General features: G+C 37.2%; 6 protein-coding genes and 2 non-coding genes across 24 annotated transcripts; 3 read left to right on the top strand and 5 right to left on the bottom strand.

Annotated features, from left to right (window-relative positions):
- Positions 1 to 20566: 20566 nt before the first annotated feature.
- Jheh-lp2 (juvenile hormone epoxide hydrolase-like protein 2) lies at positions 20567 to 45539 on the bottom strand. Of its 3 annotated transcripts, none has more exons than XM_012695702.4 (8): positions 45307 to 45539; positions 30051 to 30236; positions 28366 to 28593; positions 27972 to 28136; positions 26011 to 26157; positions 24757 to 24961; positions 24113 to 24347; positions 20567 to 22692 (listed from the first exon to the last, which is right to left on the bottom strand). In XM_012695702.4, exons 2-8 carry the CDS (start codon positions 30222 to 30224, stop codon positions 22440 to 22442), a joined length of 1407 nt encoding a protein of 468 aa, XP_012551156.1. In that variant the 5' UTR covers positions 30225 to 30236; positions 45307 to 45539; the 3' UTR covers positions 20567 to 22439.
- LOC101737331 (uncharacterized) lies at positions 45539 to 201101 on the top strand. The gene is made up of 5 exons (XM_062672118.1): positions 45539 to 46736; positions 197076 to 197180; positions 198121 to 198294; positions 199792 to 200033; positions 200954 to 201101. The coding sequence occupies exons 2-5, from the start codon at positions 197082 to 197084 to the stop codon at positions 200985 to 200987; spliced, it is 549 nt and encodes a 182-aa protein (XP_062528102.1). The 5' UTR covers positions 45539 to 46736; positions 197076 to 197081; the 3' UTR covers positions 200988 to 201101.
- LOC101744163 (U8-agatoxin-Ao1a) lies at positions 52149 to 126473 on the bottom strand. Of its 14 annotated transcripts, none has more exons than XM_062672130.1 (5): positions 126339 to 126437; positions 126230 to 126261; positions 56421 to 56529; positions 53841 to 53919; positions 52149 to 53251 (listed from the first exon to the last, which is right to left on the bottom strand). In XM_062672130.1, exons 3-5 carry the CDS (start codon positions 56500 to 56502, stop codon positions 53116 to 53118), a joined length of 297 nt encoding a protein of 98 aa, XP_062528114.1. In that variant the 5' UTR covers positions 56503 to 56529; positions 126230 to 126261; positions 126339 to 126437; the 3' UTR covers positions 52149 to 53115. The 14 variants fall into 14 exon arrangements, with proteins under 14 accessions (XP_062528114.1, XP_037871407.1, XP_062528105.1 ...); XM_038015479.2 differs by having other exon boundaries at positions 52149 to 53278; positions 126339 to 126421; XM_062672121.1 differs by lacking the exons at positions 126230 to 126261; positions 126339 to 126437 and adding exons at positions 74744 to 75332; positions 78102 to 78264.
- TRNAL-CAA (transfer RNA leucine (anticodon CAA)) lies at positions 93382 to 93499 on the top strand. Its single transcript has 2 exons — positions 93382 to 93419; positions 93455 to 93499. It is a non-coding gene; the product is annotated as a tRNA-Leu (tRNA).
- On the bottom strand, positions 95216 to 102943 carry LOC119629450 (uncharacterized). Its single transcript, XM_062672240.1, has 2 exons — positions 100874 to 102943; positions 95216 to 95323 (listed from the first exon to the last, which is right to left on the bottom strand). The coding sequence occupies exons 1-2, from the start codon at positions 102941 to 102943 to the stop codon at positions 95216 to 95218; spliced, it is 2178 nt and encodes a 725-aa protein (XP_062528224.1).
- On the top strand, positions 103014 to 176045 carry LOC110386328 (uncharacterized). Its single transcript, XM_062672241.1, has 2 exons — positions 103014 to 103248; positions 175433 to 176045. Exons 1-2 carry the CDS (start codon positions 103014 to 103016, stop codon positions 175897 to 175899), a joined length of 702 nt encoding a protein of 233 aa, XP_062528225.1. The 3' UTR covers positions 175900 to 176045.
- Positions 201102 to 203898: 2797 nt separating the features above from the next.
- On the bottom strand, positions 203899 to 204041 carry Mir3243 (microRNA mir-3243). Its single transcript, NR_107528.1, has one exon. It is a non-coding gene; the product is annotated as a microRNA mir-3243 (primary transcript).
- A 4175-nt stretch (positions 204042 to 208216) lies between these two features.
- Positions 208217 to 229947, bottom strand: LOC105841951 (uncharacterized). 2 transcript variants are annotated; one of them, XM_038015408.2, is made up of 4 exons: positions 228396 to 229947; positions 226608 to 226728; positions 212497 to 212622; positions 208217 to 210275 (listed from the first exon to the last, which is right to left on the bottom strand). In XM_038015408.2, exons 1-4 carry the CDS (start codon positions 229496 to 229498, stop codon positions 210084 to 210086), a joined length of 1542 nt encoding a protein of 513 aa, XP_037871336.1. In that variant the 5' UTR covers positions 229499 to 229947; the 3' UTR covers positions 208217 to 210083. The 2 variants fall into 2 exon arrangements, with proteins under 2 accessions (XP_037871336.1, XP_037871335.1); XM_038015407.2 differs by lacking the exon at positions 208217 to 210275 and adding an exon at positions 211714 to 211995.
- Positions 229948 to 256149: the final 26202 nt, after the last annotated feature.

A 256149-nucleotide genomic window follows, 5' to 3' on the forward strand; every position in this document is an offset into this window, starting at 1 on the left:
CCAATTAAGTTCCTTTACCCTGTCCAGGATCTCGTGGGATTCGGTCGTGATTACGGGAATTTCGGTTCTTGATTAAATGTTTGTGTTGAGGCAACGACGGATCAATGCTGGCTGTACTACCTATTTATTTGTTGATGTCTTCTATTATTTATATAGGTCACACAACTCTGTTTAAAACTCATTTTTTTTACTAATTAAACATCACCTCGGTCCTGATAGTTAATTTACTAAAACTATTTTTTGAAACGACCTGCGTAGGTAGCGTTGTCTTTAATAGTTATGCCTCAAATTTGCATCAAATCAAAAGCTTTGCTAACAAAAATTGCTTAAAAGTCAACTGTAATTGCGTACCGATAAGTGAGCCAAAAAATTTAAAACTGATTTTTTTATAGACTTAGTAAATAACAGATATGTGAAGTCTTAATAGATAGACGACATCACGGTGTAGGTACGTGTTGAAATATTAATGTCTTCTTTGGAATAACCTCTGTCCTATCCTCATACTGAAATGGCGGCGGCAAAACGTCGATAGAAATTGGAAACAGTGGTGATAATCCATTAGTGCATTAATGCATCCATTAGTAATCAATCCATAGATAATTAGTGCATCTATTATTACCACGGAACTAGTTTTTTTTTTTTTGCGTAAATCGTCAAACGAATCAACAATTTGTTGGAACCAACTTAGTTCTATCGAATTGCAGATATTGTCCTTCGCTGAGACATAAAAATCACGAAGCAACCACCATTATAACCTTCGAACCGAAATGTTACGGGTAGCAAATAAACAGAACCTTAAAATGGATCGGGGTTCGTTTAACAATTGTTTTCCTCAGAAACAAGAAACTTTTATCGTCCGGCATAACGTCAATTATTGCCTCGTAAATCTCGCATCCTCACTGACTTCAATCGTGCAATTCTATTAAATAAACTCGCGCTGTCGCACCGAGGAATCAGCGCGGTACAGGTTTCAACAAGCAATTTCACACTGACAAGATTAAAAACACTTTTACGGTTTAATATTGGGTTTTATTTGCCAAAAAAATATTTGATATTGCAAAACAGGTTTCATGGTCTCTTTTATTTATTACTAGCTGACCCGGCAGACTTCGTTGTGCCTTAATCGATAAATAAAAGATCTAAAGTTTTTTTTATAAAATAAACTTAAAAAAAAGAAAAGGAATCCGACCGACGGGGGACACATCAAAGGAAAAATAAAATTGTTATTTTTATTTAATTCCGAGCGTTTTCATATTTATCTACCTTTTAAACCTTCTCTGGACTTCTACAAATATTTCAAGACCAAAATTAGCCAAATCGGTCCAGTCGTTCTCGAGTTTTAGCGAGACTAACGAAAAGCAATTCATAAATTTTTACTACGTTTACTTATTACGATAACTATATTTGTTTCGATCAGTGTCATTAGTTGATAAACGTAATTATATTTATTTCTCGAATTCATTTTGTTTCTTATTGAGCCAATATTGAATTATAATCGTAAATTGTTAAAATCTATGGAACGCGCGTACGGAATTCACAGAATTGTACGGCCTTTCTCGTTTCACTTAAGAGGGAATGAGTTTCCGAACACCTGAGTATTAAATCTCTGTTTATTTGAGCATCGTCCCGGTTTTCATTTGTAGTAAATCTATTGTAATGCGTTGTATGAAGATCGGGTTGGGTTCATTTGTAAATTTAACGTTTTGTTTTGTTTCTTTTGATTGTTTTGTTGTATCGAAACTCTTTTTATTTACGCGTGGGCAAGCTATTTGCAGAGAAGATGCTATAGGCAATGAATGAAATATGTATATGATACAAAACGAACATGAAAACGTAACTTCTTTTTGTAAGAGTAACTTCAGACTTAAGGTTAAAGCAATGTGAAATACTATTATATACTTATACAAGTAGTCGAAAATTATATCCAGCAGATTGGCATCATTGATGGCCGCCATCCTGTAACTAATATTTATGTTTTTTTCTTTTTCTTTTTTATTGCTTAGATGTGTGGACGAGCTCACAGCCCACCTGGTGTTAAGTGATTACTGGAGCCCATAGACATCTACAACGTAAACGCGCCACCCACCTTGAGATATACGTTCTAAGGTCTCAGTATAGTTACAGCGGCTACCCCATCCTTCGAATCGAAACGCATTACTGCTTCACGGCGGAAATAGACAGGGTGGTGGTACCTGAAGTCGTCGTGGCCTAAGGGATAAGACGTCCGGTGCATTCGTGTTGAGCGATGCGCCGGTGTTCGAATCTCAGACGGGTACCAATTTTTCTTATGAAATATGTACTCGGCAAATGTTCACGATTGACTTCCACGGTGAAGGAATAACATCGTGTAATAAAAATCAAACCCGCAAAATTATAATTTGCGTAATTACTGGTGGTAGGACCTCTTGTGAGTCCGCACGGGTAGGTACCACCGCCCTGCCTATTTCTGCCGTGAAGCAGTAATGCGTTTCGGTTTGAAGGGTGGGGCAGCCGTTGTAACTATACTGAGACCTTACAACTTATATCTCAAGGTGGGTGCGCATTTACGTTGTAGATGTCTATGGGCTCCAGTAACCACTTAACAACAGGTGGGCTGTGAGCTCGTCCACCCATCTAAGCAATTTCGTGCGGACTCACAAGAGGTCCTACCACCAGTAAGTACTGTAATGTGAATATCATCACCCACGTTGAGACACTCGAGACAAAACACCAATTATCTTATTTCGAACCAAAACCGAGGACTGCTGCGGACTCACAAGAGGTCCTACCACCGAGTTCATGTTGTTAATGAAAAATACTTTATTTACAGATATAAATCATACATTTTCAATTAAATAGCACAGCATAATTATTAGCATACATACGTTGAAGCTACGATACACATATATGGCATTAAGGTCTCAAAATAAATCGTGTAAGTGCAGATATATATGGCATTAAGGTTTCAAAATAAATCGTGTAAGTGCAAAGATTTTGCTTGTTCTTTTTTATGGCTGTAATATTCTACTTTCATACAACAGAATAATGGAGATTGATGGAAGTAGATCTTCCGAAAATTTTGCCATGAATATGAATTGATGATGTTCTGTTATTATAGCAATGAAATATCGAGCCTAAATAATTGGATAATTTAAGGTCAGTTGTCAAGGGATCTTCATTGGAAACATATGAGAATTCTTTAGAGTTAGTAATAGCCACAGTCGTAGCCAAGGTCAAATTTGTTCAGGCTTTATTGTACTTCTACTAATGTATGAATAGAAAAACAAAAATTGACTTCCTACCACCAGTAACTAGTTTGCTACTAGCTAGTTAGCTACTATTATGGTTTAATCTCGCGTTTATTATTGTCATTACATTGATTCTCACGTTTCGAATGCTTTACAGTTTCCATGGTAACGACCATCATCATCATCATCATCGTCGTTATAAGCTTATAAGCAATCCACTGTTGGACATAGGCCTCTCCAATTGCACGCCACTGAGCACGATTCTCGACTTCTCTCATCCAGCTCTTGCTAGCCACTCTACATAGATCGTGACGAACGGCTTACGAAAACCAAATTGAATACTAATACATATTTTGTGGACTGATCTACTTTTTTTTTTATATTGGTCAATAGGAAACGCGAACGCGTCTCCTTACACTTCCTTCAATTAATATATATTGTGCGCAAAGAATAGTGATAATTATTAATTTACTATTTTTTAATATTTTGGTTCCTCAAATCATTGGCATTACTACTACATAAATAGACGGTATAGTGGAACCCACCGGTGCGGTTTGAGAGCATGCTCTACAACCAGTTTCTATAAGGTATATAGGTATAAATGTAAGGTATATAAGGTATAAATATTAAACAGTTATATTAAAATACGACATAGGTAATACCTACTTTGTAACTCACTGGTATATGTACATTGAAAATTCGAAGAAGTAAACAAGATACCCGACAATATCAGACAAAACGAAAGTTATTTTCGAATTACACAGAAAAGTACCACCGCAACGTAGGGCTGCAATAATCAATTTTCTTTTTTTTTTTGAAGGAGTTCAGTGTGTTCTCTGTTGTTTTACAAAATAGTGTGGCATTCTCAAACGTCACTACCGTTTTGGTTATAGTGCAACAAAATAGGAATACCAAATGAAATGTTACAGTTATATACATATGTTTCATGATAATGTGCAAATTTTTTTTTTTTTTTGCTTAGATGTGTGGATGATCTCACAGTCCACCTGATGTTAAGTGGTTACTGGAGCCCATAGACATCTACAACGTAAATGCGCCACCCACATTGAGATATACGTTCTAAGATCTCGGTATAGTTACAACGGCTGCACCACCCTTCAAACCGAAACGCATTACTGCTTCACGGCAGAAATAGGCAGGGTGGTGGTACCTACCCGTCTGGACTCACAAGAGGTACTACCACCAGTAATTTCAATTTCGTCTAATTTGGTTCGGAATGTGTAGCGGCTTTCTTCCTAATCGAATACTCCTGGCATCGTGGTTGTCGATCGACAGGGTTGCGTCTCGTCGTCGCGGCTCGCATCCAAGGCAGCCGCACGTCAAGCGATGTTCCTCCATCAGGGATTTGAGCCTTGGCTAAGAACTCTAGTTAAGACCGACATGTATTTTGAAAAATGAAATACCAATGTAAAATAAGACTTGAAAAAAAAACCGCAACCTTTTCAGTGTTGAAAATCAAACTTCGAAATTATATGGGAGCTTGTAAAGTGTAATTTTAATAAGCTTACAATAGTAAATATGTTCCGCCAGTACTCACGATTGGAATAATGGAGAGAATAAAGAGATATTATTATGTGACATAAGTACAATATGTCCTTGCTATGTAAAGAAGTGAGTCGGAGACTAGAGTTCAAATGCCACTTAAATTTTGGATTGGTGAGGTGTAATTTGCAGTGGATGGATAAAATTAGCACCAATGTACCAAAATCAATATAAACAATAATAAGAGTGATGTTAGTTCATATAGAGGGTGACAGAAAAAAATCGTGGTGTTATGACGCTAGTTACTAACAACACTAACTCATGATGATGATCCCGGTCAAAATTGCGACTACAAAGAAATGTGATTTGTATTATTATACCGCGAGAGGTCCACAAGTGACCTACTTTTCTCTATTACCTATTCCATTCATTCGCGTAGAACTTTTTCAACATCGTATTTTACAGAATTTGTAGCCCTACTTGGAACATGATTCGAAATTATGTTCACTTACAAAGGACTGGAGCACAAAACTTTTGTCGAATAATTCAAATAATTCAATCAGTAAGTACTATTATGATAATCCCAAACTGAAATAAATTTTTAACGAACAGTTTCCTCTTGAATTGAAATTTATATAAAAAAATATATTTTTTAACAAATATTCATTTGTAAGCTAGAATAGAATGTGAGAACATTATTAAGAACTACCTCAAAGTATTGAATGGGACCTAAGATGGCGTTCCGCACCATTTAACTCATTCCGATAGAGGCACCCGTCACGTGCGGACGTGCTCATCGTCCACTCGATCGCCCGGTCTTTGTTCGCCCGGCTTTTGTTAGCCCGGCCATTGTTCGCGCGGCCTGTGTTTGTGGTACATCTGCCGACAAAGTGGTTTCCTGCAAGTATTTATTTGTTTTGTTTCTTTTCGTAATTTCTGTTTTGTTGTGCTTTTTCTTTGTCCTGTAGTAATCGCGCCGCATTGCCACCTGTGTTCAATAGAACCGCTCAGGTCCGAGAAGTTGGGGCCTCGCCGCAAGGCGAGTGTTTTCAAGACCCGGGGCCGCCCCACCTGGGTACTCAGCGATCATGGACGCTGTATTCGCGGAATTCCTCCGACTTCGCCACCTACAGCTCGCCTCGGAGTTTTTGGCCTTCAAGGCCAATCACACTGCGAGCCCTCTCGAGGACTCCGCCGCGCTCGCTGCTCCTGCGTCGCCTGTACCTGCGTGCAGAGCTTCTGCATTGAGCACCGCAGCCTCTGTCGTGCCTGCCGCTCCCGTGTCGCCTATACTGGCGAGAAAAGCTGCTGCGTCGTCCGCCGTGACCATCGTTTCAGCTGAGCGATCATCCGCGGCCTCCGTCGCACCCTCTAAAACACCTACACTTGCTCGTAGGTCGCCTGCACCCGCCTCCTCGTGCTCCGACTCTGACTCGGACATGGAGGTCGACCTCGCCCCCGCCTCATCGACGGATGGATTCACCCTGGTACAGAAGGGTAAGAAGCGTGCCGCGGAGTCTCGAGCTCCCGCGGCCGCTAAAATTAGCAAAGCCGTGAACGCGTCGCGCCCCCGCCCTCAGACTCCCGTTGCGCCCCCAGCCCGTGCCACTCCGTCGCCGCGTCCGGTGGCACAAAATAAAACCCAGACCCCTCCCCCGGTTATCCTTCAGGAGAAGGCAGCTTGGGATCGAGTTTGCCTGGCCCTTAAGGCCAAAAATATAAATTTCACGAATGCCCGTAACCTCGCGAACGGCATTCAAATTAAGGTTCAAACACCCGACGACCATAGGGCCCTCTCTTCTTACCTCCGTAAGGAGCGTATAAGTTTCCATACGTATACGCTCCAGGAGGAGCGCGAACTCCGCGTTGTAATACGCGGAATCCCTAAAGAGTTAGATGTAGAGCTCGTAAAAGCCGACCTGTTAGAACAAGGCCTACCAGTGAATTCTGTGCACCGTATGCACACCGGTCGCGGTAGGGAGCCATATAATATGGTTCTAGTCGCTCTCCAGCCTACCCCCGAGGGTAAGAAAATCTTTAACACACAGACCGTCTGTAGGCTCTCTGGTATCGCTGTCGAAGCCCCCCATAAAAAAGGCACTCCTAGCCAGTGCCATAACTGTCAATTGTACGGGCACTCTTCCCGTAACTGTCACGCGCGCCCCCGATGTGTTAAGTGTTTGGGCGATCACGCCACGGCCCTCTGCGCTCGCGACCAAAAAACCGCGACGGAACCGCCTAGCTGCGTCCTGTGTCGAACACAGGGTCACCCCGCGAATTACCGTGGTTGCCCCCGAGCCCCTAAAATAAATCGCCGCGTCGCCCGCCAAAACCGCCTCCGAGCTTCCGGCCCAGACATCAAAGCCTCGGCACCCTCTGCGTCGCAGGCTAAGCCAGCGTTCGTTCCGGCGGCGGTGCCCAGTGTCTCGGCCTGGGCAAAACCGCTGCCGTACACGAACACGGCTACAACTCCCTCCTCCGCGATTCGTCCCGCCCCCGCGACTCGTCCCTCCCCCGCGACTTGCCCTCCGACCGCGTCCGACAATCTCGCTTTAGCGATCGACTTCTTTCAGTCGATCAACTTTGAGCGCGTTAACGCTTTGGGCGACGCCATTCGCGCTGCCTCCACTGCACAACACTTTATCGCCGTTGTGCAGGAATACGCCGACGTATACGCGTCATTAAATACGTACGTCCTCCCCTCACTCCGCCGGTAATCAATGGCGTATATAAGTAGAATAAAGCCCCTATCCGTAACGATAGGATTTTTTAACGCTTACGGTCTCGCAAATCAACGTGATCAGGTTTCTGACTTTTTGCGTGACCATCAAATTGATATCTTTTTAGTGCAGGAGACCCTACTTAAGCCCGCGCGCCGTGACCCTAAAATCGCGAACTATAACATGGTCAGGAACGACAGGCTCTCTGCCCGTGGTGGTGGTACCGTCATTTACTATAGAAGAGCCCTGCATTGCGTCCCGCTCGATCCTCCCGCGCTCGCTAATATCGAAGCATCAGTGTGCCGAATCTCACTGACGGGACACGCGCCGATCGTTATCGCGTCCGTTTATCTTCCACCGGATAAGATCGTTCTAAGCAGTGATATCGAGGCGCTGCTCGGTATGGGGAGCTCTGTCATTCTGGCGGGCGACCTAAATTGTAAACACATCAGGTGGAACTCACACACCACAACCCCGAATGGCAGGCGGCTTGACGCGTTAGTCGATGATCTCGCCTTCGATATCGTCGCTCCGCTAACCCCGACTCACTACCCGCTAAATATCGCGCATCGCCCGGATATACTCGACATAGCGTTATTAAAAAACGTAACTCTGCGCTTACACTCGATCGAAGTAGTTTCAGAGTTAGATTCAGACCACCGTCCCGTCGTTATGAAGCTCGGTCGCGCTCCCGATTCCGTTCCCGTCACGAGGACTGTGGTGGATTGGCACACGCTGGGCATCAGCCTGGCTGAATCTGATCCACCATCGCTCCCGTTTAACCCGGACTCTATCCCGTCTCCTCAGGATACCGCTGAAGCCATAGACATCTTAACGTCACACATCACCTCGACATTAGATAGGTCATCGAAACAAGTTGTAGCGGAGGACTTCCTTCACCGCTTCAAATTGTCCGACGATATTAGGGAACTCCTTAGAGCTAAGAACGCCTCGATACGCGCCTACGACAGGTATCCTACCGCGGAAAATCGTATTCGAATGCGTGCCCTACAACGCGACGTAAAGTCTCGCATCGCCGAAGTCCGAGATGCCAGATGGTCTGATTTCTTAGAAGGACTCGCGCCCTCCCAAAGGTCTTACTACCGCTTAGCTCGTACTCTCAAATCGGATACGGTAGTAACTATGCCCCCCCTCGTAGGCCCCTCAGGCCGACTCGCGGCGTTCGATGATGACGAAAAAGCAGAGCTGCTGGCCGATACATTGCAAACCCAGTGCACGCCCAGCACTCAATCCGTGGACCCTGTTCATGTAGAATTAGTAGACAGTGAGGTAGAACGCAGAGCCTCCTTGCCACCCTCTGATGCGTTACCACCCGTCACCCCGATGGAAGTTAAAGACTTGATCAAAGACCTACGTCCTCGCAAGGCTCCCGGTTCCGACGGTATATCCAACCGCGTTATTAAACTTCTACCCGTCCAACTCATCGTGATGTTGGCATCTATTTTCAATGCCGCTATGGCGAACTGTATCTTTCCCGCGGTGTGGAAAGAAGCGGACGTTATCGGCATACATAAACCCGGTAAACCAAAAAATCATCCGACGAGCTACCGCCCGATTAGCCTCCTCATGTCTCTAGGCAAACTGTATGAGCGTCTGCTCTACAAACGCCTCAGAGACTTCGTCTCATCCAAGGGCATTCTTATCGATGAACAATTCGGATTCCGTACAAATCACTCATGCGTTCAACAGGTGCACCGCCTCACGGAGCACATTCTTGTGGGGCTTAATCGACCAAAACCGTTATACACGGGAGCTCTCTTCTTCGACGTCGCAAAAGCGTTCGACAAAGTCTGGCACAATGGTTTGATTTTCAAACTATTCAACATGGGCGTGCCGGATAGTCTCGTGCTCATCATACGGGACTTCTTGTCGAACCGCTCTTTTCGATATCGAGTCGAGGGAACCCGCTCCTCCCCACGACCTCTCACAGCTGGAGTCCCGCAAGGCTCTGTCCTCTCACCCCTCCTATTTAGCTTATTCGTCAACGATTTTCCCCGGTCGCCGCCGACCCATTTAGCTTTATTCGCCGACGACACGACTGTTTACTATTCTAGTAGAAATAAGTCCCTAATCGCGAAGAAGCTTCAGAGCGCAGCCCTAGCCCTAGGACAGTGGTTCCGAAAATGGCGCATAGACATCAACCCAGCGAAAAGTACTGCGGTGCTATTTCAGAGGGGAAGCTCCACACGGATTTCCTCCCGGATTAGGAGGAGGAATCTCACACCCCCGATTACTCTCTTTAGACAACCCATACCCTGGGCCAGGAAGGTCAAGTACCTGGGCGTTACCCTGGATGCATCGATGACATTCCGCCCGCATATAAAATCAGTCCGTGACCGTGCCGCGTTTATTCTCGGTAGACTCTACCCCATGATCTGTAAGCGGAGTAAAATGTCCCTTCGTAACAAGGTGACCCTTTACAAAACTTGCATAAGGCCCGTCATGACTTACGCGAGTGTGGTGTTCGCTCACGCGGCCCGCACACACATAGACACCCTCCAATCCCTACAATCCCGCTTTTGCAGGTTAGCTGTCGGGGCTCCGTGGTTCGTGAGGAACGTTGACCTACACGACGACCTGGGCCTCGAATCAATTCGGAAATACATGAAGTCAGCGTCGGAACGATACTTCGATAAGGCTATGCGTCATGATAATCGCCTTATCGTTGCCGCCGCTGACTACTCCCCGAATCCTGATCATGCAGGAGCCAGTCACCGTCGACGCCCTAGACACGTCCTTACGGATCCATCAGATCCAATAACCTTTGCATTAGATGCCTTCAGCTCTAATACTAGGGGCAGGCTTAGGGACCCCGGTAACCGTACTCGTCGATCTCGACGTGCAACCTAACCCATGCATCAGCCCGCTGAGTTTCTCGCCGGATCTTCTCAGCGGGTCGCGATTCCGATCCGGTAGTAGATTCATTCGCGAAACAATTGCTCTTGAGTTGTTAGGTCTCCTTCGGAGGCGCTCGGGCAGTTGTTAGCAAATCCCACCCCTCTTGGCTGAGCCTTTGCTCGCCCACCTGTCCTGGTGAAACTGGAAAGGCCTTCGGGCCACCAGTAAACTTTCAATCATAAAAAAAAAAAAAAAAAAAAAAAAAAACCATTTAACTGTTATTAACGACAAAATGGCCGCGCACTTACGTGTCAGCTGATTTCGACAAAGAACATGTTCTGGATGCGTTCGAACAGGAAGCTGATTATCTGGTTTTCATTTACCAAACTTAAACCATTTTCATTCGAGATTTTTAAAATCTTCTGCTATTGTTTTATGATTATAGTTTTAACTTAATTGGTAAATCGTCATGATGTTATTATATACATATACCTTCTAAGAATATAACATGTATTTGTTTAATTTTGTAAATAAATAAGCTACATAAAAAAAACAATTTATTGTTACTAAAAAATTTATTGTTACTAAAAAAAAGTTTTCAGCAATGAATATTGTCAACAAATAGTTTCTTCGTTATGCAATAGTGCGGGGAAATATCTCAAATTTGACCGAGATGTACTTTTTGAGTTCCTCCAAAAAATTAATTAGTTACTCGGTGATTTAAAAAAATACATATTGCATAGACGCGTGGGCGAATTTGACCTGGTGTTCAGTGATTACTGGAGCCTAAACCTATGATGTTAAAGACTCAACTTACGTCAGGAGAAATTTTAAATATTTAAATGTTAAGTTTATTTTTGGAACATTGGAGGGTGAATTTTTAAGCGTTAATTTTAAGCTACCCAAAACGAAGTTGTAGTGACCTTTCAAAACATTAGTTGTACGAGCCTTAATTTTAGTAATAAATGGCCGTTCGACGTTAAATAAAACTGACGAGTGCGTACCGGTCGGACTTCTTGAATATTCTAAAAAGGAAATAAACAGCTACCGGTCATCATCGCTTCATCATAATATATATTTTAACGGATTTACCCTTCAAGCCGGAACGCATACATGCTTCACGGCATAAATAGACAGGACGGTAGTACCTGTTAGTGTGGGCGAGTATTCTTAATTACACGATTTTCTTCATACTGAAAATCATTCGTGCGCATGTGCTTATTACGTATTTTTATTTAATTCTCGTTTACATATTTTTTTTACATTTACTGAGAGGCATTGTCATTCTATTCCACATATATTATTTAACAACATGCCAATGGCGATAGCTTGTTATTAGAACTAGCCATACCATATTATGAATAGTCGGTGCACCATGTTCTCTTATGCTATATAGGGTTATTGGCATGAGATTTTTTTTATTGCTTAGACGAGCTCACAGCCCACCTGGTGTTAAGTGGTTACTGGAGCCCATAGACATCCACAACGTGAATGCGCCGCCACCCACCTTGAGATATAAGTTCTAAGGTCTCAAGTATAGTTACAACGGCTGCCCCACCCTTCAAACCGAAACGCATTACTGCTTCACGGCAGAAATAGGCAGGGCGGTGGTACCCACCTGCGCGGACTCACAAGAGGTCCTACCACCAGTAATAAAACGACCGGTCGCCGATCTGACGTCAATTGTCCTAAATTTATATCCCAACATATAGGCATTGCAACATGCTTTAGGGAGGGACTGTTTCTATTTCGTATTTAGGTATTTTTTTTACCTCATCAATTTTTTGGTCAAATAGAAAAGGATTCGGAACACTTGATACCGATTGCTCGCTAATATTCAAAGACTTAAGTCTACTGAGAAAGTCTACTGCAGAATTATGTAAAAAAATACTAGAACTAGACAAAGTCTACTGCAGAATTAGGTGAAAATTACCGTTTTTTGATGTTCTATTAATTTGATTCTTACAAAGTTTTTCGACGTCAACGTATACATACATGCATGTAGAATAGGGATCGCATAGAATGAAACTAATCCAATGTTAGACTTTTATTATTTCTTCTTTCTAAAATCTTCTTTATAATAAAAATTAAAAATCAACTGACATCTTTTTTACGTCTTGCTCATAAAAATCGTATTCGCCATCTTTCTTTTCTGTTTAATTCTGTCTGTCATTCTCTTTTCCTTTTCTTATCGTTTTCTCTCACTTACATCTTAACGCTCCGTTTCACATTCTTTTCATACGTTCTGTTCTTACCAATCCTACACACCTATATCAATAATTATTTTATGTTTAAGCTTAACGTGTACAGGTAGTAAACTCAAATTAGTTTAGTTCAGATCAAACATTAGCGAGGCAGTTTGAAGTGTGTCATTATATTTTAGTTATACATGTACTAACGTGAGAGAAAATTATTGTAATACTGATGTTAATATCTTCAAAGGTTGTATAAGTTAACCAATATTGAACTTGTTATTTGTTTTCACACAATACACAGTACTCATTGAATTTTGAGCACAAGAGGAGCAATTTTTCCAACACACTGGCATTAGTATGATCTTACTTAACTAACTAGGTAACGAGGTACGCCTAAGGTTGGAAAACGTGAGTTCGAAGATCAGCCGAACACAAACCATACATGTGCCAACCAACTATACTCTATAATGTTCTGTGACTTTGGTGGTTCTTCAGACTTCACGCCAAAAATTCGCTGTAGCGACCCTGTTCGCCTAACGATCGAAATTCGTCCATATTCACAAACACTTCTAGATTTATTTTATTATTACGGTTTCTTCTTTGGTTTTTGACATTTCATTTGACAAGTCTATACCCGTAAGCATTTGATGACAACACTAAAAGGAAATAGTCAATAGCTAAGTACTGAACAAGAAAAACAAAATCGGTAAACAAGAAACAGGGCAAACAGTAAACGAGAAAAATAAACAAAGCTATATAAATATACATGTATATATATCGTGCATACCTCTCCGAATTTTATTGGGCACAAGGGCAACAGTACCGATAGGAATTTGAATTAAATGAAATGTGAATTAATCTGTTGAACATATCAACAATTTAGTTGAAGCGTCTAATTAATGTGTATTATTTTTTTATTAACCTCTGAAAAATATATAAAACAAAGTTTTAAATGAGCAAAATCGAAATTCAGTTCGGAGATTTTTCTTAGTCCATATTAATCATTTCTAGCATAATGAAGTCGGTTATTCTCCCATTATTTTCCTTCCTTTAACCGATATTGAACGGAATAAGACGTCCTCTGAGCACTCACTTGCCTTTTATTTACGCTTTCAGCTTTCTATAACGGCCTTCAGATGTTTTTGCAGACGTTACCTTTAAAGCAAAACTGTTTTTGGGCTTTCACTTCACAGAAAATTGTTTGGTTTAAATGCAAATTAATGACTTGTACGTGTTGTTTTCTTTATCTAACTTCTCGAATAGCTGTAGAAATAAATACATTTATATGAATATACAACTTTTACGGTTCAGATTAATAATTAATCAATGTTATCTTGGAAATACAAAGTCTGGTATATTTTTGGTCTGTATTTATTATACCCTTCAAAAGAACAAAGTAAAAACTGCACCAATATAAAAAAAATCAATTTAGAATGGGAACTTTAATTTATATATTAATATTTAGATTTTTTTGTAAAACTGCAATCTATAGTTAAGTAAGACTTCCTGAGCGTCACACGACAGCGTTGACGCGGGTTAAATCATCAACTGATTTTTAATTATATGTAGATACATACATTGCGTGCCCTTCGAATCTGTAGTAGAATATAATCATTAAATCTTGATGTTTAATAATATTTTTTCGTAAGAATCATGAACGCGAACATCGTCTTCAGTTTTGAGGATGATCAACTTACGTTATTACTCGGGTCAACAACCTTAAACGTCGTAACTGAAGATGCCCTGGTCAAAAAAAAAGAGGCTCTGCGAGCTAACCGATGATATAGGTGTTCAAGCTTCGGTGTTCGCTAACGACTTCCACGATGAAGAAGAGTTCCGGCATCAAAGGTGAGAGAGCCGTTTTTTGTAAAATTGCGACTTTGATCTCAAATCTTTGCGATGACTATGGTAAACAATGAATCATTCGGATCGACCATGAGTTCGTTCAATAACCTACCATAAAAAGAGAACACTATGCATTCCATTAACAATGTCAATTTATTAAGAATAAGTTAAAAAATAGGTGCATGTATTCAGTAAGATATCCTCATACAATACGATCGAATATCTTATTTTAAAATTCATTGAAAAACTTATAAAAAAATATTCCAAGCCAATTTAATCTCGTTTTTTGACTCTCATTCTCTTTAGCTATTCCAAAATTCCTATTTATATGAAAGTATATTAATTAGTATTTTCTATTAGCTTGAACGATGTCTATGCTTATGTTCAGTAATGGACTGCTATATGCTGATTATGATAACGATGATTCGCCTGAAACTTGTCTGGCGGAAAAATCAGGCATAAATCAAATGTAGTTTCACTGAAATTCGTACATAAACAAACACGTATTTTATAGTTGAAAAATACCGGATAAAAGTCACGTGAAAAAGGAAATGTCTCTCGATATCGGAATTCCGTTGACGCGTATGGTTAAATCCGATTTGTGTGAGCTATTTTAATACCGAGTATTGAGACGGTAGTGTCAGATCACAAATAAAAATTAAGATAGCACAAAAATTGTATTCTATGCCCATATATAGGATTTTTTGGATACGTGAATGTCGCTAACTGACCAGCGGTGAAATTAAGATTACATTTTAGGTTCTTATTTGATCACACGGTTTAATTTCGTGTGATAGTGTTGCCGAATGCAGAAAATATATCGATATATGAAAACATGAAATATTATAATACATTCATAACACACCTACAATTTGTGGTATCTAAATTTGGTTTCCCGCCTTTTATGAGTAGCGCCATCTGGCCCAATCTTAAGGAACCGATTGCTCTGGGGATAGAGCGGGTGGGTGCAGGTGAACGAAAAATAAAAGTAACATTCCAAAATAAACTGAATTATTATTTATAAAATGAATCACATAAGGAATACAACAACATTGAATAAAAATCGGAGTTCAAGCGATTCCTATCCGGTAGTAGATTCATTCGCGAAGCAGCTACTCATGAGTTGCTAGGTCTCCTTTGGAGACGCTCGGGTAACTGTTAGCAAACCCCATCCCTCCTGGCTCAGCCCGTGCTTGCCTACCTGTCCTGGTGAAACTGGAAAGGCCTCAGGGCCACCAGTTATCCTTCCTTCGCAAAAAAAAAAACAATATTCAAGCTTTGTTTTATGAAACCTATGTTTAAAACAGAATCGTAATTGACAAACAAAGCACTGTCTGAGTTAGTGGATCTAAAACTTCTTAAAGATACTAGAGACGATATTTTAGGAAGGCTGTCACTAAAAACATTTTTTAGTAACAAAAACTGCGTTACTTCCTTAATCTGAAGTCTTTATCGGTACCCATAGTTTATTGCCATTTACAATAGTGAAATCGATCCTAGGGGATTACGTTGGCGTCGCAATGCGGTGCTTCTGTTCTGCGGTGGCTTACTGAGCTGGGCACCAGAAATGTATAGAAATGTCCTAGTATATCATATTGCACAACGCTTTCGCTTTCGTGTTGAAATGTAGGGAAAATACATTTTCTAAGATTTGCTGTAGCTATTTTATATTACAATATAATTTTTTCACTTTATAATATGGTGTTTAATGTTAAAATGGAGCGAACTTTTGTTTTCAGCGCACATTTTATTATTTACGTTTGGTCTTCAACGATAACTTTACTTAAGACTCTTTACGTTTACACTAAATAAGTAATTGCGGATAGATGCTATATGCTTTATTAAACTATTTACAAAAAGGAACAAATCCACTGGATCAATTTAAAACTTTCAGAAAGCATAAATATTCAGAATGCTGAAAGGTGGACAATAAAGGCATGCACACATCCAGGAAGCGGACCTAACGCAGGGGTTGTCAACTGTTTATTTAATATAATAAATACCTTAATGTAGTTTTTTTATGTCTGCATCTGTCCATAAATATTGACGATCATTTCGTTCTGTTACACGAAATTGTAAGAGGATATTTTTAAAAGTTACTTTAATAAAAATAATTAGAACGACAATGACGCCGCATAGAGTGCCGCACAGAATCAGGAATAGGACTGACCGGGAAGGAAGGGAGTGCTCTCTAATAAAGGATCATGAGTGCTGATTCTATTCGAGAAAAGAGATGATGAAAGCAGAGTTAAGAGCCAAAGGGTATCGTAATAGTTCCACAATATTTCAGTGTTGATTTTATGTAAGATTTATTTCAAAGCGAAGCCTTCAAGCCTGCCCTTTAGTGCTTTGTAAATATTTTAGTACCAATTTTTTTTAGCCCACCGACATTCACAGCTGTACACAGGCCTCCCCCAAGGTTCGCCACAAAAACCGGTCTTGCGTAGCCTGCATCCAGCGGATTCCCGCGACTTTGATTAGGTCGTCGGCACACTTTATGGGAGGCCTACTGACGCTGCAATTTCCGGTACGCGGTCGCCACTTGAGAACTTTTCGACCCCAGCGGCCATCTGTTCTACGAGCAATTTGACCTGCCCACGCCACTTCAATCTTGCAATCCTTCGGTTCCTATGTCAGTTACCTCGATTCTTTTGCGAATTTCGTCATTTTTGGTTTTGATTTCGCAGGGAATCTCCGAGCATAGCCCCCTCCATTGCTATTTGAGTAACTGAGCCGTCTGATAAGGCCCATTGTCAGCCACCGCGTCTAACTGCTGTATGTCATGCCAATACACACGGGTCATAGACCAATACTTTTAACCCTAGTACCAGTATGTTTAGTAACTCTAGTATACAAAAAGACTGCACACATATTATTTACATATGTACATATTATTTTATACTTACATACTTGTCATGATAATCGCCTTATCGTTGCCGCCGCTGACTACTCCCCGAACTCTGATCACGCTGGAGCCAGTCACCGTCGACGACCTAGACACGTCCTTACCGATCCATAAGATCCAATTACTTTTGCATTAGACGCCTTCAGCTCTAACGCTAGGAGCAGACTTAGGGACCCCGGTATCCCGGTATGCCTATTCGGCAAAGAATTTGACGTGAAACCTACCTAACCCATGTATCACTGAGTTGAATTATGCACGTGCTAAGTTTCTTCCCGGATCTTCTAAGCGGGTCGCGATTTCGATCCGGTAGTAGATTCATTTGCGAAACAGCTGCTCTTTAGTTGTTAGGTCTCCTATGGAGGCGCTCGGTCAGCTGTTAGCAAATTCCACCCTTCCTGGCTGAACCTTTGTTCGCCCACCTGATCTGGTGAAACAGGAAAGGCATCCGGGCCACCAGTAATCCCTCATTCATTAAAAAATACAACCACATCCGTGGTATTGGTGAGAAATAGTCGAAAGTGAGTTAAGGGGAGGTCTATGTTCGAAGAAGAAAACAAAAAAGATTCTGTTATATCTTAATAAAGATATTCGTTTAGGGCCTATATTAATTAAACACACTTATTAACTTGACTGCAACCCTAAAGGCGACAATTTTATCAACAGTGCACCCGCACAATGAGTTATTATGACAGAACTCGGTTCCACGGCGGTTCTTCTTTTTAAAATGTCGGCTACATGTGTGTTGAACCACTTTTGTTGTTACCTATTTGTATTTGAGAGAGGTTATCGCATTTAATATTTTAATATTACTTATTTTCAATCTCTGATTAAATGAGTGAAGGTGTTTACAGCCTTCTTGGTGTTACATACATAGCGCATAGAAATCATAACTTTGATTCCACTTTCTTCTTCTTCTCCATCGCTGCCTCATTGCTGAGGATCATGACTCCGTTTCAGCTTGTCGTTTTCTTTCTACTTTTCCAGTGACTTTCCACTACCCGCCTAGAAACATGAAGTTAAAGTAATGTCTAACAATGTCCCCTCTAACCGAAACGCATGTATGCTGCGCGGCAGGAAATTAAGCAGGATAGTGTTACCTACCCGTGCGGACCTCTAAAGGTCCTTCCACTTCAATTACTGCAATTGGAAACCTTCATAGTATGCAATTTTATTACTACTATCTACATACCTTCATTAGATTTGATTTCACGCATATTTGATCAGAAAAGTTAAATACCTCACAACTCAACATAACGAATCAAGTACCATTGTGTAGCTCTACCCTATTATGAATGTTTGCGTTCCGGTTTCAATGTCAAAACATTGATTTTGCCAAAAGGATTAATATTTTATTGTGATGTCTTAAGGTAGGCGACATTTAGGTTATATATACACCAATGGGCAATAAATAGCCTACAGAAGAATCATGATCTTGTTCGTAATAAAACGAAAAAAAAAACAGTATCTATCGGTTGTTTGTTCAAAACTTGTTATACATATTTAACGAATATTTATAAATACGAGATTAAGTCACGAGTGTCTTAAATGAAATGTAAGAGTTATAGAAACATAATAAAATTCTATAGTTAGATCTCCATCAAAGGTAACACCTGTCGACACAATATCGAGGTAAATATGCAATTAAGTCCGGGGCCTCATAAAAAGATCGTTGTCCTCCTAAATGGCCGTCTATTAATTAGGTTTTCGTCCATAAATTTTTGCTCTTTACCCAACAAAACGGTAGATGTGGATGTATAACGAAGGAACGTAGAGTAATTAAAAATTTTATTTGGATATATGCGGATTAAGGTCGTGTTCTTGTGAACCAATACCTACGCACTCGTCTTGTCATTTTGTCTATTTTCACCATTTAGAATAAACTAGCGACCCGCCCTCGCTTCGCTTCGGAAACTCTAATTTATTATTGATTTCTCCACTATTTAATGGATGTTATTATACATATAAACCTTCCTCTTCAATCACTCTATCTATTTAAAGATTTAAGCATACATAGGGATACAGGGACAGAGAAAGCGACTTTGTTTTATACTATGTAGTGATGGTGCGTTTCTGGAATAATTTCCTGACCACGAGAGTAGAATGCTGCAGTGGCCACCGCGCGCCATATATGTGGGCGGGGAAGCTGCTTTACATATTGGGGGTGGAGCCCTTGTGTCATCCGAGCATGAAAAGTCCAGCCTCGAGGTCTTTACTGGAGATACAGTTGGGGTAGCAAAGTTGACCCTTCGGAAAATCTCTGTATCATTGAGGCGATTTATCCGATCCTCGAGGACTGATTGAATTGTGACTGACGACCCTGAGCCAACAGCAGGGTGCCATCGCTGCGGGTGCGAAGTTCTTCGCCGGCAATTGTTCGAGGTTTCCCACGGTTGAGAGAGACTGCGCCATATGCACGTCTATTTGTACAAATTGGCAGCGAGTTATCTAAGTTTATATTCGACTTCTATGAGCGCATCATCCTGCATAAGTAAGCGGCGAGCGTGATGAAAAACGCTCTTATGCGCCGATATATAAAACCGAAACAAAATCCCGCTAGGTTTTTCGGTTTTCTTCCTACTTTTTTATTTTTTTCGTAGGCAGACGAGCATACGACCGACCCGCTCATGATTGATTACTAACACTATTGGACTGAAAGTCTTCCGAAACTGTTCCTTTGTCCTTCAGCTCTTCCCGTTGTAAAGAGCATAATATCCAATTAGAGAGCTTAGAGATTATACTTTTCGATGTTCAGTAACTTTCGAAAACAAAATCCGCAAAAGCCAAAACGGATTATGTACATTTGAGAATCGCATGGGGCGAAAAACTTTGTTTGACTAAGCCTCTTTGGCGTTTTATCTCAAAGGTCCGTGATGCGAAACGATTTACCGATATGTGTTTATCTGTTAACCCCCTGGCGGTCGATCCGAATTTTATCGTTGGGTCAAAGAGACAGGAAAAATGTAGTGTTAACCTTTGCTCGTTACGATCGGTTAAGATAATTCCTTTCCTTGCTTCAAACTGCATTGTTTTGCGATTTTTTTGTGATTTGGTCTACAAGTATGATGTCAAATTAGGCTATTTACAATTCTAATAAGATATTGTTGCTTACTTTAATTTTATTTGCACAAATCACAATATCTATATATTAATACGTGGAGCAAAAACTTTGTACCCCTTTTTATGAAAATTGTGCGGACGGAGAAGTATGAAATTTCCCAAACTTATACAGAATATAGAGAAGGAGTGCACAATGCTAATATTTTTTTAAATAATGCTTAAAAAATACAGTAAACCAATAAAGAAAACATTACACACACTAATAACATATATTATATTTGACACACACACGCATATACCATACGATTTTGTTTATTGATAAAGTCTATTAATAAGTTGAGAAAGATTGAATATTATTTTTTATTAACATTTGTCTGAAGTGTAGTCTTGGCGAAATCTGTGATTATAGAAGTAACTATAATAGTATTTGACAATAGAATCATATTAGTGTACAATCTTATAATTTCAATTAATTATAGTCGAATTTCGATTACCGGGGGACCACTAGTTACTATAAATAAGAACAGAAAAGATTACATGAATTTAACAATGATTCATATAGCTTAATTCAAAAATATATAAAGTATTAGTGTATCTTACTAAAAACTAAATCACTGTGCAACATTGCAAACGTCTACTTCAAACTAGAACACATTAATTTTTTTTATTAATTGCCCTTGTAGGCAGACGAGCATACGGCCCACCTGATGGTATAATAATAGGACGTAAAATAATAGCACGTTCAGTAAATTACTTCCAAAAACGTAAATCATCCATAGTACTACTTTAGTTATTATATTCACCATGAAGTGACGGTTTGGTTGGGTAGCAGCGACTGTTCTCCAGAGTATATGCCCTATACCCTTATACCCTTCCGTTCCCCAGAGTATATGCCCTATACCCTTATACCCTTAGTTTGCAATCAAAAACCAACTTGAGAAGTCTATGATCCATCTTAAATGTCCTTAATCATGTTTCTGTAAATCTATTGTAATGATGTTGATTTTCCATTGCTTACATTATTTATTAATTCTCTTAATGATACATTTAGTGTTACCGGAGCACATAAATTTCGTAGCGTCTAACCGCCACCGATTTTTAAACTAGAACGTTCTGTCGGTTTTATTGCTATAAAAGCTAACATATACCACGAAATGGCGCAGCTAATTAATCTGTAACAGAAATCTTTTGAAGAAGGACATGTCATTCAGGAAATACCTTGAAAGGGAGTTTGTTCCAAAGTTGGAGGGCTCTAATAGCTGTCAAGAATCTTCTCAGCAAACAAATGTTACAGGCTGATTTTGGTACTGACGAACTTTGTTTCAATGGCAGGTGTTGCGACGATAATGATAATAGATGAAAATGAAGTTGCCGAGACTTTTTCAAGTAACAAAATTAAGACCTGGGTCGAATCAAAAAATCTTAACTGTTTCTGTACTAAAAATTCAAACTGCTTATGTCAATGTTTTGAAACTGTACGAAAACGCCTTCGGCTGAGTTCAACACAGAGATTAGCCTGGCAAGCCGTGAAATTGACTGCACTCGTCCGCTGGGCGCCCTCTAAATAGTTTCCACGGTGTTTTTGGTTCAAACGAGATATGAAATTTGTTCCGTTTGCTGAGCTTATTTTTTTTTTCTTTTTTTCCTACCTAAGCTGATAGCCTTGAGAGGCTATATCAGCGTAACCTTAACTAGTAGGTGAGCTCACGGGGCTCAAACCTGACGACGTTGCTAACATGAACCCTATCACGAGCCGTGCTTCGCAGAATCTACCACCGGATCGGAAACGCGACCCACTGAGAAGATCCGGCGAGAAACTCAGTGGGCTGTGTCTGAGAGTTAATTTACTCGTCGAGCCCTTCGTCGCAAGCGACGGATTCGACGAGAGCGATGACCGGTGCTTGAGGTACCTAGAAGCACCGTTAGTGGATCGGGAGGATCAGATATGACGTGGTTGCTGAACATTTTACCGTATTACGTAGATAAGTATCAAATGCCACAAAATACCTTTTAGCGGTACATTAAGGAAGCCAGTGATTTAAGACTTTTAGTAAAATCTAAAGTGCCAAAATATATTATGAAACATTCGTTAATGGAATAGAGAGGATTAAATTTTAAGAGGTCTTAATTATCCATTATTGTTGGGAAGTAATTCTCCATTACCGTGACCTCCTTTTGCGTGCCAGTTCCTAAATTCGGCGATGGCATTTAAAACATCATTAGCAAAGAGTATCGGCATTTCTAAGGCCAAAAAATGACCACCGGTATCTATGTTTGTAGTATACAATAAGTTAGTGAACTTAGTTCTGAGAAGCAAAGGCGATTGGTAGGCAATTTCATCGCTGGCGTGAATCGTGATTGTTGGAACTGGAGTAGGTATTCTGAAATCAAAAAGATGCCTTATGCCTTATGCCAATGCCTTAGTCAACTTGTTTATAATTAATTTTTAGAGAATTATTCTAATAATTCAGTAATTTAAAGTGTTAAGCTAATTATTTTACATAATAAACAGGTAAACTTTATTAGTAATGTCATAAATATAATAATCTAATTTTTGTGCCATGGACGCGTTGTTTCTGTGCGCCTTAAGCCTTTACATAATTATCTATGCTTTTTTACTAATAACAAGAAGTACTGGGTAACTGGGTACACAATTAAATTTTTAAAAGCAAAAAGTATGTAGGACTTAATGCATATTTAAATTAGCATTTAAAATAAGGGCAAATAAGGCCACACCTTGAAGTGAAGCGGGCCCTTATAAGACCTCAGAAAAATAAAAATGAGAATGACGTACACCTTGAACACATATTATGTTGAACTCTAAATTGCTTTAACAGGTTAAGGACTGGAGCGGTCCCTGTGGGTTGATACTACTTTGCCAAAAGAAAATTAGCGGTCCCTTGTGACCGCCGCAACTCACCTGCCCAGAATATCCCTGACGGCAAGTTTTCTATTGAATATGTAAGAAACGCGGACCCCCATGACTAATCTAGGCTTGTAGCCATAACATATTGAAGGGGGACTATTCGACAATATAATTGTATAATCAAAAAACTAAAAGTAGGAATAGCTTATTTGAGTAAATCTTTATCCATATGCATTTAATTACTTTTGGCAAAAATCGCAAAAAAAACTCGGCCCTTAACCTGTTAAGAGCATCATCAGTGCCTAAAATCGGTAACTTTTTTTAGTATTCCTTATTTGGGTGGATGAGCTCACGGTCCACCTGGTGTTAAGTGGTTACCAGAGTCTATAGACCACAAAAAGTATATGTCGCCACTCACCCGAGACACGAGTTCAAAGACTAAGTTTTTACAGTGCAACGACTGCCTTCAAACCGAAACGAATTACTGTTTCACGTTAGAAATAGGCAGGGCGGTGGTATCTAACTGTTCCGGCTCACAAGACGCCCTACCATCAGATAATTTTATTTACAATACGCATATCAAGCTTATTGTAAAAGTAATTAAAATTTTATTCAGATCTACGCGGATTCAGAGCATGTTCTTGTGAGCCGGTACGCACTTGTACCACCGTCTTGTCTATTTCAAAAAGATTAAATGATGCATTAGTTGACTTGGTTTCTGACAGCGAAAGTAGACTGCTTCAATGGCCGTAGCATATGTGTGTGTTGGGGTGGTCGCCGCTTTATATCTTGAAAGCGTAAGCTTAACACCCAGCATCTGAATGTAAAGCTTCTCTATTCAATATTATAATATGAATATGTTCATTTTGACCTATTTTTTACAAATAAGCTTAGAAATTAAGATTAAGAAATCCAACAAGTCACAAGATACATACTCAGAAATTCCCAACGCCAGCGTTCTCCGGTTAAGAGATTCAGCATAGATCCTAAATGAGGTGGTTATACTTTTCGGCGCCCAATACATCATGATATTATCCAACAACTGATCTCGAGTGTAGTATTTATCTATGCCTCCGTCTTCGAGGTTCAAGAAATAACTTCGAGTCCCAGTTGAGATTAATTGGAGGAAGTATGCTAGTAGACCTCCTGGTGAGTCTGTCATTGCTATTCCTGTTAAAATGGGGTTAAGGGACATGTGCAAAATTACTATTAATGATATTTGAAATCGCAGAAGCTTCGATTTTCTGAAACTGTTCCTCGACTTCTTGGCGCAACGACATATGGAAGATGGCAGAAATTAGATCAGATGAGCCAAAAATAGAGCTGTGTCCCGAAGCCGGCGTGGAATATATTTACCAGTGAAGACGTCATCATGAAGCAAGTTCCACAAGAGACGTAGTTGAACATAGTTAATGATAAAATTAATGGCTAAATTTAGGTGTGATGGTAAAAGATAGAATGCATCACCATTCTACTGTCCAAAATCTTGTAGTAATATAAAAATAATAAATTTCATCCATTCATTGCCCATATGATTCGTGAAATTCTAGTAAATATATTATTCAATTTTATGTCTTACCTAGAGTATCAGGCTTAGTGGCTTGTATGTGCATGTATCCAAACTCCGTGATCATTGCATCCCTTATGTGCCCTGACAATAGATCCGTTCGATCAGCCAATGCTGGATCGACTACTGGCGATGGAAATAGAGAACCAAATAGGGTTAAGGACAAGGCTTTCTGTGTAAGCGATAACCCTAAGTTGGTATGATAGCCAAGGACTTCCTGAAAATAATTCGATTACTACAATTCGGTTCAATAGAAACTAATTCTGGTTTCGCTGTCGATGCACGGATATCGACGATCGCGCGGCGCAGGTGCCGGAGGAGGACAGCGGCGCGGGGATGGATTTGGGGGGGGGGGGGGGGTGGATTTGATCATCATTAATTTGCGGTTCGACACCGTGCGCTTCGTCAATCATCCCGGGCAGTAGGGTTTGGCCCGAGGCCCGTTCCGTACCCCCGGTACGACGACTCTTCTTGCTCGCTTCGTCACTTCGTGCAGCAACGTCACCCGCGACACTTGATTGTTACTCGTTTTATAAATTGAACAATATTACACCTATCATATTACAGCCCACTATTTTATTTTATACTAGCGACCCGCCCTCGCTTCGCTTCGGAAACATAAAAACACACATGAAAGCAAAAAAATAAAATTAAAAAAAAATTAAAAAAAGTAGCCTATGTTCATCAGGGACAATGTCGGCTTCTAATGGAAAAAGAATTTTTCAAATCGGTCCAGTAGTTTCGGAGCCTATTCGAAACAAACAAACAAACAAATCTTTCCTCTTTATAATATTAGTATAGATATAGACTAGCCGACCCGGCAGACTTCGTAGTACCTCAATCGATAAATAAAAGACCTAAACTTTTGTATAAAATAAACTTAAAACAAACAAAAGGAATCCGTTCGACGGAGGACACATCAAAGGAAAAACAAAATTGTTTGTTTTTATATAATTCCGAGTATTTTCATATTTTTTCACTATTAAACCTTCTCTGGACCTCCACAAATAATTCAAGACTAAGATTAGCCAAATCGGTCCAGCCGTTCTCGAGTTTTAGCGAGACTAACGAACAGCAATTCATTTATATATAGATAGATGACATCATATATTTCAAGATTGACAGCGGAATCTACAATTTGATAGCAAGTGATTGTTACTACATCTCACACATTCATATTGCGATGCGTTACTGTTCCAGTAATCATTTTACATCAGTTGAGTTTATTTAAATGCATATCGATACCAATATGAAAAAAAAACTTACATTGGGAAATGAAGTTGCTATTGAGGAACCAATAAAAGCACCCCAGTCGCCTCCTTGAACATAGTATTTCTTATAGCCAAGCCTTTTCATTAAGTTACTGAAGACTACAGCGATTTCGTGCATACCTAGCCCTGGTCTGACCGCAGCCTGAAAAAAAATGCTACAAATAAATTGTAAAGTTAGTAATACACCTATGCCGTTCGGGAACAATTTCATATGTAGCATGTGCTGAATGACTTCCACATTGAAAATAGGCGGGCCCTTGTATGGTTTAAATTTATAATGAGATCTGGATTCTAAGTTTTCTTCTTAATATTTTTTTATTACTTGACCTGCCATGGCCATTAGGACACTATAGAGTATTTGAGTCGACTATTATCAAAGCCGGCAATGTGACTTTTGAACAATTATTGGTAAATCAGAAAAACGAATTATTGACTTTGTATTCCATTGGCAGTCACAAAACTCTTCTGAACGACATCTTATATAAATAACAGGTTAACTATTAACCTTTATTTAATGCAGGTTTTGAGCCGTATTCTTTAAAGGAGACGATTATATTCAAATCAATCTGTATTGACATATCAATAACATTTTTTTGTCCAAATGCACAGATTGCCACCTTTGATAATAGACGACTCATTTAAAGACCATTGATATGATACGATTTCATTAAAAAAATGATTAAAAAACTGTAGCTTAGAAAACGAGACCAGGAAAATAATCTAAAATACTACACAATTAACTAATCGTATTAAAATAATACCTACCTATACCTATACCTACTTCAATACCGTAGTACCCCAAGAACATAATAATATGCGTATGGGCATTTTGAAATTATTATTAGGAGAAGTGAAATGCGCGACCGCTCTAAAGGTATTTTTATTGAAATCGTAAATAAAATTACCTGATGTTTAAAATTATTAAATAAAAATAGATTTATCAATGCAGTAAATATTGTAAGATTTTATAGCTATAGAATATTTTTCACATTTTTAAGAGATAATGCGAGATTTCTCTGAAGAGATAATGGGTACCTTTCTTTCGTTTTTACCATCGAATTACCCTTCACCAGTATTACCTGAATCCACTTACCTCTGGATCTTCCCTTAGACATAAATTAAAAGTCGGGAGTGATCCTTGCCCTAGGCTTTTTTCGAAGTGCTACATCATTTTAGTTCAAACGAGGCTTAAGGAGAGTTTTTATTCTGAGTAGTGGCAAAATTGCTGCGGATGGGCGAAAGTGATAACTTTCCATTAAGTACACAGCATATTCGTCTGCTTACCAAGGCAATAAATAATGTATATTTCTGAAATAAGATTCAGCTGCGGCTCTTTCTAGATTTTTTATTCATTTATATACCAGTAATACTTTTCGGTTTTGATCATCATTAACTTAAGCATTATCATTACTGTTTAAATACCAAATTATGTTTATATTTAAGTAATTTATTCTTCACTTTTCCTTTAACTTCAATCAAGGTAAATTAAAGGATGTTAACCATTAGATTACTTCATTTAATTCGTTCAGTTAATTGGTACACGTACTATAATCATTTGAAAAACTTAAACCAACCTGATTTGCTGATTCGACACACACACGCGAGTTTTAAATTTTCGGGAAAGTGCTAGTACGAAAATAGCGGTCAAGGCTAGTGTTAATAAAATTGATATTTTATTCTGCTGATTATTCACCAAGTCAGTTTATGTTTGAGGCTAAATGTGAATAAGCGGTACCAAAGTTTTCATTATCATGCGTTTCGGTTTGAAGGATGGGGCAGCCGCTGTAACTATACTTGAGATCTTAGAGCTTATATCTCAAGGTGGGTGGCGCATTTACGTTGTAGATGTCTATGGGCTCCAGTAACCACTTAACACCAGGTGGGCTGTGAGCTCGTCCACCTATCTAAGCAATAAAAAATAAATAAATATCACCATGGAATGATAATGATGCTTACGTCTGAATATCCAAACCCTGGTAGAGTAGGAGCTATTACTTCGACAGCAAAATCTCTGCTTTTATTTACACTTGTCAAGTGTGGTATTGTTTCGTAGAATTCCCTCACAGATCCTGGCCAGCCGTGAAGAATCAATAACGGAACTATTTCTTGATGGGCATAAGCCTGTGAAGAATATACACTTGTAATTCAAATCTTATTTTAGCCAATAAAACCTAAAAAACACTATGAGGGGAGTCTGGTTTGTTCTGTAAAAAATAGAAAGGGATTATAGTTATTAAAGTTGAAGAATTAGAAAATGCGATAATACGAGTATAACTTCCCAAAAGATAATGAGAATGGGATAGAATAAAATAATTACAATAACGTTATATAAAATACAATTAATTTTTACCTTCTGTCTGTACTTAATAAAATGTATGTCCAATCCCTGTATGTTGGTCACATATTGGGGATATTTGTTCAAGAATATTTCCCTTTCCTTAAAGGGATACTCTTCTGCCCAAAATCGAAGCCAGCCATCTAAGATATTAGAGTTAAAGCCGTACTCAAATCCGATCCCTTCTAACGGTGGCACGGGTTTGCGATGATTATTAAGTCGATATCTGAGGTCCGCTATCATCTAGAAAGGATTCACTTTTTATGCATTCATATTATGTATACCACTGATCAAGCCTCAAACACACAGTCTGCTGTTCAAAAACGGTAAGTCAATAGAATACAATAGAAGCATGTGGGTTTTATTTTGAAAGAAAAAGCGCTATACTTATGGTTAGCGGTTCAAGAACAGTTTAAACGGAAAGAGCATTTTCTTAGAAAAGTTTCTCTTTTCCAATTACTTCAGAAATTATGCTTTTGTCTTGTTGATTAAGACGCCCTGCATAACTCGGTTTGCAAATGAAGCTGCTATGGCGGTAACTAGTTTTCTGCAGCTGAGCGCTCTAATTTAAAAACGGCTTCTTCCACGTAAATATGTCCATATCACGAGTACCAGAGTTCCATCGTGTGGTAAACAACCGAAGTCATATATTTTTGTTACCATTTGACAAGTCATTTGTGACCATGAACATCTATAGATTTTCGACGATTGTATCTATTTCCGCTTCGACACTGTCGTGTGTTTTGCTTTAAAAGGTGGAAAAGGGGGACCAGCTTTTACTGATGGACCTCTTGAGAGACCGCGTGGATAGGTACCACCACCCTGCCTATTTCTGCCGTGAAGCAGTAATGCGTTTCGGTTTGAAGGGTGGGGCAGCCGTTGTAACTATACTAGAGACCTTAGAACTTATATCTCAAGGTGGGTGGCGCATTTACGTTATAGATGTCTATGGGCTCCAGTAACCACTTAATACTAGGTGGGCTGTGAACTCGTCCACGCATCTAAGCAATAGAAAAAAAGCTGATGCGCGCTCAAGAAGAGAACAGCATTTTTTTAACAACAGGATAATTCCTTCTATCGTTATTCATGTATATCAGCAAGGCCCGAGGCACACCTAATGCTTTACCTAGTGCTGTCTACTTGATGAAGCCGTAAACTAAAATCTCATGCTAACACATAACTCGCGTGTCCGTTTTTTTTGACGATTCCCACTAGTGTGTTATTATTTGTAGATTTTTCTATTGGGGGGGGACGTTCAGTTATATTTTCGCTTCTTTGCCGAGTGATTTTTAACAATTGATATCACAAGTCGTGTAATAAAATCAAAACATGTAAATCTCGTTTTATTTAGCGTGTGTCTTAATAGAACTGATGAATTAAGTGTGTCGGCTGTAATTGTTCCGTCTCAGGTCATTAGTTTGGAAAGTAATGAATGCTACAGGGAAGCTAATCACCGAGCGAATAAAATTTCTCTGTAGACTGACGGTTTTTATGTTGCTTGGAACTTGTATATATACAAACTTATTTTGAAAATTTCGTTAATGATAACATGACTCAACAGACAAATGAAGCGGTTTTGGTATGTAAATCTGTACATTTAAAAGACTGATTGTCCGTACGTTCACTTCAGTAAAACTCCTAAATGTTTCTAGTAAATTCTGTAGATGATAAATTAACAATTAACAATCTAAAAAACATACCTTATCATGGAAAACAATTTCAAAGGGTCGTATGCTGGTATCATTGTGGTATTTCGTGCATTCCGGTCCCCACCAAGCGTTAGGATCCAACTTGTATGCTGGTTCTGTATTTTGAGACGCCAGAAGTTCTATTGTTAGACAAGACGTTATCACTAACCCGAAGAGTCCACCCATGATGGTTTCAAACTGTTCGAACATATTTAAAAAAATAATTTTAATTATTGTAAAATATTGAAGAAGGTGTACTTAATAATACATCGTAATGTATATCCCAGTGCTAATTATTGGAGTTTACTCCTTTAGAATCGATTTACATATATAGGCCCGGGGTATGAAAATTATGGGGACCAAAATCGTACTAGCATGTCACACGAAATGCGTTATGCGCCTGATTGGCTCCTGATTGCGTGATGCGTGCGCGCGCCAATCAAAATCGTACTAGCATGTCACACGAAATGCGTTATGCGCCTGATTGGCTCCTGATTGCGTGATGCGTGCGCGCGCCAATCAGGAGCCAACGCGCGGCCGCGTTATTGCAGGTGACGCCGGGCTGCTGCGCCGGCAGTCCGCCACAAAGCCTCGTACTGATCGCGCGTTTCTCTCATTATTGTATTTTCATATATTTGTTAGTCGTTTGTTTTGTGTCTCGTTAATTTGTTAATAATCTGTAGTGTATCGTGTTGTCGTAATATAGAACTATTTCTCGTATTGTTTCGTTTAATTTTTTATATCCAGTAAACTCCAGTCGTGCGTCGGAGCGGACACACACACTTTTTTATTATCTTTATCGTATTAACTAATGCGGCTATATCGGTGTTCAAATCCCGCAGATATGTATGTACATACTATTTTTGGAGTTTACTCCTTTAGAATCGATTTACATATATAGGCCCGGGGTATGAAAATTATGGGGACCAAAATCGTACTAGCATGTCACACGAAATGCGTTATGCGCCTGATTGGCTCCTGATTGCGTGATGCGTGCGCGCGCCAATCAAAATCGTACTAGCATGTCACACGAAATGCGTTATGCGCCTGATTGGCTCCTGATTGCGTGATGCGTGCGCGCGCCAATCAAAATCGTACTAGCATGTCACACGAAATGCGTTATGCGCCTGATTGGCTCCTGATTGCGTGATGCGTGCGCGCGCTAATCAGGAGCCAACGCGCGGCCGCGTTATTGCAGGTGACGCCGGGCTGCTGCGCCGGCAGTCCGCCACAAAGCCTCGTACTGATCGCGCGTTTCTCTCATTATTGTATTTTCATATATTTGTTAGTCGTTTGTTTTGTGTCTCGTTAATTTGTTAATAATCTGTAGTGTATCGTGTTGTCGTAATATAGAACTATTTCTCGTATTGTTTCGTTTAATTTTTTATATCCAGTAAACTCCAGTCGTGCGTCGGAGCGGACACACACACTTTTTTTCTAATAAAACTCAAAACGTATTCTCGAATATACGCGTTCTTTTTTATTATTTTTTATTGCTTAGGTGGGTGAACTGTCTCACGGCCCACCTGATGTTAAGTGTTCACTGGAGTCCATAGACATCTACAACGTAAATGCCGCCACCCACCTTGAGATATGAGTTCTAAGATCTCAGTTTTTTATAGTACAACGGCTGCCCCACCCTTGAAACCGAAATGCATTACTGCTACACGGCAGAAATAAGGAGGGTGATGGTACCTATCCGTGCGGACTCATAAGACGTCCTCTCACCACTAATTACGCAAATTACAATTTTGCGAGTTAGATTTTTATTACACGATGTTATTCCTTCACCGTGGAAGTCAATCGAGAACATTTGTTAACTAAGTATTTCATTAGACAAATTGGTACCTGCCAGCGAGATACGAACATAATGAAAATAAACACATTAGAATGGTACTTAACTGTTGCGTATTCTTTAAAGAAATAAGAAACGACTACATATTTCCAAAATATGGAACTATAGAAATATAGCACTGAAGTACGTCAATATTTACTGAACAAAAGAAATGTGAGTGGTTTCACAAACAGAGAGTATATTGTTACTTAACTGTTCTTGTCTCTTTGTGTATAATATGTATATAGATAACAGCAAAACAACACACAATATTGAGCTCGATATTAGATTATGATGTAACTTGTTCGGACACGTCCAACAGACGATAACAATTTAGTAACAATATGTTTAACAACACGAACGTAGTATTTATTTGATGTTTTTCTGTGATCGGTGCGTGGGATATACTATAATCTTCTATACGTATAAAAATGAATTGCTGTTCGTTAGTCTCGCTAAAACTGGAGAACCGCTGAGAACATACGGCGAGAAATGCAATGGGCTACGTCAGGATATGTCTGGGACGGCGACGATCGTTGGCTGCTGCGTGAGACAGGTCATGCATGCAGTTAGCAGCAACCACGATAAACGTCGATAGTAATAATTTTGTGCGATAAAATCGCATCGTGATATGACATTACGGTACTGTTTGCATATAATTACGGATGAGGTCCAGATCTAGACAAGTGTATGGACGAGGGCTGTGTCAGCGACACAATACTCGTATAGATCAAGATCGGGCGTAAGCATTATTTGTCAAGCATCACCTTATTACGAAGACACCGTTTACTTCGCTTGCAGATCATAGGGTAGAGCTTATTGAGCGTGAACGCGGAATGGTATTGCTCAGATTTTCCGTCATGATGGAAACGGGAGGAAATCCACCCAGAGATCATAAAATTTTTAAGTACGTTACACGGATTTTGAAAACAATGAATATTAAATTGAATATTTGTAAACGATAAAAATAAACTAGACTTGCTTCACTATTTTACCTGCGCTGATGCGCTGAGTCTTTAATTAAGAAAAAAAGACGAAAATTCCTTGCATTTTCCCACGATAAATAGATGCTTGTGTTCAATTTCCTAAAGTACGACTCGATTTGTGGCTCCGTTCGTATGTAAAATTACGAGCCCGTGAACACGTTATCAATTATTATTATAAGAAATGATCCTGGGCTGCCAAGGTCAACTTATTGACCTTGGTAAAATTAGCCCATGCGTTAATTCAGGTACCAGGTAATAATAAACTATATCTGTGGGAGATCTCGCAAATGCGTTGTCATTTTTCATGGTTAGGTACCAATCATCTATATTTTCACACTTGTCCATGTATCAATATTTGAGTATAAATAATAGCATTAAATTTTACATACGACAAAAAATATTTATAGGTCGTCTAAGGTCCCGAAAACTATGAATCGGTGGCGGAGGACGCCTCATTTTTCGTCTGGTGGAGGTGCTGTCCGGGACAGATGCTTCGGGAAGTACCTGCACCGGACAGGAACTGAGCCGACGACAAGGTGCCACCATTGTGGACACGACCTGGACACGGAAAGCATACGCTCGCTGTATGCTTGAGAAATGCAGATCTGTGTCCTGGTCGGACCGGACATGTCGCTGCCTGGCGTCGTGGCGTCAATGCTTGACGGCGATCAGTCCTGGGAGGTTATGCTCGACTTCTGCGAGTGCACCATCTCGCGGAAGGAGGCAGCGGTGCGAGTGAGGCAAAGCTCTCCTCACTACCCAGAAATCCGCCGCCACTGAGCAGGGAGCAGGGGGTCTGGATCGGAGTCTCATCTATGACCCGGCCTCTAAGAGCTTCAGGATCCACCCGTTTTGTGCGGTGAGGGATTTCTATCTGGGTGATGGTTCGCCGCGTTCCCCCGATCGCTCCGTCGGAAAGTGCAGTACGGCGCATATTGGTTTACGAATGAATGCTGATAAAGTATCCAGTGATCGCTGCTACTCTTTTTTTTTTTTATTCCTTAGATGTGTGGACGAGCTCACAGCCCACCTGGTGTTAAGTGGTTACTGGAGCCCATAGACATCTACAACGTAAATGCGCCACACACCTTGAGATATAGTTCTAAGGTCTCAGTATAGTCACAACGGCTGCCCCACCCTTCAAACCGAAACGCATTACTGCTTCACGGCAGAAATAGGCGGGGCGGTGGTACCTACCCGTGCGGACTCACAAGAGGTCCTACCACCAGTTACTCAATGCTACGGTGAATCTCTTGATCGCTTTTTAACATACTAGAAGAAATGAGGCGGTGCTTTTTTCGATCAGCACCAAACAGGACAGTGATATGTGATTGTTACTAACAACGTAAAATATCTTTCGAATTCAATTCAATTCGAATTCATTCAAATTCATCTAGAAATAAACCTACATTATTGAGGCATTAGCACCTTTAAGATTGAGGCATTTAATATAACTGAACCAATGCCACCTGTCTGCTGAAAAACCATTGTTCGTTTATCATTTGAAAGAAATTTGATTAACCCGGATTAGAATTGAGATTAATGAGTATTAATAATTATTGCATGAAACATCTTAGTTCTTCACTGAATACATAGCACAACACACTAAAACAACCTTTCTCGAAAGTGGAACAAGAAAATTTTAAGAGCACTTAAGCTATAAAGGCATTATCCTCGTTTCGGATGAAAGGATATTTCAAAATAGTCCCCGGGAGTTGCTAAATTATGTACGATTTAATGTAATAGACATTGTATAACGGCATACCCAAATATCTTAAAAACCTGTTTTTTTTTTGTTTATGTTATTTAATGAAAACAAACAGTCTCACTTATAGAACTTAGGAATTAGGAAATGTCTCTTCTCAAAAACCTCTTCTTAATTCATCTAGGTCGTTCATTCTAGGACGATCCGCTTCCGAAAAATGACCTCTGGAAACGTAATTCTATCGCTGGTAAGATCTACTTTCATTGCTTTGTAAGACTCATCTCGTACAACTGCTTGGAACCCTCATAAGAAACATTAGCAGTAAAGAACATTAGAACTGTTGTAAAAACTGAGATCTTAGAACTCATGTCTCAAGGTGAGTGACGGCAGTTTCGATGTAGATATCTATGGGCTCCGGTAACCACTAAACACCAGGTGGGCCGTGAGCTCGACCACCCATCTAAGCAATGAATAACAAAGAAAAATAATAGTTATGGTGCATGGTATCAATAGTTATATTTTTATAATATCTTGAAAAGCATCCCACCCATTTTTTACAATACAATAATTTTATCTTACACTATTCTTAATTCAAATTTATTTTCTCTTTTTTTAGTTGGATTTTCGATAAAAGTGCACTTTTTTAGTTTTTTTAAAATTTTAAATATATTTTTTTCTATTTTTCAAAAATTTCATCTTATTCAGTCAGTGACTTATCAGAGAAATAGATGATCGGCGCACCTGATAGTTTCCCTTCTGGGTTTTAACGCAGACACTCCGGGTCTTAAGAAAACAAAAAATCGCTAATCCTGATTATCCTAGTAAGGATAACGGATCGAACTCTTAAAAATATTGAATTATCATCGGTCCTTAATAATTATGCCAAATTTCGAATTAATCCGACGTTTTGAAGGGAGTCAAAATCATGTTCAAAGATTCCGTTATATACTAACGTACATATGAAGCTAATAAAAGCGTATTAAAAAGAACACGTATCCAAAATGAAGGTGACTCTGATGACAAGACTTGTCGCCAAGGAGCAACATAACATTACACAGTCTGCCTGCTTACTGAGGTTACACGAACCAGGAAGGATTATTAAAACAAAACTTATATTATATATGTAAATACAACTGGTGCTGCACAGATTTTATCATACACTACTTTATCAACAAGGGTTGTTCAAAGTTTCGACTGAACCCGAATAGCAAGGGAACACGTACAAATAAACGAAGTCACAAATATTCATAAGATAGTTCCGTTGTCTTCGTTGTGCGAATCCTAAGTTACTTAGAAAACAGGAATTTTGAATAATATCTCAAAAAATAATAATAGTAGTTTAAAAAAAACAAACAAAATAGAAAATAAATTTTAATAAATTTGAATTAAAAATAGTGTAAGAAAAAATGATTTTATTGTTACAAAGCGTGGGGCGCATGGTATCTTATAATATTTTTTAGTTGGATTTGCTATAAAAGCGTATTTTGTTTGTTTTTTTAAACTATTTTTTTTTTCCATTTTTTAGTTGAATTTTAATTTTTAAAATTTTTTTTTTAAATATTAATCGATCCTTAATAAAAAATACAAATTTCGAGTTAATCCAACGTTTTGAAGGGGGTCAAAATCATGTTTAAAGATTCCGTTATATACATACGTCTGAAACTAATCAAAGCGTATTAAGAAATCAATAGTCACTGACTGGGCAGTCTAATGAATCAGTCAAATTCGCACCACACCCGACTCCACGGTATCCGATGTTCTCCGAATGGCCGAAGATAGAAGAAGATGGCAAACTATCGCTAAGACAAAAGCCACAAAGACAGTAATGACCCTCAGTAACGAGAAGCTTAACTAAAGGATATAAAATATAAAAAAACTAGCTGACCCGGCAAACTTCGTAGTGCCACAATCGATAAATAAAAGACCTAAACTTTTGTATAAAATAAACTTAAAGCAAACAAAAGCAATCCGTCCGACGGGGACACATCAAAGGAAAAACAAAATTGTTATTTTTATTGAATTCCGAGCATTTTCATATTTATGTACCTTTTAAACCTTCTCTGGACTTCCACAAATAATTCAAGACCAAAATTAGCCAAATCGGTCCAGCCGTTCTCCAGTTTTAGCAAGACTAACGAACAGCAATTCATTTATATATATATAAATACAATCACGATTTCCATTAACCTCGCTACCGGCGGGTACGTCGACATAAAATTTATTCAAAATTTCGTAGTCCGTTGAAACAGAGTAGAGAATATGGAAGTCAATTTGCGAGCTCACGGTACATCACGTACAATCGGCACGTTCCAAGAAAAACTACGTGTAACTCAGTCTAACTAAATGCTCTTAGATCTTGGATTGTGTAGAGTTTATAAAAGATAACATTTTCAGAGATGCTAGTTTAACGTTGTGAGAAATATTTTGTCAACCAGCTGCGAATACATGGTTAGGTTTGATTACACAGCTTTTCACCAAAATAATCAGTTATCTATAACCACAAAAAAAATTTAAATAAAATAAAGAGACACTTTTGTAGCTAGCCGAACTAAAAAGTAGGAAATACCTTTTTAAATATATTATAAAGATTTAGTATTTCATGTTAGGTTTATTAATTTCGAATAATTATAGAAAAATCTAAATGTGAAAAGATTAGTAAAAAACAAAAATTATGTTTTCAACAAAATAAAAAATTTGATGGTAAAGAATGTGGTTTTTCTAGTCTCCATTTTCAATAGTAAATATGGCATTAAATTTATTATGCTGTGAAGCTACTTTATTGATTTTATTCGTTACACGCTGTGAAGGGCTTTTAGTTTTACTACTCATAAGTTATACGACATCAATCGATTAAGCCCTTTTTGATTCTCAATATTAATGGTTTATATATTTTTGCAATAGACATATGTACATATAACTAGTCAGGGCATAAGTATTGTCACACAGTAAAAACTTTTCTTTTAGAATGCTGGCCACAAAAAAGTTTATTGAATTCGAATTTCGAATTGTTCATGAAAATAAAAATGTATACTTTTAGAATTTTACTCATTTTTAAATATGGAGTGGACGCTTAAAGAAGACCGTGTTGCAGTTATTGCGTTGCATCGTTGCGGTTACGCGCCAATTCAAATTTTTAACATACTGAAAAATTTTAATATAGCCAAAAGATTCGTTTATCGTACCATCAAACGATACAATGAAGACTCTAGTGTAGATGACAGGTCAAGAAGTGGTCGCCCTCGGTCTGTTAGGACTCCAGCAGTGATAAAAGCTGTGAAGGCGCGAATTCAAAGAAATCCCAAACGTAAGCAGAAACTGTTGGCCCTTCAGATGGGGTTAAGCAGAACCACGGTGAAAAGGGTGTTAAATGAAGACTTAGGGCTTCGGGCATATCGAAGAAAAACAGGACATCGTTTGAATGCTCGTCTAATGGACCTGAGACTGAAGAGATGCCGCGCTTTGTTGAAGCGGTACGCGGGAAAAAAATATCGGGAAATTCTTTTTTCGGATAAAAAATTTTTACCGTAGAAGAGAGCTGCAACAAACAAAATGATAAGGTGTACGCACACAGTAGTGAAGAAGCGAGCAACCGTATTCCGCGTGTCCAACGAGGTCATTTTCCATCCTCGCTCATGGTATGGTTGGGAGTTTCTTATTGGGGCTTAACAGAGGTACATTTTTGTGAGAAAGGTGTAAAAACGAATGCAGTTGTGTATCAAAATACAGTCCTAACGAACCTTGTGGAACCTGTTTCTCATACCATGTTCAATAACAGGCACTGGGTATTCCAACAAGATTCGGCGCCAGCTCATAGAGCGAAGAGCACACAAGACTAGTTGGCGGCGCGTGAAATCGACTTCATCCGGCACGAAGACTGGCCCTCCTCCAGTCCAGATTTGAATCCGTTAGATTACAAGATATGGCAACACTTGGAGGAAAAGTCGTGCTCAAAGCCTCATCCCAATTTGGAGTCACTCAAGACATCCTTGATTAAGGCAGCCGCCGATATTGACATGGACCTCGTTCGTGCTGCGATAGACGACTGGCCGCGCAGATTGAAGGCCTGTATTCAAAATCACGGAGGTCATTTTGAATAAACTTTAGTGTCATAAGAATCTATGTTTTGTTAAGTTCATTTTGGTATATGAATGGTTACATAATGAATAAACTTGTTTCAATTATTTTACATTAAACATGTGACAGAATTTATGACCTGACTAGGTATGTAGGCATAAGCCTTCGAGTGGCATCAAAGCACATAATTATATGAGTGAACATTTAATGCTAGGATTGGTGAAAAAAAGGGTTCATTGTGACGCTTTTCATTAGGCCGTGACTTCTAGGTATTAGTGATATGATCACATGCGATAATGTCATATTATTATATTATTTATGTACAATGCATGCCAAAATTTAGCATTTCAGTATTAATGATACAGAGTGCCTGTATATAATTTTATATAGATATATGTGTAAATTTTATATTATTATCATGATATAATAGTGTGTACGTTGTTGCATGTGATGATATATATATACCGAATATGTGTTTGTATATGTGTCTAATATTATTATCAATTTGGTTATTTTCGCATTAAGTAATGCACCTACCGCAGTATTCTCTACATCACCCTTGGTTGACTGGTAGAGAATGCCTCAGGCATCCATTGTACCTTTGTGGATGAAGTTAAATAAATAAATAAATAAATAAAACCCGGACAAAGTCACCGAGTTCATTTAGTAATTCTATTATTAAAAACTACATTATATTGCGTTGTATAGTGTGTGTGTATGGATACTGTCTTTGTGTGTTTGTATATGTACATCTTTTTTTTTTTTTCTCAAAACGGAATGTACCTAACACACAGCTCTATAAATTATGCGGCATTAAATCCTAAACTGTATTCCAATGCATAAAGTTGAATAAATCAATAAATAAATAAAACTACCATAGAAATTCAATTTTGTAGCATTCTCACTCTATTTTCGATAGTATTTCGAGACATGATACAAGATCTGATCGAGTTTGCGAAGCACATTCCCCTCGGAATAACCAAGCCGGGGTTGAAAGAGAATTCGATTTAAAATTGTAATCGACCTTATTCTTAAAAGTTTAAACACACACTTCAAGTTGTTCAACATTGTACGTGAATTTTATATAAAAAAAGATCAACGATGAAAAAAAATTGTGTGAATATGTCGTGTGAAATTTATTAGCGAAATGACTATAATGCGTTCAGTTTTGAAGGATAAGACAGCCGTTACATTATAACATTGACATTATTTCAGGTTTCAACCGTTTATTTATTTAACATCAGGTAGGCCGTTCACCAATCTAAGCAATAAATAAAAACTGAAATTAAGCTTACCTAAAAGCTAAGGCTAAACTAAGCTTAATGTAGGCAGCGGCTTGGCTCTGTCTCTGGCATTGCTGAAGTCTATGGGCGACGGTAAACACTCACCATCAGATGGGCCGTATGCTGGTCCGCTTACAAGAGAAAATAAAAGAAGTTCAGAGGTGTCAATGGAACGAAGTTCCTTTCGATTCCTGAGTGAGTGAGAGAGTGAGAGTGAGAGAGTGAGAGTGAGAGAGTGAGAGTGAGAGAGTGAGAGTGAGAGAGTGAGAGAGTGAGAGTGAGAGAGTGAGAGAGTGAGAGAGTGAGAGAGTGAGAGAGTGAGAGAGTGAGAGAGTGAGAGAGTGAGAGAGTGAGTGAGAGAGAGAGAGAGGAAAACGCGCACGCCGCACCGCACACGGCTTACAACTATAGCAATAGTATTAAATTAAGTTGTCAAATATTTAAATTTCAAAAAATAAAATAATAGAGGTCAATATAGTCTCTGATAATTATTAGCTTACTGTAGGTAATTCGAAATTTTGTATAAGTTATATAATACTCAGTAAGTAATGATCAGAGATCTTGTACAAACTAAAGTTAACTTAAATTGACAATTTATCGTCAGTTCAGTTATGGTCAGAGTTTCAAAAGAATACAATTATGTATTTAGAGTTACATTATGAACTGATGTTATTAAATACTAAATATACATTAAATCTTCGATGCTCCACAGTGACGACAAGTCGCCCAACCGCCAGTCTGTATCGTTATATTTACACACATATGTGAAATTAATTTATTAATTAATTCAACAAGCTAGCAATATTATATTATCCAATATTCGTTTATTAGTTCACGTATAAATGCAACAAAAATTAAACAAGACAAGACAAAAGACAGGAACAGATGGTGCGGCGCGTGACTGAGTCGTTTGCTTTGTATGTAAACAATAGCCACGCCAATGTCGGGTCGTACAGCTCTATTTGTAAAATAATCGCCCTACTATAATTAATTGAAATTAAAAGTTTGTACACTATTTTCAAAGACTATTCTATAATTACAAATATCGCCAAGACTACACTATAGAAAAATATTAATAAAGACAAACAATATTTAATCTATTCTCAATTCGACCACAGACGTCAAGAAGAAAAGTTTGACAATAAATAAATAGTATGCATGCGTGTGTGCGTCAAATACATGGTAGTGTATGTAATGGTTTTTTATTGATTTAATGTATTTTCTAGGCATAATTAAAAAAAATATTAACATTGTGCACTTATTCTCTATACTCTTTATAAGTGTGGGAAATTTCATACTCCTCCGTCCACGCAATTTTCGTAAAAAGGGATACAAAGTTTTTCCTTCGCGTATTAATATAATAATTATATCTATAAATAGTTGGATACAATACCCTTCTCCACTTCAGTTAATTAATGATATTGAGGTTTATTAAGCTTCCGATAAGCCCCGAATGGTCACTTTACAACACGCAATCCTTCACACAATGTCTCCTTGTGGCGACCGGCGGCTGCGCTACGTCGGGTGCTACGCCGCTACGCTGCTCGTCTACGGAGTATTCTACACTTTTTTTTCCCTACCTAAGCTGATAGCCTTGAGAGGCTATATCAGCGTCGCCTTAACTAGTAGGTGAGCTCACGGGGCTCAAACCTGATGATGTTGCTAACACGAACCCTAGCAAGAGCCGTGCTTCGCAGAATCTACCACCGGATCGGAAACGCGACCCACTGAGAAGATCCGGCGAGAAACTCAGTGGGCTGTGTCTGAGGGTTAATTTACTCGTTGAGCCCTTCGTCGCAAGCGACGAGTTCGACGAGAACGATGACCGGGGCTTGAGGTACCTAAAAGCACCGTTAGTAGATCGGGAGGATCCGAAATGACGTGTTTGGGGCGACGTCGACTGCTTTCCATTCTTTCCGCAGGATCGGGAATGTTCTACACCAATATTAATATTTGTTTGGCGTAGCACTGCCTGCGTCTTTTCCCTATCGACAATAATAAAAAGTGTCGTTACAATTTTTTGTCTTAATTTTTTCCGATAAGGAACTTCGTTCCAAAAATACATTAATAATTATCATGTAAAATGTCCTGTAGTTTTAAATATCATCTAATTGCGGGATTGTATTTGCAATAAATACGCTAAGCAGCTTGTGCCACAATTCATTCTATCTCGAACCGTCGGCCTGTTCATGACATCTATGACGTCAGTATCAAGACGTCACACTGCCATAAAGCAATCGTTCTGGGGACATCTGTCCCCCAGAAAAATAAGAACTATCTAGGTATATAATATAGCATTTGAATATCACTAAAATTACACGTTATCATTTCATTATTATATTTTTAATTATTTTTAATTCAGTTTCATCCCTTTGATTAACAAAAACTATGTATGTATTATTGGGCTTTACCAGTTTATTTTCGAAGTTCTAATCACTTTCCGAATTTCCTAATCCGTGACAATTGCTTTGTTTGTATGAGTTTAAAGGTTAATTCAATGGGTAATCCACTAATCTAAGGTAATCTGTTTGCTCTGCTACACTTCCGTCCTTCCGTCTATTTATACTGTAAACTCTACATTCCCTATCATAAAAATAGCCAGGGTGTTAAGTGCTAATTAGATCCCGAGGATGTCGTTATTTAAAAATAAAACCAAGGATGGTGTCATAATTTAGCGTCACGGTTTCCCGTTACATCTGCAGCCTGATTTATCGTCCCAGGGAGGTTTCTAATGTCAATAGTCGGTTCAAGCTAAAAATAAACGCGATTTAATGAAACAACGTTGTTTCCGCTCTAGATAAGTTCAAGTTCTCTGCTCTCTTATTACGTTAGGACGATGTTGTCATTAATGAAATATATTTAATTTAATCTATATATATATATATAATGAATTGATGTTCGTTAGTCTCGCTAAAACTCGAGAACGGCTGGACCGATTTGGCTAATTTTGGTATTGAATTATTTGTTGAAGTTCAGAGAAGGTTTAAAAGGTAGATAAATATGAAAATTCTCGGAATTAAATAAAGTTTAGGTCTTTTATTTATTATCGATTGAGGCACTAAAAATGATTTAATAGCAAGTCAAATTTGATTAGATTTTGCGCAAAAGTAATACGAGTAGAATCATTGCGTTGTAATTAAGATCATACGTGTGCAAATTTGTACGGCAATCAGACATTTTGAAGTTTATGAAAATTGTAATACGTTGATCGATTGTGCTACTTAAATAAATTCAAGTTATGGTATTTGAAGAGTTGAAAAATCAAATACCTACTTCATAATTTCATTAATTTTAAATCTTAGGAAATATCACCAAACTAGAATGCTGTTTTTTGACTAAAATCTATAACAATAATGTTGAAATTATTTTTTTAAGCGTCACATTTATTTTGTTATAAACCGATATAATATACTATATAATGTATTATTTATAAGACTTCTTCGCTGTCGATAGTCACATTAAATAAATAAAAATGGAATTATATGTATATTTCTAAAGAAATCTTTCAAGATGAAAATCGAATTGAATTTAAAATTTAATTAAAAAAGTGAAATAAATGTATCCAGTGATAACCTCGTACCAAATACCGATATGAAAACGGTATAATCTTATAAGTACTCTGACTTTGTACTAAAAATCAGAGAGACTCAATCAATATTTCTGCTAACGATAGAAAATAAGGTGGATTTAAATAGCTCACTTCCGCCTTCCTTTTATGGCTTAGACACGCTTCGATGCTGATGACTTTTATTTATAGTAACTAAAAATAAAAGTACAAAATAACAAGCTTGTAGTAGATTTTCTTTTTTCTTTTTCGAACTTTTAAACGTGCTTGTGAACGTTATGGGTATGGATGGGATTTTTTGAATTTTTTGGTCTTATCCTGGCTTAGACTACGCATATACACTTGACTTTTATTTATGGTACTAAATATTTTAATGCTTTTTTAAATTTTTGTTTCATTATTTCAGACTTTACAGCGTTATATGTGCACATTTCTTTAGTTTGCAAGTTTAGTTACGATTCACGCAACGCTGTCAAAATAGGATGGTCGCCTCTGTTACACTGATTTGCGTTTTTCCGTTTGAAGTTTAGCATATGATGTATAGTTAGATGGATCTTACTGGTGGTAGGACGTCTTGTGAGTCCGCACGGGTAGGTACCACGATCCTGCCTATTTCTGCCGTGAAGCAGTAATGCGTTTCGGTTTGAAGGGCGGGGCAGCCGTTGTACTGTTAAAAGTGAGACCTTACAATTCATGTCTTATGGCGGCATTTACGTTGTTGATGTCTATGGGCTCCGGTAACCACTTAACATCAGGTGGGCTGTGAGCTCGTCCACCCAACTAAGCAATAAAAAAAATACGGAAACACAAATATGTGAAAGTAAATTTTGAAACGTATTGAATTACAATAGAAATTGAACACGCTTTATGACCCCGATGCCAATACTCAGTATTTGAAAATACATTTTTCCTAAATATTTATTTAAATTACCAATTGATTAATGTAATAATGGTTTTATTCAATTCCAAAGAACTAAACACACATTTAACATTAAAGTACATCATTTTCGTGTCGAGTCAGTTCCGGAATTATTTTTGTTGATGAGACAATGTCCTCGGTTTTATTTAAACAGTTTTATTTCACAGAAATACATCGCTCGTGTCGTCGTGTGTCAGCGAATCCACGTCTCTTGTATGTGAGATGTTGGTTCCCGGTAGTTTTGTTTTAACCGGTTATCTTCGCGACACACACACTGGGTCTGGACAAACCAATCGATCCCTGGTCGGGTATGTATACGGAACTTGCCCAGCAAGGTATCCTAGGTCCCCGATGTACGTCTAGGATTCAAAAAATGAGTAAATGCACACAAGCACCTGGGACTGCCACGCACCAGAGCTCCTGGATGCGTGCACTGTTCTAGATTCACTAGGCCTTTGTTAATTTATTATAACTAGAGGTCCCGCAATAGTCGAAATTCGACTATAATTAATTGGAATTGTAAGTTTGTACACTATTATGATTGTATTTTATACTTCTATAATCCCAAATTTCGCCAAGGCTACACTATAAAAAAATATCAAAAAAGACAAACAATATGTATTTAATCTATTCTCAATTTGATCACAGACGTCAAGAAGAAAAGTTTCAATAAATAGTATGCATGCGTATGTGCGTCAAATACATGGTATGTAGTGTGTGTAATGTTTTCTTTATTGATTTAATGTATCTTTTATGCATTATTTTAGAAAAATATTAGCATTGTGCACTTCTCTATATTCTCTATAAGTGTGCGAAATTTCATACTCCTCCGTCCGCGCAATTTTCGTAAAAAGGGATACAAAGTTTTTACTTCACGTATTAATGTATAGATTGAACCTTACCTGCGATCGTCGAATTCGTTTATTTTTAAATATTCTAGATTTGGTTGCGTGTTGCTCGACTCCCGTTCGTAATCGATGTGTGCATGCGATGTAGCTTCGCTGTCATTTTATGGATCCGAACGTGGAGATCGATTGGCGATGTATAATGTCACATTTAAAATTTGCCGCGAAGACGGTGGCACACCTCTATTTTGTCCTGTCGCTTCAATACACTTCGTCGTTCGCTCAAGTACTGCGGCTGGCGAAAACAAATGGGAATGAACGGTTAACAGGAAAAACAATTAGCGAACCTTTTACAGCTAAAAAAGTTCGACAAAAGCGTACCAACAACAATGTATTTTGTGGAAGTAAAGAAGTTTGTAATGCGATTTCGCCTTCATCGTCTTAAAGAGTGATGATTACTTTGAATATTGGCACACGCATCAAGGACCGATGACAATATAATAATTTTATAACTTCGCTTTAATATCGCGACCAGTATCAATAGGATAACAAAAAAGATGAAATTTATTGTTGATTCGGTTTGCTATTAAAGCGTGTGTTTTAGTTTTTAAACTATGTGCATAAAATATACATATATTTATTGTTTTCGGCTCGGAGGAAATGTTTATGCTATGAGCACAACCTACTTTTAATAATTATGAAATTAGTAAGAGAGAAAACAATCATTTATAATTAAAAAAATGTTCTTAAGCACCTAATCAGTTTTCAAGGAGTCAAAAAGTTATTATGTTAATGCCCATTGGCTCATCTAAAAGATGTGAAACTTAAGAAAGCATGAAATTAACTTATTCTGGGTGATGTCAATTATGTTACACAATAGGATTACTTGTAATCAGAAGATTAATAGAAACCGAATGACACGAGGTTTGATAATCTATACAGTGGTTTTTACGGATGTTTCGTTATAACTACTGAACCATACATCCGATTGACTTGAAACTTGGTATCCGTGTAGAAAATACATGTACTTAATGGATAGGCTAATATTTATATGAGTGTTGGACTCCCTAATAATAATGACAATAAATAATAATGTTAATTTTAAATGCCCAGCAAAGCGGGCGAGTTCGGCTAGTAATTAATAATTGTTATCACATTATGTCATTAATAACAGGATAGAACGAAAATCGTTTTGTTGTATATACTCAAAAACAAACTGGTTGCGCTGGTTTAAAACTGCTAGTTTTAGGTTTCGAAAATTAGCAACATTTTAATTTGGTTTTGCAAATCCTGTCCCATCCCTCTCCGGCACTTTACCTACGGACGCGTGCGAGCGAGATCGTGTGGTGACATCGAGACGAAAATAATATGGCTGAACAACCGCGCGCGCGCTTCGTGTCTTTGTTATGTTAAATACGTAAATAAGTGAAATCGTTGGTGTTTCTCATCGCGGAGTGGTACGAGTCTGCAGTAAGGACTACATAAAGGTATTGTGCATCCTTCCTTTAACGCAGAACTGCCGCTTCTTATCGTTTCTTCCCGCAGTCTGTGTCCTTCATTTGCAACGACCAAATTTCAAATATTTTCGTAGTTTGCTCATCTCGCGTCTACACAAACAGTCATGAATGTTGTTCGTGTTTTCAGAAATTTATGATTTCCGTAATATTAGTACAAATTTTTATTTGCTTGTCGATAACTGAATCGCCACTAAAATAAAAACCATGGTGTTTCCTAACACTATAGCAGGTCCTTCTTTAGAGGAGAATTAAAAAGAGTAGGTAGCGGTAGGTTTTTTTTTAGTTTTTTTTTATTGCATAGATGGGTGGACGAGCTCACAGCCCACCTGGTTTTAAGTGGTTACCGGAGCCCATAGACATCTACAACGAAAATGCCGCCACCCACCTTGAGATATGAGTTCTAAGGTCTCAGTATAGTTACAACGGGTGCCCCACCCTTCAAACCGAAACGCATTACTGCTTCACAGCAGAAATAGACAGGGTGGGTGGTACCTACCCGTGCGGACTCACAAGAGGTCCTACCACCAGTAAGAAATTCGTAACTGGTGGTAAAAAAAAATGGTGATGCCCCTGACGTTGCCAATGTGCGTGAGTTGGGATAACCAATCGCCACCAGAAGTGTAACTACCCGTCTTCCGACTACAACAAAAGAAAAAGAAGATGAATCATTTTCAATTAAGATCTACTGTCGCTAAAAATAGATCAGCTTCAATTAATTTCAAAATTGATAAGCATTTTCATTATACTCTTAAAACCGGAGCGCTTTATCGCTTCGTGACATTGGCAGTGGCAGTTGGCTTAGCTTGTGTAAGCCCAGAATATGCGTTACAAAAATGTTTGTGTGTAAAAGGACATTTTTGGACTTGAATTCTCCAAGGAACGCCCCTGTTTCGACAACGGCAGACAATAAAACGTTAAAATCTCCCAAAAGAGAAATTATTGGGACACTTTTGTTTTCGTAACTCCAAACAACGAAATATGCTTGTTAAATGGGGTTTTGGGACTTGAAGAAAACGAGGATTTCAAATAAAAGTCATAAAATGCTAACACTAATTTCCCAACTAGATAATACCAATGTATACCGCAAAACAGTCGTGCCTTTTGTTTTAAAGGGTGAAACAGTTGCTATACAATGCAATTGCGACAAAATGGTCGATTGCAATATTTATTAGTTGTCGGTGGTGGCGATTGGTTATCCCAACTCACGCACATTGGCAACGTTAGGGGCTTAACCTTTTGTTTTTACCACCAGTTACCAATTTCTTACTGGTGGTAGGACCTCTTTTGAGTCCGCACGGGTAGGTACCACCACCCTGTCTATTTCTGCTGTGAAGCAGTAATGCGTTTCGGTTTGAAGGGTAGGGCACCCGTTTTAACTATACTGAGACCTATTTATTAGTTGAACCGGCGGACACCTGATTAGTCCTGAGTTTGTTCGGCCGTGAACGTAATAGAATATAAACATATAAACATATACAGCATAAACTTAAATTCGATGAGAAAGACGAAGAACATTGAAAAACCGAAGCTATGAGACAGAACATTGGCCACTAAACACCCGCAGTAACGTACATTGTGACAATGTTTCTAAACAATTTCTTTTTAAAGAAGCAATCTCGCTCTGAATAGGGTATTCAAAGGCTCCATAAAAAGCAGAACGGTCTTATAAAAGTTCGAATCTAAAAGGACCTAGGAAATCAGCAACTTAGCACGGTTTTACGACCCATTTGCGGCTTTCATAAATTCCTTGATTTCACACATAATTCGGAATACTAAAATGTAATCTTTGCAGATATGAATGTAGTAGTAAATTCGGGGTGTCCCAATTTTTTTTCAGGATACAAATGACGCAAGCTTTATGATTCGATGTACTACGATCGTACCTATTTAATTATTTTTCTCATTTTCACGTCTCGAAAACCGAAGATAAAATCAAATTGTGAATGTTTATAAATTTGTGTAAAATAATTTCTGAATTATGTGTTTATGTGACAAGAGTTATTTTGTAGACATTATCGTTTTAGACGTAATTAAGAGGAGAGAGAGGAGAGATAAACAGAATTCAAGAATCTGTGTTTTGTTCCTTAACGGGCGACGAACAATTTTTTTTTTGCATAACGTCCGTAGGAGATTACCCACCGCTACCCTACACGTGACCCCTGGGTGGTGCTAATAGTGCAACAACCTGGCAACCGAACTGTCCTCCTGAGGATCTCCCGGTTCCAACTACACTGCGTCAATTATAAAACCCTAATCACAAACTGTAAATTTCAATTATAACCACGCAGTGTAAACGAATGCCATACGATAAATAAATAAATAAATTTAATTAATTTGTAATCTATTAATATAAGTTTATTTGTTAATTAAATTCACACATTTCGTAAGTAATACCATTGTGTAAGATGTGTGAAGAGCACTTCTAACACTGCATGCAGTTTGTACTAGTCTTTGAACATAGCCTGGTAAGTCAGCTAAGATTGTGCTACAATGTAACGTGATTGAGGAAGTTGCGCGATGAGCACCATTCATGTCCAGAAGTTGATAAATGTTGAAGATACCAAACGACAAGTTTAAGAGTAGTGAATGCGATGTTTGAGATTCTGACCGTATGCTTTTATGGTAATTTGTAGGTCAGAAGAAACCGCAGCCCGCTTTGTTTAGTAGTCGTGATTGAGATACTGGATCGCCAATTTGGACATCTAACTGGTATTTTACCAATTTAAACGCAACGCAGGAATGCTGGAATATAGTGCTTATCTATGCGGGTACACATTCTTTACAACTAATACACAATTTGGCATTTTTTACATTTGCTGCTGATTTTATTTTCATTTATTTACGGTGGTAATATTTGCGGGAACGTGTTAAATAAGTATTTAATGCCAGAGCACTCGCCACCTGTCATAGTCGCATTACTTGGTACGAGTACAGAGGCAGTCTCACCTATTGGTGCTAAAATGGTAACTCAAAGTGAATGGATAATATCTATATTGCTTCTGAACTTTTAATAAGATTGGATTCGTTCTTGGTTAAGTCTTTGATTGATTTGCAAATGTCCATATCCAACTGAATATTAGGATACCTACTATAACCCAATAATACCCCAACGCGGATGGTGCTACCGCCCCTTTTGACACCAAGTCGAAACCTGAATTAGTTCCTACTACTATGGTTTTCTGTCGTTCAAAACGAAATGCTTTACATTTTTCTGTGACAAAACTCATACACACTACCTGAAAGCTTAGATACAAAATTTTATATTTTTCCAGATTGAATATGATTGGATTGATTGGACACGGAGATCTTTCATACTAAAAGTCGTTGGTATTACATAAGTATATGCCTAATTTTGAAATATCCTGACAATTTTTCCACGCAAAGTAATCTCTATAATATTTTACGCACGCGTTCATATTATTTACGAATATTTTCGCTCGAAGCCTCCGCGTGCGTATAACGACGGTCCCGGGTGACTCTAAATTAATTTCCTTATTTAGATATATGGACGTATGTTGCGGTGGGACTCTTCTACTCTCTTATTTAACTGAACTAGGCACAGCCTTCGATTTGGTTCATACATATTCAAAGAAATTGCTATTAATATATCGAAAAAACTTTAGTCTTATTAAAAACTGCTAAGTTAATAATTTTAAATATTAATTGCTCATGTCAATTAGTTGTTAGAAAATTTATTGTTTATACATAATTTTGGCATAAAACATTTAGGTTCGTGTTTTTAATCAACCCCGGGTAGACCTTCAGAAGATGTAAAGTTCCCTTCAGAAATTGTACAACAAATAAAATAAACACGAGACTAAGCCATTTTGTTTCTTTTTGTAGAAACAGAAGCGGCGCAATTTCATGAAATCAATTTATATTTTTGTCACGCAAAATACATGAACATATTCTTGGTGCTCTCGTTTTTTCTGTTGACGATAATTGTATATAGAAAATGAGAAAATGAGCTAAGGGAATTGAGTAATTGAATAAAATGCATTTCCTTGTGGTAAATTGAACAATAATTTCGAATAAGAAACGAACTATTATGTACAGGAATATAGTATCTATTAAGACTTTTCTTTTCGCTTTATTATTAAATTATAGCTCACAGTGATTAATAACTTAAATGTGACCATTATCCTGATATTATTTCATTCACGCAAATATAGATCATAAAATCTATTGAAAGACTACACTTTTCGGTTAGGAGAGATAATGGCTAAATAGGATTAACCGACAAAGTAAAAAGTTATCGTAATTGTGCGAAGTTTTTTAGAAGGTAATACTTATTTCATTTTATAAGAACTTGATGGATTTTCAACAGTTTCAACTAACTCAAAAGTTTACACTGTTTATTTCTGACGAGTAACACTCTAAGAGAAACAATTAATCGTGAACTTCGGAGAAGCGAAAATGTCTACCGATGGATTCAAAAGGATTAATGAAGATGTATCTAAAAAGTTTGGGGTATACGTTAAATTTTCCGTTTTCTTCAAGTTCGTGCTAATTTTGCATATGGCAACAACGGCAATACCAAAGGCATAGTTAAAATGCTTTGAAGTACACTCGACTGGTGGTAGGGCGTTTTATAAGCCCACATCGATAGGCAAAATCACCCTGCGCGTTTCTATCGCGAAACAGTAAAGCACAATCAAGACTGAGCCCACGTTTCAAGGTGAGTGATGGATTTATCATTATGATATCTGTTGTTCGGTAACTACTCGGGTACAGAGGCGCCTGGTACTCGTCGGTCCGGTGGGAAAGCGGCCCAAGGTAGCTCCTCTGCGGTGCCTGTGTTGTCTCTCCGGAGACGACGTCCTTCGGGATTTTCCCGGAGATACAATCCCGTCCTATCACCAGGACGGGTACCGGCGAAGGCGGACTTTCGACGCGCACTGCGGTACCGTAGGTTTCGTCTAGACGGTGTGGTGGAGCTCGATGGGGTTTAGTCGGTAGTCGGTTTGGCGGGGTGGGTCCCTCACGTGCCTTCCTCAAAGCGTAGTCTCCTGGAAGGAATTGGAGGGGGAAGAGGACGTCGGTCTTTCTCTTCTCCCTTTTCTTCTCTGGAGGCGCCGGAGTCCGACTTAACCCGGTCTGTTACCTTCCACGACCGGGTATCCGCAAACGGATTCCTCAGCTTTAAAAAAAGGTCCGGTAGCTACTCAACACAATATTGGCCGAGAACTTATTATCCCATATTTAAAAAAGCGAAATACAGTCACAATAGGGCACGACTGAAGAAGGAGGAAAGTTTCAGTCTGAGTCTTCAATCTAGTTTGTACATACAAACTAAAATTTCAAGAAGGCATTACTAAATGATTCAGTGGCTTTTCCTTATTGATTACCTCATGACTGGTATTGTAAATTAACAGAAACAAATTTGTAGTTCATAAACATTTATTAATATATTAATCATTTTCCATATTCCATTACAAGTAATAAGTAAATTATCATATTCCGTTTTCAGGAACGTACAATAAGAAGCTACGTATAGAAGATTTCTACTAGGCTGCAATACCATACATATCTATACCCCCTGTACGAGAGTCGCATACATTCAAAATTCCATTATTTTATATGTATTATGTATTGACATTAAATAGATATTAAGAACCTAAGTTGCCAATCGCAAATACATGTGACGATGTTATCCAAAGGCGTGTTTCTTCACCAAGTTTCATTTAAATCGATATTCACTTATAGACTAAAACATTTATGATTATTTAGTTTTTTTTTCTATTTTGTAATGTCATCTACTTCCTATTGACATAAGTTTACCACCAATATTTAGCTTCTACTGATTTACTCAACTACTGTTAGCTTACTTAACTCTACATACATACATATGATAGAATAGTGGAACTGCCTCCGAGCTTGCGAATCTTCAAGGAAAACGGAAACAGGAGTAAAGAAAATAATAAGACTCCTCGCCGGGGGCAGTTGCCGGGGTCTGTTTGACCGAGTACAAGCGTCAGGGCGTACTGATTGGGCAATAAGGCTGGGTGATTGCCCAACCACGTAAGCGGACACTCGATCAACCAGAGCAAGCGCGAATTAACAAAACGAAAACAACAATTAAACCGAATTTCATTTTCAAAATTTTTGTACATTTATAAGTGTTCCAAAAATATTTCAAAACTAAAATATAAGTCCCTGTTTTTTAATTTGAATTTAACTAAATTGAACTGCTTAAATAATTAAGGACTATGTGAAGGAATAGAACGGGAAAATAAGAACGCAACGGGTCCGTTTTGTGTTGGCGAATGTTGTGGCTTCCGGTGGAGCGGCGGTCAAGTCGGCTGGCTGGAGTTGGTCGCCGCTTCAGAGGAGCTCCGGTCGTTGTCTCCTACCCCCACTTCTGGAAGAGCCCCATGCGCTGGCAGCGGCAGTTAGAGCCCCAGAGGTTACAGCGGCAGGAGGACGAGTGGCAGCAGTCGCCCGGTCGATGGTCGCAGTTGCCGCCGCGCCGCACACAGGCACGCCTGAAAACGTAGATCAGCGACGATCGTCTGAAACCACATCACGGAATTGCTAGCCTAAGTTCGTGTTCGTGCTTCGGGAAATGTGCCGATGGGGTGCATGCTTTTAATCAAACGTAAACATAACACAAAGTAGAAAAAACAATAAACACAAAAAAACAGTCGTGTTTTATTAACTTTTCTCAACTAATAAACGTTGTAAACTAAACGGGTAATAAAAGTTATTACATTTATCATATACAAGGACGTTTGTCACGTGTTGGTGCGATAACATAATTTGCACATAAAACACGGCTGAACAAAGATAATTATCTATTTAAATATATGTATTTCTTCTGTGCGCATGTTAGTCATTGAACTGATCTTGTTCTGTTTTTTGAACAGGTCTCTATTTAATTTAGATTTTTAATTCAATCTGGTAGGTGGCGTCGAGGCGATCTGTGTTTTATTTATTTATTTTTAAAGCCTGACAACATCTGCGTCTACTACTAATGTGTACATTATAAACAAATAATGCATTCCTTTACCTGCGATAACTAATTGTTACTCCCGTTTCTTTTGGACTAGTAGGAATATAAAAAAAAAGACTCACTTCCCTACATCCTGTAACAACTGCAAATCGGCTGGATCCTCCCCGTAGTCAGGCAAGTTCACTTCCAGATCATCGTCTCCTGTTAAATATTGCATTTAAGTGTAAGTTAAGCAAAGCTTAATAATAAGGCCGGCAATATTATGATAGTGATTTATTATGTTAAGTCTTGAGGTTGAGGTCTCTTGTTGAGGTTGGAGATGACTGGTTCGCAGAAATAGGCCGCAAGGATGACACGAACAGAAAGCGATTCGAATACAATTGGCAATAATTATGGCATAGCATGCATTTTAGGACAATGTCGCCGCGGTACCAGCTGATTCAAACATGATTAATTATCATAAAATAATTATTTTTATTTTCATGATGATTTCCTCGGTAAACAGTTGTAGGCTTAATTATTAATTAAATAATTAGTATTCGACTTTAAAGTATTATTTTGTCAACATTGGCTGCTTGCAACACTTTGCTGCCGATTTTCGGAGATAAAATTGCAAATAGAAACTTTGATCGTTTAAAAATTAAAAACATATCAATGCTTTGTTTTATTGCTTTTGTTTTACTAAAACTTTCCAGTTTGAAAATAACTACACTCTTAGAAGTTCGCCTTGTGATACCTATATAATTATGACATTGTAAGACTTTGTGAGCTACAGCACAGAACCGATGACCAGATTAATCTTAATCATTGCCCTGCTTTATTTCCGATAGATATAATGACGCGTAAAACAGCATCCAGTCAGAATTAGGGAATCACCGTTACATGACTTTGCCTTATGGGCAGTTATTTATGGTTTGCTTGTAAATACACATTTTTTTTCCAGTTTATATTAAAGTAGTTATTTGTTCTCCGACTCATGTGAAGGTTATACTGTGTTATTTTATTTGTACAGCAAAATTTCTCGTTAAAATAAACTTTGTCAGCTAAGCTTGAAGAGTAAAGGCAATGCGGAGAACAATGAACCTGCACGGACCAAAGCTAGTATGTTCTATGTTCAGTTTTATGGGTACCAAAAAGTTCACACGATACAAGAGCAAATAACTATACTATGTTGCACTTTATTTGGTATACTGGTAGAGTTAACATTGTTATTTATATTTTGACATTCAACAAGTGTGTTATGCTGACATCTAAGTTGAAATAAATGATTTTGAATTTGAATTTGAATTTCAGGAAACAAAAATAACCATTTCTATATTAAATGATGCGCGTTCGATAAATAAATATTTATTCTCTCCTCAAGTTGTTGACATCATTACATTTTATAAGCAACTCGGTAACAAATATTTACAGTCACCGGATTACGTTTATCTTTCTCAATGAGTTGATTTTGTTTTACTGTTTTTCATCGAAATGTTAGAGTTACTTGATTTATGGTTGTACTTGGAGTTTCCCCGTTAAATTCTCTTCGTAATATCCCGAAGAAGGAATTTTATCGTATTTAAACGAAGGATTGAGATCGTTGAAATAACTTTGAACGCTTTGAGATAATCTCAAGTCAAAATATTTAAGCGTTGTTGAGAATCAAAGAGTAAATAAAATTGCTTCCTCATAATGTAAATGTTTTTAAGGGCCGAATAATGTAAATGTTTTTACGGGGGCTAATTAGCTAACTTTTTATTTATTTACCATAGTTGCCTAGTTGAGTTCACAGTCATTACAATCCTAATGTTAATTTAAATCGTTTTGTGAGGTTCACGTCTAATTTTATTGTAATACTAGCTGTACCCGTCCCCTTCGCTGGGCATTTAAAATTACCATTATTATTTCTCACCCCCACAGATTCTCATCATTAACGCCCCTTCAACTGGTGTAGGGAGGCCAACACTCATATAAATATTAGCCTATCCATTAAGTACATGTATTTTCTACATGGATACCAAGTTTCAAGTCAATCGGATGCATGGTTCAGTATTTATAACAAAATATCCGTAAAAACCACTGTAGATTTATATATTAGTATAGATTAACTTGAAATAACCTTAGAGCTTTGTTACCTAACTCTAAATAACAGAAAAGCAAAATGTTGTCAAACCATTTTGATATTGGAAAAATAATGGATATGAATAACCATCCTGCTATGACTGTTGCGAAGGAGTTATTTGTGTTCCAGTTCGAAGGGTGAGACAGACGTTAACAGTAGTCTCCGCCTCATGCTTCAAAACGGGCAGCGGCGTTTTGATGTCTATGGGTCTAATATCACACGAGCCCTACGCTTGTCCACTAATCTCCCAAGATAAGCCTGCGTTTTTTTTTATTGCTTAGATGGATGGACGAGCTCACAGCCCACCTGGTGTTAAGTGGCTACTGGAACCCATAGACATCTACAACGTAAATGCGCCACCCACCTTAATATAATAGAGATATAAGTTCTAAGGTCTCAAGTATAGTTACAACAGCTGCCCCACCCTTCAACCCGAACGCATTTCGGCTTCACGGCAGAAATAGGCAGGGTGGTGGTACCTACCCGCGCGGACTCACAAGAGGTCCTACCACCAGTAAAGAGTTGTTGCCTGTGCCAGTAAAAAGCTAAACAGCGCGTCGTATTTGTCCCGGATGTGACGTTAGAAGATTCCACTCACCGGGATCAATATAAGAGGCATGAGCCCATTCTGCTAGCAGGACGACCGCAAGCGCCAGAAGAAAGGCGCCGGCGCGCGGCATGTTGCCTACGCACCTTCCGCTGCTTTCCTACAACAAACACAACAACACATCAACTTTTAATCATCTACTTCAATGTTTATTTATTTTTATTGCTTAGATTGTTGGACGAGTTCACAGCCCACCTGATGTTAAGTGGTTACTGGAGCCCATAGACATCTACAACGTAAATGCGCCACCCACCTTGAGATATAAGTTCTAAGTTCTCAGTATAGTTACAACGGCTACCCCACCTTTCAAATCGAAACGCTTCACGGTAGAAATATGTAGGGTGGTGTTACCGTTCCCGTGTGGACTCACAAGAGGTACACATACCATCAGTAAGAAAGAAAAAAAAATACATCAACTTCTGTTCATGATAGCCTGTGATCTATATCTGAGATATACTATTTTAAACCCAACCATAAATCACTGGTAGGCACGAATTGCGGGAACCCTGGCCGATGTAGTTCACGTTTCCGGAAGGCGAATTGTCTTGGACTCCGTAGACAACTTAATCAGAAGACTATAGACGGCGCAGGAATATGTTTTCTGAGTTCCCTCCTGGCAAAGCGTGGAACAGCGAAATCTGAAATGGCGCTTAGCGACAGACTGAGAAGAGTTGACGTCAAAAGGAACACAAACATGATGCCCAGCGTATCATTTGCAAATATGAAATGCGACCAACGTTTTGAGCGACCTATGTGATAGTGCCTATAATAATTACGGCAAAACTACCATTCTGCACATTTATTTTGCGAAGCCGTCATGCCGGCCTCAAGGATGTGACAGTCGTTATTAGACAATACAGTTGAGAATTTGCCACAATGTCTCAAGATGGTTTGTGAGCTACTGGAAAAAACAAAGAGGTAGAGTGAAGCCTACTCTAACCTTCCCAGGTTAAAGTAAATAAATCTAAGAACCTAAGCTAACAGCCATCTTAATTTGGCCTAATTGCCGAACATTTCTAAGGAGGTCAAACGTCAGGTCCACAGCCACAGACTATATTTTTTATAACAAGTCATATTAAAACTATTTATTATATAACTGCTTAATGTGCCATCTTACAGGAAAGGGCAACAAAAACTTCGTGTTAAGTTTTCCAAAAACTATATATTTTCAGTACTTTCCGTATTTACGTAGTTCACGTACAAGGACACAGTAACGCTTTCACAGTAATACAGCTTAACGTCACTCAACTGTGTTACTGTCCCACCAAGAACTATAAAATGTGAGTCACGTGTCTTCTCAATTGTAGCTTTATGGCCACTTGGATTCAAGTAGTGCGTCGTACCGTGGCCTTATTCGTAAATTGGTTTTATTTTACTTAGTAACTAAGTCGACCTTGAATACACGAAAGCTACCGAAAAGGGCAAGATAACCGGAACCTACCCGTACGGGCAGACAGCATGCAGAAACAAGAGGGCAGGAAGTAGGTAGAAATATGCTGCAAATTCTGCACAACACTTAAGACCGCGGTCCACATAAATGTATCTATAATTAAAACTACCCAAAAGCAGTTTTGATTATGTGTACGATTCGCGAAAACCTTACCGCTAAGAGCGATCTCTTCCGGACAACCATCAGGTGGACAAAAAAAATTTGGAAACGAATTACGCGCAGTGTACCAACCCAGTGAAATGTATATATATTCATACACATACATACACAAATACCATATATACATACGAATAGACAATGTAAAATAATAATAATTATTATTAATAATTTTGCTTCCATAATTAGTTTTCTAACTGGTAATTAGTTTTCTAAACTAATTAAATAAAATCAAGAATTCAAATTTATTTCCGAAACACAATACAAACTAAAAAGAATTTGTAATATAATAATTCAGAACTCTAATATTTGCGCCTTATATTTCAGGAATATCTCGGAATTAACTGAGTTCGAAACCGCGATTTCACGCTTCGAAATGTTAAATCAAAGGACGCCCAAGTAATCAAACTGGCCCTAACTATTTCCCTTTGATCACCGCATAACCTGTTTAATCGTATCTACGGCTCAACGCCTGAATATTGGCGTGGGACGTCTGTATTTTAATCGTAAATCTGATTTCGATACCACAAATTATTTCTATGGTCCACTTACAATTTCGATTTTCTGAACTGGCAGATTTAATATTTTTGTGTTTTTTTTCACTGAAGTTATCTTTTGATTTCTAGTTTTGATGAAACATCCAGATATTTCTTAGAAGCAAAGCGATAAGAAATTACATATTTTTATAATAAGTTTTGACAGCCATCTAATTTTTTAATAGGTTTATTGATTACGATAGACTTATTGAATGTTTAAATGTTTATATTTGTAAATTTTTCATATACATATATCGGAACTCAATTAAAGTTCATTTCTATTTTGGACTTTTTGTTTTAACTGTCATTTGTATTAGTTCAGTTTTGTTCAACATTTTTACTAACTTGTAAATAGTTTTTAGTTAATTTGTAATTAAGCGATTACCGAAGCCACGCACCGAGACCATAGTGTGAATCATGGTGCCATGTTCCAAACGCGAAATCCAAGTTGAAATCCTATTGAAATGTTGACTAAAATACTGGAATGTGATGTGAAAACTTTGCCGCTGAATTAAACACGTCAGTTGGAACTTACCCATTGTTGCTAAAGCACTCATTTTTAAGCCAAACCAAATTCGTCAAATCGCAATTATCGTCCCACAAGATGAACATTAACACTAGTCATAACAAAGTTATCAAATATTTTGTCACCTTCCCGTTTGGATGTGAGAGCAGTGAATGCGACTGTTACTGCCAGCGACTTACCCAAAGTTAGCCTAAGCAGTGATTCATCACCGCTGGATCGAAACCGATGGAGATTAGAACACTACCGGACGTATCACTTTGAGAAGGCGGCACAACATGAAAACCCTCTTGTCGTGAGCGCCGGTAATTACATACCCGATCCTGTGGACCGAATGGTAAACAGTCGACGTCGGAAGCACTGCCCTTGCTGAGGCCAGTGTTAGCAACACTCCGGTTTGAGCCCCGTGAGCTCAGTTACACGTCAAGGAGAAGCTGAAATAGCCTCTCAAGGCTATCAGCATAGGTAGGAAAAAAAGGACGTATTTTTTGGACCCCCAGTGGCAAACCGCCTCAAATCAGAGTATAGTAAGTAATTATATGTAGTAACTAAAATAGTAGGGTTTGCCATCATTTAATCCTGTTACTAAGGTTGAAAGTAAAGTGGAAGCTATAATGAGGGCTAGATTTTCCTTATTTAAGCATTTCTCTAATTGCTCACACACACTCTCACGCCGAGTTTCTAAAGTTAGAGGATAAGGCCGGCCTTTCATATTTTATACATAGATATAAACGTATCTTATGTAATAACCTGTACGTGCCATTTCTATGTTATAACTTTGAAGTTATATTAAAATGCATCACTGTATCATTTCACTTTGAGATATTCCAAATATATGCTTTTCACAAATTTTAATCATAAGTTTTTTTTCAAATTCAACATATCGACGGGTGAAAGGCTATTGGTATTGGATAGGTTTAGCCGACATTTTTGCAACTTTACAGGAGAGCCATTTAAAGATTAAAATTTGGAAAAAATATCATGAAAAAACAAACAAATCTTCAGCTATTTGAATCAGATAAACATGATTGAACTTCAATTATTAAAAACATCGAATTCTTGATACTAACACCAAATAAAATGCACCTTTAATTACAAAGATAAATGTCGCGTATTAGCCGAAATGTCGCTTAAACCAAATAGCTTTTCACCTCTCGATATACATATCGACGCTTGAAAGGCAAACGTGACTAAGCGACAATGCGTGAATTTTACACTAGACTAATTTAAAGTTGAAATACCTGAAAAATTTCTATTATAACGAATCTAGCTGTAAATAAATAAATAAATAAATATTTACTAACAATCACGCCACGTTAACTGGTCCCGTGATAAGTTCGTAAAGAACTTGTGTTACAGGTACCAGATAACGGATATAAATGTAATATTATTATTATACACATACATATATTTAATAGACATCCATAACCCTGGAAAAGACATTTATATTTATCATACAAATATCTTCCCTTGGCGGGATTCGAACCCGCGACCCCCTTGTGTAGTGACCATGTCACTTACTACACCAGACGGCCAGACCAGCTGTAGGATGGAAATGATTTTAATAGGCCTAGAAATATTTTTTTTTGCGCATCGAATATGGTTATTGCTTATCATTTATGTATAAAGCAGTTATTGTCGCTTAGTCACGTTTGCCTTTCAAGCGTCGATATGTACACAGCAAAAACAAAGCGTAAGTACTAACAAGTCTAGGCCAAATTAACCCCAACGTTGCTGCTAAACCGGACTACCTGACGCCCAATTTAATTATAGTTCCTAGCTAAAGACCGAACTCAGGGTTTTAGTTTTATTTGGACATTGATACAAGTTTAATTTTAATTTTATTGCTTAGGTGGGTGGACAAGCTCACAGCCCACCTGGTGTTAAGTGGTTACTGGAGCCCATAGACATCTACAACGTAAATGCGCCACCCACCTTAACATAAAAGTTCTAAGGTCTCAGTATAGTTTCAACGGTCACCCCACCCTTTAAGCCGAAACGCATCACTGCTTCACGGCAGAAATAGGCAGAGTGGTGGTGCCTACCCGTGCCGACTCACAAGAGGTCCTACCATCAGTAATTACACAAATTATAATTTTGCGGGCTTGATTTTTATTTCACGATGTTATTCCTTCACCGTGGAAGTCAATCGTGAACATTTGTTAGGTACGTATTTTATTAGAAAAATTGATACCCGCCTACTGGATTCGAACATCGGTGCATCGCTAGATACGAATGCATCGGACGTTTTATTCTTTAGGCCACGACGACTACGAAATACTATATTAATTAGTATCAGTTAACGACGATTTCATTATATTTCTCATATTGCTAACGTACAAGACTGAAACCCGTATTTATTATTTATTTAAAATAGGCATTTTAAGCGCTTTCAGCACAAAAGTAGTTTGGTAGCTAAGTTTTTGGCAAAGACGAATAAAAAAGTCTAAACATCTAGTATAAGCGATGAAGTTCACTAAAGTGTCTCAAGTTCTGAGTAGAACCCTTCGGTAAAATAGTATTTTAATGAATAAGGTACTTCTTTACCTTTACTTTCTAGTCTTGATGTGAAACTTACAAGTTTGTTAGCGGATCATAAAAATATTAAAGTATTCTCCTCTAATGTGTAAGTTTCTGAGTACGCTCCTGCATATATATCAGATTTTGCGAAAACTGATCATCTAATACCAGGTCGTCGTATTAAAAGCTATTGGAACTCGAACTTTGTAATTATAAGCCTTCGAGTCGAACGATAATAAAGTTCAGTTTCGCTCAGGAGCAACATTGATTATATTTACATATAAAATCTAAATTGTTATTACCTAGTCAGGTCATAAGTATTGTCACACAGTAAAAACTTTTCTTTTAGAATGCTGGCTACAAAAAAGTTTGTTGAATTCGAATTTCGAATTTTTCATGAAAATAAAAATGTAGACTTTTAGAATTTTACTCATTTTTAAATATGGAGTGGACGCTTAAAGAAGACCGTGTTGCAGTTATTGCGTTGCATCGTTGCGGTTACGCGCCAATTCAAATTTTTAACATACTGAAAAATTTGAATATAACCAAAAGATTCGTTTATCGTACCATCAAACGATACAATGAAGACTCTAGTGTAGATGACAGGTCAAGAAGTGGTCGCCCTCGGTCTGTTAGGACTCCAGCAGTGATAAAAGCTGTGAAGGCGCGAATTCAAAGAAATCCCAAACGTAAGCAGAAACTGTTGGCCCTTCAGATGGGGTTAAGCAGAACCACGGTGAAAATGGTGTTAAATGAAGACTTAGGGCTTCGGGCATATCGAAGAAAAACAGGACATCGTTTGAATGCTCGTCTAATGGACCTGAGACTGAAGAGATGCCGCGCTTTGTTGAAGCGGTACGCGGGAAAAAAATATCGGGAAATTCTTTTTTCGGATGAAAAATTTTTTACCGTAGAAGAGAGCTACAACAAACAAAATGATAAGGTGTACGCACACAGTAGTGAAGAAGCGAGCAACCGTATTTCGCGTGTCCAACGAGGTCATTTTCCATCCTCGCTCATGGTATGGTTGGGAGTTTCTTATTGGGGCTTAACAGAGGTACATTTTTGTGAGAAAGGTGTAAAAACGAATGCAGTTGTGTATCAAAATACAGTCCTGACGAACCTTGTGGAACCTGTTTCTCATACCATGTTCAATGACAGGCACGGGTATTCCAACAAGATTCGGCGCTAGCTCATAGAGCGAAGAGCACACAAGACTGGCTGGCGGCTCGTGAAATCGACTTCATCCGACACGAAGACTGGCCCTCCTCCAGTCCAGATTTGAATCCGTTAGATTTCAAGATATGGCAACACTTGGAGGAAAAGGCGTGCTCAAAGCCTCATCCCAATTTGGAGTCACTCAAGACATTCTTGATTAAGGCAGCCGTCGATATTGATATGGACCTCGTTCGTGCTGCCATAGACGACTGGCCGCGCAGATTGAAGGCTTGTATTCAAAATCACGGAGGTCATTTTGAATAAACTTTAGTGTCATAAGAATCTATGTTTTGTTAAGTTCATTTTGGTATATGAATGGTTACATAATGAATAAACTTGTTTCAATTATTTTACATTAAACATGTGACAGAATTTATGACCTGACTAGGTATATATATTACAATAAATTTGCGCATCATGGCAGAAATAGGCAATCTGGTAGCGCCTACCCATTCTGAATTACAACGCGCCCTACCAGCAGTTATGGAAATTTATATTTTTCTGAGAATATGATTTTTATACACGATGCTATTCCATATTTATATATGTCGGCGCAGCATTACCATTAAGTTAACTAAAAATAGTTAACATTAACTGTTTCCTGAATGCCACGCATGTCAACAAACGGCTTAAGACGGTATTCAAGAGAATTCATGACTAAGCTACCCCCATTTTCTACTACGAATACGAGTGACTATTGTCGCACATAGCATTCCGGTTCGAGCAGCCGAACGGAACGGAGCTCTCTGTTGTTATTTTTGTACACTTTAAATGTAATAAATGGAAATTATTGGAAAAGTAATTCTTAATTACTATCACTATAGAAGGCAATGGTAATGATGAAGAAAATGGCGTCACAAACGCTGACGTCATCATTTTAAAAATTCCACAGAACCAGCCAATCCGACATATACATATTTTTATTTATTTCCTTACAAAAACTCCGAGTTCACAGTATGTATAAATATAAAATTTTGTTTAAAAATCATAGTGATTTAAATACGTATGTATGATCATTTCAACCCAGTTCGGTTTTCTTCATTGAATGTAGAATCAAATCCATTTTAATTAGAAAGGTAATTTAACTGTAGTCTAATCTCTAAACCGGATATGGCCATATCGCGTAATTGCATTTCGCCTTGGATCCAATTTGTTGGCGATCCGGCAGTGTCTATATCAATAGTTTGGAAAGTTAATCAACTCGAATTAATAAAATTATGGACTGTTTTAAGATTTGCCGTTCGTTATTAAGTTGTCGTCCTTGAAAGGTGAGAGGTTATGTGAGGATTGGATTGCTGATATAATTTAATTTACGTAGAATATAATTTAGAAATTGTCACCAGAACATGTACTGAAATAGAATTAACATCCCTGTGAACAGAAAGTTTAAAATTTAAATGGAACGAAATGCTACCCAAAAATTCCCCGTCGTGTAGGCAATTTAGGAAGGTATATGCATGCCAAAAACCCGATTTTATCTCGCAAAGAGTGCGCAATATAGAGAGCTGGCCTTCTTTGTTTTTCACGTTCCTTTATAGACCTGAATTTTAGATAAAAGCTCCCGAACCGATGTTGATTACGGCACGGAGGTGTTTTTGTGTATTAATAAAATTTCCTTGTCTAATGATATTTTTGTTTGTAGAATTTACTTTTATGGACAGGTTCACTTAAATTATGAAATTGATAAACTCTAGATTTTATTAGATTTTTTAGGTAGAATTATGTGTCTTATATGTATAATTAAAACTGATTTTATGGTTCACGTAAATGTCAAGGAACAAGCACAAGTCAGGGTCAAGTGGAAACAACTTGTGAGGACCGTATGTACCAGCGGGTATCCTAGGACTACAACAACAACAACAACAATACATACGTCTTGCGTTTAATATTGCGATTTTATTAATTGCTGAAGTTTCGAGTACTTTAAGGTTTTTTGTGGTCTTAATTGAAATAAGAAAATAAAAAAGGGAGATCAAACCGTAAAAATTGTTTTAATAATGTCTACAAACACAATAAAAAATATCTTTATATGTTTAACTCTTTTGAGTAAGGTCATATCACTGACCTGAACGGCTAAGCTAAGCTAAGATCAATATTGATCTATTTTGCACGTATTTGGGGTATAGCGAAGCGAGACCGGCGGAAGCGATGATGTAAAGTTCTTATGTCGTGAGTGTTACGTCACATTGTCATTACTAGTTTGAAAGTTTTGACTCTATACAGTCTTGGCTTACTTTTCGTAGCTTTAACACAAGTATATCCATGTAATAATTTGAACAATTCTTTTACTAACAACGAACATTAAATATTTCTGAATTGTATCGGAAATTGTTAGAGAGAAAGAAATAAATTTATCGAACTTCTTAATCCGATCGTTACTGTGTGTAAAAGTTTCAGAGTCTTGTAAGTCGTCGACAAATGGACCATGGACTGGAACAGTTTCTAACCAAGGGTAAACTAGGGTATTTTTTATTAATTTTTTAGGTTATTTTTCTCATATTAAATAATGATTGATCATAAATTTGGCCTGTTTTTTTCACTCAAGTTACTGAAAACATTCTGTTGTTCACTTTTAGCGAAAATTCTGATCCCAAAAATAGCAATCACTACCTTGATCAAACCCTTTTTCGTTTAACTACCCGCACTCGATTGTTGGATGACACGGATCTGGACCAAGCTACCTCGCTCTCGAGGATTACGGCCACGCTCAGCAACTACCAGTCTGTACCGGTTTGTCTGAGGAGCTTAAGATGCCTTTACTCCTATGCTGGACAGATCACGAGAATGGGCTCTGTGGTACATACATATATGTGTGGCTAAAGTGTGTTAATTTTCTTTACGCTATTACTACCACTTCTATTTTTGTCATGAAGTATATATAGGTATATGTAGAATAGGGATCGCAGCGCAAAAATGAAACTTCTTCTGTTCCAAAATCTTCTGTTATTATAATAAAAAATTATCTAGCACCTTTTTTACGCCTTAACCGTCTTCGCCATCTTCCTTTTCCTCTGTCATTCTCTTTTCCCTTTCTTATCGTTTTCTCTCACTCACATCTTAAAGTTACGTTCCACTCTTTTTATACATTCCTTTCCTACCAATCTGACATATATAATATATTATAATAAGAAGTTTGAATAAAAAAAAATATGTACATATAACATTTTATTTTTACTGAAGAGCATACCATCCAGTTGGTGCTACATGCAGGATGTTCATGGACGGAAGTTATGGCGCTACGTGTTTATTTGCAATCAGTACTTATCAATTGCTGTCTTTGTAGAAACGAAAAATATTAAATATACGAAATACACGAAAATATACGAATATACACGAAAAAATAATTAAAAACACATAATTTGCAAATCCCTTTGGATATGATGAATCGTACGTGAAAAGTCAAATGAATCACAAATTATACAGGTCGCAAAAAATCGTTAAGTCTCCCAATATGCGCGTAGAGCGTAAAATATTTTACAACCTGGTGTTCATTGAGGCGCTTACTCGGAAATTCCTTATGAAGAACTGAATTTTGGAATATCCGATAGGTTAGAAGCCGTTCTAATTTTGTTCGCAATCACGATAGTCTCTTGCGGGTCTTTTTATTGAACTTCTTCTCAATCGTGTTACTCTTGACAGAGTGGGCTTGATTGTTATGTAGTGCAGGAGGGGCTAGACCTGATGCGTCTCGCGATGTCCAACCATCATTCCCTGCTCGAGGCAGGGAATGATGGTTGGACATCGCGAGACATCCTGCACTCATTTAGGGGACTTCCTACTGTGGTTTTAATTTGGTCGGTCCACCGCATTGGTGACCTTGCATGGTCTTGTGCTATCCACCCTTCCTTGTTGAATTTTCAATATGCTTTTACTGAATTTGAACAATGAACATGCCAAAGTCTTTTTTTTTTTTGTTTTTTTTTTATTGCTTAGATGGGTGGACGAGCTCACAGCCCACCTGGTGTTAAGTGGTTACTGGAGCCCATAGACATCCACAACGTAAATGCGCCACCCACCTTGAGATACAAGTTCTAAGGTCTCAAGTATAGTTACAACGGCTGCCCCACCCTTCAAACCGAAACGCATTACTGCTTCACGGCAGAAATAGGCAGGGCGGTGGTACCCACCCGCGCGGACTCACAAGAGGTCCTACCACCAGTAATTACGCAAATTATAATTTTGCGGGTTTCATTTTTATTACACGATGTTATTCCTTCACCGTGGAAGTCAATCGTCAACATTTGTTGAGTACGTATTTCATTAGAAAAATTGGTACCCGCCTGCGGGATTCGAACACCGGTGCATCGCTTCAACACGAATACACCGGACGTCTTATCCGTTAGGCCACGACGACTACATAGTCTACTGGTATTATCGATCATTTTTATGATACATCCTCTTTTATTTATTTCATAGACCCAAGCATCTGGTTCCGATCCGAGAATATTGTGAACACTCCCACACACAAGGGGAATGCAAACGACGGTTTATTCAAATGCTTGGTGCACGCGTAATACGAACGGTGTCATGAATCTTCGCAAATCTCCAAATAGTACGCTTAAGCACATACAAAGCAGAGATTTGCTGTGTTTGGACGAAAACGTGTTCTATCTAAGCATAGGCACCTTTAAGAGTCTTTGATATTGTAAGTATCTTCTTTATTCTTTATTGTATACACAGAAAGTTATAAAATGGCGAGCTTAACTCAACAATTGAGTTATCTACCAGCTAGCCGTTCTTAAAAAGGGAGAGCTTTACATAAGTGAGTAGAAGAGTACAATTTACTTATTGGTACAATACATAATAACAATAATAATAAAAATAATAAAAAGTATTATCAAACCGAAGGCTGGTACGTTTGAAATTTGAAGCAAAAGTCGAAACTGTTGGGTTATCATGATCATATATCATGTATTACTCACGTGGGTAAGATTTCTTTGAAGTTGGGTAAACAAGTTCACGGCTCACTCGACGATAAATGATTAATACAACCCATAAACATAATGTAAATTCCACTTTTGAGACATGGAATCCCAACCTCATTGTATAGTAAAATGACTCCTGTTCCGAAAATATATGACAATTTCTCGGGAAAAATAGGAGAAATGGTAATGGTACGAAGACATCTTACCAAAATTATATACCGATCATTATTCGTAGTATGTCATATGTGTATGTGATATGATACTCAGATAACGTTTTAATCTCATTCTCGCCCGTTATTACAGCCATAGGAAGAGATGGGGTGTTGCTACTCGTATTCTAGGTAAATAAATACCAAGTAAAAAAATTACGTCGTATCAAACTACTCACAAAATACTCTCCCGATGGAATGCATGACAAGGATAGTTAAAAGTAAAATGGTAAGACCAAAACACTCCTTGCCACTAAAATAGTATTTTTTGTGTGGTTTGCATTTATTTAGTTAGTTACTGTATCACTCTGTTTGCATACGTCGTAGGCGCAGCAAGGGAGCATCACATCTTAGGTTTCGTGTAACAATAGTTAGTAGGTTAATTTAATAGTTTAAAACAAAAAAAAAAAATAAGACAACGACAGCACGGAGTCTGCGGCTGAGCTTCATAACTATCTTTTGCCACCCCGAGTAAAAACAGAATTTAGCCGAATCACCGCCGAAGCACCGCTGCACGGCATTTTAATCGCCGAAGCGCCGCCGCACTATGACTGTGACGATTTGAATTTTTTTATGGTCGCTGAAGCACCGCCGCACCATAGCCGCAACTGCTTACGTAAAAGTGGGTTCGCTGCTCTACCGCCGAAACACCGCTGAACGGCATTTTAATCGCCGAAGCACCGCCGCACCACCGCTGCACTACAGCAGTGACATATCATTCTCATATACATACATATGTGTGTGTGTGTGAATGTAAACGTTTTTTACGTCCAGTGTTTATTAAATGTAAACGTAAAAAATTCGAACCGTTCGGCTATGCTTCGGCTGTGGTGCGGCGGTGCTGGGAGATTTCTTTCGAAGCGTGCGGCGGAATTTTCCGCCAAATGGCGGTGGTGCGGCGTTGGTTCAGCGTTGTGGTGTTGACACCGTGCAGCGGTGGTTCGGCGATAGACTTGAAATTATTTTTTTTATCAAAAAATTATAATTTCATTTTTACTCGGGACCCTAAGTCCGAATAAAAATTATTATGTATCATATATCATCATCATACCATCTATCATGTCGATGTTCTGCGGCCAATTGCAAGTAGACAGACTCCCTCTTTCCGAAAACTCACACCCGCTTTAACTCAACCCTGCTCCTGCAAGGAGTTCATGCCTCGTAAGGGGTTACGACGACCCTCCATCTTATTGCATTAATTTCTGCATATTATTTCCTTATCGCGGAAGGAAGCCAAAATATTTAGAAAAATTTATAATTGTCAAGGTATTAAAACAGAAAGATACGAGAACAGCGGGTGTGTTAAACATTAGGCCACATTCAGTGAATGTGATTGCCGCAAAACTCAATTTGATTTCCTAATAAGCCCACAGATCATCAAGCAGAGGAAATAAGGGTAACGCTCCAATACGCTTAGAAAGTTGTAAAAGGTGAATCTGCGGAGTGAGACAAGCAATTTTACGGTCGACTAGAAATCGATGCTGACTGATTGGGTGTCCTTTCGATTGAACAACGCTGAAGTGTGTGTTCCCGATTTGTACAATTATTTGTCCTCATTTGTGATTTTTCACATTTAAGCTCGTATGTATAAAGTGTGCAAACGAATTTAATTCCCGGAAATGAAATTCGTTTGCACACTTGTGTCGACACAAGTGTGCAAATCGAAACGAAACTTCGACAGCATGTCGAAATTAAATTCGACATGCTGTCTATTGATGGCATCATGCATTGCTATGCGGATGACAGCACGGGAGATGCGCGATATGTCGGCCATCAGAGTCTTTCATGGAGCGTGGTGCAGAGAGACGATCAAAGCTTGTGTCTGAAGTGGAGAACTCTCTGGGACTAGCCACCGAGTGGGGTGAATTGAATTTGGTTCAATTCAACCCGTTGAAGACACCGGTTTCGCGTTCACTGCGAAGAGTCATGGCGCCGCAATTCCAAGGAGTATCCCTACAACCTTCCAAAAGTATTGGGATATTTGGGGTCGACATTTCCAGCGATTTCCAATTTGGAGGGCAAAGCCAAGTTGGCGTCAATGCTGGGAGTCCTCAATAGAGCGAAGCGGTACTTCACGCCTAGACAAAGACTTTTGCTTTACAAAGCACAGGTCCGGCCTCGCGTGGAGTACTGCTCCCACCTCTGGGCTGGGGCTCCGAAATACCAGCTACTTCCGTTTGACTCCATACAGAAAAGAGCCGTTCGAATTGTCGACAATCCCATTCTTACGGATCGTTTGGAGCCTCTGTGTCTGCTAGGGACTTCGGTTCCCTCAGTATTTTGTACCGTATGTTCCATGGGGAGTGCTCTGAGTAATTGTTCGAGATGATACCGACATCTCGCTTTTACCATCGCACCGCCCGCCACCGGAGTAGAGTTCATCCATACTACCTGGAGTCACTACGTTCATACACAGTGCGTTTCCAGAGATCTTTTTTGCCACGTACCATCCGGCTATGGAATGAGCTCCCCTCCACGGTGTTTCCCAAGCGCTATGACATGTCCTTCTTCAAACGAGGCTTGTGGAGAGTATTAAACGGTAGGCAGCGGCTTGGTTCTGCCCCTGGCATTGCTGACGTCCATGAGCGATGGTAACCACTCACCATCAGGTGGGCCGTATGCTCGCCTGCCTATACAGTAATAAAAAAAAAATATTACACAGCCTAAGTGGAATATATAATAAAATTTAAAACAAACATAGACCATTGGAAATTATAAATACATACGCGTTCATTCTAATATGTTTGTTTATACATAGCCCCCAAATTAAGACTTTTAATAGACTAGCTTTCCGCGTGGAATAGTTACTATGGCATAACGCTAAATTTTACCCCCACTTCATTTACGTAAAAAGTGAAAATATTTTTGAATTATAGAATGTTAAGGAGCTATTTAAACACCTATTTTGAAACATTCTTTATTGATGCACCGCTATCTTACCGTGATGTTATATAGTTTATAGCCTTTCTCAACAAATGGGCTATCTAACACTGAAATAATTTTTCAAATCGGACCAATAGTTACTGAGATTAGCGCGTTCAAACAAACAAACTCTTCAGCTTTATAATATTAGTATAGATACGTGTTCATTCTAATATGTTTGTTTATAAATAGCCCCTAAATTAAAACATATAATAGATTTCACTATAAAACAAAAGACACTGATATCGGAGAGATCGTGGCAAGTGTAGCTGGGTAGATGTGTACCTAAGAAGTAACAAGAGGTCAAGATAGTAGCAAATTTTTGCCACATGGTCTAACAACAGCAGGTATTTCAGTTTGAAAGTAGTCGTTCCGGTTAGAAAAGAAACGAATTAAATGGAAATAATATAAATATATCGCATTAGTTCCTTAAAGAAACAAATACCATAGCTCTTGACTACCAGTAGTTAAACATGTTTCCCGGTAACAGTTAGGTATATTAAAACTATTCGTGCTCTGAAGCTTTATAAGCTATTAGTTGATTTGTAGATACGTTCGTATGTAATATCACAAACTAGCGAACACAATACCGTACTTGTTATAAAAGACATACTCGACGTTGCCCGGTTTTTTTTTTTGGTCAGGGGGAAATCGCCGGTCTTCCACCCTCCCCTGGGGAATGGAGGGCAGGGCATGTCGGAGTCGAACTCACTAAAACCTCCTGTCGCTCAACAACCAACGTCCAAACCTCGCATGAGACAGAACTCATGAAAAGGCAAAGGAGGGAAAGTGAAGCGTTTAGTGCGGAGCACATCTCTCCCATCACACAAATATTATTTATGATAATAATTTTCTTGTATTAATCCTAGTCAGGTCATAAACTATCTTTGTGCGAAATTCTATTATTGCATGAGTCAACGAAAACATACAAACTTTCAAATAGATATATATATATATAAATTATAAGGCAACTCAGAAGTTATACTCTTAAAACTTGTCTAATCACATATACTCGAGGTGACGTTATCTCAAGTTGTAATCATAATTGAGCAAACCACCCTAATGACTCGTAAAATTTTATACAGTCGTCGACTGAGAATCGATTTAAATTTAAGGCGAGACTTGAAAGCGAGTTTTTGAGCTTAGGAAATTTTAATTAATGAATGTAGCTGGTGGATTTACTAGTAGCAAGGCGTCTTATGACCACACGTTCAAGTACCACTGCCCTGCCCATTCTGCCGCGATGCAGTAGTGCGTTTTGGTTTTGAAGGTTGGACAGCTTTTACATAATTTATAATTGAGACTTAAGCTTCATGTTTCAAGGTTGGTGATGTGACTCACGTACTGATGTCAATGGACTCCGTTTAACATTTAACACGTGATAGGCTATTAACTCGTTGACGTTGTGTACGATAAAGTTTCTCTTATTTAATTAAATGGGTCGCGTACCGATCCGCTTGTTGCCGATTGACTAACGGAAGCTACAGAACCCACAAAGTGTATTCTGCTATTAAGAGACATAATATGATAGTGTTTTTAGCATTGCCATCATCATTTCCTATAATAATATACGTGTTACGCAACTGTCAATATATGATCAGCTGCAAACTTAAGTTTGGAAATTCAGTAAAATGGGTCTTTTTGTTTGTTTAAGAATTTGAATGAAATTCAGTTTGAAAATTGAATTTGTTTAAATATGGCATTTTCCTTTACTCTTGCTGGAACTCCTTGCCTTTTGCTGTATTTCATTATTCTAATTGCAAAATCGGAATTGCACTATAGGTTTTAAGAACAAAATATGGCTGTACTTTTTATTTCCTTAATTGCATCCAAGTAAACCTTCAAATGCGCTTTTCAATCGTCAAGACTTTACCACCGATTCGAATTGTAGTATCCTGAAGAATAGCTAAATAAAAATCAGAGCTTGTTGCTCTATTCCAAAATTCTACACATCATACACAAAATATTGTAATACCAAACCATATGACTGACTGGCTATGAGATGAGAGAGATTTGAACCAAAAGAAATAGCCCTGGATTACCGAACGCTGGTTAAAATATTAGAAGCTCAAATTCAAATTTAATCACTTTCGTCGTTTATACAGGGTGACTTGTAATTCGACGTATTCCTCTTGGGATGTGATAATACATCTAATTTCCAACAAAATTAACCCTAATGTCCCTAATACCAAAGTGTCTCGTTATTGAGATATTCAATAGTTTTCGTTTTTTTTTCAAACAACTTAATTCAAAACACTAGCTTTTTATTTAATGGTTTTTTTGTAGTTAATTCGGGATTTTTTTGAACAAAACCAAAAATATTGAATATCTCGATAATGAGCCACCTTGGTATTAGGGAAATTATGGTTAATTTTGTTAGAAATTATATGTATTATCACATGCCAAGAGGAATACGTCGAATTACAAGTCACCCTGTATATCACCTACTTTTGGTGCTAATAATTAAACTTCAATCAAAAAATCAAAAAAATCATCATCATCATGTTCATGATTGTTACTCTGCGGAACTTAGATACCTTTATATGTATTAACTGACCTAGTCGGTAATGGACAACTTCCAACGCGCGGAGTCGATATAAATAGAGAATCGATATTCACTTCCGTCGATAAAATTCGATGACGTGTAACTTATACTACTTTACATAAAGAAGCTTGCACTCGTATGTCGTACTGTCAATTACCTATTTCCAAACAATTTAGCGAATAAAATAAACCAGTTTTTTCAATTGTCACCATAGGCCTTGAATACAACGTTTTATTTCTTTTCCAAAGTGGTTCAGTATTAGCGTACTTTTATTGCCCATCAGAACAAAAATAACTAAGGTTCTACAGGAATTACGTAGTTCTAATTGAATGACGTCATCCATTTTAAGACGTGGCCTGGGAGTCCTAGTTGCACATGACTGATTTGTATCAAAAATAGGTAGGGTGTTGATATAAATCCATTCAGGTTCACAATACCATTTCAGTAAAGATAAGTTTAACCAATAGTTATCATTAATAGTGTCACAATCTCGATAAATAATCAACTTCCAAAGAGCACCGGCAAAATTTTCCGTCCAACAAAAAACCCGGATTAACATTATCTTAAATACCGCGAACGATTGACTGACAATATCTGTTTAATCCGGCGGCTTTTCTCGACAAAGCTATCATCGAAAATATCTGAACCAATCTAAAAAGCCGGTCACAACCAGTTTTCTTCGTCAGAACCATTAACGAAAGAGCATTTTTAAGCTCTCTCTCCTCGAAATGCGTCCAATTCTGGTTATATATCGTTAGCTTTACAGCAACAGCTGTAAATATAATTAGATTTCTTAACGTAAAGAGGTCTAGAGGGTATTGTGAAACGTCCTTTGAAAATTACAACAATATTAAATTTGACGTCTATTTAATTTGTTTTGACGAAAACTAAAACAATGTTGTTAATGGTAGGAACTTTATATTTAATCCATTTATTTTTTAAATTGATTTCTAAAATTAATATCCTAAAGTGACAAAAAAGTTGATTGATAATGATTTCAAAATCGGTTCCTAGAGTCCGCTGCGGATACATATATCTCTATCAATAGAGCTGTAATAATAGAGCTATTGCAGTCTTGGCTATTTCTGTTCCGAAGAAATCAGAGGCTCAGTTTTGGAGAGCGAGATACATATCTGAAACATCTCAAAATCACCCTTAAAATATGTATCTGGGAGCGACTAGAATTTGGGATGATCTGGTCAGTTGAAGCCGCGCTAATCATGACGTTTGAGCGACCATTCACCCCACCAGGGGTAGAGCATCATGGCGTAATGTAGTTAATTAAAAAACAATAACGCAAAAGTAATCACCTTGAGGAATCCGAGGGTAGATAAAGCAAAAAGGAAATAATGTGTTGAAAAATATAAGTCAATTTGTGAAAAGTTCATTATTCAAACAATTAAAGTTTATGCTATTATCAAATCCATCAAAAGAAGAAATTAATGAGCCTCTATGGTGTATGGAACTCGAAGCACCACGCGAACTAAATGGAGTGTTAATTTGAGAGATCTAGTGTCAAATGCCCATAGTTATATCTTAAAGTGAATACCATACAATTATCTATCTATATATTAATATGTGAAGCAAAAACTTTGTATCCCTTTTTACGAAAATTGCGCAGACGGAGGAGTATGAAATTTTCACACTTATAGAGAATATAGAGAAGAAGTGCACAATGCTAATATTTTTTTCAAATAATGCATAAAAGATACATTAAATCAATATCTATCTATCTATCTCTTAGGTTTATGGCGTTTCCTTTTAGATTTCGCCAATGTCAAGTGTATTTAATACTCTGCTTTCTATAGCGGGCTTCGTGAACGAGCAAGGTCACAGATATTCACTAAGAATTAAGTGAGTAGCTAAGAATGTTTGATGACAGGATCTCTGTTGATTTACCTAAAACAAATAAGACGCACACAATATATATACAGGGGTTAGTTCGATAAAAGACAGACAAACTACAGCTTAATGTTATTTTGGTTAATGAATGAACTAAGAATATAAACGAAAGGGGAGTTGACAAGGGAAAGAAGAGATTTGAGATCAATGGGGCGAGGTATATCAGGAGGAAGGAGATCATAGAGGGAGGAAGATAGACGAGGACAACTGAAAAACACGTAAAACATTAAATCAATAAAGAAAACATTACACACACTACGTACCATGTATTTGACGCACAACTTTTGTTCTTGACGTCTGTTGTCAAATTGAGAATAGATTAAATATTGTTTGTCTTTGTTAATATTTTTTATAGTGTAGTCTTGGCGAAAGAACAATGGCAATTTTTTACCTGAATGTTTTAAAAGGCGTCTTAGATTAAGACATAAACGAAACTTCATCATTTTATTTGCTCGTTTTTTATACGATGTTAGATTTACGTGGCAAAGCCACGAAAAAATGTTAATTTAATAAGCTTTTAATTCGATTTTTGTGTACTTCCGGTTTAATACATTTGTAAAGGATGGCATTTATACTATTGGGACAAAAAGCAATATTTTTTGATAATGAATAATATTCATAAAGTATTTAAAATGAAAATAATAATATTAATAATCCTTTGTTACAATTAGTACTTAAATAACTAAATATATAATAGTAATGCCAGCACTTCAGATGACAATGATTTGAACACATTGAAGTAGGAAACCTATGGAAATGAAACGTCAACAAAAAATTCGTGCCACTGTGACGTCATCTGGCCACAAAACATGGCGGTTTTAGTGCTGCCCAGAAGATTTTAATGTTAGTAGGTTTTATCGATAAACGTTCTTGGCTTATTTTATTTTAAATATTGTTGAGTATGAATGTATTTGTAGAATTTATACTTTAATAGGAAGTAATATATTGTTATGTGCAAAGATGATGTGATTTAGATATTATGTGAAATCTAAGACGAGTTCGTGTACAAATTTTCCAAGTAAACGTTATGCCGATTTTTAAAATTTGCTACACTGATTTTATAAAGTTGTCGTTTGCCGCAAAACAGAAAGATATGGCATAGTACAGTGCCATCAGCCCATTTCTAGCATGCTGAATGTTATCGTATTTTGAGTACGTGTATTTCTTAGACTATTACAATCTATTTTAATTGTTTTGCTGACCTAAAGTCCGTAACACACTACCGCAGCGCACCTCAAGGAAGGTGCACCGCACTACCGCACCGCACGCAAATTTTAAACTTATCAAGGGACCGCCTGATAAAAAAAAACACCTACAGAACATTTATTCATTAATGAAATTACAAACGTCATTCCTTGTGACTTCCTCTCTAAAATCACTTAATTAATAAATATTTAACGAATTTACAATAGTGTTTTACTCACTGCGGAATAAAACTATTTTATTTAAATAGTTCCGAAGAGATTTTGTCGGTAGCCTTTTTCCCGAAATATCTAAACAGAATGTCTAAATATGTTTTGATGACATATTTTAAAGAGGTATTTATGATTAGTGTCATGATGAATAGATTCCGACCGAAAAATGGTGTCCGATATTTCGGAATCAAATATATTAAGTGTATAACCTATGTTTCGGATGAGGGCTCCATAATGAATTTAAATATATATAGATAATAGTTTTGGGGCATCGACTTTCTTGAGATCCTATAAAATATGTTTTAATTATTATTTTTGTATGTTTTAAGCATGATAAAATTAGAAATTTTATATTTTAAGCAATCATATTAAATCGATATCAAAGTCAATAAATAATGTACAACCCAAAACAGACAGCCGAACTGACGTGACAATGACATTTGGCGCGCTAAACATGGCGGATTTTCGGCCTCATTAGACGGAGACGGAGACATTTACGTATATTCATGTTTCATTTTATGTACGCACTGAAATACTGTTACATTGTTTTCCTGCGAGTTAAAGTGCTGAGTAAGAACGAGATAGATATATGTTTATGTGTGTGCCTTCAAAATGGGTGCTATTTATATAAGCAATTGTACGTATAGAACAATATGTCGTGTCCCTACTATATAGGTCTATGTTTGAACAGTATAACAACTGACATAATGCGCATGACTATGCCCGTCCATAAGGCTCGTGAGTGGAAGAGAGAGCGAAATACTTGCTTCACCGCTCCGATTTTTTATGACCCAAACTGCACGGACAAAATAATTCTATTATACTAAATTAGCTTTGCAAGCCTTCGTTTGTCGCAAATATGTGACTTCAAAAGGTTAAAAGTACCTATCTCTGACACACATTTTTACACATTTACAAAGAAGAAAGAACAAACTATATAATATGTATATTTACCGAGGTAGCTCTGCAATTGCTAAGGGTACCTACTCGAGTACTATTAGAAGTATATCCTTGGTTCATCTATGATAATGAAACTAAAATGTTATTTAAACATATCATTTACTTATTTTTCCAATTTGTTATAGTCCGTGCCTACAAAAATCAGAGAAATCTATTTATTGATAGATAACCTCAAATTATAAAGTAAACACGTTGATATCTTTTTTTTGTGACTTTCTAATACCAAAAATATTTCTGATTAAGCTTAAGCTATGTTATTCCTATCGTTTTAGTATTTTTTTGTTTCAAGACGCCTCAAATAGATATCAGGTAAAATGTTGTATAGAAAGCTGCCATTGTTCTTTGTGATTATAGAAGTATAAAATATAGTGATAATAGTGTACAAACTTACAATTCTAATTAATTATAGTCGAATTTCGACTACTGCGGGACCTCTAGTCTAAATTATTCCGTAAAGTCGATAAAACAAAATTGATTATATCTTTTAACGTCCACCTTAAGCTAATTACTCAACACGACTTCTTATTTCATTAACTTGATTAAATTTATTCGAAATGTTACAGAGTACGTATAAAAATTTATAGGTACCGGTAAAATGGGGCGTTTAGGGATTGAGAGGCGAATCGGGAAAAAACCGGGAAAATCTTTCGACGCTCAATATAAGTTTTATATTCGTTGCAAAATCTTCCATTTTTTGTAGTTTAATAGTAGAATGTTGAAAGTTCACAAAACAACTCTGAATATGCATGATAATAGCTGCTAACTTATAAAAAATCGCGTTTCAAATTAACTTCCTGTGGTGGTAATTATTTTAGTGCTAGAAACTTTGCTCTCTTTTATTTATTTGATAATAATAGAAGATGATTAAGATTTATAAACGTTATTTAGTGTTTGAACCAGCATATATATTAAAGGTAAGTCTCAGTTGTTATTGGTTTTAATGTATTTGATTATATAAAAATACATGTAAAAATCTGTTGTTTTTGGGGATATTGGGGACGTCTTAGGTACAAATAACAACGAAAAAGGGGTCAATTGGGATGAGAATACGTGAAATGGAAACGACCTAAGTAGAAATAGGTACAGTTTTGTAGGGTTGTTTATGTAGTTATAACAATATTTTTTAAATTTGTTGGTAAAAATCTGGTTTATTCGAAGCGAAATTGGGAATAAGTCTTTAGTTGATATAGTTAAGCAATTTAATATAAGTTAGTCGATTTTGCAGAGACATGTAACAAGATCAATGAAATCTCAAGGTGGACAAAAATGTCTAAGTAATACATAATAAAATATTTAATCTTTGTTCAGAGTGGGGGTATTCATCTGATTAATCCATGGAATAACCGACACACCTAATCTCTTAACCCAGATAGAAATATCAGCACTGTCGATTGCACCTATAATTGAGGTGATGTCTGCCATGTACTTTTGTCAGTTTTTCAATTTTTTTTATCTATGATCACTTTGTTAGTGCAACTAAATAAATAAATAAATTAAAACTATATATAAAAATAAAAGTAGTGCCAACCCTAGCAAATTTCTCATTTCGTCCCAATTAACCGCAATTTTCGGGTAAATAGGGATTACACCTATTTTTGCATTTTTTGCTTAAACTGGAATGCTAGTTGCATAATTTTAAATTAGACAACAAAGATGCCCCCAAGACTCAATCATTTTGATCCTAATATAGCATTATATACATCAACAACTACCTTAAAATTGCTCATAAAGTTGGAATTTGTCCCTAATCGCCCCATTTTACGGTACCTAATAAATTACTTCACAGAAATGGTAGATACTCTCCTGAAGTTAAGATTTTTTTTCCTTAAGTCCCTAGAGGAAGGGGAGAACAGTAAGGGCTTTTAACAGGTAAAGTACATTCGAACAGACTAATAAATCCGGTAAATTGAGTTACATTTTTCGAGACCTTTTTTTATTCTATTCAAGTAACGTAACTAGATAAACTTGTAAACTAATTTTTCAATAATCCAACTGAAGATATCCAATAAGTAAACTTTATTACAACGTTAATTTAAAATTATTTTTCCCTACCTATTCGTTCGTAGCCTAAGGGGCTATTCCAGATTTTCGGGGAGGGGTAGGTGAGCTCACGGGCACAGCCTGAGAGAATTTACTAACACTATTACAATACACTATTACTAACACTATACAAGAGCAGTATTTCGCAGAATTTACCAAAAGATCGGAAATGAGACCCACTGAGAATATCCGGCGAGAAAATCAGTGGGATATATTATTCAAGTTAACATTTAAAATTTTATTATATTATTATACTATAATACAAATTGTAACTATGACCTTATTTGTTAATGTGGGTGGTAGCGTTCATACGATACGATGCCTATAAGCCCCGACAACCACTTAAGACCAGGTGGGCTATCAGTTTACTCATCCATCTACGCAATAATTAGAAAAAATAAAAATAAAACAACTCTTTAATTTGCTTCTAGACCGACAATTGAACTTTTGGATTATTTTTTCTTTGGAGACATGCGTTGGTGTTGATAGTCACCGTTGTTCGTGGACATCAGCAAAAAGAGAGCAGCAAAATCGAAACGCTACCTACAGCCGAGGACTCTCCAAAAACATTGTTCAAGGAAAGACATACTTGGGAAAGCGTAATATTTGAAACCTAGACAGCACTAAGACAAAATTATAAGACTCAAAAATCCAAGACGTGAATGGAAGTCCAGTGATTTCCTGCTGTTCACATCGTGTGTGTGATTTCTCGTAACCATAAAAAAATCATTATGATCGCGTGTCACATATCTACCTGCCGTGCGATTCTCTAAAATTCAAACAAGAACTCGCATCTCACTACGAAATTCTCCATCACTTCGCATTCGCAATAGAATGACCTTGATTTGGCATTCTGTAAACACTAATTTAAATTACCCTGCCTCGAGCGAAGTGAAGTGACAACGAAGTTTGTTTACAATACTACTAGGGATAGCCGTATACACGCAAATGTAAATCGAAGCTTACCGGTTTCAGTTTTTCTTTGTATTTAGAAGCATTCTGTAAGAAAATACTATGAATTTAAGCTTTGGTGTCTAATCCACATCTAATATATCTAAAAAGAAAATTAAAAGTCATATATTTATGAAATTAATTGTAATTTCTGGCTGTACGCTAAGTTCCTTTGCGTGCACTGGCGAATACCAGAATTAAAAAACAAAATTTTAATTGTTTTCAAAACAATTTCGAGCGGTCGGAAGTTTTTATTTTGCTTTTTCTAGATTTGTTGTTACTTTGTGAGTGAATTTAACGTTAAATAAAAATTATGAGGTAAGTAAAAGTTAATTTGAGGCTATCAATGTTTCATCCATTCGTTTTTAATGTAAAATTTAAATATATTACCAACAGATTTAAAGAGCGTTCTTCTCATCCGACATTGGCGCAAATAGAGGCATTGATAAACGTTTTGGGTTAAAAGCTAGCGAAACAAAAGGATTAATCGAATCTCAACATGTTCAATAAGAGAACAAGGATATTAAAAAAATATAGGAACTAAATTCTCTTGTCAGTTAAGATCCATTCCCGGTGAGATATTTAGGACATGTTAACATCTATTTATGTATGATATATCTATCTACTACGTTTTTATTGATGTTCTATTTTAACAGGGCATGAAGGTAATTTATTTGTATCTCTAATTCACCAACAAAAAAATTATTTTGAATTAAATAAATCAAATCATTAACAATTTAGGTATTGCAAGTTGGATTGATGTTGTTGGAATGTATTTATTGATGCAGAGGTGACTGTATCTATGGTAAAGGGTGTGCATACTGGTACAGGGGTGGCAGGCAGTGCCAGAGTATTGACTAAACTGACATTATGTTGGCTAAAGGCTGCATACTCAGCTTAAAATAAATGAACAAAATTTAGGCATAACCTATTTTATTATATTTAAGGAACTACAACAGATTGAAAATACTAATCCACATCATCAGAATATTGTAAGGAGAATTTATAGCCAACTCGGAAAATGTATCAGTATTGGAACAATCGCAAACATACAGGTATGTATGTTATACCTAATTATCTTAAATAAATACCTAAACAAAACTTGCATTTTAAAAATTAATATTTATTGCCTTTTTCGCATTACATCAAGAATCACCTATTTTGCAATCATCCTCCTCTAACTAAATGCAAGTAACTTCTACTTATTGTGATGGTACTACTAGTAGCTCCAGCCACAGTAGGTCTCACATGTTAGTCAAGAGATTGGGTTGATATGTAAGTGTTTATTCAGGTCAAAGTACCTATTCATTGAACCACCATATTAGGGACATTGATTTGTGTATAATGCTGTTACTTGTAAATAAAAACATTTTGTTGCATGTATTGTAAACATTGTATTTTACCTAACCTTGTTTTTAAATAAATTTATTATTTTTTTCAGCACCTCAACACCTGACCTGCTATTTCACCACTTTTACAATGAAAAGCAGATTGTACTCAAATTACTGAGAGAATTTTGTGGATAGAGGAACTGCAGGTGAAGATTCAGGGTGTTCATATGTGTGTCGTCCAAAGCATTTTTGAACACAGTACCATATATAACTTAATGAAACTTACAACCATGGGGGAATGAATAGTCGACAATCTGCAAGAAGGATGAACTGTTGGTGGAATTAGCAGATGCAGCTAGCAATTTTAAACCTGTATTTCCACATAAGTTACTGATGCAAACAAATTTCAAAACTATTGTATATAACTATTGAATAAAACTATTTTTATAAATCATTAATTTATATTTGAAGTTACTTCACACTATAAGTTAGCTAATTAGTAGAATTTAACAAAGTAATTCAACATGACCACCATAATGTACATGTAATCTCATCATCTGAAATCATGGGAACTGGCAGCTCTGCACAATTGAAAATGTTGTGCAAAACACAACACGCAACAACAATTTTTGCTACCTTATCAGGGTGGTAAATTGGCACCCTGTAGATCAGCAAACACCTGAATCTACTCTTTAATATACCTATTGTTCTTTCCACTGAGTTACGGGCAGTGGAATGAAGGCGGTGCTACAAAGCTTCAGGAGTATCTTCCTCCATATTAGCAATAGCTAGCTATTATTAGCAGGTATTAGCTAGCATAGCATAGCGTTATCGCCTATTTCTGCCGTGAAGCAGTAATGCGTTTCAGTTTGAAGGGTGGGGCAGCTGTTGTAACTATACTGAGACCTTAGAATTTATATCTCAAGGTGGGTGGGTGGTATAATTTGTATAATTACTGGTGGTAGGACCTTGTAGATATTGGAGTCCATACACATTTACGTTGTAGATGTCTATGGGCTCCAGTAACCATTTAACACCAGGTGGGCTGGGAGCTCGTCCACCGATCTAAGCAATGAAAAAAAAATTAGCAAAAGGTGTCATAAGGTTGGAACGTTGACAATATACAGAAGGCCCGAAAAGATGTTAAATAATTATAATGGTCATTACTTGCTGTCATTGACTAAATTTTATTTTGTTTTGATTATAACTGAATAAAGTTTATTTAAGATAAATACTAAATTTCACAATAACTTATAGCAATATACACAATTACAATTTAACTGAAATGAATACAATCTGAATAGATAGGTTCTTAATACACATTTCGTTTATGGATTACATATCAGAATTTCGAAAAATATTAATAGCTTTACAAATTGTACATTTCTTGCATGATATTCTTTGCGACAGTAAAACCATTTTTTATTGGTAGCAGATCTTTTTAAGGCCATCAACTTCCCATCAATACACCCAATAACCCAAAGGATTCTAAATTTTTCATAAAAACTGCAATATTTAGCATTTCATTAATATTGGTAATTTTTTATGAAGTAAACATTCTTTTATTTAGCTTAAACCACCTTCTTTTTTCTTTGCTTTTCCTTCAACTTTTGCCATTCTTGAGCATTCTGTGGGAATCTTAAATATTTATATATAGTTGCTGGGTTGTTCAGAGCCTCCACAACCTCAGATATACACTGGGATGTCTGGGACAAATATGTTCTTATATTTTCTTTTATGATTTTTTTGGTAACTTCAATTGGCCAAAAATAACAAGGTGCACAATAACTGAAACTAAGAAATAATCATTAAACAATACACATAGTTATTAGAGAATCTAATTTGTATTCTTTCAAGATATTTTTGGTAGATTAGTTTAGTGGTATTGTTTTACAATAATGGGAGAGTTGGATATAAACAAATGGGTAAACTTTAATAATATGTTATAAAGTACCTATTTTGTACATAAAGACACAATCTTACCACGTGGAATACCTACCTTTATAAGAGTTGAAAGTCCTTTTCAATGGCTTTTAGTGGTCTTCATCAAAGGGTGTAATTCACACCCTAACTGGTTCATATGATCCTTCGACAATCTATACACTTTCTTTATACTTTTACATGGTCGTCATCTCAAGTTAAAAGTAATAAATTGTGAATTTCATAGGCTGGTCGACGCATTTCACGCTGATCCGTAGCGTCAGCCTCTTTCAACAATGTTTTCAATAAAAACATACGCTCCATAAAATATCGATGAAGAATAAAGTTATTTTAAAGTGCAATTTTGTTAATTAATAGTATTTTTTTAATAATTAACAGCGGTTTATAACGTTTTCGTATATTCTCACTCACAACAAACACTTAAAACACTAACTTTTGATTTGACAAATAAAATGATTTTGCGATGCGAAGTTCTTGCCGAAATTCGACGTGATTCCGTTTCAAACGTCAACTCATACATTTTAGTAAAAAAAACTCACGCTTGCTAGTTCAATTCACCCGCGAGGGGCGCTAGTGTAGATTCGGCACTACAATGAAATTTACAGAATGCCAATTTGAAAACTCACACCAAATTCACGTGCGAGTTTGTTAAACAACGCTTACAGAATCGCACGGCTGTATGGAAAAACCACTCACAAAGAATTGATATTCCGAGCATTTCAATGTGACCGTACATTAAAAGCTACGACACATTTTTTTTTATTACCAGCAATCGATCAAGCCGAGGGCAGACGTTTGATAAAATACTTACATGACTTGATGATAACGAACCATTATGATATTCCGTACGAAATAGTTTTTACAATGCTACCTGAATTAAGATGAAAGCTTTATGGTGAGACGGTGTTATATATTCGGGAATCAATGCTTCCTTTGCTTAAAGAAAAAAAAAATTTTTTTTTATTCAACTTAGCAAACCAACTAAATAACTGACCTAGAATGTACTTATGAATAAAATCTGGAATAGTATGTATTATATAAGGTCAGTTTCTTATTTAAAACTACAATCAAATTTGATATCATTACACAATATAAAACAATAAAATTTGATATAATATAATATCTTATTATGTACATTGAATGAAAGTAATAAGAATTAGCGAAAAAATAAATAGAGAGAAGAGGTATAGGAAGTAAATCCATCCATTATTATTTTGAATATTTTATGGAATACTATTACAGGTGACTCCAAAAAAATATTTGACGGTACTTAGAACAATATTGAAATACTGACGAATAAGAAATTGTGATGACCACAAAAAATGTAAATTATTCAAAACTTCGGAAATGGTCAAATTTTCATGAGAAATGCGATATTATAACCGTAAAATGTTAATTAGGTATTGTTATGCGCTGGGGCTCGGGATAAATAAATGTTCCACCAAAGTACAACTTAAAACTGTATTGATCACTTAGAACACATACAGAACATTTTAAAATTCTCAATTCGCTTCTTCCACTTCGCTTCAGTTCACTGTTTCGCTTCGTGTAATTCCGATTACTAACTGCTATCTCTGCAACATACGATATCCCTAGAATTATCGAGAATATTCCACACAAGTCGAGTATTGTGTGTTTCCGCTATCTGACAATAGATGGCGTTGTACTTCTCGAGCGTTCTAGATGCTACTAGATTCTTCGATATTCGTTCGACCATTCGGCGATAGAAGGCGTTACTCTTACCGGCGTAACAGTATCTTAATTATGTCTACGTCCCACGAAGTCTGGTGATAATATAATTTTTATGTCTAACTGTCCATTGGTATGTTCTCATACAGCTCCTAGTTCTCAGACTGAAATTAATTTGGAACAGAATCTGCGTTACTGGACAGGTATCGTCATTTAAAGATATTTTAAATTCCATTTAATACTATATGATATTAGGGTTATATGGCGAGTAATATTATTACAACGATGGCACCTCTTTGTGGCTGTTGCGTTTTTACGTTCAAACACTGAAACAATTTTGTACATTATAGGTAATCTATACTAATATTATAAAGCTGAAGAGTTTGTTTGTTTAAACGCGCTAATCTCAGGAACTACTGGTCTGATTTGAAAAATTGTTTCAGTGTTAGATAGCCCTGTTGGATGCTTGGGTTTATTTAATGAAACTTCCACAATCGATTTTGTGCTTGTGTTTCCTTTATACAGGTTTTTGTTAATTTTTTACGTTGCGAACAAGTTAGCTTGGCGCGGCCATTAATTGAAGTGTGTGGTGTAGGTAAACATAAATAAAATTTCAATATTGCTCAGTAAAATTTCGTAGGCGTTAACAGGCCCATTTATCGAGGAAAGCTATAGACTATATAACATCACGCTAGATCCAATACAAGCGGAGCATCAATAAAGAATGTTTCAAAATCGCGGTTTTTTTACCTTTTGAGAGCTTCCGCTGCGTGCGCTGCAGAAACGGTTAAAGTTTCGCTAAAATAATGTATGACAGAATTGTTCCCCTTTAAAGGATCTAAAAAAAGTCCGTGACAGCATATTATTATGTCTACATGTTAAGGCTGGCTCACTAAAACCTTTTTTTAGGCTAACCAAATTTGTTCTAAAATAAAGCATTATTTTTGAACTATTCCACGCGGACGAAGTCGCGGGCAAAGCTAGTATTTTATATTTCGATATGGAAATAATTTTAACCTTCAATAAGTATATAGAATAAACTTAATCCCGCTACTCAGAGTGAGAGAGAGAGAGAGAGAGACTCAGAGAGTATATAACTACGACCTATAAACTATTTACAAATTCATGCCACCCCGCGACTATTTTATTTGCCAAATTACTTTCGCGAGAAGCCAAAAAATATTCACTTCGTCTACAATAACGTAAAGAAAATCGATAGATCCAAATTTACGTTACAGATGGGTAGATTCAGTATTCATTCTTCGCAATTTCGTTTGAATTCGTTATAAAGATAAGAAAATTCTACAGGTCTAATACAATTTGTTGAGCATGAACATTAACTTTCGTAAATGTGAATTCGAACCTTGAAGTCTGGCAATACTACGAGTATATGTTTAGGTACTTATATCTCAGAGCAAGTAAAACGTAGAATAAACTATTCGTTATAGAGTATAATTTTTGGACAGATGTCTCGCTTTCTTTCTTTCTTTCTTGTCGAAAAATCATGGAGACTGATATAATCTTAAAGATAACGTATCTGAAGTCGTCGTGGCCTAACGGATAAGACGTCCGGTGCATTCGTGTTGAGCGATGCACCGGTGTTCGAATCTCAGGCGAGTACCAATTTTTCTAATGAAATACGTACTCAACAAATGTAGATTGATTTCCACGGTGAAGGAATAACATCGTGTAATAAAAATGAAACCCGCAAAATTATAATTTTCGTAATTACTGGTGGTAGGACTTCTTGTGAGTCCGCGCGGGTGGGTACCACCACCCTGCCTATTTCTGCCGCGAAGCAGTAATGCGTTTCGTTTTGAAGGGTGGGGCAGTCGTTGTAACTATACGTGAGACCTTAGAACTTATAACTCAAGGTGGGTGGCGCATTTACGTTGTGGATGTCTATGGGCTCCAGTAACCACTTAACACCAGGTGGGCTGTGAGCTCGTCCACCAATCAAATCAATAAAAAAAATGTTTCTGAGCCAGTATTAGTCGCAGTATTTTCGTCTTCTTCGACATAATTGAAATTATTAATCACGCGTTTTTATTGTCAGGATACTTTATTCGAGTTCTCTCATACTTTACAATTTTCGTGATCAGGGGCGACTAATAACACTGGAACAATTACACATACTGCTGTACTCTAGTACAAAAAGTTATACCAACTTTTACGAACACGTCTTAATGATACAAACAAACATTAATAGCCTAATTGATCGCATAAACGTCTGAAGTTAAGCCAACAATGTGCTTTCATTAGTGGAATCAAATTAATTAGTTCGCTACATTAACGTTATGATGTCGGGTGACCTCACCGGCCCGAAGCCTTAATTTGCCTGTTGTTAAAAAGATATCACCAATCACGAGTCCAATAAAATCAATGCACATTTTTTTATTCAAAAAAAAAACAGCGATATTCCAATTTATTTTTCAATAGCGTTTGTAATTATAACAGGCGTTAAAAATCTTCTTCCTTGCTTCGTGTACCTTCAGTAGTAGGTTTTAAAGAATATTTTTTTATGGGCTATCACTCCACTTATTCTATTTTCGGTACCGATTTGTGCTATAAATAATGCAATTCAACGAGGTAATTGTAGTCACAAAACACTTATTATTAGAATATCGTCTTGGACCTTTTTTTTTGCCTAGATGTGTGGACGAGCTCACAGACCACCTGGTGTTAAGTGGTTACTGGAACCCATAGACATCTACAACGTAAATGCGCCACACACCTTGAGATATAAGTTCTAAGGTCTCAGTATAGTTACAACGGCTGCCCCAACCTTCAAACCGAAACGCATTACTGCTTCACGGCAGAAATAGGCAGGGTGGTGGTACCTACCCGTGCGGACTCACAAGAGGTCCTACCACCAGTAATTACGCAATTATAATTTTGCGGGTTTTGATTTTTATTACACGATGTTATTCCTTCACCGTGGAAGTCAATCGTGAACATTTGTTGAGTACGTATTTCATTAGAAAAATTGGTACCCGCCTGCGGGATTCGAACACGGTTGCACCTCATTTCATTTACTCTTTGATGTCCGTGAGCTGATCGTCTGCTTATGTTATGCAACGAAAAAGTGTACAGAACCAAATGGAAGGCACGTTTTATTTAAAGCCTCCGTCTATTTATAGTTCCAACCCTATCTGGCGCACAGCCACTTCCGCAAGTGACTCGGGTCGGCGAATTAAAAATATACGACGGTCACAAAATACAAATCGTGATAACGTCAACTCGGAACGGTTATAAAAACCGACATGAACGAAGAACATATTTATTTATTTACGTATAGATTGTGAACTTTTACTTGTGATAGGGCATATAGGATGGCAGCTACAAACAACCCATATGGGTAGGTACTGCTGTTTAATTTCTGCCAAAAAACAATCGTGCAGTCGGTTTTGGGAGTAGAAGAACGGTCTACTAATCTCCCAAGGTCAACGGTTGGTCCAGTAAGCGTGTATCAAAATCACGGTACACTTGATGTTAGATTACTACAGACATTTACTTATAGCTCTCCTTAACACTGACGCCCAATTTGAGCCGAAACGCAATGTCGAAGTTACAAAAAAAAAAAAAATTGTAATTAGTGGTTCCGATTTTGAATGTTTAACAGACCTCAAAAAAAAAGGACGAGAGTTTTTTGTTTTTAAGGCTGGTACTTCTCATGCGGTCCTATTTGAATGTTATCAAGATTCGATCAGTACTTCTTACTAAGAGTTATTCACAAAAAGTCATATTTAATTGACTACAAAGCACATCGATGATATTGTTACACCGGTAAGAATATCGCCATGTATCGCCTAATAGTCGAACGAATATCGAAGGATCTAGTAGCATCTAGAACGCTCGAGAAGTACAACGCCATCTATTGTCAGATAGCGGAAACACAATACTCGATTTGTGTGGAATATTCTCGATAATTCTAGGGATGTGGTATCGGCTATAAAAGCGTTACAGAGATGGCACGCAGTCAGTCAGTAATCTGAACTACTCGAAGCGAAACAGCGAACGGATCACCTGAAGAGAAGCGGAAGAAGTGAATTGAGAATTATAACTGTTCAAAGTGTTTTTTTTATTTATTGCTTAGTTGGATGGACGAACTCACAGCCCACCTGGTGTTAAGTGGTTACTGGAGCCCATAGACATCCAGAACGTAAATGTGCCACCCATCTTGAGATACAAGTTCTAAGGTCTCGAGTATAGTTACAACGGCTGCCCCACCCTTCAAACCGAAACGCATTACTGCTTCACGGCAGAAATAGGCACGGTGTTGAATACAGTCTTTAGTTGTACTTTGGTGGAACGTTTATTTATCCCGAACCCCAGCGCGTAACAATATTCTCATGTAGTTATTTTTGTTGAAGTAGGTTTTCTTTTTTGTTATATTATAGTTTTTTTTTTTTTATTGTTTTCGTAAACAGGTGATTATACGAATAGAGGGCCGAGTACTCATCGTCGCTCATGAACGTTAACTACATATATCAGGATCAGGCCGCTACTCACTGTGATATTGTCTAATACGACCATCCTGTATATTTAAACTTCAAATTCCCTGTTAAGACGCTCCATTTCGAAATGCAGAAAGCAAATTAGAGTTTGAGCATTCGTGGATACAAACATGTATCGTAAGCGCCTATAGTACTATCTACTACTACTAACGCTTCGTTTTTCAGATAATAAATGTAAAAGTTAAAATTATTAGATGAAGCTACGATTACTTATCCCATTATTTGTAATTCATCAAGCACATATCCGGTTACTCGGACTACCTTATTTTACAATAAGAAGTAACTTAGGAATCATCTCGATTGATAGGCTACGGCTTATTAAACTAAATTACATTTTACACGAAATCTGAATATAAAACGGGCTTACCTTGAAACGTACAGCCTTTGAGGCAAGGTAACCTAAATTATTTTAGTACCGCACTCGTAAACCGAGCTTGAGACTTAGTACGTTAAGCAGTAAAATAAACGGAACTTAAGGCTGGAAAAACTTGCTGTCCTGCTCGTGCGTACCAACATTACAGTTAGTGCGAGCAGCGCAGCGTTTACGGTTCATAGTTTTGAAACTAGCAGTCGCGTCACGTACATACGGTCGCGAGCATTGTGGACACACCCTTTCGATTACCCTTCTGGCCTAAATGGGACATCGAGTAGAATAAAAAAGACCTTACAACTCGAAATAAATTCATTACGTATGAACAAGTAAATTTTTGTTATTTCAACATTTTCAATTACATTATTTGTTGTTATGTAATAACGGATATCAAACTCTAATTATTATTTCTTGCCCTTACCTTATTCGTTAGTAACCTAAGGGGCAATTCTAGCTACGCGCGGACGGATAGTCAACCTAAGAGAATCTGCTAACACTAGCCCTAGTAAGAGCTTCGCAGAATATACCAGCGGATCGGAATCACGACCCACTGAGAAGATCTGGCGGTAAGAAACTCAGTTGGCTATCTGAATTGTATTGGAATGCAGTTATTTCTACCCTTCAGAAGAAAATGCACGATTTTCATGGAACAGGAGTATATTAGTAGGTAAGACACGGCTAAAATTAGACAAGACAGAATTGATATTCAAAGATCAAAATGTTGGACATAATATATTCGCCTAATCCGTCAAGATGATTGGAGAAAAAAAATTGTTAGCTCTAGGAAATCCTAGTCTTATCTTCAGATTTATAGCCGATCAGACCATAGATAAAAATGTAAGACGAATATACCTATGATGTTAATTAGGGGTATTTTTTTAAATTCCTTTCTAAAAACTGGTATAGTAGAAATACAATAGGAAATTTAATGTACCAAGAAATTCCATCAATAGTCAAGGTAATCGTACAATATTGTCGACAAAGATCTTTACATGTGACATGTATAAAGGGAAACGCCCTTTTTATTCGCGTGATTGTAGTGTCGCCACGAATTTAAATTAAGAGTAGATAACGTTTCGACAAAGAATAATTAGACAAACGGTGACTTAGTTGTGGTTTGGATTTTATTGCTTTGTCGTTAAACAGAGCGCGCTCCGAGCAAAGGGATTTTCAAGTCGACCTATTCACGAATGCGACATTTCGAACTCACATCACTAGTTCAAAGCATTCGAAAATCAAAGAAAATTTTCTAGTAGCATTCCGTGTAACCTATCTCAAAAGTACAATTTCTATCATGGTCACCGCACCACGTAAGCTCACAACTTATTCGTTTTCCGTAGTTAAGACCGGATTTACGAGTCGCGTGTGACGATGCTCTTTTCATTTGAAATAAAAGGAGTAGCTATTACTCCATTCGATTTCTAAAACGCTTTAGAGCTTTGCGATTCGAAATTCGAATGCACGTTTTAAAAAAAAAATATGAAAGCTTATCACGCCAATGATTTTGTTTGCGACTCTATATATTAAACCTTTTAGTTTTTATTTCGCTGTAGATTGACGGACGAGCTTACGATCCGCCTGAGGTTAAATAGTATCCGAAGCTCTTAGAGATAAAGTGAATACCATCTTCAACATGATTGGTATACTGACTGCTCAACCCGAAGCTAAATGCAAGTTTGAATAGCAGTGGAGATGGAAATGGTGCCCATCAGCGCGATCACCTAGATCACCAGTAAACCAATATAAAATACCAAGATAACGTTACATTGAACGAACAAGAGTAAACTATTCGCTTCCATCAAGAAACTGATAAAACCATTCGTTCGTACTAAACTTGAAATTCCTCGAATATTCTTGAATTTAGTCTATTTTCGTTCTTATCCACATAAACCTTCGATATCTTACCCGCATAGCGTCTCGCAGAGTTTTGAAAATTAGGATTTCTAGTTTTATAAGTTACGTCAAAGACGAAACAAACTTGTATTTAGTTGTCTTAACTTTGAACATAAGACCTTTCTCTCGCTGACGGTAAGATCCACAACCTGTACTTGTTGGGCCATATCGTGGGGCCATAGTGCGTATGAACTTGGAAATTTGCGTTTGAAATAGAATAATAGTTATTTCAAGTTTTAGTCCTCGTCTTAAAGCAAGCGGCGACATTCACGTCATGATGTTGTAAGGATAACCGCTTAACATCAAGGAGTGTACGAGCGTTTGTTCATTGAAACTAAATTGTGTGATTCAACCATTGTCGCTAAGAATGCGTGAAGCTTATATGAGATGCTACTTTCCAATTTGAGCTCAAATATTTCCTGGAAGAATAGTCATAGATGTCAGTTGAAAAAGTACTTGAGGTGGAAGTTATTGTGAAAATGGACTGATGCACCTACTTACCTGCCTATTCCTGTTACGAAACAGTCATGCACTTCGGTTCAAAGGTTGAAAAATACTCTATATATAAGGATATAGGCACTTATTTTCCAGTAGCCGCAACGAGTTTTATATATAGGAATATTATAGTACTAGAAGGAAGAAAAAGTAGTAGCTAAATAGGCCTCCGGGCCACCAGTAATCCTTCAACCATAAAAAAAAAAAGTAGCTAAATTAATTTTATTTATAGAATAATGTTATAACTCGCTACGTTATAATGTAAAACGGAATTTGATGCGCGACAAACAAATATAAATTTAAATAATTATATAATAAGATTTTTTATTGATAAAAATAATCGCATTAAAACCGAAAACAATTTTATTTAAATCAATCTATGAAACAAAATAAAAACTTTTGTTAGTTAGTAATTAGTGCATAAATTGACAACTTGTGTCAATTGTCAGGATGGCCGAGCGGTCTAAGGCGCCAGACTCAAGGTATCCCCTTGCTCGCTGTGAGCGAGTTAGAGTTGTTCTGGTCCTCTCTGAGGGCGTGGGTTCGAATCCCACTTCTGACATACCATTTTTGTGCTTTTTGTAAATATTTTCTTATCTAATTTCACACTATGTAGAAAAGTGGGGTATAGTAATTTTAACACGCTTTTATTAGGTTGGTATGTATGTTTACATATAATGGAATCTTTGATTGTCATTTTCACAGACTTCAAAATGTCCCAATAACTTGTAAATTTTCACACGTATTTTCACACGACTAATTTCAATACAATATTTTTTACCTTGACCGGTATCAAAAGGATAAGTAATAAAATAAGATGAAATTAATAATTGTTCGTTCTATTTGCTAATGAAGCGTGTTTTTGTTTTTTTTTTAAACTACACATAATTTGCTGGGTATCATCGATTGTGTAAAACAATTGACACGATAACCCTCCTATCTATATAAAATCTACCTATCTATCTACCTATATATAATATCTATCTTTTTATCTATATCTAAATCTTATCGTCGCCCCCACTAACTACGTATTATGATCCAGGCGACAAGGAAACAAAGCCGCCGTCGTTCGAAGCATTTTTTTTTATTGTGATTTATTTATTTATCTTTCACAAACATACTAATTCGCGTATGGACACCGTACGGAGATGGAAGCTACTTTCTAATATAAAAGTCAAACTTATAAAGGCTTGTGTTATCGAGCAACACTTCCGGCCTCACATAATAAATTATTTACGAACTTAGGAAATATATAGAACTTATTATTCTTATAATATAATTAGTAATTTCATAATCAAGTAAATAGTTCATTCATATTTCTTTATACTTATAATATTTTGTTGGCGCCTTCCGCTTGACAGCTTCCGGCGCAATAAGTCTTAATGTTATTTGTTACATAATTCGATATTATTAAATAATAATTGTACGTAAATAATCAGCAGAATAATTAAGATGAACAATGTTTAATATTACCTACTCAGTTTGTATTAAAATAGGTCAAGATGATTGTATAAATACCGACGGTTAGCATATCTCTGTTGCATTCGTATTCTACCCACCGTAACGTGTACTAAAGAGAATATATTATTTCGTGTGGAAGTAAATTGTCTCAATTGTCGCCGCCACCCTGAGGATCCGTTTATACTTCAGAAGCGGGATTATGCCAGGCCCATGCATTGACGGATTTGAGACCGCTGAGAAACACAGGCGATATAAAATGCGACGTGTCACCCAAACCGATGCGGAGGTTATTCCAACGTTCCGGCCGGATGAAAAATCTAGCAACGTCAAGGGATGGCTGCACAAGATCGACCAGTTGGATCACGTATATGGATGGGACAACAAAGACTGCCAGTTCATCATGCAGATATGTCTTCGTGGGTCGGCTAGGGATTGTGCGATACACCACCGCAACTATACTACACATCCGCGAATGGCTACCACATGGAGAAGAGAAGGTGCTGTTACTCCAGTTGCAAGAGGGACCGACTTTCAACCAAAGAAATGTTACGCCTGCCGAAGAGAAGGTCATGAAACAAAGAACTGCAAAGAGCCGCGCTGCGAGGTGTGCCATCGCCCGGGACACACGTCGGTCAGCTGATGGTATGCGGCCAGCTCTTCACACCCAAAAGTGAGTAATATCTTATTTACAACATACAGCGTATGCATAGATTTGCAAAAAAAAATAGTGTTAATTAATGGCTCTAGTCTCATTGCATACATAGACATGGGCAGCAAATTAAATATTCTGTGTGGCATATGCTGATAAGTTAAAAAATTAAAGATTGTCTTCCGTGGTTACAATGAGAGGTTTTGGAGGCTCATACTCGTCGACCTCTTTAGGAACATCCCCGTGAATGTTCATATAGACAACATTATTGTGGCTCTGTGGAAATAACGAATTACGACATCGCTGATATAGATTTAATAATCGGAGAATCAATGATTAATATCAATATCACAAAATTCTGTTAAATTCGTGGGTAGTAGTGAAACTTTTAATAGTACTCTTAGTGAAATAAAATTACAGACAGACTTGTCCGATGTATTTAGGACACAGCTGTATAATATCACAGTAAAGTGCTGCTTTGGTACAAGTTTACCTCAATATTAACACTAATGAAACATTTCTTATGAATTCTCTATATTTTGAGCTGGGCTGTATGTCCTATGTACTTTTGGGTGGACTTGTAAGGTCGAAAGATTGCTTTTTAAAAATAATTAATATCTGAGACAAAATCATTGAATGGAAACATAATTGATTAATAAGCACGCGTGGAAATTATTACTAATAAAAATGAGTCTACAAAGTAGTATGAACGTTATGATACTTGACCAATCTACTGACTCAGAATTGCAAGTAACTGATAAAACAAAATCAAACTATTTCAGGATAGAGGCTGCATCAGTTAACAATAAAAGCTGTGTGATGTACAAAAAATAAAAGCTGTTATATACAAAAAATAAAAGCTGTGTGATGTACAAAAAATAAAAGCTGTTATATACAAAAAATAAAAGCTGTGTGATGTACAAAAAAAATAAAAGCTGTGTTATATACAACAAATAAAAGCTGTGTTATATACAACAAATAAAAGCTGTGTTATATACAACAAATAAAAGCTGTGATATATACAACAAATAAAAGCTGTGTGATATACAACAAAAGCTGTGTGATATACAACAAATAAAAGCTGTGTGATATACAACAAATAAAAGCTGTGTGATGTACAAAAAATAAAAGCTGTTATATACAAAAAATAAAAGCTGTGTGATGTACAAAAAAAATAAAAGCTGTGTTATACAAAAAATAAAAGCTGTGTGATGTACAAAAAAAATAAAAGCTGTGTTATATACAACAAATAAAAGCTGTGTTATATACAACAAATAAAAGCTGTGTTATATACAACAAATAAAAGCTGTGTTATATACAACAAATAAAAGCTGTGTGATATACAACAAATAAAAGCTGTGTGATATACAACAAAAGCTGTGTGATATACAACAAATAAAAGCTGTGTGATATACAACAAATAAAAGCTGTGTGATATACAACAAATAAAAGCTGTACAAATAAAATCTGTGTGATGTACAACAAATAAAAGCTGTACAAATAAAATCTGTGTGATGTACAACAAATAAAAGCTGTACAAATAAAATCTGTGTGATGTACAACAAATAAAAGCTGTGTGATGTACAACAAATAAAAAAGCTGTGTGATGTACAACAAATAAAAGCTGTGTGATGTACAACAAATAAAAAAGCTGTGTGATGTACAACAAATAAAAGCTGTGTGATGTACAACAAATAAAAGCTGTGTGATGTACAACAAATAAAAGGTGTGTGATGTACAACAAATAAAAGCTGTGTGATGTACAACAAATAAAAGGTGTGTGATGTACAACAAATAAAAGGTGTGTGATGTACAACAAATAAAAGGTGTGTGATGTACAACAAATAAAAGGTGTGTGATGTACAACAAATAAAAGCTGTGTGATGTACAACAAATAAAAGGTGTGTGATGTACAACAAATAAAAGGTGTGTGATGTACAACAAATAAAAGGTGTGTGTGATCTTGATAAATAAAAGGTGTGTGTGATCTATGATAAATAAAAGGTGTGTGTGATCTATGATAAATAAAAGGTGTGTCGTATGAATTAGATAATACAAGATATAATTACTGCTTAAACATGTCAATTTCAGGTGCCATACACCAGCGACAAACCAGGCGCCAATAGCAGCGCTGATCGCCGTGGGACACGGCATATACAGGATGGCCGAATGTTATCGAGCAACACTTCCGGCCTCACATAATAAATTATTTACGAACTTAGGAAATATATAGAACTTATTATTCTTATAATATAATTAGTAATTTCATAATCAAGTAAATAGTTCATTCATATTTCTTTATACTTATAATATTTTGTTGGCGCCTTCCGCTTGACAGCTTCCGGCGCAATAAGTCTTAATGTTATTTGTTACATAATTCGATATTATTAAATAATAATTGTACGTAAATAATCAGCAGAATAATTAAGATGAACAATGTTTAATATTACCTACTCAGTTTGTATTAAAATAGGTCAAGATGATTGTATAAATACCGACGGTTAGCATATCTCTGTTGCATTCGTATTCTACCCACCGTAACGTGTACTAAAGAGAATATATTATTTCGTGTGGAAGTAAATTGTCTCAATTGTCGCCGCCACCCTGAGGATCCGTTTATACTTGTTAAAAACTCGTTTTCACTCATTGTAGAGTGACTTGTAAGCCCACACAGGTACCATTACCAAGCACGTTTCTGATGTGAAGCAGCACCTCCTTTGAGGGGTGGGTGAACCCTCAGACTATAGGACTGAGGCTTAGAAGTATTGTCTCAAGGTAGGTGACAGCATTTACGTTAATTATGTCTATAAACTCCGGAAAAAATTTAACACCAGGGAACAGTGAACTCGATCACCCGTGGAAGCAAAAAACATAGCAACAAGATGATCGGATCTTCCATGAGTTTATAAGTGTTGGAAAGGGGTCAACATTTTCAGTGAAGTCAACCAAATTCGCTTATCGACTTGACCCTTCGATATCGACCCTCTTTAACAGAATTACTTAGCCTCAATGATGTACAGTAGGAAGTGGGTTTTAGTGGTTCAAATTCGACATTCCTTATCTATTTTATTTATTTATTGCAGAGATAAGTAAACGGGCTTGCGGACCAAAGCCCGTAGGCGTCATAATCTGAATGCCGTCACTCACTGGTGGTAGGACCTCTTGTGACTCCGCACGGGTAGATACCACCGGCCTGTCTATTTCTGCCGTGAAGCAGTTATGCGTTTCGGTTTGAAGGGTGGGGTAGCCGTTGTAACTATACTGAGAACTTAGAACTTATATCTCAAGGTAGGTGGCGCATTTACGTTGTAGATGTCTATGGGCTCCAGTAACCATTTAACGCCAGTTGGGCTGTGATCTCATCCACCCATCTAAGCAATAAAAAAAAAGAAAAAAAAATCAACTTGAGACATGAGGCCGATGCCTCAATTGTATAGTATATCGGTTGTCTCGCGCCTCACACAAATATATATCTGGCTCTACTTTTAAAAAAACGGTTTTAACCCGCTGTTATGATCATGACTTGTTTTTACGATTTTCAAACGTACGGATTAACTTACACACGTATACAATAATTTTATTACTTAACCTAAACGGCATGACTGGGTTTTTTTGTTTTAATAATTTTCATTTTTTAACCAATTATATGTGTATCTTCTTTTAAGTTTAAACACTAGTGATTAGGATATGGCCTAGGTCTGTCGACTTACCGTGAATCGTCCCGCAACCACGTCCGAAGTTCCTGGTCGAGGATGAGTATTGCCGACAGAATCAGTTCATCTATCCTTCACATGTAGTCATAGGTCACTGTCACTATTTTCCAGTTTTTTTATATGAAAGGGGGAACTTTATTTAAATATAATGCGCGTGCCGATGCGGCTACAGCGGCTTCGCGCGAAAAACTCTGTTTTTGTTTTTTGCCGCACTAACAGGCAGGCAAGTGGTGGCGCTAGTGTCGCGCCGAAGAACCATTTCCCACGGAAATGGTGCATTCCGATACACACAACATGTCGCAGACCCAGTACAAGAAAAAATAAGAAATGAATAATACATATAAACCAAATTGTGTCGCGTTACGTACTCAAAGAATAAAAAAAAAAATTATTCACAATAAAAAATAATAATAATAATATAAATATGTATTTTAGAACAAACTGTTACGGGACGGAACATGCCGCTCACCTTAAAAGCACGTAGTTGCTTTTAATATTCAAAAGTTAAAACTAATATCGAAAGAACGTAAAGCTTAAAAAACTTACTCGAAACTAATAAATTCAAAAAACTAATAATTAATGACTTGAACTACTCCAAGGGAAGAGGACATATTTTAACCACGGGTCGTTTATAAAGGGAATTTCCCATTTTAATGGTTACAACTCGTGTGATATTGTCCGAGCCGGGATGAAGTTCGTGGATGCGCGCCAACCTCCATTGCAACGGCGGCAAGCGGTCGTCGCATACCACCACAACAGTGCCTTCACGAAGGGCGACGCCCTTGTCCTGAAGCCACTTGTTACTTTGCTGAAGTTCGTGGAGATATTCTTTGCTCCATCTCTTCCAAAAGTGCTGGATGGATTGTTGAATCCAGCGCCAGCGAGTGAGACGATTCGGTGACTCATCTATCAATGATACGTCAGGCAGAGCTGTCATGGGCTCTCCGATTAAAAAATGGGAAGGTGTTAATGAAAGGGGATCCGAAGCATCTGAACTTAAAACGCAAAGTGGACGCGAATTTAAGATCGCTTCGACCTGACACAAGAACGTATGCATCTCGTCGTACGTTTGGATGCGATTACCTACAACGCGATGAAGATGGTGTTTAAAACTACGAACACCAGACTCATGTAGTCCTCCGAAATGGCTCGCGTATGGAGGTTGAAAGTGCCACGTAATTCCCTGTTGAAGGGTTTGTTGGTTAAGTGCGCTTTGCACAGATTCCCTTCGTAAAAACTCGTAAAGGTCTTGAAGATAGTGGTCACACCCGACAAAGTTCTTTCCACAGTCTGAATAAATATCGGTGCATAAACCACGACGGGACGTGAAACGTCGCAGGGCTGCTATAAAGGCTTCTGTGGAAAGCTCTGAAACTAATTCGAGGTGTATCGCTTTAATGCTCATACACACGAAAACCGACACGTAACATTTTATAATTTTTGCATTACGCACCTTATTGGCGCGCACGTAAAATGGACCAGCAAAATCTACCGCGGTCTTTAGAAACGGTCGCGCGGGGCGAACACGAACTGCTGGGAGTGGTCCCATGCGCGGTTGATTGTGCGTCGGGCGCGCGCGGAAGCACTGCACGCAGCGATGTATGCGCTGCCGCACGATGTTACGGCTTGACAAAATCCAATAGCGTTGTAAAAGCGCGTAGCGAACGGACTGCGGTCCGGCATGTAAATTACATAAGTGTGCATCGTCAATAATAAGATTAGTTAAAGGGTGTTTTTTAGGTAGAATTAATTGATGTTTGGCTTCAAATTGTAAAAGCGATTTATGGATTCGACCACCAACTTTAAGTAACTCGTCCGTATCATCCAAGTATGGCGTTAAACGACGCAAATTCGTTGATGGTAATTTACCCACTCGGATATTGATTATGTCTTCGCTAAACACGGATTGCTGCGTAATTCGAATGAGCCGAATTAATGCGAAATTATATTCTGTCACGGTAATGTACCTTGAAAACGATTGTTGTGTTTTTTTACATTTGTTGAAAAACCGAAAGATGAGTGCGGTGACACGAACAAGTTTTCCAAGCGACGAAAATCGCGTAATAAAATCAACATCCTGTATAGGCGGCGCCGTTGACGCGCTGGAACACACCGATACGTTGCGTTTTTCTTCGCACGTGTCTCTTACGGGATTTTGAATCGGCCAGGAGTTCTGACCCAGATGTAGCCACGAGGGTCCGTGGTACCATAAGTCATGCTGTACGAGCGCGGCGGGCAAAAGGCCACGAGACGCAGCGTCGGCGGGATTGTCGGCCGACGGGACGTGGCGCCAGCGGTCCGCGGGTATGCGGCGCAAAATCTCACTGACACGGTTCGAAACGAAGGTTTTCCATTCGTGCGGAGATGAGTGTAGCCATGCTAGCACGATGGATGCGTCGGACCAAGCGTAGACCTGGTCGAAGCGAACACGACCACTGTAAGTGAGCATTACTTTTTCAATTAATTTAGATAAGAGGACTGCCGCCATTAGTTCGAGGCGAGGAATAGTGAGACGCACACTCAACGGTGCGACGCGAGTTTTGGCTATAATCAGGTGAGTTTGAATGAAATCTTCTTGATCTTTGTAACGAATATATACACATGCTCCGAAACCCTTCTCGGAAGCGTCAGCAAAACCGTGAATTTGTATCGGTTCGGGATTGGTATTGTTAAATATATAACGCGGAAATGAGACTTGTGAGATGAGTGGGAGCTCGTCAACGAAAGAAGACCACGAATTTACTATGTCAACAGGCGGCGTCTCATCCCAATCGACTTTGGCTATCCATAAGAGTTGAATCAAATGTTTGGCAAACAATGTGACCGGTGATAATAGCCCGAGGGGGTCGTATATTTTTGCTATTTCTGAAAGAATGACACGCTTTGTACACTTAATCGATGAAACTTGGACTTTAAAATTGAATGAATCAGATTTAGGGTTCCACTGTAAGCCCAGAACCTTAACCTTTTTGTCGATCTCCATTTCAGCGAAGAGAACGTTCTCCGGCCGCTCACCATGAGACTCTGATGGCAGCACCGCAGCGAGTAACGCTGGCGAGTTGCTGTGCCATTTGCGCAATTCAAACCCAGCCGCCCCACAAATACCTATCAGCTCTTGTTGTAGCGCGAGTGCGCTGACTTCAGAGTCCTCGCCAGATACGACGTCGTCGACGAAAACATCGTTAAGTAAAACGGGCGACGCGAGTTTGAACCGCTCGGCCTCATCTTGAGCGAGTTGTTTTATTGTACGCAGAGCGAGGTAAGGTGACGATTTCACACCGAATGTGACTGTACGCAAACGGTAGTCACGAATAGTTTGCTCTGGTGATGTGCGCCACACAATACGCTGAAAATCTTTGTCACTTTCACGAACAAGTATATTACGATACATTTGTTTTATGTCGGCAGTAAGCGCGATTGAATGGACACGAAATTTAAGAAGGACGTCCACTATGTCCATGTGAAGCTTAGGACCCGTTAGTAAAACGTCATTGAGCGAATACCCACTAGTTGAGCGACAACCGGCGTCGTACACCACACGTGTAGGCGTCGACTCACTCGATTCTTTGACCACGCAGTGGTGCGGAATGTAATAACTTTCACTAACTGAAGGTTGATCATCGACGAGCTCCATGTGGTTGAGGTCTACGTATTCCTGGAGACAAGCGTGGTAATCAGCCTTCAACTTGAGGTTGCGTTCTAACCGATATTCTAGTTTATGAAACCGAGCTAGCGCAATGGACCGCGACTCGCCGAGAGACGGTGCGTCAGGCTTAAACGGGAGGGCGACCACGTATCGCCCGTCCGCATTACGAGTGTGCGTCTTTTGAAAAAAGGATTCGCACAACTCCTCATCTGGAGTGTAACTCCGTTTCTCTGGTATTGATTCCAGCTCCCAAAATCTCTGAAGGTTGTCGTTGTCAAACGAGCTAAAACACACTTGAAATGAAGTTGGAACAGAAGAATCTAAATCTAATTTGCCTAAAAGTAAATAACCGAACACACTATTCATAGCGATCGGCGTGCCCGGCGGGCCTACGATAGTGTTGCCTAGTAACACGTGGGACAGTATATCCGCTCCTAGTAACATTTCAACAGGCTGGGGCGTATGAAAGTCCGGATCAGCTAACTTCAGATTTTTCAAATGTGACCACCCGGTATACGGTAAAGGTACACTTGGCATTTTTGGAATTAATTCGGGCAAAATTAACGCATTTACCGGAATGACAGGTTGTTGTTGACCTTTAGGCGCAATGGAACACGAAACTAAACCTTTTGGATGCACGGGTCCGGTGTCACCAATACCGAACACCGGCACGTTGCTATGCCGGCGTGCTAGACCTAAGCGCTGCACACAAGCTTCGGTAATAAACGATGCCTGGCTCCCCGTGTCTACCATGCATCTAACAGTGGAAATCGTCATATTATTACCTATGACAATATCCACTAGTGCTGTCGATAACAACACTGTTCCAGTGCGAGCGAGAGGTAAGTTAGATGCGCAATTTCCGTGTACCGCGATCGGAGTCGGCTTCTCCTGCATAGGAGTGAGCGGAACAACAATAGGTTGCTTGATTTCGCTTGCAACCGCTAGCGCTTGAGCCGGTTGATTCGTAAAATGTAATAAACTATGATGTCGTTTATGACACGTTCTACACACAAAATTAGAAATGCAATTTTTTACGTCGTGACCGACATTCAAACAATTATAACAAACACTTTTGTTTTGTACAAGGGAATACCTATCCTGCGGGGAAAGATTTAAAAACTCTGCACATTTTGTCAAAATGTGTGAACCGTTACACTTCAAGCAAGTTCGAACCTTATTACCGTCGACCGTAGGTCGAGTTTGGTCTAATGACACGTTGGCGGCAAACGATCGCTTTACCGGCGCAAAACTGTTCGGACTTACATTGTAGCTACGCGGCTGTAATGGCAGCGGATTACCTACCCGCGATATCTGTTTGTTAGCGTGCTGTGCGGAGGTACTTGAGGAGCTAGGAGATACCATTTCTTCCGCGGCGATTTCATGTTGTAAATATGAAACCAATGTGTCTACTTCTGGAATATCGGATGGCTTGGCCAATGAACGTTCGAATCCCTTTCTCATACTACTCGGAATTTTACGTAGTAAAATTTGTAGGAGAACGAAACTCCACTCATGAGTCGGAAAGTCCATGACCTCTAACGCCTTCATGTTTTCCTGATAGACATTTAACAATTTTCGTACACTATACGGAGATCTATCTGAACACGATTCTATGTCTAAAATTCGATCTAGATGTTTCGACGCAATTACCCTTTTATTTTCGTAGCGGGTTAACAATATTTCTAACGCGATCGGGTAGTTATCTTCCGTGATAGGTATGGATTTGATCAGGTTATACGGTTCGTTTTTAACTGCAAGTAGAAGATATCTAAGTTTCTCTGCTTTAGAGTAGGCATTGTTGCTATGCACTAACGATTTGAATAAATCATAAAATGATGGCCAATCCGTAGGATCGCCTTTGAATTCAGGTAAAGGTAAAGTAGGTAAATTTCTTTTATCGTTACTTATCGCATCAAATGAACAATTACTTGACCGATTGAAACGGCGCTGACGCTCATCCATCGACTTTAACGAGTTTAAGTGACCGACAATTTCGTAGTATAAGTCATTAAAATCATTACGAATCTTTATGTTATCATCTTTGCTAAATGATTTGGATCTGATGAGAAACTTTTCAATTTTAGTCTGAACCTTTGTAAACTTTCTTTGGTGAGCCGCTAGGTCTATAGTACGCGAGCGAAATTGTTGTTCGTTCGTCTTCGCGAGTAGAATGATACGTTTGAGTTCATCAAGAATTAAATCCCTTTCGAAAATATCTTGTTCACATGGCGATAATTCTTCACCTTCCGACATTTTGCGAAACAAAAGATGGCGGGGGACGCTAAGAATCGAACGCGTGATTTTACAATTTGAAAATGAGTACGTAAATACTGCTAAATAACACGACACAAACTGGAAAATATGTACCCGGTTCGAATGGACCAAATTTATGATTAGGATATGGCCTAGGTCTGTCGACTTACCGTGAATCGTCCCGCAACCACGTCCGAAGTTCCTGGTCGAGGATGAGTATTGCCAGAATCAGTTCATCTATCCTTCACATGTAGTCATAGGTCACTGTCACTATTTTCCAGTTTTTTTATATGAAAGGGGGAACTTTATTTAAATATAATGCGCGTGCCGATGCGGCTACAGCGGCTTCGCGCGAAAAACTCTGTTTTTGTTTTTTGCCGCACTAACAGGCAGGCAAGTGGTGGCGCTAGTGTCGCGCCGAAGAACCATTTCCCACGGAAATGGTGCATTCCGATACACACAACATGTCGCAGACCCAGTACAAGAAAAAATAAGAAATGAATAATACATATAAACCAAATTGTGTCGCGTTACGTACTCAAAGAATAAAAAAAAAAATTATTCACAATAAAAAATAATAATAATAATATAAATATGTATTTTAGAACAAACTGTTACGGGACGGAACAACTAGTTTGTTATGATACACTGTTACGAAAAATATGTACTGTGAAATGTGTGTGCAAATCACAAGAATGTAAATCACAAGAATGTGGTCACATCCTTGTTATTTGCACACACATTTCACAGTACATATTTTTCGTAAAATATTCTACACGAAATAACCTTACAACCTTATATTTACAATATTTTATCCTTATGTCCAGGTTTTTTATCCTTAATTCATTTTATCCTTAATCTTGTTTCAATTCACGCGACATAGTTTCAGAAACTAAAAGCATTTTGTCTTTCATGAAAAAAATATTATGTCACTCGAAAAAGTTTTGATCCCCTGCGTGTACCAAACGAATTCGACTGTAACATCTGTCACATTAGAAAAGTTTTAAAACGAAAAATATGTATATCATGAGCCTTCAGTAATAAATAAAGTATACACAGTGTCCCGTAACTCATACGGCATTAGTAGAACTACAAATGAGCAGTCGGTCTATCTTCTCATAAAGAGCCTGTCAATAGCTTACTAAAAAAAATCGGTTGTCTGTAAAGTCAATTTACTGACGATAGTTGAACGTGACAACGTCATAAGAAAATACTGATGGAATGGTTTCATTTTTCAATTATCGCAATTATCGCTGCTATAAACAATTGACACCACATTCACTTTTTACTGAACTTCATACTTGACGAAAACATGTAGGTAAATGTATTATTGTATAGCAGCTGTCCACGCGGATGCATCGCTCACTCAAGTAGGAGAGAGACAGATGTCGAACGCTGCCGAACGTGGAAGCCGATTGTGCTTCTTTGTCGCTCGTTGCGCGCTCTCGCTTGCATTTCAAGCCTTAAATGGAACGCCTCAGAGCGAGGTAGCGCCACATGAGTCATGTTTTTTCGTGCGTGCAGCCGGCTCCATCGAATTATAAGAGGTTGTCACGTCAAAAAAACTTTTCGTTTATTTGAATTTATACTCTAAGTTTTTCCAGGAAAATATCAATTTTACATGTATACATTTTCGTTAAATAAAATTTAAAACGATTACGATCCAAAATTGAAACGTCATCATATTTCAATAATCGGTTCGGACAGTTTAAAAGGCTATAAATTTTGAAATAACTACAGCTTCAGACTTCGACAGCGGTCTCATAAAACTATTAATGGTGTTTTAATATCAATCGTAACTTTTTCAATAAAGCCACAATATCAAGGATTTAGAAGTTAGATTAAGTGCAGATCACTAAACGATGAAGTCTCACATTAAATTAGATAACTTAATAGTACTCTTGGGAGTCAAGCCACGAAGAGTTGGGAGTTATCGTAACTTAACACGTTACCATAATAAGATAAGATAAAACGCAGTCGGAAATTCTTTTCTATTTCGATTCATTTTGTAATTTATATAAAAAAGGGTGCATTTACTTATGTAAGCCCGTAAGAAGTTATACTTTCTTTTTATTAAATTGTTTATTCTTTTTTTAAATATGAAATAATTAATAATAATAATTTTGTCATTTATATTACTAAATAATACATACGGATAGTTAACCTCAATTGTATTGGAGCACTTAAGAAGGTTGATGAACACAGTTTTTTAACAAATATTTTCTAATATTAATTAGTATTGATTAAAATATTCAATTGAAATCACTTCTGATTATAATTCAGACGCCCATATAAAATTCGCACTTGTATAATGAAAACAAAATGAAAACACGTGTTTTAAATGTAGAAACTCAAAGCATGTGGATAAATATTATAAATATAAATACACAGTGAACAGAAGCGGCGTGCGTGCCAACATGCGTCACTAACAGAGGTTCCATTTCTGTTTTGTTGGTAGCATTTTTTCTTTAGGGCCAGTTTATTTCTGTTAATTTTGTGTCACGGTGCGCGCGCATCGTAAAATTTCACTCTCATCAATTTTTCATAACGCGCCTAAAGAAGTATAACTTCAAAAAAAAACTTCTTATGTATTACCAGAATTCTCCCTACTTCTGCCTTGAATAATAGTATAGAATAGTAATAAATAAATAAATGTTGTCACTTCACACAACTCAACGAAGACCTGCGACTCATGTCTTCAGGTGATTCGCGGAATTTACGTCGAAGCTCCCTACTAATCTATAGCTATAAAGACAAATCCACTACCCATCTGCAATCACCGCATATTATTGTCAGTACAAGGTTACTTAAGTTGCATTAGACTTTCTGATATCCGATCATACACGTTTTAGAGTCAGTGCTTAAAGAGTATCTTAATAGACAAATGAAGCAGAATATTGTATACTTACGATTGATAGACAGGCAATTTTCGAACCTTATATTTAAAAGCACTTTACCAACGATTTCCTTTATTAATGCTATTTATTTATTTATATACACACAGAAAAGAAGACATAGTACAGAGTAATAGGAAAAGTATGTACAAAGGCGCTGCTTATTTCTTTAAGAAATATCTTCCGCATAATTCTCATAATCCATTCTCATAATCCTCTCGCAGGTCTGCGAGAGGATTATGAGAATAATAATTAAAAGTGATGAGCGTGTGTAGAACAAATAACACATAACTAAAATAACAAATACAACATGAGAATTATAGTAATGCTCATACACATAGCAAATATTGTTAAACTTGAATACAAAATATTATAAGTAACACAGTATATACGAAGAGTATAGAACAATGATCATTCGGTTGATGAGAGATAAAATTGTTTGACCTTGTATTTAAAAACAGAAACAGACTTGCAAGCTCGCATGTCAGCCGGCAGCGAATTCCACAGTCTGACCGCGTGCACAGTAAAGGAGTGAGAATAGAAATTGGTTTTACTACTAAAACAGCAACTAATGACTCGAATGTTATATATGCCATTTTCGGAATCATAGTTTGTAAAATTTATATTTACGTATATAAATTGTAACTAGTAACCGTTGTCTTGCTTTTATTAAATGATGCCATAATAATGATGCCATTTAATGATTGTCATCTTACGATTCTTCATATGGTAACGGTATCTTAGTAAACAAAAGCTCTTGAAACATTTATCAAGACAGGTTTATATGTCTTCAAGCTTATCTCCTTAAGCAAGTTACCCTAGACACACACTTTCACGCGTTCAGATATCACGCGTGAAATTCTTTATACGAAAACTTTTGACATTTGCGGGCAAATAAATCTTTCTGTTCGTGCATTTCAGAAAAATAACACAAGTGATGTTTTTATGCGGAACTTATTCTTCGTCCTGTCGAAGTTCCGACTTGAATTTATGTTCGGCCTTTTGTGTTCTGTCTCAACGTTCCCGGTTTCTCTAATATTCGCGCACTTCGTCTTGATAGTTACGCAGATCGGTAGCCCACGGCCAGCCTTATCATAAGTTCTTGCCCCATAGACACAGCTCACTGAGTTTCTCGCCGGATTTCCTCAGTGAGTCGCAATTCCGATCCGGTGGTAGATTCTGCGTAGCATTACTCTTGCTAGGGCTAGTGTTAGCAAATTCTCTAAGGTTGAGCCCGTGAGATCACCTACCCGTCCGGGCGTAACTGGAATAGCCTCTTACTCTACCTTTTTTTTTATTGCTTAGATGGGTGGACGAGCTCACAGCCCACCTAGTGTTAAGTGGTTACTGGACACCACAGACATCTACAATGTAAATGCGCCACCCACCTTGAGATATAAGTTCTAAGGTCTCAGTATAGTTACAACGGCCACCCCACCCTTCAAACCGAAACGCATTGCTGCTTCACGGCAGAAATAGGCGGGGTGGTGGTACCTACCCGTGCGGACTCGCAAGAGGTCTTACCACCAGTATTCAGAAACAATACATATTGTGGTTCTGGATAAAACACCTTTGGCTAATGATGGTTGCCATCGACGAAAGCGCCATCGCATATTGACAGCAAAAACGTCATTCTATGTCATTTGTGTCACTTCATATTATTCATAACTTTCGAACGTAACGAACTAACAGCCTTTTTTGTAAAATCGAGGGTATACGAAATTATACACCTTTTTTGTAAAATCGAAAATATACGAAATTATACAGTAAAACGAATTCTCTTTGGATATCCTCCGTTCCTGCGTCTACAACCAGTAATAGCGAATAGGCAGTGAAAATTAGTTAATTTATCGAATTTAAGCGATACATATAGAAGAAGGAAGATCGAAACGTTGATAGAGCAGATTTAACATAGTAGAAGTGAGCTCTAAGGTTCTGTTGACGACTGTGTATAGTCAGATAGGGAAGACAACCAAACTACGCAAGGAGACATTGACGTCCTTATCCTGGTGTGTTCTGTTTCTAGCATGAAATTTTAGCTTTCTTTTATTTGATTCTTTTATTTGATATCTAGTTTGTTGAGACAAAAATAACACCCAAATTGTCGATTACAATTTGATATTCAACATTCCTTTTGGTGTTTCAGCAGAGTTGTAAGGGTCGTTGTCATGAGTGAACAGATTTATCTTTGTTTGATCCCGGGTAACTATTTTGAACGGATGACAAACCCGGAATCAAATTGAGCCTTTAGATCCGATTAGTGATACTTCAAGATCTAAAACGGCATTATTGGCCTTTCATTTATTTGCTGTGATGGGATTTAGCTTGTCGTGTCTCCAAGTGCGTACCCGGATTCACGTTCTTATTCCAATGAGCTCCAGTAATTACTTAGTACCTCATCTGTTGTCCATGGCCATAAAATATTCCATCTAAAATTAACACGTGTGGGTTTGTTTGTAACCAATTCTAACGCATTTTTTTCGGATTAGTTGAGTTGAATTTTTTTATAATTGTGTTTTATGATTGTTGGTATTTTTAGAATGATTTTTGTCATAGTGCTTGTTGTACTTTCGTGAATCGTAAATAGTTTTAACAAATTGTTTTTCTCATACTTCTAGCGTCTGGAGCGGCACGCGGTTCTTTATCTTGTATTGAAGAAAAACGGTGTATGTAGAACATTACCAAAACTTCTTCTTTGTCTCCACCTTATCCCACTAAGTGGGGTCGTCACAGATAATTTTTCTATTCCATTTTCTTCTATCAGCCACCATCTCAACACTCACTCCCCTCTCTCTCATATCGTCATTCACACACTCCATCCATGTCTTCTTCGGTCGACCTCTTCCCCTCTACCTTGCACTACCATTTTTATACATCTCCTAGTCATGTGCATCTCGTCTCTACGCATCACAAATCCAGAACATTATCAAAACTGAAAACAAAAAATCAAAACACTATTTCAAAACGTTCCAATCTCAAATAGAATTCGTTTTATCTCTAACGAAACTAATAAAGCGGCAATAAATATAAGTATGTAAATAAGGACCGGTTTCACTACGGTTGTCCAGTATACCATTCTTTGAGTAACGTTTATTGGGTCTCACGCTCGCGTATATTTTATTGTCGGCCGTAAAAACGGTTACGAGGCACACAAACTTTTACAATATGCGTATGTTATTTTATATGAAAATATTATGTGGTACGGCTTTATGTCCTTGTTATAGTTTGCTGCATTAGCGCATTATAACGAACGTAGCTTTCGGTGTACTTTTTAATTTAACAACGAATTTAAATAAGGCATACATTATTACCCAAGCTAATTATAAAATATTATTGAGAACACACACATATTGCTTCAGATTAAACATATTTGTAGGGCGTATTCTATTGTGATATATATGTATGTATAAAGCTGCATTGACCATTTAATACTGTCAGGTCATCCAACCAACCACTTCCAGACATTATCTGAACATCCGCAAATCCGCAGTCATCGAGACACAGGTTTAGTTTTAATTTATTATGTGCAATCAGACTATTGAAGTATGGGTATTATACTGTTTGTCAAGAGACTTCTTCAGTGACGGCAACTAGCCTTATATATAACAAAGTCCCGTTTGGTTTACAATGTTCTTGAGTTAGAGTAATTTATCGTAGCATCTAGTTAGCATATTTGCAAAGCGCATCTTCGATATTTCTCAATGAATTTATTAATCTCGCGCTTAATGGTTAGTAAAAAGTCGGTTGAAATAGCTACTCCTTTGATGTATTTACCTATATGCGCTTTCACAAATTTTTATTTGTTATAAAACCTTAATAGAAACCTTAAATAAAATTAGTGTTGTTGACAACGGAAAAATGTTGGAGCATCATGACATTCAAAACGTAATTTGTCACGGAACATAAAATATGTAACTCTGCCATAATCTGCGACTTTACTGGTAACCCTCATGAAAATGGGGGAATCGTGTGAAAGGGTGATGGCGCGTTAACGAAATTGCAAATCGGGCAAACGTTAGGGACACGACCTTCATTCTCGAGACGTGGCAAAAGTTAACCCAAAATTGAATAGCACATGCAAACTATGTACTTTGCTTATGTAACCTAAAACAAATTAGAGGTCATGACCTAATTTATGCTTTGTATCTTTCAAATATCCCAATCATCTCCCAATTAAATTAATCTTAAGCAAGCAATGAATGAAATGTAATCAAATCTTAGCTGTATATATTTTTTTATTTTTGAAATTAATGCACTGTCGATTGCACCTATAATTGAGGTGACATCTGCCATGAACTTTTGTCAATTTGTCAATGTTTTGTATTGATGATCACTTTGTTGGTGCAACTTAATAAATAAATAAATAAAATATAGACAGACAAACAAAGAATGAACATCGTTGCACGTGAACATTGACAATGTCAGAGAGACAGCCAAGCTATTGCTTACCGTTCAAAATTCCTATTCAACAAAACACCATGGAAAGAGGTTCGTTCTTAGAGTTCGATTGAGCTTATTAAAAAAATCGGTTGTCTGTAAAGTCGGCTTACTGACTATAGTTGAACGTGACAACGTCATAAGAAAATACTGATGGAATGGTTTCATTTTTCAAAAGAAAATTTTAATTTTATTTGTTTGATAGATATTTTGTATGGATATAGAGAAGGAGGTAAATGGAAATCACTATTGAATTGATTCTTCGAATCGCCGCAATTATCGTTGCTATAAACAATTGACACCACATTTACTTTTCACTGAACTTCATACTTGACGAAAACATGTAAATATATTACTGTATAGCAGCTGTCCACGCGGATGCATCGCTCACTCAAGTAGGAGAGAGACAGATGTCGAACGCTGCCGAACGCGGAGGCCGATTGTGCCTCTTTGTCGCTCGTTGCGCGCTCTCGCTTGCACTTCAAGCCTTAAATGGAACACCTCAGAGCGAAGTAACACCGCATGAGTTATGTTTTTTCGTGCGTGCAGCCGGCTCCGTCGAATTACAAGACGTTGTCACGTCAAAATGAAATGCACTATAATTGAGCATAGTAGTTTCTGATGATAGAGACGAGCTGTGCTGCAATGACGATGGTGCGAAGGTAATTAAAGACGAGGGAATAATCACGAATAATTCCTCAGAGTCCGCACTAAACAAACAAATGAACAATTAGAAATCACTATTTAATGAATCACAATACACTTCTATTTTTTTCCTTACCGAATCAGTGGTAGCCTAAGAGGTTATTCCAAATGCGCGCAGACTTGTAGATGAGCTCACGGAGCTTAGTCTGAGAGAACTTGGTAACACTAGCCAAAGTAAGAGTAGTCCTTCTCTGAATCTACCGGATCGGAATCGCTATCGGAGATCTGGCGAGAAACTCTGAATAAATGGCTGTCGGGAATACTATGGCTTTTTATATCAGATTTTGTGTACAGACATAGTGGGCCACTTAATCTTGAACGGCTACTAGAGCAAATAGAAGACATCTACTGAGTGACAAAATGAGATCGGTTGTATTATAATACAGTTGTATAAGAATACAGTTAGTTCTTAGTAAGAAAAAGTATAAGAGATATTCTAAGTTAAATAAGTTTATAAATAAAACGGAGCAACTTTTAAAAACTAGAAAATCTATTAATTGTATAAAAACTATATGCAAAGACCGAAATGCACTGCGTACAAAACTAAATACTTCACTTGAAGAATTACAACATGTTCATCACAATCATGAGTTAGAAATAGAAAAGTTAACTTCACAAATAAATTCGTTGAAAATTGATTTGGACAATGTAACTAAAAATTATGAATATGCTCAAAAAGACATATGTGAACATATATCGGTGATGGATAACCTGCTAGATTTGTGTAATAATAATAAAGAGCGATTTGAATCTCTGACATTACAATATGCTAATTGTAAATGCCACTGCTCTATATCGGGTTCTCCAGTACCAGACTGTTCCAATAGTCAAAGTCAATTTTCTAGTTCTACCTCTAAGCCCGTTGTAAACAATATAATGAAACCTGCGCTTACTAAAAACATTATTAAAATATTCAGTGATGAACTAGGGAAAAATATGGGTGTAGCGCTGAATGATCTGTGTTTGGGACAATCTGTCATAAATTATTGTATGCCTGGGGCTTCATGTACCCACATACTCAATAAAATTTTAAATGTGACTCATTGCCCTAACACAACAATAATCATAATGATTGGGAGAAGGGGAAATGCAGATATAAGAGATATAAAATATCAAATAAATCAATTATTAACACTACAGGTGAAAAAGATCATCATGTTTGCATTTCCATTTATTCAGAGTATGCCAGCAGAAAATAAAATCAGACATTGCATTAATGATTTCATGCAGACAATTTCTAATGTTAATAATTATTATGTCATGACACAATCAGAAAATATATTTTATACTATTGACATTAATTGCATGATAAAGAATAAATGTATTATTATGACAAAACCTAACAAATTCTATTTAGGTAGCTACAATTTTAGACAAGTAGCAAACTCGCTACATTATTTTTTACACATTTATCTAGCCATGAATTTGGCTAATCAACCTACTGCTTCTTTTGAGCAGAAAAAAAATATGACATCTATTAATTTGGAATCCGTTCCAAGTAATTTAAATTAATTACTAAGACAACAGAGTTTACCTCTTGCAGTAAATATGATTTATTTGGACACAGCCCATCAACAAATAATATTTCTTTGAAAACAACTGTGATCAACCTGGTGCATCAGAACTTACAAGGTTTGATGGGTAAAGAACTTGAAATTGATTTGTTCCTAGATTATAATAAAGTCAATGTTCTATGTGTTACTGAACATTGGCTTAAAAAATATGAATTAAATTGTAATTTTAAAAATCACCAGGTTGTAAGTTCCTTCTGCAGAGAGAATGCTATACGAGGTGGCTCACTGATCTTTGTTAATAAAGATTATAAATGTAAGGAACGTAGAGACATTGTGAGCCTCTCTGTGGAACGGATTATTGAAATGGCATGTGTAGAGCTTGAGCGATTCATTGTTGTAAGTGTGTACAGGCCCCCGAATTCGTTATATGATTTTTTTGAAAATATAATGGAACGTGTTTTATTAAAGCTTTCTGTTTCTAATAAACATGTTTTTATTTGTGGTGATTTTAATATAAATTTATTAGAAAATACAAATGCCACTATTAGACTCAGAACATTGTTAAAATCATATAACCTTAGCAATCTATTTTCAGAGCCCACAAGAATAACTAGCACATCGGCAACCTGTATAGATAATATTTTCACAAATGTAAAACCTTTACATAAATGCATTATTAATCATTTAAGTTCAGACCACAGTGGACAATTCTTATCTTTTAAAATTAAATCTGTTTCAGATGTTAATAGTACAAGAAAGCTACCGTTTGTTCCTATTAATATTAGACGTTTGGAGAAGCTTAGAGGTAAAGTTTTGGCAAAAATTCCGAATGTTTGTTATAGTGAAGATCCTAATGTTCATTACATGGATTTATTTAATGTTATTAATTCTGAATTTAGTGCCATCTTTACTTCTAAAACTCTGATCTTACATAATAAAAGATCATTCAATGAATGGGCGACTGTTGGAATTCACAAAAGTAGGCAGAGATTATACGATCTCTATCATGAAAAATCATATAATCATAATAAGTCATTTCATGAGTATGTCTCTAAATATTCCAAGCTGTTTAAAAAAGTCTGTACATTGGCCAAGTCATTGCACTTAGGCAATCTTATAAAAAATGCACCTGACAAAATTAAAATGACTTGGAATATCATTAATAGGGAGACTGGGAATGTCAGAAACAGCAATGCTGAATTAACTTTAAAAATCAATAATCGAATAATAACTTCTCATCAAGAAGTGGCCAGTGCCTTTGAGCACTACTTTGCTGATATCCCAGCTTCTACCACAAAATCTTTAATTTCATCTCCTACCGTCGCCGAATCATTACTGCAAAATCATGTTGATAAATGCAGTGTTAACTTTAAGTTCACAAATATTGATATAAAGGACATAATTGATACTTTCAAGCTCATTAATATTAAGAAAACTGGTGATTTATGGGGAATTTCAATTAATGTTATAAAATCCATTATTGATATAATTGCACCTTACCTTGCTACAATATTTAATGACTGTATTGATGGTGGTGTGTTTCCTGATCTAATGAAATATAGTAAAATAATACCTTTATTTAAATCTGGTAGTACTTTTGACCCCTCTAACTTTAGGCCCATTTCAGTACTACCTACATTGAGTAAAATTTTTGAAAAAATTATTCTGGAACAACTTTTGAACCACTTCAATTCCAATAACCTGCTTCATAACAAACAATATGGATTCACTAGAGGTCGGTCAACTATTGATGCAGGTGTAGATCTCATTAAAAATATTTTTCAGGCTTGGGAAGAGTCGCATAATGCCCTTGGGGTTTTCTGCGACTTATCTAAAGCTTTTGATTGTGTTGAGCATAATACATTGTTGAGGAAATTACACCATTATGGTATTAGGGGCGTTTCATTAGAACTTATTAAATCTTATTTATCCGGAAGAATCCAAAAAGTAGACGTTAAAGGAACCAGATCTTCCGGTGTCTTACTTAATATGGGTGTTCCTCAGGGTTCCATATTGGGTCCCTTCCTATTTCTTGTATATATCAATGATTTACCTAAGTTTATTGAAACCCGTCACGAGGTCGTATTATTCGCTGATGATACATCATTATTGTTTAAAATTAAACGACATTTGGAAGATTATGACGATGTGAATGATGCTATCTCGCGCGTGGTACATTGGTTTAGTGTTAATAATCTGTTATTAAATAACAAAAAAACAAAATGTATAAAATTTACCACACCTAATGTTAAACAAGTTGACACTAATATTACTGTAAGTGGAGAGACACTGGAGCTTGTGGATTCGACAGTTTTTCTTGGTATAACAGTTGATTCCAAGCTGCAGTGGGGTCCTCACATATGCAAGTTAGCGAGTAGGCTTAGTTCTGCAGCGTTTGCGGTAAAAAAAATACGAATGTATATTAATGAAGATACGGCACGCCTGGTTTATTTTAGTTATTTTCATAGTGTTATGTCCTATGGCATTTTGCTATGGGGCAATGCTGCCGATGTCGAAACGATTTTCATCCTGCAGAAGAGGGCTATTCGTGCTATTTATAATATGCACCCGAGGGAATCCTTGAGGGACAAGTTTAAGGAAATCAAAATTCTAACTTTAGCGTCCCAATACATTTTTGAAAATTTATTGTACGTGCGTAAAAACATTGAAGAATTCCCCAGAGTCTGCGATTTGCACAATGTGAACACTAGGAACAAACATAGGCTTGCGTTGCCGGCGGCTCGAATTAAGAAAATAAGCAACTCTTTTAGGGGGCTGGGTGTACAGCTTTTCAACAAGATCCCACTAAACGTTCAACTACTACCTGTTCATAGATTTAAGAAAACTGTTAAGGAACGTTTGTGCAACAAGGCATATTATAAAGTTAAGGATTATTTACTAGATGGCACTACGTGGGAATGAGGCGCTCGCTCCTGGCCTTTTCATTTTTCATTATTATTATTATTATTTTTAATTGTATTTTTTTGACTTGTTTTTTCTTTTATTGTGAATATTTCTATTTATTTAAAAAAAAAGAAAATATTTGAGAAAAAACAAAAAAAAAAAAAAAGCCCGCTGAGTTTGTTTCGCCGGTTCTTCTCAGGACTGTGGCTTTTTTTGGAACCGGTGGTAGAGTTAACATTGTTATTTGTATTTTGACATTCAACAAGTGTGTCATACTGACATCTAAGTTGAAATAAATGATTTTGAATTTTGAGTTGTATTTTGAATAATTCAATTTACGATGTTATAAAATATAAATAAACTTTCGTATGTACAACACGAAAAATCTTAAGAAAACTTTTTTTTTTTTAAAGTCAATGTTTCTGCCAATCTGTCGGTTTAAAGGACAATGCCCAAAATCAGGACCACGTGATAATTATTGCTATAATAGACTTTTCCCATTGCATTTGGACATAACGATTACCCACTTAAAAATTCACAATCTAAATAATTGAACTATACTAAAACGAGACAAAATTAGAGACTAGCGTTGATATTTCCATTAAATTACAAATAGAGTTAAATCGGTTCTGACCATCCAATTGATTTGATAACAACGAATTATTGACTTACAAATCTCAATTAGTTCTAATAATCGCTGGGTACCTATGCAATATGTGTGTGTTTTTATTTATTTCAATAGGGCATTAAACTTAAACAGAGTTGAGAACCAATGTTCATGCCCTTATGACTGAGATGCCCTACAATTAGTAAGCAGCAAGTCATGTATCATCGATTTAAAAAAAATAACAATATTGGCCATGAAAACTAACCTTAAAAGTAAGACAAATAACACAGTAAAGTTTGTCGCTATCACTCGTGAAAATTCTGGCAACCCTCAAGAAAATGGCGACCGTTCATGGACGGGTTGAAAATACAAACTCAGCGAATGTCAGCCAGTGATACATCATACTTGAAGATCGCGTTGTGTCGTTTATCATGTCAAGTCCTAAGAACATTCCCGATAATAATTTTGGTATTAAAACACTTTTAACTAATCCTACAACACTTCTTGGTTTCATTATTTAGAATTAATATTAATAATTTGGTGTATTTTGGCTATATCCGTTTATGTTTTAAGTAAATTTTATATATCCAAAACCGAAATGTTGGAGTGACTTACAATCTACTTTTTCGTATTAATTTACTTTTTTCGTATAATATGATTCGGCTATTATTTGTTAACTATTAACAACTACTATAAATAAACTTATTTAACCAAATATTATAATGTATATGTAAGTTTTTTTTATTCTTTAATGTCATTGGGTAAGTTTTTTTTCGTTTTTAAACCTTCAAATAGTATGTTTCTCATCACATATCCTATGGTAAGGTAATAAGGTATTTTCTCCATATTTTGTGTTACTTTTCCTGTAGCTTTATTTACAATTCATTTCAACAGTCTCTTTAAATTATTGCAGTGTCTCGGTCTAATTTTATTAACTTAAATATCCTAACTACCATATTATGTTCTCAAAAATTAACGTGAAACTGATAATAATGTGAAAGGAATGTATGCAGGGTGTCACGGCGATGTCAATCTTCGGATAAGCAGTTGTCATTTTCGTGTAGTTTTTTTTTTTTCTGGAACTAAGACGTCAAAGATTTGATCGTTTCAGATGGCGAACTCTAAAAACAAGATAACAATTGCGACATCCCAGTACGTCTCCTAGTGAGTTCATAAAAACGAGTATTAGGAATTTGCTCGATTTCTATTTGTTCACGCGTCGCTTATCTGATTGAATTACAAGTTTGTACGTTGTTGTAGGTACACAGGGGATGGTTTCTGGCATTGCGCCATCAATGAATTATGGCGTGGGATAGCGACCCATCTGATTTCGAGTAATTACACCAGATTAAATAGAACCATCTAATGAAATCAAATAAAAATCTCAATAGAATAGCTAAACCGTAACATACGATCACTTTGAAGTCGTCGTGGCCTAACGGATAAGACGTCCGGTGCACTCGTGTTGAGCGATGCACCGGTGTTCGAATCTCAGGCGGGTACCAATTTTTCTAATGAAATACGTACTCAACAATTGTTTACGATTGATTTCCACGGTGAAGGAATAACATCGTGTAATAAAAATGAAATCCGCAAAATTATAGTTTGCGTAATTACTGGTGGTAGGACCTCTTGTGAGTCCACGCGGATGGGTACCACCACCCTGCCTATTTCTGCCGTGAAGTAGTAATGCGTTTCGGTTTGAAGGGTGAGGCAGCCGTTGTAACTATACTTGAGACCTTAGAACTTATATCTCAAGGTGGGTGGCGCATTTACGTTGTAGATGTCTATGGGCTCTAGGAACCACTTAACACCAGGTGGGCTGTGAGCTCGTCCACCCATGTAAGCAATAAAAAAAAAATCTTTCCAGTAGAACAAGCAAGAAATTATTACTAGGATCCGAAAAAAATTTATTTCATCGATACCTCAGAACACTGGATCAGCGTTTGTAACTCGAATACTATATTACAACGATCATAAAATATGTATGTAAATGTTATGAATACTCCACCGTCAACTAAACTGCGTAATATGCTAAACTGTCAACTTTTACAGCGAAAGAACATTCGAGGCTTAACTAAATACGACTCGAGGAGCTGTCCTCAACGAAGGACACTCAAACCGAAACATCTTACAGACTCTTTGCAGATTACATCTAATATAACGTAATTTTCGGCACAATTTGTAAAAATGTACTAGTATTTTATGCGATTTTCGCGAGCCGTAGAGATATTTAAAACTACTCTTACGGTTTTATTTTACATTTTTATTGTCATTATAATTTATTTCCGGCATTTCGAATATTTCACAGTTTTGTCGGTCCAGGATAGTCGCCCGTACTTTATAATAAAGTATTGTACGTTATTTCAGGTAGTACTCTATGTTTTATCTAAAAAATAAAGTACACGAAAATACTTTATTTAGCATGATTTGGTTTCTTTGAGATTTTGAAAAGTTTAGTCATATGACGTAAATTTTTTTCCTTAAACGCAATTAAAACATTGATTGCTTAATCAATATGTCCACTCGCCAACGCCATGTCACTTAAGCATTCGTTTTTTTAACAAATATTTCTGAACTTACTCTCGCAACTTAACCTCAATTGTCAACAATGTCACTGTTATTAATTGTCACAATTACTTGTATAATTTATTCAATTGTAATAAAAATATGTACATATTTAAATATAATAATAAATAAAAGAAATCATACTTTATTTTATTACTATGTAATTTTTTTTCTACCTATAATAACCAATGTACCTACTTTATTTGCAAAAAAAAAGGTGGCAACCCTAGTCCAGGACGACAGTGTCCTTGGAAAAGTAGTTCTAATTACGATAATACTACTACTTACTACTATTAGGTACACAACTCAATCGTATTTGAAGTATAGGTATACTATCCTCAATTACTATCTCACAAAAAAAACCTGTCACACGCTTTACTTCCTCTCGAGATTTTAGAGCGTATTCTAAGCACGAGTCGGTGCCATCATTCAATCTCTTCAGAAAAGCTTTCAATACGTCCTTCCGTCCGTCCGGTCTTAAAACGCATTACCAAACTTTCGAAACTTTCATCTCATGTCGAGAATGGGTTGTTAAATGTCAATGGGCTTCATAAACCACTTAATATCTGGTGGGTCATGAGCAACAAAAATAAACTTTTCATTAGCTACATAAGTTAACATAGATTTTCGAGATGACACGATAACTAAAATACGAGGAATGTAAATGGAATTTCATCAGCAATAGGCCCGTCGACATGATTAACTGGTTCATTAGTTGCACTTTAACTGTGAATCGAGTTTACTGAAATGGAAACATTCACACGCGTGCTCACCACTTACATAACTAATTTTACTGTTAATGAATTACCAAACCTACCAGACTTACCAGAGAGAGGTTATAACTTTCATCCCACTGCTGGGAGAGGATCCACGCAATATACATATATTGTAGCTAACACTGGTGAAGCTATGGATGGAAGCTGATCCTTAATAAATCTATACATCGGTACTAGTCGACAGATATCCGGCCTATCTTGATAATCCTTTTTTTTTTTAATTCATTAAGTTTATTAGAAAAATAAGTTACCGGTTTTTCTTTTTACTTTGTCTGTACCTGTTTTAAAATGACTCCTATACCCGATAGAAAAGAATCCGTATAAATGTTGATTGATCCAAAATTACAAGAATTTGTTGTAATTTGCTTACAAAATAAAAATATCTTTTGAAATGCTTCTTATCAATTATATTAGGCAAATAAAGCGACAATTTTTTTTATTGCTTAGATGAGTGGACGAGCTCACAGCCCACCTGGTGTTAAGTGGTTACTGGAGCCCATAGACATCCACAACGTAAATGCGCCACCCACCTTGAGATATAAGTTCTAAGGTCTCAAGTATAGTTACAACGGCTGCCCCACCCTTCAAACCGAAACGCATTACTGCTTCACGGCAGAAATAGGCAGGCTGGTAGTGCCCACCCGTGCGGACTAACAAGAGGTCCTACCACCAGTAATTACGCAAATTATAATTTTGCGGGTTTATTTTTAAAAACACACGATGCTATTCGTTCACCGTGGAAATCAATTTGACTGTTAGATTCAATCAAGATTCAATCATTTTCCAAGATTTTTCAAATTCAATTTCCAAGATATTTCGAAAAGGTTTTTAATACCCTTTTCGCATAGCCCGGTACACGAGCACGGCTTCCCTAATAATATTATGCAGCTACCTAAGCCGACAGATAAAATTTTACATCGAATACACCCAAGTCGTTGCTACAAACAAAACGGAGGGTAGATCTTCTTTTCGATTTTGAATTACATATACTTACAAATATACTTACTTACTTATATTACAACATTATTTATAAAAAAAACTCCAAAACATTCGGATTAAAATGCAAATGAAAATGGAATGCCATCATCGATACTATAAACAAAAAGAATCCCTAAGCCACTTCAATTTTCATTAAAAGCATTTGAAAAAGAAAAAAAACCATGAAAATTCGTTTGCATATATTGATATGAAAACAATACAAACGGGTTTTCGATGTGGCCTAGATTCGAATTCATTGGCTTAAAGCCAAGTTATGATATTACAATGGTTATCGCTACCATTTGTTAGTGTCCCAGGCCTAATAGGCAAGTCGCCAGGTATATTCGTAGTCCGGCGTTTGTGGCGGAGAGTTTTTATTTATTTATTTCAAATATGGCTCAAAGACCTTACGGCCCACATAGTACTATGTGGCTACCAGAGCCCATAGATATCAATTACATTGTAAATCCTGCAACTCTTGAAATATGGGATCAAAGTCTTCTTCTTTGTTTCCATCTTATCCCACTAGCTGGGCTCGGTCAGCATAGCAAATTTTTCTATTCCATTCTCCTCATCAACAGTCATCTCAACACTCAGTCCTCTTTCTCTCACATCGTCATTCACATATTCCATCCATGTATACTTCGGTCGACCTCTTCCCCCGTTACCTTGCACTACCATTTCCATACATCTCGTAGTCACATGCATCTCCTCTCTACGCATCACTTGTCCATACCACGTTAACCGTTCTGTTATAACCCTAGTATGAATACTATTTGGCTGACAGCCCTAACCAAGCTGCACGTGCAGCTCTCCTGTTCCGTCCACCCCGCAAACGGACAGTCTTCAACCATCTCTCGACCTGAGCGGTCAAGTCTTCTGCCAATTCCCGACCTGAGCTGTCAAATCTTCTCCTATCCTATTCTAAATCAGTGCGCGTGACTGTCATCGGACCTCCATAACTTTGTATTTCATTTTTTTTAAATCTACGTAGCGAAACCCGCTATAACAGTTCGCTCTTTAATTTATCAATCACTGAGACTTCTTTCACACTTCCTTTGATATACATATTCCTTATCTTGTCCATCCTTGTCACACGCGATCAAAGTCTCCCTTGTAAAACATTACGGCTGTCGAACTGTTTGAACCTGAACACATGAGTATTTCGCGTCAGAAATGAGCAGAATTGTCATAACTACTCGTGCGGATTTACAATACGCTCTCCCACCTGCAAATAGCAGTATGTACTCAAAGAACGCTGCTGCCCACTCCTCTGAGAATCAGTAGCCTTTTACGACACCCACTGGATGATTTGAGGTTGTGCTATTCTCGTATGACACCAGACAGCCAAAATACTATCATACAATATAATTTGTTTTTTTTTGACAAAAACCACGCAAAACACCACCTATTCAATAATAGGTCTACCCAAAAGCGATCTCAAATAATAGGTCTTAATTAAACTACAAAGAATAACGTATTGCCAAGCAAATGAGACACATTTTATAGTTGAAAGCTTGTTGGTTTAAAAATGCGCAGTGCACTTATACTGTTAAGTGATTAAGATTTCAAAGATACGTCAATATATATATACCATGCGATATTATGACTGCCTAGCACTCGGGAGGTCTAACTTCCAAAACCGGCACGTGCCCCTTAAATTCCCCGAAATAAATGAATATATGTGTGTATGCATTAAAATTTAATAATGTACGCCATAAGAGCAAACCTAAATAGTAATTAATAATTATTTCTTAAACTGGTGATCCTGGTTCGGGAAATTAGGCAATATTATTATTAACTATATATTAAATTGATTCTGTCTTACGATATGCTATTCTCTATTTTCTCTACAAGTAAAACTAAAAAGAACGAATTGCCTTGATCTTTTTTTTAATTGACTACAAATTATATTTTTTTCATCGAGAGACCCTGAAAATTAATTACGAATCCATTACAACCCGATATTAGCAAAAGATAGATTCAATATTACGCTTCAAACTACGAATATGACTTCTTGAAAAAGTCGGCTCTATTATTATGGCATCTCTGTGGACCGTGTCCGGTTTTTTCCGTCAATAACTGAAGCTTTATGAGAATCCACACATAGAATCCGAATTCCGCAGAATGAACATATAGAATTATTAAGTTGTCCGGAACTTTCATATGAACGAGGCGAACTCATGGAAAATCTTTCTTAACATTTAATTGTTTTTTTTATTGCTTAGATGGGTGGACAAACTCATAGCCTACCTGGTGTTAAGTGGTTACTGGAGCCCATAGACATCTACAACGTAAATGCGCCACACACCTTGAGATATAAGTTCTAAGGTCTCAGTATAGTTCAACAGGTGCCCCAGACTTCAAACCGAAACGCATTAGTGCATCACGGCAGAAATAGGCAAGGTGGTGGTACCTACCCGCGCGGACTCACAAGAGGTCCTACCACCAGTAATTACGCAAATTATAATTTTGCGGGTTTGATTGTTATTACACGATGTTATTCCTTCACCGTGGAAGTCAATCGTGAACATTTGTTGAGTACGTATTTCATTAGAAAAATTGGTACCCGCCTGGGATTCGAACACCGGTGCATCGCTCAACATAAATGTGTACGTACAATATACTTGTTATATTTACTTTATTTGAAATTCGATGAAGTCCATCCCTACTCAGATGGTGATCACGCAACACCTTCACAGTAAATTATACCAACAAAAATCGTAATTGATTTAGGGCAGGACATCTATTTGGAATCCCTCATATTATTCAGAGGTCAGTCATGATGAAGAAAGGAAATCGTACAATAAGAAGGAGCACATAAAAAAATATGCGTATTTACTAGTCGTAGAGTGTTTAGTGGTTCTGTATATGTAGGTAGACTCATCTTGTGTTTTATTTATTGCTTAGATAGGTTGAAGAACTCAGGGCCCACCTTGTGTTAGGTGGTCACCTGAGCCCATAAATGATATGGGTACTAAGGTATTTTTTATTTTAATTTTATTTTGTAGTGTTCGTCCTAGATGATGTGTTCATTTTTGTTTGGAGTGTGGGTAGGCAGCTCTGAGATAAAAATGAGACATCCAGATCGTGTCGCAAAATGGGTGGCGGCGTTCTAACTCAGCCGGTGGGCCGCGATTTCACTCATATATTTTTGTGTTCAAGGATTCCCGTATATTCACAAGAGCTGTGTGTTCCGTCGGTCTACATAGTATATAGTAGCTAATTCATTCTTTTACCAACAAGACGCTATAGTTTGTATTACGAAACCTCTTCTACGTTTGGTCGTAGGCACTTCACCGAATTTTATATGTCGTGTTCGTCACGCTACCTCGTAGATAGTCGTAGAGGGTCACGACGTAGCGACGTAGCTTACGTAGCCAATAAAGTGGATGGATAAGTGGATTAGTACCGGCATTAGTAATTCAGTGGGTTCACTTTGATGTTACTAAGACAAAAAAGCTATTTGAATTTTTTCATTAGAGAAATTCAAGAATACGCGAAGCTCTAGAAGTGTGCTTTCTAAGTCACTTTAATTATGTTAGTAAATCCTCTTACGGCTTTGTTGACAATTTGTAAAACACAATCGATATTTTACGTACGCGATAAACTACTTTGTAATTCTGAATGTCACATGTTAACGAACACCGCTGAAATTCCATTAAGCTTACGGCGTGCTGTAAAGATAATTTATTGCTTTGTTTTTCAACTCTACGAGCACGAATATAAAATGGTGAAAACAGCGTAAACAATTCTCGAAGTTTCCTGCTGGCATCAATGAAAAATGTATTACAATATTGTAATAAGGGTTTATGTTAGCTGTACTAAAAAAATACATTTTCATATTAAAACATGAAAAAAAAGCGTAAGGCCTCGCAATTCCAAATTTCAATTTTAATATTAGAAATCGGCGACCAATGGATGTTGAAAAAGAATAAAATCAACGGAACGCGATTTCGTTAATAATCCAAATAACGAACGTATGTGTATAAGCTCTCAAATATATTAAGTGTATAATCTATGGTATAAGCAAGTAATTCCTTTTTTAAATGAGGATCGAAATATATTTTTTAATTGTTCCCAAATGGAAAAACAACAATGGCAGAGTTCCAACCTCGCCCATTACCAAGTTTACAAGACCGAGACAAATTACACCCATAACAAAAAAATTAATAGTGACTTACCGGAATATCGCCTACAAACACACACAAAAAATCTATTAGGGAGCTATATTATATCAATTTATTGCATTAAAATTTTTGAAAATATAATGTTAAGTTGTTTAATACGTACACGCGCGGTCGTTGGGTTGTAAGTTGAGTCGCAACGCCTGCCCGTGTGATCGGGTGGCGAGCTGAAGCACAAGTGAGGCTACGAATGACGCGGCTGCCCTTATACAGCCAGTCTCAACCCCGAACTCAAAAGCAGTGGGCGGATATTCATAGAGCTGTTAGCTAGGCAAATTATTTCTCTTTATGGAAAATCACTATAACATACCTTAATCAAAAAAAAAACGGCTTCAATTTGGAATAGAAAACTTTGTTTCTTAGGAAATTTGGTCATGTTTATCTCAAAATTTAAAACTGGTTGACTAAAAAATCGTAATATAACGCTATTTAAATTTATTATAATTTTGATATCACATAAATTGATTTTCAGTTTTAATATCTCTATGTCACACCCACATTCGTACATGGGCTACACGTGAATCGTCAATGAATTTGACGTCATCATTGCAGCTAATTGTTTATTAGATCTATAAGCTTCACAATAGAATGTACGTGGGCCATATTTTACAGAAATAGAAAGCTACTATGTAATTCATTTTGAAATGTCGTCCGAACTAGTCTGAAGATACGGCTTCATGCTATAAAGGTCTATTATATTACTGACTTGCTGTTACGTTTCCGTTTTTTTTTGTAACTGACCTTTCAACATAAACTCTGATGTTTTATAATTATTTATTTTAGCAATGAAAAACGTTAGTTTTTTTTTTTTTATTGCTTAGATGTGTGGATGAGCTCACAGCCCACCTGGAGTTAAGTGGTTACTGGAGCCCATAGACATCTACAACGTAAATGCGCCACCCACCTTGAGATATAAGTTGTAAGGTCTCAGTATAGTTACAACGGCTGCCCCACCCTTCAAACCGAAACGCATTACTGCTTCACGGCAGAAATAGACAGGGCGGTGGTACCTACCCGCGCGGACTCACAACATGTCCTACCACCAGTAATTACGCAAATTATAATTTTGCGGGTTTCACTTTTATTACACGATGTTATTCCTTCACCGTGGAAGTCAATCGTGAACATTTGTTGAGTACGTATTTCATTAGAAAAATTGGTACCCGCCTGCGGGATTCGAACACCGGTGCATCGCTTCAACAAGAATGCACCGGACGTCTTATCTTTTAGGCCACGACGACTTCACAAAGGTGACAAGGAGAAACAGTTAGACAAGGAGAACAATAAGTACAGTGACAATTCCTTCTTAGTAAAACAGAAATGTTTCTCCTGCACTAACATTCACAACAGGAATATAGGCACATATATAGAGAATAATACAGGGAATACAGATGAACTCTTTTGGGCAATAAATAGACAAAACAAGAGCCTTTTCCTACAGCTACAGGGTGATTATATTTATAAATGACCAGTTAAATCCGGCCTTGTTCTGCGGTGACTATCTCTAAATGTCAGATATGTACTGTCACGGTCAAAATAGTTCCCTGAAGTGCTAAGTAATCTATATAACATTTCTAGCAAGAATGGTTTTTCATTTTGAAGTTATACTTCTTTAGGCGGGTTATGAAAAATTGATGAGAGTGACACAAAATTAACAGAATGAAGTTGCCCACTAAATCGCTCATTACAATATGACAGACGTAGCTTGGCGAGTCTGAATATAGCCGCAGGTGAACTTTCCGAACCGTACCGAGAATTACCGAATTTATACGATGTCAAGAAAAGTGATGTCCAATATACGTGATTGAGGATGTTGTTTAATCAATTTTTTTTCAAATTGATTAAAATTTAAATAATAAAAAAAGAAATAAATTTAATAAAAATAAAGTATAACTTCTTACGGGCGTACATAAGTACACGCACCCTTTTTTTTTCATTTTATTTCGGTGGGCATTAGCTTGGGTATAGACCTGGCATTACTGACATCCACAAGCGTCGATAACAATTGTGTACCAGGTAAGCCGTGTTCTTGTTTGCCTATAAAGGGATACTAAATATATATGGACGCAAACGCCACCATTTGGCAATAATTTACAAGATGTATATAGTTTAGTTTATTTTATTATTTATTTATTATTAGCAAGATGAAACTGTTATTCTACCATATTTAATATTTAGCAGACACTGTTTTGATGTGAAAATATTCGAAATATGTTTAATGTTCATATTATGGTTTAAAAATACAAATGCCTGTATAAATAATTAAATATTAATAAGGCATAAATATTTATAATTAATTATATTATAATTAACAGTAATAATTTAATTAAGTATTGTAATTGTTAAGCAAATCATTTTGGCGCCATCTATTATTAGGCTGGATAATAATAGCTTTCGCGGCTATCTACATAAGGTAGGTACACATCCTACAATTTTACGGGTTATTGTTACTTAAAACTTATTTGAAGAATACAATGTAATAGATGCATAATTCGTAGTTAGCATTGTAATTTGTCTGCTAGAATGAATAAACGTTTCTCTTTGTTTAATTTTGTTTATTTGTATTTGTTTATTGGCTGCTGCTGCTGCTGCTGCAAAATAAACTTTCTTTCTTCATATTTGTATTATTTGAATAATAACTCAAGCACTTCGCACAAAAATAATTCGCTGAACAAAATAATCCCGACATGTATATGCACCCTCTCAATTGAATGAACTCGGATAATGTTATCCCTTCATAGATTTTTTGTGCATTGTTTTTTCCAATGTATTTCCGCACACTTAAGACAAATATCGTCTTTGGAAAAACAATAAGAATAATCTAATATACAGTTTTTTTAATGAATATATTATAGGACGCTGCTGTTTTTGTAATTAATTATTTTTTTAATGCTAAGATGAAGAGTTAATAAATTAAAAAAAAAAAACATTTTAGTTGTGCTAGTGCATACGGCATTCTACCTATTCCTCATCACCCTATTACTGCCAAAAAACATTCATACATTCCAATTTAAGGAGCAGGAGGGTCGTTATAATAACACAAAATAAGACTTAAAACTTGTGAACATTTACGAAAATTAAGGAAGATATTTCATATATACAGCTAACTTTAATTAAGAAGTATGTAAAATTTTTGATTCACTGTAGAATAGCCTCTAAAATAACTAACTTACGGTTTAAATTTACAATCGGAACTAGGCTTTGTCACTGAACGGCTTGACGGCTGTAACGAAATTAGAAACAGTCCGAATGTATGTAGGTCAGACCCGACGCTAGTCTATTTGTATCGTGTAATGAAAATGTCATAGGCAGACTCCAATTTAACTTATTCTTAATTCAGTAAAAACGGTGGTAAGTCTTCAATCACAAAAGATTATCGGCCATTTTCAAATTCGGGAAAATGGCATGATTGCAGATCAAAGGTGGCCAGATCATGAGTGATTTTGTGATTATAAGTGAAGGATACTTCTGGGGCTTAATGCTTAGGTGTGCTCATAATGACTATGTTTGGCTCTCTTATTAACCTTTAAAAATTTTGTTTGAAACATTAATTATTTTTTTTATTGCTTAGATGGGTGGACGAGCTCACAGCCCACCTGGTCTTAAGTGGTTACTGGAGCCCATAGACATCCGCAACGTAAATGCGCCACCCACCTTGAGATATAAGTTCTAAGGCCTCAAGTATAGTTACAACGGCTACCATTCAAACCGAAACGCATTACTGCTTCACGGCCGAAATAGGCAGGGTGGTGGTACCCACCCGCGCGGACTCACAAGAGGTCCTACCACCAGTAATACTATTGTAATACTATCCTAGCATATGACAGCCTGATAATCTTCCATCATAATGACATATGTACTCAGTCTTGACAGTGTGAAAAGTAATCGAAGAAGCAACTGTATGACCCAGTTATTCACAACTAGTGGTTTGTTTACGAAGTAATTCAATCTTCGATTCGGGGTAATTTTGCAATCGATTATCACCCGCCATTACGAAAGCGGATCGAACAAATTGAAAATCAATTTGGACTGATTTGTCTGTCTGGACTATCTTTTTTTCTATTAACTACAGAACTTCAGTTAGAGAACTACCTAATTTTCTTAATAGTGTAAGTATATTGAAAGTGTTTTTTTTTATTCTTTATTGTTTACAGTTAAAACAATATAATAATTACGAAAAGTTATAAAAATGGCGAGCTTAACTCAACAATTGAGTTATCTACCAGCTAACCGTTCTTAAAGAAGGTGAGCTTTACATAGGTGGGTAGAAAAGTACAATCTAATCAATTTACTTATTGATACTGTACACAATAACAATAATAGTAACAATAATAAATAAAAACACTAATACATAATATATCAGACTATATACATACACAATTACACACATAAATAACAGGCTTTCTTCAGTTTTCGCCAGTCGTCGATGCTAATAGAACTATTTGACCACAGAAACTGTAAAGTCTGACCACAGACCATTTTATGTAAGTAATTAAAATATTAAATCACTTCCTTTACAGTAATAAAAAACGTCAGACAACGTTAGAATTTTCCAATAGCAATTCCATTCATCAAACTAAATTGAATGTCGAGAGCATGAAATAAGTTTGCCCTATTCGAATATATATTAGATTAAATCTCGCAGATACATTATGAATACAATAACGCTTCTGAAAAGTCGATGTATTTTAAAAATATATATATTGTGAATACTAAAGCCAGTTGAGCCGCTTGAACCTGATGTATATTAAATTACTGTATTTTCGAGTACTGTTTCAAAGTGTAATGTTTTATAGCTTCAAATTTAAATATCTAATACCGTTTCAAAAATTCAATAACAGCAACTACATATTTGTGGACATCATCTTCGCATCTTTCACAGAAAATTCCTTAGCTTAAAATTTAATACTTGGGTAGTAAGTGGTTGCGAACGTTTGACCTCACACAACATCGAACGAATGGAGCAGTGTTAAAGTGTATTAATTTCGCGATTTAAAAACAATAATCTTTTGCCGTGGAGTGATATCAAGAAGCAAGAGCAAGTCATGGTTAAGTGGAGTCAACTTGTAAAGGCCCTATGTACCAGCGGGGTACCGTAGAACTACAGCAAAAACGACAATCTTTTATCCGTTAGGTTGTTACTATTTTTTGCCTAGATTTTTTTGCAAAGGTTCACGGCCCGTTGACGGCCGTATGATTGCATGGCTACCGAAGCCTATATAAATCACAGCGTGAATATCCCAACCCACCTTAAGACAAAAAATTGAAGTTTCAGTTGTTTTATGTAACAGCGACACACTCTTTAAACTGAAACGCCTAACTATTTGTAATGGCAGTATGGTAGTACTTACCCTTCCACTCTACACCTACCCCAAAAAAAAAAATTTCATCACTGAACAAAAGTCTCAAGAATATCTTTCGTCCTGGTGTAAATAAGTATATCTGTTTCCATTAGAGTTTTGCTTAAGCGTTGTGTAAAATTTTAAGAACCAATTATCACAATTCCTGGATCGTTAATATGTTCTTTATCATTCATTTAAGACGACACTTAAATCTAAAATCTAATCTACCTTATTCACAGATCGTACATTGATAACGTCAAATAAGACAAATTAAATACAACTTAGATGTTTTTAAACACCAATTACTTTTAAGTATCAAAAAAATAGACCATAAAAATACCAAAATCAAAACATTTAGTGTCCTTGCATGCTCTTTGCTTTATTATTTACGGAGGCGAAATTGTATTTGTTCGCATACCTAAACAAGGGTGGATCTTGACGGCGTGACTACGCGTCTTTTAAATTCTTTTATTGGATTCCTGGTGGCGTTTCCTGTCACCCTTTAGCTCTTAACATATTTTGTGTGAAATTTCTTTGTTGTTCGGTCCCGAGCGTTTTCCTCATCTTCCCTTTTTCAGCATTTACACGAGCCTCCGAAACACAATTACGGCTTTATAGATCACGTACACATTGTTTCGTGTGCAAATCGTCGTCTAATGTATAAGATGAGAGGTACAATTTTTTCTAGGTTGGGTCTCGGATGCGTCAGATTTGGTGTAACATAATCGAAACATCGACGTCTTGCGGTGAGTTCTGGTAACTACCGGTGCCATTTGACACTTGGAAGGCTGCATGAATTCGAGGTTTACCATAATCATCGATTCATTGCTGCTCCATCTAGTGAACTCCCGCGAAGTTCATGAGGTCGTCAATCAATCGCTTTATAATTTTCAATACAAAAATCTCAAATTACTATAAAATAACTTCAAATTTTCCAAAATCTAAACATAAAAAGGCAAAGGTAAAATAGCTTGTTAGCTTTTCGTCCTCAGTGTGTTGGCAGATTTTCTTCTCCTTTTGCTTAAAGCTATTGATGAACTTTACTTACCAATAAAAACCATTTTTGAACAATCAATCTCCACCTTTCGCCTTCACAAGAAAACCAAACGTAACAAATAAGAAAAGGTAAACTATTATGGAATTTAGTGACTAGACATTTGTCTAAATTGGTACTAGCATTACTAGCAATGCTAGGACCGTTAAATCACACCAAAGCAGAAAAGAAATTCTCGATCGAATACCAAAACACAACATAATAATGAGCGCTCCATTCCTTTCAACATTCGATACAAAGCTTGAACTTTATTTCATATTCAAATCGTTTTGAACGCACGTGAATTTGCTCACGCGTCTTTTGAAGAAAGTATTAGAAATAATTAGAAAATAAATACGATTTTCATGAATATGTAAAATCAAAGTACGTTGATTTTTTATATCATAGCAAACGCTTAAAAATAACGTCGTACATAATGAAATTTACTCATTTTTGTCTCTTCTCAATTTACAAATACCGTTATTATAGATAAAAAATATTTTAGTATCGGAATATCTGATACAATCTTAGGTTTATTTAGATATAATTAAAAGAAAGATTTGTATCTATTTTTTTGTTGATTATGAAAAAAAAACGAAATAGAAAAAGCAGTCCATTAAGCTGCAGCAAATCATAGAACAAACTTATTTTTATTCTCTTAATATCTTAAATATTAACTGTAATCTTAAATATTAATCCATGGTTACTATTTGATATAGCCAAAACTTCACAATATATTTGGGTTTTCGGCCATTTACCTAAAGCAGTGAGGTGTTTGGAAACATATAACTGAAAATAGACTGTATCTTATTTATCATCTTCATCTATATAGATAAAAATGAAATGCTGTTCGTTACTCTCGCTAAAACTCGACGGCTGGACTTATTTTGGTCTTGAATTATTTGTGGAAGTCCAGAGAAGGTTTAAAAGGTAGTGAAATATGAAAATGCTCGGAATTAAATAAAAATAACAATTTTGTTTTCCCTTTGATGTGTCCCCCGTCGGACGGATTCCTTTTATTTGTTTTAAGTTTATTTTATAGAAAAGTTTAGATCTTTTATTTACCGATTGAGGCACTACGAAGTCTGCCCGGTCAGCTAGTGATAAGATAAATACTTCCAACAGTATATTTTAAACTATAGCTTGATAATTACAGCACATTTTTTCATTGAAGAACCTAAAAATCTTTTAGAGTTTCTTTAAAAGATTTAATAGAATATTCTTCTTCGTTTGAAATAATTCTAAAAGATACCAATAATTTAAAAATATTTTCTTTGAAGTGGATTTTGGAGAAATTTCGCATAAAACATATTTATAACTTTTTAGGACACTTTTTATCACGGTATTTTTAAAAGGACCCGGCTAACGTCGGATATACGAGTACGTATGGGTTATAAAAAATGTAACAAGGTTTTCATTGATTCGTCATTTTACATACCAACCGATTCACAAATCGACTGGTAATTTGAACAAGAGATTCATGCATCAATTCTTTATCCCGTGAAAATGCAACCTGTTTCATTGCTCCTGCATTACAAATTGAATTTTTATTTTTTTTTCTTAAATGTGTGGACGAGCTCACAGCCCACCTGGTGTTAAGTGTTTACTGGAGCCCATAGACATCTACAACGTAAATGCGCCACACACCTTGAGATATAGTTCTAAGGTCTCAGTATTGTCACAACGGCTGCCCCACCCTTCAAACCGAAACGCATTACTGCTTCCCGGCAGAAATAGGCGGGGCGGTGGTACCTACCCGTGCGGACTCACAAGAGGTCCTACCACCAGTAAATGACAAGCTTAACTAACTAAGCTCAACTTAATGAGTTACATTAAACGAAATGGTGTCCCAATGGCTTTACAACCTTAACTCTTTCTCGGATCATCAATGGATATCAGTAATAATGGACAATTTGTAACGTAGCAAGATACATATAATACATACGTAACCCGAACATATTATAATGAAAAAAAGAACAGGCGTTTTGACGCCGCGTCCCGTTTCAGGATTGAAAATTATTTTCAAGATCACGACAAACTTTTCCATCTAAAGTTTATGCTTTTAGATAAAGTTTCGGAAGACATCCATCAGTCTCTCGACAGTTTCTAAATAGTTTATTGATCTTTTGTTGGATTTCAACTTATGTTTTAAGTTCCGTCTAAATAATAGCAGCTTCTTTTTTTTGGTCAGGAGGAAATCGCCGGACTTCCGCCCTTTTCTGGGGATACTGGGCGGGGTATGTCAGAGTCGAACTGACAAAAACCTCCTGTCGCTCAACAACCAACGTCCAAACCTCGCATGAGACAGAATTCATGACAAGGCAAAGGGGGGAAAGTGAAGCGTTTAGTGCGGAGCACATCTCTCCCATCACCCTCCCCCTCGGGACGCCGGACTGGTGGTCGTCGGCGCCACGACCACCAGCCCTCTCGGTCGGCAGACTGTCCGAAGTCCGCCTAGATGGCGCCGGTTAGAGTGTGTTACCCTACGAAATACCCCGCTGGGCCAGAACCAGCGTGGGTCGAGGATAGCCGGCCTTCCATCACCCGGATGCTCTTGCGTAAAACGCGTGCAGAGCAGCTTGCACGTCGTCTTCTTAGGCCCCCCTCGCCGGTCCCCAGACCGACATGTGAGGGGGACCCGAAACTCTTAGAGGGCCAGGGCTTGAGCGAAATCCGCCTCCCTGGCCCCCGCTCGACGGCGGCGGGATTGTGCGTCTCTCACGCTCCCCGCCGCCTCCTTCTGCGAGATGGTGCACTCGCAGAAGTCGAGCATCGCCTTCCACGACTCGTCGTCGCCGAGCATCGATGCCACAACACTCGGCAACGACAAGTCGGTTCCTATTTTTGCGACGAGGACACGGCGCCACCCCTCCCATGCGGGGCAGGTGACGAGCGTATGCTCTGCCGTGTCCAAATCGCAACCACATGGTGGCACTCTGCCGTCGGCTCGGCTGTGATCCGGTGCAGGAACTCACCGAAACAACCATACCCAGTGAGCACCTGCGTGAGCCGGAAAGTGAGGCGTCCTCTGTCACGATTCACCCAATCCACAAGGATCGGGCGAATCGCCTCGACGGTCCTACGACCAGCCGAAGGATCAGCCAGCCGTCTGGACCATGACTCCAGCACGGACCGCCGAGATTGGGCCCTCCGCGCTCTGACCACACTGGGGCTGGGACGCGCCACGCCCCGGGCACGAAGGTCAGCCCGCCACTTATAGTCAGCGGCGAGCGCCTCCGCTTCCAGAACCCAAGGCGGCCAGTACACACGCCGCCTCAAAGGAGATGGTGCGATAACCACGGATGACCCTGACCGCAATGGTGCGTTGCGGCCGTTGCAGCAGCAAATAATAGCAGCTAGCTTATACATATAAAAATGAAATAGAATTTGTTAGAGTTTATCTAAAAACAGAAACTAGGGAGCGACGTCAAAATAATGCATACTATCTCTTCTCTCTATGTGTAAAGTTGTCTGTTTCGCTCAGTTTTTTTTTTTTCTTAAACTTCGCTATGACAATTTTTTAACAACCAATTTCTTAATCGTTGATATGTTCTCTATCTTTTTTTTTTTTTTTCTGTCAGCCCGCAGACTTCCACTGCTAGACATAGGCCTCCCCCAAGCCTCGCCACAGCGATCGGTTGTTTTTTATTTATTACGATGATTATTTTTTATTAGACAAGTTATTTTATTACGACCGGTTAAGTCTAAAATCTAATCCACTTTATTCAGAATGCGTACATTGATAACATGAGACACAAACCATAAACATTATATTCGTATTGCGACGTATTGTGAAGTCGAAATATGAAATAATTTAATAGATAGCCTTAATGTACTTATTTCATTCATTTAGAGATATTTAGACATAATGTGACCGAATCCTGTTGGTAAATTGCTTAGCAATGTGTATAACTCTACGATTTTGGTTTTATTGACACATTAGATACTCTGGATAGCGGGGTTTTTCTTTTAATGCTTAGATGGATTGACAAGCTCACGGCCTATTTGGTGTTAACTGGTCACCAATGCCATAGAATACAACCACGTAATGCCGCGACCCACCTTGAGACGTGAGTTCTAAATCTCAGCTTTTACATTACACCGCAATGCACCGGGCATCTTATCTTTTTGACCACGACTTCATAAACCCTTTTACAATAGTGTATACTGCCTGGATATATCGCCAACCGCCAACCAAGAAGCCGTTGGCTTTTATCCAATTTAATCCGGAAGAACGTTTGGCTTTCGACAAATTTCTCCTGCAAAACTGGACTGATTGATCTGCACCTTGTGTTTATATTTGTTAATAATAAAAATGGTTTCCTGGATGTCTGAACATTGACGAATTGGGTTTCGAGTTGTGATATCTCGATACTTCATCAACTAAACTTTAACACCTAGAGGCAGAGAAAGTGGGACTGGTAAACCCGCGAAAAATTTCTGCCGCAAAGCAGTAATGCGTTTCGGTTTGAAGGGTTGTACTGTAAAACTAATACTTAGTACTCATGTCTCAAGATGAGAAGCAGTTTACGTTGTTGATGTCTATGGGCTCCGGTAATCACTAAGCAGCATGTCGGCCATGACCTCGTCCATCAATTGAAGCAATAATTAATAAAAAACTATAGGAAGTAAATATGCATGCTTAGGAAAAATAAATAAATGTGAAATAATGGCAATCACTTTTAGATAGAATTTTAGTGGTGGTAGGACGACTTGTGAGTCCGCACCGGTAGGTACCGCCACCCTGCCTTTTCCTGCCGTGAAGCAGTAATGCGTTTCGGTTTAATGTTTGGGGCAGTCGTTGTACCGTACTGAAACCTTAGAACTCATATCTTTTTTTTTGCTTAGATAGGTGGACGATCTCACAGCCCACCTGGTGCTAAGTGGTTACTGAAGCCCATAGACATCTACAACGTAAATGCGCCATCCACCCTGAGACATAAGTTCTAAGATCTCAGTATAGTTACAATGGCTGTCCCACCCTTCAAACCGAAACGCATACTGCTTCACGGCAGAAATAAGCAGGATAATGGTACCTACCCGCGCGGACTCACAAGAGCTCCTACCACCAGTATCTCAAGGTGGGTGGCGGCATTTACTTTGTAGATATCTATGGGCTCCGTTAACCACTTCGCACCAGGTGGGCCGTGAGCTCGTCCACCCATATAAGCAACAGAAAAAAAAACCGAGCTTTCTGATAGTTAATCTGATGATGACAAATAATCTTATAACAATACAATACAAATTATCGTTTGCTTTCGTTGCTTACGAAAAATAAAGCCACCGGAAAATCCATAAAGGACAGAAATGATCCAAGAGATTGATTGTTTTGACCTACAAGCGCGAAAACGGGGCAAGTTCATTCAACCCAAACTACAACCCGACTGGCAAAGAAGCAGAATCGGTTACGACGATTTCCTTTTATTGTTAAAGTTTCATATTAACCAAAACACCAGAAATTCATAACTTGCGTAGAGATAAAAGATCGTTACCGCCACATACACTGAGGAGACTGTGTCTGTGTGTCTGAATTTTAGTAAGTATTTGTTGATACGGTAACATATCACAGTAAAATAAAATAAAAAATTATACACCTAAATCCCTACTAATATGTAAATGCGAATGTAAGTTTGTTTGTTACGCTTTCACGCGAAAACTACTCAACCGATCATCTTGAAACTTTGTTCACATATTCTTGGAGGTATTAGAAGTAGCATAGGATACTTTTTATTAAGAAAAAAAAAATATTTTTTACGAAAAATTAAAAAATTGTTTGTCAAAAAATCTCAAAATCTATCTTCTTCAATGCCATCTACCGGTTCAGTAATGAAGTTCTAATCCTGAGTACTGTAAATGAAGTCGTGGGTAAAATTTAGCGTTATGCCAAAGTAACTATTCCACGCGGACGAAGTCGCGGGCAAAAGCTAGTATTAAATAAAAAACCTTCACTTCAACAAATATAAAATTATAATCTTTAGCAAATTGTTGCACATTAGCTGCACTAATTTGCGTGGGGTTTTTTTTATGATTGAAGGTTAACTGGTGGCCCAGAGGCCTTTCCAGTTTCACAAGGACAGATGGGCGAGTAAGGGCTCAGCCAGAAGGGGCGGAATTTGCTAACAGCTACCCGGGCGCCTTCAAGGGAGACCTAACAACTCAAGAGTAGCTGTTTCGCGAATGAATCTACTACCGGATCGGAGTCGGCGTGTGGTTTTCAGTACTGGTATCAAATTAAACATAAGCACTACTAGTCATTGGACAAATAAAAAAGATAATATTACTAATGGTTAGACTACCGAGCATATTAGTGGTCCGGCATGAAAGATGAGGTAGCCATCAGATGATACAATTAATATTGAACTCATGTGTTTTCATCAGTAAAGGTATTCGGGTTTTCTATGAACATCTGTAATCGCTTAAAATGGCTGGTTTAATCTTTGAACGCGCTTTAAGCAATAAGATTTTCTCGAAAATATTGGCCTATTTCTCCAAGCATTAACTTAAATAATTATTTATTTATATTATTAATTAGTTAATTATATTTCCATTTCAAATTTCCACCTTACATCTATAACCACTTAATATCGGTTGGTCTCATATTTAAACCTGCTTTAAACAGAGACTTTTCTCGAAAATACTAGCATCACTTACTTTTTATAAGCATTAACCTAAAATAATTAGATTACATTTCCATTTCATAAATACACCTTAGATGGAATTTTCTAAGCGAAAAAAAGCCCAAGAAAAACCTTTTTATTCTTTATTTTTATTTATACTTATTGTACACAAAAGAAAATACAATAAAAAACAGATTTAAAGAATTCTAAATACTATGTACAAAGGCGAGCTTAACTCATTCATGAGTTTTCTTCCAGCAAACCATTATCAGAGAGAAATACGATGTATAAGAGGGGAATAGTGTACAATATAAAGCATGATTTTTAACTAAGCATTAAAAAAAATAATCTAACATTAAATGAAAAATACATATAAATAAAAATACATAAAACAATAACTTAAATACGATTAAAGTGACAGGAAATGTTTCTTCATTTGACTCTTAAAAAACTTCTAGAGAGGAACTAGCACGAATAGGTTGAGGGAGAGAATTCCATAATCGCACTGCTTGTATTGTGAAAGAGCCACTATAGCGACTAGAGCTGTGTATGGGAGTTTTAAAAGAGTTTTATTAGTATTCCCCGAAGTAGACGAGATTTTGTAAAACAAACTTATTTTAAAAGCACTTACAGTACTCATTCTCTTAGCATTAGCGAAATAACAAGCATTTTAGCTTGTAAATTTTAGATGTTTTTATTATTAGTACGGAGGATGCTTCACATGAACGTTTTATTTCACATAGTTGATAGATTCAACACGTTGACTGCCATGTTAACCGGCGCCCTATGTGACGCACTGAAGTAATTATGTCGATCTCTATTTTCGATCTTCTTACTAAAGCGCCGAAATATCTAGTAGACTTTGAAAAAGACAAATCCGAAGATACTGAGAATAGATCTATTTCTAAGAGACCTAAAAGACAAACATACATTAACAAACAAAAGAAGGCAATCCAGGTAATCCAATTAATAACAGAAATCGACATAATTTCTTCAGTGGGCCACGTACGGTACTCGTGACCTACACGCATTCATAGTGGTACGTCACCTATAGTATTTTTTTTATTACCCTTGTAGGCAGACGAGCATAAGGCATAATAAGTGGTACCGTCGCCCATGGACTTCAGCAAGGCCAGGGGCAGAGCCAAGCCGCTGCCTACCGCTTATTACTCTCCACAAGCCTCTTTGAAGAAGCCTTTGAATAAGGAAAAGTCATAGCGCTCGGGAAACACCGTGGAGGGGAGCTCATTCCATATCAAATCAAATCAAATCAAATCAAAAAAAAATTATTCAACAAAAATGAAAGTACATTCTTGTTGAACGTCAAAAAGAACTACCGCCAATTCACAAAAAATAGCCCCCGTCCTGAGAATAACTGGCCAGAAACTCAGCGGGCATATTATTATTGTCTTTTTTCTTTTTTTTTTATATTAATAGCCAGATGGTACGTGGCAAAAACCTTCTGGAAACGCACTGTGGATGACCGCAGTGGCTTCAGGTAGTATGGATGAACTCTGCTCCGGTGGCGGGCGGTGCGATGGTAAAAACGAGATGATGGTATCATCTCTAACAATTCCTCAGGGCACTGTTTTCGGGTGACCACGTGTTTCATTTTGTCGAACTAAATTTCCATGTCAGGAGCATTTAAACCAATGACGAGTCGTGCGTTCGTTTGTAATATTCACTCCGTATACGTCATAAATGATGTGAGCCGTATGTGTGGTATTGCTACCACGACAAAACTCGTATTCCACAATAACTCGTATTTTTATCGTGACCATATTCGTAAAAAAGATAGCAACGCGGTGAAAACAAACACTATTTTATTTAAATTCTAACACTTATAACTCGAGAACGGTTGGACCGATTTTCATCGTTTCTGTTTTGTTGTAATTTTCTCGATCCCGAATAGCAGAATAACTATTAAAACATTGGAAAGATAACGAAAAAAATAAAAGAAAAGAAAAAACATTTTTCCATACAAAATGTTTATGGGTTTTGTAAACCTAAAGCGTTTAATCATCTCGTTGATACAGTAAACTCAAATTAAAGAACGTATTTAAATAAAAATTTCCAATTGACAAGATTATAACATAATATATCCACCATATTTGAATTATGGCGTATATTAGATTTTCAAAATTCAGTAATGAAAAAGGATTGACTTATATATTGATTGTCAAATATTTATGGGTGCGTTCAGATATTTATTTTTGTAAACTAAGTAAAATATATCAAGCCACGATACGCCTGGATCGTGCTGCCTTAATAGCAAAATGATATTTAGTTCAGCTAATCTGTAACACGACATTCATTGACTGTTAGGCGGTACGAAGTTTGACGGGGCAGCTATCAATAATCATATGACTGAATTTGAAAATATAATTCAAATTAATTTAAAATTTATTGCCAGTCAATCATAAATTACATTTAAAATAGCCAGTATTGAAAACGAAAACTTCATAGGTAAAGACTTATTATTTTATCGAATGGTAACCTAATTAATTGCCACAAACTACATTTTTTGTTTAAATAGCAGATTAATTTTGTTCTAACCGCCAGAGCTTTTCTATCCTGAGTCGCCTGCGTATTAACAGTACCCACTCCATATCACTAGTATTGGTCTACCGCCCCGCCTATTTCTGCCATGAAGCTGTAATGCTTTTCGGTTTGAAGGGCGGGGCAGCCGTTGTAACTATACTTGAGACTTTAGAACTTATATCTCAAGGTGGGTGACGCATTTACTTTGTAGATATCTATGGGCTCCAGTAACCACTTAAGACTAGGTGGGCTGTAAGCTCGTTCACCCATCTAAACAATAAAAAAAAGCAATTAGAACTAATTACGTACTTTGTCTTTTAACTGTGCCCACACATCAAGGTGGAATCTTCATTTGTATATTTCTTATTGATATTTAAGCCAATTAAACTAGATTATGAAAATGTACACCTGCCCGTGAACATCGTAGAGAATGCGTTAATTATACTCAACTATGCCAACACACGCCGAAACACGCGCTGAGTTGATATTTCAGCAATCGCGGTTTCAATTAAGCACGTACGGAATTTGAGATCGTAAACTGAATACTGGGTCGTGTTTACTATGGCGTTTTGATGTTGCCGTTATAATTTAAATTTTGTAAGAAAATGTTTTTTATTTTTTTATTATTGCTTAGATGGGTGGACGAGCTCACAACCCACCTGGTGTTAAGTGGTTACTTGAGCCCATAGACATCCACAACGTAAATGCGCCACCCACCTTGAGATATAAGTTCTAAGGTCTCAGTATAGTTACAACGGCTGCCCCGCCCTTCAAACCGAAACGCATTACTGCTTCACGGCAGAAATAGGCAGGGCGGTGGTACCCACCCGCGCGGTCTCACAAGAGCTCCTACCACCAGTAATTACGCAAATTATAATTTTGCGGGCTTCATTTTTATTACACGATGTTATTCCTTCACCGTGGAAGTCAATCGTGAACATTTATTGAGTACGTATTTCATTAGAATAATAGGTACCCGCCTGAGATTCGAACACCGGTGCATCGCTCAACACGAATGCATCGGACGTCTTATCCATTAGGCCACGACGACTTCAACGACTTCGTAATTTAAATAACCAATTAGTTTACGATAACAAATGTAATTGTTGTGTGTTAATGTTCCGTAACATAAACAATTATGTTTCGCATTCTATCGATTAAATATCATGCAGTAATTCTTTATTTTGTTCTAGAAAAACTATTTTTCTATAAGACAGGCTATTGCTACATCTAAATTTGGATGTGGCAAATGTTTAACATAACACTAGTGTTTGGCTCACAGATCTCCCATAACCACCTTTAAATTCTCTTAAGCATGCTATAAATAGATATAAATAGCATTCTGTACTGAACTACTTATAACAAGAGCTATTTGTGGTATTGTGTAGTTGATTGTAGCATTATGCGGAATCATTTTGATTTTAATAATCGAAATATCGACATGCGATGCAGCTTTTGCCTATATATTCTGAAGTCAATCTCTACGGACTCCGCTTTACACCAAGTGACTATAGATTCACTTTCCCGTATAAAAAGGTTGCTTTTACATCAAACAAGACATTTATAACAAACAATAAAAAATATATTGTGTTGTTTATTTGATTTAATCCCGGACATGGCTGTCCGAAAGCAAAAGTACTAACATTTCCGTTAAGGTGATGTCACTGAGCTTCGTACGAAAATAAACAAGCTAGAAAGAATCAACGGTCCATGAAAATGTGTTTGCTTCGCGAATAAGAAATGCGGGAATGTAAAGATTTCCTCATTCGCATTCGAGTAGAGAGCGAAAATCGAAAGCGTTCAATCGTTACCAATACAACGAGAAGGTTCCTTTTTTTATTATTATTTATTGCTTTTTTTCATGACGTCATTGTCTACTAGATTCATCCTCTGATACTTATTGTTATAATTAAATGTAATCAAGGATAATTTATTACAAAATAACTTAATCTAACAATCGACTAATTCATTATTCGAAATAATTGTTATAATTAATGCGGTCTACTTATCTCTTTCTGACAATCAACAGAACACGTAATGCGCACTAGCGCCCGAGGCTGTGTCAAAGTGACAACAAAACAGTTGTCAGCTGTCAACTGTCACCGCTCGGGTTATTGCCACTCTCAAAAACTCAAAGTCAATTATGATAAAATACATTCGATGGACAGATGAGATGCTAGTATATTTTATGTCAATTGCATTAAAATACACGCCATTGAAGCCCGGCAATCGGGCTGAATGTCGCCTCCTAGTTTCATGCATCAAGCAAACATTTCTTTCTTTATTCGCCGTGAAGATATTCATTTTCATTTTACTTATAACGGCAAGCTCACAGCACTACAAATAATCATCTAAGTTAAAAATTATCCTAGTTTCATTTGAAACCTTCAAACCGGAACTCATGAGGAACTCACGGCAGGAATAGACAAGATCTTCGTACCCACAAACGTAAGCTTACGATGCCAAATATTCTTTCTTTGAAATAAGTATATGGTAAATATATGTTTTATCCTTTTCTTTCACATAGTAAATATAAAAAATACAATGAACTTGAGTTAAGGATTGCTGAACAAAAAATCCTATTTCAACACAATTAATTAAAGCCTACACTTTCCCGTATGAAGCCGCAGTTTACAAGTGCTTAAAGAGCTCACAAAAAAACAAGAGGCTAACAAAGGTTACCCTGCGCCCTTATTTATATCTCTTCCGCATTTACCCTACACATAAGCAATATTATCAGGGCTGCCAAAACTCTGTTAATATTTGAATGATTTAAGTTAAACAGTTTTGGTATTGCGTCTAGGTAGTAAACTCTTTAATAGCGAAACTGACATTTCGATCTCTTTTTTTTTTAAGTTGACAGACACAAGCGACACGTCTAACATCAGTGAGTCGATTCGATAAATCTGGGAATAAATCTTCGTTTTTCATGAGAGTTTTATTGCTGATCCCTTAACATTTGTTTTTTTTTTTTTTTATCTGGAATATTCTATGCTCGAATTTCAATGTTTTGTCATCCTTGTTACAGAACAAAGGTAATTCGTATATAAAAACGTGTACGTATAGACGTATTACAACTTTGCATTTGCAAAATATAGTAAAGTTTTCATTTCTTTTTATTTCGCATTAATAGATATCGCGTTAGGAATTTATAAAATAAAACGCCAAAAATAGCTTTGTACCTCTTTGAAGTACACTGCGCTCCAAGGTGCTTGTATCAGACATCCTGTTCTGAAAAGCTTAATAAAAACCTAGAATCTGGTTTTAGTACCACCTACCGTATCCCATTATAACTATACTACATATATCTAAACTATCCAGAAATTCGCTTGAACACACACAAAACATTTCATTAAGATCGATCCAGGCATATTAGAAGAATTCCTTCGCAAACAAAAGCTCTTTTTTTTCCTACCTATGCTGATAGCCTTGAGAGGCTATATCAGCGTTACCCTAGCGTCTAGGTGAGCTCACGGAGCTCAAACCGGAGGTATTGCTAATACGGGCCCTAGCAAGAGCAGCAATTCGTAGAATTTACCAGCAGATCGGAAATGCAACCCACTGAGAAGATCCGGCCAGAAACTCAGTGGGCTGTGTCTATAGGTTAATTTACTTGCTAAGCGCTTCGTTGCAAGCAACGGGTTCGGCGGGGACGGTGACCGGTGCTTGAGGTACCTAAAAACACCGTTAATTGGTTGGGGAGATCCGTAGTGACGTGTTTATGACACAAAAGCACAAAAGTATTCTAAATGTATAGATACGTGTCACAAATTCATTGAACATAAAAAATTTTAATGATGAATAAAGGCGCTCTATGGCATGTCCTTCATCAAATGAGGCATGTGGAGAGTACTTAATGGTAGACAGCGGCTTGGCTCTGCTCCTGGCATTGCTGAAGTCCATGGGCGATAGTAACCACTCGTAATCAGGTGAGCCGTATGCTCGTTTATCTACAGGGGCAATAAAAAAAAATTTGGACCGCGGTACTGCGTTTTAATATTAATGCAACCCATGCAACAAGAAACTTATAAGATTATACATAACTAGTAAAACTTCAGTGTGCGTCGAAGTTTCTCGTCCAAGTTAGATTAGATCGACAGCATCCAATATAAAATTAAGTAGCTTTGAATACATTTCATCGACCAAATAGTCTGCAATTTAAAGTAGTTGGTATAAATTTTCATGATATAAGCAAGCTATATTTTTAAACTCGACTGGTAGACTATTTATTAATGATAATCATATAATAATAATAATAAATTATTTCAAGTGACAAGGAATCATATATGTTAGAGCCACTTAATTTTTTTATTGAATCAGTGGTGCACTAATTAGCGACCCTAACTGTTGTACCGAGGGTCGTGGGTTCGAGTCCCATATCGGGCAAACCTTCCTGTGATGAACACGTTTGTTTGCTCTTTGTCTGGGTGTTTGTTATCTATATATGTATATATTTTAAACGTATATAAGTATGTATGGTGTGGTATGTAAGGTATGGTACAGCCTCTGGTACCCTTAATCTGTATTTCTCTGTAGAATCCTAATTTGAGGCCGAGTGACCGTGCCTAATTTATTCTCAGTTATTATTTATTTAAAAAAAACTATGTTACAATATTTAAAACTACAACATATTATAACGTGTCTGTGTCTGGGGGTGCCCCTGGGTATGCCGATGTTACATGAGGCCCAGTCGCGTCACTCCCCAAAAGGTGGTCTATGGGTCGACAAGGCTGTATGGGCTTAGATCCCCTTGCCTTTCCTAACAAGGAAAAATTGTACCAAAAAAAAAGGTCTATGGGTCGAGAGACACGGGGCCGAGTCGCACCACTTCTTAACACGTCACCACCAGTAGACACCCGGTGAACAGGAGACTCTGTGAGGAGGATCTCAGGGCGCCACCACTTACCGATCTGGGAGACTTACTAATAAAAGAAACAAATTATCATTAAAGATATTGTGTTTATTGGACACAGATATAAAACATAAAATTAGTTAATTTACAATAGTTATAAGATTATTAAACTAGTGAGAGGTGAAGTTACAAAATTTAAGTTTATAAAGGAGGTGTGTCGGTAGTTACACCGAACACTCGAGAATGTTACACAAAAAAAATTAATACAAATAAAATAAACCGAATACGATTCACCGGGACCGCTTCTCAGCAACCGGGGTTGCTGTATGCGAGCGAGGCTGGGAATGCGGGTGTGTCCTGTTTCTACCGTAGTCAAGCAGCCTTCCTTAGACCGACTTACTAGAGCTCCCCGCTTCAGGCAGCGTCCATATAGGAAAGTGCTATGGGATTCCGAAGGTGATCAGAAGGTCACGCTCCGCACCCTAACTGAAGTACATATTTTGTACCTATATAAGGACCCTGGCTTAACACACGTCACCAAGGATTAATAAAACTGACTTTGGTAAAGTAATGAACATAATCACCTCGCAGCTCGAGAGATGTTACATGAAAGAGGGCTAGACCAAATTGTCCTTTTATATTAATATTACCATCTATTACCTATTGCCATCCGGCTATGGAATGAGCTCCCCTCCACGGTGTTTCCCGAGCGCTATGACATGTCCTTCTTCAAACGAGGCTTGTGGAGAGTATTAAGCGGTAGGCAGCGGCTTGGCTCTGCCCCTGGCATTGCTGAAGTCCATGGGCGACGGTAACCACTCGCCATCAGGTGGGCCGTATACCCGTCTGCCTACAAGGGCAATAAAAAATAAAATAATAATAGGGTGTCGTTTCTCGAAGATTCTGCATTCCAGAGATGTGCAAAGTTTGTCGTCGAATAATCGATACAAAATCGCACAGTCACGACATGCAGTATCGAGTAACCGAACTTTAAAAAAGAAGGTATCGAATTAGATGGCGTTAATTTAAGAAAGGTTGAAATTAAAGGAAATTAAATATTTTGGCGTTACAATACATATAATGAGGCATCGGCCCACGGCCAGAAAAAAAAAAGAACAAAAGCACACGGGAAATCGGATGGTGAGCTGATATCAATGCACATGAACGTCATAGCCAAGCTGATGACGCACAACGTTTAAATGATCATACCAGTACATGCAATGCGATCAATGCGTTCTGCGTGGGACGATCTGATACAATAGAATAAAACTTCGAATTCGTATTGCATGATGGGTGGCGGTATTCACGCTGAAACTCTTTATACGCCCATGCTATAAATAAAGTATAATTTGAGTTAAAAAAGAATCAAGCCCTGATATAAATAAATAATAGTTAAAAAAAACTAACAAAATACGCTTTTATAGAAAATCCAACTAAAAAATAGAAGATAAATTTTAAGAAATTTGAATTAAAAATAGTGTAAAAAAGTGACTATTTTTAGTTGGCTTTTCTACAAAAGCGTGTTTTGTTATTTTTTTTAAACTATTTTTTTTCACTTTTTAGTTGAATTTCAATTTTTTTTTAAATATAGAATTGTCATCGGTCCTTAATAAGTATACCAAATTTCGAGTTAATCCGACGTTTTGAAGGGGGTCAAAATCATGTTCGAAGATTCCGTTACATACTAACATACGTCTGAAGCTAATAAAAGCGTATTAAAAATCAACATATACGTTTTAATTTCAGATTCATTATCTCTTCAATTTGATTCAAAGCATCTGATAACAGACATTGGAGCTTACATGTCATTTGACGCCGTTAAAACCGAACATTGCCTAGAGCCTTACAACGTTACTTTTACGTTTTTACGGTTACAGTAAAACGTGAAAACTCAAACACATTACAATGTCATAATGTTATTAACAGCACATTCTCAAGATTTTTCACTTTATATGCTAATTCCAAGCGACCAAATCTTTTTCACGGAACCTATAAAAATACCTCGGTTTTATGTATGCGCCTGTAGACGTGTATTTTTTATTGCATTGAATAGACATATAGTATAACGGCAATTCCTCTTCTCAAACTGGAATGAATTACTGCTTCACTACAGAAGTAGGCAGGGTGATGGTACGCTGTACACTAAGCGAGCTCATAAAAACCCTTGTCCACCACAAATTATCTAATTTTTTATTAATACTAGTGTGATTTTTAGTACACTTTGCTATTCCTTTATTGTGGAAATAATAGATTAACTTTTTTTCGGGACAGGAGTCGAACCTCCTATGAGGTTTCCGCTTCTAGGGGCGCGCGGGGTATGTGGGAGTCGATAGCCAAAGCTAGTAAAAGTCTGACCGAAGAGGGTCATTGGGAGGGTCATCCGAATCTCCTGTAGTTTCACCTGACGACTGATCCCCAACTAAAAGAGAACCTGAACAAGGTAGGGGATTTACCACGGTCAACACTACAACCAGACTCGCAGGTCACCCACTGTACATCCGGTCGACAAATCGTAGAGGTGATCGACATACGGCATCGTCGATGGATACGTCAGCCGTCGCGGTACTTTAATCCGTTAGGCTGCCCCAGGCGGTGCTGTTGTTGTTCTAGAATACCAGTCGCTCAAATCATAGGTGTAGTACCACCAACAGGTTGCTCTTCCACAGTAGTACTGCAAAAGAAGTCTTTTCCAGCTCTAGCCTGCCGCGTCATAACTCATACGACCAGGTTTCTCTTTCACAGTATGTCCGGCAACGACGGTCGCGACGACAAAGCGAACTGCGGAATGCTGACGCATTATTGCTTAAAAGGAGATTCCAAACCCTGTATGTTTAATTTATAAGTTGAAGCAATAAATATTTTTTCATTTTCATTTTCATTTTCATTGTCCCATCCTCCTAGTCCCGGCACACTAGGGTGACGGTAGTGTGCGACGCAGTCCCGAACTCTTCAAGTCTCCATTCGACCTTAAAGGGGTTGAGGCTGCCGGTAGGAGACTACCTCCTCACAGGGGCCAGAGCTCGACGAATGACCTCCAGTCTCCGACTCAACGTCGGCGGCATGGCGCCAAGAGGGAAGAAGAGAGTCATCATGAACCTGCATTTTTTTTAAAATAGTATTTACTATATTTAAATTTCCACTCATTGAGTAAAAATAATTGATAATTTGTAACATTCGTACGTAAACTTCCAATCGCAAAGTGAAATACCAATAATTTTATAAATGAAAAACAAACATAATTAATTAGCCTTTAATGTTCCATTTTATTATGAAGTTTGGAATTTTGGGATTCGTGAAAATGAAAACAGTTCGCGTATATTGTATTATTTGGACATTTATTAATACATTATTCATTAATTCTATTGAAGTTGTTTTGAAACCAATGTGACGTTGTAGTCGTGAAATCAATCAGGTCCAAAAGACATAAAATTAGCGATTGAGATTAGTAACATCCTACTGGTGTTAAAGCTTGTAATGAACACAAATGTTGAATCTGCTAGACCACATTACTACGTTCGCTGATATAAATTCCATACATTCCCGTGTACTTTCTACAAAAAGTATCCGACATAGAATGTAACATAGTCTCGTAGGCTCCCTTTTCTGATATCGACCAATGCGATATATTTCAGACAATCAGATTGCGGCCAGAATAACCCCTCGAGGCTACTGGGGGCTAAGATAAGATAAGACAAGAGAAGTGGGCAAAAAATTAACGCATTTACATATTCATGTATTATGAAATATACTCGTATGTGCTTCATTTTAAAGTTCTCATTATTATCACGAATGAAATATTCGATAAATGTTTTAGTTCAATTACATTATTAATTTCATACGAAGACGCTTGAAGTCGTACAAAGTAATAAGGGTAATGGAACGTGTTTAATGCCAAATTTAATAAAAGCCCTAACTTAAGTACATAGTACGTCTGTTTTTCAATTTGTAAATTGATTTCTGACAGTTACAATTTACTCGAATTCGAGCTTCGAAAAGGTCATGTTTTACTTCAATATTTTATAAACATATTCTGTAAATTAGGGTACGTATAGCCCAAAATAAAAATAAAACTTTGAATCTGTAGAGTGTGTCATTTATAAGTATCTTCTACTTGAATAATCCAATTCGTGCTTAATAATTGTAATGCTATTTGACTATCGAAATAACAAGCAGATAAAAATTAACAATGATGAATATTCTAAATCATGAAAAAAGGGGGGAGGAATAATGTGATTCTTCTTTCCGTTCATTAACAAAGTGTAAGTAAATTAGACTAATAAATTATAAATAAACCGTTATTTTATATTTTTATTGCACATAAACAGAAAAAAACGAATATAAAGAGGAATACAAAGATAAAATAGAAAAAAAACGTACCTCTGAACACTGGAAATAACTCAAAGATGGTTAATGTCAGACAGCTGGCCGGTCGTAAAACTCATACCAAATCCCATCCCGTAATCATGCTAAAAGGACATGCTGCGCCAATCCCACAAAATGCAGGATAAGGGCATGAAGAATCAGATGATTTTATTGCATAGATGGAAGGAACTTGCGGTCTACAGCTTATAGCACCTGAGTGTGTAACATGAATACCGCTACCCACCTTGGGACGTGAGGTGTATTAAGATAAATGATTGGGATTCATTGGACATAACACTGCACCAGCGAATCCATTCTTACAGAGCTCAAGATTCGCGGCTCAGCACCATATGCGCGCGGAGATGTTTCGAGTTCTTTCGACACGTTGCTAGAAAGAGAGGTGACAGTTTAAAAAAGAGGCTGGTAACAGTCAATATATGTGGAAGAAGGCTTAGAGTTAGAAGTTCAATGTGCTGGTCAGACCAGATACGCTCTACTCCATGATGCCAACCGCGCAGCCGAGAATAGGCAGCGCTGGCGTAGTACAGCCCACAAATAAACTATTAAGGGAGACTACGATCCTCAGCATTCCGGATTACCGACGCAAGGATGAAGAGGATGCCTGACTAAAGTAGACCAGAGAGAATATTACTAGTCGCTATTACCACTATTATGCCGAAATTTTTATTGGTGGTAGGACCTCTTGTGAGTCCGCACGGGTAGGTACCCCCGCCCTGCCTATTTCTGCCGTAAAGCAGTAATGCGTTTCGGTTTGAAGGGTGAGGCAGCCGTTGTAACTATACTTGAGACCTTAGAACTTATATCTCAAGGTGGGTGGTGCATTTACGTTGTAGATGTCTATGGGCTCGAGTAACCACTTAACCACCAGGTGGGCTGTGAGCTCATCCAACCATCTAAGCAATAAAAAAAAAAATGAGCACACGCACATAAGCGTTCCGATTTGAAGGTTAAGACAGTCGTTATCATAAAATATCAAACCTCCACCTTATGTCTAAACGTGGGCGGCAGCATTTACGTTGAATTATTGAAATTACGTTGAGATTCGATAATCTCATTACCTCCCCTAGAGCAGAATTTAATGACTATTTATAACATTAACAATAAAATATACAGATAGTAACGAACACGGTAACTGTCATGACTCGTTACGAATTCCCATTTCAAATTCCCGACACTTCAAAGAAAAAAACCTTTTTTCATTTTCTTGATTAATTCAATACCTAGTTATTCCAGCGTGAAACAGAACGAATTCCAGAAACAATCGTACCTAGAAACGAGACTATTGTTTCAGTTTACGACGATAATAAACATGAAATACTGTAACGAATTTTCACGAAGGTTTTGTTAGGTAGACATAATCAAAATCACACGTTTTGTTAGGACACACCAAAGTGAAATAACCTAAGTAACATTAGCTTTTGTACCAGGAAGCACAGAATAATATGTATGTGGATTTTTTACATTTTTAGGGGTGACGTGAAAGTCATGTATTTTTAATTATTTATTTACCTATATAGAAGTTGAAGGTTTCAAAGTGTCAAATTGGCGGCTTCTTGAACTATTTTATACTTTTTTGTTTGCATAGATGGGTGAACGAGCTCACGGCCCACCTGATGTTAAGTGTTTACTGGAGCCCAGATACATTTACAACTTCTTTTTTTTGTTTGTTTTATTGCATAGATGGGTGAACGAGCTCACGGCCCACCTGATGTTAAGTGGTTACTGGAGCCCAGATACATTTACAGCTTTTTTTGTTTGTTTTATTGCATAGATGGGTGAACGAGCTCACGGCCCACCTGATGTTAAGTGGTTACTGGAGCCCATATACAAATACAACGTAAATGCGCCTCCACCTTAAGATATAAGTTCTAAGGTCTCAAGTATAGTTACAGCGGTTGCCTCACCCTTCAAACCGAAACGCATTACTGCTTTACGGCAGAAATAGGCAGGGCGGGGTACCTACCCGTGTGGACTCACAAGAGGTCCTACCACCAGTAAAAATTTCGGCATAATAGTGGTAATAGCGACTAGTAATATGCTCTCTGGTCTAATGTTTAATATAGCGCGGTCCTGTTTTATTATTGTTTTAATATTAAATTATCATTGTCTAATTATAATTGCATAAGTTGATAAAAAATGCTATGCAATAGCTTTACCGCGGCAGTTCCCGAGTGCCACACGTTTTTTTGTTCTATGCTGTACATTTTATTAGTAAAACATATACATAGATTGTTTTATTTTTTTAAACATAAGCCGCGGGGTTTATTTCACAAGTTCTTCTCAGAAATTTGGTTTTTTTGTGAAGATACATATAGATACAGTTTGTGAAGCAACCTTAATTATAATTAACACGTGATATAAAACAGGAGATAATGAAAAAAGGATAAATTTACGGTCCAACGTAATTAAAACGAGAGGAAGACATCGTCGAACGCAAATTGCTCATTGAAATTAAGGCTTCGTACAGTTGAGCGATTTTTTAACGACCTCAAACGTAATTAATGAAAATAAATTAAGAGGTCTCATTTCGGTTTCGGGAACCGCCTTTGATTATAGAGCTGGCCTTATTCAAAGGCTGACTTTCTTTAATATCAGTTCCTGATTTCGTTGAGATTACACTAGATTAAATTTTGCTTTCCTTTTAAGTTACAACCAAACGAAACTCGCAGAGGACACGAAAATTCTATTTTCGTTTTTTCAGTGAGAATCTAGATGGTTTAGATTTACAAATAAACCTGTTGGTCTCATTTGTATTCTCCGTTTTTTTTTATTCTCCTTTTAGGCAGACGAGCATACGGCCCGTCTGATGGTGAGTGGTCACCGTCGCCCATGGACTTCGGCATTGCCAGGGGCAGAGCCAAGCCGCTGCCTAGCGCTTAATACTCTCCACAAGCCTCGTTTGAAGAAGAACATGTCATAGCGCTCGGGAAACACCGTGGAGGGGGGAGCTCATTCCATAGCCGGATGGTACGTGGCAAAAAAGACCTCTGGAAACGCACTGTGGATGACCACAGTGGCTCCAGATTGTACGGGTGAACTCTACTCCGGTGGCGGGCGGTGCGATGGTAAAAACGAGATGATGGTATCATCTCGAATAATTCCTCAGAGCACTCAGTTGTATTTTTTATTTTCTTATTTTTTCATTTTATTGATCCTTCAATTGTTGTTTCTAATATGGCATGCGCGTAAAATGTACTGCGCTTGGGCGCTTTGTCACAATTGAGTCAGTCATAGGAGAAAGGTGTGTGACAAGAAATTTGAATTATTGGATTTGCAAAATCTAGATTTTTCTCTTCAAACTTCACTGAACGAAACACGAGTAGATAATTGAAGTGAAGGCTAAAAATACTTAATATCTGAAACGACGAAAAAAGCAGCAAAAAGCATTCGAGATATCGGGAGGTCTCTATTATCGATAATCGATTGATGGAGAAAAAACAGAACATAGCAAAAAAACCTAACGAAAAGAATACGATCGTATGCTCAAAACACAGCCCCAGCATCAGCTTGTCATGAACTAACTAAAATCAAATTATTTCATTTTAGCACCAAGTAATTAAAGCTATTAAAACAATTAAATATAGAAATTGGTAAGTTATTTGATCCTCAGTTCAATTAACAACCGAAGCCTCTGTTCAGTTTCTCGATGTTAATTGAATGAAGCAAATTTGGTGCGAACAAAGAAGCCGTTTTCCAATACTTCAAATTTAGTACTGTTTTCATTTTGTAAATTAGCTCTTTCAGATTAATTACATGGTTCGCTATATTCTGGATGCGTCTGGGAATCTAACATATAAGCTTTTCTCGTCATCCTACTACTACTACTACTACTATCCGTCCCTGTTCCCGTTATCTGGGGTCGGGTCTCCTTACTCTACGGCACCAGGCTGATCTATCCTGGGTAGTCGGTTTTGAAAATTGGGCTTTCTTAAGGTCTCTTTCGATGTTTGACCACCAGGTCGATGGCGGGCGGCCTCTACCTTTCTTTTGTTCTGGCAAGCCCAATGCGACCTTCACCACATGATCTTCCACTTAGATTATTTATATATTTACTTAAATTTTATTGCTTAGAAGATTGGACGAGCTTACAACCCACCTGGAGTCAAATGGTCATGAGAGCTCACAGATAACAACAACGTAAATACTGCTATCCACCTTGAGATAAGAGTTCTAAGAATCAGTTTGACAGTATAACGGCTACCTTTCAAACCAAAAGGCATTACTGCTTCAAGCGCTTTCTTTACAGACTGGGTTACCTACATCTCTATTCGATGATCCATCCACCTCTATTGAAGATCAATTGCCGCATGTTTTTGCACTGTTGTTTGACTTGACTTGAAACTAATTATCTATTTCTTAACTTCTTCCTACTCCTCCTCAGGTTGACTTCCTGAGGGTCGATTCTCCTGATGAGAGACTAATTTACCTTTGACGATGTTCTTGTCATGTACAGCACCATGCAGTTTGGTTTTGAAAAACTAGTGTATAATAAAAAGCATATTAACAACGATAGTACAGTGCCTGTGAAACGAAATTATATTTCTTTTGACTGAGTTACCTGTCACAGTAAACTTGGATACACTGTTAACAAGTTTCACAACAATACTGTCAACGAAATTGAAATTCTTTGTCAAAGAAATGAAATCGTCGGAACTTTGAACGGACGCTTTTTAATTAAAAGTCATTTTTAAAATCGTTTTAGTTTTTTTAATTTTAAAGTTTTGTAGTATTTCTTTATTATTTTGTAATCTAATATTAACTTAATCAAATGCAAAGAAATAATTCACGTCATTTTTTAATAAGATAGAATATGGTCATTTTTTAATAAGATAGAATATGTATAAGAATATGTATATGCACTAGGTTTGTGTTCCTAATTCTTCTTTCCTTTTGCGAGTCTACTGGAAGAGATTTCAGCATGAAATAAGTAGTGCCCTTGTACTCTGTATCCTTATTGACGTGTCTTTTCTAACAGCTGTGTGTACAAAATATATTAAATAAAAAAAATAAAAAAAATATAAACATAATAAATGGATTTGTGCATGTATGATTGCCATACTTTTTGCATATTGCATTAAAAATACATTTATATTTTAAAATATGTTATTTCAGTGGACATAAAAAAAATATAAATGTTAATACTATTGTCTGTCTCACTACAATGTCATGACCTAAGCTGGCTTCTAAGTAAAAGTAAAAAATTGTAGGAAAAAACATGTTATAATAGCACGCCCAACTAAATATTTAAATAATGTTTTTTTATCCTGGTAATTCTGGTCATTTGTGGCTGCCATAAGGGGGGGCTATGCCGTAATCGCTACGCTTGGCAGGTGGGTTGGCGATCGCAGTACTCGGTGCGTTGCCCCGGTAATGCTGCTGCCCATTACCGGCCAGGGGATTTCCGCACCGAGCGGTTTTTGTAGATAGTTATTCCGCCATCTATTGGTCGCCAGAGCCCTGTTCGTCAATCAGCAGGATGCACCACGTGCAGATAGGGTTGGCACTTCAGACAGTGTGGTGTTTACCCCTTTACATTACTTTGCCCCTTTTCAGCGTAGAAGCGAACATCGGTTTCAGTGGCGAGCTTTGGGGGAGGCCTATGTCCAGCAGTGGACTACCGCTAGCTGAAAAAGAATATCTGGTCAGAATATTAGACCAAAGTAGCAACAAGAGAGCAAAGTTGTTTTTTTGTTTCGAGTGCTGATTTTGAGTCCCGAGCAAGCGAAGGATTGTATGATTGATTCACGAGGGTAGCGAGTGATTCAAAGTTAGAATCCTGAGCGTAGTGAGGGACTCCACAGGTCGAAATACAAATAATTTTGCTCTCCTGTTGCGCACATAACTTTTCACCTCAGCAGTGATAACACATATTACTTAGGAGACATAGAAATGAACAGGATTAGATTGAATTAGCTATTAAAAAAAACGTAATTTCTTAATAAAGAATCTTTCTTGTAATAACAAATATCTTTAAATTTTAAGGTATTACGCGTTTCCGAACGTGTTTTCTTTGAGGTCGAATTCCAAAATCGAATTTCAAAGTGGTGTGTTTTTTTTCACTCTTTTTTTTATATGCATGTGAAAGAGACCGAGCACGGTAAAATTTGAATGTTTCAAATTTATGGCTGAACAATGTCAATTCGTGGCACTGACGATTGAAAAATGAAAAAGCTACTTTGATCTACGCTCGAATCAAAATCGCGTTTTGTTCACTGTTGTCTCGCAACAAAAGCGACATGTTTGAGCTGCTGAGGTGAAAAAAATGTATTGTTGTCGGTCCTTGTTATGTGTGCAACTTTTCAAGTTCAAAGACCTCTTAAAGTTGAAGAAAATTACATTAAAAGATACCGAGCATTTACAACATAATATATATAAATATATATACAACACATATATACATATATATGTTCGGTATAATAGATCAAGCTAATAAAAAGTAAAGTTGCAGATAAGAAAAGTCGGATTCGGTCGGCTTTATGTTTGTAAATGACAATAATTAACAAAGATAACGAAGAACAAGACATTTTCATTTTGCAAAAAAAAGCTATAATTCCTTAGTATTTAGAATAAATTTGTTCATTGTAAAATTAAATTAACTCATTACAATCAATTTATTTAGAGAATCAAAAACATCATTGGAATATTCGTAAACAATTTTCGTTAACAACAAAATACCTGGAAATGATTTTAATTTCAAAGATCAAAGGTTAATGAAAACCTGCCAAACATTTATTCCGTAGTAAAAACAGCAATTAACATAATTTTTGAAATTATCAGGGTATATTAAAATACACATTATGTACATAAAATTAAGACTCTTTTTACAGCTTAGTCTCGCGTTTATGCTTGTCAATACATTATTTCCAATGTTTCGATAACTATACTTTTCTTTAATACGTTCAAATTTTATTTTCGATGCCCGGCCAACGCTGAGGTACATAGGCAGTATTCTTTCGACGCAAAAAAATACTTGACCTATAATTAAGCCACAGTCTTATAATCCATATAGTTAAGAAGCACATTTGATATCAAAAGACACCGCCCACGTGCTTACGGATCCATCGGATCCAATAAACCTTGCATTAGGCGCTTTTAGCTCTAATACTAGGAGCAGGTTTAAGGAATCTGATAACTGTACACGTCGAACTAGGCAAAAAATTCAACGTGCAACCTAACCTAAGCATCGATCCGCTGAGTGTCTCGCCGGATCTTCTCAGCTGGTCGCGATTCCGATCCGGTAGTAGATTCATTCGCGAAGCAGCTACTTTTGAGTTGTTAGGTCTCCTTTAGAGGCACTCGGGTAGCTGTTAGCAAATCCCGCCCCTCCTGGCTGAGCCCTTGCTCGCCCACCTGTCTATGTGAAACTGAAAAAGCCTCCGGGCCACCATCATTAAAACAAAAAAGGACATTGCCGCGCATGTAGGTACTTACCCTACGCTATCAATTGCAAATCCTTGCAGTTATCAATAAATAAACAAATCTATTTATTATAAAATCATTTATTTACCTATTTTATGTACCTACTTATGCACCTATTACATTTACATGCTTTTTATTACAAGATACATATTTACCTGACACTTTATTTTTAATTATTTTCAGATTTTTATGACTAAATTTCAACAGGTAATGTACTCATATTCGAATTTACAATCTTATCATAGCAGGGAAACATGAGCATGGCCTTGATGGCATGGCGTATTCGTTATGGATTGTAAAACTAGATTTAAGCTGACTTTCACTGGTGGTAGGACCTCTTGTGAGTCCGCACGGGTAGGTACCACCACCCCGCCTATTTCCGCCGTGAAGCAGTAATGCGTTTCGGTTCGAAGGGTGGGGTAGCCGTTGTAACTATACTGAGACCTTAGAACTTATATCTCGAGGTGGGTGGCGCATTTACGTTGTAGATGTCTATGGGCTCCGGTAACCACTTAACACCAGGTGGGCTGTGAGCTCGTCTATCCATCTAAGCAATAAAAAAATAAAAAATCTAGTGTAAATTGGCGAATTGGGTCAACCCGGGCTTAAATAGTGCCCATAGACGTGAATTTTGCTTCACTTTCAGACATGAGTTCGAGGTCATATATCGCGACCATACTTTTCAAAGTCTATTGCTTCGCGACAAACATGCGTAAAATTTAGGTGTTAGGTTGAATTTTAACTGTGTTGGATTATCCAAGTGGTGTTTTTTTTAAATTATATTATTGGGTGAACCAACTTACGGCCCTCCTGTTGTTAAGTGTTTACCGCGGTCCATAATCGTCACAACGCAAACGCCGTCACCTGGAATCCTGAATTGAAACTCTGAGTCGTATCATAGGACAACTGTCCAGGCTGTCTCTTCGCGACAGATATAGTCAGCATGGTACATGCTTACGATACGCCCAGTAACTTCACAACTTAAAATGTCGGATTACACGATGCTCTCCCTTCATTACTAAAACTCTTCATGATTTTAGATCACTCAATAAAATCAAATGCTCCGAACATTTTTCCATATAAACATAAAACACCAAACACAAAAGGCGATGTCGATGTGGTTAATCGTTCGAGAATTAATTTATGCTCTGTCGTTGGTCTGTCATTAATTTTGGCTCCAAATGACGTAACATGCAATTAACTTGCGTCCGTGGACTGTCCGTTTCTCTATTCTGCTATTTATTTATTACATTTATACTTGCCTACGCGAAACACAACGAATAAGAAACTATAGAGAATGCTTAAGAAAATAGATATTCTCCTCTAAATCGGTGGGCCTATTTTCCCGTATCAAATGGATCCCAATTGTATTTAATTTGCGTTTTAATTACAGGGCTACAAACAGATGTTGAGTTCCCGATCGTTTTTCGGAGTTAATTTCGGTTTCTTCGTTCCCTTACGAAAGACTCGTGGAATCCATTTCAATGGCTTAATTGTACCGGAACCTAACTATAAAACAGCTTTTGTTTTCTTCAAAAGGTATTCGCTCCAATTAATTATATAGCTTGTAAAATCTAATTGGACCTAATGCAAATTATAGGCCACGATGCGACCGACGCTCTGATCCATATCTGGGTCCGATAGTCCCTAGGTCCCAACGAAAAGCCGCCGTCGCCCAAAACATGTCTTGTCGGATCCCCTTTTTTTTTTTTGTCAGGAGGAAATCGTCGGACTCCCACCCTCCACTGGGGATGGAGAGTGGGGAATGTCGGAGTCGAACCGACTAAAACCTCCTGTCGCTCAACAACCAACGTCCAACCCTCGCATGAGACAGAACTCATGAAAAGGCAAGGGGAGGAGAGTGAAACGTTTAGTGCGGAGCACATCTTTCCCATCACCCTCCCCCTCGGGACGTCGGGCCAGCGATCGTCGGCGCCACGACCACCAGCCCTCTCGGTCGGCAGGCTGTCCGAAGCCCGCCTAGATGGCGCCGGTTAGAGTGGGTTACCCTACGGAATACCCCGCTGGGTCAGAACCAGCGTGGGTCGAGGATAGCCGGCCTTCCATCATCCGGATGCTCTTGCGTAAAACGCGTGCAGAGCAGCTTGCACGTCGTCTTCTTAGGCCCCCTTCGCCGGGCCCCAGACCGACATATGAGGGGGACCCGAAACACTTAGAGGGCCAGGGCTAGGGCGGGATCCGCCTCCCTGGCCCCCGCTCGACGGCGGCGGGCTTGTGCGTCTCTCACGCGCCCCGCCGCCTCCGTCTGCGAATGGTGCACTCGCAGAAGTCGAGCATCGCCTTCCACGACTTGTCGTTGCCGAGCATCGATGCCACAACACTCGGCAACGACAAGTCGTTTCCTATTTTTGCGACGAGGATACGGCGCCACCCCTCCCATGCGGGGCAGGCAACGAGCGTGTACTCCGCCGTGTCCAAGTCACAACCACAATGGTAACACTCTGCCGTCGGCTCGACTCTGATCCAGTGCAGGAACTCACCGAAGCAACCATGCCCAGTGAGCACCTGCGTGAGCCGGAAAGTGAGGCGTCCTCTGTCACGATTCACCCAATCCACAAGAATCGGGCGAATCGCCTCGACGGTCCTACGACCAGCCGAAGGATCGGCCAGCCGCCTGGACCATGACTCCAGCATGGACCGCCGAGACTGTGCCCTCCGCGCTCTGACCACACTGGGGCTGGGACGCGCCACGCCCCGGGCACGAAGGTTAGCCCGCCACTGATAGTCAGCGGCGAGCGCCTCCGCCTCCAGGACCCAAGGCGGCGTACCAGCCAGTACACACGCCGCCTCAAAAGAGATGGTGCGATAACCACGGATGACCCTGACCGCGATGGTGCGTTGCGGCCGTTGCAGCAACTTCGCTACCTCCACGGCCAGGGACTGGCCCCACACGGGTGCCCCGTATAAGGCCATTGACCGCACCGCCCCCGTATAGAGACGGCGCGTCACCTGGTCTGTCGGATCTCCTGGAACTATTCTCAGTGCTTTTAGGTTCTTCAAACACGGTCCTCGTTGGACTCCTCGATCACGACGAAAAATTCGATAAGAACACTAACCTACAGACACAACCCAGGGATTTTCTCGCCGGATCTATTCAGTGGGTCGCGCTTACGATTCGGTGATAGATTCGACGAAGCACTCACTGCTCTCGTTACGACTAAAGCTAGCAAATTCTCTCATGCTGAGCCCAGGAGTTCACCTACCCGTCCTCGCATAGCTGGCATAGCCCCTTAGACTACCAGCGAATAGGAGGTGGAAATGGTTCCGATATACCTATAAGCGATTGGCGTTGAACCCATATACCATTTTAAGCAAATCGGAACGCTGCTAAGACAATCAACGTGCAAAAACAGTAAATGTATTGGACTTAATATAGAGACTATCGACAAGCAAGAGCGGCTTTACCGAAATAAATGCCCTAAGACCCAAAGCCAATTGATAAAATAGATAACGGATGAGAAATTGTGGTTAACGAAATTTCTCGCCACGGGTGTCTAGTTAACACATACATTAGATTTTACAGAGATTTTGTGCAGGGTCTGCATAGTCACCAAGGTCACTTTCTGAGACAGTCTGTATCCCGAAAAGACCAACAGACTTGATTAAGAAGCTTAGACGCTGTTCATAATTTTTCCATCCGTAGCTAAACTCTGTGCCTTTGCGCAGCTGGATATATCGAGTTGCATTTATGTATCTGCTCTGTTAGTCATAGGAATGATTTCTTAATAAATGCTGTGTATTCAGTTTCACTTTCTGTCACTGGACGCTTTTAAGGTAGTACGTTCTCATGGTAGGCAGCAGCCCCTGGCATTGCTGACGTCCATAAGTGACGGTAATCACTTACCATCAGGTGGGCCGTATACTCGTCTGCCTACAAAGGCAATAATAATAAATAAATAAAAAATGAGGCCTGAATCAACTTTTGTTTGACAAGCGTTCATAATTTAGTAACATCCACTAGTTTGAATGAGGTATAAATTAACTCTAAAATGTATTTTATCCGCTGAAGAAAACAAACAACAAACTAGTAAAACACAGGAAGACTATAGACTTCATTATTTTGTTAGAAACTTCTTGATTTATTCATTAGTCTTTGCTGTTTCTTAAACGAGTTTAGTATTCAGAAAGACACGAACTAATAACTCTCTGGCTTTAATATCGCTCCGCTTATTTGTATGGGAAACGGCCTCCGACTTAATTATTTAAGCGAAACAACTTTTAATTGTTTTTCCCGAGCCGAACCTATTTGTCTCTGGTAACTTGAAAATTCGCCCAACTTTACCGATCTCCACTGACCGTAATACCAGACCTTTACTTAATTAGCTAAATTGTTCTGTTAATGTGCTATTATTATAAATAATTATCTCCCGATACGAAGGCTAGATGACAAATTAAAGCTACAAGTTTGATTTGATATCTTTGGCTTGGCAGGGTATTATCAGTCTGTGCATGCCTGGTAAGTTTCTCCATACAGTTTCAGAAGATCGTCCGTGTCAAAATGGAAATAAACTACAAACTTCTTCGAAATAAATAAATAAACTACAACTTTCTCACCGGATCTTCACAGAGGGTCTCGTTTCCGATCCGGTGGTAGATTCTGCGAAGCACTGCTCCTGCTTAGGGTTAGTGTTAGCAAACTCTCGCAGACTGAGTCCGTGAGCTCACACCTTACACTATAAGAAAACCTAGCTGTCACATAATTATACTAAATGATATTTTAAGAATAAAAGTATTCTTCATTCCAAAAGCTATTAAAATTAAAAGATATCCAAAAATAAGTAGAATAAAACCTATGTATGGATAGTACACCTTCCGGCGTGCATCGTAAAATTCCCAGACCGGCGCGCATGTACAATGTGCGCCCGACCTTAAAACGGTTAGTTAAATCACCCTTTATTGCCGAAGTAAAAGACTTGTTTATTACTAAAGAAAACTTAGACAAATGACTTTTGATACATGAAAAAAGCTACGGAGTTACAAATAATAGACTAGCAATTGGGCACATAAAGGACCTTCAATGAAACCTTGAGTAGAATGTAGCTCTATTCAAATTATACATCACAAGAGTTTCCAATTTAAATATCCGGAACTTAACAAGCATACATTATAATCGTAGATTTTATGTAGATTAAATTTTATACAGGAGGTAAATAATTCAACTGGTCATTATACAAAATTTAATCATGTGATTCACTTTCTCTTTCTTTAATTCACTTTACTATGTTACTTATAAATATTAAAATGTTGTACTTGACGCATTAACACACTTAACAGGCACTTACGGGCATTTTCTTACAATAAAAAAAAATCGATTACCAACGTACAACAATTTATTTGATTTTGAAGACAGTTGAGATAAATTTTATCTACAATAATTAGAGTAAAAATGGCACGAACGCAGAACATCCTGTATATACGATTTACCATGGCACGCAATGCACACATCAGAGTTCCACACGACCGATATTTTTAATAGGAAACGAATTCGGACGATAGTGTATACGGGAGGATTAAAAATAAGTTATTTCAAACTGAAAATCCACCAATAATAATTGTATTTCGTGAAATTGTAAATGTTAAAATCAATTCAGGTCTCTTGACTTAAATATACCGTATTGATGAATGAAGCGTAAATAGACCTCCCAGTTTTAAAGGTAAGCTATATCGTAAAAGTTTCTTCGCCATTTGGAATCGGGTGTGGTTGATCTTGTCGCATATATTTCGAATATACATACGTTTTTTACTGGTGGTAGGACCTCTTGTGAGTCCGCGCGGGTGGGTACCACTACCCTACCTATTTCTGCCGTGAAGCAGTAATGTGTTTCGGTTTGAAGGGTGGAGCAGCCGTTGTAACTATACTTGAGACCTTAGAACTTGTATCTCAAGGTGGGTGGCGCATTTACGTTGTGGATGTCTATGGGCTCCAGTAACCACTTAACACCAGGTGGGCTGTGAGCTTGTCCACCCATCTAAGCAATAAAAAAATAAAAAATAAAAACGTGAGAGACGATAAGCTTAATTCAATGTAGAACATTCATTTAACTTTATTCAATGCAGTAAAACGTAAAGATTAACTAAAATAATGAGAATTACAATATAATTAGGGACCTAATTATTAAATCGAAAAAATTAATATGCTTCTGTCTTAAGGGCAAAATACAGAAGATATATTATATTCTTAAAAATCTGTTTTATCTACATCGATATTCACAAGTAAATCAGTAGAGTTAAATTTATTACCAAGCTTACAAATAACAATAATAATTCCTTGAAATTTTACAAATTGACTAATTCAATTTTTATATAGTCATGTCCTCAATGTTGACGAGGCATAAATTGTCGGCGTTAATCTTGCCTTCTACAGAAAGGGTCCCTTATTTATTGCTTCAGATGAGCAATTGACCTCATGGCCCGCTTTGTGCTTATGTGTTTACCGCAGCTGGTAAGCATCACGACTGCCACGACCCTGCTTAAGACAAGATCGAAATCTCAATTCCATTCACGGGTAATCTATATTTGAAGTCGGGATATATGACATTCTCACAACACAAATAGACATGGTCAATCGTGCTATGCAGCCTGACAATATGACATACTATCATGAATTACATCAATCCTGAAAGAACAAATTTTAATTAGATATCTATATATTAATACGTGAAGCAAAAACTTTGTATCCCTTTTTACGAAAATTGCGCGGACAGAGGATTATGGAATTTTCCACACTTAAAGAGAATATAGAGAAGAAGTGCACAATGCTTTTTTTTTTTAAATAATGCATAAAAGATACATTAAATCAATAAAGAAAACATTACACACACTACCATGTATTTGGCATTCACATATACTCTTTGTTTATTGTCAAACTTTTGTTATTGCTTAAAGTCTGTAGTCAAATTGAGAATAGGTTAGTATTGTTTATCTTTAATATTACGAGTATTTGTCTATAGTGTAGTCTTGGCGAAATCTGTAACAATAGAACCATAATAATGTTGAAACTTATAATTTCAATTAATTATAGTCGAATTCCGACTACTGCGGGACCACTAGTATTTTTAAATGTCCCCACCAGAAGTAACTATACTTGAGACCTTAGAACTTATATCTCAAGGTGGGTGGCGCATTTACGTCGTAGATGTATATGGGCTCCAGTAACCACTCAACACCAGGTCGGCTGTGAGCTCGTCCACCTATCTAACCAACAAAAAAAAGGAAGACTCTAACACACGGCATTGATTTTACAGATTTGAAGAGAAGATTAGTGCATCAATAAACTTAATGAAGATATTGAATACAAACATCTTCAATGTAACTATATCATAATAAAAATGAAAACGTCCATCGCATTGATATTCATATTACTTTTATACTTTCAATGCACGACGACCTTAAGCTGCTATATCCCAATGTACCCGACCAGTAGTACAATTGATTCTTCTAACATTGTATCGAACAATACTAATATTACAACTACTACTCAGAAGATCGAACCTGAGAAGAAAACCTGCAACATATGGTGCTGGGTTAGAAAAGTAGGACTATTTATTGTTCAGCAATTGCTGAGTGATGAATGAATTTATTTTTAAATAAATTTAACATTACAAAACTTTGAGAATCGTTAAATAATATAGCTTGTAAGTATAGTTTCTGTATGGAATCTTTGCAGTCTAAAAGTAAATGAAAACAATACATACTCATCATACACTTCACGGCCACGATAATGATAAATACCATATTAATGTTATAAAATGCATAATATAGTATGATACTCAAAATTATTTAAGAAGTGTATAGGAGCCCGGATGCGGCCTATATTTGCCGCGAAAGCCAGGCGCTTGGTAACAGAAATCGACATAATTACTTTAGTTCGCCACGTAAGGCACCGGTGACCTTCGTAGCAGTCAAAGGGTTCAATATTTGATTGTACACTAAATGGCTACATATGTGGACTTTATTAAAAATGAATATGCACTATGTTTAATAATTTTTATACTTATTTCATTGTTTTCGATATAAAATGACAAAACGCAATAAAGCTATTCTTATTTTTTGTTTTTTTGTACTCTAAATCATCCCTGACGAAGTTAAGCCGATAAAAGTTCAAGTAACTGGCGTGACTCAATGAAAAAACAGAGCACGAGTCAACAAACTATAATAGAACAAAATCTGTTAACAGTTTCAACTGGAACGTTGTGGATTAGCATAATTCAAAAATGAACATTCGTAAAAGTACAATATTTCGTATACTGAGATGGAATGAGGTCACTGCCCATTTATTAGCCCCTAACTAGAAAAATAATGTATATATACTTCTTGAGATATGAGGTCCAAACATCAGTTGTATGAGTATAGTCTAACGGCTATCCCATCCATCAAGCCGGACCGCCTCGTTCCTTTGCGGCAACAACACGCATCAACCCGTGCGGACTCACAGCATGCGTTACCACAAGTCAACTTAATTGACGATCGCATTATGCTGGTATGATATTCAAAGGAAGCTGTCGCCCGTTTTCCAGTGATTCCTTTCGTTGCACTTCTACACTTAATTACGAAATATGTGGACTTCAGCTATAATTGTTCCTATTCGTACACTCTTGACAGAGTGGTCGTGGTCATGCATCAGTTGGATCCTGCGATACCGATGCTCTCGCGATGCGACGCCATGTGGCACGGTGTTTCGCAGAGTGAGAGCAATCGTTTATGTTGGAGTGAGTCACACATTTTATGAGGTCGGTCCATCGTACTGGAGATCGTCCGCGAGATCTTTTGCGCTCGACTTTACCTTGCACCACCAACCGCTCAATGGAGTCCTCATTACGAGTGATGTGACCGAAGAACTTGAGGATTCGTATTTGGACTGTTGGACTGTTGATTGACAGACATTGACAGATTGACAGACAGCTATAATTACTGTTAGTATAATATATACTAACAAGATCACTAATACATATTGTATAAACGAATGTACCAAAATTATAACGAATACTACTTGCCCGGCTTAATCTCACGTTTTTTTTTTTGTTGTTATTATAATATTATCTCCGACGTTCGAATACTTTACGCTTTAGTAGTCATGGACGACAGTAAGACATAATAAGACATTATGAAAAGTTTTTTTTTAATTGCTTATATCGGTGGACGAGCTCACAGCCCACCTGGTGTTAAGTGGTTACTGGAGCCCATAGATATTTACAGCGTAAATGCGCCACCCACCTTGAGATATAAGCTCTAAGATCTCAGTATAGTTACAACGGCTGCCCTACCCTTCAAACCGAAACGCATTACTGCTTCACGGCAGAAATAGGCAGGGCGGTGGTACCTACCCGCGCGGACTCACAAGATGTCCTACCACCAGTAAAAAAAGTACTGAAATACGATTAGTGAAGTTCAATAGCCGTCATTAATATTGAAAAGATCGTCGCAAAAACTTTCACTAATATCCATAAATGATAGAAAAGCTATTTCGACTACGGATCCAGTCAGGGCTACGAACCAAATACAAAATATAACAAGTTATCAACCTATGCTTCGGAAGTATAAGATAAGCTTAATCTTTTCATCGGGTTTTTCCGAGGAAAGTTAGAAACACGTATTGAGCCATAATAGGACCACTGAATTAGGTCGAACCCGGAGGGCTTATTTATTTATTAACCCTTGATTATGTAACGCAAGCTGAGAAGAACGAATGTGTCAGAACACGAAATTCTTTCCGGGATATTCAATTTATTGGAATCATCCTAACAGGTAATACGCACAGTGAACTCGTATCGGCTAACGTCACTCAGTCATATACTCTTTAAAAAAATAATCCTTATCAAACATGGACTTATAAGATAAAATACTGTTACGATACGATAAAATAATGTTAAAATATTTTAATTTTTTAACGTTTTTTAATCTCGTTTTTTTAAATTATTGCATAGCTTTTATAGCGGGCTTTAAGCGCGGCAACCGAATCAATAAATTCCGTAACGAAAATAAAACCTAACACCCCCACTCCGCCTACCATGTAACTCGCGTTCAATACATTCATTCATTATTAGCGTAGTCTTATTTTATTATTTTTTTAATATTAAATTATTATTGTCTAATTATAATTGCATAAATTGATAAAAAATGCTATGCATTAGCTTTACTCCGGAAGTCCCCGAGTGTTCTTTTTTTAATATACCTTTAATTCGAATGCTGAACAATTTTCGCGGTAACGAACATCTGACGACACCTCCCTGCCAACGGTCACGGACGACGGCAAGAACAAATCTTAAAAATACTTTTAATTACGTCTACGACTCGTCAAAGAAAACCGCAAAAAGGACCATATAAATATGCGACATTAAATATCATCTTGTAATTAAACAGATTCGCTTATTTGGTGTGATGTCGCTTGCACTGCACAAGTTCACATAACTGTACTTCTACTATCTTCTGTATTTCTACCATGCTCTAATACAAATTCTACTATGGACATCTATCTATATATATAAATGAATTGATGTTCGTTAGTCTCGCTAAAACTCGAGAACGGCTGGACCGATTTGGCTAATTTTGGTCTTGAATTATTTGTGGAAGTCCAGAGAAGGTTTAAAAGGTAGATACATATGAAAATGCTCGGAATTAAATAAAAATAACAACCTTGTTTTTCCTTTGATGTGTCCCCCCGACGGACGGGTTCCTATTGTTTGTTTTAAGTTTATTTTATACAAAAGTTTACGTCTTTTATTTCTCGGTTGAGGCACTACGAAGTCTGCCGGGATTTTATTCCACAATCAGTAAAAATCGACTAAATGAAAGAATAAATTAAACCAAATAACAGAAATGCCGTCAGTTATTTGCCCTCAAAATAAATGTTTATGAAGGCCTTCGAAAGTAATTTATGTTGACCGCAAACTCATACCTTTCTATTGTCCTTTAGAGGTCCCTTCCTCAGTCACCAACCAACAAAGGATTACTCGTTTTATCTGCAAATGCTTAATAAAAGGCAGGGGACAAAAGAAAAATTCTTCCCACAATCGATCGGCGATTGTCAGTCAGTCTGTCCCATTAAAGAACATATATATTCCAGTAGAAGTTTTATCAGAAATTTTACGTCTCTTGCTTCGATATTGATTAATTTCAAAATAACATATTGTTAATGAAAGAAGACAGAAAGAAAGAAAGAAAAGAAAGAATTAATTTTAATTCATCGGGATTTTTTCCTTACCCCTTTTCGATGATGGCATTACTAAAGTATTATCTATATTTGACTACTCTGCTAAGTACTCGGATACTTCCGACTAGGAAGAAATTCCTTCACCGTAGAAGTCAATCATGAACATTGGTTAAGTACGTATTTCATTAGAAAAATTCATACCGGCCTGCGGGATTCGAACACCGGTGCATCGCTCAACACGAATGCACCGGACGTCTTATCCCTTAGGCCATGACGACTTCTGAAATGTTGTCTTTTAAATATAAATTGTGTAAATATAAAAAGTGATATTACAGAAAATAGCTGTGGACAGCATAAAGTCTCGATAGTAAATTCCCGACTCCCACCGGTCTAGTCTCCATCTTAACAATTGATGGTAGTCCAGATTGCAGGTCCAAAGGGGTGAGCTACCATCTTGTTTATTTCAGCCGCGAAAGATAAGTTTGAAAAGTAAAACAGATAGTATACCAATGAAAGTAAAGCTGCAATGAGCGACCATGACTACCTACCATCAGGTGAGCCGTACTCTCGTCTGGCTGCAAAAGCAAAACAAAAGGTTCTATAACTGCTTTTTGTTGAACAATAGGGAATGTGATAATTAATTTCTATGCTCATTAGTTCCTGTTATTTGCGTCCGCGCGCTGCTTATACATAATAATATCGGTTCGAAAGATTGTTAACTCTTCAAGAAAGATATGTCGTTTGCAACAGGTGAGGCGCGGGTAGTTTCAACAAATGAGTCTTTATCATGCGCTACGGGCTAATCGTAGCAAAATACTTGAAGTGACATTGAGATTCAGTAATAACCACCAAAATAATTAAAAAAATCCCGCCGAACTTTGATTATTTAATACAACAAAAATCAGAAATACTTTCACCCGGATGCTTAAAATTTCCATTCCATCCATATTTCATTACCGAAGAGCGAGCAAATATGCCGAAAAAAATGTACTGAATTAAAAAAAAAAGAATCATTTCACGTTCTGTTTAGGAGCATCCCATTATTTCAAACGGAGAGAACATAAATTAAGAATGCATAATTCAATTTCGTATGCTTTATGTACAATATTTTTTCTGGACGTAGCCCGGATTTAATGAGAGGGAAAGAGAAGGAAACATGTTCTTTCATATTTGGTTAAGAGAAAAGTGGTTTACACAGTGGTACATTATACATATTATATTCCTCTGGAACGATGTCTTTTTTCCTGCCTACAAAATCAAGAGGTAATCAGGAGGGCCCAGATGTCAAAATGAGCCGTGAAGCGATTGGAGAAGATTTGGAGAAATCGCAGCATAAACAAAAAACTAATATAAAGCTTATGCGAACCCTTATCTTCTCCATATTCTTGTACGCTTCTGAGACGTAGACCCTCAAGGCCCGTAACCGATCGAGAATTGAAGCATTTGACATGTGGTGTTAGCGCAAAATGTTGGGCGTATCATGGACGGAGCGCCGAACAAATGTGTGTCTCCTCAAGTATTTCGGACACGTGACCCAACGAAATCCTGACAACATGAAAAAACGAATAGTAGTAGGTTACGTGGAAGGAAAGAGAAGTCAAGGAAGATCGCCAACCAGGTGGACGGACATTGTAAGCGAGGCCACAAACACCAGCGTCCCGGGCGCCATTAAGCTGGCCGAATGTAGGCAACGTTGGAGAAAGCTGGTGCAGAAACTAGACCAAGGTTACGACCCTCAGTAATGAGGAAGCGACGAGACGAGAGGAAGCGTGAAGGCCACTTTACGTTTCATAGTCGATCACGGCTAGCTACAGCATTTTAGAAGTGCCTGCTTCAAGAACATTCCTTTCATTTTTCCTGCTCACCTCATACGAATAGTCGGGGTTCGAGACTGGCCATGACACTACTGCTGTTTTCGAATTTCCTACAGGATTTAGGAAGTTTTTGCAAAGAAGAATTTCAAGGATAAGGATACAAGGATAAAAATTGTTTCAGTTTTTACTTAATTGAATTAATACAGATGCTCGTTTAATTAATAAATATTGACACAAATTGATGCGTATAGTAATAATTATAATGAGAAACTGTTAGTACGAACCGAAGTCACACATATTGATTTTGTAAGAATAAACATAGAAAATAGTTTTATTCTTCTTCTTCTTCCTAGCGTTTTCGCGAACTAGTGCCACAGTCCGCTTTCCTACTTAAAATTTTACTACCAAAACAATTTAACGTATAATGCTTTGATGTCCTAATTCAACTGATATATAGCTCATATTTATTTCAAAAAGAAAAAATATGATCCGCATTCAGTATAAGGCTATTCAGGCTAAGAAAAGCAACGATGTGTGGAATTTCAAAAATTGAAAAATAAAAATCTCGAACAGTAAGGTCGAGTGACAATAAAATCCATTGTTCTTTAGACACTGAGTGTTCTCAATAAATATTCATAGCAAAAAAAGAGAAGAATACGGCTATAGGGGAAAAATACCCTCCAAATTAATTCGACAACACTGGAGCCGTGTTTTCTCTTGATTCCAATTTAACTTTCTCGAATTCTTGTCGCATCGTTATTTTTCAATTAAATTTTTGTTACGTTAAAATCCTTTCTGTTTATTTGGCACTTTTCATACGATTTCTGTTCCTATCTATAGAAAAAGGACATGTTTTCGCGACGGCTGTTGCTGCATCTACATGAAGACAGCATTTATTACATTTTTGCACCCGAAATGCCAATTTTTTTTTTTTTGTCCTTGTGCCTACACGAGCATACGGCCCACCTGATGGTGAGTGGTTACCGTCGCCCTTGGACTTCAGCAATGCCAGGGGCAGAGCGAAGCCACTGCCTACCGCCAATTTTCGTTTTATGATTGCAATAGATAGATAGGTGCTCAATTTCATCCGGTAGTATATTTAGCGTAACACTGATCTTTCTAGGACCAGTGCTAACAAATTCTTTTAGCTTAACCTACATACCTGTCCGCGCGTATTTCGAATAGTCCTTTAGTCTACTAAGAATTAAGTATGAAAGAAGCTCAGAGCCGTACAGTACCCGGCAATAAATATTGTACATCGACTTATAAAAGCAAAAATTGGCTAATTTCGTATTTTGTAGAGCGTTATCTCTGTACTGTGCGGTTTTTTGGAGTCCACAGATGTCGACGCATTTTGTGACACAGCTTTTTTTTCCTACCTATGCTGATAGCCTTGAAAGGCTATTTCAGGTTCACCCTAACGTGTAGATGAGCTCACGGGGCTCAAACCGGAGTGTTGCTAACACTAGCCCTAGCAAAAGCAGTGCTTCGCAGAATCTACCACCGGATCGGAAACGCGACCCACTGAGAACATCCAGTGAGAAATTCAGTGGGCTGTATCTGTGGGTAACAATCAAACCTGAATATCGGAATGTTTTGTATCCAAAATAAATACCATAGTTTAACCCCACATATATGGATTACGTGGCTTACGATCTATCACTTGTAGCGTAAAATTTATTCACAAGCACTTCTGATTGGCCACCTTGTAATAAATTCAAATTGTCAATAACATAGACATTGACTTAAAAAAGGCTGTTTTGTCTGGCATAAGTAAATTAAAATACTCAACGGTAGGAAAAGATCTTTACTGTTGGCAGGACCTCTTGTGAGTCCGCACGGGTAGGTACCACCATCCTGCCTATTTCTGCCTTGAAGCAGTAATGCGTTTCGGTTGGAAGGGCGAGGCAGTCGTTGTAACTATACTGAGACCTTAGAACTCATATCTCAAGGTGGGTGGTGGCATTAACGTTGTAGATGTCGATGGGCTCCAGTAACTACTTAACACCGGGTGGGCTGTAAGCTCGTCCGCCCATCTATGTAATACAAAAAATACACTTTCTGTGCCTCTAGCATTGTTGACGTCCTTGACTGACAGACACCACTCACCATCGGATGGGCCGTATCTTCGTCTGCCTACAAAATCAATAAACAAAATATACCAACATTTTCAACTATAAAATATTTTTTTGTGTATCTCAGGAATGTGGACAAGATAGGACTATCATAACAAATTATGCCAAATTATCCTAAGTCTAAGGCAATTGTGCAGTGTAGGATAGTGATTGTTTAAATTCATATTATGGTAAATATGGTAGTGTCGACAATTGTTGTTTTTTATATTGTTGGTTATCAATATGTGTAATTTTCAGATGCCTGATGAAGGTCTAATAAAAGACCGAAACGTTGCTAAAATAATAATGTAATTTGTTATGATAGTCCTATCTTGTCCACATTCCTGAGATACACAAAAAAATATTTTATAATAATTATGGACGACAATATTGATAATAGTAATTTTCAACTATGTACGATTTTTTTTATTACAAATAGTTGCAACTGAATACCTTGCATAACAATAATGAAGCAAGTTAAAAAGAAACCGGTCTTTGTTCGAGGTATGTAACTTAGAATGCACCTGCCAAAGAAACAAACGTTATCGTATTGCTTTCTTTACCGAAAGCAAACAAAAGCCGATTGTTTCTTCGTGGTGTATAAAACAATTTTCTTTCAAATAACCAAACAATACTCCGCTCGGTTTTGGGTAATATCGTATTTCAGATTTTAGTAACGGCGAATGAGATTTATATGATGTGTCTGCATTGAATTGAAATTAAAGTTTGCCTAGAATCTTTGTATGAAAAATGAAAAGTGAGTTTTAGATTTAATTTTTTTTTCAATGAAAATTCATTCCGTACTTTTTTTTATTTTCTTCGATTTTCGCGAATCATTCGTATAATAAAAATTAATTTTACGATTTTCCTTAATGCCTTGAAAATATTCTTAATTAGGACAGCTCTTTTTGTTTTTTTTTAACGCATACATAAAATACATAATAAGTTTTACTACGATACATATAACTAATAACAAATGCTTATATGCTTTATATGTTTTTGTATTTGATGATTTATAAATGATATCTTATTTGTTTTACGCTAGATCTAATATGTGGGTTTAGCCACGTCATGTTAAATGGTAACCAGCAGACATCACAACGTGTATACCACCACCCACCTTGAGACATAAGGTCGGAGCCTCAGTTATATGACGTCAGTTAAGCCTGAACGCATATCTGCTCTACAGCAGATATTGCAGGAAAACGGTACCTAGAAAACGCACTACCAGTACTTACGCAATTAGGTTATATATGTAGAAGACATTATTGCTGTATCGTAAAACATTTTCGTGAACATTTGTTGAGTATTTCTTAGAAATAATTGAAACCGCAGTACGGGTACACCGGTGGGCGTTATAAAGTACTATAGCTCCAATAAAATAACATAAATTATATTGCGAATAACAAATTTAAATTTTTTTATTCAAAAGTCACTGTAAATTCAACTATTTTACATCTTCAAACTTTATAAGTAAAAACTTTTACAAATAATTGTCTCTTCGATTCGATCACAATTTTAATTTGAATTCTTCACTCTGCAGACGCGATACAAAAGGAATCTCTTTTTTTTTTCTAATGAAAGAAACGTCAAAGCTTGTCAGAGTATTTTTTCTAAAGAAAGTTTTAATTAATTTCCTTTGTAGTAGTCCAAGGGAACTTTGATATGAATAATCATTCGGAGGCATTTATAGTTTTGTATTTATATTCGAAGTATTTAAAAAAAAAGAAAATATTATAAAAAAATGTTTTTTGTTAAAAACTTGATCAATATATAATGCGTACTACCGGAAGTAAGTATGTTAAGGTTAAATAATTGTATGTTTAAGATAAGGTATGTAACATAAGGTGTGTTTTTTTTATATAAAAAGGTATGTATAGTCACAAATATTTAAACGATTTTACAAACATTCCAGAAATACTCATCATTCTGCTCTCATCAGTAGCCTTAATGTCTTATGGCTATAATACCAAACTGTTCTCCCACAGTCTTGGCTCCGAACCATCTCTCTCGATACTCTATGCGAGAGATAAAAAAAGCGATAAAGTCACCAACGAATGTCTCATGGAAATGTACCCTAAAAACCTTTACAAATATCCGCTTCGCATAGATCGTAACGACATTCCATGCATCATACATTGCGTGCTCAAAAAATTCGGTATTATAAGCAATGACGGCTTCATAAACATCAAGAATTATTATCGAAGGGTCCAAGCGATACACAGATACGACCCGAGGATATTGATATCGGATGTCGGCGAAACATGCGCACAGAATATCAACGGAATGAATTTGGACCACGATGTATGTAAGAAAGCCAAAGTCTTCAACGATTGCACGCAGCTTTATGCGATATCTTACAGAGAGCCTGAAGACTGGTAGCAAAATGATTGAGTAACTCAAATACATATCGAAGATTCCAGAGAAAAACTATATATTGAACCACCTTGGGATAACGGAGCCACGAGTTTCCTAGTAAAAGCCTTTTGTATTCAACTTTTTATGTTCATAATAAAATCGATAAGCGTTCTATTTTTATTCTTAATTGCATTCTCCACGAAGCTTTCAAAGGAAAAATCCCCTTCAAGTCGTTCCTACTTGATAAATAAATTAATCATTCAAAAGTTTTCCGATCCGAGAGGCCTTAGATATTTTCCTTATTGATTAAATATTCTTTGTACATCAAAGACAAGACAAAAAAAATCTGAAGTAGGTATCTTATTTTATTTACCATTTTGTATTTAGAACGTGACGTAGCATACTTGTCATGTCATGTTATTTCATTTAACTTTGCCATGTAAATTGAAGTGCGTGACAACTATTCTCCAACGCACCGATCTATCTAATTACTCACAACAAGTCTGTTTTAAAACATTAATAAAGAGGATGTTCTTATATTATAAAATAACTACTTTAAATTTCTAAAAGCTTATTACGATTAGCTCGATTAAAATTTAGCTTACGTTTCAAGGACGGTTAATATCTGGGCTAGTTCTGTAGAACTTTTTTTTTTTGATCAGGAGGTAAGAAATCGCCGGCTCCCACCCTCCACTGGGGACGGAGGGCGAGGTATGTCGGAGTCGAACCGACTAAAACCTCCTGTCGCTCAACAACCCACGTCCGAGCCTCGCATGAGACAGAACTCATGAAAAGGCAAAGGGGGGAGAGTGAAGCGGAACACATCTCTCCCATCACCCTCCCCCTCGGGACGCCGGGCCAGCGATCGTCGGCGCTACGACCACCAGCCCTCTCGGTAGTTCTGCTGTACTAATTTGTATCTTAAAGAACGGTGTTCTCAAAAATAGTAAACGCTTCCGGTATGTAGAAGTATCTGATGCAACACGGAGACATTTTGTACTGCTGGTGTTGCTAGAGATGAGCAACTAGCTACTAATCGACAGCAAAAAATACCTCACTCCCAATATTTTAGTTCATACTGTCACTCAGAACATAAGCCAATTTTTCGTAAGCAAGTTACAAAAATCTATGCCGTCGAAATATACTTTATTTCAAACTAGTAAGTAACACTTTCTAAAAAAACTGAATTAACAATCGAAGTTTCCGTACCCTAATGGGGAAGACGCCCGCTGAACTCGTATTGACTGGTACTACTTTTTGGAGGTTCCTTTTCGACAGTGTCTACAAACGATACCCCACAATGAAATATCATTGTTTTATAAAATTAAGCCCGCTTTTTTTTCCTACCTATGCCTTGAAAGGCTATATCAGCTTTTCCTTGACGTGTAGGTGAGCTCACGGTGCTCCAACCGAGTGTATTGCTAACACTGGCACTAGCAAGAGCATTGCGTCACAGAATCTACCACCGGATCGGAAACGCGACCCACTGAGAAGATCCGGCGAGAAACTCAGTGGGCTGTGTCCGGTGACCGGTAAACCCGGTAATAATGTATAGTAGCTACTAAGAGGATGTATTACAGACATGGATTTTAGCCAGCTTTATGTGTATCCGAAACATCAAACAAATACATCCCCAAGTAGTATTTCAAGTACAAACTTCTTTTTACCAAATAAACTGACTATCAAGAATTGTATACAACTAGATCCCAAAGTCACCTTTGCCATTTAAAGTTAATATTTTCTTTCTAAATGCCCCGAAGGCAACGTTGCCCTACAAGCTAGACTAACCTGTAGTTATGGACGGCTGCTAAGTATTTAATAAAGTTGTATTTCGCATTCAGTGGAATTCTTGGAAAACTTTCCTACATTGATAATCGTAAAGTTAGACATTTTACTAGGATATTAGCTATACAATTTAATACTTGAGATAACAGCTGGGTAAACGAAAACGGATTTACACAAAAATAGATTTGCTAATGAGAACAGCTCTTGCCAACTGTTCGTATATTATATTTTTACGTTGTTAAAGGAATCAGCTGTGAGGACTAATTTTCTCACATCTGTACCTTTATCATACCCGTAACTGACGTTATTATAAGCGATCATAACATTCTGGAATCTTGGAACTAATGCAGATGGATAGAGAATGATGATGTAATTTCTGAATTTATTAATGTAAGCATGTAAGCAAATACATCTAGTATATTTTATTGTTATAATACAAAGAAATAAATAAATTATACTGAATTCAGAAGCACATAGCGTCACGGGTTTTTGTTGCAAAAAATATATCTATTTTCTAATTCGTGTCTTTTTTCTCTCGTTCTTGGTATGGGTATTTATAATCGATATTTGTCTTGCCGCCAAAAGAATGCGATCAGCTTAACATTATTTTAGCGTAAGAATTCGATAGCAAATAAAATATAAATATATACGTGAAGCAAAAACTTTGTACCCCTTGCTTGTTACCCTTTGTACCCTGCGGAGTATGAAATTTCCAACACTTATAGAGAATATTATAGAGAAGGAGAGCAGAATGTTAATATTTTTTTTAAATTATGCATAAACAATACATTAAATCAATAAATAAAAACATTATACACACCACCATGTATTTGACACACACACGCATGTATACTATTTAATTTTGTTTATTGATGGTTTACTGTCAAACTTTTCTTATTGCTTATAGTCTGTGGTCAAATTGAGAATAGATTAAATATTGTTTGTTTTTAATAATATTTGTCTATAGTGTAGTCTCGGCGAAGTCTTTGACAATAGAATCATAATAGTGTACTAACTTATAATTACAATAAATTATAGTCGAATTTCGACTACCGGGGGACCACTAATATAAATTAAACGTCTCTTCAAAGTTGCATCTTTCTTTAGAAATTACGTGTTAGGAACGCATTTTTTCAACGATCGAACATTAGAACCAAATCGAATTTTATACGTTCATTCGAAAACTAAAACTATAGATATCCGATCTGATTATACCTATAATATGCTTTATCTATCTTTATCACACCCAAATAGACCAAATCATACCAAATTAGATCAAACAGATTACACGATAAGTCATATAATTCAACTATCTGTTCCAGATCTTGTGGTATTACTTCTCATTGTCTCGGCCATCGAAGCTCGAATTTCAGTGATGTACGCTCACGATAAATTGAGTGATATGATAGCAGATCAATGCCTCAACGAGATGTATCCTAGATCGAAACGATTGGAAATCGAGGAGTCGGACGAGCCTTGCATAATATTCTGTGTACTGAAGAAGTTCGGCATTATGAGCCCTACCGGAGTCATCAATTTGGAAGCTTATAGGTAATTCAGTTAGGTATTTTTTTTATTATTATAGTTATTTTGTAGTTATAGATATTTAAACAGTCTTATCTTTATTGTCATGGACCGTTAGATAAACGCACAGTTTGTTATGTGTTAAGCATTGGAGAGTACTTAACGGTAGGCAGCGGCTTAGCTCGGCCCCTGACATTGCTGACGTCCATGGGCGACGGTAATCATTCACGATCAAGAGGGCCGTATGCTCGTCTGCCTATAAGGACAATTAAAAAAAAACTAGCATTTACTTGTGCCTATGATTCCATGACGCAACTGCCACTGCAGACCTTGAAACATTAGGTCTGAGTCTCAGTTGTATTCCAACAACGGCATTTCCTTCAAACTGGAACTTAGAAAGTATCACCAACAACTTTAAAAGGCTGCAGATGTTAAATCGTCGTGGTCTAAAGGATATGACGTCCGGTGCATTCGTATCTAGCGATGCACCGGTGTTCAGCAGGTACCAATTTTTCAAATGAAAAACGTACGTACCTACTTAACAAATGTTCGCGATTGACTTCAACGGTGAAGGAATAACATCGTGTAATAAAAATCAAACCTGCAAAATTATAATTTGCATAATCACTGGTGGTAGGACCACTTGTTAATCCTCACGGGTAGGTACCACCACCCTGCCTATTTCAGCCGTGAAGCAGTAATGCGTTTCGGTTTAAAGGGTGGTGCAGCCGCTATAACTACTTAGTCTGGCCATAAATACTGTTACAAAGAAAACAAAAAAAAATCTATGGCAAATAACATTTATTACTTTTACAGTGTGTTAGTTTAATAAATATAAAACAATTTAAAGTATAAAAAGCTTATTCGAAGTGGTCTCCATTGGCTGCAATACAGTCCTTTAAGCGTTGAGGCCAGTAATCAATAGAAGCACGCACTCTTTCCATGGGAAAATTTTTCACTGCCAATCGTACGGATTGTTTTAGGGACTCCAAATTATCATGGCGTTTAAAGCAAGCCGTACTCTCTAAAACTGACCATAAATCATAATCTAGCAGATTAAGATCGGGACTAGACGACGGCCAGTCTTCAGCTCTGATGAAGTCCGAAACGTTCGTTTTCAACCAAGACTGCGTAACCGAGCTTTGTGACCTGGCGCCGAGTCTTGCTTGAAGGACCATTCTTGTAACAGTATTTATGGTCAGCCTAAGTATACTGAAACCTTAGAACTTATATCTCAAGGTGCGTGGTGCATTTACGTTGTAGATGTCTATGGGCTCCAGTAACCACTTAACATCAGGTGGGCTATGAGCTCGTCCACACATGTAAGCAATAAAAAAGACATTAACTCATATCTCATTTTTAAATTAATAAAAAAAATTATATTTAAATAGTAAGTTTTCCAACACTAGAGAGAGACTTAGTCATGCCTCTGTTTCAACCAATGCTTATGGACATTTTCTGTCACGTATGTAGAGAGCTCGTATGTCTTCGAAGCCAATAAAAAACGAACCAGATCCGAAAACGATTGTTTTGCTGACGAGGTCAAGATGAACCCACATTCTCTAAATAAAATTCTCTGACGTAGCTTTCGCGCTATTCCATGATGCCGGGGACTTTTTTCGCATAAAATATTGCACGTCTCCCTCCATCCCATAAGTTATAATATTTCGTCCTCAAAGGGCGTAGCTTTCCCCTGGGCTATTTCCTCTAATTTTCCAACGAAACTTGACCTTACCGTAATGCGGAAAACTTGTGAATAAGTTCCATTCAACGTGATTATTTATGGTTTATCTTTTATAGTTTCATTTTAGTTCTGTCAGAGTTTTTTTTTTTGTGTAATATACGCTTTGTTTCTAATATATACTTTGAAGAAAATGTTACTTCCACTATTTTATAACAAAGTATAGGCATGACGGAAACAAAAAATACCGAGTTAAATATATGTAAAATTATTTTTCTCAGTATACACAATTGATTTATTAGCTAGAACAAAACATTTTTTTTTTTATAATTTGTAAACGTATATATTAAAAATAGTAATAAATAAATGGCGTTATTCGAATTTGGAATACTCTAATCGCACTATGGTTATGTTACATGGTCATTAATGCAATTACAAACGACTACTGAAGTCCGCGAGGACCCCATCCCCGGCACAGTTAGTACAAACAGAAATCGCAACGTGGCTTCCATTCTATATAATTACTTATATATGCTTTAAATAGGAGATATCGATTATGTTTTGAAAAAGATCGATCTTTAAGCCGAATCGGACATACCAAGTCTGCGGTATCGATTCCCAATTAAATCGATCTTTTTCGATTGAGTTAGACATAAAATTCAAAAATGAGACATCAAATATTTGTTTCACACAGAAACAAAAATGGTTTTTTTTGTTTTTTTATCCATTGCTATAATATCAAAGGATCTATCGATTTTACAGGTTAATTAATTTGCATCTCACTAAACATATATGCTTCATTTCGAATTATTGATTGTAACCAACATAACTATAAAACATAATCTTGATCTTCCATTTCTTTGAGCTTCGAGCCACATTAAACCAACTTAATGATGTCTCTCTGTCTGTACCCTATTTTGGTGCCACTTATTAAAAAACGAAGTCTTGCTTCTTTAAACGAAGGACACTTGACTTTTAGTTCCTAAACAATACATTTGAGAAGTAAGGTCTCGGGTTTTTCTCAAAACTACATCCCCAAATGACATATTTTGTATTAATCACAAAAAGACATAATCGATCACCGAGTAATTAAGTTAATATATTAATTACAATTTTAATGCCTCGACTCAATCTAATTTAGAGCTTAAACACAACGGAGCGGATGATCCGCTTAGCGGAACCAATTAATTTCGTTGGTTTGCGAAATAGGAATGGGGAGAACATAAATCAAGAAATGTCCGTCATACGTCGAACGCTTGTCTGGGCGAAATTCCTTTTAACGGGTAACATTGGCGGTAAAATCATGCATTTATTACGACTAGTGGTCCCGCAGTAGTCGAAATTCGACTATAATTAATTGAAATTATAAGTTCAAACATTATTATGGTTTCTATCTTCAAACACTATTATACTTCTATAATATAATCACAGATTTCACCAAAACTACACTATAGATAAATACTCGTAATATTAAAGACAAACAATATTAATCTATTCTCAATTTGATCACAGACTTGAAATTATTGTTTTGTTATTACAAAAGTTTGACAATTGACAATAAACAAAGAGTATATTTATATGTATAAATAATAATAATACATGGTAGTGTGTGTAATATTTTCTTTATTGATTTAATGTATCTTTTATGCATTATTTTAAAAAAATATTAGCATTGTGCACTTCTTCTCTATATTCTCTATAAGTGTTGGAATTTTCATACTCCTCTGTCCGCGCAATTTTCGTAAAAAGGGGTACTAAGTTTTTGCTTCTCATATTAATATATAGATTGATGGGCGTTTATCAATTATCATGCGTAAATCCCAAAGAGAGCAAACTGTACACATGCCACATTGTCATGGAATGCCACTAACGAAATTCGCAGGCCAAGTGGAAGATCTCAAAAATGTAACAAAAGAAGCTATCGATTATTTCATAAACTGTAAATTTAAATTATGACCACGCAGTGTAAACGAATGCCATACGATAAATCTATATATTATGTATATAAAAATGAATTGTTGTTCGTTAGTCTCGCTAAAACTCGAGAACGGCTGGACCGATTTGGCTAATTTTGGTCTTGAATTATCCGTGGAAGTCCAGAGAAGGTTTAAAAGGTAGATAAATATGAAAATGCTCGGAAAGAATTCCGATATTTTATAGAAATAAAAACAAACAATTTTGTTTTTCCTTTATGTGTGTCGGATGGATTCCTTTTTTTTAAAGTTTATTTTATACAAAAGTTTAGGTCTTTCATTTATCGATTGGAGCACTACGAAGTCTGCCGGGTCAGCTAGTTAATATATAGATTGATGGGCGTTTATCAATTATCATGCGTATTTTCCAGAAAACGCGTACAGCTGCCGGAGCAATTAGCTCAGAGGAATTCAATTAACGACTTCGGAAGCGCGTGTCTCGAAAGCGCTGAAGCAACGCAGCACAAACAAGATGTTTGCAAGAAAGCTAAAGTCTTCAACGAATGCACACACCTTTATAAAATCTTACTTAAATAAAGATACTGTGAGTTTAATTTGGCTAATCAACCTAATTTTTTTAATTACAGTTCGGTATCCTACACCTATTGAATTATCGTTTTTTTTTAAATGGTGTTAACTGGTTACCGGAGCCCATAGACATCTACAACGTAAATGCGCCACCCACCTTGAGATATAAGTTCTAAGGTCTCAGTATAGTTACAACGGCTGCCCCACCCTTCAAACCGAAACGCATTACTGCTTCACGGCAGAAATAGCCGGGGTGGTGGTACCTACCCGCGCGGACTTACAAGTGGTCCTACCACCAGTAAAAGTCCTCTGATCCAACTTCGGTTATTCCTAACTGAACTAACTTGTAGATGACGTCTTTAAGCGATTGCCTAATTAAGCCCTAACTGCATTAATTGAATACTTATATATTTTTATACAAAGAACAGAAAATGATTTCCTCTTTGAAAATTCCCTTCACATCAACCTTTACACGCCCATCGCTAAGCAGAATTATAATATATTCCACCCATATACAACCCATTCCACGCATCTGTCCATCAATAATTTCTTTATGTTTGAAGGTACCGGTCATTGTATATTAATACAAAATTTGTTTCAGTTCGATAGATCTCATAAATTGATATCATAATTTGACTTCATTACATTACAGCACTAATGTAACTACGCTTAGACCAGCACCACCAACCTATCTTATTGTGGTAGGAAATAGTTATTCGTTACGTTTCCAATTAATACTGTTTCTTTATTAATGCAACCTAGATGTCAATCTTATGTCACAATGTGAGGACAAGATTCTGTCAAATGGGTGGGACGGTGGTAAAACCGTTGAGCTATAAGATCTTCTGACAATCTAACAAAATCATTGTCCGACAAATTTTAATTTCAAATATTTTCTGATACATTTTCCATATAACAAGTTTTCGCTCGTACCTACACCTCAAAACATGTGTTATAAATCGCTCCGAAATTGTAATTCGGCGGCAGACTGTGTAATAAACTATCAACGATTTGACTATAAATACACTGTTTTTATAACAGTTCCTAAAAGCTTTTTCTTCTTCCCAAAGTGTCAATGGTAATCTATAACACAATTAAAAAAATTAAAAAATCTGGTATTAATCTAATTTTTTTCGTGGCCTAATCGTACCAACAACTATTCCAAGAAACCGTGCATGTTTTTTCATTAGCTTCGATAGCAAATAAGAATATAGCGTCATATTGCACCATTAGTCCGTAGAAGTCATCCTCGCCTTTAAATGCCATCAACACCAGAAGAAAAGACGCTAATTACCTATTTTGATTCCGATTTAAAAACTGAGAAAGACCATTATGCAATTAAATTAGAACTTATACATCATGCCTCTTATCTTGTTATAATACATGTAATCACCATCACTTAAGATTATAAGAGGCCGTAAGCCCATTTACTTGCCCATCTAGAGCTTGAATTTTAACCAAAACACTCATTAACAAAACCGCAATGTACACCGTTAATTCAAATTCCATGGAAGTGGTCCATTATTCAAACACTGTTTTATGAGTCGTGTCGGTAGCTGTTTTGCATTACAACTCGATTCGCTTATCACATGCAGTCACTCGTTCTTAATAGGATCACGCCCTAACTCGAGTACACGAGATTTAAATCCGTTCGGGGGTATCAACTTGTTCGATTCGAATCTTGAACCTTTTACCCTTCAAAATAAACCGATAACCAAAATGGTTTCTTTTTTTTGGGGGCATAATATTTATTTTAATTTTCATATTCGTTGTCAATACTTTCACGCCCTTCATGTGAACAAACAAAACTTAGAATACGTACTTAAATAATTTGTTATTATAAGAATAGAACAAGAACTATGAATTCTGTAGACTAGTCAGACAAAGCAACTAGAATCAGCAAGAAGCATTCACGGGTTCCTAGCGGTTGACTCTACCAATCTACCCATTTCTGCCGCGTAGAGATAATTTCATCGTCCAGATTTAATTAGCGTAGAGCAATAATTACTTTATAATTACTAATAATAATGGCTTATTATGTTATTTAAATAAATAAATAAATCACATAAAACTGAGGGTAGTTGTAGATTTCGGAATTCGAAACTATGAATCAATGTGGCGGTAGCCATCATACAACGCAAGATATTTGACAGATGCCTGAATCTCGCTTACGACATTTTCAAGATAAGCTTGCATATATACAAGTTCCGAACAACAACATTCGGACCCACGTCATCTCGGATCCTCCCGATCCACTAACGGTGCTTTTAGGTACTTCAAGCACCGGTCACCGTTCTCGTCGAACCCGTCGCTTGCGACGAAGGGCTCGACGAGTAAATTAACTCTCAGACACAGCCCACTGAGTTTCTCGCCGGATCTTCTCAGTGGGTCGCGTTTCCGATCCGGTGGTAGATTCTGCGAAGCACGGCTCTTGCTAGGATTCGTGTTAGCAACGTCATCAGGTTTGAGCCCCGTGAGCTCACCTACTAGCCACGGTTACGCTGAAATAGCCTCTCAAGGCTATCAGCTAAGGTAGGAAAAAAAAAAAAAAAACCACATTTGGACCGTCGGGCTACCGAGCAAATATCACCCGCTCGGAGGAAGATCTTCCCTTTGCGCGTTCAACATCCCAAAATCAACATACATTATGCGTTATGTAAAATTTTTAACAGAATTTTATTTGTTTGTATTTCTGTGTCTTTATGCACGTTTATCGCCACAATTGGTGAACTGATTTAGATGTGATTCAGTGCTGTATAGAGATGGATATCCTGAGTGCTTCATTGAAGTCGATAGAATTCGTGATTGGAATCAAAATGATTCTTAAATAACACACGTAACAGTTATGAAATTTTGAAAACACATCATGACTAACAATTACATTAGACGATCATACTGTAGACTTATAATGGAGCGAATATTATAAAGTATTCTTACACATACGACTTATTGTTCGTATTCGCATTTTGAAACAAGACTTATAACAGTAAATATAAGTCAAAATAATAGTTATTTAGACACGATTATTTGTACTTATACAAACATCAAAATCCTTCCAATTAGCGTCGAATACCCTCGTTTGTAATCCGATCACTCCTCAATATGAGCACATAATTAAATTAGTCTCTAGATATAATGGGTTGGGTGTGCGTATCAGATATTACCTATTATAATAGGAGTCTATTACAATAGGTAATATCCGATATTCAAATTTAAATTGACAGCTCTTCGAAATTGGATTATTACGTGAAGAAATTTAAAGAAGAAAGTCCTAACAAATTTAAAATGTGGGTAAAATCTTCAATGTACATAAAATATGTATGTTTAAGGAGTTTTTTGCATTGGGCGGACAGACGACGGACATGATCCGCCTAGTCCCAACTGTTATCCCATAGATATCGCAAAGGGAAGGAAACATAATGTCTAAATCTTACTACGATTTATTATTTACAGCTATCCTATGTCCGCCGATAGATATACGGGTATATTAACCGGTCTAAAGGCATTTATACGCAAATACTATGCGTCTGAGATATATAGATAGGATCTTTATACCAACCTTAATCGAAAGACGAACTTTACCAATTACGCATTACGTAATTCTGGCGCGAAGCAGTAATGCTTTCCCGTTTTTTCACTTAAAACTCACGTCTCAAGCTGGGTGGCGACATTTACGTTGCTGATGTCTAAGGGCTCTGGTATCTATGTAACACCACGTGGATGACGCCCTAACGCATTTTTTGTCTATCCCATTTTCCAGCCGCTTCTTATGAACAACAAAATATATAATTTAGCAGGAGATAACAAATTGTAAGCGCAAAGTGAGAATGAAAGCTTTCAGAATGTTTACGTCAAATTAAAACACAAATTCGCTGCGTGATTTGTGATAAAATTTGAGCAGGTCTTTCTTAAACAAATATTGTTTTCTTCTAGTGTCTTTTCGTTAGGAACAAATATGTAAATATGTAAATGGGCCAGCTTTTACAGAAAAACTAGTAGGTATACCAGTTCGCATAGAAATAATAAGTTTTATCATAGTAAAACACTGTTGTATGTAACACTTTATTTTCAAAAATTCGCATGATAATTCCTCAATTGCCACTCAACAATTGCGATATAACAAACATGGCGATCTTCTGAATCCAGCACCAGATGGAGCAGCCCTGCTTCTGCGGTTCCTCTTCTTCCTCTTCTTCTCCAGGAGTAGTAGCTGGAGTGGTCGTGGCGTCATCTTGGCAGTAAGAAACAGAAATCAGAAGAAAAATCGCCAAGAGAACCAAAAGGCGAAGAATGATGTTTCTGGACATTTCGCTTTTTATATTTTATAATTTTATACAACCGAAACTGTGTGTGGTCAACGAAATTTGTTTTAAAACAGGCCTATTTCCGTTTGGAAACGACGTCATTTAGATTTTAATCGTAATTGCCGTGATAAACATCGGAACGATGAATGTTTTGGGTAATTTTGTACTATTGCAATTGTATTATTAGTTAGTCGGTACAAACTTCAAGGACAGTAATAAAATGATAAAAACATTCAATGTACATTTACAAACAACAACATATATAAAAATAATATATAATCGAGATCTGAACTATGATATCCTTTACTGGTAGTAGACAAGCATGGGAACTCGCACAGATGGATACGACTACCCTGTCTATATCTTCCGCAAAGCCATTATATATTTGTAAAGAGATGCTTAATTAAAAATTTAATCGACTTTACGAAAATTAACTTGATAGGCATTTTCGTATGATTAACATGATTAATTCCCGTAGGGTTGTTTTTTTGTATTTGCAATGGTATTCTTTTATAAATTTTAAATAATCTCTATATTTATGGAACAACCGCTTTCTTCATAATTTTTATAGTTAATATTATAAAAAACTAGCCGTACCCGTCCGCTTCGGTGGCCAATTAAAATTAACATTATTATTTCTCACCCCCACAAAGATTCTCATCATTAACGCCCCCGCAACTGGTGTAGGGAGTCCAACATTCATATAAATATTAGCCTATCCATTAAGTACATGTATTTTCTACATGAATACTAAGTTTCAAATCAATCGGATGCATTGTTCAGTAGTTATAATGGAACATCCGCAAAAACCACTGTAAATTTATATACCTATATTAATATAAATATATTTAAAAAAAAATCTTTCTTTATATTGTTTTCAATTTGAAATCACGAAGAGACAGGAAACCAATCAGTCGCCGTCTGCCTCCGTAATATGATGAAATTGCATTTTGATTTATCTTCGGATCCAATTTTGTACCAAGACTTCAATAAAGGCTTATTCAATATTTTCATGTTTTTTTTTAAAGACTCTTTTAATTGCGTTTCACTGGAATAACGGATACCACCATTACGGCCAATTTTTCCATCGAACCGGATACTCATTATTCCAACTGACTCATGACTTATACTACGAATAAATAGACTTATTATTTATTCGTAGGACTTATACCGCCAACGTCTTTCTTAGATGGCAAACCACAAATTCATTCATCAAAATAAATTCAATGACATCGCTGGCATTCGCACACAATTTAATATTATACTAGAGGTCCCGCAGTAGTCGAAATTCGACTATAATTAATTGGAATTGTAAGTTTGTACACCATTATGACTGTATTTTATACTTCTACAATAACATATTTCGCCAAGACTATACTACAAAAAATATTAACAAAGACAAACAATATTTAATCTATTCTCAAATTGACAACAGACGTCAAGAACAAAAGTTTGACAATAAATAGTATGCATGCGTGTGTGCGTCAAATACATGGTATGTAGTGTGTGTAATGTTTTCTTTATTGATATAATGTATCTTTTATGCATTATTTAAAAAAAATATTAGCATTGTGCACTTCTTCTCTATATTCTCTATAAGTGTGGAAAATTTCATACTCCTCCGTCCGCGCAATTTTCGTAAAAAGGGATACAATGTTTTTGCTTCACGTATTAATATATAGATTTCAAGGAACCTACAAAAAGTCTCTAAAAGAAAAAGGGTGCGTAGCAACTGCTAATACGACAATAGAAATAGATTTTTGGGGCAACTTGAATGTATGCAGTAGGTTTGTGTTCCTAATTCTTCTTTCCTTTTGCGGGCCTACTGGAAGAAATTTCAACAGGAAATAAATAGTGCCCTTGTACACTGTATCCTTATTGTCGTGTTTCTTCTAAAAGCTGTGTGTACAAAATATATTTAAAAAAAATATGACATTATGTGACAAGTAACTTTCAATTAGCAGATTAAAATTTGTTTTAAAGCGTAATAATATTTGGGAATTATTATTTGTCTAAGGGTCGATTCGACCAAACAAGAGTAAATCTTATTCTTAGAATAACTCGTCAGTTAATCGAGAGTAAATCAATTTTACGTTTTACCATCTACAATTCTAAGAATAGTGGGCCTATTCGGGAATTGTTACTATACCGCCGTTTCGCACGGAATAACGGAGCTATTCCTAGAATAAAGTAATGGCGTCTGTCAGTCCAACATCTGATTTCTGTCATTTCATAAATATTTATTCTGTTTTAATTTCAAGTCAACGCAATGCACTAAATTATTATTAATAGTCTGGCATTGTATAATGCAACGTTTAAACGAAAAAAGATAAAACCACACGACAAAACTTGACATTTCCCTCAAACAAACAACAAATAAAAATAATACGTTTGACAGCTGGATATCTTTCACAACAGCTACTTTTTCACACTAAAATACGGCAAAATCGAGTTGACGATTTGTATGCTCTTACACTATGCCGTTGAACAACAACATTTATTTGCCGGATTTTATTTTTGTTCACCATTCACTCTGCTATTCGCGTATTGTTATTCCTAGCGCAAGTATACGTGGAAAAACGACTATGGATTTACTCGAGATTAAAATCATGGAATAGGTTATTCCTCGTATAGTTACTCGAGTATAAATTTAAGTTTGGTCGAATCCACCCTAATTCTTATAGAGAACATGTTAAAGTATCAGTAAATTCTCACCATTTTACAAAAAGATAAATGAAGATGGCTACAAAATAACAATTTTTTGGTAAATGGTCGAGTTGCCGTTAGTTTTACAAGAAATACAGAGCCATAATTAATTCATTGATAGAAGAAGCCGTTTCGCTGAACGAATGCCTACACTGTGGTTCACTAACTAAAGCGACAGTGAAAAACTTTTCCTCTACCAAGACATAAATCTTGGATACTTACTGACAGTCACTAATGTACACTACCACACATCAACCTGGACATAGAATACTAACAAACAGAAAGGTCACTTGGCTTTTTCAAATAGATTAATGTTTAATCGCGAGAATATAAACTATACAGACTATAGTCGATTTAAAAAATTCACAGTCAAAAAAGAGCCCCAAAGAATTTCAATCACCAAATAACATTGTAAACGAGAGAGCTCAACTGACGTTAAGTGTTAAGAATCCATGGTGATGACAATAAATTTACACATTAGGTCGAAGGCTCGATAGCATTATGCGGCTGTCCTATTGCCTAAACCGAAAGAGATGTCTGCTTCGTGGCAAAATTAGGCAAAACAAATCACACTTATTCCGTTCTGTATTATTCTATGAACCAGATTTACGATGTGTGAACGTAATGATGATGACAGATGACGCTTTTACTAAACGTTTTACCTCTAAATACGTAAAAATGTTGGGGCTCAAAGAAAAAGTGAATTTTAATGTTGATCAATAATCTTACATAAATTTTGGTCCTTAAATGTCTGCATCATTTACAAGTTAAAGGTGACAGTAGATGCCAACGGTGAATGATTTATTTTAAAAACAACAGTTGAAATTTAAAATTTTATTTAACATCTTTATACATATTTCTTCTTGAAATATTTCATAGCTATTGCAGTGCAATGTGCAATACCAGTTATTATGGTGAGCCTTGGAGCGACAAGGGCTCAGTCCGGAGCCCGACATAACCCGCCTTTTTTTTTTCTTTTATTGCCCCTGTAGGCAGACGGGCATACGGCCCACCTGATGGTGAGTGGTTACCGTCGCCCATGCACTTCAGCAATGCCAAGGGCAAAGCCAAGCCGCTGCCTACAGATCTCCATGCCTCCATGATGCCTGATCTCCATTTACTCGGTATCTGTAAATTGGATTCTTTAAAGTAGAAAAAGAAAAGAAGGGAGTTTGGTCTGGCTGTGAAGGTCTCTGGGCTGATGATGATGATAATTTTTCCCAATACCATGACTTTTTGTTACCTCATCTTCTATTATACGGAACCCTAAATCTTCATAAACTGGTGCAACAGCACTAACTAGGCACTAAAAATGTAGGATTTGTCTATGAAACAAATAAGAACCTATACTACGTTACGTGAAAAACTTCCGGTAAGAAATTAATTCCTCGAAAAGTATCAAACATGAAAACACGTGAAATATTGAAGTATGTGTATTTTTTATTCTTAAAAACGTACGATTTTTACGACTAATATAATATTTAATCACATATTTTATTTCAATAATTAATTAAAGTAAATCTGCCGATGACTCTGTCGTACATACATGGAGAATGTTATCGAAAAAAAAGGTACTAAATAATTCAATTCCAATATCGATTTTTATAATTGTATTTTTGGCAGGAGTTTCACAGTGTAGCTCATGTTTGTTGATTACCGCAAACAACAATGATACAACGCTAAGTGCTCGAGAGAAAAAGAGACTTAAGTCTCTGTAATATTGTAAGAAAAAATAAAATTAAATTATTGTTGAAAAACTCTATTCGTGAATACTTAAAAATTATTAAGTGCAATACTCATAGTATATGCTCTTTAAAAGCATTATGGCACAGAAACACCTGGTGTGAGGACAAAACGAAAAAAGTAATAGTTTAATCCACCCAACAATGCAAATTGTTCATAGCACGAGACTACAATAACCTTAACTCTAGGGTTCCATAATGAATGCAACGAAACGAAAGTCGGATCACGGGAGAACGTGTTTGTCTTTGTAACGGACTCTGTTAGTTTTGCCATATTTGTTTTAAGTATTTAAATAGTAGTCCGTTAAAATACGATTCCAACTAAATAATACTAGAGGATGACCGAGCTTTGTTCTGTATTTTTTTATATGAAAAAGACACAAATAGTATAAATAAACAATTCAATTTCTTGGTCTAACCTTAAACCAAGCACTCATTGACTTCGGGTGGCTTAACAACGCCATCTGCTGAAATTGCTTAACAGTATTATTATTCACCAATAGATGTCGGGAAGAGTCATAAAGTTGATTATCGATAAAGTTGATTATTGAAAACACGAATAAAACAACATTTTCTGAAAATAATTCGTAGCTAGATCGATTTATCGCCCCCGAAATCCCCTGTATACTAAATTTTATAAAAATCGTTGGAGCCGTTTCCGAGATTCAGATTACATATATATAGGTATATACAAGAATTGCTCGTTTAAAGGTATAAGATAGAATAGTTATTCGAGAACTTCACTTGATGGTATTTTAATTTTGTGTATCAAATGGAATTCTCGTTACCATTCGCCAGATTTAATTACATATTATGTAGATATCAACTTAAATTAAAACCTGAATTAAAAGCTTAAATCTAAAGTTTTAAACTACGTTGTAATGAGAACAGTAGGTTTAGGTAATAAATTTAATGTTCACCGTTCCTTGATACGTGTGTAAATGATCAAATTAATCAGACGTGCTCCTGAATGATACTCCTGAATTATTAATTGGAAGATCCCGATAAATGCATAGAAGAGACTTTTTATTGATTACAGGGGTGAATAAACTAATGGACCATCTTATGTTAAGTGGTACCGGAGCCCGTAGATATCACAACGTGAATGCTGTCACTCACCTTGAGGCATTTACTTGAGCTTTACTGCTGGTAGGACCTCTTGTGAGTAGGTATCACCACCCGGCCTATTTCTGCCGTGAAGCAGTAATGCGTTTCGGTTTGAAGGACGGGGCAGCCGTTGTAACTATTCTTGAGACCTTAGAACTCATATCTCAAGGTAGGTGACGCATTTACGTTGTAGATGTCTATGGGCTCCAGTAACTACTTAACACCAGGTAGGCTGTGAGGTCATCCACTCATCTAAGCAATAAATAAATAAAAGGCATTCTGTCAAAGTCTGAGGTATTCTGTCAAAGTCTTAATTACATAGTTTAAGATGTTTTCAGATTTGTCTTTAAAATTTAATATACTGTAAACACAGATAACCATGTAATACCATACTTCGCTAAAGGGACTGATCATTATACTTATTATTTTGTGACTTAATCATTATTTGTGAATTATTAATGATTAAACATACCAATGATAAGTGGCTTTAGCTACTGTATCTTTGTGTCGGTTTCAATCAAAGCCCGAGTCAGTGTCAATATGTAATCTATTATTGGTTATTGAAGCTCAACCACTAAAATCTACTTATTATTCTTATTATTTCGTATATTTCTTTTGTTTTTATAAGATTTTGTTACTAGCTTTATGTAATGTATGTATGTTGTGATTGCCTATATATTTTTTTGTTTTGTTAAATATTATATTTAATTATTATATTATTGTATTATATAATATATTATATATAGTATATTACTATTCTCTTTAATTATAATAGTTATTTAATATTTAAAAGACTAACTTAAAAACAAACATTAGCTATTACGTTCGATGTACATGTACATTAGTCTCACAATAATATTAATACGGAACCCAGATAAAAAAGAGTTGAGCTATCCGCTACTATATAAAAGTTTTGATGTCGGTTTTAAAAGAGCAACCGTAGCGGGTAGCTCTCAGGAAATGCAGTGAAGCTACTGAGGCAAGCCGGCTCTTTTTGTGAGTTAACTTTATATAACCTTTGATTCTACGTTTCGGAATTTCGCTACGTTTATTTTATTTTTTAAAAATATTAGTACTATTCAAAGCCTGCATAATCTTTACTTTTTGTGTAGATCTAAATAGTTATATTAAAAGAGGTATATGTTTGTTAGAAAAGTTGATGAGTAGAATCAATCGAATTTTTTCAATATACTAATATCGCAGTATGTTTTTTAAATCCATTAAGCGTCGTAATATTTTGGCCTTCCTGTGTCTTAGTGATGCTCTAGTAGCACATTAAGATCAAAGCGCGACTGCCGCCCCCATCTTGGAAGATGAAGTCTATGTGTCAATAGTACAGTATTAACTCGTCGATTACGACAAAGAGATCGATGAGCGAACTAGCACATAGACACAGCCCACTGAGTTTCTCGTCGGATCTTCTCAGTGGGTCGCGTTTCCGATCCGGTGGTAGATTCTGCGAAGCACTTGCCACGTACCACCGGGTTTGGAATGAGCAGGCTTTGCCACGTTCCATCCGGCTATGGAATGAGCTCCCCTCCACGGTGTTTCCTGAGCGCTATGACATATTCTTCTTTAAAACGGGCTTGTGGAGAGTATTAAGCGGTAGGCAGCGGCTTGGCTCTGCCCCTGGCATTGCCGAAGTCCATGGGCGACGGTAACCACTCACCATCAGGTGGGCCGTCTGCTCGTCTGCCTACAAGGGCAATAAAAAAAATACTGCTCTTGCTAGAGTTAGTGTTAGCAAATTCTCGCAGGTAGAGCCCGTGAGCTCGTCTCCCCGTCCGGGCGTAGCTAGAATCGCCTCTTAGGCTATCAGCGAATTGGTAGGAAAGAAACAAAAAAAAGCATTAGATTGGCTATTTGAATTAATCACTGCATCGCAAATAAAGTTGATAGGACTCTAATACCAGCTAGCGTGGGCTTTCTATACCACATACAAATGGTAGAATCAGTTTCTGCGCAATTTTAATTCGATTGCAAATCGAAAAATTACAATCTAAATTTTTTACTTCTTGGTGATATACCTGCAATCCTATTCTCTTTAACATCCCATTCAATATTGATAATTTGATAATGAACACGAAAAGATATGTGAAATAGCCCATAAATCGAAAGAAGTTTTTAAAATAATATACGTGATCCAAATTTAAAATAATAAAAAATTTGAAAAAAGGAAAAGTTTTTCAGTATTTATGGCCAGACTATTTATATTATATAGTCCACAGCGGTAGTAAATTATTCTTCTAGTCTTAATCATACCTTTCTTTGTCATATTTGTAAGACACTTTGTTAATTATTTTCAGTAAAAAGGTCCCGTAATAGCTGTTTGACGAACTGACGTCGTAAAAGTCGTTTCAACAAAGGAAAATTAATGATGGTCGGATATTTGATTCGATTAATAGAAATTGAATTTAGGCAAAAGTAAAAATTTTGCTGATTACACTTTACGTTATACATTGACACTCTTATTATAAACGAATCGTTGTATGTAGTGATTAATAATATAATAATAATAATGTTTTATTACAAGTAACCATGACTCATATAAATTGTTAATAAGACTTAGACCTATGTTAGTAGTTATATTTACATCACAATGAATTACTGTCGTAACATCCCATGAGAGATGGCACCACAGCGACCCATGTATACACAGTCCGGCCTGCTTGCGATCATGCTCAGGATACTGTTGGAGCTGGCCCTCACTCTGCTTACCAGAGATGCACACCTCTTAGGCATGGTAGCGTAAAAACAATCTATGTGCGCGTCTGCAAACATCCCTGATGCGCTACAAAAGCGGGGCAGCACCACCAGCATCCTAAGCGCGTTATTATAATGATTTTCATAATTAGCACCACCGGATCCAGTTTCAATTCCAGATTCGTCTCATCAATGTATTTATTTTGAGACAAGCTATTTTTGTTACTTATCATATCGCACATACGGTGCTATAAAGTCACTTATGCAATTTTTGTTAACACTGAACTGAATATGAGAAAATACACTTTTTTATAGTTATTGGTGAGACGAACGAGATGTTTGCTTTTACTGATGAAGTTTAAAGTTGTAGTTTAAATATTATCATTTTATCTCTATAGCCTAGCAGAACTAGATAAGATCAAATCAAATCACATCAAATCAAATAAAATAAAAAATTCAACATAAATGAAAGTACATACATTACATACTTGTTGAAAGTCAAAAAGAACTACCGCCAATTCAAAAAAACTAGCCTCCCTCCTGAGAATATCTGGCAAGAAACTCAGCGGGCTCGTCTTTTTTTTTAATATGAGATTTTTTTAAATATTCATTATTATAACGTAACAATTATTGCTATATTGAAATGCCCGGAGCGAGCAACTCATTCCCACTTTGTGCAATGTTCTAGACAATCATTAACTTTATAATAAGCTATATTGTACAGATGTTCTTTAATACATAGTTTTCTTAAACCTATGTATATGTAGGTTCTGAACATCTTGTGGGATTTTGTTGTACAGGCGCACAGACAAACACCCGAATGAATTTCGTATCTTATGTAACCTACTCATCGGCACAACAAGCTTGTGTTTGTTCCTAGTATTTCTATTATGTATGTCAGACTTTTTAGGAAACTCCTCAATACGTTTATGAACATACATCAAATTTTCAAAAATGTACTGTATGTGTACTGTGTACTGTGATGTTGAATTTTCCAACATTTCTCCTGAAAAATTACATAATTTGCATAAGTGACGTAATTGCACCGTATATGCAATATATTGTTTGTTAAAAACTTACATGTTCAATTTTATTTTCAATAAACTTTGCACACGCTATTCATGTCTAATAAAATGTTTATTTCCAGGAAAAAATGATACTACTGAATGTATTCGCAGTCGTCCTTCCGTGTGTGCTGGCGTCGAGGACGCGCGGCTCCTCGGGGACTTTAGTTGACTTCACCGACCCAAAGGTTCCGTATTTAAATGTAGCTTGGTATCGAAATAGCAGCAAAAATGAATTTCTTGGAAAAATTGTGTTGTAGGAATACACAATTTTTATCTTAAAAGAGCAAACGTTGCTTAAGACGGCTAGTACCCAAAAAGCAAACATTACCCTTTGAAATTATAGCTTTTATTGATTTATGAGCCACAACGTTAACTGGTCACTAGAACTCATTGAATTCTACCTAGCTACCTTAAAACATGAGATCAAAGTCTCAATTGTTTTTTTATAATATACCAACACTCAAAGTACTAGTAGTGCTGACATTCAAACCGGAACGAATAAAATAACAATAGGTAGGCTCGTGCGTAGATCAGTATTACAACGGCTTTTAAACGTCAACGCATTAATCATTTTTCAAAAATATGTAAACTGGTTGAAAACCTCTTTAACTTTTAATACACGTAACAGCGTATGAATAGTACATCCCTTAAGTTCTAAGCAAAGACAACAGTATTCGTTTACACCATTATGTGTGCATTTACTAATTACTTGCAACAACTACCTCAAAAAACGTAGATTTCTGAATAGAAGCGATCTTTTCCAAATGATTTTAATAGTTTTTAACATGGCCACCATCGTTAATTGTTTTTTTTTTATTGCTTAGATGGGTGGAAGAGCTCACGGACCACCTTTTTTTTTATTGCTTGAATGAGTGGATGAGCTCACAGCCCACCCCACCCTTCAAACCGAAACGCATTACTGCTTCACGGCAGAAATAGACAGGGCGGTGGTACCTACCCGTGCGGACTCACAAGATATCCTACCACCAGTAGTAAACAACAAGAGATTTTTAGGGAAACAAGATCACAATAGTGCTACTTCTGCCATATCACGAAGAAATAATTTCTCGGCCAGTCTATTTTCATGTATAATCTTCCGGTTTGAATGCTTTAACTATATTATAGGTCCAGGGACATTTAGATGCCCTAGTACGGATGGCGCAGTCGTGCGTGATAAAGGTTCGGGCAACTCCGAAAGACGTGAGGGCTTATTTCACGAACTCTTCACCCGTTTCAAGATCCGGACAGTGCTTCGCTACCTGCATGCTCGAACAAAGTGACATAATAAATCACGGAAAGGTATCAATCTGAGATTATCGAAAACACTTCTATAATGTTCTTATTACGATTTCACTACTGGTTACTTATTACTGGTGGTAGGACCTCTTGTGAGTCCGCGCGGGTCGGTACCACGACCATGCCTATTTCTGCCGTGAAGCAGTAATGCGTTTCGGTTTGAAGGGTGGGGCAGCCGTTGTAGATGTCTATGGGCTCCAGTAACCACTTAACACCAGGTGGGCTGTGAGTTCGTCCACCCATCCAAGCAATAAAAAAAAGAGCTCGTCCACACATGTAAGCAATAAAAAATAAATTAAAAAAAACAGTGCTTAAACATTTCTATTAGCCATTTATCCATTAGAATGAACTAAAAAGCTAAGGAATCCGTTTCCCAAACTTTGTAATTATGTATTTGTTTTTAATGCACAAAGATTTTATTTGCGATAAAACTTATTCTTAATTATAAAAAGGTACAGGAAAAGGTCTAATATGATTAAAGTTTAATACCGAATACTCAAAGTAATCTGTTATAAAAAGAATATAAATCGACCTAAGGAATAATTGAATTACGTGTGAAAGATCGCTTTATATAATTGAAAAGATAATGTAACTAACTAAATAGTATTAAATTAAAAACTTTTTACATGTTACTTTTTACTTTAAAATGTTTTCGTAAATAGCCATCGCAATTTAGGCTACAAGCAAGCAAGCTTCATTATTTATCCTAACATTATTAGGTTTTTAGAGAACGCTTCTTCTAAATTGTATTTTAGTATTTTCATCGGGTTTCGCGTGTCGCACACATAATTAAAACAAATTTTACGGTTTAATCTTGCCTTGTCTTGGTGTTATATATTTTCTGACACTGTAATTAACTAGGGATTTCTATTGCTAAAATGAGTCCTTCACAAATTGTTGAAATTCAAGAAATTACAAAGCGAGTGGGTATTAAAAAAAATTACATGTGTGCAATTCACACGTGGTAGAAGTGAAACCTTCCAAAATTAAAATACAATTATCCTAAACGTCTTAAGTATATGTAAAATTTTGTCATTAGTAAATAATTGTAAGGTGGCGCCCTCTGTGAATTGATATTTTAATTTCACGTATAACCCTAAATTAAAATTCACTACAAGAGCTTTCATACACACGTTAGTATTAAAAAATCTCACAGATGGCGCTGTATTAAATAGTATGTATATTTCTGTCTCATTCTTTGCTGGTTTCATCCTACACATTTTTGTATTTGTGTCTCTTACCTGTCGTTTTTTCCGTTGCATCCGGTTTGAAATCACAACGATTCTAAAGAAGTTTTCACTTCAATAATATTGGACAGATAGAATAGCAGAGTAGTGGTAGGACAGCATTTATACAATACACGTGACCCTTCGATTCTCAAGATAGCTGCTTCATGCTTTTATGACCATAGGCTCCGCGCTAACACCAAGTGACACGTGAGTTCACCAACACGTCTAAAGCAAGACTAGTTATTAATCTAATCAATTTCTAAATAATTAGGTCAACAGAGACCTTCTGGTACACCTGGCTGGTTTGGTGAACGGCAAGAATTCACGGGTTGTACGTAAGCTGAACAGTGTCTCCCGTCTCTGCTTGGACAGTATTAGTGGCATGACGGACAGATGTCAATTAGCTTCGACGTACAATGACTGTCTGAATGAAAACATGATAGAGTTCGCTTTTCCCCTCGACATTGCAGAGGAAGCCGTCAGGAAAATGCCGTTCCATCTAATACAGCCTAAGTGAGTAAGTTCTTCTCTGTTGTTTTAGCTGACTTCGATGCTGGTAGGATGCATTGAAACCCCACAATGTACAACCATGCTGCGTAATTCTGCAGTGAGGCTGTCATGCATTGCTGTTTGAAGGGAATAAGACACAATACAAATACGAATTGTACCTTATATCTCCAGGAGGGTGTCGGCGTTGTGATCTTTTTAGATGGGTTCTCTTTTTGAGACCGAGTTAGACAGTGGGCCTGTTAACCCATCTAAGAAATAGAAAAATATGTCCTTCTGTATTGCTTTGATGTACTCTGGCAGAACTTAGACAGGCTTAGATTATATTATCTTGGAACATTTAGACCACGAATGCTATATTTGCCTCTAGTTACGGTCAACGAAAGCTTTATCGAGAATTGATTTATTTTAAAAAATCTATATAATTGTTATACATGTAGGTGTGGGTCTAAATGAAACACTCTCTTTCTTGGGTTTCGCTATACTTTTTATTTAATTCTTAGAGAGCACTTTAAACACGTCTTACTCCTAATGGCGGCGTCGTGCGAGAGAGCGAGCTAGAGCTACATCCGTCCCTTTCACACAGCATGCGTTCAGAATCCTTTCACTCGTTCAGAAATGTTTTACAATAATTAGAAATGTTAGTAATAATTAAATCCTACATACATATTAAATGTAGTGCATCAAATACTCTATCAAGGATATTCGTCATGTATATGACGACTTAAAATGCTGGTATTACATCTTCGAAACTGTAACTATACTGAGACCTTATATCTTAAGGTGGAGGCGCATTTACGTTGTATTTGTATATGGGCTCCAGTAACCACTTAACATCAGGTGGGCTGTGAGCTCGTCCACCCATCTAAGCAATAAAAAAAGGCCTCCTCGTACGTGAGAGAAAAAATATATTTTGTTTTTTTCAGTTTGCCGCAAGAAATGAAGCATCCGAACTATTGAAGTCAATAAATTAGTGAAGATCTGTAATTTTTATTCTATTGTAATTTTTATTTTATTCTATCCGATTATTATTCTATCCTGATCTGTAATTAATATTATGTTTAGTTTAGTGATCGTGGGTGAATTTTGTGTGCAAATAAAATTTATGTACCTTTGTAAAAATGTATTTTTGTAGCCAAAAACAGAGCTTTATTTTACAATCCTTAATAGAGTATATGAAAAAACGTGCAGCACACGTAGAGTCGTCCTGGCTTATAGTATTAGAAGCCCGGTGTACCCATATCGTCGGTGCTCAAATCCCTTACCAATTTTTCTAAGAACACACGTGCTTTATTTATCTCAAGGTAGGTGGCGCATTTACGTTGTAGATGTCTATCAGCTGCAGTAACCACTTAACACCAGATGGGCTGTGAGCTCGTTCACCCATCTAAGCAATAAAAAAAATCCTGTCTATTTAATTAACTCGCCTTCATGGAGTTTTCTTAACGGCAAGTCCGTCTTCGAAGAAGTATTGAAAAGAGTTCTTGTTTGACATTACTGATGCCCATGCATTGATTAACACTTATTTTTATTACCCATGTAAGTAGACGAGCATATGAGCATCCCCTGATGGAAAGTGGTTACCGTCGCCCATGGACGTCAGCAATGTTAGGGTAGAACCAGGCCGTAGCCTACCGTTTACCTACCCTCCACAAGCCTCGCTTTAAGACTTTCTATTAAATGACTAATATTAAATGATAACTTGTCTCTGTTTGATTTAACCTCGAAAATTGTTAAGTATTCAAAACGTCAGAAATAATAAAATGAAAATAATAATAAAAACGATATTAAATCGTAAAAGTAGTTTCAATAAAAAATACTTTGTTATTTTAAAATACCACTTTAAAAGAGATGTATGTCCATATCAAAGAGATAAGATTTAAAATTGATCAATTACCAACATATTATGTTCAGTTTTGATTTTTAATTAATATATAAGGTTATAAGTATATGGTATATATTAAGCTAGTTCGATTGAAATATTTGCGTGAACACTATCTCTCGCTCTGGGCGAAATATACGATGCAGTATCTTTAATTTTTAGAGATTCTAGAACGTCCGACTACCTACCTGAAAATCAGTTGGGTTTTCTCAAAAAACAACGTAGCGAACTAAGGGCCTTCAAATTCTAAGTAAACAACCAAATACTCCATCATCTAGCAATAACTGTAAGTTTGCGTAACCTTGATTGTAAGTGTCATCTAACACATTGATCAAATAATATGATTGAGAGGTCTCTCTGACCCAGAAGGTTTATCTGTGGAGATACTTCAATCGACTGTGCGGGGAAGGTTAAACATGACAACGTTCATCCAATGACCGAAATTCGATCGTAAAGTCTACAACTCAAGACTTAGATTCGATTTATGTACATTTTCTTTTTGTTTTGTTTGTTATTATTGAAAAAACAAAAGTGTAAAAAAAGCAATACGAAATGGAACGATTACTTAAAGAACATAGAAAAATATGGTATATATGTAAATGCTTAGTCTTCATCTAAAGTCCTTTGTTTGCCTTCTTATGTATTATATAAAAAGGCAAAGAATGTGGTGACAAAAAATAATCTGATGTAATGAAACCGTAATATTACCAGAAAATACATTTAAATGCTTAACATGTGTTTAAATAACAAAACTAGTTTTTTTTTTTTTTGCTTAGATGGATGGACGAGCTCACAGCCTACCTGGTGTTAAGTGGTTACTGGAGCCCATAGACATCTACAACGTAAATGCGCCACCCACCTCGAGATATAAGTTCTAAGATCTCAGTATAGTTACAACGGCTACCCCACCCTTCGAACCGAAACGCATTACTGCTTCACGGCGGAAATAGGCGGGGTGGTGGTACCTACCCGTGCGGACTCACAAGAGATCCTACCACCAGTGATTACGCAAATTACAATTTTGCGGGTTTGGTTTTTATTACACGATGTTATTCCTTCACCGTGGAAGTCAATCGTGAACATTTGTTAAGTACGTATTTCATTAGAAAAATTGGTACCCGCCTGCGGGATTCGAACACCGGTGCATCGCTACATACGAATGCACCGGACGTCTTATCCTTTAGGCCACGACGACTTTTAAGTTCCAATGACACGTACGATTGAACACATAACCTTTTATCGGGAACAGCTTTAAAGACATCTATCGGAAGTTATTTAACAGCGTCTAATAGCATACATATAAAGCTTCAATAACGGATTGTGGAATCAGACAATATTATATAATGTCGCAAGGTAATCTGTAGCTCATATACGTGAAATTCACCAGTTTCAAAGCAACGCCGATCTAACCTTCCAAAAACAAAATTCATCGAAATAACTACCCGTGTGACGTTACAGTGAGACTCAAAATCAATAATTTCGAACCGATAGTTTTTGCAGTCCCAAGGTACATGGGTGTCGACCTAATTTCGGAGAAGTCCAAGAGCGAACCCAACCACTCTTCGGCTAGTATGGCACCAGCTACAACCATCAACAAAACGCGCCTTGCTTAATTTTAGAAAAGTTTTATAGCATTGAAGAAAGGCAATATTTTTTATTGCCCTTGTAGGCAGACGAGCATACGGCCCACCTGATGGCGAATGGTTACCGTCGCCCATGGACGTCAGCAATGTTGGGGTAGAGCCAAGTCGCTGCCTACCGCTTAATACTCTCCACAAGCCTCGTTTGAAGAAGGACAGGAAAAACCGTGGAGGGGAGCTCATTCCATAGTCGGATGGTACGTGGCAAAAAAGACCTCTGGAAACGCACTGTCGATGAACGCAGCGGTTCCAGATAATATGGATGAGCTCTGCTCCGATGGCGGGAGGTGCGATGATAAAAAGGAGATGAGAGGATCATCTCAAACAATTCCTCAGAGAAATTTAGGAAACATCTAAAAACAAAATGGCGCTACGAACGACTGGAATGTTCCAAACTAAATTTCCGTCAATACAGCATTACACATATAAGACGTAGAATAATCTGATGTTATTCCTTCACCGTAAAAGTCGTTCGTGAAAACATTTAGATACATTAAGCGTAAGCGACACGTACGTACATCAATGCATTATTATACAAAACAAAATATTCCTGTGGGGTTTATGGAATATGGTAAACTTGAACTCAGGCGGTGGATTGTGAAGAGCGTATTCCCTTCACGTAAAGGTTTATGTAAGCGATACCTGGTTTACATATCGATATCGTTTTGCTTAAATCGATATCTCAAAAGTTACTCGATATAATGGTAACAGAACAGAATACTGCTACGAGGAATTTTGAAAGAAAGTACACTTACTCTGCAGTAGTAAATCGATTAAAATAAATCCTTTATTTAATGATTCATCATTTTGGAAACAAAATCATATGTCCTCCTAATATTAATTTTCTAAAGCATCTCTTCATTATATTTTCATGTAAGCATATCTTCATTGTATTCAGTGTCCCTTTAAAACATTTAAAAAGCCGACTTAACCTAATGGGTGTATGGTCTTAATAAAGAATTAAAAAAATATATCTAAATTTATCTTCTCTTTTTTGTGCTTGTAAATACGCCATAAATAAATTGATAGTGTTTTAAGCTGTGCAGTTTAAATTTTACAACACATATATGTAATATCTGACTAATAGAAGCCATTACAAAGCTACAGAGACAAAAATCGTCAGTGTGCAAGGTTTGAAAATACGCATCATTACGCTATAATTGCTCGAAAAGTATTTACAGTCTATTGAATATCCCTGTACTTCTTTTTTTCCCTACCTATTTGCTGGTAGCTTAAGAGGCTACTTACTCCAGCTTAGGTTAGCTCACAGGATCAACCCGAGAAAAGTGCTAACACTAGCCTTTACATGAGCAATGCTTCGCAGAGTCTTCCACCAGGTCGGAATCACGACCAACTGAAAAGATCCAGCGAATAACTCAGTAGGGTACTTCAACGATACTCAATACTCATACAAAAAACTCTTGTGTATATAACTAGAACAATTTCAATCGAATTAATTTCACTTTCTCGTCTATACGGAATGTACGGAATGAACGAAATGTAATAAATAAAAGCCGAGTGATTCGAAATAAAAGTCAATAAAGAATGTTTTTCGCATCGAGAAATTAACTATTGTTTGCAGTGAAAAGGCATCGGATGTCGAACCTAATATTAGTTACCGTCCAAAACAAACGGCCATAAGACGGCAAATCAAACAAACGGTATTGAACGAACTACGCAAACACATACAAACCTTATTTATGTCAGTGTACGTGTTTTGAGCACATAATACGCACGGTTCCGTATCTATCGGGACGGATATTAACGCTAATGTGTGTGTATTATCACCAGTGACTCTGATCTTCTTGCTGACGTTTTTATTTATTAGCTAACGCTCTGCTGAAGGTTTCAACAGAAAAGTACTAAGTCAAGGTCTCTGAACATTGAGGAGAACAAAGCAAGAAAGAAGAGATCGAAAGAAATATTGTACTAAAATAATATCAATCCTACCCTTCATACCAAATAGTAAATAAAACGATAAAGACACGCACACCATGAAATCATTTAAATATTTCAATTGTGTTTATTTTTAAGAATGATGTTAATTAATTATTTGATGGAGTTTGTTGATGCCTCTCGATTTATATTATGTGCCTAGTTTCCAATGACAATGGGTCGATCGCTTGGCACTTCGTTCTTGATAAATATGAGACGCACAAATTTGAAACTATGATGCGTAATACGACTATAATAATGTTAATGCGATTTCAGGATGCTACGAATTTTTTGGTGGCTCTTATATGAGCACCTCCAAAATAAATATTACATGTTTGTGTGCCCTTTTGTCCAGGAGATTCGTCCTAGATGACGGCAAGAACACATGAAAAAAATATTATATTACATAATATGTAATTTTTACGTAAGGTTTATCAGCTCTCAGTATCCGTAAATTAAGGCTATATTTGAATATAGGGTATACTTTCATACGTCGTTTTTTGTTTATCGTTATCAGCGGCACGGAACTCTAACAAAACAAACGCTCCTCGTACAATCCTTAACTTGAATAGAATTATGTTTGTACGAAGCTGCGTGGGTATTTCATTTCTTTCCTGTATTCACGTCACACATCGCAACAGAAGTCATTTGTTACATGAAGACCTTTATTCACTTTGGTAGGTATTTTTCTACAACAATAGCTTTTACCTTTCATTTAAAATTAAACGTAAAGGCTAATAAATAATTTTTTGGCCATTTTTTGCCGTGATTATTGACGTGACAACGTCTTATAATTCGATGGCGTTACCTCGCTCTGAGGTGTTCCATTTAAGGCTTGAAGTGCAAGCGAGAGCGCGCAACGAGCGACAAAGAGGCACAATCGACCTCCGCGTTCGGCAGCGTCCGACATCTGTCTCTCTCCTACTTGAGTGAGCGATGCATCCGCGTGGACGGATACTATACAATAATACATTTACATGTTTTCGTCTAGTATGAAGTTCAGTTAAAAGTGAATGTGGTTTCAATTGTTTATAGCAACGATAATTGCGATAATTGAAAAATGAAACCATTCCATCAGTATTTTCTTATGACGTTGTCACGTTCAACTATCGTCAGTAAACCGACTTTACAGACAACCGATTTTATTGTTGCCTTTCGAAGTTAGCGAAAACAATTTCAGACATTTCGGTGTCGCCAAATATTTATTGGGTCAAGAGTAAATCACCAAGCTTCATCTACGAAGCGGGGGTGAGGCATGTTGAAGTCCAAATGCGTTAAATTCTGTCACGCAATAACCCAAGTCCACATCACTACATAACCTGATAACTTGTAACTATATTTGAGACCTTAGAACTTATATCTCAAGGTGGGTGGCGCATTTACGTTGTAGATGTCTATGGGCTCCAGTAACCACTTAACACCAGGTGGGCTGTGAGCTCGTCCACCCATCTAAGCAATAAAAAAAACCTGATAATGCATAAAACTAAACAGAGGCAGGCACAATCTCGAATCAAATCGATTAAACGTTTTGAATTGTTATAGTTACACTGCGTTGATGAACAATTCTATAATGCTTTTGAGCTAAAGTTAGAGAAGAGTTTAATAATAGAAAAAGTAAAGGCAATCATGACATTTTAAGGACAACCCACTTTGAGAAGGGGGCACGACATGAAAACCCTCTTGTCGTGGCCGCCGGTAATTACAAACCCGATCCTTGGACCGAATGGTAAACAGTCGACGTCGACCTGAACACGTCATTACGGATCCTCCCGATCCATTAACGGTGCCTCAAGTACCGGTCACGGTCCTCGCCGAACCGTCGCATGCGACGAAGGGCTCGACGAGTAAATTAACCAACAGACACAGCCCACTGAGTTTCTCGCCGAATCTTCTCAGTGGGTCGCGTTTCCGATCCGGTGGTAGATTCTGCGAAGCACTGCTCTTGCCAGTGTTAGCAACAATGCCGCTTTGATCCCCGTGAGCTCATCTACTAGCTCGGTCAATCTAGAATAACCTCTCAAAGTTCGCAGGCGGGTACCAATTTTTCTAATGAAATACGTACTCGACAAATGTTCACGATTGACTTCCACGGTGAAGGAATAACATCGTGTAATAAAAAAGAAACCCGCAAAATTATAATTTGCGTAATTACTGGTGGTAGGACCTCTTGTGAGTCCGCACGGGTAGGTACCACCGCCCCGCCTATTTCTGCCGTGAAGCAGTAATGCGTTTCGGTTTGAAGGGTGGGGCAGCCGTTGTGACTATACTGAGACCTTAGAACTATATCTCAAGGTGTGTGGCGCATTTACGTTGTAGATGTCTATGGGCTCCAGTAACCACTTAACATCAGGTGGACTGTGAGCTCGTCCACACAGCTAAGCAATAAAAAAAATAAAAAAAAAAAAAAAAAGTTACTATAATATGTAGAAAAAAAAGAGGACAGACAAACGTAAGAATTAAAAAAATTGGTAACTAAAGATGATTAAAAATTTATGTTTCATTAATCAGTTAGCGTATTCTTTGAAATGGTTTTTCTATCAAAGAAATTAAGAAAAAAAATTCAACTGTCTAAGCCGAAGCTTTCACGACCATGTAACAGAAATAGGGAAAGATTATATAAGGGATTCTCGATAATAATATGTTCACGATGCTTACAGCTCTTCGTTAATTTCGGTACCTATTCGAAGCATTTGAAGTAAAAAATCATTATAACCGTCAATAAAATCCAATAATGTTGCCGAAATATAGTTTATTTAGAATTATATAAATGCATTTATTTTTATACAATTTTCAAGTATCTCATATTTACGAAATATAATATTCATGTATTATTTTAAGTATTCATGATGTGTATATAAATATATATACTACATACATACACCAGGAATACTTTACGTTATAATTTTACAACTTATTAGATTACATAGATATTTTGTACTTTTTAAAAAGATGAAGGCTGCATATTGTAAAACATGCTACGCGCGTTGTGCGTTGTAAAAATCAAATAACAAAAATAGAAAACACACGATAATCAGAAAAATGTCGAATTTCATTCTGGTAAATAGGTTCATGTGAAGCTCATCTTAATAACTATTAATTAAAATGTGATTGAACATCGAAATACAACAACTACAACAGTGCTGTACACGAATTTTTAAAGCATATTATTTACATATTCATAATTCAAATCATATATATATATTATACAATTATAGATCACTGATGTTTATAAGTACACATATATTTACATATCTTTTTAACTCTAGCTAAATATTAATTTCATGCCAACCAATTCCGATAAAATGCCCATAAACGATTTTTATTATGATACATTTACAATACAATATAGATATTTAAAATACACTTAAAATGTGCCTTGAGCACGCTGAAGTTTTTTTTTTATTTCTATCCTTCTATAAAAAAAAGTAATGCAAAATATCAATCAGCAGATACTTTTAAAATCATTTAATTATATACAATAATAATATTTATAATACAGTAACAGGTGTCATATTTAGTGTGATAATATTGAATCATGCCAGTGATCATGCCAGCCATGAAATGGCCGCCGAAAACTGAAGAGTATGCAGCCGACCTGCTTGAAACTGGCTATTAGTGGCTATCGAAGCAATACCAGGTCACAGCCAAGATATCTATCTACCGTAATGTTTATGGGCTCGTAGTGGCATACTCAAGACTGTTCACAATAATTACCCTTCGAGTCTTTATATTAAAATATTTACTTAGAATTATATTACATAATCGGAAATAAACAAATATTATTTATTCATAAGAACAATTTGAGTCTTAAATATACACGAAACTGTTCGGCGAAATGATTACAAAAAACAACTTCAAACAGCTTTACACGCAAGGGCTGGCTTTGGCGCCAGGAGGGGGTCTCATAGTAGTGGTCAAGTCAAGAACTTATAATTTAATTTTGATAACATTAGATACAAGTAAAAAGTAGGTATTTTATTAATGTACGTAAGTACTGTATAAATATTAAATATTGAAGGTATGTAGTTACATAAAATCTGTATGGTGAGAAAATATATAAATAAAATCATTATGTTCAATTAGCGGTCCACCTAAGTCCTGGAACCAGCTCATGGGGGTCATGACCCCCCCTCTGGATCCGCCGTTGTTTACACGTAGCCTTGCGATCGTGAAGTCGAAAACACTAACGGCCGCCGAAGCCTCGCAACTTCACCGAAGAGCCTAGTCACATTAATGCCGCAGTTCTCAAAGTTTACATTTTAAAACACATTACACAGTCCGTTCACATTTCCTTTTGTCATAACAGAGTAAGCAGAACGATTATCTTAATACTGTTGTTAAAAGGTTTTCAGTTATCTGGTATATTCAGAACTGAGTGTAAATAGTGTTTTCATTATACAGTCAAATCAAATCCGGCCTTCAGATTAAGGCATAAGGTGGTAAAGTGAGAATTTTTGATTTGTCTTGGTTAAATGGCAGTCCGTCCTATTCGCATCCACTGCCAACAAAACAGACACCAAATTAGAAATCACAAGCATCTTTTGAATTCAAATAATTAGTCGATATCGTTCTGCCTACACTCCGATATGACAAGCGCTCTCACATAACTTTGCACTGTTGTTTCTGATGGTATTTACGTCGTAGCGCCGCTAAGATCTTCATGTAACGTTCCGAGTTTAGTCTCTCAGCGCGCGATTGTCTGGTGGAATGAGTTCGGGAAACCGCAGCGTGGCAGAGAAACCCTCCATCCAGGACCACCATTCGGTATTCTTGAAGGCATAACTCTAACATCTGTTTGATAAGAACAGTGTTTTATAAAACTAATAGCTTCTTTTTTTGCTTTTTAGCTTAGATGGGTGGACGAGCTCGCAGCCCACCTGGTGTTAAGTAGTCACTGGAGCCCATAAACATCTACAACGTAAATGCGCCACCCACGTTGAGATATAAGTTCTAAGGTCTCTCGGTATGGTTAAAACGGATACCGAACCCTTCAAACTGAAACGCATTACTGCTTCACGGCAGAAATAGGCGGGGTGGTGGTACCTACCCGTGCGGACTCTCAAGAGATCCTGCCACCAGTAGAGTTCGACTTTAGTGGAAAAGACAACCGGATTGATCTCTATTGCAAACAGATACCATATACATATTATGCGGTATTTATTTTTAGTCATGTTAGGGTATCATGCGATCCCACATAGATTCGACCTATTTCAGCCTAGAAGCAGTCTGTTACAGATCGTCGAATGATTACAAAATATATTGTGACTTCGAGCACAAAACATTTGTATCTATTAGTCGTATTTAGTCGTATATACCTACTGTTTTTTTAGAGATATACGACAAAGGGAAGATCTTCCACCGAGCGGATGATATTTGCTCGGTAGACTGGCGGTCCAAATGTTGTTGTTCGGAACTTGTATATACGCAAGCTTATCTTGAAAATGTCGTAAGCGAGATTCAGGCGTCTGTCAAATATCTTGCGTTGTATGATGGCTACCGCCACACTGTTATTGATGAATACGCAATAAAAAAAATAACAATAATCTTAATCGGTAATAATATTGAGGGACATATAACTTTGAAATGAAATTCAAATATCAAACAACTTCGTATATTCCCTTGAAGGGCTTAATAATCCAAACCAACCATCACATCAAAGGAGGGAAACTAACATTTTTTGTTGATATTCCATGAATATTATCAGCGGTACGGTAATGGGATACGTGCTTCGACTCAGTATTATAATATATTATCATACACGTGTTCACCAGACCGTGGAGGTGGCAATATCGATATAATCTAGCGTGAAAAACACATGAGAGCTATTTATTTAGAGATGTTTTTTTTACTGTTTTGAATTTACGATTTTTTTTATTGCTTAGATGGGTGGACCAGATCACAGCCCACCTGTTGTTAAGTGGCTACTGGAGCCCATAGACATCTACAACGTAAATGCGCCACCCATCTTGAGATATAAGTTCTAAGGTCTCAGTATAGTTACAACGGCTGCCCCACCCTTCAAGCCGAAACGCATTACTGCTTCACGGCAGAAATAGGCGGGGCGGTGGTACCCGTGCGGACTCACAAGGGGTCCTACCACCAGTAATTACGCAAATTATAATTTTGCGAGTTTGATTTTTATTATACGATGTTATTCCTTCACCGTGGAAGTCAATCGTCATCACATCATTCACTAAAATAAAACATAGAATAACAAATACTCAAACGATTAAAGGAACACAAATAAATTTATTCACTTTAAACAAACTCAAAAACCGTAATAGACATCACATTTCTTGCAGCCCGTCTTCCTCATAACCTTCAAAACGTCTTCGTATTTCTGCTTCAGGTTCAACAATATTATCGTGTACCGCAGCATATTAAGGTACATCGCGCGCTCTCTGATTTCTAACTCCGAAGGACTTTTACCTTTCCTTCTGACACTCGAGTGACAGAGGAAACCGCCATCCAATATCACGAATTTATAGTCGCGCAGACACATTTCTAGCATCTAAGAAAATCAACAATTAAAAAAAAATGCATTTAAGTCCTGACACGCTCAATAAATTGCTCATCAATAAAATAATAAATAAATTATATAAAGGGTTCGATAATAATACTCCAAGTCGAAAAAGAGTGGAAAATCTAAATCAATATTACCAAAAATATTAATTAACTAAAGTACCAAATAAAAACATTATAGACTATCTTTTTAGTAAAATCCTAACAACCTAATTCTGCCGCTAAGCAGGCATGCGTTCCAGTTTAAAGAGTGGGATAGCCCTTAATTAACATTGCATGTCTTGAATCAGGTTCCACTTACAAAGTTTTAGGTTCCGCCGCATGAAGATTCTCACGCTTTAGAATAACAAATGGCTTAGCCTAAACAATCGTGAACACACTTAACGTCTTAATAACTTTTAGACATAGTTGAGAACTGGGACAGATCCAGTCTGGAGCATACCTCTTTTATCATGACCGTATAAAGAAAGAAAAATAAAAATAAAATCACCTGTGGCATTTTATCCTGACGTCCCTCCCAAGAGAGCATCTCGCTGTACCAAGGCTCCTTGTGTGTGCCAAAGTACAAAGGCTCCCATCTGTGGTACGGGTACTCTCTTCTCGCGATCAGCATCGGCTATCCAAACAAAGTTTTTATACTTAGCACTGCTTACAGCAACCTCGATGTATAAATTTAATTAACTGATGGTAGGACCTCTTGTGAGTCCGCGCGGGTAGGTACCATCACCCTACCTATTTCTTCCGTGAATCAGTAATGCGTTTCGGTTTGAAAAGTGGGGTAGCCGTTGTAACTATACTTGAGACCTTAGAACTTATATCTCAAGGTGGGTGGCGCATTTATGTTGTAGATATCTATGGGTTCCAGTAACCACTTAACAGCATGTGGGCTGTGAGATCGTCCATCCATCCAAGCAATAAAAAATAAAATAAAAGTACACCTTATTATAACATCTGACATCAAAACAAAATATATAAGAAACGTTATCCTAAATGCAACCTCTTCGAATTTAACGATAAGAACCCGACCTCGAAAAAGATCGGGTGCACTCTCGTGGGTACTATTTCGAAATATGATACCAAACGTACATTCGAGAATCATCGACTAAGGCCCGACGCATATGTTCAAATGTTCTGTCCGTATTCTAACACTTGGTTGAGAAAATGGTCGAAAAATCTCTTCTAAACTGAAACTTTTCTGAGATCCACGTCAATCGTCAGTGCATCTTATGCGTCCGGACCTATTCGGCGTTTTCGTAAAGTACAGCGTTAGAGGGAGAGGGAAGGCAATTTCACTGGCTCTCTTAAAATCTCTAATCTAATGTTTCTCAGAACACAAAATACATAGTAACTATTTCAGCTCAGATCGAATATCAATCGTTATATTTGGATAATGTACCTCAGTAATATAACGAAAAAGTGATACAATCAAAATCTAAATTTATTATGGTTAAAAACATATCTAATCCACCTTATCCACCATACTCTAAATCTACCCAGAATCGACAACACTAAATAATAATAAAACAGAAACTTTAAAAGCAACCAAAATGCCGATAACGTTACATATAAATACGTTTTTTTCTGGTTGATCCGCCTGCAAAACTTTTACCAATAGTCAAGTTATCTCTTTTCACGCATACTATATTTAATATACTCTACGGTACTCCCACAATTGAAATGATTCGAACGACACCCTTACATGTTGAAATTGGTTAAAATCTTTACGGTCTACAACCCTACTGTGACACAGTCGGATAAAATAACGTAGGTACAACAAAAAACAAACATGTAATACAAAATACCTTTCGATCTAAATCGCAATCAAACATTCATGGAGGCTCGACACGATACGTGACGTCTGTCGTTAACAAGTCACATGCCGCCTCCACACAGAGTCGCAACTAAGGGACGTGTAAGGACACAGATCCCTAGAATACGCTCGTGATTCATTTAAGACAAGTAGCCCTTCAGACTGTTCTTGGAGCTTACGTTGCCTCCCACTTACGGACCTCGGGGTATATTCTAATAGCCGGCATATCGCACTTAGCTTCTTATCTTGCATATTTATCTTTTTTTTATGATTGAAAGATTACTGGTGGCCCGGAGGCCTTTCCAATTTCACCAGGACAGGTAGGCGAGCAAAGGCTCAGCCAGGAGGGGTGAGATTTACTAACAGCTACCCGAGCGCCTCCGAAGCAAACCTAACAACTCAAGAGCAATTGCTTCACGAATAAATCTACTACCGGATCGGAATCGCGACCCTCTGAGAAGATCAGACGAGAAACTCAGCGGATTGAAGCATGGGTTAGGTTGCACGTCGACCTCTTTGTCGAGTTCGACGAGTACGGTTACCGGGGTTCCTAAGCGTATTCCTAGTGCATAATTATCTGTCTGGCTATATGTCATATTGCGACCATACGCTGTCCTATGCCTTTAGCGAAGATAGAGTTACCGCATATGAATCTCCTACTTATCCAAGAACGCTTAATGTATTCAAACGGCATTCTCCTATTACAATTAAATTAGCAACTATAACGAAATGAAATAAACATAATAAGCTGTTCAAAATAGAATTTACTATCAAATTTTAGTATTGCAACATTAAATTTCACTCAGACAAACGACAAACCCCACGTTCTCCGAGTACGGCCACGTCAATTTGTCACGTGACACTTGTCGATTTACGAAATCGAACCATTTTCTATTTATTTCGTGTCGTTTTGAATAGCTACGCCCTAACGTATGTAACGGTAAATTTAATATCGTGAACCTAAATCGAAATAGATCCAATTTCTTAGTTTATTTTTTTAAATTAGAAATGACACTTTGTACAATCTCAAGGTTTTTTTCTCCAGTTTTATGTGTACTGAATACAAGACACAGTAAATGCCTAAGCTTTACTGGTGGTAGGACCTCTTGTGAGTCCGCACGGGTAGGTACAAGCGCCCTGCTTATTTCTGCCGTGAAGCAGTAATGCGTTTCGTTTTAAAGGGTGGGGTAGCCATTGTAACTATACTTGAAACCTTAGAACTTACGTCTCAAGGTGGGTGGCGCATTTACGTTGTGCATGTCTATGGACTCTAGTGACCACTTAACACTAGGTGGGCTGTGAGCTCGTCCACCTATCTAAGCAATAAAAATTAAATAAAAAATGCAAAATTTATTCACTAGAAAATATTTAAAAGGCAAACAGCCTCCGGCTAGGAATCTAACCCCACACCCTAAGCTGATAAGCCAATGAGGTACGCAATTTTACTATTTTAAGGATATAACCCTACGATTACAGTTTAGTGTTTATGTTCCTTATCTCGGAAACTTCTGAAAACAAGAGACGCTATTTCCTAAACAAGCTCTTGCGGTTAACTCATATTACTCAAATATGTAGCCGGTCTTCGCATTTAATAAATGTTTTTGTACAACTGAAATATTAGAATTGAGTCGTCTATTATCAAAGGTGGCAATCTGTGCATTTGAACAACAAAATGTTATTGATATGTCAATACAGATTGATTTGAATATAATCGTCTCCTTCAAAGAATACGGTTCAAAACCTGCATTAAATAAAGGTTAATAGTTAACCTGTTATTTATCTAAGATGTCGTTCAGAAGAGGTTTGTGACTGCCAATGGAATACAAAGTCAATAATTCGTTTTTCTGATTTACCAATAATTGTCTAAAAGTCACATTGCCGGCTTTGATAATAGTCGACTCAATTATGGCAAAAATACTATGGCTACAGGTCGATTTTTATTACGAGATGGAATTATTTTATTTTACTACTTGGAACCACTATGTTCATCAAGAGTACGTTTCCAGAGAAGATTCCTGCCATTCACAATGCACCTGTAGTATGAAATCATATCCACAGTATTTGCTTCGTTCAAACGAGGTTTAAAAGCATTAAACTACTGGCATCTATGAGCATTGGCTACTCAACAACGGAGGGGCCATAAGCATAGTCGTGTCGCAGATGATGACGTGAACCATCACATCCCGTGGAGGTACCGTTAATTTCCATAAGCTATCAACCGTCGCTGCCTTTTTTGAGCTTTATTACAGTAAGAAAAGTGGACGCTCTTCTGTAAATGCGACACAGAATTTTTTTATTAAATCCAACACCCACAAACCACCACACAGCCCTAACACATGGGTTGGTAACTCGGATAGTCATAATCTCGATCACAGAAACTTAATTAGGCAAGATGGTAAATGTGTGTTTTGTCACAAATAACTACTACAACATCACTTATGATATACTGCCCATACATCAACTGCTAACTTGTTACAAAAAAGTATTGGATGATCTCTTCCTTTCTCTGTTCCTCAAAGGGTATGACTATGACAAGCAATTCTGCAAGCAAAGTTTCATAAGAGTCCCTGGCGGTAGGGAACGGCTTAGATGCTCCTCGCACTTTGCAAACGTTCATGAGCATCGATAACAGCTCAAGATTAAATAGACCGTAAAGCACTCAAGAAACTCGAAGAAGAACTTGAACTAATAACTGAGGAAGAAAAAAATTATAACAAAACATTAAGAACCTCGGATCAGCCGGTGTTCACAGTTCAAAACCACTTGAAGGAGACAATTAGTTGAACCATTAATCAACTTGTCTAAGGCACAATTCAATCAACTCGAGTGACATATAAACTAGGTCAGTACTTGGGAAGGAATTATTTTATCAAGAAATAAACTACAAGGATCCCATTATAGTCACATTTGGGAAATGCTAATTTCTTAGGGTATCAGAGTCCTAGACGTGATATGAATTATCGGTGATTTTTTTTATACAGTAAAGAATAGCATAGATTGGCAAAGAAACTTACTGTCCGCCTGATTCTTAGTGGGAACCGACAAATCAAATGTCCGTCTCAAATAGGGCTGCTAATTATAGTCCGTCTATAGTTATTATATATTATGTATTATATAATTTTATATTATATACATTAAAGCACATCAAAAGAACCCTCAAGTAGGTACAAACGACAATATAAACAGTTGTCAGTAACATAGTCCAGATTAACATATTTCCATGTAAATAAACAAAGTTGCAAGGCCTACAGCATAATTAGAAAAAAAAATTGTTTAAATTTTAATTGGAAAAAAATACATGGCAGATTTTTCTCCAAACATACTATAGCAACTAGAAAAATCATAAATTTCACGACATAAAATTCAATGCAATCCGATCACCCATAGAAATTTAAAAATATTGTAGCTATATTGTATTGGACAATGTTGTAGGGTCATACACAAATAGAGAATAAAAAAGTGCAGCAAAAAAATATCTCAGAATCAGTGTGAAACAAACTATTTATTATTTAGCTATTGATTATCAATCTTTTAATCACTGTAACCGAGATCAATATGTCTTATTTTTGGCATAATCGCAATTTTTATATTTTTGCGGACCACAGAAGAGACGATTTAGTCTACAAGAGAGATGAAAAGCTGTGATGCAGCGTAAGCTAAAATATATTAAGACAACATAATCAAACACATGTAGCCACTGATATAAACGAATACCGAATCGCAAATAAAATGTCAAAATAATCACATTAATTGGAAAATAAAAAATAAAATAATCATCATCATTCATCATTATCGTGCCCTTCTCCCAGTCACCTGGGGTCGGCGCAACATGTTTTCTCCTTCCATACTCTTCTATCATATACCATTTCTTCGCTCACTCCCCTCCTACCCATATCGTCTTTCACACAATCCATCCATTTCTTCTTAGGTCTACCTCTTCCTCTAAATCCTTCCACATTCATAGTTAACACTCTCTTAACAACCTCATTTTCATTCCGTCTCATCACATGTCCATACCATCCCAAACGTGCACTCCTCAGCTTCTCTGTCACAGGTGCCACTTTCAGACTTCCTCTAACATATTCATTCCGTATTCTATCCATTCTCGTTACTCCACACATCCATCGCAACATTCGCATCTCTGCTGCATGCAATCGCCTTTCATCCGCCACTTTCGTTGTCCAACATGCTGATCCATACAAGACGGCAGGCCTTATTAAGGTCTTATATATCTTCCCTTTTAGGGGAAGAGGGATGTGCGAGTCACATATGGTGCCCGTGACCTGCCGCCATTTCATCCATCCTGCGTCAATTCTGTGCCTGACAGTACGATCCAGTTCACCGTCGCTTTGGATAACAGACCCTAGGTAGCGGAAGTCTTGACATACTGGCAAAGGTGTTCCGTCGAGGGAAATGGGTGCAAAATTGGAGAGACCGCCAAAATCACAGAACAGATGTTCGGTTTTCGATCTGCTGATTTTTAGGCCAACACTCTCCAACTTGCATCGCCATTTCTCCAGTATGTTTTGGACCTCGAGCCCGTTTTCTCCGACGAGCACTATGTCATCGGCAAACAGCATACACCAAGGGGGCTCTTCCTGTATCTCCGATGTCAAGGCATCCATCACAAGCAGGAAGAGATAGGGACTTAGTGCAGACCCTTGGTGTAAGCCCACTGCCACATTGAACTCGTCGGAATTCCCCGCGGCGGTTCGTACATACGTCCTGGCTCGACTGTACATGGCACAGATTAACCTCACATACTTACCAGGTATACCTTTCTCATTCAATGCCCACCACAAAACTGCTCTAGGTACTCGGTCGTACGCTTTCTCTAGATCAACGAACACCATATGCAGATTCCTGTGCACGTCGCGATGTTTTTCGCACACTTGGCGGAGTGCAAATATGGCGTCCGTTGTCCCGCGACCAGGCATGAACCCGAACTGGTTTTGGGTGATCTCACTTTCATCTCGCAATCGCTTTTCTATCACTTTCTCCCAAACTTTCATACTATGAGACATAAGCTTTATTCCCCGATAGCTGCCACAGTCTTGCACATCCCCTTTATTTTTGTATATGGGCACCAGCGTACTGATGCTCCATTCCGTAGGGATCACTTCTTCTTGCAGCAGCTTATTGAAGAATAAAGTCAGCCACTTATAGCCGTCTTCTCCCAGTATCTTCCATACTTCCACTGGTATACCGTCTGGTCCTTCCGATTTTCCGCTTTTCATACTTCTCACTGCTTCTCTAACTTCATACATACTAATCTCATTCACAAGTCCGACGTTCTCTGGCTTCCTACTAATCACTCTATTCCAGTCGTTCTCCTCATTCATTAATTTTTCAAAATATATCTTCCAGCGCTCTTTTATTTCGTCATCTCTCATTAAAACTTTACCTGTCTCATTTTTCATACATCTGACATGCTTAATATCTTTCGCTCTTTCTTCTCTAGCTCTTGTAATACGGTAAAGTTCCTTTTGTCCACGAAGTCCATCTAAAGCGGCATACAACCGTTTCTGAGCGTCAGACCTGGCTATAGCAACTGCTTTAGTGGCCTTTTTCTTACATTCTCTATACTCATTCTTCCTAGCTTGCCTCTCACTTTCATTACATCTTTCTAGTTGCCACTTTTTGAATGCATTCTTCTTTTCTTTCAATTCTCTCTGTACATTCTCATTCCACCACCATGTATCCTTGTCAATTATACCTTTCCCTTTTGATTCGCCGAGCACAGCCTTAGCTGTCTTCCTGACACTATTTGCCATTTCATCCCAACAATCATTCGCAGATTTCTCTTTCATATCCTTCATTTCCAAGATGTTTTCTATCATTAGTTCCCTAAATCGACCAGCATACTCATCTGTCTCTAGCATACGCCATCTAATTTTTGGCGAGAGACGGTTTTTCCTCCTTAGGTACTTGTAACTGATTGTAATGTCCATTAGTAACAGTCTATGCTGCGTCACCAATGCTTCACCCGGCAGTACTTTGCAGTTTTTGACACATACCAACTTACTTCTCTTAATCAGAAAATAGTCGATCTGTGTCGCGTGTTTACCACTCTTATAGGTGATAAGGTGTTCAGGCCGTTTCTGGAACCACGTATTCGCCACTGCCAGGTTAAAGGTGGTCGCAGCTTGGAGCAACTGGTCTCCATCATCATTACGATTGCCATACCCCCACCCTCCATGCACCCTTTCATAGCCCTCATTTGTAGCTCCTACATGTCCATTAAAATCACCTCCTATACAAATCTCTTCACTCTCTGGAATGCGAATCATAACACTATCAAAATCCTGCCAAAATTTCTCTTTCACGTCCTCCTTGCACCCGGACTGAGGCGCGTACACACTTATAACATTCAAAATAACACTTTCACAAACTATTTTTACGGTTATTATCCTATCACTCGTTCTTATGACATGCGCCACACAATCTTTCAAATCCTTATCTAACACTACTCCCACGCCATTCCTTCTTCCATCACTTCCACTATAATACAGCTTATATCCTTCACCAATTTCTCTAGCTTTCGCTCCTTTCCACCTAGTCTCTTGCAGACATGCTATATTTATTCTTCTCCTCTTTAACACATCTACTAGCTCCCTTCCTTTCCCAGTCATACTGCCCACATTCCAGCTTGCAAACCTCAATCTCATCTCTCTCACATTTTGGGCTTGCGTCTTACGTCGCACCCGCCCGTGATGCGACAACCCTCGTCCACTTTCCACAGAGACCGGGTGCTGTCCCTGCGCGTCGCCTGCGGGGGACGCCCTAGCCCTGGTGCTCTTCTTTTTATTCCTTCTCATGTTGCTCTAAGTTTTGGCAAAGTTTTTATGACCGGCCGCCTGCCTGACGTCAACCCTCCTTGGGGATGCTTTTGTTGACCTTGGGCCGAGGTTTTATTGGCTTTGGTCTGGCTTTGGCTCTTAGTCGCCTTCTACGACACCCATGAGCTAAGTTTGGGTTGGGGGTATTCTTAGGCGCCCACCACACGCTACTACATTTTATTTATTTATATTTAAAAAATAAAATAATAATATCTACAAAAAGGAAAATCCCTTCGGTGGACTTATGAAACAAAACAAAATTTCGAATGATAATAATTTTACAGCCATGGTATATTACTCTTATATAATTCTTTAAATAGCTAATTAATTTTAATATGCAATGTAATGAAATTTAAGGACTTTGATTATTTCAAAATATTTCCAGAGAACTATCAGAATCGTCTGAATCAGCATGAACTAAAACGAAGTAAGATATGGACCAACCCACGACCCAAGGGTTGAACCCCCTGAACGAAATCAATAAAAATAAAAAAAAATGTTTTCGTTTCCTCTATTTACATTGATTAGATTTATAATTTTTTTTATTGCGAATATAAAATGTACTAAAAAGTTTGAGGCTCTAACTAAGAATATCAAATGTTGCCAAAATCAAACCTCTTTCTAACCAACTTTAAAAAAGGAGTAGGCCCTCGGTTCAACTATTTTTCTAATTACTACTTTCTCTACTTAGACCTACTAAGGTATGTTTCTTACACATTTTCTGTGGACATAGTCTTTTCGGTGGACATCGGGACCACAGGAAAGATGTCCACAGAAAAGATGTATCATAAAAACTCTTGCGTAAAGAAATTAACTTTAAGGTTAGAAATCAAGCAGCATGCTTTTCATTTACTTGTACTAAATGCTCATATAAAAACAATATACATTTTTATAGATAATATTTACATGTCTATAATTGGAACAGGAAAGAACACTTGATCTTTTACGTTTATGTGTGTTTTGGAATAAAAAATATATTTTCACTCGCACTGGAATCGAAACAACAAAATATCAAACGCCGGAATGGCCACTATTTAGTGATGCCAACAGTTAAAAAAAAAAACTTAATGCGGTCGAATAAATTAAAATTTGATGTCGTTTTATCGCGTCCACAGAAAAGACTCCATTTCATGTAACCAATAACCATATGTTTATTGGATTTATTGTATACAGATGGTAACGATATATTTTTGTTATTCTCAATATTATCATCTTTATTATATTGTTTGTGTTACAAGTAAATAATTTTAATATATAGGGTACTTTAAGTATTTTTAAACATGGCTCAAACATTATACCTTCGTCTTGTAACTGTCCACAGGAAGAGATTTTTTGATGTTTAACGCCATCAAAATGAATTTATGAAATGTAATATTTTACAAGATACGATTAAAATGAGTAGTAATATAGTACCTTTACGATTTAAATACTTTCAAATATTCGCCAATTTGCTCTTTTAGATGATACATTGCTATAACACTTTTTTTACCCTTTTTGTGTATGACCCTGTAAAGTTGTTAAACAAAAAAGTTGTGTAGTAACACCAAGGTTATAATAAACGGTCACATACGTAGTAAAATTATTCCCCCAAGAGATAAAAATAAAAGGTAGTCAAAGTAGCGGGAGTCCCACCCAGCTAAGAAAGGAAGGTAATGGATGAGAGAAAGATATAGTATGAGGCATGTCAGTGCGAGAGGCATACAAGTGAGAAATGGTATGAATGTGTTACATAGAATAATAAGGTCCCGCCGAGCATATGGGCGGGGAAAGGCGTTTAAAAAAAAGAAAAAATCTGATCACCCGGCATCTACAAAATCTTGGAACTAATGCTAGAAAATAAGTTAGCGAATATGTATGTCAATCTGCTAATAGATTATGCTATTAGATATATGTATGACAGAGACCATGACCTAATTCATAAGAAAGTGGGGAAATACTAAAATATATCTAATCGTATTTAAAATCCTCTCAATGATCTTTTTAACTTCAATCGCTAAATACTTGCCCTGTAGACGGTTCTACTAGAGTATTCCGTACCTAATATCCGATCTATCCGACCGAGGCTGTTGGCGACCGCACTAATTGCTAACTAATTAAAGCGGCCTGCTCTTACTAGCGCGAATACTTCACTAAATTAAAACGGTGATACTCTATTATCACCTTAGATTAACTACTGTAAGGTTTCTAGTAAAATAATTAAAATAAAATGTATCATGTTAAAATGAAGACAATTTTCGGATTGCCAAATAGCAACACTGTTGGTGGGAGCAAAGGCAGCATTGGGGACGTGACATAATAAAAAAAGGCGGTAGTCTGAAAAAACCGCAGAAAAAGTGGTATATTCTGTAGTGAGCACATAGCTAAAGGTTGTACGACTTTTTGGCGGGAACGCGAGGAGTGAAGTTGTGTGATTTGTTTTATGGCGGGAACGCGAGGAGTGAAGTTGTGTGATTTATTTTATTTTGTCTATTTAGTGTTTCTTCAGGTTTAAATGTGTAATAACGGTGGTTTATTAACTGTTTAATATCTGTGAAAGTGCACAAATGTGGGAAAATGAAACAAAGCTGCTGGACGCAACTTCTCGGGATCCTCCAAAAAGTCCACTGAAAAAATCTTAGTAAATGACTACCATTTTACTATGATTATATTTCATCCCATATCATCTCATTTCATTTAATTTCATCCCAGTTGATTAATGTCTCAAATTAATCATTTTCATTTCATTTCCCTCCATATTATCATTTTTCATTAGAATAAGAATATAAATTAAAAGACATGATTTGAAGGTCTTAGTTACCAGGTCATAAAATCACTTAAAAAAAATTAAGATTGTACAAGTGGAGTTACAAATAAAGCAATACAGAATTAAGTGAAGTACTGCAATCTGTGTGCTATTTCCTGACTGTTGGAAGCGGAGTTCTACACTACTAATAGAATACCTAGTACGTATTTCCGAAGTGTATTAAACTTTTGTGTCTACTTAAATACATTAAGCACTCCTATTTATGATGTTTTTGTAAGCTCATATATCAAAAATGTAGTGAGAACTCCTTAAACGATAGTACCTATGCGAAATTTAGTTTCGACTTTAAATTAAATAATTTTGAAAATCTCCTGAAAGTGATGTTACGAATTTTCTTTACATAATTTTATAATAGACACAGTTCGCTATTGAACTGACTAGGTATGTCCAAGATTTCCGCATTAACCAATTAGTTGCACCAAAATACAGTTTATTAAGACCTGTCATCAATGAAAATCGCCAAGCCTTGGGTACAGCCAAACGCTAACGACTCTTTTCGAGATTAGTTTGTAAATGCTATAATGCTCGAGAAATACTGAGGACATTCTGGTTTCTGGAGAACATTCTGAACATTCTGGACGGTCCAAGAAATAAATCCTTGAAACTGACTTTAATTGACCGCAGCCGCAATCTATGCTATGTATTTTTATGATATACAAAATAATCAAAATACCACTATCCTCCTACGTTTGAAAACACTATATCAAGCACCCAATTATGTTCTAATAACTATCCTAACCTTAAAATCTAAAAACTTCATGTTAAAAGCTTGCTTGCTTGCTATAGTTTTTTAACGTTCTCGATAGCGTAAAAGTTAACTCAAATTCGTATGGAGTTAGCCTACGTTTACCATTAGGGGCGCTGTTCCAACTGCATACAAATTTTAGTTACCCACATCGAACAATCATTCGTGTGATAAACAAGTTTGTTTGCTCTTTTTCTGGGCGCTTATTATCTATAAATGTATATATAAACGTATATAATGTATGTATGCCAGTCTCTAGTACCCATAACACATGGAATCCTAAATTGTGGCCGGATTACCGTGTGTGATTTGTTCCCAGCTATTATTATTATTATTCACAGATAAATAATAGGTTCGGGAAAAAGTCTTTTCGCATTGTCTGCGCGTACTGTCAAAATGAGTGAACCTAATGAAGAAATTCGATACATTTTAAAATTTTACTACAAAAAAGGTAAAAATGCAACGCAAGCTGCGAAAAAAAATTCCGATGCTTATGGACCTAGTTTAGTGTCTGTGAGAGTAGCACAAATTTGGTTTAAGCGTTTTCAATCCGGAAATTTTGATGACAAAGATGCAGGTTGCTCTGGTCGTCCTATTACGGATAAAATGGATGCCATTTTTTTAAAAGTGGAGCAAAATCGGCGTATCAATAGTTACGACGTAGCTGAAGAGCTGGGAATTGACTACAAAACAGTTTTGGCGCATTTGAAAAAAACTGAGTACACAAAAAAGCTCAATATTAGGGTACCTCACGAGCTCACTGAAAGAAACCTAATGAACCGTGTACTCATTTGTGATTCTTTATTACGACGTAATGATAACTGGTGTTGAAAAGTGGATCACGGACGACAACAACGTGCGAAAAAGGTCGTGGTCAAAGGCCAGTCATGCTTCACAGACGGTGGCGAAACCCGGGTTAACTCGCAACAAGGTGATGCTGTGTGTGTGGTGGGATTGGAAGGGCATTATTCATTATGAGCTGCTACCACAAGGCAATTTTGAACTCAACTGCGAACAACTGATAAGATTAAAGCAAAAAGTTGAGAGAAAACGGCCGAAATTAATCAACAGAAGGGGTGTGGTTTTTCATCATGATAACGCTAGACCTCACACATCTTTAGCCACTCAGCAAAAATTAAGACAGTTTGGCTGGGAGGTGTTAATGTATCCGCCGTATAGTCCTGACCTTGCACCTTCAGATTTCCACCTGTTTCGGTCTCTTCAGAATTCTTTAGGCAGTGTCAGGTTAATACGAGAGGACTGCCAAAACCAATTGTCGCGGTATTTTGATCAGAAACACCAAAATTTCTATAGCAATGGGGTCATGTCCCTACCTACAAGATGGCAAAAGTAATCGAACAAAATGGTACCTACATACTTTAGTTAAATGTAAATAAACTATATTAAAAAAATTTGTGAATTTTCTTAAAACATGCGAATAATTTTTTTCCCCAATCTATTTTTATAAAAGTAATTGAAAAGAAAACCACCGATCCTCAAGGAAGACTCTGGAAACAAAACCACAAATTGCAATACCAGTAAAACTACAAAAACACAAACCATTTCCAATGTAACCTAACAAAACAGCAGTCCGCTGGACGTTCGAACGATGTTAATTTCCGCCGCAAAACGACTAAACGACGATTGGAAACTTGTCAATTTTATTTTACTGAACACGTTACATATGAAACAGGCGGTGAACGATTTATGAATACGTTTTCAGATAAATTATTACAGATAAAATGGATGCCATTTTTGAACAAGTGGAGCAAGATCGGCATATCAGTAGTTACGACGTAGCTGAAGAACTGGGAATTGACCATGAAACAGTTTTGGCGCGTTTGAAAAAAACTGGGTACACAAAAAAGCTCGATATTTGGGTACCTCACGAGCTCCCTGAAAGAAACCTAATGAACCGTGTACTCATTTGTGATTCTTTATTACGACGTAATGAAACCGAACCATTTTATGAAGAGGTTGATAACTGGTGATGAAAAGTGGATCACGTACGACAAGAACGTGCGAAAAAGGTCGTGGTCAAAGGCCGGTCAGGCTTCACACACTGTGGCGAAACCCGAGCTAACTCGCAACAAGGTGATGCTGTGTGTGTGTGGTGGGATTGGAAGGGCATTATTCATTATGAGCTGTTACCACCAAGCAGGACCATCGATTCTGAACTCTACTGCGAACAACTGATGCTATTCGATATTTTTTTATTATATAAGTTACTTATTATAAATTACAGAATCACCCGCTAAGTCAATCTGAAATTTATCTGAAAATTTCAACATATTTCTAAGTCATAGAAAACATCTACCCAAAAATGCATCGACATATATATATATATATATATATATATAAGTGGAAGATAGATTTATTTATTTACTAATGGCTTTGCGCTTACTTCCAGAACGTCCGGCGGGGTTCGCAGAAGCCACGACTGCAGTCCGGGAAACCTTTGACAATGCGAGCAGACCTTCTGATGGAAATACATTGCTCGGTTCGCCGCTACCATGCGAACTAATCTGTTGGAAAATAATTGATTACACAGCCGCTTACAATCTATACTAATCTATATATATATAAAAATGAATTGCTGTTCGTTAGTCTCGCTAAAACTCGAGAACGACTGGACCGATTTGGCTAATTTTGGTCTTGAATTATTTGTGGAATACCAGAGAAGGTTTAAAAGGTAGATAAATATGAAAAAGCTCGGAATTAAATAAAAATAACAATTTGTTTATTTTATACAAAAGTTTAGGTCTTTTATTTATCGATTGAGGCACTACGAAGTCTTCCGGGTCAGCTAGTTATGCATAAAAAATACTCGTACATTAATTCAATAAAAAAAATATTACACACAGTACCATATATTTGACACACACACGCATGCATACCATTTGTTTATTATCTAACTTTTCTTATTACTTATAGTCTGTGGAGAAATTGAGAATAGATTAAATATTGTTTGTCTTTATTAATAATTATCTAAAGTTTAGTCTTGGTGAAATCTGTGATTAAAGAACTATAATAATTCTTTGAAAATAGAACCATAATAATGGTCAAACTTTAATTTCAATGAATTATAGTTGAATATCGACTACTGGGAGACCACTAGTTAATCATAATAACGTGGACACAGTATTCAGTTATCCGAGAAATCGATACAGTTTAAATATTTATACTTAATTAAACAATAAACGGATAATTCTAGAATAACTATTTATAAATATAATAAACAAGTAAATAAGTCCAATGTTTTGCACATGTTGAGTAACATTGGACATTACGTATTGGACATTAGTCTAAATTTATTTTCTATTTTAAAATTAAAAATAGAAAATTATATTGTTTTTATAGAATGTTTTGTTTCTTAAATTTAGTTTTGTTTTCCTATTTATAAGAATAAACAAAAAAAAATATCGTGGTCCAAGTATAATGCAAAATTCGAATATAACCTAGACAGGAAACAACTTTTTTTTAAATTGGTAGTAATATACTTATCTCAAAGTATGAGAGTACTGGCCTCATTTAACGCTACTATGCCTAAATGGGTTTTTTTTTAAATAAATATATGAGCAGCCTATGCGTGATTAATAATAATCTTCTACGATGAAAAAACAACACCGTGTAATAAAAATTACAACACCACACATCATAAATTTACGTAATTACTGTTTATAATAATAATAAGTAATAATATTAAAACATTGTGAGAGCACGCGGATGGGTTACCTACCAAATACCCATTTGGTCGTGTGTTCTAATTTGAAAGGTGAGATAGCCATTATTCGAAGATAAAGTACATTGTCTATAATAATTACCAATAATAATTCTATAACTAATAACTTCTAATAATTACCAATTGAGAATTAGTATCGACCTTAATCTACATTAAAAACCAAGAAGAACGATAAGTTTCCTTTATAGATATAAAAAAGTGGGTATCTTTGAAAAGATAGAATGGAAATGCGAATTACGATCGCGAATAGTACTTTAATAACTAATTACTTGTTATAAAAAATATGAGAAATTGTTCGTGGTGCTTTGCAATCTCTCAATTTATACTAAATAGCATGAGGAAGGTTGGTTTTAGGAATGAAAAATGTTTAAGAATCTCTCGTCTAAACAAAAAAGTATTCAAAATTAATCGTACCGAATGACGAATTCTTTACTGTCCCCAAGCACTTACGTGTCTTTGTTCCGCGGTATTTCCTCGCCTCTCTCCACTTCAAACAATGGCACCACAAAGATCGTCTTAGTGAACACACAGCCCTCGTCGCGTTTCTTATTTCCCATAAGTTTCCTCAGCATCACGAGAAATTTAGTCGCTAACCCGTCACTCGGCACCATTTCTATATCGGAAACTATGAAATAGTTCGTCTTCGATGCATTTCTAGCAACGTTCCTGCCGACATTAATCGGATATAGCATGTTGTTTTCCTTTCTAAATGTTTTTATATCGAACGAATCTGGACCCGAACAATCTTTGAATGTTAACTTCGGTATAACCGGTTTTCCTTTGATCATGCCGATCATCATCTTTTCAATTTTTCTTTTCCTTGCTCCTTGTATGTACTCAGCTCTAGTTTTGTTGTTCAAATTCCTGTAATTTTCCAATTTCTTCCTGAACATCTCTTCTAAGCTGATGTTCGATGGTGTCGTTGACGGTTCCGTAGTAACAGGTAAAAACAGCCTCCTGGTTCTAAGTTTTGGTGTGAGTTTCTTTGGATAAAAGAGATGTAATGAAACTTTGGACATACCAGGGTAGCAATGGCAGAGCTGGTTCATTATCTGCATCGTTATATCCAAATCGTAATCAGGTACAAATACACTGAGACTGATGGGTCCATCCCAGTAGCGAGCTATCTCAACGATATGGTAAATGAATTCAGGAGTTGCTTGTGTGGCATAAGTTACTGCATTATACACACCGCAATTACTATAAGCCCTACTTTTGATAGCATCATATATGACTCTATAAGGACTTTTATTTCCAGTCTCCGGGGACGGATAAGTTTGGAGGATATCCCATTCGAGCGTGTGCGGGAGGCCGTAATTAAAATCGCAGTAATTTATGCTTTCGTTTGGCTGCATCCCAATCAAGAATGAGGCTGGCTTATAGTCAAAATCACCGATTGACGTCTGCAGCTGTTCGGGTTCTTGATGCCTGTAGGCGTAGAGATGCAGTATAAGCGTTACGGTTGCTATCAGAAACGCAAGCAAAAGTATCGTCGAATGTCTTCGGCTCAATCTGTATGAATAAGCACCGAATATCCGTAGGCATCTCGTCATTTTTCACGCACATTTTCATTCCTCCTAACTCGGTATCAGCATTTTGTGTGTTTGTTAAGAAAAAAATCCAACAGGTTACCAAATTTTGATGGAATCAGTTATAGGTTAATTTCACAGTTTATAACTTTCGTATATGATAAATATTGGTTTATTGTATTGCGTTAATTCATTTTTTAACAATAACTTCACTTAGAACATCACGTTTCAAACACATTCGTGGCCGTAACCTAAACATAGAATCCTAAAGAACCGGGTGCTGAATTTTCTACTGCCAAATACAAAATGAACCACAAGCCACAGACACTGTTAATTTTTTTTGTATATTCTCGTACTTCACCATCGCATAATTCTTAAATTCGTAAATTGAAAATGTTGTCTTGTAAATTATTTATTTTCGTTCAAAATATTCCATTTTGACAGATGTTGCGCGCGCCGCGAAAATCGACACTCGCGCAGGACGTTTAGAAAATCAATAATTCTGCGATATCCAGTATGTTCTCAACTATCCGAACCACAAATATGTTTTTATTTGCCACTAGCTGATCCGGCAGACTTCGTAGTGCCTCAATCGATAAATAAAAGACCCAAACGTTTGTATAAAATAAACTTAAAACAAACAAAAGGAATCCGGTCGACGGGGACACATCAGAGGAAAAACAAAATTGTTATTTTTATTTAATTCCGAGCAATTTCATATTCATCTACCTTTTAAGCCTTCTCTGGACTTCCACAAATAATTCCAAAAAAATAAGACCAAAATTAGCCAAATCGGTCCAGCCGTTCTCGAGTTTTAGGGAGACTAACGAACAGCAATTCATTTTTATATATACTTATATAGATTAAAAGAATTCAAACACAACAACGAATGTAGGGTAATCTAAAGAGACAATTTTCAGAACCAAAACTGCAATATTAACTAGTATTCCAACGAAAGAACGGGACAAACCCAAATTATAACGATATATTGAACTTGCGCGAGAATGGACACGAATCATATACGGTCACGATCCTCATTACTGAGGAAACGACAAAGAAGAGTTACAACAAAAACAGAAAATATTATTTCTGCTAAGGAGACATACTTGTTATCCATCGTTCATAGAACTGCAATAAAAAATCTACTTATCATTTCTAGTTGAGCATTTTGTAATCAAGAAAAGTTAGGTACCACTACTCATTACTGCCATAAAACAATCATGTGTTCCGGCTTACAGGGTTTAAGACCGGTATATAAATACAAACTTGAGGTCGTCGTGGTCTAAGGGATAACACTCCCGGTGCAATGTTATAGAGAAATGTGTCTATCATGGTGTTCTTCAAATACCGCAGTCATTTTACAAATCGAATGAAATACGTACCTAGCTCATGTTCACGAATGACTTCGACGATGAAGGAAGAGCAGCATATATTATTAAAACACTGACTCTAGAAAACTGGTAATAACTATAATTTGCGTAATTATGTCACGATGTCATGTCTACAAGCTCCAGTAACCACATAACACCAGGTAACTTATAAATTTATTTAGCCGTCTAAGCAAGAAATGTAAATATTTCAGGCAATACGCGCTCAAACAACCTACCGTCAGCAACGGTGATTGCCACATATCCCTTTCGGGAAATATAAAGATGTATTATTCGCATATGCTCACTCTCTGCTTTCTAACTACGCATGACTCATATGCCACTGCAATGAAAGCGTGTTAAAAACGTAAGACGTTGGATTTTAATACATAAATTACGTGAATAATTTTCGATTGATTTATCTCAGATTTTGCATTTTAGAAACCATAGAACATTTAATTTTACCTTTCAAATATTTTATCGAAGCGACTTAGTTGAAATAGAGAACTCATAGTAGGCATAGGGTTCGGTAGCAATGGAAAACTTATAACATATTCAGTGTTAGCAACATGGAAAATTGTAATTGAACCTCGCATCGTTCACGGCTGAGTGACAGACCGCACGAGGCGAACTCAATTTAAAGTTTGTTTCTTTCCGTATATCTTGTATGCACTAATGTGGATATACCCGGTAATGTACATCAATCATTCTTTAGTTTGATTTCGTTGATCGTGCATATGGCGCACTTGCCGTAAAGTAACTACCAAAGCCCATAAATATCACAATGAATACGGCCATATAGCTTAGTAAAAATAATATTAATAATAAGTTCGAAATCTCCAATACGCATTAACTGCGTACCGGTTCGAATTAGGAAGAACTGCGAAAACTTTGTAGAGTTATGACAACACAGCGAACAGCCCGCCCTAAACTAATATTTACGAACTCTACGATAAAAAACTCACTAAGCACCAGGTTTATTCTTAAATCAAATTTACATACCATTGCCAAAAAGTAAAGATTAATCAATATTTTTCCAAATTTCTATAAAATTACAAAGATCCGACTTTTTTCTGGTAGCCTAAGGAGCCAAGAGTTCTTGGTGACCCACGGGTTCAACCTGAGAGAATTTGCTAACACTAACCCTAGCAAGAGCAGTGCTTCGCAGAATGTACCAACCCACTGAGAAGATCTGGCGAAAAATTCATTGGGTTGTGTCTATAGATTAGTTCGTCGAACTCTTCGTCGACGAGTTTTTTTTTTATTGCCCTTGTAGGCAGACGAGCATACGGCCTCCCTGATGGTGAGTGGTTACCGTCGCCCATGGACTTCAGCAATGCCAGGGGCAGAGCCAAGCCGCTGCCTACCATTTAATATCGACGACGAGAACAGAGACCGGTGCTTGAAGGGCTTAAAAGCACCGACAACTCGTGTCTCAGGCGTTACTCCGTCGTCTCAGTTGTAAGTATATGTATACAACAATCAGCTTAAACTGACGCTGTAATTGTTAAATATTGGATAACTAAAACGCAAAACATTAGTAGCATATATTAGTTCGAAAAATATAAACTAAACTTTTAAATTCGATATGTCTCTATTAACCCTTACGTCGCGTGGGTAGAAAAGTTACCGAACGCCGTAATAACGAATTTGACTTGCTCTCGACAGCCTACCAAGTTACCTTCGTGTGTATAATTCGATCCGGTTCTGTACTTTGAACCAAACACCAAATAATTGTTTCGTATTATAGTGCATAATAGGTATTTAAAACAATTTCACATGCTAGAATTAAAATGCGAATCTTTTTATTTTTACATGTACTTCATTGTAAACTGAAAAAAAAAACATTTTTCAATTGACAAAGTATAAGGCAATTTGAAAGTATCTAAATGATTTTGTATGTTTTTGAACATGTTACCTACACAATTAATAATAATAATAATAATTACTAAATTCAATTAAATTTAAGTAGAGTAAATTGTCTAAAGTATGAAGAACTCCATATTCTTAATGTTAACATTTAGAAAGACGAAGATAATCTGTATGGAACTATTCATACTAGATACATAAATAAAAATCAATTGCCATTTTAAACATTTCATACCATTTGATATTCGCTAACATCGATAAATATACTCGTACAAACTAATAAAATAGCTGAAACTAATATAAATCTATCAGCAAAAAAAAATGTCTTTTCACAGTAGCATAAAAATCGACATTATTTCGGTCATAACTTCAAACAATTTCGCTGCAAATCTTCACTTCATGAGATTGAGGATAATTCGTATAATTTCGTGAAAGTCCGTTAGCTGCAATCGAATTTCAAACTAATAAAACTTTGAAGTCTTCAACATTCCGGAACTCAACAATTTTCAAGTTTTCCAACACGCCATACCATCGCTTTCAACAGTCCAACTCCGATATCAAATAGCTTAGACCCCTGCTGCAGTATTTAACGAACTGCTAACGGAATCAGAATGAGAGAATCAAAGAATAAATTCAAACATTTCAATTGTGTTAAACCATTATATGGGAAAATTAAAACGCGCATTAAATCTAAAAACGTTACTGTTCTAGTTGACACCGAAGACAATGTTGTTAAAAATACACTACCAGATAGCATTGAAGCGAAAATAATAGGAAAAACTAATGATAAAAAACATAAAATCAATATAAATAAACAAAAAGAAACACTGCCTAATGCTTGTGAAGAAAACACGCATGATAAAAACAGAGAGTGCAAATTTTATATTAAAGTTAAAAACTATAATGATTGTGAGGACTTTGTAGAAATTGCAAAGAAAGTTGCTTACAAAAAAAAAGATAAAAAGATAGATAGGTTAGTGACAGCGAAGGTAAGTTTGCGTTAAGTATTATTTATACTAAAAGATTATGTAGTACTTGTAAACTTAAAGCTCATCATTTAATTTATTCTAGCTAATACTATAAATGGAAATAAGCGTTTCATTAAACTTTTATACTCTATTTCCTCCGTAAATAAGTATTCGCGTATGTGTAAATATCAGTTATATGTTTAATAGATTTCATTTGTAGATACCAAGAATGTGGTTAAGATTATTTCCCGTATCAAAGCAACCAAGCGAGAGTATGTCTTCGGTATTAGTGAGATACTTGATATCCCAGCTCGGACTATGTTCTTTTCTGGTGCTCTGGACTACTCTTTGGATTTTCGTAATACAATATTATGAAGGTAACAATTTGTAAAACCTGAAATGAACAAGTACTGAAATGAGTTATTTCAATAGAACTAGTAAATTAACTCCAAACAAGCCATTCGATTTCGTAGCAATTGTTGTGATGAAAGAAAAATATATCCTATTAATTCGAATGTAACAATACAAAATTATTTCAGGTCTCAACGAAATGAAAGTGGCTTTGGGATTTCAAAAAGAGCAAAATCGACTTGTTATCGATCTCGCTACAGAACTCAGACAGGTATGTTAGCAAATAAACGTTTCTTGTACTAATGGAATTATTTGTATTCCATCAGATAAATAGAATGGTTTCGTTGATAATTTAGGGCTCTTTAAGTTGGAATTAAAAACTTTAAATAAAATTAACATAAACTAGAGGTCCCGCAGTAGTCGAAATTCGACTATAATTGGAATTGTAAGTTTGTACACTATTATGATTGTATTTTATACTTCTATAATCACAAATTTCGCCAAGGCTACTACACTATAAAAAATATTAATAAAGACAAATAATATTTAATCTATTCTCAATTTGACAATTTGATTCAAATACATGGTATCTAGTGTGTGTAATCTTTTCTTTATCGATTTAATGTATCTTTTATGCATTATTTTAAAAAAATATTAGCATTGTGCACTTCTTCCCTATATTCTCTATAAGTGTGGAAAATTTCATACTCCTCCGTCTGCGCAATTTTCGTAAAAAGGGATACAAAGTTTTTGCTTCACGTATTAATATATAGATAACGTAATAATAAGTTACGTTAATATAAATGACGATAAGTGAAACATAGGAGTCGTATCCGAGATATATTTATTGTCTGAGAACATTGTACTATTTATACATCGATTTTTCTAGCATAATTTTGGTGTTAATCTTACCTATAATCATTTTCTAAAATGTTACTCAGTAAGGTAAGACTAGTTAGATAAAATTAAAATAAGATATCCCATCAAGGTGTAATAATCGTTACCAACGATATAGATAAGTGGAAACGAGAATTTTCCGAGGACGTGATATTTACCAATTTCATCTGCTTACAAAAATAAGATTTGAATATTTGAAGGGAAGAATTTTTTTCGCACATAATAAAAACGTCCCTCGAGGATTTCAACTTTTTTTTCTCGATACGAGAACACGTCTATTAAATAGGTAAATTTTGAACGCCTTGCTCTTTATTGTTTTCGTGATTATTAAATATGTATATCTACTATTAGCTTAACTATGTAGTCCGAATCTTAGCATCCATCACATTAGCCTTTCAAATTCTATCGAACTTGAAAGATTTTCAAAGGCACCGAATTAGGCAAGCTTTCAGTATACCGCTAAGACGTGATGAGCACAACGAGAAGTGTATCCTAGAAAAATAATAATAACTACAAAAGTTAGTAGCCCAGCAGTAACATATTCAACACTCCTATGAGAAACTTGTTATTGGAACAGTGAAGTGTTGGCAAAGCAGTAATACGTTTTGGTTTGAAGGGTGGGGCAGCCGTTGTAACTATACTTGAGACCTTAAAACTTATATCCCAAGGTGGGTGGCGGCTGCGAGCTCGTCCATCCACCTAAGCAATTAAAAAAAATTGAAAAATGCGTGCAGATTGTTAATGTGACGCACAATGATTGCGGTTTGCGTAGTTATTGCACTGGAATAATAGTTTTCCCGCCCTACAGACAAAAACCTGGGATTGCCAATCGGCAGATATAGGCAAGACTAAGCTCCAACATAGCTAACCCTCTCTTTCACTCCCTACCACAAACACTCAAAATAGGTATTAGATTTCCTTCATTTCTTATCATGCAACATTTCGAATACTTTCATCTACCGTTACATACTTAGACCGACAAACAACAAATATCTTACAAAACATTACCAAGATTTTCTCTAAAATATTTTATATAAGGACCCTGTGACGATGGTTTCTCAAGAAAGAGTACGTGTCAAATTCTGCAGTGAGATTAAATAAGAAATCACGTACACATTTGCATGTGTATACAGTACACACATGCAAATGTACACGATAGGTGTAGCTGTATATCCACGATGTATTTATTATTTATAGTAAAAATGCTGGGATGAAAAAATTCAAATCAAATATATGAATTTTAGGATTTTCTTCGGTTTTCACGGCTTAATTTCAAACGATAATAAAAGACGCGAGGTTATACTGTATTTATGTATATTTAATCAGAATGGCTTTTATATATATGGAAATAATTAGATGTAATCATTGGCCACACCGACCTGACAGATGGCATATGGTGCATGAAGTATAAGTGACAGATTGATTAAGATAAAATAAGAAAAGATATACATTTTTGTGAGCTGATGATTAAATAAAATTTAACAAATTCGCTAATTTCATTGTACACCGCGATCCCACATATATAACTAGTCAGGTCATAAGTATTGTCACACAGTAAAAACTTTTCTTTTAGAATGCTGACCACAAAAAAGTTTATTGAATTCGAATCTCGAATTATTCATGAAAATAAAAATGTATACTTTTAGAAATTTTACTTATTTTTAAATATGGAGTGGACGCTTAAAGAAGACCGTGTTGCAGTTATTGCGTTGCATCGTTGCGGTTATGCGCCAATTCAAATTTTTAACATACTGAAAAATTTGAATATAACCAAAAGATTCGTTTATCGTACCATCAAACGATACAATGAAGACTCTAGTGTAGATGACAGGTCAAGAAGTGGTCACCCTCGGTCTGTTAGGACTCCAGCAGTGATAAAGGCTGTAAAGGCGCGAATTCAAAGAAATCCCAAACGTAAGCAGAAACTGTTGGCCCTTCAGATGGGGTTAAGCAGAACCACGGTGAAAAGGGTGTTAAATGAGGACTTAGGGCTTCGGGCATACGAAGAAAAACAGGACATCGTTTGAATGCTCGTCTAATGGACCTGAGACTGAAGAGATGCCGCGCTTTGTTGAAGCGTTACGCGGGAAGAACATATCGGGAAATTCTTTTTTCGGATGAAAAAATTTTTACCGTAGAAGAGAGCTACAACAAACAAAATGATAAAGTGTACGCACACAGTAGTGAAGAAGCGAGCAACCGTATTCCGCATGTCCAACGAGGTCATTTTCCATCCTCGCTCATGGTATGGTTGGGAGTTTCTTATTGGGGCTTAACAGAGGTACATTTTTGTGAGAAAGGTGTAAAAACGAATGCAGTTGTGTATCAAAATACAGTCCTGACGAACCTTGTGGAACCTGTTTCTCATACCATGTTCAATAACAGGCACTGGGTATTCCAACAAGATTTGGCGCCAGCTTATAGAGCGAAGAGCACACAAGACTGGCTGGCGGCGCGTGAAATCGACTTCATCCGGCACGAAGACTGGCCCTCCTCCAGTCCAGATTTGAATCCGTTAGATTACAAGATATGGCAATACTTGGAGGAAAAGGCGTGCTCAAAGCCTCATCCCAATTTGGAGTCACTCAAGATATCCTTGATTAAGGCACCCGCCGATATTGACATGGACCTCGTTCGTGCTGCGATAGACGACTGGCCGCGCAGATTGAAGGCCTGTATTCAAAATCACGGAGGTAATTTTGAATAAACTTTAGTGTCATAAGAATCTATGTTTTGTTAAGTTCATTTTGGTATATGAATGGTTACATAATGAATAAACTTGTTTCAATTATTTTACATTAAACATGTGACAGAATTTATGACCTGACTAGGTATATGCGTATATATTATTTATATAATTGTTTGCGAAACGCGAGAAAGTCTTCATTACGTAGAACAGCGAAAAGTTTGGTAGGCAGCGGCTTGGCTCTGCCCCTGGCATTGCTGAAGTCCATGGGCGACAGTAACCACTCACCATCAGGTGGGCCGTATGCCCGTCTGCCTACAAAGGCAATAAAAAAAAAAAAGATAACCAAAACATTTAATACTCGAATATCGCTGGCTCCTAAGACAACCAATGGCCGCTACTTGATAAGTCATTCATTAATTCACGCAAGCTTCACGTTTATTGATCGTCTGTATAATGCCCCTGTTAAGACAGGGATACACGAGCCTCGTTGGTATTACTCTAATGTATGAGGCAAAGTAATCCTTTAAGACCTTTTACGTTAAAAAGGAATTAAAAGGCATATAAGTGCTCAATAACAATCTCTTTGGATTGATCTCGGTCTACGAGTATACTTGTGTATGTCTTATTGAACAAACGTATCTCTTTTTTATTAATAAAAAATTCGCCAGTCCCTGAAATGTGTTATATTATAAACCATTAGCGTTAAAAATTAAAAATTAAGTTAACAGGACCAACGAAATGATTTTTGGTCAAATATCTTTGAAAGAATCGTAAAAGAATGATTTATTTGGCTATAGTGGATAACCATGCGGGATAAATATCTGGGAAGAAAGAGAGAGAGAGATGAATAATAGCACATAACTAGAGGTCCCGCAGTAGTCGAAATTCGACTATAACTAATTGGAATTGTAAGTTTGTACACATACTATAATCACAAATTTCGCCACTATAAAAAAATATTAATAAAGACGAACAATATTTAATCTATTCTCAATTTGACCACAGACGTCAAGAACAAAAGTTTGACAATAAATAATAATATGCATGCGTATGTGCGTCAAATACATGGTATGTAGTGTGTGTAATGTTTTCTTTATTGATTTAATGTATCTTTTATGCATTATTTTAAAAAAATATTAGCATTGTGCACTTCTTCTCTGTATTCTCTATAAGTGTGGAAAATTTCATACTCCTCCGTCCGCGTAATTTTCGTAAAAAAGAATACAAAGTTTTTCCTTCGCGTTTTAATATATAGATTAAGCAAAACTCGTTACGATCAAGACCGGCCGTCGGTTTGAGGGGCGCTAACATTTCAAAATTTTCCCGAAACTCGTATCGGATACTAAAATAAACTAAAATTATTTAAAGGCCAAAAAATGAAGTAATAATCCGAACTTGCAAAGAGTTTAATAAAAACTTTCTGATGAGCCAAATCCAGATGTCAATTCATATAAAACCTTTCCCCTACAACGAAATCGAACCTATTTAAATTACTTTCGAGATTATTTACTTGCTTTGATAGGCAGACGAGGTGGTGCCTATTGTCTTCCGGAGCTCATAGGCACTGAAGTCTCTGAACGTGAGAACACCGAAATTGTGGTTTGAGAACGAAATCTTATTGTAATAACGGCTTAAATAGTCTTTTTTTATTGCTTAGATATGTGCAAGAGCTCACAGCCCCCTAACGTCAAGTGGTTACTAGAGCCCATAGACATCAACAACATAAACACCGCCACTCACCTTGAGACATAATTTCTAAAGTACAAAAGCCATCCCCAATCTTCAGACAAAAATGCATTACTGCTTCACAACAGAAATAGGCAGAATGGTGGTGCCCACCCGTGAGGACTCACAACACGTCCTACCACCAGTAATCACGCAAGTTATAGCCTTTGCGACTTTGAATATCATTAGACGATGTTCCTTCATCTCGGAAGTCAATAGTGAAAATGTTTTACACGTATTTCATTAGAAAAAGTTACCTGTCTACGGGAATCGAACACGAGTACAGTTACATCGCTTGATACGAATTCATCGGGCGTCTTATCCTTTAGGCCACGACAACTTAGGTCTAATACAATAATACGAATAAGAACATGTAATTAAGATTATTTGTGGCGCCGAAATATGCAGGTGGTAACTGTCCGTATGAGCACACAATGACCACACCAGCTCGTGTTTTAAAAGGTTTGACAATTAAGATCCTTTCTTTCGCAACTTCTTCTTTTTAATCGTGACACTCTCTACAGAGTTCGTTATGTAGTATCGGGGAGGGCACATTTGATGCGTCTTACAATGTTTCACCATCTCTCCCTGATAAATTTAATGACATTTTAATTCTTCGTCCACAATCACTTGTTATATTGTTTTTTTTTGTGCTGTCTTCTTCTTCTCAATCTTGTCATTGTTGATAGAGTGATCGTGATCGTCATGTAGTGTTGGAAGAGGCAGACTTGATGCGTCTTACGATGTCCCGCCATCTCTTTATGCTCGAGGCCATTCTACTGCACTCATTTAGGGGACTTCCCACTGCAAGTTTAATTTGGTCGGTACAAATGATGATAATGATTGTAATGTGGCCAATATTCTGTTCCCTGCCAAACACTATTAAAGAATTAGCACTTCCAGTACGGTCAGTTCATAATGTACATCTTTTAAATCCTTCTTTCTAGATTGTACTTATTCAATTTGAATCAATGTCATAAGCAATATCGAAAACCATTAGTAGGGATTCCGGATTGCGTCACGGGTTCCTTAAAATATGCTACGAGCCACTCGTCTTGATTCGGAGGCAATTTCGCCGAGGGTTCGTCAAAATACTTAAGGGAGTTCCGGGCACAATGCCACTCTCAAAATAATATCATCGTCATTTTCAAGAAAATAATTTTGTGGTTGGAATTGAGGGATCAACTGATTGTTTGTTGAAGAAATTATTATTATCCGATCAATGTTCTTCTACGAGCTACAGCTACGAGATTTTTTCATTTATTTGCAAGTCTTTGCAAGCACTCAGTTGTATTTATATTTTAAAAACCGCCTAATCAGTATTTAACTTGTCAACTTTACGGCTTTATTTTTTTTCTTTTATTTCTTTTTAATACAGAGTATACTTAGTGAAAACGGTTCCTTAAGCGAAGATAGTTAGAGAAATAGGTGAGTCATAACACAACAATATCTCTTGTAAAAAATTACTAAATTACTAAAATTTAGCTTAGCACGCAATGTAGGATAATTACTGATAAACTGAGACGCTTAGGTCGTAGGAAGCGTAGGCGGCATGCGTTAGCTGCCCTCACATTTCGTTGCTGGTTTACGACTTAAGCCCTTACCAGCAGCATTCATTTGCTTAGAGATTTAAACTGCCTCGCTTTTTATGTCAGCTCCAGAGATTTCATTGCTATCAGCGTTTGCATCAGTACCGAAATATTAGAAACTCACTTAAATCGAAAATCGTAGTAAGAACCTGTTATTAGTTAACCGCTTTAATAACTATATTTTTAAGCTGAGCATAAGAGGTGTACAATCGTATTAGCTGTTTAGAGAAGTCCTTAGTAAAAGTAATCCAGTTGGATTTGGGACTAGAAACTAATACTATGAGATACTCGCAACAGATCTACGTAGATGATAGTGACATCAAATAAAATAGATTATGCGTTACCTTTTGATACCTACCGAGGTTTCAAGAAACCTACCCTATAGAGTATAGACGCTCCAATCTTAGTACATAGATACGACAATCACAAATTTTAAAATATGGTGTGAGTTTTATAAAATAAGAATACAATAAAAATCATGAAAAGAGAATAAAAATAGACTTGAACACAATGGATATATTGACACCCACCTTCTTTCGTTCGTTGGAAAACTCGTTGAAGGTTTTCCTCTGGCAAAATATTCCACAATAATGTTCTCTATAAAAGGTTGGATTTCACGTTTATTTTTAGCTTTTCGCGGAAATTCTAAATATACGAATATTACTTTAAGTAAAGAGCATTTACATAACCTAACCCGTTTATTGTTCCTTATGTTTATATATAGAGCATACAATAAATTTTGTAGTACCAATTAATTATACAATAGTCTTTCAAGTATAAATAAGTCTTTCAATAAAAAAGCATATTACTAATTTCCCGTGAAACCTAGTCATTTTGTAGAATGATTTTTTCGAAACACCCATCTGTTACAAGTACTCGCACACCACCAAATTTTCATTAATGGCAAAACCCTGATTTGGCTAAAGCCATAAAAATTAATGAATATAAAACATACACATAACATAGATAAAAAACAATACACAAAGTTTGTTTTTATACAGTACTAGCGACCCGCCCTCGCTTCGCTTCGGAAACATTAAAACACACATGAAAACAAAAAAATAAAATATTTTTTTTTTTTAAAAAAGTAGCCTATGTTCATCAGGGACAATGTCGGCTTCTAATGGAAAAAGAATTTTTCAAATCGGTCCAGTAGTTTCGGAGCCTATTCGAAACAAACAAACAAACAAATCTTTCCTCTTTATAATATTAAGTATAGATAGTGGTCACCGATTGGACATCGGCAGACCAGAAGCGGATAGTACGTTGCAATTAATCTCTGGAAATGGACTGTAGATGAGCGCAATGATCCAGTAAATTCTGCTCCAGTGGTTAGTGAGACGATAATAAAAGAAAAATGATAGGAATCACCAACTTTACTCATGCACGTAAACATAGAAGAAACAAGCGATATTTTTAATAACAGAACAGGCCTTTTTGGATACAGACTATAGTTACGTACTGCGCTAATTACCCATGCATCAGCCCGCTGAGTTTCTCGCCGGATCTTCTCAGCGGGTCGCGATTCTGATCCGGTAGTAGATTCATTCGCGAAGCAGCTTATCTTAAGTTGTCAGGTCTTCTTCGGAGGTGCTCGGGCAGCTGTTAGCAAATCCCACCCCTCCTGGTTGAGCCTTTGCTCGTCCACCTGTCCTGGTGAAACTGGACACCAGTAATCCTTCAATTCTAAAAAAAAATGCGCTAAATCGTGTTTCTACCTACTACTCACAGAATGAGAGTTGCTCGAAATTATGAAAATGATACACACGGGAAAAATGGAGAAAAACACTTTGGAAAGTAATCTCCATTGGCGTAAGCCACTTTGAAGACATTATAATGACAGTAAAACCCATTTCCAAGCCTTAACAATGATAATAGGTTGTCGGTTTTGGTTTATTTAGTTACTCTGTGTTTTTAGCTATTCGCGCATTGCTTATTCCGAGAAGTAGAAACTTAATTCGGTTGTTGTTCAAGAAATGGTTTTGGTGTAGTATTATCAAGGTAGGATATGCGTGGAAGCCATTTCAGCATGTACTCATGATTATTTATTCCGTAATTAAGTAGTTAAGTGTTATTCTTATTTTCTATGAAATGTCTCCACGAAGACTGGATATTAAATAAACACGTGTCGGTTCTGTACTACTGTTTCTGCCGTAAAACACTGCGTTTCAGTTCATTTCAGTTCAATACATTTGAGACTGACCTCATGTCTCAAGAAATGTTCACGTTATCTATTGTAAGTTCTAAGCATTTGACAGTAAATTGATCCCAGATCCTGCAAATGTAAAACCAATCTTAAAAACCAATCTTTGTACGTATAAATTTTCATTATTTCATTTTTGCTATGAAACATAATCTTATTTAAACCCGTTAAAATCCAGCTTATGTCGAAAATTTTTATCACAAACAACAATCGAAATAGTTCGTATAGTATTCGTGGAAATTTCTGGAACCTCTACCTGAGCAAGAGAAATCAAGCATCATTCCTGGGAAGGCTTCGTTGACCTCAAAGCCATAGCTCGCATACTCGCCTGTTCCAACTTCGAGCATCCTCGTCGTGGAATCTCGCTGTGTGTTTGTCCCTTTAGCAGCATTTCTCAAATGCATTCCTAATAACAATATCACAATATTTAATTAAAAATACATTTTAAGCAACATAATTTTTTTGCTGGCAGCCTTATTGCTTTTATGGTATATACTATGCTGAAACTAAATTCATGCTCTTTAAAATTTTACTTTAAATTGACTTATTTTTCTTACCTTAAATTTTGTTACTTATTTACGTAACATACGTTGATCAGTAAAATATAGACAATAAATACTCATTGCATCTCACATCTGGTTTAAGTTGTTTCTTAAAAATATATATTACTGCTGTAATCATCTTTTTTTTTATTGCTTAGATGGTTGGATGAGCTCACAGCCCACCTGGTGTTAAGTGGTTACTGGAGCCCATAGACATCTACAACGTAGACGCGCCACCCACCTTGAGATACAAGTTCTAAGGTCTCAGTATAGTTACAACGGCTGCCCCACTCTTCAAACCGAAACGCATTACTGCTTCACGGCAAAAATAGGCAGAGCGGTGGTACCTATCCGCGCGGACTCACAAGCGGTCCTACCACCAGTAGAATATTTAGTATTCAATAGATAATTTAGAGAATATTTCGAGAAAATCATACGTTATTTCTCTAAAGATTTAAAGCTATTCGTAACGAGAAGATTCCGTGGATAATATTACGGGATTTCCATAAATTTAAGACGTCTGCGGCATAAATTACCATATGAAACTCATTGGTCGTATTCAGATTAGCTAACAATTAATATGCATACATTACATTTATATCATATTTCTGAAAATAAATTTAATCTCATCAAATAGTAACATGTTAGTTAAATGATAAATATGCGGCGACTCTATAATGACGTCCGTATGATTGAATTTCCGAAAAACTTAGAAAAAAACGTTTCTTAACAGAAAATATATAAGTTAGTTCTGGTTTTGTTCTTCACGATAAAGTATTAAACTTAACGGCGCCATTATACTTAATTATATCTTGAGTTGGTGAAGTCATTGAAGACATAAAACCTCGCTTTATGAGGAATTGAATTTGAAACTAAATTTCCCTCTCATTTGGAGCTCGTAATATTAAATTTGAGGTTGTCAGTCTAATAGACCGTTTGGCAACGTTAATATGAGATAAATTAACTTGGAATTTATGACGGAAACATGAAAAGTGATAACGTTGGAAATTGTTTTTTAAGCGCTTTTATTAGTTTATTGGGTTTTTTTTTATTGCTTAGATGGGTGGACGAGCTCACAGCCTGAAAATGCGCCACCCACCTTGAGATATAAGTTCTAAGGTCTCAGTATAGTTACAACGGCTGCCCCACCCTTCAAACCGAAACGCATTACTGCTTCACGGCAGAAATAGGCAGGGTGGTGGTACCTACCCGCGCAGACACACAAGAGGTCCTACCACCAGTAATTACGCAAATTATAATTTTGCGGGTTTGATTTTTATTACACTATGTTGTTCCTTCACCCCTTCACCGTGGAAGTCAATCATGAACATTTGTTGAGTACGTATTTCATTAGAAAAATTGGTACCCGCCTGAGATTCGAACACCGATGCATCGCTCAACACGAATGCACCGGACGTCTTATCCTTTAGGCCACGACGACTTCAAACCTAGATCAACCTGTATTGTTTATGTATAATAGATATGTAGATGTAGATGTAAATGTAAATAAATGTAATTATTATTATTAGATAAAGGCATTACTTCAACGAAATTTTCATCAAAATTTAAAACACAAACATAACTGAAAACCAATCACGCACGTTCATCCGGTCCCATATTAGGATTCCCTGTGTTATAGGTATCAGAGACTGACATACATATTTATATACGTATACATACATACATATCGACATACATACATATATGTCGGCGCGTGTTTAACCATTAGTTCATGTCTAATAAAGATGGGACGACAAACAACAGGTGCAAGCATTCATCGAAAACAACACGTGCAAGATAAGAATCGTAAACAACATCGTCCCACCACGATACCTTGCTATAAAAATGCTCCGTTGTTGTCTCTCGAGCTACACGTCATCTCGGATCCTCCCGATCCACTAACGGTGCTTTTAGGTACTTCAAGCACCGGTCACCGTTCTCGTCGAACCCGACGCTTGCGTCGAAGGGCTCGACGAGTAAATTAACTCTCAGACACAGCCCACTGAGTTTCTCGCCGGATCTTCTCAGTGGGTCGCGTTTCCGATCCGGTGGTAGATTCTGCGAAGCACGGCTCTTGCTAGGGTTCGTGTTAGCAACATCGTCAGGTTTGAGCCCCGTGAGCTCACCTACTAAAGTTAGGGTTACGCTGACATAGCCTCTCAAGGCTATCAGCTTAGGTAAGGAAAAAAAAAAAAAAAAAAAAACTCTCGAGCTCAGAAGCGAGCGAGTCGCCGTGTCGGACGGAGCGCTCCTGCATAATATACGCTCTGAGTTCATTTCTGGTTTTATTGACTTACGAAGACCGCCCGCTTACCGTGTCGCTACCCGAAAGTGGAAATACTCCAACATATATATATATATATATAATAAAAACCCAAAGAGCAAACAAGCCTGTTCATCGCACGAATTACTGATGGTAGGACCTCTTGTGAGTCCGCGCGGGTAGGTACCACCGCCCTGCCTATTTCTGCCGTGAAGCAGTAATGCGTTTCGGTTTGAAGGGTGGAGCAGCCGTTGTAACTATACTGAGATCTTAGAACTTATATCTCAAGGTGGGAGGCGCATTTAAGTTGTAGATGTCCATGGGCTCCAGTAACCACTTAACACCTAACAAAAAAAAAGAATGTTTGTTCTTTTTTTTTATTGCTCTTGTAGGTAGACGAGCATACGGCCCACCTGATAGTCAGTGGTTACCGTCGCCCATGGACTTCAGCAATGCCAGGGGCGGAGCCAAGCCGCTGCAGCAGATATGAGAATCGAACCTACGATTACTACACCACCGAGTCCATCGAAAGAGAAGAACATTATAACAAATCCAAAAATACGTTCATTGATATTTGGAACAGGCAACGTATGTCGGGACAGCTGATAAGTACATAATTATCAATCTCTACCGTAAACTGTACTGCTATCGACAGCTCAATGTACCGTCCTCGAAAACGTACTACACAGAGTGACAGGTAATTTATACCGATCCTACCCACCACTGATCCCGTCTAATGTAACGGAAACAGTCCGGAGACCCTTACACTGACTTTATAATACACGTTTTGTATACAAAGGCTTTAATGAAACCATTGGAATGATGTAGAAAATAACATAATTCCTCCAGTGTCTATTTATTTAACAACAGTGTAGAACGTACAACAAAACAAAGGAAATACAAAATTTGTAGCAATATAGACAAGCAACTTCGGTACAAAATTAAATGATAATATCATCAATGGAGTCAAAATCAATTAAATACACTCATTTTTGAGGGTAACTCAAAAACCATCAGTCCGATATTGGTACAATACAAAAGGGTGTACATGAGAAGCACTATCTGCCTAATAAAAGAATAAAGAGCTTAAAGAATAAAGCAAAAATAGAGAAATAGAAGAAGAATAGAGATTAAAGTAAAAATAGAGAAATAAAGAATAGAGAAAAGAATAAAGAAAACTTTATTCTTGTCAAGGTCTGAGGTAATACACGTTAAAATAATACATACATAGAAATACTATCGACCTCCTCCTATTTTGATGTCGGTTCAAATTGATACAAACTAACATTGAAAAATTCCAATTCTGAAAATAATAGAAAGTCAACATTCGAGGTGATGTATTACCATAATAAATTGAAATTGAATACAAGCACATATTATGTCGTATAGTATTTTAATTTCGTTTACGCCTAATTCAGAGTCAATTCAGAGTCCAATTCGATACCAACACTGGCCCAAGAAAAACGGATTCCTTATCATCCAACTGGAAAAATTGTACCATTCTACACTTTGGATCGTTTCTGTTGTCTTTTGACTTTTAACAGTATGCTCCATGAATGAATGCTCAATGAAAATTACAGAATGCCGTGAACGGATGCAGCTTGAAACGCAAATCTCAAACTCTCATTGCAAAAATATTGAATTATTACAGGTATAAGCAAACTCAAAACGTTAAATAATACAAAAGCTGCCATTTAACAAATTGCTTGTAACAATATCTACTCGGAAGGAATTTCATTTTATTTTTTGAACCTTTTTTTTTTAAACGTTAGAGGTTTAAAAGTAATAGGTAAGAAAAAGAGGACTGTGCTTACACAGGCCTCACAGGCCTCCTTCTTAAACAAAAATAAAAGAGAAAGATAAAAACACCTACCGTTTAAAAACCTTTAAAAATAAAATAGGTTTTATTTTGTCAATCAATAATTTCAATATAACAAATGACACACCGTACACTGAAATTACCTGGACAAATATTATAACAACAAGTTGCAAAACTATCTTTGACTAGTTAAGTAATGTATAATTTTACTTTCTTTATCTATACTAACTATTTTCATTATCAGAAATGTCTCTCAGTCTCGGTACAAATATCGATTCTCGTGTACAATAAATAAAATTCCGCAAAATGTTTTTAATAAGAACAAAATAGAATATGCGGTCGCCGTATTCATTTCAATCGCTGTCTCCATTTCTTTGGCTACAAAGGAATCCTTTGAGAATCAAATATCTAAATTATCTCAGATATTCGTAGCGTCGTTTGTTTGTTTCATAAACAAAAAAAGGTCATGATGTTTTCGTGTATTGTTCAAAAAGAAATACAAGGAATATAAACTTAAAGTAAGGTTTTTTGGCCAGACTATATTCTTGGTAATGGTAGCATATCCGAAAATTTAAAAACCAAATCATTACTTTATTGTCTTACAAATTATTCTTTTGTCTTTCGTATATATATATACTTATAGTAGGCACTACGAGTCCATGTTTGTCGCTAAGACCTAACGACGCGTTTCCTTCTTTTTTTCCCTACCTAATCAGCGGTAGCCTACTTGGGTATTCGAACTACGCGCGGACGGGCAGTCGAACTTACAGGACTCAACTTTACAAAACTTGCTAACTTGTAACTATACTGACATCTTAGAACTTATATCTCAAGGTGGGTGGCGCATTTACGTTGTAGATGTCTATGGGCTCCAGTAACCACTTAACACCAGTTAGGTTAGGAAGGTTGTGAGCTCGCGTTCCGACCCGGCAGGCTGGTTCTGGCCCAGCGGGGTATCCCGGAACACCAGCTGCATCGCCTGGGCGGCCTGGTAGGGCCGCCGTACCGCGGAGTCCGACGTCGTTAGTCCTCGACTATCGCCTCTACAACCCGTCGGTCGGGTGTCCTCGGGGTGACGCCGCGTGTCTGGTTGTAGTGTTGACCGCCGGAACCCCCCTACTCTGACCGGGTTCTGTCCCCGGACGGAGATTGGACGTCGGGTGTAAGAGTGCAGGGGAGTCGTTTAAACGACTCCACCCGCGATCTGCTCTCAACACCTGCAGATCGTTGAGTCTAAAAAAAAGGTAGGTTGTGAGTACGTCCACCCATTTAAGAAAAAAAAAAAAACACTAGCTCTAGCAAGAGCAGTGCTTCCGTGAATCTACCACCAAATCGGAATCGCGACCCACCTAGAAGATTCGGTGAGAAACTCAGTGGATTCTCTTTCTGAAATCGTGACTATAATTTAAACTTGGGTCTTAGTATAACAAAGTTGATATCAGCATTCCACATTGTTTTTTTTTTATTACCCTTGTAGGCAGACGAGCCTACGGTCCACCTGATGGTGAGTGGTTACCGTCGCCCATGGACTTCAGCAATGCCAGGGGCAGAGCCAAGCCGCTGCCTACAAATTGCCTACACATTGGGTGTCAATAAGCTTCTCTGGTCCCTAAATTCGATTAGCCGTAGATGTTATTGTATAAAATCACATTCCACAACAAAAACCTAACGTTACCTCGAAGATGCATCCGATACAAACATACGACAATGCATTAGTGGGCATTCGATAACAAACCGGTCTGAATTAATTTATGAGACGAAATTAATAATTTTGTAAGTAATAAAATACACCTCGTTTCTCCCCGATCATTATCGTTCTGATTTATTACCGTAATCATTCGGTCTCATGTTTTCATAAAACACGATTTCGCTCGAAGATACGAACACAAAAACATCTTCAACTTTGTTAACGAACTTAGGGTAGTTTTGTGTTTGGATTATTTTGTTAGTGATGAGAATAATAAACTATGAAATCTAAACTAAAAGGAGGGATACAAAATACGAACAAGTAGGGGCTATCATGCTTATGCTGCCACGGAATTGCCAAGTGTTTTTATTTATTTATTGCCTTTGTAGGCAGACGAGCACACGGCCGACCTGGTGGTGAGTGGTTAACAGTGGCAGAGTCAAGCCGCTGCCCACTGCAAATTCGGATTTATTTAGTTCGTATTTTTTAGTTAGACAGTCCACGGTATGGTATAAATCACAGATTTGCATTTCGATTACTATTATTGATCGAAGGATAACCATATCATTATCCAAAGGCCGTATTCAGGTTGTAAGGAAGATACACTATATTAGAACAGTATTTTTTTGCATTGAGTTCTATAGCTCTTACATTCTAAATTCCAAATGTATTTATTGAAATTAAAAATATATTTAATACTATGGCACTTGTTTTTCAGCCTGCTAACTTGTCTGTTCACAGAAAAAAACGCAATTCATGTTCAATTATAAAAATCAGAATTTTCTTTAAATTACCAGTCTAATATTTTTTTCTTATACAATATCGTTTTTATCGCTCAATGACAAGAAAATATTGACTGAACGTATTTTCGTGTTAAAGCACTCAAATACGCGCAAAAAGCGGGCAAAAGCTCCGCTGGCTTTCGTTTCCAAGCTCCGTTATCTTATGTGATTTATTTTCAGCTCAACGCGTCGTGTTGCATTCTGTCGCCATCATCAAAAGTACATAAGCCTAATCCAGTATTCATTCTATCGGAAAACCTTTCGCGAGATATTTCAGAGTTCAGCTTTTGTCTAAAACTGTAACGATAAAAGGATTTTGTGGTACAAAAATTTAATACAAAAGCGAGATATTGCAGCTTTTTCCGCTTTTGCTGGATACACGAATGTGAACGAGCGCTCATAATATACAGTCAGTCTACCTAAAATACCGACTCTCTGCCACTTTAAGCCTATAAATTATGATAAAGAATGACAGAGGCGAAAAAAGGTTTTATATTTCAAATTTTCAGATTTTCTTATTTTTTGCCGTCCACTATGTCTATAAAAAGCGAAGCATTCATCTTCTTATTTGTTACAAGACTCGCATTTACCTTTTTTTCTGATTGAAGGATTACTGGTAGCCGGAGACCTTTCCAGTTTCACCAGGATAGGTGGGCGAGCAAAGGCTCAACCAGGAGAGGTGGGATTTGCTAACAGCTGCCCGAGCGCCTCCAGAGGAGACCTAACAACTCAAGAGCAGCTGCTTAGTAAATAAATCTACTACCGGATCAGAATCGCGACCCGCTGAGAAGATCCGGCGAGAAACTCAGCGGACTGATGCATGGGTTAAGTTGCACGTCGAACTCTTTGCCGAGTTCGACGAGTACGGTTACCAGAATCCCTAAGCCTGCTCCTAGTGTTAGAGCTGAAGGCGTCTAATGCAATAATTATTGGACCTGATGGATCCGAAGGACGTGTCTGGGGCGAAGACGGTGACTTGCTCCTGCGTGATCAGAATTCGGGGAGTAGTCAGCGGTGGTATTATGGTTAAGGCAATTATCATCATTTACCTTGTATGGTGTTCCTCAACTCCACCATTAACTACTTAAGATGTAGTGGGCGGAAAGCTTGTACTATTTTATATATTTTAAATGACAAAATATTCCAGGAACTATCTAGAGCAAATCCGTGTAATTCACAGTGAAAGGCGGCTTATGTAAGCAGTATTCCACCGGGTATTCCGGGAACCTAATTCGAACGGTATTCAGTAGAAATAGCCGAAAGTGATAGTGTAGGGACCGAAAGCCATTTCGGAATGCACATTCCCTCAGCGATCTACAAAAGAAACCCTTTTTATATTTATTATTGAATATGAATAAAATTATCTCTTTGTGGTTGGAATATCGACCGGAATATCTGGAGTTACTTAGGCAACAAAAAACATCAAAGACGATGCTAAAGGTATTTTGTACTTCAATAGATTTTGACGAATATAAAAACATTGTTTTGAGTTAAGCCTGGCCTAAATCAACTTACAGGTAACATTTCTAAAGAACAATTTTTCGAATGTCACCAAAATAAACTATGCTAGTGTTCACTCGATCACGCAAAATCTGTACGGATTCAAATTAAATTTCGGAAAAAGATTTTTGGGGCGTAATACCTAGTAGAAAGGTGTAATAAATGGGACTGCCTAGACGACAACAAACACACTTTGTCGACCATTGCGGCCGGTAAGTTATCAGACTTCCCTGGTGGTCCCACTGGTATATCCACTCAGCCAAACTTCCGAGAACACGATATACCGATCGCTCTTTAACATCAACTCTACGGTTGATATCTCAGTTGTATAGTACAACGGCTGTCCCACCCATCAAATCAAAACGCATTACGGTTTCACTGGGCCTACAAGACTACTTACCATCAATAAGAACAGTATCTTTTTTATTGCTTAGATGGGTGGACGAGCTCACAGCCCACCTGGTGTTAAGTGGTTACTGGAGCCCATAGACATCTACAACGTAAATGCGCCACCCATTCTGAGATATAAGTTGTAAGGTATCAAGTATAGTTACAACGGCTGCCCCACCCTTCAAACCGAAATGCATTACTGCTTCACGGCAGAAATAGGTAGAGTGGTGAAACCTACCCCCGCGGTCTCACAAGAAGTCCTCCCACCAGTAATTACGCAAATTATAATTTTGCGGGTTTGATTGTTATTACACGATGCTATTCCTTCACCGTGGAAGTCAATCCTGACCATTTGTTGAGTACGCATTTCATCAGAAAAATTGGTACCCGCCTAAGATTCGAACACCGGTGCATCGCTCAACACGAATGCATCGGACGTCTTATCCTTTAGGCCACGACGACTTTTTAGGAAACCAGACCACTACAATTTCCACAAACACATTATTAATATTAATATAACTAAAGTGGCAGCATTAATGTATGTATGTTATGATGACTATGGGCACTGGACATCACTTAACCTTAACTTAAAGTGGGCCGTGAATTTGTTCACGCGTGAAACTCTTTTAGCTATTAACGTTGACTTGACGCAGCGGATACCGCAGTAAGTCGGGGCCCTTAGTATGGGATAATGCATCGATCGTAGATGGGATAATGCATGTACACGTATGAGTTCACTGTGCCTAATTTTTTTATTTACTGTACATCACAAACCGAAGCGTGTAATTAAATATGGTTATGTAAATTCATGAAATTTAATTATTATTTCATTCATTAAATATCCTACCCGTTAGCATAGGGTTGATATGGTCGTTGTTCGAAACCAATCCGTTAGTTTTTGAATTCTTACCACGGCAACACGGGTCGCGATTTGACGGTGCCGTCGCGACTTGACATCTGACACTTTTTCTTGCTTCTCGAACGGGACGGTACCTGTATATTGACGGTCTACGCTAAAGTTGTGTATCATCGCTAATCCTTATCCATTCCTGCCCCATACCCTTCTCCCTAAGTGATACGGCGTGAGAAGACGAAGGCATCGGTTCCGGTGAGTGATTGCATGATATTTTGTTAAAATAGTACACACGGCGCCGCGAATCGCGGCACATGTTCGACGCGCACCTCGTGCTGGTTTCCGTAGCCCTAGGCTGCCACGAGGTCGCTGGGTTCGAATCGAACAATTTCTGGTAGCAGAGCGTGGTTAGATTTGTGAAATCTATATAAATTACCACGAAGTAAAAATTTTTACGTCTAACCTCACTTAATTTTGTTACTGGTCAGCAGAAGTAGTGTAGGCATAGGGTTCGGTTCTGTTTAAACTATCATTCTGCTGACCTAGGTCAGGTCGTTTAGTGTGTTTCTATCCACCTGGTTAAGAAAATTAGTGAGTAGTAATAGTTAGTAATAGTAAGACTGATTTATTAGCTTCCACTGCGCATAGCTGACTAATTGTACGTGAGTTGGACAGCTGTGCTGGCTGAGTTTATGACCTAGCACACAGCTGCTACAGTGGTCAGCTATTTTCATACTATTACTACAGATTTATGTTAATTCTGCTCATCATAGCAGTAGATTACCACATCTATTTAAGCATAGTTGTGTGTAACAATCTGAATGTTATTACAGTTTGGGTTTATAATTTATTATTAATTTGTGTATGATTGTAGCTCACTTCCTACTTATATTTTAGTATAATTGAGCTGCAACACATTTGTAATTGAATATAACTGGAGTACTTGTTGAACTTGTAGTAGTAGATTGCTGGTTGGGCCCTGTTTGGAGACTAGCTTAGTTATAGTCCAGAGGCCAACGGTGTATGAGTGTCATTTCAAAACTTATACCAGCAATTTGCTATTATATATATTTTTTGTTATTTGTTTTAATTTGTTCTAAATTTAAATTACTTGTTTGAATTTGTGGTAGTGGATTGCTGACTGTGGGCCCTGCTTGGTGACTGGCTTTGGTATAGTCCTGAGGCCATCAGTGTTTGAAAATTAATTCACAAATTTTTATCAGCAATTTGCTATCATATAATTAATTTTTAATTTTAATTTTGTTATTTGACTTACCCGTTGAACAGTGTGAATACTTTGTGATAGTAAATTGTTGATTGGGTCCTGCTTGGTGACTAGCTTCTAGTTATAGTCTAGAGGCCAGGTGCGCTTGAGTTTAGTTGCAACTCAAAACCTGGTATCAGCAATTTTCTATCTTATAACTTTTAATTTTAAGTTTGTTCTTATTTGTTGGGGTGTCCTTGGTACAGTGGTGAGGTCTAGGTTACCTAAATACTTAGGAGTAGGAATATTTTGGTGGGCTCACTCGTACACTCCTTTAAATAATTCCTTTGATTTTTTTTAAATTTTGATTTTGAATTTTTTTTTTATTTTTTTTTATTTTTTTGACATTTTTTTGAATTTTTTTTTGAAATTTTTTTTGATTTTTTTTTGTTCTGGTTGTAAACTGCAAGTAACATGTCGGTGTCCTACATTCGCGGGAAGGTGACTAGTGAGCTCCGATGGTTCGCATCAGCTCATGCTTTGGTTGACAGAACGGATAGGGATGCAGCATTGCTCGATAGGGCGTCTCAGGTGCACGAACGGTTGGAGGTAGTGTACGATCGGTTGTCTGACCTCGTTGCTTTGGGGTCCGAAGTGGAGAAGGAGGTGATCCATGCCATCGGTCTTGACGTGGACCAGTGTCAGGAGTACGCTGATGCCATTCTGCAACGGGTGGCCGATATTAAGAAGCAGTCGTCTTCCGGTGGTAATGGAGGTTCGGGAACTTCGTCAGGCGTCATATCACGCCTCCCCTCCATTGACCTGCCGATCTTCCACGGTGATCTGAACGAGTGGGTCGGCTTTATAAATTTGTTTGACAGCCTGGTCCATGGTCGGTCGGACTTGACTGCCTCTTATAAGATGGCTCAGCTTCGGGGTGCTCTGCGAGGTGAACCTGGTGAATTGGTGGCACACTTGCCTATCACCAACGACAATTATGCGGTCGCACGCCAGATCCTGTTCGACCGATACCAAAATCAACGACGGTTGGTGGACGCTCAGCTGGCCAGGCTGTTTGCGATACCCAAACTTTCTCGGGCTTCCGATATCAGAGCCGAGGTACTGAATCCAGTTACGGTGGCCACTAAGGCCTTGGGCAATTTGGGTCTACCAGTAGACCAATGGTCATATCTGCTCTTTTATATTGTTGCAGGTAGGCTGCCGGTTGAGGTGCTCACTCGATTCGAGCAGCAGGACAACGCAGGTAGGGACGAACTGCCTACCCTGGCCAGTCTGCTTGCGTTTTTAGAAGCCGAAAGTCGCAGACACGAGATTATGCCACCGCCCTCCTCCTCTGGGTCGCGTGTGCCGGCTTCCGGCCACGCCGTTTCGGTTGCTCAGAGGGGAGGGGGAGGGGATAAGAGGGGGCCGTCTCAACGACTGACTGCGCTCATGGCAGCGGTGGGAGGCCCACGGTGTGCCTTCTGTCATGAGAGCGGGCACGACGTAGCCGCCTGTCCGAGGTTCCGGTCGACGCGCATCAGGGGTAGACGCAACATCGTTGCCCAGCGGCGATGGTGCTTTTTTTGTTTTGGGCCGCACACGGCGAGCGTCTGTCCACAGCCACAATTGTGCCCTAATTGCGACGGTCGGCACCATGCCCTCCTGTGTCTGGAGTCTGCCGCCACTCCGAGGTCATCCGGACGCAGTCATCCAGCCTCGCCGACCGGTGAGCGCACCGGTCATAGCCCTCGCCAATTCGGCGGCGTGGACCCTCGGGAAGAGGCTTCGCAGGGAGGCGCCGGGTTAGGTACTGCGGGCGGGTGCCAGCGGATGCCCACTAGCTACGCCGGGGTGGCCACGTTGTCCCCCCGTGCGGGGCCGTGTTCGCCTGCTGGATCGAGTAGCCCTGCTCACTCGTCTCCCCCTCCCTCAGAAGTACGGTTTTCCCCTCCGCTGAGGGAGCGGCCGACGCTG

This window comes from Bombyx mori, chromosome 14 (assembly GCF_030269925.1).
Source record: "Bombyx mori chromosome 14, ASM3026992v2".
NCBI lineage: Eukaryota > Metazoa > Arthropoda > Insecta > Lepidoptera > Bombycidae > Bombyx > Bombyx mori.

Coding starts and splice junctions, on each gene's coding strand:
- LOC119629450 (XM_062672240.1), bottom strand. CDS start 102,943: ATGCCAAGTGTACCTTTACCGTATACCGGGTGGTCACATTTGAAAAAT. Junction 95,324..100,873: donor AAGAAAAACGCAACGTATCG/GTGTGTTCCAGC, acceptor TTATTTCCACAG/AGCCACAATAATGTTGTCTA.
- LOC101744163 (XM_062672119.1), bottom strand. CDS start 74,821: ATGAACTTTTCACAAATTGACTTATATTTTTCAACACATTATTTCCTT. Junction 56,530..74,743: donor CTACCCTCGGATTCCTCAAG/GTGATTACTTTT, acceptor TGTTTGTTGTAG/GAAAGCAGCGGAAGGTGCGT. Junction 53,920..56,420: donor TGCCTCTTATATTGATCCCG/GTGAGTGGAATC, acceptor AATATTTAACAG/GAGACGATGATCTGGAAGTG.
- LOC105841951 (XM_038015407.2), bottom strand. CDS start 229,498: ATGACGAGATGCCTACGGATATTCGGTGCTTATTCATACAGATTGAGC. Junction 226,729..228,395: donor ATACCGCGGAACAAAGACAC/GTAAGTGCTTGG, acceptor ATTTTCCAACAG/ATTAGTTCGCATGGTAGCGG. Junction 212,623..226,607: donor CCCCGCCGGACGTTCTGGAA/GTAAGCGCAAAG, acceptor TTGTTTGGATAG/CCGATGCTGATCGCGAGAAG.
- LOC101737331 (XM_062672118.1), top strand. CDS start 197,082: ATGATACTACTGAATGTATTCGCAGTCGTCCTTCCGTGTGTGCTGGCG. Junction 198,295..199,791: donor ACATAATAAATCACGGAAAG/GTATCAATCTGA, acceptor CTAAATAATTAG/GTCAACAGAGACCTTCTGGT. Junction 200,034..200,953: donor TTCCATCTAATACAGCCTAA/GTGAGTAAGTTC, acceptor TGTTTTTTTCAG/TTTGCCGCAAGAAATGAAGC.
- LOC110386328 (XM_062672241.1), top strand. CDS start 103,014: ATGGAACACGAAACTAAACCTTTTGGATGCACGGGTCCGGTGTCACCA. Junction 103,249..175,432: donor TGTTCCAGTGCGAGCGAGAG/GTAAGTTAGATG, acceptor CAAACATTCCAG/AAATACTCATCATTCTGCTC.
- Jheh-lp2 (XM_012695702.4), bottom strand. CDS start 30,224: ATGGGTGGACTCTTCGGGTTAGTGATAACGTCTTGTCTAACAATAGAA. Junction 28,594..30,050: donor AAATTGTTTTCCATGATAAG/GTATGTTTTTTA, acceptor AATCCTTTCTAG/ATGATAGCGGACCTCAGATA. Junction 26,158..27,971: donor CAGGGTTTGGATATTCAGAC/GTAAGCATCATT, acceptor ATTTTTTTTCAG/GCTGCGGTCAGACCAGGGCT.